Source organism: Anser anser (assembly GCF_964211835.1).
Source record: "Anser anser genome assembly, chromosome: 3".
NCBI lineage: Eukaryota > Metazoa > Chordata > Aves > Anseriformes > Anatidae > Anser > Anser anser.
Genome location: NC_139722.1, coordinates 109,563,749 through 109,798,603, shown reverse-complemented (window position 1 = coordinate 109,798,603; position 234,855 = coordinate 109,563,749). Strand labels below are relative to the sequence as shown.

The following is a 234,855-nucleotide window of genomic DNA, read 5'->3' as shown; positions in this document are numbered from 1 at the left end:
GCCTTGTGGGAGAGGTGGTGACACCAGCCCTGCTGCAGAGAAGCTCAGTTCTCAGAAAAGGCAAGAAGTTCTGGGTGTTTCACACCACATTTGTACTGCTGCTGCTCAAGGGGGGATTTCCATCCTCCCTCCTGTGGACTGTTCTTCACTTCAACATGCGAAAAGTAGCAAAATTTTAGCAAAGTACAGTATGGCTGATGTACAAATGAGAGCTCCCTACACTTGCTTCCTCCTCTTAGGTTTCTGCAGCAGCTTGGGCCCACTGGATTGTTGTTTGGGGCTTTTGGGCCACTGCTGAACTACAGGCAACAGGAGCTTAGGGAAGATGGTTTTTATTTTGGTTGAGCATTTTTGGTACAAGGATGCATGCTGGGATGCAGCTGGAATTGATCACCAAAGTCAAGGAGGACAGGGAAGTGGGAAGGGGATTGTTGTGCTAGGACAGGCTGTCTCAAATTCACTGTTACAGCCAAGACAACTTGGCTCCCATGTGCTGCTTTCCAGACTGGAATAAGAGGAAGAAGTGAAGGGTTCCTGCTTTTTGTTTTTTTTTTGAGGGATTATGCTGTTGCAGGAATTGGGGTCTGTGCTGAAGAGCTGGCTCTCCTGCAGAACAGAGCTGCTCAGCAGGGAAGCTGCCCCCTGTTTAGCCCAGGAGCCCGGATGAGCAACATGTAGAGCAAAAAGTCTCTTTTTCTACATTTGCAATTGCCACAATTGAAACAATTGCCACAACAGATACCTTCCTCAAGCTTCCCACTCTGGGAGCTTCCAAAACCCCTACCTTGATGTCAGATGGGGATCAGAATGTGCGTGTGGCTGGCTGAAAGGAGCACGGCCAGAGCCAGGAACACAAATCACAGGCCAGATGAGCTTATAGCAAGACATCTGTCTATAGCTAGTTCAAATAGCTTCTCTGGCAGCTTGAGTGGCTTCCTGTTTTCTCTCTCCTCCCAACCCCTTCCACTCTGGCTGCTATCGTTGGCTTCTAGCTATCGGTCCTTGTTGCTAATATGGGGAAGTGCACTGCGATGTGGCCGAGCGATAGAGCACTCGCCAACCTGGCAGCCAAGCTGTGAGCAGCGCAGGGGCTGAGGTTAGGTCCCACCTCAAACTGAGCTTCTTGAAGAGAAGTGAGAAGTGGGGTTGTTCAGCTCCTTTGCAGAAAGGAAAGCCGAGCAAGCAACCACAGCCTTGCACCAACAGCCCAAGTCATGCCTGCTTGGGCAATACTGGGTGCTCAGGTGGGAGACAGTTTCCTTCCTGCCCAGGCTCCAGCATTGTCCAATTTTTTAAATGGGTTTTAAAATGGGTTTTTTAAATGGGTTTTTTAAATGGGTTTTAAAATGGGCATCGGGAGCCAGGAGCAGGAAGGCAGGCAGCTGGTGCTGATGGATCTGCATGGAGGGGCAGCTCCGACCTGGGGTGTCTCTGGCCTCACCAAACTTCTGAACTGTCCCAGTATCTCATGTTTCCCAGTGCTCTTCTGTTTGAAGGATTGAGATGCTGTAGGCCATTTACTGGTATTTAGGAGCCTTAGACCAAAAACCTGGGGCCTTCATCTCCAGAGAAGGGCTGGCGAGTAGAGCACAAGTGTAATTTTACACCCAGCGCTGCACATATTTGATAGCAGCTGAGGTGCTACGCCTCAGGATTTAAATGCTGACAGACTGAATTTTCACCATACGGTGGTGAGTGCAGCAGCCTGCGAGATGCTGAGATGGCGTCCCTGAATGTGCCAGCAGCCTGCTAGGCCAAGCAAACAGCTCTGAGACGTGAATACCCCCTCCTTTCATCGTGGTCCCATCGTGTTCAAAGCAGAAGTCTGACTCCTTCAGACAGCAGTATTTGTCTGGAGGAGAAGTGCCAGAGGCAGAGCTGCAGGGTAAAGACGTCTCTTTCTGAGAAGCTCCATCCATTATATGCTGAAGTGCTGCTCAGCGTCTCGGGACCATCTCCTGTCACTTCACAAACACTAATTAAGTGAGCCTCCCAACGTGCATGCCATTCCTGACAGGTGTCTGCGTGACCAGCCCTTGAAACAAAAGGGAGACTCCACAGTCTCTGCCCAAGCAATCTGTGTGGGTACCTCGCTCTCCTTCCAGCTAGAAAGCTGGCCCTAAACCATCCTTCCAGCAACCTGCAAAGGTTTCCACATCTCTCTCCCTCTCTGTGGTCCCAGCAGCAGCACACTGTATCCTCCTCCGGTCCTCAGGCTGTCCCTGGCTCCTCACCTTGCAGAACAGAGCACAATGAATCTGCGTGTGGTTTCCAGCCCCCTCCTCCTCTCTCTGCCCTGCTTCCCCTCCTGCCAGGCCCCGCACACCACCATGGACTTTGTCCTGCTTACACCACAGGGCATCATTTATGTTCCAGCTTTGTGTTTTCTGGCCTTTTTTTCCCACTTTTTACCCCTGAGGCTGTTCTTGTGCCGCTCGAACGCTGACCTCGCTACGTGTGAGATGCCTGCATCTTTCTAATGACAGGTGACAGAGCTCCCCGGGGCACAGTAACACTGCCTCACCGTCTCCAGACACCCCAAAATGGGACCTGTCTCCTTGTGCCCGTGAGGAGCCCAGCCGTGGCCTGCAGGCAGCAAGGCCTCAGGGCCATTGCGAGTAGGATACATGTAGATGCTTGCTCGGGATTGACTCCCCCAGCACAACTCAAGTCTGAAGCGGATCAAAGTCGAATATATACTAAGTTAGTTTGCAGATGATGCTAAATTAGGAGGATCTGTTGACTCCTTCCAGAGTAGAGAGGCCTTGCAGAGAGATCACAACAAATGAGAGGGCTGTGCAGTCACCAAACACGTGAAATTCAACAGATGTGCCAGATTTTGCACCTGCAAAGGGGTAACCCTGGCTGTACGTACAGCCTGGGGGATGAGAGGCTGGAGAGCAGCCCTGTGGAAAGGGATATGGGGGCTCTGGTTGATGACAAGTTGACTCTGTGTGCTCCGACAGCCAAAAGGGCTGAGCACATTCTGGGGCACATCAGGCACGGCATTGCTAGCAGGTCGAGGGCAGGGATTGTCCCGCTCTGTGCTGGTGGGGCCTCACCTCAAGCATTGTGTGTGGTTTTGGGTACTGCAGTGTAAGAAGGACGTGAAAGTTAAGAGTTCAAAGGAGGGGTACAAAGTCGGTGAAGGGTCTGGAGGGGAAGATGTAGAGGGGTGGCTGAGTCCCTTGGTGTGTTCAGGGCAGAGCAGGCTGAGGGGAGGCCTCATGGTGGCCTGCAGCTCCCTCACAAGGGGAGCGGAGGGGCAGGCGCTGAGCTCTGCTCTCTGGGGACAGCGACAGGACCCGAGGGAACGGCACGGGGCTGGGACAGGGGAGGGTCAGGTGGGGTGTTAGGGAAAGGTTCTGCACCCAGAGGTGCTCGGGCTCTGGGACAGGCTCCCCAGGGCGGTGGACACGGCTCTGAGCCCGACGGAGCCGAGGTGTCTGCGTACGCGCCCCCAGACACGGCCAGGCCCGGCTCCAGGCGCTGCCGTGCGCCACCGCCGCCCGGGCTCCCTGACGGGGCTCCGCCGCCGCCGCCCCCACGGCACCCCGCGCGCGCGGGGAGGCGGCGCCCCCGCGTGACGTCACGCCGCCGGGGCGGAGGCCCCCGCCGAGAGGCTGCTGGGCCGCGGGGACTGCGCGCACGCGCCGCGGCCTCCAGCCGTGCGGCGGACGAGCGGAGCCCGGAGGCGCGGGGAGGCGGCGGCGGCGCTCGCGCTCCCGACCCCGCCCCGGCGGCGGAGGAGGCCCCGCGCCGCGTGACCCCCCCCCCCCCTTCCCTCCTCCCCCTTTCCCCCTCCCTCCTTCCCTCCCTCCATCCATCCCCTCCCTCCATCCATCCCCTCCCGCTCCGCCGCGGGTTCGACCCCCGAGAGCCCGTGCGGGGGGGATGCGGCAGCCTCCGCCGCCTCCCCCCGCCGCTGCGGGCCTGCCGCCGGTGGTGGTGGCGGCGGCGGCGGCGGCGGGAGGCCGCGGGGCCTCCTGGTGAGGTGAAGCGCCGGGGGGGGGCCGCTCGCCCGCCCGCCTGCCCGCCCGCTCGCTCCCTCCCTCCCTCCCTCCCGCCGCGGCCTAGCGTCCCCGGCGCTGCCCCGCCCGCCCGAGGCCCCCGGCGGGCCGGGCCCGGCGGCACAATGCAGGCGCAGCCGCTGCTCTACGAGTTCTTCAGCGAGGAGAACGCGCCCAAGTGGCGGGGGCTGCTGGTGCCCGCCCTCAAGAAGGTTGGTGAGGCCCCGGGCACGGCCTGTCAGCGGGCCGCGGGGCTCCCCGAGGGAGGAGGGGGCCGGGCACGGCGCTGGGGGGGTGCTGAGGGGGGTTTGGAGCCTCCCCCCCCCCACCAGAGACACATCGGAGAGGGCTGGGTGCCCTCGGGGTGGGGATGGAGGTGTCTGGGGGCTGGGAGGAAATGGTGGGGGCTCCTCAGGAGGGGGTTGTTTTGGGGGGGGCTCCTCTTCCACTTGTGCGCCCGGAGCTCGAAAGCAGAAGGCTTTTGAAGCGGGAGGTGGCTGGTGCTGCTGCTCAGGCTGCACTTGGTGCTTTCCTAGTCCGACACGGCGACGTTTTACAAGTCTATGTAGCTCTCACGGTTAAAGGCGACACTTTTGCTCAAAGCACTTGCTCCTAGGGCTGACTGAACTGTTGCATCCCCCAGTGTGGGTTGGAAATCTCAAGTGCTGCAGTCGTGCCGGTACGGTATTTCTTCCGAATTTCCTCTTGCCTCGTTTTTCTGGGCGTGCTCTTTGAGGTCTCCAGCGGTGTGCTCTCGTCCAGATCTTGGAAGTCTTCTTGCTTGTCTCATCCATAGCTTGTGGTGCTCACGGCCTATCCCTCATCGGTAGGCCCTTTCTGAAAGTAAACTGTGCACATTGTCCGCCTGGCTGCTCCTTGTGCTGCTTGCAAGCTCTTGGACGGCCACCCAGCTGGAGCCTGGGGGGAAAGTGGAGCCACCCAAGGTCTCAAAACAGCGCGAGATCGCTCCTTTGGAGGTTGTTTTATTCCATGGAGTAGCAGGGATTCATCAAACTTGGAGCCGGGCTCAGTGCTGAGTACTGGAGGACATAGACTGAGGATCTCAAGGCAAAAATGAGCGAAGACATTGGAATTGCTCTCTGCGTCTGAAGCATGACACTTTATCCCAATGGGCAAGGCAGCCATGGAGCCACCCTGGATTAAAGATGCTTGCTGAGGGATTTGGATGAATTGCTTGGGCAGAAAGCAGAGGAGGAATTCCGGAGTCTGAAGTCAACGAAGAAGGCCGGCGGTGACAAGCTACAGGGGATGACAAACTGGCCCTGCAAGGTACGTTGTCTTGGTTTCACTGTTTTGAGCGCCATTCCTTGCTGCGTGTTGGGGGACAGCAGGAGTGACACGGAGTTAGTTCTGGAGGCTTGACACTCGAACACACAACTGTCTAGCAGATGTTAACTCTTAACCTCAGCTCTTCATGAGGTCGCCACCTGTTTCTTATCTTCTCTCAGGCTATTGCCCAGCATGCTCCAGAAGCACAGGCTGCTGCTGCTGCTTCCTGTCCCCGTAGAAATGGAGAACCTGTCCGTGTCACCTGCTTCACTGAACAGCCAAATACTTGAGTTACAGGAGAACTAAATGGCAGACGAAAATATCAAGCTGTTTTCTTAATGGTTTCTTTGTTAACAGAGAAGCCAAACAGGGTGTTTTACTAACTTACATGGGTACAAGTCATCTTGGCTAGGGCGTTTAGTCCTTTAGATAAAGGCCCCATAACGTAATGAACCTGTCATAAGTGGCAGGTAGGACGGGGAGAATTGCAGCGTGCGTGCTTTGCCGATCATCCATCCTCGCTCAGGAAAAGCTTTGCGGCGGCTGGGTCTGAGACCCTGCCCCTTGCTCTGCCAGCCAGAGACCAGAACTGTCCCTGGAGCCCGCATGCGGGACCAGTAAGACAGAGACCACGGCAGCGTGTGCCAGCAAGGTCAAAGGGCAGAGCTGGCCTGGAGGGAGAGCGGTGCTGTGTGGCTTTGTCTGCTAAACTGCCAGTGAGCACGCTCCCTCAGTCGGGGTCAGGTTGTCCGAAGCCGATGTGCATCTGGAGGAGAGTTTTCCTTCCCTGCTCCCAACTAGCTGAGCACATTCTCAGGTAGTGGCAGCAGGCTGCTTTCCGAGCTCCACCTTGAAACCTGTCAGGTGCACGGACAGGATTGTTATGTTTTCCTGCATAGCTGCAAGTGAGACTTAACGCTTTGGGGAGGCCTACACTGAATTAATGTCTCCGAGTAGGAGAGCGGTGTTTTAATTTAACGTCGGTGAAACGCATGTACCAGGATGGAGCCTTCCCAGCTCCTGGGGAAGGCTGCAGTTACCCTTCTGTAACTTCACGTTGGCTTCTAATGTGGAGCTCGAGCAACAATGCTAGAACGACTTTCTTAAAAATAGGCTTTGTTGAATAATTGCAAAGGGTTTTCTTTTTCCCACCGGGTTATTTTGATTCTATGTTTTTTATCAAACAACAAAACCAAGCACATGTAGTAAGAATAAATCACTTCTTATGTCAATAAATTCTTAAGAGCATGTGCCATGTATTTCATTAGACATGGGCCTTAACAATAGGCTCTGTAGTGCACTGTCTTTGCATTTAACAGCTGCATTTGCAAAAAGCAGCTTTTGTACCATTCAGATCATAATGTAATCCCTTTTCTTCCCATTCTTCTTCAGATCCTGTCAAGATATACTCCAGTGCACTCAATTAGGAAGAAAATGATGTGTAGTGAGAGATGCTTCTCTGCCTGGTCACTGTTACTTTGAAGCATCAGGAGAGGAGTGTCGCAGAGCCCCACGGCCGCTGACAAAAGACAGTAATCCTGGTGACGAGCTACAAGAAAAGGAAGTAAGAATGTCAGCTGGTGTTGGAAGTCGTGGTTGCAGAAACGGACAGAAGGTGAGATGCTGCCAATGAAGACGGAGGACTCAAGACATACGAAACACCAGAGCTCTTGGGTGGCTGGAGACGGGGACACGTGGCTTCTGGACACCTCGGAAAACAGGCTGAGAAGGGACGCCTGCACAGCAATACCTCTTCAGACAGTGGCTAGACAGGCGCTAGACAGCTAGCGAACATACACGCTTCCTTCTGATCAGAACCTTTTGGATAGTTTTTCTTGAACATCTTTCCCTGGGGCTTCATCTTGCTTGTATAACTCTTGTACAGTAGGAATTTCTCCGCGTAGCTATGAGTTGCTTCTTCCCTGATACGTTGGTTTTGACTGCAGAAAGTGTCATCCTTATTGCTGGCTACCTTCAGTAGTCGAATCATTTAGAGAAATAAAACGTCTTCCTTACTGTACAGATGTAGGAGTACCACCACTTGAATACCTCGAGTTGTTTTGAAGCAGTTGAGCAATTAACGAGGGGTGCTTTTGGAATTTACTGTGGTCAGAATGATTGGATTGAAGTGGTTTGACAGCTGAGGAGGATTTGCAGCTTCAGTGAAGGGAACTGTTCCAGGCAGCGTGCTCCCAGATACTCAGTGTATCGCCTAGTCAATCTCTTCTACCTTTCACGGAGCAAAAGAGACAAGCGAAGTTCCTGAAATGACTTCAGAAGGTCTGGGAAGCTGTGGCTGACACAAACATTTCTACCTGACTTAATTATCTAGTTTTCTAAACTGATGACGGCCCGGTTGCCATTCTGAGTAACGAGCAGCAGTAGTTGTTATTGGCACGGTTTCACTGCAGATGTAGGACATCCTTAAGTTTTGATAGCTCTGGATTCTCTGTACTTCTGATGGCTGCGGAGGATAAAGTTAAGATCCTGAAGTTGCTCAAGTGCGGATTTAAGACCCCTGTGCTTGTTTTACTTAGCTTGATCCCTTAAAAAATCAGTAAACAGCAGAGAAGTGCAGTAAGCTCTGCAGAGTTGCGGGGTATCAGTGGAGTTGTACAAGAAAAAAACCACCCTGTTTTTATGGGGTGTTTGCTCTATGAGAACACTCACTCATGCAAGCTGTCCGTAAAACATTTCATCCTAGAGTACTTTAGCGATAAGCAGCTGCTTGTCGGTACTTCTGTAGTCATCGAGGGCAGATTAACAAAAGCCGCGCTGTGTAAAAATGAGGGGTGTAACGTTAGTGAGGACTCTCAGAGCAACCCAAGTGGGGGGAAAGAAAAAAGCCTGCCCTGCCACCAGGTTGCTTCTAATAATGTAATAAGCCGTCTGTGAAGGCTTGTGTTTTCCACGTCTGTCTTCGGTATTTCGAAGGTTTGGAGAAATGCTTGTAATCAGTTGAGTCTCGCCCTGTGTTTCGGAAAACAGCTTGGTCTTTGATTCGGGAGAGGTGCCAGAGGCCCTGCCTCTTCCCACCATGTTAGAGTGCAAGGAAAATGATGGATTCCCCCCACCGGTAGCTGGAGAGCATTTGCTATCCAAGCAGGCAGGGAAGGGCAGCGCTTGCTTGCTTTACCTTTGCAGCCTGTCTTATCACGGCTTCTTCCATTTTACTCTCCAGACGCTGTGATAAACGCGATGTTTTTCCTTCAGTTTTCTTACGAGTGCCTCAGCTGCCACCGAGAGAAACTCGCGGTGCGGTGGTACCTGTGCTCGGCAGCGAAGCGTGCTTGTTTGCTGAGTGCATCTCGGTGTTTGATTCATACTTTGACCTTGTGCCAGAATCCCGGGAGATGGGTATCCTTGCCTGGACATGGAAATGACATTCCCTGCCCGACAGAAGATGCTTTGCTTGTTCATTTTGGTTTGTCGCGTGGCTTTAGGATGATTTCCTCCTATTATCCACCTTTCTGAAGCTTCTGCTGCTCGTGGAGGCACGTGGTTCTGTGTCTTGTTCTGCAGCCTTTCATATGTAGGATGGAGAGCTTTCATCAGAGGCTGAGATTTTTTTTAGCTTCACATTCAATGTGAATTACCCTTTCCTCTTGGAGGCATGAGGGAGGGGTAACTGAAAATTGTTGTGAAGGGAGCTTGGTTCAGTACCAGTCAGATTGACAACAGGTAAAAGGGAGAGCTCACAGAGGAAACTTAACAAACACCGGTTTAGTGCAGGATAAACCCCAGAATATTGGTCTGGGCTTGGGTTTGGATTATCTTGTGGCCAGCCTCAGAGCTGCTCTGTTGGACCAGCTGGAAAATAAAACCCCTGTGGAAGCTGGAGCTGTAAAATCTGCTTTCCTTGGACTCAGCCCTCTTTCTGGATTTGGTCTAGATCATGTCTTTCCTATGAGAAACGGGTGTGTATTCTGGTTCACTGCTTGAAAAAGCTTTATCAGAAACGTTTAATTTTTTATATAAAACAAGTTGCTAAGGGTTGTAAGTTAAGATCAGATATTTTTGCGTGTTTGTTAAAGAGAGGTGTTCATCTGTTTCTCTGATTTCTTTCAGACAGTTTAGGCTTGTTGGTGCCTGATTTTCAATCTGTTGCCATTCCTGATAGAAATTCTTTGCTCTTGTTGACTTTATTAAAAGAAAAGGGGGTGGGGGGGATGCCAAGTCATAGGGTCATAGGATTTTCCTGAAGTGCTACAAATTTTCTTAAGCAGGTGTTGCACTTTCTCTGTTCATAAACAGAGCATGGAAAGTTGTTCGAGAAAGGCTTGCTTGGCTTGTCTCCAATTAAAGGAAATCCTGGTGGTTTTGTTTCCATTCCAAAAATCAAGGGAAGAAGGAATGCATGCCTTAAATAAAAAAGGAAAGAATTGGGCGAATTGGGTGAAAATGGTGAAACGGAGGCAGGGGTTTCTAGCCGTTCTGAATTGTGTTTTCCCCTTAGGATTTGTTGGGTTATCTTGGAGAACTGAAGCTTTTGTCAAAAGATTTTTAAGCTGTTCTTGTGGTAATTCCCCTTATCACGAGATAGACATTTTGGTGTGTGTGGGAGGGAAGGGATGGGTTCTGTCATTATTTAAGGGAGAGGTTAAATGCTTAGATAAGGATCTTATCTAAACATCACTACACTTCAGAAGTTGTTACTCTGTTTTTATCGCCCCTATTCCTGACATGGGCTGGCGAGGGGGCTGGTGGGATTCACGCAGCGCTCGCTGTTCTCAGGGGCGATAAGGCAGGGTGGCCTGCTTGTTTGTTTTTAATTAATATTTTAATTTTTAATTTCAAATCTGAGCGGACTTTCTGCAAAGGATGGAAACCCCCCGGTAACTCGATCTCCTTTTTTTTTTTTTTTATTATTGTTTTTTTTGAACGGGTCACGTGGCGGCGGCGCCCGCTAGCAGACGTTCTCACTTGGTGCCTTCCCTTACCAAACCCCGCGCCGTCCCCGCTCTTGCATCATGCCCCAGCTGATGAACTCCTCGGGACTGGCTTCGTGTGCCCTCAAACGCACTGCCTGCTCCTCGGCCTGGGCCTCGAGGTGCTGCCGGAGCGCAGATACCCAAATTACACGTTCCTGTGATGGCTGTGCACCGGGCCGTCCTGTAATTTTCCCCGTCGGACTAGTTGTTTTCTTGCTTTTGCTGGTCTGACTTTGAACCCTAAATGATACTAAATCTCACTTAAGTAGCAATGAGGGTTATTTACTGCCTGCCTAATACAGATAAACTGTGCCGGCAAGCCGGAGGCACCTCATGATGTTTTTCTCTGCCGGGGTGGATATTGTGCTAAGGCAGAGCTCGGCGTTGCCAGCAGACGATGGCCTTCGAGAAGCACGGTGTAATTGCTCCCCAAACACAAACGCTTAGGAAAAATGCTTGGAACTTTATCTCCTGAACTAGAAGTAGGTTATCGGTGTTGACTTTGTTTTGGTTGACTGTGGATAATGTTTCAGGTCACAGCCCGGTGTGGTGTTTGTTTGTTTGTTCTTACTCCTATAGACAATTACAGGCAGACAGGGTATGATGAGTCCATTCTCTACAATCTGTTTTCTAAGAAAAGGAGAAAAGAGAAATGGTTTTCATCGCTCAGCTTTATCCCGTTCTGTATTTCTTACTGCCTGAATGACTCGGTAATTTAATACTTTTTCCAAGTACAGAATGCTAGAGAAATCCGTAGGGTTCACGTAATAGAGATTTTTTTTTCAGTTCCGCCTTAAAAATAAATCAAGACGGCTACCTCCAGGCAGCTCGGATCAGCTCTCATCTTTAAGAGAGGTCTTCTGCAGGTCTGTAATTTGTGATGTTAAAATGTCCCGAGCTGGTGCAGTGTTTCAGACATCGGTATTTGAATTGTAAATGATTGCTGGGACTGCTGGGGATGCTGTTATGCAGGTACCTCCAAAAACACACTCCGTGGCTGTGTGTGGCCGAGTTCTTGGTATTTCGATTACCCCAACAGTTTCATTTTTCTTTTCGTTAGTCACGTGGGGAGAAGTTCTCCTCTCCGGACAGTATTTTCAAGCTTAAAAAAAGCAACAAACTTTGGAGGCGTTCTTTAAGACCTAGTGGATCAAGGTACACAACCTGCAAGTAACTAAACCCCTGATCTAGTACGTTTAATTCTCTACAGCAGCTAAGTGAGCACCAGGGCTGTGCCCAGACATGAAGTTTTCAAACTAATGAGTGCCTTAGCAAGCAAGTGGATTTCTATTTGAGGCTGTTGCGTGTTTGAACTTCATAACATTTAATTCTTGCTATAGCTGCAAGTAGGAATGAGAACTCAGCTGTGAAATTAAATAATTATGGCAGCAGAATTTGAATATAGACATGGGTTTAATATTGGGATGAGACAGATTGCTGGGGTTTGGTTTAAGGCGGTTAAGCTCTTCTGGAGGTGATTGAGAGAACTGGAGGCATTTTGAGTTGAGTGCGGTGGGAATGGTAAAATGATGAAATTGGGGCTTGAAATGTGTTGCGAAAGTCAGCAGTCAGCTTGCTCTGGCATAATATTTGCCATCAGTGCTTAGGGTTGAGATTAAACTGCCTGTCAGTTTGAAGCTCTTGGAGCACTGAGCTTTGCATACCTGAAACTTAAACCGGCTAAAACAGTGCTATTTTGTTACCTGCAAAAGCACAGAGAGAAGCTGTGCTGCAGTTCAAATGGCTGTCTAGAAAAATAAGTTGGTAACCTGACCCTTTGGGAGGAGCAAGGAGTAGTGTGCCTCAGTGGGTTTACACCACTGAGAATTCCCAGGTGCTTACGACGACATGCTTGTAAATGTCTGGGGACCAAAACCTCTGAATGCCAGGATGACTGTGGCCTTTTTCTGAGTATTTTTAATTCTAGCATCTGACATCAAAATGATGAGCACAGAAACAAACTTCTAAACGTATCTTCTTTTACCGAGAGCTGACTGACAATGAATTAAATAATTGGGAGGCTAAATACTGCTGAAATCTTTGCTGTTTCTATAGCGCTCCGCCTTTGAAAAAAGTTCTGGATCTTGTTATTATAGCTGCAGTGGTGTGCAGGGAGCTGTAAATGGACAAAATCCCCATGTCTGCAGCGTGTTCTGCAAATGGTGTAAGAGTTGGGGTGGAAAGATGAATTTATGCAGAGTATTTAAGGAGTTTTCCTAATTGCACTGCTGAACACCGTTATTAATTAGCTGTTTTTTTGACATTAAATATTACTTACAGCCATTTGAGTACGTGTAGTATTTGAGGTTTGTATTCCTAGCAAGTGTAAATGAGTGTTTCGCTTGTCTGTCCAGTGTGCCTTAAAAGAGCTCAGCGCACATGCAGTTCTCGCTGGATTTTTCTGAACTGTTTGGCTCGTTCTTTTGTCATCTTTTTTTGCAACTAAAGCATGTCGTTTGGGAAAGAGCAAAAAATAAGACTGATTCTTCTGTTTCGTACAGGTTCAGGTGCAAGTCCATCCTAAACTTTCCTCTACTGAAGATGCGTTACAGTACGTGGAGGAGTTAATTCTCCAGTTGTTAAATATGCTGTGTCAAGCCCAGCCCAGAAGTTTTCTGGATGTAGAGGTACAGAGAATATTTATTACAAATCTGATCTGCATTTTGCAATGTCATTTGAGCTGTTGTACAAAAAGTTCGTATAGTAATCATTTCACAATGCGAAAAGGATCACTTGGTATAAGAAAGAGAAGCAGTAATTATGTATGTTTATGTAACAGAACCTTCAGCAGAAAACCTGCTGAGTTACCTAATAGGTGATTTTCCCATCAGTTGGATTTGTTGTTCAATGCCCAGTAAAACAGTCTCTGTGAACCGCATTACTGTGTAATAGCTGGTGAGTGTAACTTCTGTGCGTAAAGCTGACGGGCTCCTTTCAAAAGGCTTTTTTTTTTTCGCTGCCTCCCCCCGCCCTGAGATAGCATGCCAACTGTAGCTGCTTCGCCTGAGATCTCGTGCTGCTTTCTCAGCATGGTGATACAGGCTGATACACTCACCCCCCGGAAATTTGAACAAAAATAGTTCAGCTGCTTTCTCAGAATGAGTTGAGGAACACTTCTTTCTTCTCTAAGGAAGCCTCTTCTCTTACGATCCTTATTTCAAAGGTTTACAACCTCTGCTCAGAAAAGCAGCTTGACGTTTGAGAAGAGGTTCCATTTTAGAAACAACCTAATTTAGTTTCACTCTAAGCCTGTGAATATCTTGGTAGCCCTTTGTGCTTAACCACGATTTGCAGACTTTGCTGCCCAGCTGCAGGCTCTGTTTGCAGTGCGCATGTTGGTTTCCAGTCCTTGGGGGCTGCGGCTGTGCTGTGCCAGGTTAGGTTGCAAAACAAGATGCAACTTCCTCACGTTCTGAAGAAAGTATAGGAGAAGTGTAGGCAATGCTCTGACAGGTACGCGGAGGGCTGAGGAGCTGAGAACTTACGGACAAAGGTTTGATCAAAACAATGCTGGAAAGCCAAAAAAGAAACAAAACTAAAACAAGCAAGAAGAAAAAAACACAGTAAGCTGTCTAAGAGTTCAAGATTCATGAATTTCATCCTTCCTCTTGTTTTGAATGTTGACACCTAATGGTGTTTCAGTGTCCCCTCTCATGGCTAGCCTGTTTTGCAACATTATTCTGGTCAACTGAAGTAACAGAGGTTTGTGGAAGATTGCATGAAGTGCTCTGGTAGCATTGTTTAAAAGCCAGGGTTAAATGTAGTGTTGCTTTAAGAGTCTTATGGTTGTGAAGTCAAGCCCTTAGGATGAGAAATGCAAGAACTGAAGATGATCAGGCAACCTCAATTTACCCCCTTTGTGTTTATGTGTGATGGTTCTGTCTTTAATTATATGGTCATACATGGTTATTTTTCCCCCAGGACACCTTCATTCTTCAGTCAGCAGGCTGGGCTACATTAGGGGGAATGAATCAGTATTAGATATCAAATGAGATTTTTTTTTTTAAGTAAGATTTCTACTTTCCTCTTGCAGAAGTGTTATGAAGGGAGAGAGGGGGAAAAAAAAAAAAAGAAATCTGTACTTTGGAACATTGGTTGCCACCTTTATAGAATTGTATTCTGTCCCAGTTCTTTTTGTTGGAAAGTTTTTGTTTGTGTACATTGCCCTGTACCAGCTCTTTGTAAGTGGTCATTAATTTCATCTTCCTCGTTTCGTGGTTGCTCAAATTGGGGTCATATTTATGTAAGCGAGCGCTTGCAACTGAAACAGTCAGTGGGAACTGCGGTCTGAAAAAATATGCGAAGCTATCTGAGAAATTAGATTTCTGGCACCTTTTCTGAAACACCTGGGCTACCAAAAACAGTCAAGGCTTTGAATCTCCAGAGACCCATGTGTGAGTTCCAGCAGGAGAGCTATTCAGAGCATGGGCGAGTGTAGGTGTGTTCCAGCACTGAGTGCTGGATGCAGTAATTAAACTGCAGGAAAAAAAAATGAGGGCAAAGCTGAGCTGGCCATGATTGGTCCAACTGCAGACTATGAAACTGTTGGGCAGTCTTTTCCTATTGTTTTCATTGCTGTCTTCAGAGGGGTTTGCATGCCAGTGATAGACAGTTTGGGCTGTGTGCTCATCAGTGAAGGTGAAACAAAGCTCCCATCATCTCATTTGGTGACCATTCTATGTTATGTCTAAATGTATTTAATTGCTGAATTATCAGGCATGTGCATGAGGGAAGCAAATTGTGCCTGCAAGGGCAACTTCATTCTGGCATTTCTCAAATTTTAAGCACTAGATTTTTCTATGGAAATGATACTCTGATACAGCCTTATGAATGTAGTGAGCACCATGTACCAAAATGATAGGTTGTTACAGAAGCTCTTATAGTCAAAATATTAACATTAGCAGACATTAATTTGTTAATTAACGAGAAGTGATTTCATAGTATATTAGTATTGCTCAGGTCATTCCGATTATGCACTTACCCTCTAGTTCTGGTTTTGTTTTATTTTTAAGGATCGTGTTCAAAAAAGTTTTCCCCATCCTATTGATAAGTGGGCAATAGCTGATGCCCAGTCTGCTATTGAGAAGAGAAAACGAAGAAATCCGTTATCTCTCCCAGTAGAAAAAATCCACCCTTTATTAAAGGTAAGTAGTGACATAATCCTTCTCTTAGAATGCAATTGGAGGTTGACAGCTTTGTTTTGTCTAGTGTCTGTGTGCTGCCTGAAATGTAAACAAGAGAACAGTAACAATACCTGTTTTCAACTTAATTTAATTTTCAGAGTTTTCAGTTTAATTGATTGTGTGTATTTCTTCCATTTGTACATCTAAGAGTTTCTCTGGAAGTTTCTTGATTGTTTTCTGAGTCATGCAAAATGAAATAAGAACAATCAAACTTGAATCAAATGAGTGCTTAGCTTTGTTTATGCAATAGACAGTTAACTAACTTTTAAGTGAGGCTTTTGGGACAGTTCTGGGCTGTTGGCACCTCCACAGTCTACAGTGATGCTGTTTCTTTCCCTGGCCTACAGACTACCATGTTTCTTTAACTAACATAGACTGCATGTCTTGAATGTTTAGGATGAGGAGTTAGAAACTTGCAAGGTTTAGTTGTAACCTGTTGTGTATATTTCATCTACTGAATAACAGTGTAGCACTGACTTTTTTTTTTATTTTAATTTTCCTTTCAGGAAGTACTAGGCTACAAAATTGACCACCAAGTGTCTGTTTACATAGTGGCAGTATTAGAATACATTTCTGCAGACATACTGAAATTGGTTGGGAATTACGTACGAAATATAAGGCATTATGAGATTACAAAACAAGATATTAAAGTGGCAATGTGTGCTGATAAGGTAAGCATAACTCTTGTTTCTAATGTTAACAGAAAGTTTTAGTTAAGTTTTGATAGGACAGTGTCTATTCCGTATTGGGTAAATGGGGTGTTGTATATTTGAAAGAAGTTGCTGCAGTAAAATACGGTTCCAATAATACAGCAAAGCTAATTGAGTTTATAGAGCTGTTGCTTGTGCTTATTAATATTTAAGTGTCTATTCCTTATGATACTGCTTGACTAATCCCAGCAATGTGTGGATGCTTTAAAAATTACTGTGAAGCTGCACTAACCCCAAAATTTCATGATTTTGGGAGACCACCCATGCTTAAGACTATATTGCATGTAGAAAGCAGTGTTTCAGTGGTCAAAAATAAATTGAAAAATCCCTTCATAAGCATCACTAATACTCGGGGGGGGGGGGGGGGGGGGTGTCCGTATTTTTATCTGCAGGTAGTCTTTCCTGTAGTTTCAGAGGAGTGTTTTGATTCAGAAAGCAGTTACCTCTTTCCTTGGTGATCCAGCAGCCCTGGAGAAGGGTCCACTGTCTGTCTTTGAGGCGCCTTTGTGCTCCAGCTTCTGCGGCCACCTCATTCAGCATCTCAAATCTTCCATTGTTTAAAAAACAAAACTTGAAGTAGATTCTTTCAGAAATGGTATCTGAGAGTAAGATCTTGCTGAAGTCTAGGGATTTCCAGATTTATCACCTCTTCTGGGTACTTCTTGGTCTATATTAATCTGCATCTCTGGATGGAATTGTCTCTGTTTCATCGAATTATTTTGTCTCGTTCATGCTTGTGTTTTTTTCCATCTTGCTTTTCCCTTCATCTCAAGAGAGGAAAGAAAGATGTCTTGTGAAGTCAAGAAGGGCAAAGTATTTCTCAGTCAGGACAGTTGTCTTAGACCCTCTTGCTTTTGGGTGTACTTGCCTGGGTTGTTAAAACAGTGTTTAAAGGTGTGTGTTTGAATAAAGAACAGGAACAGTGCTGTCGCTGCGTGTGTCTTTGTATCCTAGGGAAAGGTAGCAAGCAGAAAAGACTGATTTAGGAAATTCCATTACATGAGCCACTCTTACATCGGAGCAAGTCTTTTTAATATGTACACAGAAGAAACATTTGAAAGACTCTAAAGTAGGCACGTTGGTTTTGCTGCTGCAGTGGAACAAGCTATGGACAGGTATTCCCAGGGTGTTTTCTTTTCCGGTCACATAAAGGACCTTCTTAGTATGTCAGGTTCCTACTGCCAACGTGCATTCAGCTTGGTTTTATTTTTTTGAAACAAACCAGCCAAAACAGTTTGTTGGCCCCATGTCTTTTTTTTTTTTTCCCAAACACTTTCACACTTCCGTCTGTGCCACCCATCCATATAAAAAATTCTACCTCCTCCGAGAGGGGGAAAACATCATCAACAACAACAAAAACCCACCACCACCAAACAAACAAAAAAAGCACCTGCATTTGAATGCAAGCTGTTTTCATTTGACTATCTGCTCATGTTTCTGAATGCTCTAAATTCAGTATCCTGGGCTATGGTTGCTTTGTTTCTGTTGTTTTGACCGTAGTGAGGTATGCCTTGTGATTGCAGCCTGGAATCTTCTAGATCAAGTATGCACTAGAACTGCATCCATGAAGTTATAAATGCTGGGGCCTCCTTGAATACCTATGTTACCCCATGTAATTGCCCACAGTGGTGATGCTATGTAATGTCCTGTTTCCCAGAAATAGTTAGGATTCTGATTGTAATCTGAGTTCCATGTAAATTTTCTGGCTTTACAAGATGAATCACCTTCTTTTCTTAGAACATGTCTTCAGAAGAAGTCAGGCTTAATGCAAAATGTCCATTGTTTTGCTTTCAGAGAAGTTTAAGACCAGGGTGTGTAGCAGGGACCTTTGACTCACTAAGAGAAAGAACCTGCTGCGTGCCCATTTCCCTCCCCACTAGACCTCTGTATTTTTGAGGATTGTTAGAACAGGATCCGGGTGAAGAATGCCTGCTTTAGGTAGGTGTGTTTCTGCCAGTAATGAAGTTGGATGAACCTACGAGACCATCCCTTGTGCTTACAAATCCCCAAGAATTCTCTTGCAGAATAGCTCATTTGTCCAGGACCAGTACTCAACAGCTTGGCTAACTGGCACGTCCTCTAGAGAAGTGCCTGTGTAATGTGCATTGTAGAAGGAAGACTTCTACAGTGAACACCAGGGTAAATGTCAGGTTGTTTGTTGTGGCTCATTCAGAGGCTTAATTCTTCATCTCCAGTTCTGTAATTATTTTGAGAAACACTTGCTCTGTTTTCTGCCGTTTAAAAGCTCTGGTTCATGTTTTACGTGTTAGCCTTCCCTCATGTCGCTCTCGAATGAGTATTTACACCTTCGATCCTGCAGTCTTTTCGTCTGTCTTTTGGTGATTGACAGCCGTCACCTCAGTCTCTGCAGCAACAGGCGTAGGTTGCCATGGCTTCACCTCCATCTGTTCGCAAGGGAGGCTGGCAGGCAGCACTTAAACCCTAACTTATTTTGAAATTCATGTGGATTGGTTGATACGTTCTGTGGCCTCCTGGAAGGGGAGTAGCTCTGGGCAGTAGGTTTGTTTATAAACGCTGTCCTCATCTGTCTATCCCAGGACTAAGTCATCTTGTGTGTTGGACTATGTGTTTTGCTGGCTTGTTCTTAAGCTGCATCACTTTAGATTGCGTGGGGACTGTAGTGTTTTATTTTTCTAAAGATAATTCAGATTAAAATGCCTTTACTAATTTGCAGTCAACACATGGACATTAAGTTGTTCTTCAGGTATTATAGACAACAAGCGAAGAGAAAATTCAGTTTGTTGCTTGCTAAGTCATTGTAATGACTCCTGGCTCAGATTCCATGTATGGAAGAGGTTCAGTGATTCACGTAGTCTTTTTCTCGAGAAGTTCAATTTACTAATTGCTTGTGTTCGGTAAACCTTGCTTGGGTAAACAAATGAACTGGGACCTCTGGTGGTTGGGGTTCTTCAAGTCCTTTTGTCTGTGCAGTTCTGTACCTTGACTGACAGCTTTTTCTGAAGCTGCTGCCCTTCCTTGTGGGTCCAATTTAACAAGAAAACTCAGGAGCTATTAAGGACGGAAACCAGCACATCTGCAATGAGTGGGCAAGCGAGTATTCATCACAGGTAGATAACAGGGTTCTGAGCAAAATCATGTATGACTTCCTGTTAAAGCTAAAGGAGAAAAGCCAAAATGTGCATACTTCTTGACCTCAAATACTATATTATCTTCAGAAACTTAGATTATGTTGGCTAATTCAGAGTTACAGAATACGGTTAAGGGCTAAACATCTCTTTGTACTTCGTAGAACACTTCGAATAATAATTGATTTTAGGACCATATTCTGAGAGATGTCTGGATCGGTCTAAGTGACAGGGGATTCTACAGAAATTTCCACTGCAAATAATGACTTGCAAATTAATGATAATGAATGTTGCTTTTGTAGTGCTCAACCAATTGCAGAATTACATGCATAAATATTGCTGCTGATCGCTCTGATTTCATGGCAATAATAATTTCCTTTTCTGGTATCATAGTGGTGGATCTTGAAAAGAAGTTCTTGTCACTTTGTGGCTTTCTCCCTCTTTGCTACCTAGGTGTTAATGGATATGTTCCATCAAGACGTAGAAGATTTAAGTGCACTAACTTTATCTGATGAGGAACCCTCCACCTCAGGGGAGCAAACCTATTATGACCTAGTGAAGTCATTTATGGCGGAGGTTCGCCAGTATATAAGGGAACTAAATCTCATTATCAGAGTTTTTAGAGAGCCATATGCCTCCAACTCCAAACTGTTTTCATCTCATGTAAGTGTTGTATAAAAATAAATAAATTATAGTGTCTATAAATCTAGGTTAACGTTTCTAGAACCTAACTATTGCCCAGTTTAATATAATCCATGTTAGAGAAGCCACTTACCGGTTCTGAAATGTGAATTGTAAAGGAACTTGTGGGGAGCCACTTCTTCTGTAGAAGAAACGACCTGATTTTCTATATTCACTTGCAGGCCTGTAATTTAAGGTTGGCCAGTGTTCTGTGCCATCTTTGATTCATTGCAAATTTTCATATATTTATACATACTTATATAAAGTTATTGTTTTAAAAATAAATTCTGTGATTTTTACGTATTAGTATTACAAAATATATATTAAAATCTTGTTTTAATTAAACAAGTCTTTAACTTCCTAATCATAACAGAGTAGCTTTGCACATAATATTCTTTCTTTTAAATTACTTATTCCTTTTTTTTTATCTGGTTCTGTTGCTTTTTGCAGGATGTGGAAAATATATTTAGCCGTATATCGGACATTCACGAACTCAGTGTGAAGTTATTGGGTCATATAGAAGACACTGTTGAAATGACAGATGAAGGTAGTCCTCACCCATTAGTAGGCAGCTGTTTTGAAGACATGGCTGAGGTAAGACAGTACTTATTTTTTTATTATTCAAATGTATTCTAAGGTCTTGCACGTAGATGCTAAATGCATCTCACTTCTAGGTGCCTTTGTTTAGGTTGAGTTTTTTTCTTCCCACTGTCCCCTCAGTCATGTGGGGACTGCTTTCACCTTTATAATTTTAGTCCTCAGTCTTTGTGGGCTGTTTAGTCGTAGTTAGCACAAGAAGGAAACAAACAAACAAAACCACCTGTGACTAGATTTCAGTAGAAATGGAGAATTCTGTAAATCAGCCGAAAATCAGGATTTCTGTGCAAAGACAGTGGAGCAAGGTCTTTTTTTTTGTCAGGTGTGCTAAGGTGGTGAGGAAAGCTATTAAACTAGGCTTGTTAGGGCGCGGAGTCTGAAGTGTGCAGTTGGAAAAAATCAGGGGGAGGTTACTAAAGAGAATGTTGTGGTTGAGCTTCTCCTCCAAAGACCTGCCAGTCAAAAACAGACCAAAGCCTTCTTCAAACAAGCAGGAGTTATCTCATTATCGTGGGCCTTGGTTCTCTTGGTAGAATAATCATGGTGACATCTGCTGGGAGGACAACTTATTTTGGTTCAAGTAGTCCAGGCGATTTCTGGAGAGCAATGGGGACAGTATTTTGTGGCATGTGCTTATGGGCTATCTAGGTAAGGTGCTCCAATTCACCTCTTTTCTCTGGAGCAAGGGAGCAGTGGCAGGAGTGTCAAAACCAATGGCAGGCTTGGCTGCAGGGGTGGAGTTGAAGGTCGTGAGGAAAGAACAGGAGACAAGAAGCAGACTGAACACCCTGTTTTTTGGGAGAGAAGACTTAGCTCATTCAGGGAATGGGTAGATAGAATCGTATTGGTTGCTTTCAGGGTAGAAGGGACTCAGGATAGTGGGCTTATTCTTAAAGGCAGTGTGTTCACGAATTATGCTTTCCCAGTCCCCAAGAAAAAGGCCAGGTGTAGTAGGAGGCCAGGGTGAGTACAGTTTGGGGGTTCCTGTTGAGTCAAATGCAAAAAGAAATACAGGCTTCCCATGAGGAATGTAAAAGCATTGTCTAGGCAGGTGGAAATGGCATTAAGAGGGCTGCAGTTCACCTGTAGTTAAACTTGATGAGGACTGTGAAGGAAAGCAAGAAAGCTTTAATGTGTAAAATAGCATGGAAAGAAAGACAATAGAAAATGTGGGTATCCTGCTCATGGGGTAAGACACCCCGTTTTAGAAGATAAAAATATGTGTTTGAGGTACTCTGAATCTCCTTTGCTCAGTCTTTACTGGCCAGATATGCTTTCAGGCCTCCCAGGTAAGATTGAAGGAGAGGGGTGAAACTCAAGGATCAGGTTAAGGACTATTCATCTAAGGTGGGTATATGTGAGTCTCTGCAGCACGACAGGATGCTGATGCAGCTGGCTAGTATCATTGCAAGGCCACTGACCAGAGTTCTTCAAGTTTAGTTGTGAGTTGTGGAGGTCCCCAGTCACCAGAGATAGCATAATGCCTATTCTCCAAGTCTGAGAAGGAGGATCCTGTAAACGAGAAGATGATAAACCTCTCAGTCACTGGGAAGATTATAAAAACAAATTTTTCTGAAATTCATGTCCAGCCATGTGAAGGACCAGAATGTGATTCTGAGCAGCCAGCACAGATTTACAAAGGGCAAACTGTACCTGAGCAGCCTGACCACCTTCTGAGAGAAGATGGCTGGTTCCATTGATCAAGGGAGGAGCAGTGACTATCACTTATCTGGAATTAAGCAAGGCCTTCAGCACAGGCTCCTGTAATATCCTTATAATTGGCTTGGTGAGATGTAGACTAGCTAGTTGAACTATAAAGTGGGTGGGAAATTGGCTGGACTGCCAAGCTTGAAGGGCTGTGATCAGCAGTACAAAGTTCACTTGGTGACCAATGGTTAGTGGCATTCCTCAAGGTTCGATAGTAGGGCTGATACTGCTTAATACCTGTTAATGAAGTGGGAGAAGGTCTGCCTCGTCAAGTTGGTAGATGATGCCAAAATAGGGGGAGACACTGGGAGGCAGTGCTTCTTCATGAGGGACCTGCACATGCTGGAGAATGGACCTACAGGAACTTCATGGAGTTAAATAAAACATCAAGTTCTGCACCTGGGATGTAACAACCCCATGTGATGGTCCAGCTGCTTGGTTAGGGAGCACCACTGTTCAACAGGGCTTGGAGATTCTCAGGCAGTAGCACTGTGCCCTTGCTGTAGTGACGTCTAAGTTCATACTTAGTTATACTAGGAAAACCATAGCTAGCAGGTTAAGGGTTCCTTCCTGTGTAGCACTTGAGATCAGTTTTGTAAAAATCATTCTGTATTTCTTCATAGGAACTAGCATTTGATCCATATGAATCATATGCACAAGATATTTTGCGACCTGGTTTTCATGATCATTTTCTAAGCCAATTATCAAAGCCAGGAGCAGCATTTTATTTACAGGTAACTTTCTTTTTAGTAAGCATTATTATTATTATTTATTTTCATTACATTATATGGTTGCTTCAATACGCTTGTTTTAAGACTGAAACTTATTTCGTTTCTAGTCAATAGGTGAAGGCTTTAAAGAAGCTGTTCAGTATGTTCTACCCCGGCTGCTCCTTGCCCCTGTTTACCACTGTCTTCATTATTTTGAACTGCTAAAAGTAAGAACGTTGTGTCAATCTGTGTTTGTTTTTTTTTTTTTTTTTGCTATGTTGCATGTTGGATACCAAAGCTTTGTGTACTTAGGTGTAAAACCTGCTAGAATTTGAATAATAAAACTGATATAATGAAAAGCAGGTCATATGCTCCGGTGCACACTATAACTGTTTTACAGCTGCTAATGCTTTTCTAATGCTTTTTCTGTTGAATAATCAAGTTACTATTAATTCAGAAAGGAAGAGAGATCTATCTAGGTATTAATATTCTTGGAACAATGGTTTGAACAGTGGTAAGGAATGATGGCAAACAACCATTACAGAAAGTGTTCAGGGCTTTCTCAAGATGTTGCATTGTAGATTTAAAACGACAGTAAGATTTTGTTCAGACTTCACTTTATTTCCATGAAACTTCCCATGTTCTCTTCCCAGTGCCCATCCTGTGATGGGTGTACAGGTGATTACCTTCCTTCAAGGGGAAGGCTTGTGTGTAGACTTCTTGAGCTTGTAATGAGACCTTGCGTCACTGGGCTAACAGTAAAGTCTGCATAGCATACATGTGTATAGGTAATAGCTACAGAAGGTTTTTTTTGGGAGGATTTATCAATTAGCATTGAATATTAATCTTTAAGAAGAACTTTGAGTAAAACTTTCAACTAGAATCTCAGTTTTGACATAATGGACATTCTTAAGGAATACGAAAAGAACACCATCTGTTCTTTTGAAGAAACCTGTTTTTGTTCTTGAATGTTTATTTGGTTTTCTTGGGATAACTAAGTAGCTAGGTCATCCTTGAGGCCGTCTCTACAGTTTTAACACAATTTTTACTGATTTAGATCTCAAAGTACAGTTTTGGCATGTAGCTCATCTCATATAACATGCTTTTTTAAAATTTTGGAACTTATGCTTGATCTGTTTGTCCAACTTTTCAGGCATCTTTAACATATTAAACATTTTCTGACTGTATGTTGGAAGGGTTGTATGATGTATCTATACAGATCAGTTTCCTCTGCTCATGCTTCTATCATACAGTCTCAAAATGCAGTACCTTATGGCTTTGCATGCGTACTTCCACGTAAACATGGTTATTGTCTTACTTAATAGGCATGGCATAGATTAATGTCTGAAATGCAAGTATCCTGTGTTGCCTCTTGCCATTGGTAATTACAGCGGAGGAGACAGGTCGTATGTGCTTATGGAAGGATGGAGCTGCTTATGTTTCTTCATTTGTAGGGTAAACTGGAGTCTAAGCTAAGCCTAGCTCCAGAAGGTTATCGGTCTTTTTGCAACTCCTAACTTGTGCTGTAGGTAAAATTCCTGCCTTCCTTCTCCTTTGCCCTGTGTAAATCTAATATTGCTGAGTCGGATTTGGTTCCGTTTATAGTAACTTTCCAGGTTTTCTTTGTTGTGGTCTGCCAGATGTGATACACAGATACACATGATCGGCAATGGTTGATAATAAATGCATGAAAAGAGATGGTAGCTTTCATGGCATTAGTTTCATCTGTCAATTAGAGCATGTGTACACAGCATATGAATACCTTCCTCAAATGATTTCTGCTGCAATTTTCTTTTGTACATCTGGAATCTTCAGACAGATTCCAGCTTGGTTGTACTTAAAGATGGCCTGACTAAATTGCTACAGAAGGGTATTAGTGGAATTCTTTTGTTGTATAATCCCTATGTTTCCTTGATGCAAAGTCGTATTGAATTCTTTTATGTGGTAAGAGATCTGATTTGGTGTTGGTAAGCATATCTATGAATAATCAAGCTAAATGCTACAAAAAAGGATCTCTCAACATGAGGAGATGATGTTGGCAGAGTATTGTATGTAGTGGGGAAAAAAATTATTTCTCTTGAATATGAGGTATTCTGAAGGATAATGGGCTTAACATTTTTCTCTGAGCATGCTGTCTAATCTCACGTGCTTTGAAGTTATCTGTTTAAAATGCATCTCAAAGTTACCTTCTAACTATGCAGACTACAAAAAATTAAATTTCTATCCACTGATGGTTATCATATTTAGAAACTAAAGCCCTCCTGAAGTCTGGCAGGGCACCAGGAACACAAATACGTATTCTATTTTTAGCTTAAGTTCCTTGCTGTAACTTTGTTGGAGAATTAGTGTATGACTAAGGGCTGTGTTTTCCTTCAAGCAGCCTAAAAGTCCCCAAATTTTTATGTAAGAAACTGAATGTATAAAATAGAAAAGCCCATTCCTAATAGCTGCAAATCTACTATTGAAGCTGCTAAGTGTGAACTCATAACTGGAACGTAGGGTGGCACAAATAGTGCAATATTCACAACCATGAGTTGAAGATGCTTACAGGAATTTTAAATTGAATCAGGTTCTGTTTTAGATGGTGTAAATTTGTGTGCATGTGATACTCTTCTCTGCTTTCTTTGGGTAAATAGAAGATTACTTTAAAATTACCTTTTTAAGTAGGAGTGTCTCAAAGCATATATAAACTTTGGATAAAATACTTTCTGGAAAATAGAACTAAAAAGGCATTTAATCAAGTGCAGACTTGGCTACCATGACTTATGAATGGAAATTTCTTGTCTCTTGGCAAATATTTTTTAACTTGGAATTCTAGCTATAATGAGCTTAAATTCTCAGGATGCTCATGTTTCACGATAGCAGGTAGTGGGTTTTATTTGATTTTTTCATTTTTTTTCTTAGATAAATGACTTTTCAATCTCTACTGACCGGCAATTCTGCTTGAGTGGAAATACTACGTTAATGTAACTTAAAAAATCAAAATCTGATTTGGCAAGGTCTTCCAATATAAGAAACCACCCTTGTCGTAACCTGATGATACTAAATGTGTTGCATGTTGCTGGAGAACACACAGGATGGTGAAACACTACTAGTTTAGGACTAGAGTTTCTTCAGATTGATCCTGTAAAGCTTTCGTGTGGTATGTTGGGCAGTACAGCCCAATGTATTTTGGGGCTCTGAGTTCACTTTGATTCTTAGCTGTGTTTCATCCAGGCTCATGATCCAGAGCATAACACATGTAATGCAGTTGGTTTGTGATCCCATCTGTAACTGGTGTAACCCAGCCCAGGGTGGAGAATCGCTGAGTCTTAATAGTTGAACTTTGGCAGCCTGCAGAGTTTTTACAGTGTCTGCAGTTATAGATCGTCTTGAAATGCTGTTCGTGTTGCTTGTATTTAGTGCAGGCACTGTAATTAACAGCTTCTCTTGCTTTAATCTATTCTTAAAGCCTCCTTAAATGAATATTAAGAACAAAAATACAGATTCAGACTAACTATGAATTATTTTAATAAAGCATTTACTTATTGTCAGCATACGATTTTGTTCTCCCAAATCACTTTGTAGTCTGGCACACGTCTTTCCGAGCACAGCAGCTTGTATGTACAATATTGTCTTGAAATAATAGTAAAAACAGAAGTATTACTGTTTTACATGTGTTTGTAACGGCAGAAGAATATGAATTTTACCTTCATTAGAGAGAATGTGGAATTATGTCTCTGCAAGAGATGAAGGCCTGTTGGAGGCCTAGCTAGAGGCCTAGTTGGAGAACGTGTAGCTTGACAGAACTGCAGCTAGTGCACAATAGGGACTGCATAGTGTATTTGAGTGTTTTTTGTGGAAAAAAAAAAGGGGTGGTGTCAAAAGTGGTCTCAAGTCTAAGAAGAAGCTTCCTAAAATGTGACGATAGGTGTAAAAAATTGAGCAACTCCTTCATATGGTGAAGCTACGAAGGTTTAAATTACAGCTGCAGTGCTGTAAAGGTCCAGAACTTCTTCCTGCGGTACAAGTGGGAAGTGATAAAGGCAGCTACGTGAGGTTCTGTAGTTTTTGCTTGCCTGTGTGGTTGCTTTGATGACATTTCTCTTGCTTTTCTCTTTATAATGTTGGCAGGTTTAAACTCTAACATAGGTGTGTGTATGTGTGACAGCCAAAGGGAAGATGGTAAGGGAAAAATAAGACTTTATCACATGTGTGCATATTTATCCCACGAACTTCATTACTGTTAATCTAATTAATTGGGGTCTCTGAGGTAAATATACTCTGGGTAACTTTTTCAGTAAAGAAACTTTCTTTTTTTGCTGTGGTACTTGTTGATGGATTGTCTATATATCTCCATACCTGAGATGCATGCATGCACATATCACTTCATTTGTCAGTGACTTATGCCATGTATAATGGAGCTGTGGTGGGGCTGCTTGTACTGTTGTACAGTTCTTTTTCTCTTTTTGCATAAGATACATCAGGTCTTTTGAAAAGCAGACTTCTTTTTTGATGAAGTTTTCTGATGAGAAGGAATTACCTTGGAGAGTATTTTTCTTTTTTTTTTTTTAAACCCATTATCCCACTAAAATTGCTGTATGGCAGAAGCTGGGTAAAATCTTACAAAAGTTAGAAGTAAAAATACCTCCTGTTGCTCTGCTTACTCTGCAACTCAGTGTCACTTGTGCTCTGTTGTTGTCGTTCTGCTGCCAGACCAACAAATGTTGTACTTTGATCCCTTGAAGCAGAGGGTAGGGTGGCACTGTGCCAGGCCGTTCTTACCGAGATGCCGTCTTTGAGGAATCAAATGAAGCACTAACCAAATCGAGTCTTTTCACTTCACTTATGCATTTAACTTTAAAGTTCCAATGGCCGGCTTTCCTATCAATTTCCCAGGCATACCCGCAGGGCAAAACCTCCCTGGTGCTTTAGGAATTAGGAGAGCTGTGCTGGGCAGACTGCTCTCTGGAGCTGGTGGTCAGTTCCTCGTTCTCGATGGCTGCTGCTAATGATGGTAGATCGCTCTTTACCTTACTTGGCAGCAGTATATGCTGAACACCCAAGGACAAACTTCTGTGAGACTAGATGGGTGTTGCAGGAACTTGGACAAACTTTTATTTTTTTTTTCCTTCTAAATTTAATCTTTGACACAAGAAATCCATACAGGATTGTACATGAAGAAGCTTATTCTAGCTGAGACTTTCAAGGCCTTTAGGTTGGCGTTAGTTTTTTGTGACTGTGGCAATCATGGTACAGTCCCTGAGAAACTTGTGTTGCTGTGCAGTCTTAACAGCAGTAGTAGTCTATTTCCCTGTCCTTTTTTCCTTTTCCATGGAAAGATGTAAAAAATAATGAATAGAAATAATGCAACAAGCTACATTTGTTGTTTCTGTAAACTAAGTAAGTCTACAGAAAGTTTTCCTAAGTCTTTCTGTAGATGAAGTCTACAGATGGAATTTTGCTTGTTCCTCACTTCCTTGGCTGTTTTTTCGCAATCCTCTCTTAAAATCAACAGAGTTGCTTCCCAGAATGATCTCTGAAACTGTGATTTCATCTGATGTATCATTCAAAAAATTAATGTGCTTCTATCCAAACATAGAGGTGCCATCCACTTGAGCTCACGGCCTTGCAAACTTAGCTGGCAAAGATCAGACTTGAATTGTGCTGAAGCAGTGAAAGTAGATTTCAGTCTACTTTGGAATTGTGAAAGAGAAAGGGAAGATATTTTCAAATTGAGCTGTCTTTACTTTGATGAAAAATTTTGGAAGAAAGTGGAAGACCTCAATTACAAGTTTGGAATCTCATAGGTAAATATTTTATGATATTTCAAATACAAATCTAATTATGTGTTATCAACTTAATTATGCATTTTAAATTTCTAATGTATTGTGCAGGTCTTCTGATAATGATGAGACAAACCAAAGTGACAGCAGGAAAGAAGAGATTTTCAGAGCATGAAGGCTCTGGAAGGATCTGTGTGAACTTGTACGTTTGTTGCAGAAAGGTAATGAATCTGCCATGGAAGAGATGTCTACATATGTTAAAAAAAAAAAAAAGGGCAAAACAAAATCATTTTGAAGAATGCAGAGCGCATGGGTTTTCCATACTCTCAGAAGTCAAAGTCTTCTGTAAATAAGGTAGCCATTTCCCAAGCAATGAAATCTGGGCATATAAAATGTATATATGGCAGCTAGTAGCCTATAAAAAGTCTGCATATTTAGAAATTGGTTTTACAAGAACATGAAGAAACTTACTTGAAAACAAGACCTTTTTTTACTGTTCCTTTTTGAAGTAGATGTTGATCACGTAAGCTCAATAATAAAAATTGTTCACGTACACAAATGCCTTCTTTGGCCACTTATAAACAAAACAAAAAACACAGCAACCTGAGAGCGAAGTATATTATTTCCAGCTGAGCAGACCTCTACTGAAGCATCTAGCAGACTGTAGTCACATTTAAGCAGATATAACCTGAAATATGGTCTCTTGACAGGCCATACCCATTCATGGGAATAGTGGTGGCAGACTGGCACATGAAATCTGCTTTGGGAGTTTTGAAGTGTTGAACTGGTGAAACATCATCTGACAGGCTTCTGTGTTGTATACATTTCTGACTTCTGCTCAGTAGCCATCCTAATTTGAAAAAGAACACTTCAGAGTAATGTAATGTATTCCTGAAGCAGTTTTATTTCAGTTACTGCACACACTCCCCTGAGTCGTGCCAATAAAAGCATCCGTGTTAAGTAACCAAAGTAGCAATCACTTACTGTCACACCTTTCTTTAACTAACTTAACTTTAAATTGTCTTACTTTTTTGAACTCAAGTGAAGTTTGACAGTTAAACCTGCCGTGTACCCTTCAGATCTATTTAAAGTCACATACTCAAGCTGTGCACGAATTGCGAAGCTTGTACTGAAAGTTGAAACAATGCTTATTTTCATGTTTTCATGCCTTACTCATACAGTGTGCTTCACAGTGGGCTGACCTCATTTTTTCATTATGAGAGTTTAAACTTAATGTGAAATAAAAGATGAGGTCTTTTTCCTCTTTTCTCTCTTTGAAAATGGACCTCCAAGAGAATGTTGGAGTTCTTTGTAACTAATTATGTAGTATCTCGGGTTTAATGTTTGACATGTTTATCTAAAATTACATAATTTAATGTAATTTACCTTTCAAAATTAAACTGAGAATTTGTAGTTAATTTTGAGAGGAGAAGGTTTTGCTGTTGCTTTGGTAATATGTTAACTTCTGTTCCACTCTTCCTGTAATGTAAATATAAAAAAAAGTTACATGTATGTATATCTTTATTACACTGTGCTCAAGATTGTCTGAGTTTCTATGAAAATAAAATTACTTCTGAAATTCCAGTGCATTAAAACTGGGGATGTATGTCCAAGAATATGGCATGCTGTGTTTCCTTTAAGATTCAAATGTGAAGTGCCTTGTAGCCTGTTGTGATTTTCCAGAAATATAGTGTTCCCTACAGTTTTCCCCACTTGATTTTGTAGATGATTTCTCAATGCTTTCTAAAAATTACAGAAGTTTCTAGATATGAGAGCACGTTTATCCCAGAATACTACTGCTTTGGGTTGAGTTTTTATTATCTGGAGGAATTGCCAGAAGTCAGTGCTCTCAGGAACTCCGTTCTATTAAGAAAACTGGCTTCCAGCATTGTTTTTTCTTAGCAGAATGCCAGCAACTCTATCAGCTTGCATTTGTAAGAAGAGAAACGCTGTTTGTTTTTTTACTCTTGGTTATAAAAGAGCCCATTTCAGGAGGTCCCTCTTTCTCAGAAACACGTTGAAGAAAGTGTTGAGGCATAAGAACAAAAGCTGGAGTAACTAATGTCAGTGCGCTTCAAGTTCTCACGAATGTTGAGAGTTGTTTATTTATGTAGCATTTCCCTACAGAGAAGATAGCTAGGTCATACTACAGATCGGGCTTCCTTTGCCAGCTATCACAGTGTTTTGTTGCCTCCCTGTGGGCTTCAGGATATCTGAAGAAAATGCCTAACCATTTTTGAAGACGTTTCTCTGAAACAACACTAGCTTGGGCTAGTTGTTCTGAAAAATGCTATATGCAGCTTTTTCTTGTGATGTGGGACCTCTTAGGCATTCAGCTTCCTGGCTTGATGTTTTGGGGGACAACAACTTGTTAGCACCTAAAATCAAGTGGTCTTAAGCAAGTTCATTTATGATTTCCCTGCCTCCTGTATGCTGTCATCTATGGCAGGCCTCTCTTCTCAGATGAATCAGGGAACCTGCAGTTCATAAATTTCAGTGGTTAGGTTTAGATTAATCTTCTAGGGAGACAGCAGTCTATATCTTGAAGTAAGCCCAGAGGTACAAGGTTTTATATCCCTCATGACACTTTCTAGTATTGCTATATTTGCATGTTCTCATCATATGTGTAAATATTTTTGTCTTCATTGTCTTTCTAGATAGACGTGTCCCTCACAGGCTAAGAGAAAGGACTACTGTGGAGTAAACTTGCAGTGTATAAGGAGGATTTCTTTTGTATCTCTTTGGAACTTCCTGTTACTTGGCTTTACAAATATTACTTAATCCATGCGTTATGCAGCAGGTAGAAGAAAATACCCCATCTTCCCCTTCTTGATATCTTTTCAGTGTTTGCAGCCTAGAACTTAGAGTGCTTGTTTTTGTTAGAAATTTCCCTTTGGCGGTCTATTTTCCAAGTTTGTTTTCTTCAAGTAACCTGGGGTGGCTGGGATACTGCGCATATTACATTACTGATTAAAATTATTATTATTATAAGTTGATAACTTGTAAGATTATTACAGTCATTATTGTATTTTTAATACTACTGATAATCAGAAATCTGCATCTCCTTCCTGTAATTATACGGTATCCTTCATAGGAGACATTTAAATAAAGAAAGTACGCTGCTTAGCATCTACCTGATTCATTCATTAGAGGGCACTGCACATCTACAGAAGAACCAGTGGGATTCGCAGAGAACCTTGGATGCGTTTCCAGTGTTGCCATTTCACTTTCCATAGCCTCCTCTTCCAAACTGTCTGGGGGCAGTGTAAGATGAAATACATTGCTACGATTTAAGCTCAGTTTTGACTAAGACTCTTTGTTTTTGATAGCAGTTTATGGTAATTATATCAGGCTAGAAAATAAAAAATTCAAATTCTATTTGTGTTCTAAAGAAAGGTCTTCAGCGCACCATATGATTTGCAATTTGTGTTGGTCTACATGTGATACATACTTCCACATACTGCTTTCTGAATATTAAACCTGGAGTATAATTACAGCCATTGATTTTAGATTTAGTTTGTGTATATGGTTGGAAATGTGTGTTGCTTCCATTGCATCCAGATGCAGAAATGTTGTCTAAATTATACAACTGCTTTCTCTCTTTCTCTCCACCTCTGTATACAAACGTAGTTTGCTTTTGGACATGGATTTGTCTGATGCAAAAATCTTTTTGCAACTGGAGAGAGATTACTTTAAAAGCATTTTCGTAAATTTAACACAGGAGTAGCATGGTTTACAGCAATGAGCATTAGTCTGCACGTTCCTGAAGAGAATGTACAAGCAGTTGTTTTTCCAGGTACTCTGGTGTAAGGCACTAGAAAAATAGAATATCCCTAGTTGGAAGGGACCTGAATGGATCAGTGGGTCCAACTCCTGGATCCACACAAGACCACCCTAAAAACAGACACTATGCCTGAGAGCGTTGTCCAAACGCTTCTTCAGCTCTGGCAGTCTCAGTGCTGTGACTACTACCCTGGGGAGCCTGTCCCAGTGCCTGACCACCCTCTGGGTGAAGAACCTTTTCCTCATATCCAACCTGAACCCTACCCACTGCACCTTTGTGCTATTGAGAAAATCCTTCTATGAAATCCTTATATGCTTAGTGGATTTTTATTATCCAGATTGGTTTAGCTTTCCCCTTACACACATTAGCCTACCTTTGCAAGTTTGTTTTATTATATTTTCCAGACTTCAAAAATGTTCTTCACTTTTTGGGATATGGGAAGTTTGTTCTTCTTTATGCTAGACTTCTCTGTTAGACTGGAACATTTAGGTTGAACAGACAGTTTTAAAATAACAAAATGATTTTATGGCTTTTGTTGCATTTAAGTTTGATTTTTGTTAAACTTGTATTGTACTTAGCATTCCTTTTGCTCCTTGGCTTATCTCCTGTGATTCTCTTGCAAGCGAGTGGCAAAATACGGTAGGATCTAATAAAGCTTGTTTTAAGCAGGCTGGGTTAAAACAATCCTGTCTGGTTTTGAAGGGTCAGTAGCCAGAAGATGGTAGGAAATTCAGCCAACCTCCTTCTGGTGCAAACAGACGAAGAGGCAGTGCTCAAAACAAAGGGCCTCCTTTGAACTCTAGTGCAGGAACAGTACAAAAGCTTGGAGGCTGTGAGGGTGTTACACCTTGGTCTTGGCTGTCTTTTGGGATTTCTGCCAGCAGTGCTGCACCTGCCTTATTTGTATGGATTCATCTCTAAAAGCAGATGATCAGTACAACTGAAATAAAGGGAAGGCGATACGTATGTGCGTTGAATCCAGAGAGACTATGACAAGGGTAGACTGTTCATTCACGGAGGGATGTATTCCTTGGACCTTTCTGGAAGTTAAGCCTGTGTTGGTCGCTGTCAGCCCTATTTCAGTGCTCGTTGCATGATTAGGCACTTGTGGCTAATGTTTAGCTCCAGTATGACAGATTGTGCTAAGCGAGCTAAAGCTGCCTAGAACGAAAGGTGTGGTTATGATGGCTAAAAACACAAATAAAGCAGTGTCTGGCACTGACAGCTTTTGCACTGAATGTTGAGCTCTGGTCAGGGAAAAAAAATAATGCTGTTATCTGACTCATTTGTATGTCAGTTGTGAATGTGTTGTATTCAGTTGGATTTTGGAAAACAATGCTCCCATTTCATACTGGAAGCAAACCACGCGACTGTACTCATTGCAAGGGTGTCTGTTATTCTAGTTCGTGCCAGCACGTCACTTCACTTTTACCTCTTCTGTCAAAATAAATCTTTCAGTTGTGTGGAACCAGTTTTTGGTGTAATAGTCTGAAATGCTTATCAATTATTTACAGGATTGATATGAGATACCTCAGTTTTATGGCTAAGCCATAGCTGTGGGCACCATTTTTTTCACTGAGTATCAGGTGAAACACTTCTGTGCTTTAGGCTACAAGGTTTAAGATGAAAATGTAATGATTTTTGGATAAAAGCATAGGTTGTTTTGTAGAAGTCACCTGTCACAGCCAGTTGGTAGGCACAAAATATTAACATTAATCCTTTTACTGCAGTTTTAGTTTACAGTTGTGTTGCTTTGTCCTTTAAGAAAGTTGGAAGTAAATGTGTTACTACAGCTGTGTACTCAGATCGGGACTTAATGTATGCTGGTTTTACAAGTTGGCTGTAGTTAGATGTCACTTTATTTTCTGAATAGCCATGGAGGAACACTTAGTTCTCCCTACCATCCTTCAGGTTACTGTTCTTTACCTTCTCTCCTTTTTCTTTCCGCGTGAAAATTCACAGTCCTGGTGGTCAAGCTGAACGTGAGCCAGCAAAATCCTCCCCCAGCAGCTAAGGCCCCAAGTCCATCCTGTGCTGTGCTAGCAAGCGGGGAGCCAGCGTGGTTGAGGGATTTGGTAGCCCCAGTTCCCCAGCGGCCAGTTTGGGCTTTATTGTTGACACCGGTATACTGAAGCGGTGCCACTGGAAGGCTGTTGAGATGCTTGGGAGGATGGAGTGGAGTGTGTGGTGGAGGAGAAGGAGAAACGGGGGGAGTGGGCTTATTAAATCTGGAGGAAAGGAGAGTCAGGAGGGGGTGAACCTTCCTGCTGTTTTCCACCATGTGATGGGGTTGGGGAGATGGAGGCTTCAAGGGAAATCCCGAGGAGCTATTAGGGGAAAAGAAATCACCGTGAGGGCGCTCAGATGTTGGAACAGGTTTTCCACAGAGGTTGTGGCCTCTCTATTGTGAGAGCAATTCAAAACTCAAATTTGGCCCTGGGCAGCCTGATGTAAGGTCCTTTCCTGCCTGAGTTACTGATTTGGCTGTTAATTGCTAGTGAGGTGAGAGTCCTTGTAATATTATATTTTTAAATGGGATGTTTTACTGAAGTTGTTCGTCCGGCTCTCATGTTCCAAAAGCTTGTCACCTACATGTCACAAACATAACATTTGATCTCATGCTGTAGAATGGTACATATGTGAATCTCCTTCCTCTCTAACTCCTCCTAGGAGGTAACACATTTAATGGGTTCTTTTTTGGAGATGCAAGGTGAATCAAAGTAGCTTTTAGGTAAATGTGTGTGCCTGAGTTCATCTGTACATGGGGGACCGATGGCTGCTGCTCTCATCTTAACTGAGAATGAGTTTAGCAGAGAATTGTGTCTCTTGCCTGTGTCGCTAATGCACCTGATTATTTTCTTAATTTATATAACAAATATGAGCATGCCAAATCAGCAAGTTGTTGGATTTGTTCTTCTTAGGTCAAACTTCTGGATTTGCACGTACCAAAATGCTTGTAATACTTACTGTATGTGACTTTCAATGTTCACAGCAACTAGAAGAAAAGAGTGAGGATGAAGAAGATAAAGAATGCTTAAAGCAAGCAATAACAGCTCTACTGAATCTTCAAAGCAGTATGGAACGGATATGCTCCAAAAGTCTTGCAAAACGAAGGCTTAGGTAAACATGTTTCCATTTTTCCTGCTTTCTGCTCTTAGTGCTTTGCTATAAATCCAGGGCTCCCAGTTTCCTCTTTTCGTAAACAATGAACAAAATAGTTTGTGACAAGCCTGCTTTTTCAGAGGAAGTGACATCAAAGCCAAGATAATTTGTTATTGTTTTAAAACCGTTCGAATTTCTGTGTGTCCTTGCTTACTGGTAGTTGAAACGTTCTGAAAATTCACTGGTAAGTAGAAAGCTACAGCATTTGCAAGTTACTTACGCTCAGATTAAAAATACTCTAAAAATATCTTAGAAGTGCATTTGTGTGATTAGAAGGAAATGTTCTTGAATTTGAAACTGCTTAAAGCAATTTGAAGAGCTTTATGTGCAACGGCTAGTTAAAGTTATAGCTGGATAACAGAAATAGATACGTAGATAACATTCAGTAGCAATGTTAGAGTGAAATCTTGGATTATATCATTTGTCATTTGATTTAATGCTAATGGTTGTTTTCTTAACCAGTTATTTAAGCATGTTAAAACTGTACTTTTGATCTTAAGGTTGTTTTAGTATTTTCTTTGCCCAATAAGATTTCTACTGCTAAATGTTGTATTTAGTCTTGGACATGCATGCATTTTAACAGCTTATTTTCTCTGAATGTGCTTCTTTCAATTAATGCTTTCTAAAATTGTTTGTCAGCTATGAGAATGAGTGATGTACTAGGCTAAGAAGCACTAACAGCCTGCCTACTTCTGGTTGCCTGTGTTTAGGTAAAACATTTGTTGCATAGAAGCTAAGTGGGAACTTTGTCAGTTGGTGCACTTATGAAAAACATTAGTCAAGCCTTGTAATAGTGCTTTCAGGAGAAGAACCTGATACTCACTGCTTAAACTGTATTCTCAGCGGAGTTCTCACCACTCAGAGAGATTATCTTGTGTTTTTGTTGCTAGTGGTGATTGTGATTTTTAAGTCATCGTATACTAATAGGCTGCCTTTTTCCCATCCCACGCTGAAGTGAATCTGCATGCCGATTCTATACTCAGCAGATGAAGGGGAAACAGCTAGCAATTAAGAAAATGAATGAAATCCAGAAAAATATTGATGGTTGGGAGGGTAAGGACATCGGCCAATGCTGTAACGAGTTCATCATGGAAGGAACACTCACGCGCGTAGGAGCAAAGCACGAGAGACACATATTTCTATTTGATGGCTTGATGATTTGCTGTAAGTCAAATCACGGCCAGCCAAGACTTCCTGGTGCTAGCAATGCAGAATATCGTCTAAAAGAGAAGTTCTTCATGCGAAAGGTACAAATCAACGACAAAGACGACACTAATGAGTACAGACATGCTTTTGAAATCATCTTAAAAGATGAGAACAGTGTTATTTTTGCTGCTAAATCAGCTGAAGAGAAAAACAACTGGATGGCAGCATTGATATCTTTGCAATATAGAAGCACGCTGGAAAGGATGTTGGATGTAACGATGTTGCAGGAAGAAAAAGAAGAGCAGATGAGATTTCCAAATCCTGAGCTCTATAGGTTTGCAGAACCTGACTCTGAAGAGAACATTGTGTTTGAAGAAAACATGCAGCCCAAATCCGGAATCCCGATCATCAAGGCAGGAACCGTCGTCAAGCTTATCGAGAGGCTGACTTACCACATGTATGCAGGTGAGGCACTTTATTTCGATAACCAGAGCAGCTGATGACTCTGATGATGATGAGAGCTGATGCACAGCAAAATATATACAGTATGTAGAAAGTGAATGTGCTTTGCAGTGCACGAATTGTGAAATGCATTTTGAGTTAAGGTTCGGAATTTGAAATTTGCACTGCTGTAGCAGTTAAAAATACAAATCCTGTTTGGCTGGACGCAGTGGGATAGGCATGTGCATAAGGTTATTCTCATGTGAGGGATGGGGGGGAGGGGTCAGGGTCCAGCAGGAATTGAGCTCCAGCCGATACTTCTTCCTGTATGGCCCAGGCTACAAGAATTGTCTTCCCTCGAGACTTCCACGGCTGGGTGGCACATGAAGGGGCACTAGCACTGCAGACAAGAATTGTGGGCCCGGTTTCTTCAGTTAAGAGTTGCACTTTATAAACTATTACCTGTGTCCATGCTGATGTCAAATGAATAGATCAAATAACAGCTTGCTAGAAGCAGGCACTTGCATAATTTTCACCTTAATCAGAAGTTCAGTGGGGATTTGATTGAAGAACTTTTGACTTCACGTTTTTGTTTGTTTTGTGAAGATACGTTTATTTTTGTGAAGATATGTTAATGTATGTGTGGTGAATGGCATTTCTGTGAAATAGGATGGCTCATCCAGTCCAATCTCTGCGTGGAGTTTTTCTTGATAATTTTCCAGGATTTTTATAAGCTGTGATGAAAAGCATAGGCTTGGGTTTGTTTGTTTTCTTTGATTCTACCTGTATGGGCACTTATTCTAAACTTTATGCATCTTGGTATAAGTACTTCTCATATTCAGCTGCAGATTTTTGTCTGTCTTTTCACTCCTTACTCCAAGAAATTGTTCTTCTGCAGCTCTATCTTGATGGAACTGGACTCCAGCGTAGAGTAGGAATGTTTGTTTGGAAGAAGCCAGGAGTAAACAGAATATAATCAATATAGTTTAGTACTTTTATTTTTAAAGTGCTTCCAAATAAATCTGTTTACCCCATTACTTTTGTTGCTCTTCTCCATACTTCATTCAGTTTAGCTTTCCTATCACTTATTAGAAACACAAATGCAGTGTCTTGCTGGTAGATTTTACCAGAGAATTTTTGTGCCTGTCTTCATTTTCTTGTGTTTTTATAAACTTTTAGCTGTTGGCTTCAAATTTTACAGGCGTGATTTATGACATAATTTTATGGTTTTGGAAGTTAGAGTAAAACAATTCAGTGTTAGAGAAAGGAAGAGTGGCTTTTTTTGTTGTTGTTGTTCTGTTTTGAGCTAAAATTGTATTTGGCAGAGAATTAGCAGAACCAGTACTGCTTTAGTGACACACTTGCTTCGCTTTGACTGGCTTGCTTACCACTGGGAAATCGTCTTCCCTATGCAGAGGGACTTTTGTTGTATCCAAATCCATTGGTTAGATGCACTTTCGGTTCCGCAGTCATTTAAATCCCTGCTCTCAACAGCCACAGTTCAATAAAACCTGAAGTAGGTTGTTGCTCGAAGCCTTCTGTTAGAGTTGTGCAATGTTGAGCAAACCACTCTTTGGCTCAGCCGAGAATATGGGTACTGCAAAATAGCCTGAAGCACTTGGATCTGTCCCCCCAACCCCCCCAAAAAAATAGGGGAACGAAAGAGAGAAATGGGTTGTCTTGTGATGTATTTAGCCCATCTCTGTAACCTTAGAGATGTGAGCGCAACATGCGTGGATCCAATGCTGAATTGCTCGGTTGTGTGTCATTTCTCTAAGCTCTTATCTTTCATTACATAGCTTCTGGTTTGCAGTTGGTTCTCTGTGGGGACGAATGTAGTCATTCTAACCATTCTTTGCTGTCTTTTCCAGGGAAACAAAGGAATAGATTTAGTGACTCAGCCAAAAAGGCTCTGTTGTACAGGAAACGAGGTCCATTTGCTATGTAAATCATTCAGTGTTTTGTTGCATTTTATGAGATGCAGTGAGTAGGGCAACAGCTTTCCACAGTAACCCTTTAGCTGTTCTGTGCGTGCATCAGCCGAGTGCAGGGCTTCTTTTTTGCTTTCAGGTGTAGGAACATGAGTGTCCCTGTGGCATCTAGCTAAACAGCTATAAGCTGTGGATTTTTTTATTGTCCCACAAAGGATTATGCGTGTGATTATCATGAAAGAATTGTATTGACTTTATATACATATGCCAGAACAGCAAGCTGTTACTTATTTAATGTGTCTTTCCTCAAATGCAGATATGGTAGCCCAGCATCTGACAATGTCAAGGCAGTTGTTTGCTGTAGTTGGGAGTCTTCTCTTCCAAGTCAAATACTGTAAGGAGTAATAATAGATACGGTTGCAAAGGTTGTGCCAGTTTGGTGGAAACAGCTGAAAAAGTGGAGTTAGTGGCAGGGTATGCGCCCTCCAGCCACCACCGGAGGTAGGGCAGGGAGGCAACCCTGGGGGCTGCCTGGCCAGGAGGTGCAGCGGGCTGTCAAAACCCTCCTCTGGTGGAGCAGCAGAGCTGGGAGAGGTCTCCTAAAGCAACTTGCCTTGTGTTTTTACCCAAGAGATGCTGCCCTTTAATTAAAAATTCAGATTCTGACCCCACTTCCATATTCTGGTGGCTTTTACTTGTTTTAATGGGTTTCTGTGGTTATCATCTCCTCCTCCTGATGCTTGCTTAAGAGCAGCTCGGCTAGGTGGTACCAAGATTTGAAAGTCATGGCAATTTTTTTTTTATCTATAGGGCAGTGCTCTTCTATTTTTAAGGCTTTGATATGTTAAGAGTGCTTGTGCGTCATCATAGTGTCCGTTTCCTTTCTTAAGGAATTCAAGGGTGATTATTTATAAATCCTTGTAGAACAAGTTATTGTTCTTTTTTAGCTTTCAAATTGGCTGTATTGAAGAGAGAATTATCACATGAGCAGACATCCTGACTAACCAGTGTGTTGTCTGTATTTTTTTTAACACTTGCTCATATATTGTACGCTATTTTGAGTTGCAGATTTTGCTAGTAAGATAACAGAGTTAGATTTCATTTTCTGATTTACTTCATTTGAAATTCAATATGTATTGTAGATTTAGACACTGAGTCTACCTGTAAATAACAATAGCTATGACTCAGAGCTTGCAGCGATCTGAAAACGTTAATTGCTATGGAGCCTTGCTTCTCTTTCATGCAGACAAATACTGTTCAGGGCAGTTGCTGCCTACTACAGAATGCAAGCTGTGAAAACATGAGCTATTGCGTTTAGTTAAATTCTTGCTTTTTAGGACACAAAAAATCATATATTTGCATGATGAGGACGATGGGGACAGGGATCACATTCTTTGTGCAAAAGGATTTGGAGACTTGCCTTTGAGAAGGCTTTTTAGACTATACGGTTTCAAGGAGAGGTGAGAGGTATCATGATAAGAAAAACAGTAATGAAGGAAATTGAGATGATAAAGCATACTAGCCGATGTATTGTTTAGGAAATGGGAATTAGCATACAACAGAAATGCAAGGAAATGCTGTGTGGCACAATACACGGTTAATCTGTGCGGCAGATTACAGTAAACTAAACGAAGAACTTAGTGGGATTTCAAAAAAGGTAGGATGTTCATTCATATGGACGAGATGCTGGTAAGTAGTTTGAGGATTTTTATAAAGGTCTTAAAAGCCCAGGAAACAAATCCAATTGTGTAATTGATGTTTGATAGTTTTGGGTCAAATAATGCTGGTTTTTTTCCTGCATTACAGCCTATAAGAACTCCTGTTTCAAGTGCTATATGCTGTTCAGCCACTCTGTATTAGAAAAATTACCTTTTTTTGAAAAATATATGTGCATTTAATATGTAAAGCCATTGCAACCTGCTCATTAGTTTTTGTTTAGTGATAGCAATGCTAACTTGGTTTCTAGTCAGCTCTGTCTAGTGCCAGCATGCTGTCACTGCATTTCCTCATACTTGAAAACAAATGTTTTTGCTTTTGTAATGAAGTGCATTGCTTTTTGTTTTGAATACTTGTTTCTAAAGCTGATTTGAATATTTTGAAGATACTGATATGTACTTAATCAGTTAATATGAAATCTATTTATTTTCTGGAAGTAAAATAAACTCAGTATGACTGTAGGCTAACTGAAAAAATACCTAGCCTACCTTAACCACAGCTGGTCATAAGTTGTACCTGTTTTGGGAAAACATTCTCCCCTAGAAGAGAGAGCTATGCCATTTCTATCTAATACAAAGTTACTTGTTTTGTTTTCTGAGTTACTTGTCTTGATCTTTGTCAAAAACAATTGTTTACTAGATGGCTCATAAATAAAATGATTTGTTATTTTCAAAGCTGTTGGAAGAGAATCCAATCTTTTAATAATTGAAGGGAAAGTAATTTTTATGATTTGTCAAACAGAATTAAAATTGCTTTTAAATTCTGCTTTTTATTGCTATTTTAGGAGGTTGTGAATTGTTACCAAAGCAGTTTCATTTTACACCATCTTCTTTCTGCATTTGATACTCTAGCATCTTTCATTTTGAAGGATACAATTAACTTATTTTAGAGTATAAAACAGTAGATAATTGCTGACACAGGCATTATTCTTTGTCTTAGATCCCAACTTTGTTCGGACTTTTCTCACAACATATAGATCCTTCTGTAAACCTCAAGAGTTGCTGAGTCTACTAATAGAAAGGTATGCCACTGTTAAAATATTGTTCATATGAAGTGCAATATTTTGTTTAAATTTTTACATGGAGTAGAATTTGTAGGATTCTTGTTTTCCGGTTGGCTTTGTTTTACTCCAAACACTTGAAAAAGTTATCAAAATCAAGGATGACAAACAGTACAATTAAAATGCACGAGTTATATCCAGAAGTTTAAGGATTGTTTAGGTGTCTTCAGTAACTTCCAGTGCCCCACAGTTCTGTCTTGGAAATCCATATTAATATTGATTTTAGAATCTTCCTGTGTTTAGCAAAACATAAGATCCTGACATGTAGAAACCATCTGAATTTTGAGCTATCTTTAATCAACACGTACTCATTTGAGCAAGATTAGTTTAATAGGTGACTGGTACTTATCCCCAAATTCTGTGCTAGGTTTGAAATTCCAGAGCCTGAGCCAACAGAAGCTGATCGTATTGCAATGGAGAATGGAGACCAGCCCCTTAGTGCTGAGTTAAAAAGATTTCGGAAAGAGTACATACAGCCTGTGCAGCTACGGTGAGTACTGCAGCAATGTGAGCCAACCTGACTTCCTTTTAAGTTTTTAAAGTAACCAGCCTTTGGATGCAGGGGCTCTTTTGGATAGCCAGGAGCCTTTCTTGTAGGTGCTTTGATAGACAGCATAGGGGAGCAGTCAGACATTTTGACTCTGCTGCTTGAAAATCTGGTGGGAATTTGAACTCATGGCATGAAAGGCCTTGGGAAAGGCTTCTGCTGAGTTTTAGGCTATTAGTCTGCAAATCAGTTTCTTGTGCTCATGGCTTTTATGGAATCCGTGTTTGTGCAAACTTGTACACTGTAAGCTTGCCACAAAGATGTATATAGAGAACGTTTTAAATGTTATTTTAATGAAAGTAACATTACTATGGCTTCTTTGAATGTAAAGAAAAAAATGCTTATAGCTGATGAAATGCAGACAGTAGAATAATCCTGTTTGTTCTGCTATTCTGATATTCCTGTGAACTAAAAGCCTTGAAATGCTAGATATGAAGACAGACCATGTTGTGGAATACTTACTGATCTTTTTCTTCTGCAGAGTATTAAATGTATGTCGACACTGGGTAGAACACCACTTCTATGACTTTGAAAGAGATGCTGATCTTTTGCAACGTTTGGAGGAATTCATTGGAACAGTAAGAGGTACTTACGTTTTCTTAAGTGCTGGTCTTTATAAAGCATCCCTTTTCCAAGGTATGGAATGGGATAACTTTGCCCTACAGTGAATGGATAAAAAAAACAGGGCTGGCAGTTTATTAAATACTTAAATGCTGTTAAATTCTACAATGTCTGGCCTTTGTTCAGAAGAAAGAACACTTTGTTTATATCTTTATTTGATAAGTTCTGTGCTATAAGGTGACTGAAATCAATGACAAATTATGAGAATTGAGTGATGCTCAGGACAGAATAATTGCTTTGATTGTCCTCTTAAACAATACACAGGTGTGATTTTTGTAAAAGTTTGGTGGAAACCACTGGTTTGTTAAAGCAAGGGTTTTCTGGGTATTTCACAGTGCATATCAGGCCTGTAGGTCACCTTCCAATGGTGATTGTACAGGTCTTTCACATTGCCTTACAAGAACAACTGGGACTGCTACAGGAGTAGTTTGTAGGAAAATATTACAGTAGAGAAGTATTTCATGCTTATTTAGCAATTTAGAAGAGGTAGAGAATGAGGCAGCTAGTTTAATGTGGATTACTGGTAAATTTTCAGTGGACTTGCCATTTCACGTATGAAATCCTTATGGTGTAGAGCTAAACAGGCATTTGTCCTTTGGGTTTTATTCTCAGCTTTGATGATAAATACAGTTGAGGGAGAAGCTTCTCCCTGTTCGTTATTCTTCCCTTCTATGCCTTCTGAGGTAAGCATGTACTCTTGCCCAAAGTAAAAAGTTCAGGTTGTTCACAGAAATGCACTTTGGACAAAAGAAAGTTAGTTTCCATACACTGTTTCCATAAACTCATTGTAAAGTCAGAAAAGAGAAAAATGCCACCTGATTCAGAGCAGGAGCCAAATTTAGATGTTCTGAATTGTGCTTGGGCAAACCTGACATGCTCAGCATTGGCTGTTGAGGGTTTCTTCGTAACATGTCTGAATGCTTTGAGAGTTGTTTGGGAACACCATGTATGCACTTCTAATGAATATACGGTTGCTTAATTGTATTGGTGGCATGGGGATGGGTATTGAATCAAAAATTTCCCAATTATACAAACCTCTGGGAAAGGTATTAAGACTAAATAGTAATTTTCTCTCTTTGTGCCAGGCAAAGCGATGAAGAAATGGGTTGAATCAATCACCAAGATAATCAACCGGAAAAAGCAGGCGCAAGCCATTGGGCCAAGTCACAACATTACTTTTGAAAGCCCACCTCCAGCGATCGAATGGCACATAAGCAAACCAGGACACACAGAGACTTTTGACTTGCTCACTTTGCATCCAATAGAAATTGCTCGCCAGCTCACTTTACTTGAGTCAGATTTTTACAGGTAACTTTCCTCCATTGAAAAACACATGACACAAACCAAAATATCCTCCAGCATGAAATTGTTTCTGCGGGCCCCTGCTGTGAAGCCCCACGGTAGGTCAAGGGACTTTACCGATGCTGTATATTAATTGTTACTTTTTCAGACAAAAAATCTAAAAACTAGTATTTGTTTTGTCATCCCCAAGCGAACGTGCAGTACCTGTGACTGATGCATACTTTTAATTGCATTGTGCTGCAGGTTTCTCCTTATGCTTTCTGAGTAAATCAGCCTTTGAGAAGCATGAACGTGAATTAAATCGGTTTCCTTCGTATCCTAGTTTGTGAAGCAAATTATGGACCATGTCAGATCTCACCAGATGTCTGTGAGAGCTTGTTAAGATGCTGGAAGCTCACATTTTATTATGGTGAATGAGATGTGGACTTCATTCTTCATTTAGATGAACAGAGGTGGTTAATAGTCATATAAATTAAGAAATATTTACACGCTAGAAAAGAAGCATGGAAATATAAGTCACTTGAGTCATGTGGTGAGCCTAAGATCATAGAATTGATACCTTAAGAATTCAGTTCCAAATATTAATTTCAAATTCCCTGGAAATGAAGAGGCTTTGGAAAAATGGTATATTCTTTCACGCTTGTGATTACATTTTTTGATACATGCATCTACTTTTTTTTAGAGCTGTGCAGCCATCTGAACTAGTTGGAAGTGTGTGGACAAAGGAAGATAAAGAAATTAATTCCCCTAACCTTCTCAAAATGATAAGGCATACAACTAACCTCACTTTGTGGTTTGAAAAGTAAGTGACTTTCCTAAAATATGCACCTAGTCCGTTATTGGACATGTACAGTACTTTCAGAAGTATATTGTGAAAAAATCTGTTCTGGGAGAATTTCAGTTTAAGTAGTGTTTAGATGCTACAGCTGGTCCCTGAGATAATTTTACCATAATGATTTCAGCTTTTTAGTCTGTTAATTCTTAAAAGCAGACTTTATTCTAAACATTTTCAGAACTGTTGAATAATTTGATAAACTTTTCATAATTATGTGTGTTACAACTTAATATTTTCTTATGGAAAACTCTTCAACACTACAATACAAAATCAAATGTTCTTGTTTATTTAGATGTATTGTAGAAACAGAAAACCTAGAGGAAAGAGTAATTGTAGTGAGCCGAATAATTGAGATCCTGCAAGTTTTTCAAGAGCTAAACAACTTTAATGGCGTCCTTGAGATTGTCAGTGCAATGAACTCGGCAGCAGTGTATAGGTTGGATCACACATTTGAGGTACAGTGATGAAATGTTCTCCATTTTTGGTATGAAAGTGTAATGCAGTACACCTTAGCTACATTGAAAGCTTACCTTTTCAGTAGGCATGTCCTTCAAAGAAGGAACAAGGAAGGTAAATCTCCCAACAACCGAATCAATTAGGGTGTAAGAGTTGTTTTTTTATTTCTGGGTTTCAGAAGAAAGAAATCAATCCTCACTCCAGAAAGGCAGAAAAAGGTAGCAAGATCCTGAGATGGTGGGGCACTGTCCTTGTGGTCACTGACTTAAATATCAGTGGGAGATGCTTACTCTCAGTATTGTTGCTGGCTTACGCCATTACACTGGTTTTCCAAATAACCTGTTTCATCTCTCTGTAGCAAATTCCAAGTCGTCAGAAGAAGATTTTGGAAGAAGCTTATGAACTGAGTGAGGATCACTATAAGAAATACTTGGCAAAACTCAGGTCCATTAATCCTCCTTGTGTGCCTTTTTTTGGTAAGTATGTTTGGTTCTGAACGAGCTATATCATGCATAAGCGTCTGGAAAATAATGAGCTGAGGCACTAAACAAAAGTATGAACAATAGTGAGAATTCAGTTTTAACAGGATATTCGGGTTTGAATTTCAGCTGCCCAGACATCAAAGCATTTTCCCTGGCTTGCTTAAACTAGCAGCAGGACTGATTGTGTAAAGGAAATTGTTAATTGCCTGTATGTGAAAGAAATGTTAAATTGGCTAATAATTGCATATGTTATTTGTGGCAAGAATAAGTATACCTGGAATATCTTAATTACATAGTTATTCATTTTTTCTTTAAATGCAGTTTGAAATGTTGTGACTTAAATGGAAGGTGGGCACGTTAGAAATATTTACTAGCAGGTAAGAAGGGAACACGCCCACATTCTCCCAAAGAACTTCAAGAAATAAAAATAGATTTTGGTAAAGAACCATGTTCTGGATCATCAGACTGAGGAGTTCTTTCAAGTAGAATGCTTGGAATTTCTGAAGTTTAGCAAATTATGAAATTAGGCAAAAGGTATTGCTGCTGCTTGGACATTTGCTGCAGTTTTCATTCACAGTACATTGTACTTGTCCAGCACAGACTTCACAGTTGAAAGAAAATGGTGTTGATAGCTTTTTTGGCCTTTCACAAATTTGGGAAACATATACTCCAGAGCTCTCCAGAGAAAGATAAGGTTAGCTAAGAAACCTTCTGTCCTGCTTCAGAGATGAGTAGAGGTTAGCATGATGACACATGAATAATTCTATTTACTTCTCAAGCTGTGGTCAGAAGAGTCGTATGACAGTTCCAGCTAGGTCATTCATGAACTTGAGATGAACTCCTCTCTCTAATCATCATGATTTGATGTAATTGTGAGGGCAGGAGTGGAACAGAAGAATAAAACACATAAATACTTTTTTTGGGCTTAGCTGCGATCTCTGGTGGAGTAGAGCTGAGTTCCGTCAGAATAGTTGAGAGAAAGCAGTTCAGTTCAGTGTAGTTTTGTCTTTCAAATTGCTAGTAGTGTTCAGTTGTGTGAGGTTCCTAAACAATGGGAGGATACATAAACCTTGAGATTTTGATGCAAAAGTCAGAGTTCACAAGAAGGCATATTAAAATATTTAAATTACTGACTTATTTGAAAATGAGCTGTGACTTATTGACCCCAACTGAAAATTTTTCTAAGTAATTAAAATCCACAAATTAAGTTCTTTAAGAATTCTTTGTATTCCAGCCATGTGCCTTCCCACTTGTTTTGTATTACATATTTAGAATCTCTTTTGTGTTCTCCTTAGGAATTTACTTAACTAATATTTTGAAAACAGAAGAAGGCAACCCTGAATTTCTAAAGCGACATGGGAAAGAACTTATAAACTTCAGCAAGAGAAGAAAGGTAGCTGAAATAACAGGAGAGATACAGCAGTACCAGAACCAGCCATACTGTTTAAGAGTAGAATTTGACATCAGGGTAAGTGGCATTATTTCCATGTGTCCACACGTTGAGGTACTTCTGTCGTGATAACATCAGCTGATAGAGACTGAATCAGAGATGAGCAGAAGGCTTGCCATAAAATCTCTGTCAAGTCTGTAAGAGAAGGCAGAAAGCTCAATGCTTGCAATTTGGTGGGGGGGTTGATGTTTTGTTTTTGTGTTCTTGTTTTTTTGTTGTTTTTTTTTTAATTTCAGCTGTTGGAGTGTTAGTAGATAGATCTTACTGGTCAGTGTTAAACAGTAACAGAAACTGCCAGATTCTCACTGTCCTTCACTCAGTTGCCTTTGTTTGTCACTGGCTTGTAGTGAGCCCAGTTGTCTTTTTCCTCCCTTGTTCTTCTTCCTTTACGTTTTCAGGTTTACCTGATAACACTGCATTTACTTCATGTATTGGTAATGATGCTCACAGTTTTGTCCCCTTGTGTGCTTGCTCTCCTTGGTTTGTGTGTTCCTCCCTAAGCAGTCCTCTGCTTGCTTTTCTTTCTCCTTTTTCTTTAAACGTATTTTCAGCTATGTATTCTCAAAGAGCCATAGGACTGTTTATCTTAAGAGACTGCAAGATTTTCTCTTGGTATTTTTTTTCTCCTCAGGGTTTGACAGAATGTGTTCTGAGAGCAGTCTTCCCCTGCATCAATGTAGAGATGGGCTGTACAACTTCTGAGGGTGTTCAAGCTAACCTGGTCTGCTTTTTGCACTGCAGAAAATATTTATGGTACTAGCACAGTTGTTTCTTCAGGCCAAGCATAGCACTAGGAATGTCCATCAGAGGGCTGGCAACAAGCATTTACTAACTTAAAATCTATCGCTGCTTCTGACTTGAACGTTTTCTCTCTTCTATGGAGCAGTTGGGATCACTTGTGCAATAGAAACAAGCACCAAAGAAATAGCTTAGCTGATGTAATTTTTTTTTACCTTCTTCTATTTCAGAGATTTTTTGAAAACCTGAATCCAATGGGAAACAGCATGGAGACAGAATTTACAGATTATCTGTTCAACAAGTCCCTAGAGATAGAGCCACGAAATGTCAAGCCTCCACCAAGATTTGTTAGTATTCTCCCCCCCCTCCCAAATGCTTACATTTGTCTTTCAGAGAGAGGTGATTTATTTGGCATTTTGATTTTGTTTGGTGTGTTTTGATTTTGTGTGACGCTTTGTTTCTGTTTTGTCATTTCAGCCCAAAAAGTACAACTATCCTCTCAAGTCCCCAGGTGTTCGCCCATCTAATCCAAGGCCAGGTACCATGAGACATCCTACACCCCTGCAACAGGAGCCAAGAAAAATTAGTTACAGTCGCATCCCAGAGAGTGAGACCGAAACCACAGCATCTGCACCAAACTCTCCACGAACACCTTTGACCCCACCCCCTGCTTCTGCTACTTCGAGTACAACAGATGCCTGCAGTGTATTTGACTCAGATCCTTCCAGTCCTTTTCATGCAAGTAGGTGAAAATGGATAGTCTGCCAAGACTGTGTATTAGATTTTGTGGTCTTAAACAGGTAAAACCATGTTTAGTCTTGACTGTCTCTATAGCCACTTTAGTCTCCTTGCAGAGGCAAAAACTTTGAGTGCATTTTACTCCATTTTTATTATAAGTTTTCACTGTAAAGGGAGAAACTGAACAGAATTAGACATGCTGGGTATTACATTTCTTGGGACAGACTGTCAAAACAGAAAGGCAGAGGTATATCTTTCTTGCTCATGTATGTCCTAAACAGCTGTGGGATTTGCTGCCATATATATACGTGTGTTGAATGTATTCAGTGAGTACCTGTTTGATGGTGACCCATAAGAATAGAAATGAATGTTCTGCGGGTGCCTTATTTTGCTGTCTGCTATCGCAAATTGGCTTCAGGGTATGCGGATGTTTTTCCTGAATGTCTTAAAATCAGTATTGCCCTGCTATAAATGCATCAGAACCAATCAGCACCTATTTTTCTTCTGTCTTCAACATACAAGGAAGATTGTACTATATGGTATGCTTTCAATACTTCATATTGTACGTGTAAGAGGGCTGTCAAAGGAAATACAAGGTTAGTGCCCTGTTGAGCTGGTTGCCACAAGGGGGTGAAGTGACGCGCTAAAAAGCAAAGGTTGCTTAGCAGAGCAGTGGCACTTCTGAGTGTCCTCACTAGGTCTCCCAAATACTTCTTCATAAGAAGATATTTCTTCATTGTTGGATTGACCCACTGACTGCAGGTTCAGGGTATTGTTTTAGTGCTTTTGTGTTACAAGGACAACTTTGTGGTGTGGGTTTTGGTCTTAAGGATTACTTAAGAAAGCACAGGAACTGGTGGCCACAGATGATTGCAGCTCAGAAAAGCAGTTTGGTTGGGATGTGCAAGACAGAGGGTTGTTTAGCTGTATATTTAACACCTTCTTGTTCCATGCTGCTTTTTACAAACAAGTAATTTACTAAAGTAAAAGCATGCTGCCTTTAATGATATCTTTATTGACAATGATAAGGGAAATATACCGTGTCGAACAAAAGTTCATCATTATCAGGATTTTTCTTTTTATGCCCACTAGGATCTGCTTCTGTGTCATCCATAAACTTTACCAAAAATTCAGATGAAGCTCATGTTCCCCCTCCAGTTCCTCCTCGAAGAAGACCGGAATCTGCCCCAGCTGAATCCTCCCCATCAAAAGTAAGTAAGACGAAAAACAGGCGTTTTTCTGGGAGAAGAGGGAAGGGTATGATAGAAAAGGAACTCTTAAAGATAATATGTGTATTTTTTAACAACTGTATGTGAAACAGTAAGCAGCCATGTATTTCAGGCCTGCACAGCTCAGCCTTTCTATGTCCCGATCCCAAACCAGTGAATTAACAGATGAGACCTAAATTTAGGATTAAGAATGTCTTCCTGTCTTGCCTACAAATTCACTGTGATGAGGCTCTCACTTTGTCTGCTAGAACTTGAAGCTTCAGGTAGATGTTTCCATCTGCAATAATTGTCCCGGAGCATCATTTTGGGATGTGTGTGTCAGGGTAAAGAACTGAAAAATAATGATGGAATGCGATGAATATACCTTAGTCCCCTGAAAAGATTCATTGGAATATTGTACCCTTGATGCTGTGGTGCTCAGTGCTTTCCCTTGATTACCTGTCTTGTCTGCCTGCTTCAGCCATTGCTGCATTTTCCGTTAACATTGGGATCCGATCTAGCCTTTGCTGCAGACAGTGTCAAATTTCTCGTGATTTCAGCGGGAGTTGGTTGATGGCTTCAGAGAATTGGGTAGATTTGAAAATTCCACTCAGAATTACTTTGTATATCTTTGGCTTTAGAGAGGGCTTCTGCATGTCCTTTCAGCAAGATGTCCTTTTCAGACTACAGGTGACTCTGCTGTCAGCCAGCAGGCTTTAATGTGTTGTGTTCCTATCAAAATGCAATTGAAAACATTATAAACATAATAAGGCGGTGGAAACTGTCATTGTGGGCTGCAGCTTGGGAACCATTCCCTTCAGTAATCGTGTCTACTTAGTTCCATCTTCTGCGCGTAGTTCATTTTTTCCTCTGTTCAGCATCATGTGCCTCTCCCTTTTCCACATTTTCTTGGAGAAATATCTGGTGCTATTACCCATCCTAAGTGCCTGTTACCGGGGAGGCAGGGGAATATACCCAGACCTACCCAGCAGGCAGATCCGGAACCAGCATGGAAAGTATTTCTCTGATCATTCTTTGGCTTGCCTTTTTCCCCTCTCAGTGCATCTTTCTTCCCTGCATCCCTTGCTGTTAAGTCATGTATTGATACACCCGTGCTCTCCCCTCCTGCACATCTGGTCCATTTGTCTTTTCTGTCTGTATCACGCTGAGAAACATGTTTGTTTCAGGCACCGCCACTCCCTTTTGCTTCCTTACTCCTCATCTTCATAGTGCACTTGCTTGTTGTGTCTTTTGCTTAACCGGATAGAGCAATCTGCAGGGCAGGAGCTCTGCTCCCATTTCACAGCAGGGTCTTGTTTTTTGCTACCACTCTAAAGTTTTATTGAATGAAATGTTTGCGTACCTCAGATTACTTCTGCGCACCTGGACAGCCCACCAGCAATCCCTCCTAGGCAACCAACCTCTAAAGTGTATTCACCAAGGTACTCAGTGCCTGACCGGACCTGCATCTCTGACCCCCCTGAAAGCCCTCCTGTGTTACCACCACGAGAACCTGTGCGAACTCCAGATGTTTTCTCTAGCTCACCACTACACCTCCAACCTCCACCACTGGGGAGAAAAAGCGAACTTGGTAACACCTTTTTCCCAAACAGTCCCTCTCCGTTTACTCCCCCTCCCCCTCAGACACCTTCCCCACATGTAGCGCGGAGGCATCTTCCATCACCGCCTTTGATACAACAAGATGTGGACCTCCATTCTGTTGCTGGACCACCTGTTCCTCCACGACAAAGCACTTCTCAACATATCCCAAAGCTTCCTCCAAAAACTTACAAAAGGGAGCACACACACCCATCGATGCATCGAGACGGACCGCCCTTGCTGGAGAATGCCCACTCCTCCTGAACTGTCCCCTGCGCTGGGAGTCACATTTTCCTGGTGCTACGTCTGTTGCTGGCAATGGATGCACTGAACCTGGTGGTGCCAAGGAGTTGGGATGTGTATGCCAAACACTAAAAACTCTCCAATGGATTGGAAATGCAGTGTACAGAAATGGAATTGCAAAAATGGACATTCTAGTGAAAAACCGGTTAACTTGCTATTCTTCTTTTAGTATGCAGGACATTGTTCTAAGATAATTGGACAACTGATTGTACCAGAAAACAGACTTGAGGGACTTCTTTGGCCAATGAGCAGAGACTGTGTTTGTGTAATGATCTATAATGCCCAGTACAGGAAGGAAAACAGTCTTGTATCCATCAGTTCCATACAGTGGCACAGTTTTTGGAATGAAAACATTATGCACTTTTTTTAAATCTCAAACAGGGAACTTTATATCCTTCTTAATTTTCCTTTGCTTTACTCCCTGCTTTAAAATACTTTCCTAAAATTATAAGAAGGACTGTGAGGAAGATCTGTGGTACCTAACCGAGTTAGAATTAAGGCATAGCACTGTATTGCGGTCCTGTTTACAAGTTGTTACAATGAGTAGTAGGGGGTACCTAGGCTTCACCAAAGAGGTACTTTATTATTATTTTCTGAAATATTATGGTGCCAGTTCAAAAATAAATTTTTGCCAGGAAGCATAATGTCTAATTATTGCTTTCTTTAGATAGAGCAGATGAAAGTCTTACATCATTGAAACAACAGCAAATTTTTAAAAAAAGGCAGCACTATCATCTGAAGTAAATATACTACTACATTTAGAAGACTGTTAATCTCTGCTAGGTTATGTCATGTTCTTTTTAAGGTTTACTGATAATCCATTTCATGGCTAGTAGCTATTCTTTTTCAGTTATGCCATGAAAAGAGTCACTTGTGAAAAGGAGCACTCACTGGCCAACTTCCATAGCTATTGTCATGTTTTACTAACAATAGATTAATCAGCATACATAGAATTGCCTTGCAGTTGCATAAATCATGTGTATATAGTGAATGTTGCATAAATATACTTGCAGATTGTTTTTAATTTAATTGAAATAAAGATACAGATATGTTTGGCTGACATACGTTAAATTATTACACGGACAAATGTACAACTCAGCTTTTCAGGTAAGCACTGAAGGGTATAAAGCACACATTGCGGTACATATTTTTCCTAGTTCAGTCGATGTACTTGAGTTGTAAGAGTCTAAATAGAAGTCAGTTTTGGCATGTGTATCAAAGTAATAATTTAGTAATATTTGAGAAGCTAGCTTACTCCCAAAGTGAACTATTACACATTACAAAATTTCCTCAGACCTCTTATATTCCACTTGCTAGGGAAATTCAAACTTATATTAATCTTTACAGAAGCTTTCTGTGTCTGAAATACACATGACAGAACATGTACTGGCATAAGTATCATGACATGGATTATCCATAAACCTATGTACTGTTCAATTCTAGACAATACTGACAGTAATGCATGCCAGTTCTTGAAGAAAAGAAGCTCTATAATCTCCACTACGGTATGTTTGTGAAGTGTGAAGTATCTCATCTACAGTTAATGTGGCTCATGGGTCAAAGTAAAATTCTATCACATTTCTTCTTTGGAAGCAGGATGCATCTTAAAAAACTGTGTCATTAGGGATGGTGTTGTAGAATGATGATAGAAATTACCTTTTTAATGCTTTCTGCAATGCCATTGAGCAATGCACCTTGATCCTTTTGTGTGGTCTTTACATTTCAGAAAGTGTTCTGATTCCGTCAACAAAAACAGCAGTTTTCATCATGGTCAAATGTTGAAATGTGTCAGTTGTGTTCTTTCTTTGATGTCTTTAACGACTTTGCTTTGGAATATTTTTCTGGTCAAAGAAGAAAAAAATGAAGATCTCTAAACCTTGGCTTCAGAGGAGAACGTTCTTAAATGGGACCTTGGTAAAAACCCTCAAGCTATAGGAGGTGTGATTTAGGTTATTGGTTCTTCAGATGTAAGCAACATGAATGTTGAAAATGTTGTTAATGTTGGAAATGTCATATAAATTATTGGCTCATCCATGGATTACCAGGGAAAGTTCTTTAAAGTTAGACTTTCTGATCTGTATCTCTCCCTCTTGATAAATTTGTAGTCAAGACAGACCAAGCAAAAGGAATGATCAGTTGGTGAAGTCCTCCACTAGAAGAGGAGGATCTCACATTGATCCTGTTAATCACGTTTCTTGAATGTCAATAGGCCTCTCTTTTCCTCTGTGAAATGGGCAGAATGCTGTCTTGCATCTCTGTGCTTGAGGATAAAATTCCTTTATTGGTGGGATACCTGGACAACAGGTGATAATGGCCAATGTGCAAGAACCTAGCTTAAATGTGCTTTGGAGCCCAGCAGAACAGGTCAGTCATACAGTGCATAAATCATGGTGTCGACTCAGCTGCAAACAAGAAAGAATGAGAAAAAAACTGTTGCATTTAGGACAGGAGATTTGAGTACAACTTCTAAGCCCCTGGTTTGTCTCATGACAGTTTCATTTGCATTAATGATTATTTAATCTACAATGACTTTTTATTTGGACCATGTTTGCATTAGCGACAATACTTTCACATGGAAAACGAAATAATTTTTACAATGCTGTCTGGCTCCTGGGTAAATGACATTGGATGTTCTGGTGTGGCCTGGGATGATGAGGTGGCCTCCTGGACAAAGAAACATGCTTGCGTGGAGGCTAGCAGCCGGCTTGGGTGAGTTGCTGTATATCTCTAGAGTGCCTGATATGTGGCTCTAAGTCAGCCAAAACAACAGCAAAATGTGTCAGCACAGTAGGAGAATGAAGTGCTTGAACAGTTACAGAGGTCAGCAAAACTTTATAGGTGTGGTACTTAACAATTTGTCACCTCAAGGTTTCTACTTCATATGTAGTCTAGAGCAGCAGCATCTAGGTTTGTTCATTTTCTTCCAGAGAGAATGCCATGGTTGTGTATTAGCCCAGAGAAGCTCTCTGAGACTTTGGAAGTGCCAGTATTGCAAGCTCGGTGTGTTTACTTCCATTTGGTGTGCCGTATGGAAAGTCAACTCTCTGCTGCCTGGTGACCCAAGCTACCTGTACCTGTCGTGACATTCAGCACCTCAGGCAAAGGTTTTCTGTAACTGTCTGCTAGCAGAGAATGTTGTCCTACTTACGGATCCGTACCATGGAAGTGTTTGAGTGCTCCCTTCTCAAGAAACCATCTCTAACCTGTTTCTCTAATATACCCCTCTTAAATCAGGGAGGGAGAGGTCTGCCTCAGAAAGAATAAATCTATGCTAGTGCATTGGATTTAAGTACTTCAGGGTTTAGACTGACAATTGCTGGATGTTTAATTATTTTTTAATATATATCTGAAATCAGGCTTTCTGTTCAGCTGGGTTTTGATTCAAATGCAGTGGTGTCACTGGAGTTACCACTACTGAGGTCAGTAGATTATTGTACTTCTGGGAGAGGGTTTTGTTATATACATGGAAGCTTTTTTCAACCTGAAGATATGCTTGCACAAATTTGCATCTCAGCAGTCTGTGTCGAGAAGCCAGCGTGTTATAATTAACGTCAGTTCACTTCTTTGTGGCTATTGTCCAGTTGCTAGTATGGCATTTTACTAAGGCAGTGTCTGTTACTGGTATTTTTAGTATTACTGCAATTTAAGCTCAACTAGAAAAAAACTCGCATTCGTGAATATTTCTGTTACAAAATTACAAGAAAGTTAAAACATTTCTTAATGTTTTGCTGCCATGAGCAGTGCATTTAGCTGCAGGATATAAAAATCCTTCCTTGACTTTCTCCTGGATGCTAATGTCTTTCCAGACAGCAAGTAGGAGCTTAGTCAAAAAGGCTGTTTTAAGATGATATTAAAAAGTTTGAAAAGTCTTATAGGTGCCCCCTGGTGTGAAATACCCTTCTTAGTTGTTGAGTTATAACTTTAAAACGCAGGTGATGCGTGGGCTGGAACCTTTTAAGCTCATATTCGTTAAGGAGAGAAATATGTGGCCCAATATAGTTGTGAAGCCAAAACTGCTTTTAACTTAGTTTGTAAATTCCATGCCTTTTTCCTTTAAAACTAAAACAACACCTTTAAGTGCATTTTTCTGTCAACTGTGAGTGAATTTCCCCTTTGCCTTTAAGAAAAAACAGTGAATTGAGTTGTCAACTGCTGCAGCATTATAGGGCAAACAAAGGAAAGAGAAAGTCACTTCTTTTGACTTCCTGGCACGCAAATGTGAAATCATGTAGCAGATGATTGAAAAGTTGGAAAGGGGGAAAAATGTCCCAGATGCATGATAACTTCAGTAGCTGCCAAATGTGCCTTTTATGAAAAGAACATCTGTAATATTTACAAGGTTAGAGGAAGGTAGATGATCGGGGTGCATGTTATCGGCATTGTTTTGGACACATTCATTCAAGTTACGGTGGAATGAGCCTTTTTTTGGTTGTGAGAAGAACTAATTTTAGGTTCCGACAAGTCTGTTCAAGTATACATGTACTTTTGCCTTTGTTTAACGGCACAGTTACTTGCCAAAATGACTAAATGCTAAAAGCTGTGTCAGTCCAGAAAAAGAGAAGTAGTAAACTTCCTTTGGCACATCTGATGACCTGTGTACCTGTCTGTCTGTAGGATGACCTTTTTATGCTGTGTCTGCAGTGGTATTCAGAATGCATTTAAGCGAAAATTTCATAGTGGTTGTTACGTTTTGGCATTAAAAGATATGTTCTAAAAATAATAATAAAAAAGCCTTACGTATCCCAGAAGTGTACACTGAATATTTAAGATATGCTGAAAGTCTTGGTAGTCTGAGACTGGCTGCCTTAAGCTTAATACCGTGTATTTTGACATTAAGGACACCTGTGAATCTGCTAGAAATGTAGGTTTTGTTTAGGGTAGTAAAATGCTAACATACAGCATCCTCTGCTCAGAAGGTACTCTGGATGGAGTAGAAAGCAAGGTGTGTGTGCAATATGGGTCACAACATGGCTTCCTGATAATGACAGCATCTTCTAGTTGTGTTCTCTGCCATAGGATTATTTTCTGTAGGTGTAACTCCTGCTCTGCAGCTTTCTGTTACAACTTACTGCATCGCAGGATCTGCAGTCAGTGAGTAAATGTTGTTGCTTCAGTTTTGCTGAGTGACTTTTTTAGCTAGTTGGTTTCATCTAAGAGCCTGTGTCTTGTCTCCTTGTTGAATAAGATCATACTAAATAAAGGGATGGTATGTTTAATAGCTTGTATCTGGCAACGTACAAAACATGCTTTCAAAGAGCGGAGTCAGTAAATGAAAACCACTTGCAAGTAGAAACTGCTTTATATTCATGGCAGCTTCCTCCATCTAATCCACCTTCCAACCCCCTCCAAACCCTAACAGCGGCCAAAGACGGTGCTACAAATGCCCCAGCTCCTCTCCTGTTCAGGCATGAGCAAAGGGCCCAAAATACCTTGTGTGGTGTCTGGAAAAAAGAACTGGATTCCTTGGAACATCTTGCAGTGTTCCTGCCTTTACCAAGGAATATTTGCATAACCTGTACTGAGGTGAAAGTACTTGAAGAACATGTAGAGGAAGCCGTGATACATTGCAACTCTGGGAAAGAAAGTAGGAGAAAGTGCCCAAGTTGTTATAAACTTAGCCTCAGTTATGTTGTCTCAGAGGAATGTAGTGGTGAGAGGATAAACTTGGGCTAGCTCTGACAGTCAAAGTTAATCACAATTAATCGCAATCTGGGGAGAATTTAAGGTGGCTGCCTTAAGCAGGGAGTAAAGCTGTGGAGAGGTGATGTAGGACAGTCACAGCCACGATGAGAGCGTGTCTGCTCGGGGGCTGTCTCAGGCGTTGGCTGTTCCCAGCAGCTGGTAGGCATGTTCTGCATCCACGTGTTTGAAGGGGAATTGATGAAGAAACACCCCAGCAGGTGTGCACAGGAGTCAAACTGTATTTCTGCTGTTGAAGTCAAGCTCAGCTGGTGTATTCTTATCTTTGAGACTGCTGTCCCAAGGGATGCAAGGCTGCAGGGAGCAGTAGTAGGGATGTTACTCGTGCTTGCAGGTGCTATGTGACACGGGAAGGCAAAAGCACCAGGGCTGAGGTTGCCCCCCTTGATTAAAGAGGGAATCATTAAAAATTATTCTTGATTGAATTGATACGTGACATATTTGTTATTCATACAGGAATGCACTAAGATCTCTTGCAGAGTTGGATAGTTGAGATTACAGTGTTGGGTATGTCAGTGGATTAGGCTTGTGGGTTTTTTTGTGAAGGCTTACGTCTGTAGCAGTGGCAGCAGGAGGAGATGGAGAGTGGCACTGAAGAAATGTCCCACTGAGCTGCACCAGCAGCAGGAGCAGATCTTGACCAGAAGTCTAGAGAGAGCAAGAACTTTTTAGCTGAGTTCTGGTTTGGAGCCTAGAAATAAGGTGTGTGGAAACAGTCTTCTTACGTGAGTCTGTGTGCTCAGGGGAACAGGGTTTTGTCATGATGTCGCCTCCAAAAGGGCCTTAGGAAACACGTTCCTTCTTTTAATGCATGCAGTCTTATGTCTGATTCAGTGTAAAAGAGACAGCAGCATTATTTAAAAGCAACATTTATTTGGCACAGGAAGAAAAATATTCCAGGGTACATACACATACTAAAGGTGAAGTTGGGTCAGATCCTGCAAGAGGCTGTGTTTCTGTTGTGGTGCTGAGCAGTTTTCATTTGTTTTATTTACATTTTGCAAGTTCTGAGCAGGTACAAGGAAATACTCAGGATATCTCAAATGATAAATATAGGCCTGGAAGTAAGAACTCATACAGGATCAGAGAGAAATAATAACCATCAGTTCTGACCATGCCTTAAATCACTAAAACAGAAGCTAAAATCCATGTGCATTTTACAAGCAAAGGTCTGCCACTCTAGAAGGATTTCCTCACCCAGGAGATGTTAGCACGTAGCTTTTTCTTGTTGTGCTGTTTCTACCCTGGCATCTGTCTGGCAAGTGTGAGGAGCAAGTTTGTTCTGTGAAGGACAGAGATCTTGTTATGTATGATACCCGAAGACACAAGACTCAGAGCCCTTGACAGCATCAGTGCATTACAGTGGACTAAAATTCAAAATCCAAATAATATAATTCTCAGCAAGTAAATTCAGCATGACAGGATAGGGATGATGTGGGGAAGGAAACTCACCCATATTGATAAAACTCTGGGTCCATGGACAAACAAGTAGGTCTGCCCATGGCTGATTTCTCTGCAGAACAAGCAGGCTTTGCTAATGGCTCAGTTACAAATACTTGACTCTTACTATGTATTTCTTTCTGGGCTATGCACTGTCTGACTGAGAGCTGTGAAGTTCTAGGGGTGTGTTGGTGATGCAGTGGCTGTTCAGTGTGGAGCAGCTCTGGTTGGGAAGGGCCAGAGAATTTGTAATTTAATGAGAATGTGAGGAATGGAGAGATGGAATTCTTTCTGTCATTAAAAACTATAAATAATAAATCTTCCCAGAATAGTTTCCAAAAGATGCAAAACAAAGAAAGAAAGGATATATTCCCCCGCCCTCACCTCAAAAGGAGGAGAGGTGGATTTTTGGCAGCTATTTTGGGTCTAGTAAAATCTATGGGGCAGGCATCATCTGTGACATTTTCATCTCTGAAGTTTTAGTTTGGTCGCTTTCTTGAAATGTTGGAAAAACTTTGACTGTGATAAATAACGGGTTTTGTTTGTTTTAGGTGTGAATAACCCTTTTCCTACCCACCCCTTCCTCCCCAACAGAGGAGGAAAAGCAGATGGCACATGCTTTCATTTGGCACTATGGGAGAGCTGTAGGCCCTGGGTCTGCCTCAGGGGGTGGGCCGCTGCGGCAAGGACACCTCTTCCCTGCCCTCCCTGTACCATCGCCGCTGCCTGGAGAGCCATACAGCACGGTGGGTGCTCTTCTCGGCACCAGATTCAGTCACCCTGAGGTGGTGTTAGTCCCAAGCCCCTAATCTCACAGCCTTGCACCCCTACTCCCCAGAGGCCCCATGCAGATAGTTCACAATCTTTTCAGGTGAAACTGTCCTTTACGATAGACCAGTGTCACAACCCTGCCAAAAGAGGGTGGTAAAACCACGTTTCCTCTTCAAACTGCCCTCCTCATGTCCCAACTTAAGCTAATGTCACAGTCCTGTACCAACGAGCTGTTGGGGTGTGGCATGGATAATGCACCAGAGGGCTTTGTTTTTCTCCATATCGTCTAAAAAGACAAAATCTGTAGTTTTCTACAAAGAACGGTGCTGCCAAGGGTTTGTCATGTTGAGATGTGGGGAGGGCATGTGTACCACTTTGTGGGGAGAAGCGTATCCTTGTGCATGAAGGAATGCTCTAACTTTGAACTTGGGGCACCATTGGCTTTCCTGCCCTAATGCCTCAATTGTTTATAGAAGAACTACTCCACAGCAGGGTGCTTCATGTGCTTGGGCTTGTAAGGTGGTGCCAGGTCAAAAGAGAGTTAGCAAAGAGTATTTAAGATGTATTGCATATGGGGAGCTGGCTGACTGCTGCAGTGTCAGCATCGATCCACCATAGGTGTAGAATGGAGGAGAGTCTTTGTCTCTTGTGGCAGGCCCTGGTCATCGGTCTCCAGCAAGAGTGGAGATTCATACAGGAGGAGGCAATTCAAAAACAACGGTGCATTGATTAAAAGGTGGAGGAGGATTTCAGGGAGTGATGCAAGTCCAAAAAAAAGGGGTGATGCTGATGAAGCAGTACAAAGCCCAGGTGCTTCAGCTGTTGCTTGTTAGTCCTTCTCAAACCAACTGGGTAGCGTGAGCTGGCCTCCTGGAAGACATCTTTGATGGTGGTTTTTCTTTGGAAAGCGGAGGAAAGAGGGGAATTTCAGACTTCAGGCCAGGATGCCAAGGCTGCAAAGGCAATCCCTTTGTTGCGGGTGAGCCCAAATTAGGCCTGGCTTGTATTTGGAAGAGCGAAGATGTGTGGCAAATCAAGCAGTGTTGAGGGATGAGGGGGAGGAGAAGATAATGGGATTTGGCTCAAGCTTTCCAAAACTGAGGAAAGTTAAGTCAGGCAGGGGTAAAAGCTAGCAAGTTCCTGTGCTTTCTGGACCTGCTGCCTGAGCTCTGCTCCAACCCATAGCCTGGCCCTCCCCTGTGCTAGGAAGAGCAGAACGCGTTTGTGAGGCAGTTGTGACAGTCTCCTCTCCCCCACCCCTCCGCCTACTGTGTTAGTCGGGGGACATCTCGGGGCCTCGCTGTCTGTCTCCACCCTCAGGGACCTGGGGAAGCACTGCTGCGCTTAGGCTGTGGCCTGCATGTTTTTTTGGGGCTGCTTATTTCTTTTTGAAGAGCTTGCGGAAGGAGCTCCGGAAACCCCCCTTGGGCTCGTGCCGCGGGTTGTGGTCGCTGAAGGATGTTTGCTCATTGTCATCCTTCTGGCAGAACCTGGTGTTGTCTTCTGCATGGAGCTCCTAAAAGGGAAAAGACAATTTAACCAGTGTTTGCAACCTCACATCCTTGTCCCCTTTTCTTTCTCTCTCTCTGTGCTAGGAGGGGCCTGGTGGGTGAGGAGGTGCTGGCAGGGCTGGGAGACAACACACCGCTCGGGCCTCAGCGGTACCTCTGCAGAGAGCTTGTTGCTGGCTCTGTGAAGGTGAGGCATTGGCAGAGTTGTGGAGAAAGAAACGCTGTTAAAGGGAACTGGAGCCGCCTTTGTTAAGATTTTCAGTTAGGGGGGCTTACTGGCCCCTTTTTATTGCCAACAAGGGAGCGAGCCAGCGTGGAGAGTTGAAGGAGCAGCTCCTTCCCACCCCCTCCTTGCTTGTGAGCTCTCTTTACCCTAGGACAGGGAGGCTTCCTGAGCTGCTGTGGTGGGAGAGGTGCTTCTGTTGGCTCTGTTGCTCCCTGATTGTGTATCTGTGGGGCAGGGAGCTTTGGTAGCACACATACTTTGTGGTAAATGTGCCACTAAAAGATCTCTTCCACTTGCAGGAGAGTGCTGAGTTCCCCTCAGAATGGCTCTGGGGACAAGCCTCTTTTTCTCCAGTTCTGCCCACAACTACTACAGCGGTCTCTATTGCTCTGTGAGGGAGAGCATGGCCTGCAGTTTTGGACTAGCTCCCCACCTACACCCTGCTGTGGGCTGTAGCTCTGTGCAGGTGACTGCCAGACAGCTCACAGGCTCTTGTTTCTGGATGGGCTCTGTCCCTATGCCTCTTCTCTCTCTGCCTCATCTCCCCTGTTTCACCACCTTCTTCACTCACTTGGGCTTCTTCACTCACTTTTTCTCTCTTCTGAGGTTTTCCTGATGCCTTTTCAGTCAGGCCTTTAGAGCTTTCCTCCCATCCTCATCTGCATTTACAGCCTCACCTGCAGCTTGCCTCCTTTCATCAGGAGGGTGTTTCTCCAGGCGGCACTGAAGAAGCTAGCTAAGCTCTTCACAGCACCCTTGGCCTCTTCCCAAGGAAGCGTGGAGGGTGTAGGGCCTGGATATTCATTAAGGGCCTTCTCCCCTGTCTGTGGCAGCCCAAAGCTGATGCTGAGCAGGCACTGCAAACTAGAGAGACATTGTTACTGCAAGATCTAGCATCCCTGAAAGACCGGAGTGCTGCCTGCCATGCCAGTGGTTGTCTGAGGGAGGGGGACACTGTTGCTGGGCTCTGTCCTTTTTTCCACAGACTTTAGCATGACTCCATGATCCACGCAACAAACACAGGTGAAACAAAACCCATGGACCAGATCCTTGTTAGTGTAAATGGGCTGAGTTCAGCAGAGCCAGCTGAGAATCTGATGCTAAATCCCTTGGTTTTCTTAACTCAGCACCTCCTCATAGCAGGTAAAAAGGTACCTTTTTAACTGGGTGCCACCCTATAGCACTCATTTCAAATGGGTTTGCTCACACTTAATGACCCTGATCAGGTAGAACTTTTGCTCGTGGGGGAAGCTCAGTGACAGCTAGAGATGCTTGAGAGGCTAGCTCATCCCAAGGGTGCTCTATCTGTCACTCAGCCAGCTGTGTGCCTCATGCCCGTGTTTGGCCCTGGGGTAGTTGTGTGTGAAAAGGAGCTGTCCTGTGTCTTGTTCCCTCCCTTGGGCATGTACATGCAGATGAGGGCTTTGAATGTGTGGATTTGGAAGCTAGTTTGGCAAGTTCTGCCCTAACTGTATCTGAGATCTTTCTCCTGCTGCTGTTGCTGCTTCTGCACCACCACGTGCCTTTTTTTTTTTTTCTCCTCCTATTTAATCCTCCTTACTTCCAAAAAGCTCTGTTTTTCACCCGCTCCTCTCTGTGGGGGGAAGTAGCTCCTTTGGGAGCTTCGGGATGAGGCTGAGATCATGTGAGGCTGGACATTCCTCTCCTGCTTCTGCTGCAGCCGGCTCCCACTGCTGCTCCGTGTGCTGTAGAGTCTGGAGCTCACACCCTCGGCGCTCCTCGGCAGCTCCTTCAGAGACCTGCTCAGCTGCTTGCCTTTGCTGTGGAACATCTCGCGCTTGTAAGTACTGCTGCTGACGGGGGTACAGCTCTTAGGCAACGGCTGTAAGGCATGATCTGTCCTCTCTGGTTCTGACGTGAAGTTAACAGGCCTAAGGAAACAAATGTCTAAGCTGGACTCGGAGGAGGCTGGGGAGCAATTCTCAAAGAGAGCGAGGTTTTGGAAGGCATCATCTTCATAGGGGCCTGGGAGGGTGAACACCTCTCCAGGGTAGTCAAACTCTTCGTAGCTTGGTGCAAAGTTCCTTGCATCCTGCAGCAGCTCCACAGAGGTCCTGATGGCTCTCTCCGTGTTTCCCACAGCGTCGGCAGGTGGTGCTTCATACTCCATTTCAGGGATGGATTGTAAGGGAGCTGTCAGAGCCTTGAGTTCTTGCTCCGTGAGCTGAGAGGATGCAAGGATATTCTCTGGCCTCTCATGTTTTCTACTCTCCATTTCCCAGTCAGGGGGCTTTACAGCCTGGATGTTCTCCATGACAGTTGGCTGGGGTTTCTTCATCTGGGGCATCAAATGCCTTAAAAATAAGAAACAAACAAACGCACATACACACACACAAAACAAAAGGAAGTGGAATACTGAAGGATGACAGAGACATCCCCCTTCTGCCCCACCCTGTTCTCTTGGTTTTATAACCCCAAAGTGTTTTCATGTCTTGGAGGAGAGTAACACAGTTCCCGCTGATATAAATAAATAAATGCTTGGCTGGGTTAGCAGGATCAAACTTGCGGGGACAGGACTGCTTGTCCAGTAGGTTTGGCTGACTCTTGTACTCTACACCACAACATGGACAGAAACAGAGAGGAGAAGCCATCTGCTGCTTGTCTCTCCTGTTCAACTCTGTTCTGGATTTTTCACTTTCCTTTCGCTTTTTTCTGTAATGTAGGGACTGTGTCTTATTTTCCTGTGATCTGATTTTCATTTCAAGTGGTTGAGATTCTCTCAGGGTGACCCTGTCCCCAGGAGTTTTCAGGAGTACTTGGAAAGCTCCTGCCCTCCATGTGTTCAGGTAAGCCAGCAAAGAGTATTGTGTCAGGGGATGCGGACCCTGTCCAGGGCTGTGTTACGAGCTACATGGCCAGCGGAGTCAGGGGAGCTGTTTTTTCCCCACCTCTGCTCAGTGCTGATGAGATCCCACCCAGACCCAGATTGGGTCCCCAGTTTGAGATGAATGTGGGGAAACTGGGGAGGTGCCAGCTGAGGCTACCAAGGCAGTAGCCTGGAGTGACTGAGAGGGGAGGAAGATTGGTTTGGGTAGTCTGGTGAAAAGGAAGCTAAGGTTTCATCTAATAATGCTACCAGTTGAGGGACGCTCCAAGATGGAGCCGAACTCTTGTTAGTGTCGAATAATATAAGAAAGCAGAACAGCCACAAAATGCTGTTAAAAGGCTACTTTAAAAGCCGCCTGCTAGGATAATGGGCTTACGGGGTTGGCGTGCCAGAGGAAGGTGCTGGTGGGAATGACTGTATTGCCTCTTCAGAGTGGATCCCGCTGTCCCGGATAGAAGTCGCGCTGGGTGTTGGAGAAACCTCTTGGCTTGTACACTGGGAGGTGAGTCCTTTGTACAGCTTCACCAGGGATGACCTGAGGGAGGAGAAATCCATCGTCGTGCTAAGAAATAAGGCAGGGAATGAGCACGAGCATGTAGAATCACAGAAAACAGGGCTGGGAGAGTCCTTAATACTCCCGTGCACTTCTTCCCACCCCAAGGAAAGACCTATTCTACCTAATCTGTCCCAGTCAGCAAGGAATCCTGCTTTCTATCCTATTCTCAATGCCTCTCTTGATAGCAGTCCCTCCCCAGTGATCTGCTCCAGCCCTTTACCACCCTCCACACCGAGAAGCTTCCCTTAATGTCTGATCTTGTGCTACGCCCTCAGTGATTTTGATTTTAGTAAAGTCTCCTGGTTTCAGCAAAGACTTCTGAACCACAACTGGAACCACAACTGGAGAATTTACGTTCAAGGTCTGTACTGCCACATTTCACCTCAAACAGGTTATGGGAGGCATTTGTTTCCCCCACCCCCCTCCATCAGTAAAATAAAGTAACGCTGTTCTTTCCCAGTCTTTGGTTAGCTTGTGCAGGGTTTCAGGCCACACGCATGGTGTTCAGCAGCCCCAAGCTGCTGAAGCAGTTAAGTCCCATTGTATTCTCCCACTGAGGAGTGACTTTGCCATCAGTTTAAGGAATCAAATGCTGTGAAGAAACGTGTGGCTGCTATGTTTACGAAGGATTAAACTGAATTCCCTTTCACTCTTAGAGTTAGGTGGAAGGGTCCGCCCCAAATCTGACCTCAGTTTGAAGAACAAATGCCAATAGTGGGCTTTTTTCAACATTCATATGCATAGGGCTTTGTTTTATTTCAGTAGAGCAATGTGCCCATTGCTCTTGCCTGGGACCTAAACCCCATGTTACCGGGCTGGCCCCACACCTCCCTTTCCCTGGTGCTTGAGAGAATGAGCTGATGTTGTGCTTACTTCTTCAGCTTTTTCCTCTTCTGTATAAGCAGATCTTCGTTGCATTGGAAGAGGAGGCTGTAGTGTGAGATGAAAACCCGGAGGCGCTGCACACACACCAGCAGCAGGTAATAGTCAGGATGCTCTTGCTCCGTGAACTTCAGGACGTTCTGGGGCACAGAGGAGAGCAGATAATTTGGAGGGTGTCCTAACCCTTTCTGGGGAGAATGTGCTATTTGGGACCATAGATTAGCACTCCGGAGTATACATGGCGCTGCCCTGTGCGTTATGGGAGCTTTTCTAGACAGCACCAGTTTCTGAAGGACTTGGACAGGGCCTGCAACCTACTATTCCAGTGCAAATACATGAGTAACTACCATAAATGTAATCATGAGAGGTGTGCGTAGTCTTCTCAGTCTTTCAGCTAAAAGGCATGTGGCTCACTCAGCAAAGAGGCCAGCTCTGTTACAGGAGTTACAGAGCTCTTGGTTTCCCAGGGGAGAGGTTGGCTCTGTGAGGGCAAGTGGGTGAGCTGGCTTTTCCTTTGAGTTAGCCAGAAGCCCTGTAGCTGTACATGCGTGTGTACCAGCTTTGAGTTAAGTCATGCCTTGTCATAAGGGTTCAACAAGACAGTTTCCATCCTGGGGCCCTACCTGTAGGTGAATGAGGTATTCAGGGATTCGCTGGACTATATGGAAGAACAGAATGTAGAGATCAGATTTGATTTCTTCTTCTACCTGAAATAGAGAAAGCAACTTCAGAGTCTCTCCCACCCATAAAACGTGCCTGCTTCCAAATAATTCTGGTCTTTTATGAGTGCTTTACCGTTAGTAGTCATAACCGTTCAGAGAAGTACACCAGTTGTGTGACAACAGAGTGGTCTTCATCCTTCTAGCAGCGTTAGCAGGGGGTTATCTGTGGGGTACACTCAGCCTGATGCAGTAGGGGTGTATGTTTGAAGTGTGCTAGTCAAATTTCATTGAAACCCCAACTAGATACTGTTGTTCAGAATGAAGTCCCAAATGGAATTGAACAAAGTGAGATTGACTCCTTCAGGTGTCTTGGAAACAAATTCATGTGATTTAGTTATTGGACTTTAAAACTACGTTTTTAATTACCCTAGTTTAAAACAAGAATCAAGGATGAGACCAGATACCTAAAGCTGAACAGTACAAACAGTACAAGCACTTTAGCACCGACAGTCTCAGATTTGGTGTCCCTGTTTGGACAGGTCCTCTGTTATTCCAGAGATGTTCTATTTGGCCAGGACAGGTCTGGATAGCATGTGTGTGCTTTCTAGGAGGTTTGATCTGAAATACCACTTCACGTCACAGCAGGAATACAGTTTTGGTTACACACAGTGGTGAACATGTTAAAGTTACTTTTTGTAGGTGCAAATGCCTGTCAGCCACGGCAACATTCAGGAAACTGGTATTCAGTAACAGAACAACTGGCTTGGCAGAAAAGTCTTGTCGTGGGAAGGCCTAACAGGAAGAAAGCCAGGCATGAATGTTGCCATTAACGTGTCTGTGAAGCAGGCAGGAAGTTTACCTCCTTCAGGATGACCACGTGGATCAGAGAGATGCATTCTGGCAGGTCCCTCAGGTAAGCAACATAGTAGTCCAGAAAATTGTTCTTATAAATGAGGAAAGAGCAGAGGGGGGAAAAAGAACAAAGAAACTTAAGAGAAATATTTGGTCATAGAGCCAGCTAGAATGAAAAACTGTTGATAGCCCTCCGATCACTCCTGGGAGCTCATCAGTGCAGAAGAACTGCTAACTGTATAAAGCTTTGAGGGCTCAGGACTTGATTTTAACTCACAAGTAAAAGAATGGCTCAGCTGTTGAGTATAGCATATTAAACTTTGTAGCAGGTGGGAGGGGTAGGGAGTCTGGAGAGGAAGAAATTTTTTCTTGTATGTAAGAGTCTTAAAACTCATAAAGCATCAGATCAGGATTTTACACATCCTTCTAGGAAAGGTCCCATTGCTTGCTGTGGGTCGGGCAGACCTTCACCCTGAAAAGGAGGTGCTGGCCTATGGACAAATGGGCAACATGATACAACAGCTCAGGGGCTGTTTTACTTGGAGCTACAAACCATATAGGATGAGGGTCCTGCCCACCTGCTTGTCAGAAGTGAGCAAAATGTGTTGGAGGAGGGGAGCATATGAAAAAATTAGGCTCTTCTCATACCTTCACTGTGAATACAGACATCCAAGCTGTCGAGGCTCATGTGTGGCTCCTGCAACCAGGTCTGTGTTCATGCATTTAATACCAGGCTGTGCTGTGTCCCTGTGGGCCCCCAGGTGGGTCTAGCATGTGGACACCCTGACCAACCAAGAGGGGCTACAGTGTACTGGGACTGCACTCAAAGGGGGCTGGCTGGAAGGGCGTTACCCTAGCCACAGCTTCACAGTCCAGCCCTTCTACTGAAAGGTATCCTGGCTTGCCTGCGGGCCATCATTCTGCTAAAACATCATATATTATTAGCAGAAGAGTTTAGAAAGGTTTGTAACATACCTCATCGTTCGTTAACTTCAGGAAGATGTCTCCTAGGATCCCTTGGCGTGGCCAGCTCAGGACTCGCTCCTGGAGAGCGTGAAGTAAATCGACGTGCTGCTGGACCAGGTACCGCAGGGAGTTGGGGAAGAAACTGAAGGGAGACAATATCAGACCGGTTACGGGGAGCAGAAGCTCAGCCTTAAAGCCTGTACTGCTGAAGTTTGCATTCACAGACGCTCAGCACAGGCTTACTTTACACACAGATATTATTAACTATTTTTGTTGGAGTCCTGATTGCACCAGGAGGCCCTGCTTTGACTGCTATGTACATGCAGGTACCCTCTTCCTAAAGACTATTATTCAGTGTTTTGAAGGTGTCTTAGGCTGACTCTCCCATTTGTTGTGTAGTTGACTGGAGCTGTTTAAAAGCTGTTTAAAATTGCTAAGCTGGGTCAGTCCCACAGATCTTTATCAGCATGTAAATACATGTGTATGTCTGTATATATTGATACCTGATGGCAGCTACTGGCCGGGGGCTTATTATTTAGTCTTTAATCACTGCGGAAACCTCCCACTGCTTCTGATTTTCAACTGGAAAAAAGCTTTAATCGTTTAAAGGTCTGTGTGGATGAAAGAAAAGTGGTAAAGAGGGTGAAGCAGAATAGACTGAAGAACATTCCCCAGAAGAGAGAGCACACTAAATGAAGTACCTTCTCTCTTTGGTGCTCCTTTTCACATCTGGCCCTTGCAATGTGGCCTTGATCTTCAGGATCAGGGAAAGGTTGATGACGTATTTCCTTTCTGACTCCAGCAGCTCCAAAGCGATGTTCTGCCTTTTGGCTTTCAGAAGATAATGGTTAAGTTTGAAAAATGAGGAAATGCTGACCTCAAGGACAGCCTCATGTTAGAGTACATTTTCCCTGGTGAACTGACATTAAGTCATGAAAGCAGAAACTGCTGAAAATTAGGTCAATGTCTTGTCTCCATGTCAGCTTTATCCAAAATACAGAATTCTAGCCTCATGCTACAGTGTGCCCCAGATATGACTGGAGTTGCATTGCTTGCTAAGAAAGCTCCAAAGCAAATGTGTTCTGCCCTGTGAATTACGCTTTTTTCCCTGATCTCTTAGGAAAAATTAAAGCTATCAAAGGCAAAATAACCCACACCAGGGATTCACATCAAGTTTCCCACAGAATGAGAAGTTGTACTTTTCACCCACGTAAGTAGCTGCACTGTCCACAACCCCACTAATACTCTGAACCTGCCGGGTCTTGGAAAGGGGAATGGGTATCCTGGCTGCAGAATGTGTTTGTGTATTTTCTGATGGCACAGGCCAGCAATAATAAAGACCAGAAGTCTTGGAGACTCTGAGGCATTCCCTCCCAGCAGAGAAGACTGGCTTGTATGTCTCCGTCTGTAAAACGTAATTACAAGCTCATGCCAGGTATGAGTGCAGCTTTGAGCCTCTCTGCCCACATTTTCTTTCCCCTCTGCCCTTACCAGCCAAAGAGGGTTCACATATAATGTTGTCAGCTGAGCTGTATCTGCTTTGGCCCATGTCTTTCCCTCTTTCTGGTTGCTCTTTGGAGATGTATTCGTCTCCCCAGTCCTTGGTGTCCTTGGGCTGCTTCCATACTGTTGATGGCAGATGCACCTTTGACTGGCCATCTGTTGTCAAGGAAGGCTTGAGGCTGTCGTCTGTCTCCAGGGTTGGTCCTGCAATGGCAAAGAGCTGCATGGGTCGTGACGTCTTAGTTGATAGGTTATAAAACAGCTGGTAGATTACCTGCGTTATCATCCACCTAATGTGCTGGAAGGGGAGCTTGAAGCATTCTCCCTGCTTTGCAAGTGTTTGTAAACCCTTGTAGAGTTAATTTACAACTACAAATGGAAGTACAGTTGGTGAGCACTTCCGCAGAACCAGGCTTGCACTCTTCCATCACTTATTTTCAGACTAAATAAGGTGCAGAATCAGATACCAGTTAGAAAAGAAAAAAGATACGTTCCAAGTACGGTTGCACTTCAGGGCTTTGGGATGCCTAAGGACTTGTTAATACAACAAGTTTATTGACAGGTATTCTGGAATACAAAATGTAAATAAGATTTAAATGCCACTCTTAATAGATGTAAACTGTCATTGCTCTTAAAGCTTTCAGTAGTGATTATATAAGCAGTAGCAGGACTGATAGCCTGAGGCTATTACATCACAGAGAATGTAGGAGAGGGTAAAGTAGTGCCGCTGGTCTGGAATTACTTTAATGCAAATAGTTTGAATTTGGGTTGCAATGAACCATCTTCTATAGCTTTGTTCTTTTTTCTTTTTTTTTTTAAGTGGATTCTAGCAAAAGAGCTGTCCAGAACAGTGAGTGCTTCAAGTGAACACTGCAAACATCTGACAGTTGTTCTTGTGTGTCCTATTGCTGGCCAGGATCCTTAGTGTTTCCTTACTAGGGCTTTCACTCGGTTCTTAACCTTTTTTTTTTTTTTTGCCAGAGAAACTCCTTTGCATGACTATGAGGCATTCAGGCATGTCTATGAGGAATCTGGAAGGTGGTGGGTGAATAATCAGCTCACCAGCTCTACTGGTGTGTAGTAACTGCAAAGACCATCTCTTCCCAAGTGGCAGGATGGCTTTCCAATTATTTTTTGCCCTACCAGTGAGCCTCGACTCTTCCTTTCTGCAAAGGCACTTAGAACCTGCAGAAGCAGCAAAGTCTTTGCCTGCTGAATATCAGTGTGTTGCATTGTCCATCAGTTATTTGGCACTTCAGGGATCTGGATTTATCTTCGCATCTCAGCTACAAGTATGATAATAGGGGACCATGGCGAAGTGAAAGCCATGCTTATGAAATGTATTCTCTGAAAGCATTTCTTAGTGCAGTAAAGTAAGTGCTCTAATTCAATTAGTCCTACTGTGTTTGGTATTTTTAGCAGTTCAATATTTTCCTACCTGGACCTGCTACGACCTTAACGCTTCCGTCTCCTATTGGCATGATCCTGGTGTCAGACACTGTTGAAGAGCAAAGGGAAATGTTATGAGGGAAGATGGCTGTAAAGCACACTTCTTCCTGCCCAACCCGGTCTGTATGGTTAGATCTTCTACCCTTTCACTTTTTTGGGATGGGAACACCCCTGTTAATCCTCTATGGAAGAAAAAGCTACTCCTTACTGTTGTGGCTTTTCCTGAAGTCTTTGTTTCAGTTGCACTTGCAGGCAGGCTAACGTGGGGTCCCTGTTATGCTCAGTGTTGTGTGACCTCGGAGCCCGAGCAATTCTGGCTTGTCCTTGCTGGCAGTGATAGCACCAGCCCGGTGTGCATATGTACCAGCTGATGTATCAGCTCCCATGTCGTCTTGTCAAATGAACCACTGGTGTGTCCCCTTAATGACACCAAATGTCCTGTCAGTCCAGTCCCTGTGATCCTCCCTTCTGTGCTCTGCTCCCTTACATGAAAACAACTCCACAGGTTGTAGCATTTTTTTCAGGGGCTTCTACTTGGTTGTGTGTTTGTGCCACTAGCATATCAGGGAAGAAGATCCAGCCTACTTCCCTTTTCTTGGAGGAGGCAAGAAATGGCTTTTGGAACACTTGTCACAGAGCAGCATCTCCTGAATCCAGGCCAGTGTTGAGGCCATGAGTTACTGAGACACAACCCTGAGGTGCATGCACAGACCCAGGAGCTGTGCTGCAGCTGTGCTGCACCCCCATTCTCTTCCTGCTGATGACACCTTAGTAAAACACGGTGTCCTCTTAAACCAGTGACCTTTTCTGGACTTTTTTCCTGAGGAAGGCACTGCACTTGCCTACTGTCTTTCCTACCTTTTTCATAAGTCACATTGTGCAAAAGGCTTGTAAAATCTTCATTGATCATCACAGGTTCTGGGAGGTTAATGGATCGAAACGGGCTGCCCTGGAGAGGTGTAGGCACTGTCTGTGAGCTGTGATCATCCTTCTGTGCTCTTCTGTACAAACACAAACAATGAGACAGCTGGAAAACAGGAATCCTCTGCTGCACTTGTGGCAGTCAGCAGTACAAGCACAGAGTCAGAAGTAGGACAACTCCAGCAGATACTAGGAAAGGAATTGGATTCGATGCATGAAGTTCATGAACAATGTTATGGAAGTAACTTCACTGCTTATAGGAGAAGGTTATTTCAGATCTGTTCTTTTGCAGAGCATATTTTATCCAATTAAATGGCTTAATTAGCTCAGGGGCTAGCCTAGATTTGGCTAGCCAAGTGTTTGCACCAAGGCAGTTGTACATCCATCATCAAGAGGGAGGCTAATCAGGGCCAAGGTGGACGGGCAGTCTGCCTCCTCACATCACAGCAACAGTGTGGCCCAGCAGTGTGCAAACATGCTCCAGTGTGTCCCTGCTCAGAGAAGAAAAAGCTGGTGACGAGAAAACAGATCATGGCTGCACAGTCAGGAGCCTGCTGAGGCCTGCACACTTGGCAGCGGGAGAAGAGAGGGGAAATTGCAACACTATTGTCTGGATGGGGTTGCCTTTGGGATAGCTTTTAATGGTGAGGGCTCCTGACTTATGATAGTATTTCTTCCCCAGCAGGTCTGTTTGTTCCACCAGGACCTGCTTTCCCTGCGGGCTGCTGGGGCTATTGCTGCTGGAATCTCACCAAGGTGTTGGTGTGTATCTGCTGTACTTGCTCTATGGGGTAGATGTCTAAAAGCCTGGGGGGAACTGAAGGCTGGAGCTTCCAGTAATAATCAGGATTTATACATATGTCCAGCTAGGAAAAGACTGAGATGAAGTTGTAAGGAAATGAGCAGAATGGACACCACTGCTAATTAGCACTTCTGGAACCCTGGAGTTCAGGCCCTTACTTAGCTTTCACTTTCCGTGATTCCCGCCTCTTCTCCTGCTGAAGCTGCTCAATTTTCTGTTGCATTTCCTCCTGCTTGGCACTGATTTCTTCAATCATTGACTTTGCATCGCTGAGCTCCTCCTGAGAAACAAGCAAAAGCACAAGCATTCCCACTGTGCCTGTCAGCCTTATAGAGCACGTGGCAGGTGTGGACTGGAGGTGTTTTGGGGTGCTGCAGGAGAGTGTCCCTGTGATTTTTTGTTTCATCTCTTTTGTTTCAAGTCTAACATGTGTAATACGTGCCATGCACAGTGTGGCAATCCTTAATTTGATTACAGGTCCATAAGGTCCCGTGGTTAAGGCACTGCAGGGACATGGAGATGTAGGGCTTCATCTATTACCGGTTGAATTAGGGCCTGGAAAGCTGCCTTTTTAGCCTGATTTTCTAAAGAAATTATGCCTGCTGTAACCTTGCTTTGTGTGTGGCTCGCTGTCAGCATGTCCTCCCCATTGGCATCCCTCAGGCAGTTTCAACCAAGCCTTAAGTGTACATAGAGCTCTCTGATGCATGAAGTTCCTGTAAACCAAAGGAGAAGGATTTTCCCTGAGTGAGGAGGTGGCTTCACCAGGAATTTGTTTAGACAGTCAGCGTGGGCATGAGGCAGAAGGAGATCAGCTTTTGCCACTCCTGTTGCTTGCATAACTGCTCGTGTCTTGATTTTGAAACCCCTCTTCCCCGCATATCCCTGTCCTAGATAACCCTGCCTCTGGCTGCTTTGGAGATCTCTGCCACGTGCCCTTATGTTTCCTGTTGTCTGCCTTGCTCCGCTGGGACCACGGGGCTCCTGCTCAGCACCATCCATCTCTCCCCATCAGAGGAACAGTAACAGGTTTTTCTGGTAAGCGGCCTTCTTTAACTTCACAAGGTATTATTGACTCAGCAAAACCCCATGGGGAAAATTTACTATAAAAACAACAAAACGGTTCCTCTGCCTGCCTCCTGACAGGCAGCCATCCAGTTTCTGTATGGAGACGCTGACTGGTTTAAAGTGCACATCAGGCCCTCTTGCTAGGCTCTCTCCCCAGCCCTTTGTCTTTATCCCCTTGGGCCAGATCAAACCAGGCAGCGCTTCCTCCCAGCCGTGTGGGAACTCAACTTCAAAAGCTTCAGGGTTTTGTATTAATTCCTTGCTCCCCAGCAGCTTTGGTTCCTGCAGGAAATGCAGGAGACCTGACCTGGGGAGAGGTATGGCACAGCAACTGCCTGTGAACATGCTGTATGCCTGCTGTATGTGCAGCCCTGAGCAGGGGTCTCTTGTTCCCAAGGCAGCAGGCAGCGCTGTCTGGTGGCCCCTCAAGAAGGCTAAACATGTGTTTTACATTCGGGTTGGAGTTCTGGAGGGAAGATGCAAAGCCAAAGGAACTGCAGCAGATACATCTGAAACAACTGCCCATTCATTTTCTTTGAGAGCAGGAAGGGTTGATGGAGGCAGGGAAAAGCTCCACGCCGCCCGAGCTAGCGTGGCAGGTGTGCAGCCCCCTGCTAGCTGTGCTCCTACCTTGAAGGTGTTGAGGGAGTTCTTCATCTCAGCCACTTTCTCTTCCATGGCACAGCGGCAGCTCTTGACCTTCTCCTCCAGGGCGTACTCGCCATGCTGGATTCGCGACAGCTCCTGCATTGCTTCTGTGAAACCCGCCTTCAACTCAGAGGCTAATGCCTGCAACTAGAGGAACCACAAACACGGTGGGTTCAGTCCCTCCTCCCAGACACAGGTGGCTGTGTCCTCGAGGGTCACGCGTGGCTCAGAGTGGCATGAAGGCTGGGTGTAACCCTTCCTGTAAGGTGCTGTCCTCTTTCTCCTCCTCCTGTTACAGCTGGGAGACATGGGGGGAGGTTCAGCTCCATGGTAGGAGGTGTTTGACTTGGGCAATCCATGTGCCCCTTTTTGCACCCAGAGTTTTTCCACACCCCCTGGCAGGTTGCAGCCTGTCAGTCTCCAGAAGGACGGGACAGCCTGAAACATGCCAAGAAGGTTTTCAGTAACAGCAGCCAGATTATCAATGCCAAAAGCAGCTGAGCAGTCAAGAATGTGACAGGTTTTGAGCAAGACCTCCTCCCCCGTATGCCTGTGGGGCTGGTGCTCTCCCCGGATAGGTCGAGCACCTCCTCACTCTCAGAGGGCTGTGGAACAGCTCTGTCCTTTATCACTGGGCCCTTTCCAGGGAAAGAGACAGCTCTTAACTTGTGATGGGGAGGGAGTGGGGGGGTTTCCCCTGGCGTGGGCAGTGTGCCCACTCTCCCTATTTTCTGTCCCTAGAGGCTCTAGTGCTGCTGGAAGAGCTCCCAACCTAAGCTGAAGGCAGCCGGTTGACAGCTGGGCGAAGCAGGAGACAGAGCGGGGCGAGCTGGGCTGGCACAGCAAGCAGGCGAGGCAGGTTTGGAGGTGGGCAGTGAGGGGACACAGGCAGCTTGCCAAGCGGGGACACCCTCTTCAGGGATACCTTGGGCCGTCAGCCCTGAGCTCTGCCCCCACTGCTGTGAGCAAGGCGCTTGTTCTGCCTGCACAAAGCCCACGGCGAGGTCGCGGCCCAAGGCGCTTCGGTACCAGTGTTTTTTACCTTTACAACAGAAATTCGGCCTAACATCTGGTTATAAACTGAGTCCAAAACTGGAGCACTGATGGTAAGAGGACAGCCACCCCGGGGAACTCAGGCGCTTGAGTCCTGTAAATGGAGCAGAGATGGCTTCCGATACCTCGGGGCAATGGCATGCACCATCCTCCTCTGATCAACACCAACAGCATCTTTACAGAGGACGTCTGCCTGACATCCCCACTTCTACCCCAGTGCCTACCCCACAGGTCCCCTACACATTCCCAGAGCTGCCTGGGCAGGAGGAGTGGGACTGACAGGAGCTGGGATGGGACAGGGGGAGAACAAGAGGCTGGAGGTGGGGGCAGAGGATATCTTCCCTCCTCAGGCAGTCATCCCTAATTCCCCAGGCGAGCTGGAGCTCAGGATCCCTTGATTCAGCCCCTACACAGTGGACACCTTCCTGTCACAGTGGTTGTTGCCCTGTGAGCAGTGAGTGTAGCCTGGAGGGTTAGAGGAGCTGCGTGGAGCCATGGCTGCTAGGGGAGGCAAACCACACTGCTTCTGGTATCTGTGCGTTTACCAGCGCCTAGCAAGGTGAGTCAGATGGCCCCGGCATCATCAAACGTCCTATTGTACGTGCCTGGAGAAGCAGAGGGGACATAAAGTACTGCAGGTGTGCAAAATGTTAATATTCCCATCCCTGCTCACAGGTGCTTGCCAGTCCCTTAAACATTAAGCTTATGTTGCTGAGGCAAAGTCTCTCTGCTAGCCTGCATCGGGATTAGGCATTGTGTATTTTCCTCAAAGTGAAAAGGTGTGATTCGTCAGATCTGTTCTAGAGATCTGCTTCAGGGTGGGGACTTTGCAGCCTCCAAGTGGAGGCAGCCTGGAAGCTGGCCCTAGAGGTACCTACATTCGGGTAGAATAGGCTCAAAATGAAATGCTACTGCCTTCAAGTCTGGCTGTATCCTCCTCAGATGCTTCAAGGAAGGGGCTAATCTAGACAGATCCCTTGCAAAGGGTACGGGGTGATAGTCAGTGCAGATCTAGAGGTGCCAGAGTCAAAAACTGCTAGGCATCAGCAAAGTCAACAACAACAAAAAAAGGACTACTGCAGGGAATTCAGTGTCCTTGCGTGGCGAAGCCAAAGTACAGGCAGCCAAAAGAGATCTGGAGTACAGACTGGACTAAACTATCCCCTGTGTTTCAGCTAATGTATCTAAGAGCAGAAGGTCACTTTTTTATTTGGGGGCTTACTGTTGGCCAACCTCTGCTTTTCCAGTCACCCTGCTAGCTTGGTTCCTGTGTGTATCCCGCAGGACGCTGCTCCGGGCCCCAGCCTGGGTCTATCCTGCCAGGGACACCCTTCCTTGGCCCCAGGTGGCTGGCAAACAGCTATTTCGGATACAGAAATGCATCTTATATTTGCATTTCACTTTGCGATTGGATGGATGAAAGCAGCAGTATCGATCAGCCAGATCTGCCAGAGCGTGCGTGAAGTCCTGAAACCCTGAGAACTCCCTCCTCTGCTGCCTTCACGGCTTGAAGCATAGATAGGAAGCATAAACAGTCTTGCAGCATTGCATGCAAGTTTCATCCAAGCTTGAGTGGAGCGGTATAGGAGCAACACACCCATGAACTCCTGCAGCGTAGTGCTTGAGCACTGGATTTTAGGTTGAGCTCATTCAATCCCATGGGCTGCTACAACAAATGGAAGCCTGTGCAGCATTGGCTCATGCTTATGTCTTGCCCAGATGAGTATGCTTGCAGAATGAGAAAGTTCGCTGGTTTGTGAACTCTTGGAAAGTCAAGCCAATTCAGTGTTTCTAAAACATCTACAGTGCAGTGTACACCAAAAAAAAAATAAAAAGGATGTTTTATACTAGCATGGAAACATGGCAAGAGTTTAACTGTAGTATGTTACCTGGTTCCACCTATTCATGGGAATAAATGAAGAGGAACACACTTTAGCAAGTTAATTTGAACTACCTGATCCCTAGAGGATAAATGAATCTGCAAGGTCACAGGGCATCCTTAGAACCTGCCCAAGAACTGACAAGTGTCTGAGTGTCTGTTCCAAAAAAAAAAAAAAAAAAAAAACCAACATCGGGAGTCCTATTTTACCTGCCTCCCTTTCCCTCAGCTGTGTGAGGAAAAACCCTGCAGGTAACATCTCAGATGAAGTAACTGTGCTGTGCTCTGAAAGGTAGCTGTGCGTGAGGAAATTAGGGAATCTCCTCCTGGTTTTGCATGACTCAAAGGACAATGAGCAGCAGTCGCTTGTGACTCTCACTTGATCTCCAACCCAAGGGGAATATGAGCTCTCTGTAGAGGCCCAGAGGGGAGCAATCACTTCTTACATAGAGAGGGGAATCATAACCACATGGAGGAAGTCGTGGTGGTAAGGGGGAGATGAGAAGGGTGAGATCAGAGGACAAACAAGAACCATTTCTCAGCATGGTTTTGATTTTTACTTTGTACGAGTGAACTTAAAAATGCCTGTGAGATCTTTGCTGAGCCTCTCCTCCTGTCTCAGCTGCCATGCTGTCCCCAAAGGGGAAGGAATAGATGCTGCTTCCAGGACCAGAGGCAGCAAAGCTGCAGAGCCTTGCCATCTTCCCTTGGCAGGTGCAAGCAATTTGAGCTGTCTGCAAAAAATGGTGACTGCTGCTGCTGCTGCATGAAGCTTTGTTCAGACTTAAAGGCAGCCCAAGGAAGAAGGTTGTGACTGGGAGATGAGAATGGCTTATGGGTAGCATGGCCTGAGATGGAAAACATGGAAAACGTTGGGAAGCAGATGGAAAGCCTTGGTGAGCTGGGCTTACTGCTCTAGCTGCCACTGGGAGTGCCCACATGGAAGCAAGGAAGCCTTTGCTTTCATTAGTAGCGGTGTCCACACATCTCCCCCAGCATTAGTTGAGCTGTTTTGGGGTCTGCATCTTCGAGGCAGCCCTTGGCAGCTGCCTTAGGGTCCTTACACTAGCACTGTGCCTGCTCTCATGGACCTTGAGCTGAAGACTGTCAAAACCAGTAGAAAATGGTTTCATGATGAAGAAGCACTGCACAGGACTAACTGTACTGTTAGAAATATGTCCTAGGAGAGAGCAAAACCTTCTGTGGCAGCAAAGGAGCACTGTCTGTGTTACTTCCCAGCTTACCTACTGCCCATCACTTTGCATGTCATCTGAATGTGGTTAATTTGAAGCAGTAACCATTGTGTCACCCAGGAGGACTTTCATGTCTTGTTAGCGATGCTGCCTGAGACTAACCTGTCACAAAGCCCGACGCTTTCCACAGTGCCTGCATCTGATGTTTCAGGGTTGTATGAGGTATTCTCTTACCAGAGAGCAGCAAATATCTAGTACAGCTACCTGCTGTAGTGTTTGTCACAGGCAGCACTACTACGGCCAAGCATTAGGAAGGCTCGCAATGCCTCAGAGCGGGAAGGCAGCAGATTTATGGCTGCAGGCAGCCTGGCCCTAAGAGTGTATCTGCTAGAGAGAGAGGTTTCCCAGCACACTCGTCCTGCAGCTTGCATGCTTTCCATGCACATCGGGCTCACTGCACTGGACTTTTCAGCAGCCCAGTCACATCTCCTTGGAGCCGTCTGGATGGGAAAAGAGGATGAGGCAGGAGAAGCAGTGCCTTGTTAATGGAAAGCAGTGGCTTCTCTCTTACAGCGCGGGGCATCCTGTAACTGCAGCCACTTGCCGTGGTGCACTTAGGAGCGACTGGGGACAGCGGTGTCGCAGTGGTGACGAGGCTGGTCTCAAACAGCCAAGGTTTCCAGTTCAGGGAAACGTTCCTCTGTCAGAGTACACTTGCAGGTTGAACTGGAAAAGGTTTAAAGTGCTCAAAACGCCACCGCATTTCCTGCAGACTGGAAATGCTTTGGAAGTATCGCTCTGGAGACACTGACCCTGCGTCCTCCAGGCGGGGTGCTCCCTGAGCCACGATGCAGGCAATCTCATCACATCCACAGTGGCTAATGGCAGCCAAAACACCAGCTCCAAGAGCAGCTGCAGAGCTCTGGCAATCCTGATCACCAAACACAGGGTTTCCAAGCTCTGGGCTGAGGACCCAAGCAGAGGCATGCAGCAAGGCTCAGTGCCTGCTCAGCTGCCCTGGACTTTTGGGCAGTAGTACCCCGTGGTCCGAGGAGCCGTGAGGCTGCCAGGATAACCCAGAGCCCCCAGGAGACTTGCTTCCTGTTGTGGAAGACCCACCCCCCACACCGTGGCAATCACACATCCTTGCTCCTGGGACAGTTCAGTGGGTTTGGAGAAAGCTCATCAGAGCTCAGCCATGAAATCTGCCTCCGGCTCAGTAAATTGGCATTCTCTAATTGGTGGTAATGATGCCAGTTAGTTAATTAGCTGAGCGCACAAATCACCTGTCTAGACACAAGTGGTTGTGGGCAGGGAAATTTTACGGGAGTGTCTTTTAAGATGAGGCCCGAGATGTGATATGTATGACGTTTGTTCATGCAGTGTGTGCATTTTAGATGCCCTGTTCCATGTAAGTGCCTACATTTCTCCTTCCACTTAGTTTAGCTTTAACTACTGGTTATCTATTAGTAACTCTTTAAAATCTTGGAGTTATTTAGGGCATTTTGCTCATCTTTACCTGGGAAATCTGTGTTGCAGGGGTACTCACAGGCACACTTTCAGTCTCTCCTGTGGGAATAAAGAACTTCAGTCAATTAAAATGACTTATTATGGTTGCTATAAATAACTGGAACAGAGGGTTTGAAAGTCCCTCTTGAGGTACAAATCAGTTTTAAAGGACTCACGTCTCACTTCAGGAGGTGTGGACACTATATAGTTTGTAAAATAAACTGCAGCTGTAAAATGGGAACGGCTCAACTAAATCAGATGTTAAATTCACCTCATTTGCTGCCCTGTATCTGTCCAGAACTGATCCCTGCAAAGGAGTGAGAAACCACTTTATGCCCTACTAGAACTAAATTGCCCCCTGGAAAGTTCAGTTCTGTGTACCAGCCTTCAGTAAGAGAGTTTTCCCATGAAGCAGCTTTAGTTTTCTTCTTCAATTCTGCAATTGTGAGAATTTTTTTCATCCTGTACTATTTGGAATTATTTTTATTATCCTTCTAAAAAGGCTGGTCTGGTCTGTATATTGTAAGCTCTAAGTTATATTTTGTCACAATGCGTTCTAAGCCGTAATGGTGTCTTTTGTAACACCTGAAAATGCATTTTCATTAGTTCTGAATTCCTGTTTTCTTGTGCCATTGTGATTCCCACCTGATCTTGTGTAATGGAGCTAGGTTTAACGTTTCTGAAACAGAGTTAATTCATGGAGGAGCTTATATCTGTTTTGCAAAAGCAATTTGGGCACTGCAGAGACATCATTTCTAGGTATTACAGAGTTTTTGATTGAAAAAAAAGTATGTATTTATTATTTTCCTTTTCTAACACTGTCTCTTTTATGCAGAAACCCTCAATTATCCACTAGAAGTTACTGCTGGTCGTGCTGAACTGGCACTTTGAGGAGATTGCAATTTGATTGCCCATCGGTTCCCATTTTATTCCCTATGTCAGGCTCTGCTGGCCTTTACCTCCCAGAAAATACTATGCCACCTGGTTCCTCATTTGTACTGCCTCCCCTCGGTAACATCAATTCACAAGGTGGGTTTTCTCTTGCCTCCAATAGTTTGCTTCACCCCTCTCTGCTGCCAGCCACCAGTGTGGCTCATGACCCCATGCCTGATTCTGGGGGAAGCCAGGCTCCCTCTTCCCATGCTGCCTGCAAATGCTCAGTGCCTTACCCACCTGAGCCTTCAAAACCACAGAAATTTGGTCCTGCAGAGGCCTGAAATAGGTGCAGGGAGGGCTTTAGGCAGGTAGTAAGTCCATGAAGTGGAAAGTTGAAGCCTGGAAGTCAAGAGCTTTACAAGGCACACCTACGTTCTGATTACTTTGCCCGTGAGGGGGAATATGGGTTACTGCCAAGGGCACCTATGCATTGGCCCTATTCTGGTCTCTAGAATTTGTCCTGATTCAGAGGAATGTAAGCAAATTCCCTAGTGACTCGAGGAAGCGAGAGGCAGAGGAGGAGAGGCCGTGTGCCCCTCTCTGCCTGTGTGCCATTTGCTCCTTGTGCCAGTCAGTCGTGTAGACATGGACGTTGGTTATAGGGTCAGACGCTGACCCTCCAGGGAGTATTCCCCAAGGTTCTTCCCGAGGAAAATGGGACAGCAAGCTTACTGGGAGGAATAACCATCACCAGCATTGCCAGCTGTTTGGGGTCAAAACTGATCAGCCAGCTCTCACCAAGTGCCAAGGTTCATCTTCTAAATGACAAGTTGTTTTTATTTTACAGTTTGGCCCTTCAGGGTCTGTTTTTTCAGGTGTTCTGTTTGTTCGTTTGTTTGTTTTAGGCAACCTCATGAACTGGAAACCAACTTTTGGCCTGAAGGGAATGATGAAACTTTCTTTGGATTCCTGGAGTTGGGGCTTGAGAAAGCAGCCAGTGTACTTGCTGCAAGAAAACTCCAAGGTACAGGTCTGTTCTGATGTAAAGGTTAATGCTGGAGTCTTACTGTGAGGGTGGTAATGACTGACCCAAAAAGAGCAAGAAGGCATATTTCTTAATTAATAGCACAATACAAATCAGATGCGTGGAGGACAGGGAGCTGCTCTTCCTGCAAAATGGTGGGCATATTGGGTGCTTTGTGAAGAGTTAGAGATGTCAGGTACAAGGGTAGCACAACAAGGAAGGGCCACGGGCTCTCTCTTATCTCATTTTCTTTGTGTGTTTTTCAAACTAATAAATAACACAGGGGGCTTGAGCCAGCCCTGTAGAAGTCTGCAGGGATCTTTCATTTGGTTTTGGAGGAGGTGGGTCAGTCTGTAATGTCCTCAAACACACTCAAAGCAGGGAAGTGCGACTGAGAAAGGCCGGAAGAGTGGAGAGGATCTCTGCTTCCGTGCTTTTACTTCCCACCTTTACCGTGAGCAGAAGCACTCTCTGTATGTACCCAGTCCTACCCAGCTCAACTCTGCAAAGTCACTGCCGGGAGCTGGAGCAGAGCGTGGCTCCCTCGCAGTTGGGAAGCAGGGGGCTTCGTGGTTATCTCCCAATTTCTGCAGCGAACGTCTGCAGCCCGTGGGGGCATGCCAATTAATTGGAAAAAAATCCTTGAGTTAATTTCCTTTTCAGCCTGCTACAGTGCAGGGGCCTAGGTACACAGACCTAATTTAGTCAAATTAGAATAAGAATAATAGAGGAATTAACTCTTGTGTTACCCATGCCATGAATGAATGTTGGCACCAGCAAGCATCTTTAAAGAGGGCTAGAAATGATCCAGGCTCTCTCTCCTGAGCTGGCAGTCGTGGGCACTCCTGAAGGCTGCTCCCTTTGCTCTTTTTTAGTTCTGGGAGTTCCTCAGCACATGGACACAATCATCTCCCAGGTGGCAAGGCAGAGCACAGTGCTGCCAATGGTTTGGGGTGGAAAGAGCACCACCTGCCCCACAGTCCTCTGCAAGAAGAACATCTTAAACCCATAACCACTAAAACCCTGGACCTGAAACCTGTGGGCTTTGCACGCTTCCTAGAAGTGCTGCTGACTGTAGCAGGACTGGTTGTGTTCAGGCAGCGTGGCATGGATATCTCTTGGTGCTTGGCGGGTCAGGACCAGTGCAGAAGTCTGGGATGTGGCACTGACATGAGCAAGAACCCCTTGCAACAAAGCACGTGGGGGAGAGTAGCAGATCCTCACTGCAGTAAGATGCAGCTTTTGACAGCTGGAATTCTCTCTGCGTCCCAAGGCAGGAGAGGAGAATGACTTCCCATATGGCATTGACATATGCCACGGGATTATTTTCCAGAGGGGAAAAGGGAGGTGTTTTTAAAACAAGATACAGAAAACTTCAAACCCCAAATATTTCTGTGAAACTAAAAGAAGGGAGCATTTGCCCACAGCTGCCACAGCTAAGAGGTGTTTTGGTGGGGCTGGTTGGTGGCTGGCAACATGTTGTATGAGGGCAGCTTTCTTCCTAACTCTCTTTCATACTATCAAGAAGTGAAATTAGAGGTTGCTTTACCTTCTTGTTTGTTTGAGTCCATGGCTGCTATAGGGTGTGCGTCCTTGCAGGGACTCCTGTCCTCACTCTGGAGGGTTCTGGCTGGTCACTGGGAACATCCCATGGCTTACAGTTGCCCACATGTGAGCCCTGCGATGGGTCAGCTGGTCTGAACCCTGAGTGCAGAAAGACGCAGAAAGGATTTACTGAGCAGAGATGCTCAAAGTTCAGAAAACGAGGGGAGGAAGAAGGAATTGAGAGGGAATGAGGCATCCTAACGGTTTGTTTGGGTTCAGTGCCTCCACAAGCAGGTTGGGCTGCCGGTACAAACGTTTCCCTCCCAGCCCAAGGCCAGCTGTGCTTATGTGGATGGGTGACTGAAGTCCTATGTGATTCCACAGAGACTACTTGCTCAGCGAGACGCTTCTTGTTTGACCACAGAAGCAAAATGAGATGTATTTGAAAAAGTAAGATGCAAACAAACATCATTCTAGATGTTTGTTCTCTAGATCCGAGAACCAGCTTTTTCCCGTGTGAATGATCACCCAAAATGACCCCCAGACTTGGGTTTGGGCCACAGAGCTATTGCCTTCGCAGTGCTGCTGCACAGTCCTGCACTTTTGAGGGCATCGTACTGCCATGCTTGGTTTCTCTCGCGGTTTTCTCCCTGACTTTTGGAGGCACAGGGTGCTGCATGACACCTTAATGGGTGTAGCCACAGCCTCTGTGGAAACCAGGGCCGACAGAGCACGGTGCTGCGCCCAAATCACTTCCTTGGTAAAGCATCTCACGGGTCAGGTAGCGGGATTAGGACCTTGGGAACAGTCTTAAGATAATGACTGATGAGTGATGCAGGCAGAGCCCCAGAAAAATGGATTGTACCAGCTCAGACTTAGCGTGGGCACTGCCCCACATCCACACTTCATCTCTAATGCGAGTCGCCTTGTGCCCAGCCTTACTAGGAAACCAGATGTGACACAGGAGTGTGGAACAATCTCCCATCTAGGTTCCTGTTTGATGTGGATATGCCCAAGGCTGTGCTGGCGGATGGAAGTTTGGAGTGGAGGGGCCACTGGTTACGGTGCAGAGCTCTGCTGGCAGCTGCGGTGGTCTGGAGAAGCCTGGGGTGGTGCTTGCAGTGAAGGAAGCACAGAGGAGGGCACGAAGCACTGAAGCATTAAATGGGTGGGAGAGATGCAAGAGAAGAAAGAAAAGCTCTGGGTGGCTCTAGGAAATGCTGCCGAAGCAGTCATTCCTGGTGGCAGTCAAGGCTGTACCTTGGGGGCCACACATTTCAATGGCTTTGCAGCAGCTGCAGTGAGGGAAGTCGCAAGAGAGGAAGGCAGGGATGCCGTCGGAGGCCCTGAGGTCGAGGCGATGCTTTGCATTATTATTGGCAAGGGATGCCACTGGTGGTAAGGCTGGGAGCAGCATGGCCACCAGCAGCAGCATACTCGACCCGTCTCTTTCTGAGGGTGTGATGAGGACTGGAAGAGGCTTCCAGCATAGTGCCGGAGGGACTTGAGGTTTAACATCTTCTTGAGATGGAGGATTAATGCAAGGATAAGCTGCCTAACTGTAAGAGGGCTGCTTCTCGGGACAGGGGATCCTTTCCTGACATGTTTGGAAATCGTGAGCAAAGGTGAAGGGTCAGGCTTTGGATGCTGCTGTGGGTTTTGTGAGGCAGGCAGGGAAGGCTTCTAGGTGAACTCCTGGTTTGCAGTAAGGTAAATGTTCTAATTTATTAAATCTGGTTTCTGTCAGCTGATAGTGTAAAGGTTGTCTTTTGGTTCTGAGGACTTCTAGGCTCATGGCAGAGTCATGGAGTCATAGATGGAGTCCCCTGACTCCCTGCTCAGAACAAGGCTGGCCCCAAAGCTAAATCAGGTTGCTGAGGGCTGCGTCTAGTCATGGCTGGAGCATCTCCTAGGATGGAGACTTCACAACCTTTCTGGGCCTGTCCCAGGGCAGCACTGCTCCCGTGGGGAAGATGTTTTTTCCTTCTGGTCAAGTTTTCCCTTTCTGCAGCTTGTGCCTATGGCAATTTGTCCTTTCATTGTGTCTGTGAGAAAAGCCTGACTGTCTCCTCTGTTACAAGGTAGTTGCTGATGGCAGTAGGATCCTCCAGCCTTCCCTTTCCCAAGCTGAACAAACCCAGCTCCATCAGCTTCTCCTGTGCTCTGTGCCCCAGCCCTCTTTAGTGGGGGGAAAAAAAATCTTTTTCTTTTTTTTTAGATTCGCCAAGGATGGCAAGAATGTTGTTTGGTTCCGAAACAAATAAATATGCTGCTGTTTTTAAAGTAGCTAACCCATCCTTTAGTAGTCTTGAGGAGAAGTTTACAGAAGTTTGGGTCTCTGAGTGAAGCAGCCTTTTAACTTCACCTTAGTAGCAGTTTGTTTAGTAGCAAAGTTGTTAAACTTTGTTCCCAGTGTAGACTAGCCAATGCCAGGGCAAATTCCTGAGGCTTTTGTTAGTGGGCCAGTGAGCTGGCACCAGCTTGCATAACACTGAGAACTGCTTTCAAAATTCAGAATTGTTTTTTGCGATAATGGGGGGAAACAAGCAAATTGGAAAGTTGAAACAGATATGAAAGAAATACAAACCTTCTCTATGATAAACATGTTCGGTGAAAACAGCTGTTTGCCAGAAGTTTATTACATTTTTTTGTTTTTACCAAAACCACATATGTTTAACAGTTCTTTTGCCTTTAAATTATTAATGCCTTACTCTACCAGTCATAGCAATACACCACCATGTAACAGTTAACTGTTAATAATCATCAATTAGTATGGAATTAATTACATGAATATGCCTTCAAGTACATCAACCGCATAGCCTGTCTTAGATATTTTATAATTTTACTATCCACTTGCTGAAGTATTGTGGGGTGTACCCTGCCAGTAGCAAGAGTATCTGGTGTGGGAGCACAGCATTTCAGAAGTGGGAGAGCAGCAGCTCATAATCCTGCTGGGGTGGAGAGGCAGACGTTTGTTGAGCCGTGCTGGAAGAGCAGAGTTGGCTGAAATGGAAAACAGCAGTTTCAGCCCTCAGCTGCTGAACAGCATTATCCAGCTGCTTGCTTAGCAAGCACCGTAGGTATGTTTGGGTTTGAATTCCCTCATGGAAGGGAAAGAAAACATCTCTTTTGTGCAGGGAAAGGATGGAGAAGAGTGAAACTGAGGGAAAATATCAGCACATGGGATATATACATGTATACATACATATATACATCCAAACACACAAAAAGGAGAACCTGCAATCCCCTAAACAGGGGAGTCAGGGGACTCTAGTGCATGAAGAAAGTGCATATATAAACAAGTTGCAATGTCAGGCACTCGAGGTGAGGAAAAGCCAGAATTAAAGCGTAAATCTGTTCTACCATGCTCTGTGAGCTTTCTCTCTTAGACCAGCTCCTCGCAGGCATCTGAGACCTCAAAACACTTGTGTCTCTGTCTAGGTCCCGCTTCTGCAGCCCCCCTGCCCAGCACATCACTGGGAGCTATGCCATCAGCCTCACAGCAGAGATTCAGCGTGAAGGATGCTGTCCGAAGAGCATCCGTGGTTGCCCTCCAGTAACACAAGGAAATTCGCAGTTGTCATGAGGGACGGTGCACGTAAGGGGGGGAAACTCACGGGTTGAACCCCCACTGCTATACTACAGGTAATAAGTACCCTGCAACCTCTTGGATCCAGTACAAAAAAAGAGGTATGTCTGATATGAAGAAAAATAACCTACCTGGGATTTTAATTAGAGAAAAGTAATGCTTGTAGAAGGGCTCTTATGAGGACATGTCATTGTCCTTTTACGTGTCTTCTGTTCTCAGGCACATAGGACTGGAAGGGGGACCCTTGCCCATCTTATCTCCTGGGTTGTAAAAACACTGTGGTTTCCTGGTATCTGTGGAAACTTTTCCTTATAGAGGGAACTGGAAACAATTCCCATACAGCGAGACCCACAGAGAGCTATGTGAGGAGCTTCCACATCACGCTTATTCAGACAAGGACAATACTTGAGCCCAGTCTCTGTCCTCTGCAGAGCTGAGGAGTGAGGCTTTGAAACTGGGGCACCAGGGATGCCGCCATCCCCTCCAGCTCCAGGCACCACCAGGAGCTCTGCTATGTGTCTGCACCGCAAAGTAGGTTGACCTTGGTTAAGTGGGTCCAGAAGATATTCCCTATTTTACCAGAACGTCTGTCTTTCGTGTGTCCTTTAGCTGCAGCCTGCAATTTCCTGAGTCACCGTACTGCTCTTTGTTACGTTAAATAAATGCATGGCGTTGGATACTTTCCAGCATTTAGGACTCACTGCTGGACTCCACGAATATATAACATTGCCTGTCTGTCCCTGGTTCTTTTGAATTGCTGAATATATGGAGGAAAAGTAGTCGGTCCTTCCTCAGCACTAAAACAAAACCTCTTGTGTGGTTTGGAGGGAGTGCTTGTTCTCTTGTCCTGCTGACTGCCAGGTGGGGAAGCTGTTAATATTGTCCTCACCAAGGACAAGAGTTTTGCTGAGCAGTGTCTGGCTTGTTCCTCAAGGGTGACAAAAGGGGGTGGAAAATCGGACTGGTGTTCAGCCCTGAGGTCCTGGGTGCAGGCTGCTTGCTCGAATCCTGCCTCTGCCAGCAGGGAACTGAAGGAATAAGCTCACAGCAGGGTCTAGGTGAGCAGGGACCTTTGTAACTCGGAGCTAGACCGAGTGGCTCAGGGCTGTGTCCAGGTTTGAATACCTCCTACACGAGAGTCCTCGCAGCCTCTCTGGGTCATCCAGCACCCTGGGGAAGAATATTCCTCCTTGTGCCCAACTGGGACATTTCCCTTTGCTGCAGCTTGTGCCCGTTGCCTTATGTCCTTTCACTGTGTGCCTCTGGGAAGAATCTGGACTCCATCTGCTTTATAACCCCCTCTGGGCAGTTAAAAGCAGCAAGAGGCACCCCTCAGTCTTCACCTTCTTTTTTTCGATACAGAGCAAACCCCACTCCTTTAACCCCTTCCCATATGCACAGACACGAATACATGTGCACATTAGCAGCGGGAGCAAGCCCTGCACGCCCTCCGTGAGGCTGTTTCCTAAACCACCGGTGGACCTCTTCCCACAGCAAATCCAGGCTTTGCCCGGTGTGCCAGCCCACCACAGGACACTTCCCTTGCTGACAAGCAGTCACACCAGCAGTCTGCCTTGGACCCCCACGTGGAATGGCAGAAATAATCAACTGTAGATAGGATCACTTGTTAAAGTGACTGAAATACCCCAAGCATCAGCACGCAAACAGTCTAAGTTAGATAAAGCATTTACAGCCTAGCCCGAGGGATAACAGTTCTTCCTTTGGCTTTCTGTCCCGTTCTGTTCTCAAAATCAGGAATTGGGGAAGGGAACAATGCAGGAGAATCCCTATGCACTTTTGCTGCTTCTGTAGATGTTGCTAAACAGCTACAATCTTCTTAAATAAATGCTTAGGATCTTCCTGGTGACTGTTTCACAATTCTCTTGGCTGAGATTGCTGTCTGTTCTGAATAGCCCACTTGGAGAACACCTCCAGTCCTCTAAGAGAGCAAAAAAAAAATCATAGATACGCTCTCTTCGGTCTCATGCTTTGTCTCCAGCTAATTCTAACGCAGTTATCATCCAAATACTTCAATCTAGCAAGAGACCTCAACTTAGCTCTTTAAACAGTAAAAGCAAAACAGGTCCTTTCAGCCTCTCTGGAGCCCCTATTATAAATGCATCCTCACAAGATTCTCCAGCACACTACGAAGCTAGATCTCCGTTCACAGTCTTAGAAGAAATCAGCTGGAAATAACTGGGCACTGAAGATCGAAAATATTTTAAATACCATTTTACATGCTGCACATGCGACATTAAATACCTCCAGCTCAAGCTTTTTCCAATAATAGGAAAATGGCATTACTAATCCCACACTTCATCTCATGCTGAGTACATTTTAAACTTACCCCAGGCTAGTTGAAGAGCCTTCAGCGCTGGCGGTTGCCAGAGTTGGGAATTAGCAGTGTGCAAGAAAGGAGAGAGAGGAGAGCAATGGTGGCTTGGCGTTTCCCAGGACGGGACCGTCACATGCTAATCAGTGATTTGAAACGCAAGCATAACAAATGCCTTCTAATTATGTAATCTTCGGGTCACATCCTTGCATCCCCATGCAAAAATCAGGACTGCGCGCTTGGAAGGAGAAGATACCGACTTTTTTCTTTTTTAATTAGAATGGCACGCTGCTGTGAAGGGAGTGTGAGAAGCCTTGGGAAGTGACGGGTGGAGGGGGCCATACGGTGCGAGCTGGGTGCTGGCGTGGTCTGTGCTACCTCGCTGAGCTTAGAGGCTTTTAAATACCTCCTGTGGCACCCAAACGAGGCAGCCAGCAGTTGGGGCAGGGACATGGGACCGGCTCCTCCCCGCCTTCTTTGACAACCTCAGTCTCCTGTCCTGCGTGGCCTCGTTAAGGATGCCAGGGCCAAGAGGGCTTCTTGCTTGTGCACTTTCTTGTTCAGGGCTCAGAGCAAGGCAGCCAGAGTAGCCAAGGCAGGGGAGCAGGAACCACCAGCACTGGTGTATTTTCTGTTTCTTGTTAGACCCTGAAAAATTCCCTTCAGAAAAAAAAAAAAGGGGGGGTTGAGGGAGGTGGGGGAGTGTGAGGCCGTAGCCTTTGATGTCTACTCCACTTCATCACCAAGTTCCTGCAGGGCTTTTTGCACCGAATGGCATCAAGAAAACATGGGGAGAAAACAGGTAACCCATGCCCAGGGTGCCAGGAAAAGATTTGAGCTAGTCCGGTGAGTTACTCCGGAGCAGAAGAGCAGGGAGGCATAAAGGAGCAAGAACAGCAGCAAAAGGAAGGATAAGTTCTCACTGAAAGAGAAATATCAGCATCAAAGATACCCTTCAGGCAGAAAACCTAAAATGTAAAACCGCAGTGCCTAAATCAGTATAATTACTGTGCAGCACAGATAAAAGGAGGTGATGTGGCGGCCTTGCTAAGGAGCTGAAAGGACAGACTTGCAGGTTAATGGAAGCTCTGTGAAGATGCTGCTACCCCTGAAACTGAGGACTAGGGACAGGGACACTGTATTTCTTTCTTGGACCTGGCTATTTCAGGAGCAAAACACAACAGAATTGAGCAAAACAAAATAGTGATACTGAAGAAGAATACCTGTGAATATAACCCAAGGAGTTATATTGCCAAATGATCAACAAGCAGCTTGTGTTTCAGTGTGCTGATAATGTGCTAGTTTTTTCATTTTGCTAAGAAACCAAAGAGCCCAAGATTTTTCCAAATCATAGCAAAATGCACTGAGTGTTTGAAGACACATCTGAAAGAGTACCAATTTGTACATTGTGGTTGCAAATGGAGGCAAGGGCAGGTATTTACTAAAACTCCATTAAACATCTGGCAAACAAAGACTCAACGCATTTTTTTCCTGACAAAGCTGGCATGTTGCTTTTTTTTTTTTTTAAACTAGAAAGCAATTTTCCTGCTATTCATTAGATTCAGAGTGCAAAGAGACCTTTGAAGTACAAACCCAAATGATAACAAAAATAGATTTATTATTGCATTAGACCTTCTGATAGGAATGGTGACAGTGAACAGACCTCCCCTGTGTGCTCACCTGTCGACTTCCCTCCCAGAGGAAAGTGGCTTTGGTGCATGTCTCTGAGCAGTCTGCTGCTGGAGCCTGGGGTTTATGGGCTTTACCTGGGAGGAGTAATTGCCATGCTATAGCTGCACTTGCTCTCTGTCCTGACCCCACTGCGGAATGCCTGGCTTAGTCCAAACATAGCACTGTGTTTGCAAAGGCTTTTGTGGGTGGGGAGTTTTGTTTTCTGGGGAAAGTTACAGAAGCTGAGCATAAATTAGGCTTCATTTGTTGATGACTTTTTTTTTTTTTTGATGATGATTTTTTTTTTTGTTGATGACTTTTTTTTTTTTTGAAACCCAGGGAGAAAGAAATTCCTAGTTGAGGTTAAAACAAAAAGGAATTCTGTACATTAACTTTTCTACCTATAAATTCAGTCTTTCCAATCCCTTTTCTTTAAGGTGTTTACTTCAACTGACTAGTCTGAAAAGTAACTTTATTTTATTTACCAGTGACATCTATCCTCAGGATATTTATTTTTAATAAATACATGAAGAATACATGATGAATACATGAATAAATACATGAAGAAATCAATGCCTGTTGAAAACTCATCACAGCTGTTGAACCCAGAATGTGATCCCAGGGCTGCCCTTGACTCGTGCTGCTGTCAGGACCAAATAGCTACATTCTTAGCTTCTGCTTCAGTCCCACTGCTGCTGAGCCAGTGAAAGCGCCAGTCCACGCCACTCCGTTTTCATCTATAAAGTCTCCTTCACCTTCCATCCTGTAACAACATGAATCCAGCGTGTTAATAAAGAATGTGATCAGTTTGTGGAAGCACAGCGATGTGTGTGCAAGCTGGATAAGCAAAGTGCTAGGAATCAAAACCTTCCCGATCCAGACCAAATACCTGCTTTAACTTTCTCCCATGTGGTAACTTATAAAAGCTACCTACAAGCTAAAAAGACTTAAGCACGTGGCTTAGACAGCCAAATAACATACGCCTTCCTGTGCAAAAGTATGTTTACTCTAACATCCTGCTAGCACGTAGCTTGTACAGGAAAAACTTTGTAGATCTGGTCATGATTTGAAGTAATCAGAGATTAAGTCCTATCAAGTTGATTCTGACTTCCTTGAGGGACATCCTAAAGATGTGTAGGTGTGTGCAGCCAGTTACTGTGTTGACCTTGCTGTAAAAATTCATCGTGCCTCACCCTTTCCCCATCCTTCTCTACTGCTAGGACAAAGTGCAAGGATTTACAGCCTCCAGTGGGGAAAAAAAGTAACTGCCATGTGAACTGAGTCCTCATAAACCATGTATTTCTGCTGATCTTTGAAAGCTGTGATCGAGCTCATCGTTAAACCTGAAAACTGCTATAAAGAAGAAATGTATGTATCAGCATCCCTTGTAAATGAGGGGAAAATAACTTCCAAAACCAATTACTGGAGGTATGTTTCCCTTAAAAAATGAAGGCACCTAGCAGTCACAGCGAGTTGCCGTGGTGCTGCCTATTTATGTTCTCTCATGAAAGCTGCAGTGATCTGGTGAACTGACACCCAGCCTGCATGAGTAGGTGGAAACTGGCAATCCCCAAACTGGGCAAAATAGCCTGCATTGGGCTGTCAGGCAGCAGTGTGTATTAACAAGCACAAAACAGGATCAAAAAGGAAAAGTCTTAATTTCCTGGTGAAAATGGCAGTGGCAGGCAAAGATTGGGTCTCTCCTACTAATTAGGGTGCGTCTATGCCAGCATTTTAGTTTGAATAAAGGCTACCAGCTACCAGTGACAAGCACGGTGCTGGCCCCTTTGCAATGGGCTACATTTTCCCATGGGAGCAGAGGCATCACTCTTAAGATTTTTGAAAGGAAACACCCATAAAGTAAAAGCTGTGTATGTGATCTATTGCTTGAATGCCCTCACTACAGAGATGAGTATTCAGATTCAGACTTCACACCAAATTCACATCTGACATTCGGTATGACAGCAAAGGACAGCAGCCCTGTGGCAGATTTTAACGTGCCGCAGTAATAGTGTAAAATGTCTTTAATTCCCCCCCCTCTTAAAGGTTAATATATTTTGCATTCAGGTATATTTTGCTAATACTTCCTTTGATGTCTAATCATTTAAAAACAGAATTGGTCATACTTCTACTACTACGGCTGTTCTTTTTGGTCAGCAGCAAGGCAGGGATGTTTTATGATGAAAGACCACATATTAACTGCACATATGTATTTTTGATTTATTTCAGATACTGGACTGTGGAGATACTTAAAGAAAAAATAAACCTAAAGCAAACCTAGGAAATCTGACAGAGGAGTCATAAGGAAAATAAATGTGAACATTCTTATGTGAATTTTTACAGTTATTTTTCTCATTAGATCTGTTTTGTGAATTATGAAGTGGATATCAACTTCTTGCTTTAGGAAAAGATGGTGTCTTAGCAATTCAAAACACCCTTATTTAAATGAAATTAGCCTAGTTGTTGTTTTGTATGAGTGGCACTAAAATATTTTATTCTGAGTGATAAAAAATAAACCTCTGCATTTTCTCTACAGAATTTGTACCTCAAAAATAAGTAAACAAAAACTTTGCAAACTATCAGTGCAAATCAGTGCTGTATTTCTGCATGTGTCTGTAGGCATGAAAAAATTCTGAAATTTATCTGAACTGTTCTCTTCTTCTTAACTCTGCCTGAGCCCGGAGACCTGGTAACACAAAAACAAGTGGGTGAGTGGAAGAACCGCCTTGAAAACTTCTGACTGGGCTTGAATCACTGGCTTTTAACTGATCTGATGAGATGGATACAACTGGAATCAGCAATTTCAGATACCCAAGTTTCACTGGTAGCAAAAGAAACCTACTCCCATGTTGGGTGAATTTTATTTGGACTTCACGCCTTATCAAATCAAAACTAATAGAAAAGACTACAGAACTCTTCAGCTTCAAACATACTTGTTTTCATTGAATGGTCCAATGTACTTTGCTCCGCTTGGAAAAGTGTAGGTTCCTGCCCCGTGAAACATGTTGTCTTTGAACTCGCCTTCATAAACTGCCCCAGAAGGATGTTCTAGCCTTCCGGTACCATTCATCTGCATTTAATGAGAGATGATGGATAAAGTAAAGGGTTAATGTTTATGCATATGGTATTTCCTTCCATTACAGTATCTTTTCAGATTGCTGCCTTTGAGTTTGCTATCTTATTCAGATAAGAGGAGAGGACAGTGACTCTTTTTCAGATTTAGACAGGTTCCTAGCTCTACAAGGATTTTAGATAACAGCTTGGAGTTTCTGGCCAGTCACAGTATCTAATAAATCTTTCCTCTGCTGATAGTCTCACAGGACCTTTACAGTCTGTGCAACAGGGAACTGCTGTCCCCAGCCCTACAAATAACTCATCTACCCTGACCGCCTGAGGGGTTAATTAAATTTTCTGGAATTTCTTTCTGTGGATCAAGGCATTGCAAATCTTTCATTTGTTTCAGACTAAGCCATGTCTGGGGGTTTAAATCTGTAAAGCATGTTTGTACCATAATCTTAATTCTTGTCACTGCACAAACATTTTTGTATGAGAATGAGAAAAGGACAGACTAGATCTCAAAAAGCCACAAGTTGCTACTTTTTAATTGCAGGCCTTTATTTGTCTCGTTTCAGGGACATCTCCAGAATCAACAAAATAAGCGTTTTTTATGTACTTAACAATTAATTCCTGGTGAACTCAGTAACCTCAGCTACTGTTTAGTGGCATATCTATCAATAGCCAAAGCTCCCATGTTTGGTCAAGGGAGGTGTGTGGGGTGCATATACACAAGCAGAAAGGCTGTGCTCAACCAGCTATGCACACACAGCCCACCCATGAAGGGCACCACTAGTACCACAGTGCCCAAGTGTTTCACCAGGGCCAGCAGTGACCAGTGTATTTGTAGAAGCCTCAGGACACAGCAGATGTCCCGATACCCCAAGTGTCTGAAGTCTTCAGGCTGGCTTGGGACAAGACTCCCTAGTGGAAGAAGAGCCTGAGATCCTTCGCAGGTAATGGCTTTCTTTTCCATGCATCTAAGGGTGGGTGTAGTAAGACTCACTCCATGCAAAGCCCAGACAAAGTTTGAAATGAAGGAATCCTTAAAATTACCTTGTCGTTTTTCCAGGTACCTATGTACGTCATTCCGTTGGCGCTGGTGTGAACTCCATGCCTGTTTCTCTGGAGCACACCCGTGGGTGTTTTTTTGCACTCCCCTTCTAGGAAACGAGCCAGGTATTTTGAATTCAAAATATCATTTGAGCCCAAAAAAAAAAAAAAGATCCCGGAGGGCATTTCTTGCATCTCTTGCAGACTGCTCCCAGAGGTGGTCTGTTGGGTGAGCAAGGCCCACGGGGCAGGCACCAGCTGGCAGCAGCCTGTGGCAATTCCCCCCCCCGCCACCAGCAGGGAGGTGGGATGGGGCAGAGCAGACCCCCGTGGACCATTCCAGGGGTTTGCTTGGAATTTTTTTTTTCTTTAAACAACCTGGAGCCAGGTCCTGCCTTGGCGTGTGGTGGACAGAGGGAGGCAGCTTTGGCCGGCCTGTCATCTGTGCAGCCCTCACGCTGACGGCGCGCAGATTTCTCCCCACACATCCCACGCAGGTTGAAAATCCTCACGCAGGGTGACAAAAGGAATTTGGTGCGGGACGAGGGTTCCTTACCGTACTTGTCTTTGTTTGGGAACGTGAAGGACACTTTAAAAACCACAGCACCTGTTGAGAAAGAAAGAAAGAATATATGTCACTGCAGTTAGCTGACACCCCAGCTTTCCCCATCAGCGTGAATTAGCAAGCAGCTCTCTGTGTGCTTGTTTAGGGGGTGTTATTTATTTGTTTGTTTGTTTGTTTGTTTGTTTGTTTGTTTGTTTGTTTGTTTGTTTGTTTATGGGGGGGGAGGGTACCCTCCATGGTTGCTATGCGGAAGTGTCCGCCGTTGCTAGGGGGCGGGCGGCCCGGAAGGGGAAGGCGGCGCTTCCAGGTCAGGGCAGCGGCGGCGGGGCGGTGAGGAGAGGAATGGGGAGCGGGGGGGGGACAGGGGAAGGGGAAGGGGGATGGAGGCCGAGGGGCTGGGGGCGAGCCCCTGCCACAGGGCCCGGAGCTGCCCTGACACCGCTCTGGGGGAGGCGCAGGGTGGTTGGGGCCGGAGGGGACCCTGAGGACCATCACCATCCCACCCTTCCCTTCAGCCTCCCTTCAGCCTCCCTTCAGGATTTTACTCCCAGCCCTGCGAACGCCCAGGGTGAAAGGTATCCGGGCACAGGCTGCTCTCTGCTGTGGAGGATCCCCTCAAGGTTTGCCCTTTGCACTGCCATGTCCGAGGAAATGCCATCGGAGTGACATAACCGGAGCGCCAGGGCTAGGCAGCGCTGCTGGTAGGCTCTTCCGTATTTTTTCAGAGGACCTGCAGTCAGAACAGCTGTGAGAAAGATTAGGAGCCCTTTTGTTTTCTAAAACCACTTGTTCTGGAGGAATGTACGTTGCTTCAGGTGCATACAAATACCTGAGGTGATTAAATGTGGTTTGAGAATGGTTGTTCTCTCATCACATGGAAGATCAAATGATGTGTGCTCAGTTATGACATGCTAAATCATCTTCATAACTATTCATAACAAGGGCTATTTTTTTCTCTTCCTCAGCAGGAGAACATGAGTTCAGCAGCAAAGAGAAGAGGAAAGCCCAACAGAGGAGGAGGAAGAGGGAGAGGAGGAGGAGGAGAAAAGGAAGAGGGGAGGAGGAGGAGGAAGAGGGAGAGGAGGAAGCAGCAGTGGCCGTTCGAACAAGTCTCAACTTGGAGGAAATAGGAAGTGTTCAACCAAAATCTGGGACGATGGAGATGATTTTTGTCTGTTCGAGGAGCCAAGGCTGGAAACCAGGTCCTTTGTTAATTTGTAGGTGTTTGAATATGCAGAACAGTGAATGGATGCTGAAGCTGTTTCAGAATGAAGCAATTTTTACATGCATCTTTTGATTAAATTTTTAACATTTTATAGCTGGGAAAGCTCTTTTTTTAAAAAAAAAAATAAGATTTGAAGCTCTGATTTTCTTCTTTGCCCATGAAATTATTTCAAAACATATTTGATCAGAAGGCACTAATAAACATGGGATATTCATTTCTTTGTATTCCAAAGAAGAAGCTGAACGATTAAAATTAATTTGGTATCCAGAATGTATTGTGACCAATCTGTCTTAGAAATACTTGGCTGTACTTAGTCTGAGAAGAGCACAACCTTGCAAAGTGTTTACTAAATCACTTTGCATGTGGCATAGGATAAACTCCATATATGCGTCTGTTTGTGCACAGACACAGGTGTACACATCCTGGTCGTGTAAGAATGAACCCAACTGAACACTCCTTAGGTGACAGAAGTGTCCTATTTTCCTTTTCCTGCTTTGAAAGACAGAGTTGGATGCTAACGTTCAGCTTCACATACCTATTCAGTCAGCATCCTTTGAACCAGGCAAATAACTCATTGTTGTGTTCTGTTTTAATTTTAATTTTCAGATCAAGTGCCTCTGCCAGAAGAGGAGGGCAAACGAAACAGAGACCTGAAGCCAAAATGCCTCTGCAGACCATACATATGACAACAGAGAATCAGAGAAGAGTGAAGGAACTTCTTCGGGAGCTTCAAGGGCAGGATCTGGCTCCTGAATCAGAGTTAGTTTAAACAGAGGCAGTTCTTCTAGACGCTTTAATAGGCACACTGGTAGAAATAAAAAGTGTTCTTTTTTTACCCCTTAACTTTTAATATTATCTTAAATCCTGTGATTTCACGTCCACTCTGTTCCTCTACAATATTAACTATGGGAAAGGAATAGTAGAATTCCCCATTTGAGTAGAGGATTTAAAATTAGAGGGGAATAATTTTTTGTCTATTCAGCAATACAATTTTTTCTTATTTCATTTTAATTTGATAACTCTTTTTTATCAGAGTAGCTGGTTCTGGAGAAGACGATGACGAACCTGATTACCTTGATGATGAACAGTGCTGGTCAGCAGATCAGGAAGTTTCTGACGTAACGCCAAGGTCTTCTGCTGAGGCAGCTGAGCACAAAATTGTGGAAAGTGAAGTGTCTGCGTTTGCTGTGCACAAACTCTCCAGGTGAGTCTTTTCAGTGAATAACTGGTATCCCGAAGAGGTAAATCGTTAGTCTCAGCACTGTAAGCCCTCAGTGCTTGGAACTCCGCTTGACTCCAGGGAAGTTCCATGTGCTGAACTGCTAGGCTTGTATTTCCTGCAAATTTGATCCTCAACTGGATGAACTTGAAATAATGGTTTTATGAAAATAAATCATTCTATCATTTTTACAGTGATTTTTTTTCAATTCTTCCTCTAAGATCATGAAACCGGTATTAGGGAAAGCTTAGGAAGCATTGCTGTTATGTATGTTTCTTCAGATAGGTATAATTTGGAAAACTTGTAATCTTTCTTCATCGATTTTGCTCAGATATGAACATTTATTAACTATTTTTTCTTTGTTTGCGAGCATTTTCTATGTGAGAGGACTCAGTTTTTTTTTTTCTGAAGAGCTTTATTTATACAGTTCAAGTGGGAAATACAGCCATGTAACTGTTATGTGCTACATTCTGAGATGCGAGACAGTTGCCCCATAAACTAATTTATTACCTTATAAACAACAGACTGTGGGAGTTCTGTTTTTTCAGTAGTAGCAATAGGATCTCATGCCTTAGATGCTTCCTTACTGCCAGCCTAGTGAAGGAGATCTGTGGTTATTTTGTTTCGTAGTCTGTCACTCACTTGTTGCCACGTTGTCTCTGTTTTGTTGCAGGTACGGTTTTGACAGTGAGCGTTGTAGGACCGTACTGAGATCCTGCAATGGTAATATTGGGGCGTCTTTGGAGCATTTGCTGCTGCAGTGCTTTGCCGAGAGATATGGAGAGAAGATGCAGGTTTCTACAGCAGCTGCTCAGGCCAGTCGAGAAGAATGTTTAGAACAGAGACAAGAAGAGGCGTTTGTCCTCCGGTCAATCTATGGAGAAAAATTTGTAGAAAGAATTCAAAACAGAGTTTGGACTTTTGGATTGGAACTGGAATACCTAACGAACAGGCTCAGCAAATCTAAACAAAAGGGTGGTTGTACGAGGGACACAGCAAAGCAGACTTCAAAAGAAATATGTAAATTTTATCTCCAAGGAGGCTGCAAGTTTGGTTCAAAATGCAGATTCGGACATGAATTCCCTCCAAACCACCCACTGAGATCAGCCAAGAACTCTGTAGATGATTCTCATCTCAGAACTAACAGTGATGGTCCCATATATGAACTTGAAGTAAGATTTCCTGAAGAAAACAAGTATCCACTGCAGGCACCTCTTGTGGCATTTTATTCCACTGATGAGAATCTACCTCTCGCCTGTCGATTGCACATTGCTGAATTCCTTTTTGGGAAGGCCTTGGTAGCTGCAGAGTCTCACGAACCTGTGGTATACGCGTTGGTGACTTGCTTAGAAGATGAATCTGAAATAAGCGAGTTACTTGAAAATACTCACCACAAATACAGCACTCCTCCAGTGTCCCTGCTGGCAACGCCTCCAGGAAAGCTACATGCAGAGAGGACGTCTGCTTCAAACCAAATGTCAGAAGGTACACCAAATTTCCCTCTAGGGGTTCTGGGTTAAAAAAAAAAAAAAAAAGGAGAACGCAAGGAGCAGAATCAGGCGCCTCTTCCAAATCTATTTCTGGAATTAAGGTCATGTGGTGAGCCAGATCTATAATCTGCCTGTGCTGCAGGAAGTCCCTTTCTTAATAAAGCTGCAGCAGAAGGGTTTTCTGCTGGCAAGAAGTGAGCTAAAGGGGTGTAGAAGTAATGACTTCAGGTTGGCAGAGTGAACGAGGCCTGTTCCCACACGCTCGATTAAAAAGCCATTGAGAGGTGGGATGTGAGCTCACCAAGACTGGCGTGCTGTGTGTTTGGAAGGGAGTGGGGCAGGTTGTTTGCAAGCTTTTGTGCATCTGCTACTCACCAATTGAGAAGCATCTTTTTAGAAGAAAAAATACGATTACCAACCCTTCCTCACAATTAATTTTGTAAAGTTGGATGTAAAGCTGAGTAAATGTTGCAAACAAGTCTGCATTGGTTCTCTTGGTACTTTTTTTTTTAGGGGGAGAGTTGCAGCGCTCTGTCTTTTATGGCAGGCTGACAAGCAACTTCATAGCATAGATGACCTAGCTGTCAATTCCAAAGCTGTTTTATCTAAGGCAAACTTGTTTAAAGAGAGCTTGTGAGAATAACAGCAGCACGTTTTAGAGCACCTGAATAGTGAAAACAGATTATTCCTTTTTTTTTTTTTAACAGCTCCACAGAAAAATAGAAATTTGATACACAGTAGGAACCAAAGTGTCTGGTCCAGTTTCAGCCTTGGTTTAAAAGTACTTGGCAGTGGCCTACCACTTAAAGCGTAGTTTTAATTAGTTTAGGCTGGCGTTGCCATCGCAGTATTGTGCTGCATAGAAGTGGTCATGCAGTGGATTGGAGAGGGGAGCTGCAGTGGATGAAAAACACTCAGGAAGGCAAAATGTTGCCAGTCAGGTTCACCACGCAGCCACCCAGACCATGGTGCTGCAGAGCAGCGCTGGTGCAGGTGCAGTGACAAGTGGAATGGAGCTGGAGAAGTTGTGCTTTGTTTGACAGGGTGAGGGGAGCTTTGCTGGTAGTGTTGAACTAAATGCGTGTCAAAAACTGTCCTGTAGATCCTCATCTCCTGCCTAGCAGCATTCTTTATTGAAAATGCTCCTGGAATGTGTGTCTTTTCTCTACAGTGCTGATGGGGTCATGTATCTTCATAATAAGAATACCTAACTGTATGTTCTCTGTCTCAAGCCTCAACAGTGACAGAGCCTCAGGAGGAAGAAGAAGTGGCAGAAGAGGAGGAGGAAGATGAGCCTGAACAAGTTGTCGTGGAGAATGAGAGTTACGTGAACCTCAAGAAAAAACTTTCCAGAAAGTATGACGTGCAAGCAAAGTCTCTGTATAATGAAAATGTTAAACTCTGCACGCAGTTTCGGCTGAAAAAGGTATAGTATACAGAACAGAATACCTGTTTTCATGCTTGCTTTAGAGAAATAAATATTAAAACAAGGAGCTGCTGTTTCACTCCAGTTGTTTTCTTACTACCGTGCTGCTCATCTTCCAGTAGTTCAGCTAACAATTCATTCTGCATCTTGGTCTTGATGCAGAAGCTGCAAGTTCATCAATACAATTCTGCTGCCTTTGAGCAACCAGTAAGGAATCTTGCAAAGCTGAGTTTTGCTGCTGTCAGAGTTAGAAAAGAAAAACCAATTGCAGTTTTTATCTGGGAGCTTTTATCTGAGTATACCTTGGTAGAAGATTGCTCAGAGTACTTCTGCTTGCTAAGATACATTCAGTACTTCTGAGAATAACAGCAGCAGCAGTTTGGCTTTTTAGAATGTATCCTTTTGCTCTACTTCGTAGAAAAACATGATGCAAGGAAAAGAAATGGTGGGTTATTGTATGCAGGAAGTCAGATTAAAGCCAGGACTGTTAACATATAAAATCGTTGAATCTAGGGCAGGACTGTCCACAAGTACCATTTTTTCTATGTTGTTTTCTGTGTATCAGTCTTCTAGACGCTTCCAGTCCATGTTGCATGAAAGACAGAAGCTCCCTGCATGGCAAGAAAGAGAAACCATTCTTGATTTCATGAAGAGCTACCAAGTTCTTGTCGTGAGCGGCATGACAGGGTAAGGGTGTGGTTGTACATAACAGACTTCATGTATCAAACTATACACAGAAGAATGCAACACGTAGCCGTGTCTTGAAAAGGCTAGGGTTGTAGTTCATCCATGACCAGTGACAGCAATCATAGACAAGGTTTGTATAAAATACGACATTAACGAAACAAATTTCAAGTGGAATACAGTCATCTTAATCGATGTGGGTGGAAGATATTTATTGTTTGTTTATTTGTTTGTTTGCTTTTAATTGATGCCTGATTTTGTCATGCAGATGTGGGAAAACCACTCAGATTCCTCAGTTTATTTTGGATGCTTCACTGCAAGGTTCTCCAAACAAAGTTGCAAACATCATCTGTACTCAGCCTCGCAGGATCTCTGCCATTTCAGTGGCTGAACGTGTAGCCAAAGAAAGAACAGAACGGATTGGGCTGACTGTCGGATATCAGATCCGCCTAGAAAGCGTAAAGGCATGTATGCTTTGCTTGTTGGCTTTTCATTTAGTTCTATTAAAACATGTGTGGTGTTTGTCTAGCATACAGAATCTCTGTCCTGTATCCACTATATAGTAAGATCAGCAAGTGTTTATCAGCTGTTTTATATTATATTGTAAAATACATCTTGTTTTATTTCATCCCCATTTGCATGGTCCGCTTTACAGAATGAGAGTGGAAGTACTGTGACTTGTCGTGTTGTTTCTGTTGAGACTGTGGATGAAGGGTCTGAGGGTATGAGTAATACTTCTGTCCTCGGAAAGGTTGTCTGAGGCTGCTGACTTCATTTCCACATCTCTGTTCCCATTTGTCTCCAAGTGGAGATTGAAGCTTACAGCATCAGTCAACCAGAAGGAGGAACTGAATTTAAACCGGTGTCCTGGAAGTGAAATTTTATCTTCATTCCAGCTGATTGCTTTTTTCCAAGAAATATGTGTAAAATTGCATGCTCAGATTCATTGAATCTTTCTAGGGACAGAGATCTGAGTTTTTTTATCACAAAGCAAATTCCAAAGGAAAAACAGTTCAGATTTCTTTGTTTACATGTTATAGTTAGCAATGCTCTTAGGTAAGAAGCAGATACTCTTAAGGTATAGTCATCAAAGAAAAATTGTCCGGTTCTGTCTCCAGCAAGAATTGTATGTTTCCCGTTTGTCATAGCTGGCAGTCAGCTGAAACTGAACACTTTACAGTGGCGCTCTCTTTGCACTATATTAAGTTGTGCAAAGTTCAACCAAGTGCTTTGTTTCACCTTTCCAGTCCTCAGCTACCAGACTGTTGTACTGCACTACTGGTGTGCTGTTGAGAAGGCTGGAAGGAGATCTGACACTGCAGGGAATCACGCATGTTATTGTCGATGAAGTTCACGAACGAACGGAAGAAAGGTAAATAATCTTTTATCCCGTAAGCAAAATGAAGAAACGCAATCAGAAGGATAAAGGTGATTAAGATCCAAGCATCTGAAGTCATTCGTGGCAGTAATGTGGGGTAGTGGGAGGAGTCCGGTTTTAGGTTTTTGTTTTGGGGCAACAGGATGTTGTGTTGTAGCAGTTTGCAAAGAAAGCACATCTCTCTTAATTTCTGTGCTTCCAATCTGCCAGTACCTGGCAGTGCTGTTGAAAAGAAGTTTTGAATAGGGCTGGAGAGGTCTGTAACTTCTTAACCACAGTTGTCTGCTTCTTATTCCTCCTTCGTTTCAGCTTTTACCAAATACCTTAATTCTTCACATTCCTCCTTTTGGGAGCTTTTTTTTCTCTCTGAAAACTAAGTGGCAAGGGCCCTTTTCTTTGATGCTTTCCTTGTGAAACACTGAAATGCAGTGGGTTCTGAGGAGACTTTGACTGTGACCTGTTACTCTACAGCTCAGGTTGTATTTTAGCCTCGTGAAAGGATGTGCATCTCTCAAGATTTCTTCTTTCTTCTCATCTAAAATCATTTGGAAGCCTGTTCTCTAGGCATGCCACAAAAGCTATAATATATAGGGGAAAATACAGTGAGCAGGGAAGAGTGGATAAGTTCAAGAGGCTCTTCCAGTAGGGAAGGAGCAAAAATGACTCATTTATTACTTTCAGTTAGTTTGTTATCTAGTGCTCTTGTCATTATTGCAATTAATTTATAATGTAACCAGAGCTTTTCATTGTTTAAATAAATTTGCCAAGTAATCCTTACCCTCTAGTAAGGAAAAGCCAGAAAATAAGCAGATTGGCTTCCGTTAATATACTGCATTATTAGCCTCCATCCATTCTGAGAAGCTCATGTTGTTGATCTGATGGTACTGCTGTGCTGTTGAAAACACTGTGAAAGTGGAGAGAATAGGGAGGATAAAAGGAGATCTAAAAGCTAACACTGGAGAAATTCAAATGTCTTTTTGCTTGTTTTCTTCAGTGACTTCTTGCTGCTGGTTTTGAAGGATATAATGGTTCAGAGGCCAGACCTGCGCATTATACTAATGAGTGCCACCTTGAATGCAGAGCTTTTTTCTCAGTACTTTCACTCCTGTCCAATTATTAACATACCAGGTGAAAACAGTCATTTTTATTATCTTGTCAACATTTGTTGTTTTAGAGGTTTGGTTTCAGTTTTTCTGCTTGTGAGGTGTTTTTTATTCCTGTGCAAATCAGTGGTGAATAGTAAAAAGATCATTTTAACTCAGACTTCAGACAAGGGCTAATTTTGTAAAGTGGCAAGATGAGGATTTCTACAAGAACTATGATTACAAGCGCTTAGAAGGAAAGACTCATGAGATTTATGAGAAAAGTCTTGGAAATTGAGTGTTTTTGGTGCTTGCTTTACACCAGCAGAATATCCTTCCCAAAAAGCCAAAAATGACAAGATACACATGGCATGGTTCCCTGAGCTAATTTCACCACAGCTGAAACTTCCCATAAGCGTATCAGCCCTCCTCTGACAGTGTGTGTGCCTGTCACCAAACCATGCTTGGAAAACATACACTGCTTGCTTTAGACAGAAATTACAGTGAAGAGCACAGTACAGACAGAGAGTCCCCCGTTCGTTTTCTTCGGTCACAGAGGTGGAGTAGGGATTAAAGCTGTGAGGCCAGTGTGTAAAATAATAACCTGTGTGAAATAAGGGTCATCTTTTGTCTTTTCACTCTTCTGTGGGTGTTGTGTGGCATGTAGATTTATTCTTGCGTTTCCTTTTAGGTCGAACGTTTCCTGTGGATCAGTTTTTTCTGGAAGATGTGATTGCAATGACGAGGTATGGAATTGCCAAATGTTCTCGGATGTATTTGGTATTTGAGGTTGCATGGTTGGCTTTGAGACTGCACTAGATCTGTACGTAAATTTAAAAATGAGATCCTCTCAAATTTCCCCATCACCTGCAGTCCTGGAGTTCTGCTAAAGCACTGACTGTAAAAGATACTTCTTATACTTCAGTGGGGTCTATGCCTATGCCAAAAAGCCTTTCTAAATTAGATACTACGTAAGCACTCAAGAATAAGTGAACTTTGCCGTGAGGAGTTTGTCAGTGCCTGTGTATTGACAGACTTCTCATCCACTCTTGTTTCGGTGGTGGTTAGACATCGGCAAGCACAAGAAATGTGAAGTTAGATTCCAGCACTGAAGGTGAAAGATGCGTGGTACCAAACAGTTCCCATTTGTAAGCCTCATCTTGCAGCAGAAAGTGAGACAGTGATTTCTGTTATCAGCTGTAGCTACTGGAGAGTCCCAGCAGCTCAGATATTTGAGATAGTAAATTGATCAGCTGTTGTAAATTATTTGCAGATTGTTGCTCTGAGCTGCCCGCTTAGCTATTAAGATCACATTTGCGGTCCTAGTATTTGTCATGACAGCTTTTAAAAGACTTAACATCCCAGTATGGCAGAACACCTCTCCTTTTACCCCCAGGGCTGGCTAAAAATGTCAGTGCTCAGAAGAGAGAGAGTTGCACTACAAGTGATCAGGTTTTTTTGACCATCAGTCTATTCTGGAACTCCCTTGCCCTAAAGTCAAAGCTACCAAATACTTGAGCTACACAGGGAGTTAACAGCTTGCTTACCCATGCCTTTCCACCAGTAAAATTGAATCCAGTTCAGAAGTATTGCTTTTCCTGTCCTTAGAATGGAGGTGGAGCAGTAGCATGAATTGAAATAAGTGTGAAGTAAAATTCCCAGTCTTTTTACTCCCTCTGGTTTTGCAGCTGCCTTTTAAATAAAACTGAGAGGAACTTGGTATATTTTTGATACCGTATCTCTGTAGCTAATTATTACGTCGAGACTGTTAGGCTTCTTTCTTTGCCACTGAACATTCTTCTGCTGTTCAGGTATGTTTTAGAGGACAGCAGTCCCTACAGGCGCAAGATAAAGCAAGAAAACAAACTGAATGGAAGACACAGAAGAACAGCATTTGAAGAAGTAGAGGAGGATCTGAGACGTGCTGGCCTTCTGGAAGCCACTGACACAGCTGTCAAGGATTCAGACCCAGACCAAAAATTAACTCTGAAGCAGCTTCTGACACGATATAAAGGTGAGCTCCTTAAATCTAATAAATTGGCGTATAATATTTGTACAACAGCATGGTATGCTAGCATATAATATTGTATGCTGACTGCATGTATATTATTCAGAGTTCCATGGTGGTGAAATTAAGCAGATTGCTACTTTCTAGGTGAAATTAGAAACCTCCTGTCAGCTTAAAAAAAAAAAAAAAAAAAAAAGGAAACCATTCTCTTAAACTAGAACAAACATCTTGGCTGCAAACTGGTTTTAAACATCTGAAAAGGGACAATTTTCAGCTACCTTTTTTTTCAGATGCCTGGTTGACTTTCACTTTCTCCTCTTTACCTGTTCTTGCCGAAGCAGCTTTACATAAAGCACAGCATGCATCTTCCTCAAGCACCAACGAGATCACTTCATTATCACAAGCCTTCCTTGAGAAAAGAAGCCATTCTGCGAAAGGCTTAATGAGAGGGGGAGACCTTTCCATTAACTTCACACACTCTCTACAGCACAATAATCCCTGTGCTTAGTCCTGAAGAGCTCCTCTCTGCACACCCTTGTGGTGAGCTTCCCAGTGGTAATGAGCGAGAGTCATTGCTCTCGATTGCTCTTCAGATTCCTGCTGAACAGTCAGCATCTCAGAACGGGAATGGAATTGGTCTGGTTTTGAGTTGGTGTAAGAAACACTGGAAGGGAGAAGAGAGAGCTTGAGAATGTAGTCTTGAAGGTATCAGTAGACGACTGTATGAAGGCTTTCATCTCCTCTTACCGCTAGAATGTGCACGTGTCGTTCTGCTGGTAGATAAATCCTGGTCTAGGCTCTGTGCAGGGCGGGTGTGAGCCCTGGTAAGGCACGAGAAAAGAAGGGAAGAGCTGGAACAGGGGAAAGCACAACAGGGGGAATGTGACACCCTGGGTGACTTACGAGGCTACCTCTGCCTAGTCTCAGCAAGATACTGTTTAAGCCAAGGTGCGGCTGGCTGTGCAGCCACAGTGGTTCAGTGTATCCAGCATGTGTGCTTTATGAGAGATGGACTTAACCATGTGTTTTATTTCTTTTTCCCCAGGGGTTAACAAGACAGTGTTGAAAACAATGTCTGTCATGGATTTGGACAAGGTTAATCTGGAATTAATTGAAGCCTTGCTGGAGTGGATAGTTGCTGGTAAACATTCGTACCCCCCAGGTAATTTCACTGTCCTTGAGGGAAAAACAGAAGTAGATTCATGGAGGCTGTGTGCTTGTGGACGGCCCCAAGCTAATGTTTTGCATGCAAAGTTTCTGTATTCACTGATCACTTTTGGGGAAAAAAAAAGTTCTGTCTGAGTAACAAAGCCCCTGCTATGCATAGGATGGGGAAGATGAGAGAATTGTCTGCTTTGGAAAGTCTTTGATGAGGAATTGTTGCAGCCCATACGCTTCTTGTACAATAACTGCCAAAACTGGAGTTTTGCCTTGGGCCTTCTGCATGTTAATAACAACATATGCTGTCATTTCTGTTGACTGATTTTTATTTTTATTTTTTAAATTGACATATTTAGGTGCTGTCTTGGTATTTTTGCCTGGTCTAGCAGAAATCAAGATGCTTTATGAGCAGCTCCAGTCTAACGCCCTTTTTAATAACAGGCACAGCAATAGGTAAGGCAGAAAAGCTCCCAGATTATCAGTCTTTACCCGTAAATAAAGAGTGGCTTCCTGCACAAAGCCTACCTTTATCCGGGGACAAATAAAGGTTATTAAATGTATGAGTTTGTGATATGAAGGTCCCAGTCAAGGTAATTCCTATTCTACTATCATAGTGACTTGTTCTGTTTGTTTGTTTTTTCTCCTCAGCTCAGGAAGTTGAAAGGTGTCAGTTTTTATTAATCTGGTTAAGTTGTGGTTCTCAGAGATCCTAGTGCTGAGTGTTCTCCACTCTGTGCTCTGCAAGATCCAGGGAACTGCTGAAAACTTCACCTCAGCTCTTGTTCTCTTGCAGAAGGTTTGCTGAAATGCCTTCAGCTGTTATTGTGGTTGTATTTGGCGTTAGATTGTTACGTGGAGGTGTAACTGGATCTCTTTGTCTAAACTGTTGTCACACAGATGTCTGTGGCAATGTTGACTGGAGTGATTTCTTCCAGCCTGGCCTTACAAATGGCATGTTCTGGGCTCTTCAAAAGAGAATTTTTGTTCATCTCAATTCCGAGACCTTTCCCTTCTGAAAATTTCTCCACCTTCCATTAGAACGTGTTTAAAGGTGATACGGCAGAGTAGTTTGCTGTTCTTTGAATGGCTGTGTGCAGTATCTTGTGCAAAAGTACGTACAGGCAGACAGTTCCCAGGAGGGAAAAAGCTGAAGATGAACTGAGCGTGCTCTCATACTTTTCCTCCAGGTGTGTTGTTTATCCGCTTCATTCTTCGCTGTCCAGTGAAGAACAGCAGTCTGTGTTCCTCAGGCCTCCTGCAGGAGTTATCAAAATCATCATCTCTACAAACATTGCAGAAACATCTGTCACCATTGACGATGTGGTCTATGTGATTGATTCTGGAAAAATGAAAGAGAAAAGGTACTGGGATTCATTCCTGCTCTGTGCCTTGAGCTGCATACTTCAGCTTTCCAAAGAGCTGGGAAAAACTTAGGGGAGCTTGATCTCCAGAAAGCTGCTGCAAAGTGGGGGAGCCAGTCTGGACCCAGATCCAAAGCGATGGGTGGGAACCGTATCCATACAGAAGTTGGCAGCATCCGTCTGCTTGAGCTCCAGCTTGTTCACTCCGTGCTCCTGAATGTAAACCTGTTTCTTGCTCTCCTCTAGATATGACCCAAGCAAAGGAATGGAAAGTCTGGAAGACACATTTGTGTCCAGGGCCAATGCTCTGCAAAGGAAAGGTCGAGCGGGCCGTGTAGCCTCAGGTGTCTGCTTTCATCTTTTCAGTAGCCACCACTATAACCATCAGCTCATAAAAGAGCAGTTACCAGAAATACAGAGAGTGCCCTTGGAGCAGCTTTGTCTAAGGTGAGCTGTTAGCAGTTCCTCTATTGCCTAGAAGAGCCAGGGTGCAGAATGTCCTTTCTCCACCGCAGGGAGCATCTGTTACCAAGTAGTTTCTAGAATCAGGAAACCAAGAGACTTGCTCTGGAGATGTCAGGTTCTCCTGATCTTGCTATCACGTGGCTTCTGCATCCAGAGATCTAATTGTATGCTCCCCCAGGTCTCCCGATCCTTCTTCAGTCCTTAGCTCTTATTAGACAAGGTCTAATAAGAAAAATAAATAAGAAAAATAAATAAGAAAAATAAAAAGGTCTCTCGTCACCTGAGAAGACGGTTGGGTTCCTGTACTCCAGACCCACAGTAGATGTTTGTCTCCATACATTACATTCTCCCTTAGAAGTGTGTTTTATGATAAACCCTTGCTCGTGTGTCCTGTGTACAGAACTAAGCTGCTTTTTTTTTTTTTCTTTTTAATTTCTTTCCCTCCTTAAGAATTAAGATTCTGGAGATGTTTTCTGCACAGAGTCTTCACTCTGTCTTATCACGACTAATTGAGCCCCCTAGAACTGAGTCTTTGCGGGCATCAAAGCTGCGACTACAAGACTTGGGAGCGCTAACTCCAGACGAAAAGCTCACCCCTTTGGGATATCACTTGGCTTCCCTGCCCGTTGATGTCAGGATCGGCAAACTCATGCTGTTTGGCACCATCTTCCGCTGCCTGGATCCTGCACTAACTATAGCGGCCAGTCTGGCGTTCAAGTCACCTTTCGTAAGTAATCTTAACCACGCTCCTGGCTTTGAAAGCAGTGCTTTCATACAACAGTGAATGCTGTTGAAACTGGCCGCATACAACACTTGAGCATTTTAATTCTTCTTTTTAGCCTACCTTGTTTGTATGTTAACGCATTGCTTGTTAAAAGTCGTTATAAGCAGATGAACAAAATCATGCAACAGTGACATGAACGTTATCTGTGAGTGAGCAGTAGGAACAATGTGGGGATTAGTTTTAATCTGAATGAGTAAGTACAGCCAAGCCGTTGTGCCCAGATTTAGTGTAAAAATTGAAAGTGAATGTTAGAAGCCGTTAGAAATAATGACAAAATAGTGAAGATAATGAAGCTGGCACGTCTGAGCTATGAATACAGAGTTCAGATTCGATCTTTCTGTATGTTCACTCTCACTTAGGCTTTTTGAGTTAGCCGCTGTGCTTACAGGTGCTCTTACTGTTAATCTTCTGTTGCAATGTGGACTTGCGTGAAAAATCAGACTTTGTTAAGGTTTTGATTTGCTATCATTAGGAGTGCAAGTAGTTTATGTTAAGGATAGTTGTGAAAGAAATGGGAATAGATTGTTCTAGTTATTAAATTGCATTTTGTTTTCCTTATGCTTCTAAGAGATTTTGTACAGCGTTGTAAGTCCAGGCATTATATAAGTCTCTGTATTCTGAAACAGAATAACTTAGTCCCAGCTTCTTGAATTTGCCAAGTTACTGTCACCTTCTCTCTGACTCAAGTGGATTTTAGACTTGCTGTGCTCTTCTCTATTACAAGCATTCTTATATGAGCTTCGGCTCCACTAACTTGCTAAGATTTTTCAAATTGTATTTTTCACCTTGGCGCTTCGGCCGTGTGCCATGAGTTAATATTTTCTGTGAAGTGCTCAATCACAAATTTGCCTTTGGATCTCCTGGGGTTAGGCAGGGCAACGCGCTTAGGTACTCTGCTGTTGACTGGGCATTTTTGAACGCCTCTTACTTTGTGTTGTCTACGGGGACAATTTTCGGGCTGACCTGTGAGCTGCTGTCAAATTACCAGAGGTGGTGTACCATGCAGCTCTTGGGATGCCATGTCTGCATTGTGAGGAGAGTGAGAGGATTAATCTGTTACTGCCTGTCTAGGTGTCCCCTTGGGACAAAAGGGAAGAAGCAAACAAAAAGAAGTTAGAGTTTGCAGTAGGAAACAGCGACTACCTGGCTCTTCTCCAGGCTTATAAGGTGAGCTAAAAGTCAGTAGCCTCTGTCAGAGGTTTGTGATGTACTGAAATTCAAGCTGTTATATTTTAGTTAAGGTTTTCCCCATCCTCTCAATTAGGGATGGCGTTTAAGTACCAAAGAGGGGTCTCAAGCAAGCTACAACTACTGCAGGGAGAACTTCTTATCAGGAAGAGTTCTTCAGGTAAGTCAGTTTTTGTTGCCTCCTGCAGGTACTGGTTGAGACGCCAAGGGGGAGTTCTGGTGCCTCAGCTGAGAACTTGTTAAGACTCTCTTGCCTCCATGGGTCACACATCACCAAATTTTCTTTGTCTGTTTGTAGGAAATTGCCAGTCTGAAAAGGCAGTTCACAGAACTGCTTTCTGACATCGGGTTTGTGAAGGAGGGATTAAGAGCCCGGGACATTGAGAGGAAGTGGTCCCAAGGAGGCGATGGTGTGTTGGATGCCACAGGAGAAGAGGTAATGTCAGTGTTAGTGCAGACCGTATTTTGGGAACAGAATTGCGTTGAGAGATCTTCCAGGGCTACGTGATGGGTGGTAAAGGCTTGGTAGCTGTGGTGCCTCACTGTGCTTTGGGACAATTTGTGGTTTCTTTCCAATTTTGCTCCAAATTGATGGAGGGGGCAAGATAGCCTCAGTCTAGCCTGAGACCTTAGGACCAAAAACTGGTCCTTCCCTGTAAAACACAGCAGTGCTGCTATAGAAGGAAACTGGTTTCAGTGATTGACTCATTCCAGAAATGGGGCTTTGTCTTTTGACTTACTCATAGGATACCTAATTTGTGCATTAACTTAATAGGCAAATTCGAATGCAGAGAACATCAAGCTGATCTCAGCTATGTTGTGTGCTGCGCTGTATCCCAACGTTGTCCAGGTAAAAGAATGCCTTTTTCTTTCTTTTTTTCTTTAAGTTCTTTCATTTCATTCAGAAGAACGCTCCTGCTGTGCAGCACATCCACACTGCCGGCTTTCAGCGTGGGCCGACTGGCAGACTTGAGCCCCGTTTAGATTGCCAAAAGTTTGCGGCTTGTAGTGTCAGAGCCAGGTCACCACATTCCCTTTGTATTGCTTGATACTGTTGCTGTTCCTGCAGTAGCTTTCAGTGTCACATATATGCCAGCAGCAAGTGTTGTTAAGAACCTACTTTAAATTACATTTTTTTGTAAGATCCTGGTTACAAATGAACTGTGAGAGTTTAGACAGCACCTGGAGTGTATCATCTGTCTCTAGTGACTTGACTTGTTACTACTCGAGAATTTCTATTGTTGATGAAATTAAAACATAAGTTAAAAAAGGTGAATTCAGCTTTCTGGTACAGTAGACTTCTCCAAATTTTTGTCCTACCTTACAGGTGAAAAAGCCAGAGGGCAAATACCAGAAGACCAGTACAGGAGCGGTCAAAATGCAACCAAAAGCAGAGGAGCTGAAGTTTGTTACCAAAAATGATGGTTATGTTCACATTCACCCTTCATCTGTGAATTATCAGGTCAGGATTTTTTTTTTTCTACAAACACTGTCTTTATAAAAAGAAATCACCTTTACTTGAAGAGTTGAGATTAGCGAGGGTCCCTTTTGATGTTTAAAAATTATTCATGATTGAATAGCCCCCCTGCTAGGATTATAAATAACGGTGTATTCCAGAGTTAAGAGCATCCTCTTGGGCACACAGTTAAACTCCAACTTCTGGAGTGGAACTTAGCAGATGCAGAGCATGTTTTGCTATAACTGTGTCTACAAAGCTGCACACAGAAATGCCGTTGCAATGCTTTTCCCTGGCTTTCCCTCTGTACTGAGATGGCGTGTGTGTAGCAACTTTGTACATGTAGGTAACCCAACCCCTCCCCTCCTCAGGCTTTGTTTCATCAACTGTTATTTATTAGTTGTAATCTATAATTCATAATCCATGGGTATACTCTATTTCTCCATGGCTCCTCAAATTTAGTTAATTTTCTTTCTAGCTTAATAGCTATTTTTAGGTAAGAGCTCTTCTATCTCTGCCATGATGTATGGTAACACTTGCCTGTCTGTCTCTCTCCATCTTTGATGATTCAGTGCTTTTCCAGGTTATAAATTACTTGCTTAAAGCATGGGATTTTTATCATTAACTGTAAACTGGGATTATAAAGGCTTTGAACTGTTCATCATGCTTGTTTTAAGAAGAACATAACAAATGCACACATAAAAATCTCCATAGCATGAAAAGAATTTGGGGCCTTGAGGCAACTGATAACTTAGCTGATTGCTGACATGCTCACTGCAAAGGGGGAAGGAGCAAGGGATAATTGGCAAAGTTGATGGCAGCTCTCATGGATTGGAGAGAGTCTGTTAATCATGCAGACACATTTAGGTACATTTGCTGTTCCTCTCAGCTTTAGAAGAGGCAGGCAATCCCATATTTGCTCGAGCAGGTCAAAACAGAGGTGGTGCTGTAACAATGGTGTTGTGTACAAGTGCTCGATAGTTAACCACAGCCTTTGGGGCTCTGCCGTTCCAGACTCGGCACTTTGAGAGCCCCTACCTGGTGTATCACGAGAAGATCAAGACCAGCCGCGTGTTCATCCGAGACTGCAGCATGGTGTCCGTGTACCCGCTGGTCCTGCTCGGAGGCGGGCAGGTTCACATGCAGCTGCAGAAGGGAGAATTTGTCATCTCTCTGGATGACGGATGGATCCGCTTCGTGGCTGCCTCTCACCAGGTAACAAAAGAAGGGAGAATGCTGGCAGTGCAGTGCAGGAACTGCATTTCAGGAGCCTTACGCTCACCTCTGCGTTTTACCACACGTGCTAGGTCGCCGAGCTGGTGAAAGAGCTACGCTGTGAACTGGACCAGTTGCTGCAGGATAAAATCAAGAACCCCAGCATGGATTTATGCATGTGCCCCCGTGGCTCTCGGATCATTGGTATGATTGTAAAGCTTGTGACCACGCAGTGATGTGTGCACAGCTCACTGTAAAAACTCAGTCTGCTACTGCCTGAGACCACACCAAGTAACGTCGGTGTCTTTATTATGTATTTATTGTCTCAAAACACGGCGCTGATCTCTGGAAGACCAACTTGGCAGCCGTGCTGTTGACAGGTGTTTTTTTTTTGTTTTTTTTTTTTTTTGACTGTTTGCAGAGAGCTTTCTTGTTGAAAATAACGTGGTTTACAGTCCACACTGGGACATGGGAAAAGGGTAAATTTTACAGGAGGAACCGACACCTCCACTAAGAAAAGCAGAGTGTTTTTCTGCAAAACCATACTGGGAATGTTTTCTGGTCACAAAAATACCGCTACCTAGCTGCTTCTTGTAATAATGATGTCTGAAAGCAGCTGCTCTTTAAATCAGTTGAAATTCACCTCAACATTTTTGACCAAGACTTCACCGATGTAGTCAGTCTTGGCTGAACAGGAATTGATTTGCTTCCAGTTTAACCCAAAGCCCTTAAAATGAGATACTGTAAAAGTTCAGTTGGAGTAACTTGCTGGATCAGTGCAGACTGCTGTGGTTGGAATGTATTAACTGCAGGAAAAAAGTGGCCGTTTCCCCTGAAAGAGGGGCTTTGGAGCCCCTGAGCTCTGGAAAACAGCTGAGATGGACTGCTGCAGCCCATTAAAAATGGATCCTTGGATGGCTGATAGTGCTTGCTGTTGAACTTCTGGGGGGGTGGTATTCCTCTTGCCCCCCTTATACATCTGGAAGATTTTTTTTGTTTGGAAGCTTTTAGACAGCCTTGATCTGGGGAAGCACAGACTGGTAACAGAAGTGTGTGAAGAATGCTACAGTGATGATGAATTTACTTCTCTTTGACTTGGCTTGTTTGCGGTGCTTAACATCACTACAGCTGAGCTGTTTGATGTAATAGCAATTGCAAATAACAGCGAGTGCCTTAAGTGAAAGAACACTGCTGTCAGCGGTGGTAGCAGAAACAGAGCAACCCTCTCTACCCCAGGACCTGCCTAGAAGTAGCCTTCAAGCTCAGGGGGGCATTTTTCAAGATATTCACATTTATGTAGAAGTGGTTTCACAGCAACACATCCTTGCATGAGGCAGAAAAAGGTCACGAAGGTGTGCCAAGGCTGCCTAAAGGTACAGTAGGATGGGCTCTGCAGTGTGCTCACCTGCAAAAGGCTGTACCTTGCCTGCACCTTGGTGCTGGGAGAAGAGTCGGTCAACACCAGTAGCACCACATTCCTCTAACAGCACAGCTGGATGCTCACGCTTGGTTTTTGTGAGTCTAGCAAAGAGCTGTTTTAAGGCCTGGTCATCCTGGGGGATATTAAAGCACTTCAGCAGAATACTCCACGTGTTGTTAAGACAGCGTGCAGCCACTAGCTCCACATGAAGTGGCACCATCAGACACGGTATTGCTTCTGTACAGCGCTGGCAGTCACTCTTGTAAGGGTCAGCAAGTAGTATTTGCATTCAGGGTGGCTGGGGAGTGCAACAGGAATGGCTCCCCTTTCTCTTCAGATTTCTGTACGCTTTCTGAACGGTATCCCTCTTGAATAAAAGAACTTCTCACTCACCAAGGAGTGCAGTGCTTTGGATGGAAACCAGTGCTCAAGCAGGTTCTGCATGACTTCTCCCAACTACGTACTACGTACGTTCTGCCTGAAGCTAAGGTGAGGTGAGAGCAGAGGATGCAGGACAGCAGAGGATGTGACAGGTTCTAATTAACGCCATCCACCCCACTGGAGGGAGCACTTCAGAAACATCCTGGTGGTGGCAGAAGAGGGTAAGTCAGGTTTTCAGCTTTACTGAACTCTGAGGAGGTGCAAATAAAAATGCAGCCTAAAAATCGTAACAGTCAGGAATGGACAGGAAGACTGACAAGCGGCATTGGTAATGCTCCCCGTGGATCAGAGCTCCGCGGAAGTCCTACAGGAGCCTCGCCTGCAGGACAGCCACCGAGTGGCTGCTGCGCCACACTCGGCTCACGTGCTGGCACGTGCCCTGCGGTAGCTGCCCAAGTAGTAACAAACAGCAGGGTTACCACAAAGGATTTCTTAGTTAGAAATGCACGGTTTATTTCAATGCGCCAATAAAAAAGCCCAACATTTCCAGATCACAGAACATTAACACAACAAAAGAGTTTTGCATTAGTCTACGAATAAGACTTTTAAAAGATCCAAACACATGCCAATTGTTGTTAGTCAATAGAAACAGCCTTCTAGGACTAAGCCCTTACATTTATAAAGACACCACAAAATCCCTTATAATAATGTAAACAAAATAAATTTTCTTCTTAAACCTTTTAACTTGAATCCATTCTTTCAGGACATGCACTCCTTCAAGGGCTTCCTGATGGTGAATGACTGAAAGGGAAAGAAAAAGGAGTAAGAACAACTCCTACAGTAAAACCAACACAATATCCATACTGCCCCAGGTTTCCTGAACGCAGGAAACCTCTTTCCAGCATTGTCCCTCTCCATGCTATTTTCATACGCAGTTCATGAGGAGTATTGGAGCTCATCCAGTTACATTTTACACCATGTAAGTAACAAGTTGAAGTGTGAAAGGGCCCATTGAAATAAGCGCACTAGGTGAGTGAGAACTAGGCAAGACATCAAGCCTGCTCGAGGAAAGCACCTCGGAGTCTGCTCTCCAGCTGCGCGCAGGATTCTTACCCTGCCAAGATGAAGGTGAGCTGTAACCTGCGTGGCTCCAGTCTGGAGCTAGCCCTGTGTATGGGTATCACCCTACCAAAATTCCAGCATCTACTGCTCCAGTTACAGAGAGGAAATGCTTCTTTCTTCACAGCGTGCAGTAAGAGCTGCACAACTGTGTAAGAGCTGACTGTGAGGATTCACGAACAGGAATTTAATCCTGCCATGTGCTGGTGGTTTGCTTCACACCTTATTACCCCTTTTCCAGCTGTGCTCGTTTTGTTTGCTCCACTGCTCACTTCTTCCCCAGATTCTAAATTCCTCAGGAACTTTACAATAGTTGATTCTCATCTGCCACCATTTTCTAGTGCACTTGAACAAAGTTTCATGAAAGTAGGTTACTACGCTGTAGTTTTAAGATATTCCTACCTTCTCTTTGGAGATGGTGATCTGGACTTTGAGCGACTGGAAAAAAAAAGATAGCAATATAATTTTTCATGTACTAGCTTGCATACATCCAAGTCACCGCTTTTGTCCACTTCAAAACAGTAAGAGCTGATGTTTTTACATACAGCGACACCACCCTTAATGCTGCTGATAGCAACTACACCCCATTTAAAGACTTACTTTAAGCAAGAAGCTGCAGTTGAGAAAGAAAACTGCTGAAAGCTGAAGCCCTCAGGAGAGAGCAACACACAGCTTCCAACCAGCTGTAAAATGGTCACAGTAATCCTGCAGAGCAGGAGCAGCGAACCAAGTGAAGGAAAGACAGGAGGACTGAGAACAGAGATAGTGTAATATATGCCCCAAATCCTGCCAAAAATACTTTGTCGTCATATCACATGGGTTTGACAAGAACGTGCCAGATACCCACAATCCTGGAAGAATTGCTGACCAACCCAAAAAAGTCAGCTATAACAAAAAAATATATATATAAAAAAATGTATAAAAATATGTTTAAAAATCAGCCATTAAAAAGACTCTTCCACATGCAACTAAAATACTGGTCCAAACACATACTTTGAATCATGACAAAAAAAATTAGTGAGTGCCAGTTGTATTTATACGCTCACCTTTTAGCAGGTAAGCCAGATTTAGATCTACCATGGGACCCAGACCTACAACAGGAGAAAAATAAAGCTCAGCAAAGCAGCCAGTGGCATGCACACACAATGAAAGTTAGCTTAACCAGCAACAGCAATTTCACACTGCACAGCATCATAAACCAGAGAGGAATGCTCCACTCTGGCGCAGCAAGCTTTCCTCATGGTATTTCAGAAGAATCCTTTCTCTCTTATTCCACACTCCGCTTGTCAGGAGACAACAGTACAAGCACAAGAAGCTCCCCAGCAAAGCTTGGCTACCACTTCTACAGAACAGGCGGCTTTGTCCCAGTCTCCCCCCCAGCTCCTCCCCATCCAGCATTCTTTTCGCAAAGGGAAGAATAATTAAAGTGTCATCTTAGAAAATCTTTTAATTAAACACCATGTTAGGAAACTGCAGTCAGACGTGCTGAAAAGCTGATGCACATCGTCTTTAGTTCTGAATGCCACTTTTATTCAAGTACAACGTAGTTTTCATTAGTTATCCCAATAGCTTTAGTTGCATTAGGCATCTGGCTACTCGGACTTTGTAATTTGTAAACTCTTCCCAGGTCATCTTATGGGTTAAAATCTATTCAAAGACTTCTCACACATCGATCATGTTACATTACCTACTCAAATGCTTGCTGTGTTACTTAGTAATGCTCTTGTGGCTGTTTCTTTTAAAGAACTAAATTTAACATCCAGTTTTCAAAGATTTTGTAATACCACCTGGATGAATTCTGACACTAGAACAATTCCTCTCCCCCCACCCTCCATTTTCTGTCTGCAATTGTTTATAGGGGGGCAATCAATAGTCACCTTACCTTGCCTATTGCTTTCTACACACGTTAAATAAATAAGTGCAACTGCTTTTAAACCTTCCTGGCCACTATATTGAGCCATCATCTGTAACAGTCCTCAACACTGTAACCAGCAGTTTTCTTACTGCATCAAAGTTGCACAGAATGGAGTTGCTCAAGTCTGCCCAGAACTCCTATTTTGTAGCGTGAGCATGACTTCCTTCAGTCAAAAAGGCAGAAAACCAGCATACACCATCATCTTACTACCGGTACTGGCAATTCCTCACTCCAGGAGTACGCCATCATAAGGACTGACAGCCAGCAGCTCTAGAAGCAGGACCAGGACCATTTAGGCTTTGCACAATGCTTCTGTCATTCCAGTCCTAACTACCACTGCTCACCCCTGCAGCTGCAGACCCGTGGAATCAGCATTCCTTACAAGTTTCAGTAAGAGCATCAAGTATCTTTCCTGCAGGCGCCTGACTGTCCCAGAACCAGGAGCCACCAAACGTCACAGCAGTACCCAGATTTCCGCAGCAGCAGCCTGCAATCTGAGCCTGGCTAGTCATTTACTTGCTGCTCAGATGTGCCTGCTATGCAGTAGGACAGCTCCAGTAATAGGCAACAGTCACCATCCTCCTAAAGGCTCAGCGTGCAAGTCCTAAAGCAGCCAGCAGACCCTAACGAAGCCCATCTCTTCACCCACTCTACCACAAGAGCAATTCCTTCCTGCCTATCACATTTTTGTTAACACAGGAGTATTTGTATCTGTCTTCCTCAACTTCTATTTTGGCATGCAGGAAACACCCAGATCCACAGGCACGTGTGCCAGAGCAGTCCTCAGAAACACCACCTGTAGCACTGGGACTCGGGGTCCCCTTCATTCAGCCCTTCAGAACTCTAAAGCCAAGCGTCCTACCCCAGGTAACACAGTTCTTATCACTACAGCAACTTCATTTCATTTCATTCTCAGAACTGTGACAATGCTGAAGAGCCATGAGCAACAGCTGAGTCAACGGTAGGAATCTTATTGCTTGTATTCAGCAGTCAGAATTTACAAAAAAAGTAAGTAACATTTCCTGCAGTATCCTGTTCAAGTATTCTCTACGTACAAAACCAGTAATTTTCTAAACTTCTTTCCATCCTGCACAAATCATATATATGCTTTGTTTATGGCTCCATGTACTTAGATATATAGATGCAGCCACGGACAAAAAAGAGGCGTAAGTTATTAACATTAAGAGGAAATATTGCTATGCTGCACAACCTTCTAACCCCTTCCTGCCACAAACTTCCTAGGAGAAGGAAGGAAGGAAGGAAGACAAACGTTATTACTTGTTTTAATTAAAAACAAGCACCATACCTGCTTCGAGGCCATACAACAGACCGAGACCTTGAGCGTGATCTGGACCTAGACCTAGAAAAGAGCAGTGAAAAATCAGCCACTACTATGCGACTCATACAGCAGAGATCTTTCAACACAGTTCTCTGAAATCACTAACATTATGCAAATAATTAAAGTTACTCAAGTTACTTCCGCAAAATTAGCGGTATTATTAGAAAGTTGTAATAGATTTGACCAGTAGTATCATCCACGTAAGAAATCCTGCTGCCCTGCCGTATGTAATTACTCTGTATCCTTGAAGAAGAAAGCCTTGACCATAGATCAAAATCACAAACCTAGTTTTGGGACACTATGAAAAAGATCAGAAATGGTCGTTCAGAATTTGTATGAACAGGTTTCTAACTTTAGATAAATGTTTCAGGTTAGCCCAGGGATGTAACCCCATGAAACTTCCTATGAATGCTAAGGACAGCAGAAAAATAAAGTTAATGCTAACTCCAACAATTAAGTTCCCTTCAACAGCATTGTGACCTTAAAACTTAACAGGTAATACGTACCTTGATCTCCTTAAAGATCCAGACCGTGACCTCCGAGGTGAAAATGATCTATACCTACGAGGAGAGATTGACCTGGACCTGCGGTAGGAAGCTGACCTTGACCTACAAAACAAAAACGAAAAATCCAAGTTACCTTAAAGTATTTTTCACAAAGAGTACAAAGAGGTACAGAGGTGAGGGAAAAGCAAGAACAGAAACAAACAAATCCAAAACAACCAGAATCTTACCTCCTACCACGACTTCGACTGCGTGACCGAGAATACCTCCTTCCTCGGGACCTGGAACGGGATCTAGACCGGGACCTGGGTTTAGGTTGGAGAAAACACGTATCAGAAAACAGCTTCAGCCACCACTACATGTGAGGCCCTGCTGAAGTCAAAACTTTCAGAAAACTAAAAAGAAAATAAAAACAAAAACAAAAACCACATCACTAGCATCTGTGAGTTGGAAAAAATCTCTGGGCCTACTTGCCTTGAGCAATTTTACTACCTAGAAAAATGTTAAAAGCTGAATTACATTGCAGAATTACATTAGAATAAAAAAACACTGTAATGCGTATTTAAAATAAACCTTGCAAGTTTGCAGGTCGACCCTCTTTGGCCCAAGGTCTAGCAGATCTAGACGATCTAGAAGTATCTATAGCCGATCGCTGCATCTAGGTGTTCTCTTCAATCTAACGACGATCAAACTGACAGCCCAATGAGCCAGGGTGAGGCTTGATTGACGCAAGAAGATTTTTCTAGCTGGGAATGTGGTCAATCTGGTGTTCCTCTTTCTAAACCGGAGGGGGGGCCCCAACTGAAAGCCAAATTTACTGTTACGGCGGTCACCGTCTCAAATTTTCTGCCCTTAAAGAATAAGGTGAAGCTACGTGTAGATGGCTCGAGGGGATCTGGCCTCTTATGCTGATCACCTCAAGGTCTAGGAGGATCTTAAGTGTCGGATTTGCAAGGCGCCTCAGCATGAAATCTTAAGGCTCGTGACATTCTGAATCAAGGCGACTGACTCAAACGAAGAAACCTGAAAGGTTTTGACCAGGTTGATTATTAAGATAGTAACATTTGATATGTATTAGCAAAAAAAAAAAAGTGAAATACACCTGTTGACTTACAGCATTAAGAGTTAAAACTGGCTTTTTCTTTGCTAACAAGAGCTACACAAAAGTGAACTGGCGAAGCAACCCAGCCGCTGCGCTCCCGCACGTACCTGCTCCTCCTTCGGCGACTATAGCGATGGCAATCATAAGCATAGTGGCCTTTCTCACCACACTCATAGCATCTGTCATTAGGGTCAAAGGGGCGCCGGGCAGGAGGCCTGTCGTAACGGGAGCGACGGGGCATCCCCGTCGACACTTCCACTCTCACTCTGGAGCCACATATTATCCTGCAACACATGGAGATTGTTAGTCACAGGAAAGGTTTTATGCCCAGCGACTGCAGCTCGGCAGACAGGCGCCGGGGCAGCGCAGGACGAGGTGAGGCAGCGTGGCGGCACCCGGGGGCTGTGTGGTCACACACGTACTTCCCGTCCAGTCCCAGCACGGCGTCCTCAGCATCCCTCGGGTCTTCGAACTCCACGAAGGCGAACCCCGGCGGGTTCCTGGCGATCCACACGGTTCTCAGCGGCCCGTAGTAGCTGAAGGCTCTCTCCAGCTCGCCCTTGCCGGCGCCGGTGCCCAGGTTCCCCACATACACCTTGGTCTCTGAGGGGAGGGGGGGGGCGCGGGGCGGCCATGTCAGCCCGGGACCCCCAGCACTGCGCAGGCGCGGCGCACGAGGCCTTCAACGCGGCGCGGCGCGGCCGCCCCCCCCCCCCGCGGCCCTTAGGCGCCGCCATCTTGGGCGCCGCCTCCATTTTGCTGCGCGCCCGCCGCTATCGCTCTCCCCCCGCCGCCCAACGCCTCCCGGGTCCGGCGGCGGCCCCGAGCCACGCGCGGCGGTCGCCACCTCCCCCCGCAGCCGTTCGCGGGACAGCGGCCGCCCTCCCTCCTTCCCTCGTTCCCTCCCCTCAGCGCAACCCCCCCCCCCAGCTCCGCCGGTGGCCGCTGAGGTGCCCAGCGCCCTCCCGCCCGTACCGTAACGGCCGTATCGCGACATCCTCCCCGCTGCGGGCCGGGCCCCGCGCACCTCCCCTTATATAGAGCCCGCCGCCGCCGCGACTGCGCGCCGCGCCGCCACCGCCGCGCGCACGGGGCGGGGCTCGGGTCGCTAGGCAACGCGGGGCGGGGCGGGGGGAGCGCGCTCCTGGCCGCGCGGAGGTCTCGCGAGAGGGGCTGCGCGGGGAGGGGCTGAGGGAGGCTCCCGCCTCGCGCCTCAGGCGCCTGAGGGGAGCGGCGGGGGTGGGCGTCTGAGAAATAAATCGGTAATGGCGTGAAACGGCACCGAAGCGCTAAAAGGAAACCGAACCTCCCCAGCTGCAGGGAGTTATACGCGACAAACGTCCTCCTGTCACTGCTGCGCTGAAGTAGCGAATGTGGATGGAGAACGACGGTCGGCCTTAAAGCCTATTTGCCTGCTAACTTCCCCTGATAATCCTACAAACCTCATCCTATGCTATAATTAACGTGCTGAAACAGAAGAAACGCTGTAGGAAAATAAAAGCTTTCCCAGCAAATCTTGCATCTGGTGTGGGAATTCAAGTATCACGATTCCTTCTGGAAAAAATAAAGATCTGTGGCAAGCACTTCAAATAAACATGCCTACACTGCTAGAAAAGTAATGAAATTACTCTTAAAGGCAGAGGAAGTTTAAATTTCTCGTATTTCATCTTTCATAATACTGTTACAAAAAAATATAGTGGTACATCAGTTTAATACAGCATTATTATCGTTGATTTTTTAACCAAAAATAGTGCATCCGAAATGTTTTGTGCTTGTACTTTACACTGCTTGCTTTACTCCTTTCTTAACGTACAAGAATTCAGACGGAAGCCCCGACACGCAGCACTTCTGGACATAGGCGTACTGACCCCCAGAACAGTCCCTAACGGGGCAGGCAGACCCATTCCCCAAGGCCGGCACTGGAGGCAGCAGGCCTCACTGTCTCTTTTCCAGGTAGCCCTGTATCAGGCCCTGAACGCGGGACAGGATGATCTCGTTGGAGCTGCTGCACTCTTCCGGGCCGTACGGCGGGTCAACGGTCAGCACCCCTGCCACGCACAGCGTTCTTCCCGATTCTCCTTGCTCTGTCACAGGGATGTGGTTTGCTTCCAGCCAGCTCTTCAGGTCGTTCTTCCTCTTGTCGAGCTCCTCCGGGCTGTAAGCTTTGCTTTCCTCGGGTGCAAATATGCAAGAAAGCCGTGCCTTCATGTCATCGTCCGCTTCCTGCAGGACGTCGACCTCCTGCACAGCGTGGCCCAGCACAACTACAATGGACACTCTTTCGTTCTCTGGGAAGTTTGCCAGGACAACACTGCCAGGGAAAGAAGGATGCGTGATTGACTGTACCTAACTGATGAGTGAGAAACACAACCCAAGGGTCTTGGAGGTGAGCGCTCAGAAGCCTCATTGCAATCCAGGTATTTAGAAAATACCAAGTAGCCAGGACTTTTCTTGAGAAACATGCTATGTCCTTAAAATGGTGAAACCGTGGGGCTCTGGGGTAACTTCTGACCTGGAACTTGAAACTACTCTAGGTACTACCAAGCAAAACATTAGAAAAACGAACAAACACCACCACCACCAAAGTAGCAGATTGCATCAGAATCAGGGCTGGGAATGTAATTTGGGCAGTGTTCCCAATCTCGCTAAAGCGCCCCAAGTCTTCCAACATTAAAAAACGATACCATCATACACTCAACACACAGAACGCTGAATTTTTTGGTGGCAGCCAACAATGAACATCAGAAGCTTTTAATGGGTAATTATTAACATGTAATTATTGATCATCACTAAAATAGCAATATATGTATTGTTAATGAGTATCGCTGGCTTCTTAACTGAAAACTATACTTGAGTATTGCACCAAGAACACACTGCAGCAGGTTCAGGCTCATGTTGTAGCCATTTAAGACTGCTGCCTGATCTTTTCTCAAGGGCACTTACATTCCAGAAGTCCTAAAATACAGTCAGGAAAAAAACTTGTTATACTTCTAGCATCTCCTCCCCATATACCATAGAAGAGAATCAGAAACCATTTTCTTCCTTTTGTGGGAAGAAAAAGTCCAGAACTCTACGCCAGCAGTTTATTAATTTGCTGTTGTCACCGTTAGTGGAATAAAAGACTGTGTGTGGGATGTGCAATGAAATATGCCATTAATTTTAGCCTTGGCCATCCCCCAAATCACTCACAGCTGCAGAAACCTTTCCTATCAAAAAGGCAAGCATCTCTATGAGAACGTCGGAGTATCAGAGCCACTACATAGCTGAAAGAACAACCATTTCATCTGAAACACATCACAGGCTGGATGTTTTAGTTTCTAGCCTCTATACTGTGCTCCTGTTGGACAAGCTTGCAAACAAAATGATAAGAAAAACCTCTTGCAGCACAGAGCCAAATATCTGCCCGTTCCCTTGTAAAGCCAGCATGAATTCAGCTATTATCCATCCCCCAAACTTACCAGTCCCTTGAATGAAATTAAATGTGGATTTAGGTCTCATCAGCTACTGTTATCTTTTTCTCTTAGGCCTTGACAATTAAACACAGAGCCTCAACATGCAGGTTTTTTTTTCCTCCAGATAAGTTTGCTTCACTCTTGGGGTCCTCTTCCTGAAAAACTCGTTCTCTCTGAGCTTTAGCGAAGCATAAGCTTTGGTACTTACTTGGCAGAAACTGGATCAACTGTTAAGACCCATCCTTCATATTCATTTTTCTCAGCTGCTGCAACTTTCACCCTTTTGTTCACGTATGTTTCCCAGTCTAGAGGACTTTTCTTTTGCCAGTCATTCATGTCGCCTACACCCAGAACCTAGAAAATAGCCAGAGCAATTAGCAGAAGTAATGAATCTCCTTGCTTTGCCCTTTACATCAGAACTGAATTTGCTTCTAGGTAAGAATCTTCCACACATTTTAAGCCACTTTTTTTGTTGTTGTTGTTTTTAATGCAAACATTAAAAACACTCAGGGCAGTGCGAGCAGCAGGTGCTCTCCCACTCCATCCCCGCACCAGCCACGCTGCCGGCACGGGCAGCAGAGCCACCCCCATCCAGCGTGGGGGACACCCGTCCCACCTCACCCCCGCGAAGGGGAACGATGTGGGGAGGCCAGCGGGCTGCGGGCACCTGGTTCCCGTCCCCGGCAGGGCCCCCGGTGCCCCCCTCCTGCCTCACCGGCTGCCGCCTGCGGGTCCCCGGCCGCCGAGGGCGGGCGTGGGCTCGGCCCGGCCCCGCCGCTTCCTGCCGCCAGCCCGCCCCGGTTGGCGGCCTGGGTTTTGTAAAAGCACCCAGCTGGGGGCTGCCGAGGAGCGTCCTGTAAACGTGCTAGGGGTTCATCAGCCACACGGGAGGTGTATCTGTTAAATGGGTGACCCCAAATAACGCGTGGGGCAGCTGCAGCGAGCGTGCGAAATCCTGGCTCGGGTCCTCTCCTGTGCGTTAATGCCTTCAGGTTCATCCTGTAGGCGCCTGCAACATACAAATAACCCTTTTTGCTCCTTGCTTTTGGGCTGCCTGCAGGTTTGCTTTGCGAGCTTTTCCTGTGCAGCTGCAAAAGTGAAAACCTTTTGGTTTTTCCAGAGAGCTTCTATGTCTGAAGACTGCTACTGAAAAGCTCCCCGTGGATGAAGCAAACAAGCTTCCATCGTTCAGGGATATAAATGAAAATGTGGTGATTTTGTGACCCTAGCAGGAAAAAAAAATACCGCAGGTATAAAAGGAAATATTTGGTATTTTGCAGGCTTAAGGAGGGATTTTTATTTCTTATTGTAAGGCTTCAATTCCCAGTGCTGTGGATTTATGGATGAGTTACTTTATCAGCTACTGCTTTCTCTCAGATATAGTTTATTAAGAAAGCAGGAACTTGCAAATCTGGTCGTTTTCACTGTAAGAGCAAGAATTAGTGAGAAATCTTAGCTCCTGTTTCAAGGAAAATCAGTGGAAAGAATGGCTGTAGTGTTCTCAGATATATATGCACGTGTTTCCATGCATTACACATCTCAGTCCTTCGGGATGTAAATAGCTCCCTAACTGGTGCCTTTCTGTATCAGGCTGGAGAGGATTTTGTTCAAAGTCACTTTAGAGCAAAATGCTCCAAGCATTTTCAGTTTTAAATCTTTCTGGTCTCAGTCCCCCCCCCCCCTTTTTTTTTTTTCCAATGCTGAAAGTTTAATTAATTGTTCTAAACAAAGCCTCGAAGATTTATTTTTCTCTGCCATCTGAGCCTTGTCTGACAGACACAGGTCGCTACCGCGGGCAGTTACAACTCTCACCGCAAATTCAGCCATAATCACGTCGTAAATAAGCGCTTCAGGAGGCAAAAACCGCCTTTCGGATGAGCACAGCTCCTCTCCCTCAGCCGCATCACATCTCTGTCGGGGAAGGAGAGCTTCTCCTCAGAGCCGCCGCTACCGGAGGCGCCTTCCCCCCTCAGCCCCACAAGGACGCTGCCGGAGGCTCCGGGCGGTGTCACAGCGGCTCCCCGAGCCGTCCCGGTCCCGGCTCTCCCCGTCCCCTTTTTCCCCTCAGGCGACAACCGGCGCCCGCCCCGCGCGCATGCGCGCCGCCGCCTGAGGGCGGGAGGCGGGCGGCCAAGGCAGGCGCGTGCGCGCGCGGAGCGGCGGCTGGCGGAGCCGTTAGGATGTCGCGTTACGGCCGCTATGGAGGCGGTGAGCGGCCGGGGAGCGGCGGCGAGGAGGGGAGGGAAGCGTGAGGAAGCGGGGGGTGATGGCTGAGGGGAGGGGAGCGGAGCGGAGCGGAGCGGAGCGGAGCCGGGGCGGGAGGTGAAGGAAAGGAGGGAGGGGAAGCCGAGGAGGCCGTTAGGCGCCGTTGCCGCCGCCGCCGCCATTTTGCGTCAGCGGCGGCGGGGGGCAGGGGTGCGGCCGCGCTGCCCGCGCGGGAGGCGGGAGGGGGCCGCGCTCACAAGATGGCGGCGGCCGCCCCGAGCCCTCAGGGCTCCGGCGCTAACCCCCGGCTTCCTCCCCCTCAGAGACCAAGGTGTACGTGGGGAACCTGGGCACCGGCGCCGGCAAAGGCGAGCTGGAGAGAGCCTTCAGCTACTACGGGCCGCTGAGAACCGTGTGGATCGCCAGGAACCCGCCGGGGTTCGCCTTCGTGGAGTTCGAAGACCCGAGGGATGCTGAGGACGCCGTTCGTGGGCTCGATGGGAAGTACGTGAGCGCTGCTGATGTTGGCGGGAGCTGGCGCCATTTTTAAGTCCGGAGAGAGAATCGTGATTTTCTCTCCGTTTCTTCTTTATGTAGTTCTGGGGGTTTTCTCTTTTTTTTGTTTTGTTTTTTAAGTAGTTCTGCCATAAACATTAGCAGTTAACTTAGAGCCATCGCTGTCTTATTTCAGGGTGATCTGTGGCTCCAGAGTGAGAGTGGAAGTGTCGACGGGGATGCCCCGTCGCTCCCGTTACGACAGGCCTCCTGCCCGGCGCCCCTTTGACCCTAATGACAGATGCTATGAGTGTGGTGAGAAAGGCCACTATGCTTATGATTGCCATCGCTATAGTCGCCGAAGGAGGAGCAGGTACGTGTGGGAGCGCAGCGGCTGGGTTGCTTCGCCAGTTCACTTTTGTGTAGCTCTTGCTAGCAAAGAACAGAATGTTACGCCAGTTTTCTTTAAAATTTAACTCTAGAGTAAATGTATAGGTGTATATTACAATTTGTTGCTATTTCTATCAAATGTTACTATCTTAATAATCAACCTGGTCAAAACCTTTCAGGTTTCTTCGTTTGAGTCAGTCGCCTTGATTCAGAATGTCACGAGCCTTAAGATTTCATGCTGAGGCGCCTTGCAAATCCGACACTTAAGATCCTCCTAGACCTTGAGGTGATCAGCATAAGAGGCCAGATCCCCTCGAGCCATCTACACGTAGCTTCACCTTATTCTTTAAGGGCAGAAAATTTGAGACGGTGACCGCCGTAACAGTAAATTTGGCTTTCAGTTGGGGCCCCCCCTCCGGTTTAGAAAGAGGAACACCAGATTGACCACATTCCCAGCTAGAAAAATCTTCTTGCGTCAATCAAGCCTCACCCTGGCTCATTGGGCTGTCAGTTTGATCGTCGTTAGATTGAAGAGAACACCTAGATGCAGCGATCGGCTATAGATACTTCTAGATCGTCTAGATCTGCTAGACCTTGGGCCAAAGAGGGTCGACCTGCAAACTTGCAAGGTTTATTTTAAATACGCATTACAGTGTTTTTTTATTCTAATGTAATTCTGCAATGTAATTCAGCTTTTAACATTTTTCTAGGTAGTAAAATTGCTCAAGGCAAGTAGGCCCAGAGATTTTTTCCAACTCACAGATGCTAGTTCTTTAGTTTTCTGAAAGTTTTGACTTCAGCAGGTACTCACATGTAGTGGTGGCTGAAGCTGTTTTCTGATACGTGTTTTCTCCAACCTAAACCCAGGTCCCGGTCTAGATCCCGTTCCAGGTCCCGAGGAAGGAGGTATTCTCGGTCACGCAGTCGAAGTCGTGGTAGGAGGTATGCTTATGTTTGCGTCTTATTCTTCTTTCTTTCTTTTGCTTACAAAGAGCTGTGTTTGCACAAGTCAACCGTAACCTTGTTTGATTTCTCTGCAGGTCCAGGTCTGCTTCCTATCGTAGGTCCCGGTCCGTTTCTCCTCGTAGGTCTAGATCTGTGTCTCCCCGACGGTCCCGATCGGGTTCCTTGAAGAGATCGAGGTAATTAGTAGTAATTTCGTGTAAGCTGTTGTTTTTGATTGCATTGCTGCATTTCTTTTTAATTAAGGCATTCAGAAAGGTATCGGATAGCAGACTTCTAAAGGTGTTGATTGCTAGAAATTCAGACAGAGAATACTTTAAAACTTTTTGATAATTTTACTCAAAGTTATAGTAATCCAGTTTGTCTTGTAGGCCTTCAAGAACTGCATATCCCAAGATGAATTTTGATGCTTAGAATGTTTAAAGATATTTTAGGTTTTATATTCAACGTGTAGACGTGATTTTACCTAGTGCTGTAACAGTCGTTGCTTCTAGTTGAGTTGACTCCTTTGATTTTTTTTATTTTATTTTTTTTCCATTTCAGGTCAAGATCAAGATCCAGGTCTAGATCCAGATCTGTTACATGGCCCCGAAGCAGGTAAGATCTCTGCAGTAACTGAGGACATGTAGTAAAGTTGCTTAAATTTGTTGAGGCTTTCTGGCAGCTGTAAAAATGCTCAGAGAAAGACAGACATATTCTGAATATTCAACTCAGGGGTCTGAGGTTTTAAAGACCAGTGCAGAAGACTGTACTTTCTTTGTTGTTTTTGTTTGGTTGTTTTGTTTTTACATATTGCTAATATCTAGGTTTTTATGGTCATCGCAGGTACCGTTTTGATTGGTTTGTATTATTAGTTAGCTAACGTACCAAACATCTAGAATTAATCTGAAAAGTATTTTGCTTTATATAGCTCATATGAGATTATGGATTCTTTGAATTACTTGTCAGAAATTAGGATGTCCTTTTCTTAGTATTAAAGTATTAATGCTTGTAACCAGGCAAGTCCTGAAGGACTTTCTAGTGCTGTGTGTTAGAGCTGTTTTTAGCTGTCTTGAGTACTGTTTTAGTACTGAGTCTGTATTCACAAAGTGTCATGTTGCAGTAGCTGAATTAAATTTGGGATAAACACCATGCCAAATTATTTTGTACTGTCAAACGTACCATTAGAATGATGATCAGATTTGAGAGAAATACAGGATGCCATTCATTCTCTTCAGTATTGTGGTCTAATGATTCCACAGTAAGTGACTGTAGCGTGTGTTTCCTGAGAGCTTGTCAAGAAAAATGTGGCTGACATGGGTTGATTGGCTTCAGGGAGCTGTTGTAGGAGAATTAAGAGGGGATTGAAGTTCTACTCTGAAGGAGATGGTGCTGCTCTTTCCCCAGCCCATTCCTGGGCCTGCTGTTCTGCTTTAATGATTGCACTTTGAAATGAGTAACATAGCAGTCAGTGGTGAAGGAACACGTGCACACACAAAAAGGAAGCTTCAGCTGAAGAGAGTAAGTGGAAAAGCCTACAGCTGAAGATCAGAACTTCGCTGCTGAAAGTTGGTGGTGGTGGAAGGCTTTTCTGAGGGGTGGGGCAGCAAGCCAGGAATTCTTATGGAGCAGAGAGGTGAAGACCAGAAGATGTCTTAGCTAAGAGCAGAAACTCAAAAAAACATTTTGGAAGCTAGTGAAGAGAGAAGCGCAATTTGCCAAGGCAACAGAGCCATCCTTTTTATTGATCAGGTGCACTTTCTCTACCCGTTGCTAAAATGTGTTGAATCTTAATACCAGTTGTTCCAACGTGACTTAACCATGGCTTATTGTCGTTCAGTGCCAGTGATGAGCAGAAAACAGCCAAGGTCAACAGGCTCTCAAAAAGAAAAATTTCTTGATTTTGTTAGCATTATTTTCTTTTTTCTTTGTACCAGGATGGATTTCTGCAGCGTAAAGGGTGCTATTAGTGTAATTTCCAAACTCTATTGTGACACATTTTATTGTAAGTACAGATGAAGTGACTGAGGCAGAAGAAATTATAGAAATAAAAGTACAAAGAAGTGGCAAAATATTGGTGTTTAATTTGTAATGAAGTCACTGTTTAAATTTCCACATCAGGCAGTTGAGAGACTGTCTCTACAGAAGAATCAAAGGAATGCAGAGCGTCCAGAGGCAGGCTCTCAATTCATAAGGAAGACAGGCTGAATAAGTATTACATGAAATTTGCTGGGCTGACAGCATCAAAGCGTGCATCTGAAAGTAGTCACGGAAAGTAGAACGCTTCCTTTGGGAACCTCCAAATTTCAGTTCTTCTTTGTAAGTGATATTAGTGTTCTCCTGGTGCACCAATCTTACCTCAAAAAGACTTGACGTTTTTGGCAGTCTTTTCACAATACTTAAATTCATCAGGTTTTATATGCATTTGCTAAAAATATTCTTTTAAAAAGATGAAGTGTTCTGAAGAGATGTTTGTAGGATGATGCTGCCTGCAGCCAGTTTCAACTACAGTGGTGGATGTCGCTGAAGCCTAATAAAACTTGCCAGTTAGAAGCACGGCTTTGTGAAGAAGCTGGTTGCAACTTGGGTAGTTTGTGCATTCCTGCCACCTTCATCAGCGTGCACAGGTCGTCAGCCTGTGACCAAAGCTCAGAGCAGTATGCACAGTATGTGCAGTAAGCACAGCATCCGTTTAAAAACTTTCTTCTGAAACTTAGCAGGAAAAGTCCTGCAAACGTGCAGCATTTTGTCTGCATTCAGTGTTACGGTTCTTACACATTTGGTGCGACTCTTACTGTCTTAATGTGGGAACATGCGTGCCTGTGGCTTTCTTGCTGAGCTGTGTTTTCTCTTCTTGTAGGTCTAGGTCTCATGGCAGATCTAAATCCGGCTCGCCAGCTAAGAGGTGAGCATACAGAGATGAAGCCTGCAGCGGTATCTAGAATTTAGTGTTGTTTTTTCACGGGTAACAAAGCCCAGTCCTTGAGAAAAAAATCCCCCAAACACAGGTGTCTATTTCAGATAGGACTGATTATAAAATTTCCTCTGCGGGTATTTGGAATGTATTCCTTAGCCATCTCTTTGTTTTTAGTAACACGACTGTTTGTTTAGTGCTCAGTTCTGTTAAATCAGAAAAAGGGCTTCATTCTTTATAAATGCTGTTGAAAAACACTTGGAGAAATCTATGGCAATGTTTTCTCAAAGCCTCACCTCAGTTATACACTTCGCTTTTACACACTTGCTTTCTTTACTGAAAGTGATTGCATGCAATCAGTCTCCACACAAAATTAATTAAGAATCCCTGCCAGAGTAAAAGCTGATTGGAAAGCTTTGCCATCTTCAAGAGCTTCTGGCTAGCTTCCCACAATAATTCCATTGCTGTGCTGTTGTGTTGTTTGTTTGTTTTTACTGTAAAGCATCCATTTTAACTTTACGCTGCATTTATTATGTTCTGTTTTGACAGTCGGTCAAAGTCCCGATCACCATCTCCAAAGAGAAGGTATGTTGGTCTCCCTGCTAGTCACACAGACTCTGTAGAGCTGACATTTTAATACCTGCAGCGATCTCTGCTGAGGAGTTTGACAGCTGCTCTTAGGAAAATACTGGGAAGGTATTTTGCTGAAAAGATGTCATTGCCAGAAATAATGTGACTGTGATTTTATGTGTGGTATTATGTATGTGCTAAGTAATTCCTCAGTGTTCAGGTTAGATGTCTCGCCTTTGGCTGTTCCTCTCTTATTTTTAGTTCACTAGTTTTAGTGCACAGAGACTCTGCCGGTGAGTTTAAAGCACAGAATAAATGCGGGAATCAGCTTTGAGTCTCGTTAAATCTGCAGTGAGACTAGGGAAGATAGTGGAGTAACCTGGCATGACAGTCAGTCTGGAAGATTGAGCCTGTTGATTTTACTGGTTTTACTCAGATTATGCAAAAAATGTGAAAGTAATGAATGTATTATCTCTAACGTTAAATAATTAGTCCATTCAATTTGTCAATAGTGATTGTTTTATTTATTTAAAAAAACAGTGCTCGAAGGGTGCTGGAGTAGTCTGGGTAACCTCCTGTTGTTTCCTTTTCCTGTGTTTGTGGATCCCAAATCACTACTCAAATGTTAACTGTGGATTCTTTCCCTTTCAGTCGTTCACCATCAGGAAGCCCTCAAAGAAGTGCAAGTCCTGAAAGAATGGATTAAAGTTATGAATTTAACCTCGTAGGAAGAAAGTTATTTTGCTTACATTATTATAAGGGATTTTGTGGTGTCTTTGTAAATGTAAGAATGTAGATAGAAGAGTATATCAACTAAAATCTGGCATGATCTGGGTCTTCTGAGTTAGTCGCACCGATAGACTAGCGCAGGTCTCTTTTTATTGTATGAATTAACTTCCTGTGATATGAAAATGTGGGACTTTTTTATTGGCACATTGAAATAAAATGTGTATTTTTAACTAAAACTTCTCTGTAGTAACCCTGCTGCTTCTGTTAACGTTTGGGCAATTTTAGCTGTGTGCCATGTAACACGGGTGGAACGTGTCCAAGTGGGAATGACTAATAGCAGTGTCTTCTCAGCCACGTTTCACGTTTGTTGTCGAATGGTCTTTGGTGAAAGGATCAGTTTCTGCTTTCTTTTAAAATGGAATTTAAAGTCTGTCTCCCCTGTCTGCAGATGGTTAAAAATTTGCATATGCCTTTTTTATTCCTTTACGATCTTTAATGGGCATTCGTTTCTCTCCCTGACCTAATTATTCTGCTATGCTTACTCTGGTGCTTGACTAGTTGTAATACCAGATGCCCAAAAATTTAACAATGAGCTTTTGTTCAAAACACATACTTTAAGTGAATAACATCTGCAGAAACATCTAAACGTTAATAACTTGATAATTGCTACTTTGACTTGTTGCACTTTTAGTTCTGTAGACTTTTAGCGTAATGAAAACTTCATAGAGCGTCTCAAGGCACGTTTCCCTTTCTTGAGGGGCGACGTTAGGTCGTCTGACCTACTTTCGGAAGGAACTTGGGAGCATGTGTTTGAGAGACAAAAGAAAGTGCCGTGAGGCTTTCTACTGTTGGCTCAGGCTTTCCTCCTTCAAGCGAAAGATCCTCACAGCTGACCTCAGGAGTGCTAGCCTGCTGCACAGAAATTGGTATGATTTTAGAGCAGCTCAGATCCCGGAGAAAAATTTGTTGAATTAAGCTAATTTCTTACAGCAAATACACACCTGCAGGATTAAGGATTTGTATATAGGTATGTCGCTCTGTGTTTGTCCTCATGCTGTAGTCAAGAATTGCATGGTAAGGCACTTTGTTGACACAGATCACAGCAAAAGGCTGGAAGCAACGTTAGACTATGAGCAAACAAACTGTTGGTGGAGGGGGGGAAAAAAGCTAAAATATTTTTTACTGTGATGGGAGATCTGCCAGAAACAAATGGTGGCTTTGGCGGAAAAGGAAAAAGTGAAGAACTAAAAAAAAAATCTGTCTAAAGCACTGAAATGGAAAGTGAGGCCTCTCTGGGCTTTTAATGAAATCTGTAATGCTGCTTTCAATGTGTAAACCATAACAGAGCATCTTAAATGCAAGGAAACGCCAAAATGAACCTCGGTCACACCTTTGGTAACCCATGTTTTCCAAAAGAAAAACCCTGTTTCCTGTGAATAATGACTTTATGGAGCTTCTTCGGTGTATGAGTAAATAGTGCAGGTGCTGACCCTTCCCTCACGTCGCAGCACTCTGCCCTTCACGCCTCGTCCTGGTGTTGTGGTGCTTGGTGTCCGCGTGGACACCGCTGCAGTGCTTAGCGGTGGGACCTAGCGTTTCGTTTGCCGGGTGCAAGGACTGAAATTCTGGCAACATCCCTAAAATTCCGCCAGGGGAGTGGCGGGGCGACGCACGCGTTGCCCTGGAACGATTTAGCAGAAATACCCGAAGCCTGTGACTTGTGTTTGGGATGCTTTTTGGTTGTGTATTGCCAGCCCGGTTTATGGAGTACCTGGTGAGAAGCACACGTACGCTGCTGCTCTGGAATTTGATCAGCTTTTTTTCTCTTCTGTATTCATAAGGCAAACCTACTCCGCAATAAACCTGCAGACTGACACGACAGCTGTGCTGGTACCTGTTTTTTACCTCCTGCAGCTGCGCATTCAGACCTGTGGATGGAGGTACCTGCTTCGCTGCCGCAGGCAAGGGTGCTGCAGGCGATGCTCCTGAGCAGCTGCTGCTGCTGGCTTCAAAACGAGCCAGGGGAGCCAGCGGTGAGCTGGGATAATCCCAGTGCCCTGTCCTCCACAGAGCTCTTGTGTTTAACAGTGGTGCTTGTGCCGTCGTGATGCTGCTGTCAGAGCTGACAGCAGGGCGCGCAGATTAGCTGACCCTGCAGAGCCAAGAAAGCAGCAGCACGTGCAGCTCCTGGCCCTTCGGTGGGAGTAGCTGGTGCTTGTATGAGCTTCCTCGGTCTCCACGTGAGTATTCCCCTTCTGTAGGTTGAGATCTGGTGGGCTGTGCCCCTAAACGCTGCGTTTTCGGTGCGTTTTTACTGCAGAACGGAGCTTGTTCCACAGGGTGAGGCTTTGTGGAGGCTGCACAGCAGCAGAGTTAAAGCGAGCGGAGTCCAGAGAGGAGGAAACCAGCTCCCAAGCGGGTCCCATCGCCCAGGGCAGCTCCAAATGTCTGGCACCCGAACGGATTTTTGGGGAACCTGGAGATGCTTACCGCTTCCTGCGACAGGAGCCAGTCTCCCCTGTCCTCAGGCGGTGCTGAAACAGAACCAGGTGGTGTGGTCGTACTCCTCCCCGGGCAGCAGCAGGGTGCTGGGGAAGTGGGGCTGCGGAGAGGCAGCGCGTGCCGGTGAGCGCAGTGGCACCAGAGAGGGCTGGGGGGACACGGCCACGTCCCCGCAGCCTTCCCGGAGCAGAGGGAACAGATCCCAAAAGCCCCAGGCCCCGAGCTGCTTACCTGGTTGACGGCATCAGGCCAGTGCTGGGTTTCCAGACAGAAAGCCGAGTGTTTGGGGTACGTAGCGGCACCTTTGCCCTTCAGGGACCCGTCCAGGTTGTTCCCGGTGTAAAACTGGAGGCCGGGCTGCGTGCTGTGAACCTCCATGGTCCTGCCCGTGGGCGGGTGGCGAGCCCTGCGGAGACGATGCCGGGGGCTGGCGTGGGCACCGGTGGCCCTGGGGAGATCCCCAGGGGTCCCGGCCCTACCTGGCCACCAGGCGCCGAGCCCGTCCCGGCAGCAGGCAGAAGTTGTGGTCGAAGCCGTCCAGGTGGAACTTCCTCAGGTGCTTCCCCAGCTCCACGGGCTGCCGGAGATCGAAGCTGGTGCCCTGCACAGCAGCCACCTCCCCTGGGCGAGGAGAGCAGCAGCGTCAGCGCTCGCACCCAGTCCCCCCTCCCCAAAAATAAAACCCATGAGGTGAGCTGAGGGGCACCACCTGGGCTTGAACCTCGGCTCGGGGCAGTGGGGGCTGCAGCCGGCCCTCCCTGCTTTTCCACACCTACACGGATGGGTTTCCAAGGGCCGCTGTGGGGACAGCGGTGTGGGCGTCCCCGTGCCCTGCTCCCAGCAGCTCTGCGCTGGTTCCTCTCTGCAAGCCCTGAGAAGCATCCACCTGACAAACGGCACATTGCTGTGGCTTCTGATCCTATCTAAAAGGAGCACTTTTACAGCTGTGGGGCGGAAAAAAACCTTGAGAAAAAAAAAAAAAGGCATGTCGATTTAGGCACGTACGTAAAATACGGCAGCTGTTGCGTGCAAGGGCTCCGCGTTTAATAGCTGCACAAACCCTGTCTTCGCCCCTGGGGCTAAAACCGTGCACAGTTTTATTGGCCTCAAAGGCTACGTTTACACAGAGCTTCAAACGGGTGCTGTAAGAAGCCGGGGAGCGAGCTGGCTGTGCTTGAGCTGCGAAAGAGAAACGTGATTGCTGCCCCTCCAGAACAACTCCTGCTGAAGCGCAGACCCGGCGCCCGCCTTGGCAGCGCCCTGGTGGAAACAGCTCCGTGGGGGAAGCAGCGGGGGGAGCAGGGCAGTGGCTTTGCTGTGGCGTCGGGCTCATCCCCGCTCGAGCCCTGGCGTTACAAACCAGGCGGAGCAAACGCCGCCAGGCCTCAGAGCCCTGCTCCTCCAGGTGCAAGCTGCTGCAGGCACACGCGGTGGTTTTGTGAGCCCAGGCGTGACTCTAGTTTTAGCAGACACCTGAGCTAAAAAGCTTTCATTTGCTTTTTTTTTTTTTTTTTTTAAGCTTCTCTACCTCTCCTTCCTTTTTCTTTAAGAGTAAGGACAAAATTACACTTCGTGTTCTTAAAAGCAGCTCCCTGCAGCACAAAACCTGGTGCGAGATCTGTTTTGCAGAGTTGGCTCCTGCTGCAGCTCCCGTGCAGTCGCCTGCGCAGCACAAGGGGGTGCTGGAGCGGGCACAGGGAACACGTGCTCTGCCTCAGCTTGCTCAGATTGCTTGGCTTGGAGGCAGGATCATTATGGGGTGACACACAGTAGAAATGGTGCGGGGAAAAAAAATAGAAAGCCCTCTTTTGTCCTTTTTAGCCCCAAATCAAGACCGAGTGCAAAAGGCTGCCAGTCTGCTTCTCTGCTCTGAGTCCAGAGAGAGCAGCAACGCCACCTTTGTTGGAGTAACCCGCTTAGTATGCAAAACGTGCTGCCTTCCTTAATGGCCTTTCCTCTTTTTGGACATTAAAGACAGGAAAGAAAAGCGATGGTTTTGTGCGCTCGGGCTCCTAGCCAGCAGTGTCAGCTCCCCTGTCCTTGTTTGGGGACTGACGGCTCGGCTCCTGCAGCAGGGATGATGCTGGGATCCTGGGCACCAAGGGCTCTCCTGCTTTTGGGCATAGGCTGATCTTATTGAAATAAGATTTGGGGAAGTTAGCTGGTGATATCATACAGAAAATCCCAGTAGAGAAGTGTCAGAAAGCCAGACGCTGCTGGAGGAAACAAAACAGGCAAACCCTGGGCAAATCCCAGCTCTTTAAGAGCTCAGTGCCCCTCTCTGGTGGCCCCAGGGTGGCCAAACCAGCCTTGAGGAACATCCTTTGGCCCTGTGCAGGAGGGAGCTTGTCTCCTGGGCTTCTCGACCTTGCAGCCTGGCTTCCAGCCCATCTCCTGTTGCTCCTGCCGGCTCCGCTGGGCAGACATCAGTCCACCCTCAGCATGTCTGGGGCTGTTGGTGGTAGCCCCTGCTCCCAGCACCTGCCTCTGCCCACCCTGCTCAGCTCCTGTGGGGCTGTGCTATGCCGGGGTCCCCCGGGTCCTGCTTTGTCCCCTCTTTGTGGGGCAGTGCTACTCCCCACAGACCCCCATCTGCGAAGCCGTCCCCACCAGGTGCCACCCACCGGTTGGGATCTTGGTGTCGTCCACAGGCAGGTAGGAATCTGCTGCAATGGAAATCTCGTGGTTGTAGATGTCAGGTGAGCCCTGCAGGAGGAAGGGAAATGCTGGGGCCTGCAGTGGCCCTTCGGGCACCCGTGTGTGGTGGTACTACAGCTGACCTGGGAGTGCCTGGGGGACCTCCTGGGCATCCTCCCACCTTGTCCCCATCAGAAGGCAAAGGACAGAAGTGGCAAAAACCTGCACGGCACCTCCGTCATGAGACTATCGTCCTGAGCGTGCACCTTGCCAAGCACCAGCATGCTGCCAACGGGCTAGCCGAAACGTGCTAGGCGCTGAGCACATAGCAGCAGGCAAAAAGGGGAAGGAAGCAAGCACAGGGTGAAGCGAAGCTCATCCTCCTGGCTCATCTCCTGTGCTCTTCTTCCTCCCTGGCAGCCTCAGGGATGCTGGCAAGTGACCTGCTGGGCAGGAAGGGGAGCAGGATCAAAGCTGAGCCTGCACGTCACCGTCTAATCTGAGCAGCAGTTTCATGCCCAAAGGTCTCCCGTTCCTCTGGAAACATGCCTGAGCCGCGTGCCACAGGAGTTGATATTGCTGTACTACTGGGAGGACAGGCTGAGGGTAAACTAACAACTGCACAGACATTTTTAGGGCAATGGCACGAGCAGACCTGCATGGAGGGGCAGCTTGTGCAGAGGCACAACCTCCATCGCTTTGTCCCCAGAAGCCACATCGGGGATGCTTGGACTTCTTTACCTTTTTTCATGGTGTCCCTCCATGGGGTTAGGGCTCCCCATGCCTACCTGCCCTGCCAGGTTGAAGTACGCGTGGTTTGTCAGGTTGACGGGTGTCGTCTTGCTGCTCTGAGCTCGATAGTTGATGGCCAGCTCGCTGCCATTGAGCGTGTAGGTGACCCAGACCTTCAGCTCCCCGGGGTAGCCTTCCTCGCCGTCGGGGCTGAGCCGAAAGAAGCAAACACCGTTTGGGATGACCTGGGGGCTCCAGAGAACCTGCAAGGACTGTGCGTTAGTGGGGCAGCGATAGGGGATGCTGTGCCCTTCTCTCCTTGCCCTGCTCTGGGCCGAACATGGGGATGAAAGGCACACATCCACTGAAACAAAGGTTTTTGCCAGTCATATTTCCTGCTTTTTATCTGAGGGAAAAAAAAAGTAAGAAAGAAAGATGACATTTTCTTTCCTATGAAGTACTGAAAACCAACATGCCCTTGTTGAAAAAGAAAGAGGGAAGTGGTAGCAAACACAAATACCAGCCTGCTGGCTCTGGCTGACCGACGGAATGGGTTTTTCCACAAGAAGCTGAAGAAGGGAAGCAGTTTGCTATGGTTGGGGTCTGTCCTGGGCCTCTGTTACTCCATGCCTTGGAGAGGCCTGGCTGTGATGGATTTTTGTCCTGCAGCTGGACCTATTCCCCTTCTTGTGGAGGGGACTTGTCAAAAAGCAACATTTTCACCCAGTGTGGGAACTGAGGATGCCAAATAACCAGGCTGCAGAGTGGGTCCTGCTACGTGCTCCTGCACCGCGTGCAGATCAGCTGCAGCTCCCACTGCCGTGGGACTCTGGTTTGGTATTTAAGTTTCTACTTAAATCCGTGAAACAAAATCTATTAAAGGCCAGCAAGCACACAGATATTGATATTTTTAAAGCTAGGAGAATTACTTTTCTGAAGTCTCACAGTTTTCCAGCAACGTGGTCAGGTGTCGCCACCACACAAGCGCAGCTGTAAGCTGCTGTGTCGTCAGAGCACACGCTGAGTGCAGCACCCAGGCCTGCAAGATCAGGAAAAACTCAGGAGATGGCTGAGACAGCCACAGCCAAAAGCCAGTGCATCTTGTTTGCCTGGCCGAAGGAAGTCTAGCAAATGTACAAGTGCGCCCCATGAGCGTTTGATCCCTGTCTCTGTGACAGGAGATTATTTTAATCATGAGGTGCTGCTTAGCAGTGAGCTTTATTCCAGACCCTCTGACTTTTGCCCCTTCAGCCTGGATGTTCCCTCACAAAAAACCAAACAAACAAAAAACACCATTAACCCAGGAAAGCAGCTGCACTAGCACATTTGCACAAGTTCCTCTGAGGAAATGACGGATCACCTCCTGCACTCACAGCACTTTTTGGGAGCGGACCCAACTCAATAACCACCAGAAAACCCTGCAGGGCGGGGAGTGAAGACATCACAGCCCCTTGCCACCACCCTGGAGGCTGCGTGCAGGAGGCCACGAGCCCCACCAGCCCGACGTTCACCTTGTCGAAGCCCCTGGCTCCTCCGTGCAGCGAGTTGGGCCCGTTGTTGAGGAAGAGCTGGTACTCCTTGCCGTCCACGACGAACCTCCCCTTGGCAATCCTGTTGGCCACGCGCCCCACCACGGCTCCGAAGAAGGGGTGTTTGCTCATGTAACCTGGGCGGAAAAAGCAGGGTGCTGTGATGTGGAAAGGCCAGGGCAGGATGAGTGATCTCCAGGCGTGTTTGTGGGCTCGGAGATGTCCCTCTCGGCTTCCTCTCAGCCCTAAGCAGGTGACTGCAGCCCTGGTGTCTCAGGATGGTCAGTCAGGTGGATGGCTGGGTTTGGTGATACTGAAGGTCTTTTCCAAACTAGATAATTCTGTGATTCTCTAATCTTCGACTGAAACAGCTTGGAGGGGGCTTGTGTTGTTCACAGATTTGCAGAGAGGCCCAAGGAGCCAGGCCTGTCAGAGGGGCACGCTGCGACCTGGGGCCACCGGTGTCCCTGCATCCACCGCTGAGCCCCAGACTTGTGCTACTTCAGCCCATGATTTGGGGGTACCCTTAGAAGGAGTAGGAACAAAATCTCTGATTTCTTTTTTTTTTTTTTTTTTTCTTTGAAGGAAACGGATTCAGACCCACCTTCCAGCGTGTCAAAGCCCAGGACAATGTCTGCAAACCGCCCGTCCCTGCCTCTGGTCTCCAGCGCGGCGATTATGCACCCCAGGGACAGGATCTCCACTCTGACGCTGTCTGACTGCAGCACAAACTTCTCCACCTCCCCTCCTCCTTCCTCCGGGGGCATGCGCCCAAAAACCTCCCTCTTCACCTCCGCCATCGCTCCCCAGATCCCAGCCCCGTGCTGCCGCCAGGAAGGAAGCCAGGGAGGAAGCGAGGGTGGCCGGGAGCGGAGCAAAGAGGGTTTTGGAGAGCAGAGTCCTAAAAATCACATGATTGCCTCCAGCGTGGCGGAGCTGGGAGGAGTCGTGCTGTGCACCGGCTGCCTGGCGGGCTTGGATGTGTGCTGAGAGGAAAAAGGGGTTTTTGTGGGCGCACGGCCCTGACCTGGGCCCCATTACACACCGTCCCTCACAGTACCACCTCCTCGTTTTCCCTCAGCCTGCAGGAGAAGCCCAGGAATACTTGTGTAATCGGTGTATGTTTTTTTTCTGAGGAGCCAGTTTCAGATTTTTTTTCTGAAGAATGCACAGCTCGTCAGACTCTGAATATTCGTTTCCAGCACAGTGCTTGCCTCCAGGCAAGACATTGCCCGGCTCCCAACCCGCCCCAGAAACAAGGCCTCCTGCAGGGGCTGGAGGTGGGGGGGGTTGTGCAACCTGCACTTTGTCAGCGCTGCCTTCGTGTCCCCAGCAAAAACACGGGGCTGCTGTGTTCAGGTGCTTCCTCCGGCACCCTCACGGCCGTGACATCTAAGGCCTTGCAGGTGCAAAAGCGATACCACAGGGAAATCTGTTCACGGGCCCTGCGTCAGATTTTTCAAGCTGGCGGATAAACCAGAAGAGAAACCAGCCTGTGCAGGGATGTATCTTGTACAAAACATTAACGGTGGTGGAGCAATGTCACCTTCAGGGTTTGAGCAGGGCACTTCCAGGAGCCTGGCTTTGTTACCTGTGGGGTTGCTCGTGGGTGACCTGTGCCTGTGTCCTGTTTGCCTCTGGTGGATGGGGGTGCAGGCAGCTACACTGGATCTGCTTTTTTGTCACTCCTATTTTATAGAAAGATTGTTTCATTGCTACACTGAGTTTGGCTTATAGTTAGGGTCAAGTGCAAACTCCTTTCATTTTTCTCTTCTTTCTCCCAGGAGGAAAAATGCCGCACCAGGCCTGAACATGTCCCAGGTTAGCAGCAGGGCACTTCCACAGCTGGTGAGTGCTCAAAAAAGATTGCTCCACACCTCCAAGGCTTCGGGTTTACCTCCCTCTTGCCAGAGCAGCCGCGAAGTTGTAATGGGGAAAAATGCTGACAAAAGAAGTCTGCTAAAACACTGACAGAAAATGTGTGTTATGGGGTCCTATGGGCTTTACCTGCCATGATCTTTACCTGCCATGACCTGCCATGGCTTTACAGGCCATGATCATGACAATTACACTTCTGCCCTCACGCTCTTGCCTGAAGACCCAAACGTTGGTGAGGACCGAGGATTTGGTGGTGGAGTCCCCATCCCTGGAGAGGTGATGGGTGGATTTAAGAGACGTGTGGATGCAGCACTAAGGGGCATGGTTTAGTGATGGGGCTCGGTAGGTCAGGTCGATGGTTGGACTCAGTGAACTCGAAGGTCTCTTCCAACCTAGATCATTCTGTAATTCCATGTTTTATCAGCTCCATCACAGCAAGCAGCCCTGCAGGTGTAGCAGAAGCATGGCATGAGGGCAGGTTATGTACATGTTCCAGCTGTTCTAACCCAGAAAAGAGATTTCAGGAGCAAAGGAGAACTGGGAATTCAGCCTGCCACCGAGCAGGCCTGCCTTTCCCCCACCAAAAAGATAGCAAAAAGGCACACCATGAAAAAGTACTTTTTCTTTTCTTTTTTTTTTTTTTTTTTGAGAGGGAGCCATTTACTGCACTGTTGAGTACTCTCAGAAAATAAACTCGTTATGAGAAAAATTACAGAGGAGAATTTATTTCCCTGGGATCAGCAGCTTGGAAGCTCCAGATGCCTGCAGGGCAGCTACAGTTTTGCAAGGCAGAAATGAGGCATCATTTTACATGATTGTGCTGTTTTCTTACGGATCCTTTATTTTCATGCTTTTTTTTTTCAGATGTTGGGATATTTAATCCAAAATAGTGACTTTGCTTAAAAGGCTACAGTCAACCAAAAAAAAAAAAAAAAAAGGTGTTTGCAAACTCAACTCACAAGCTCCATCCTTAGCAGTTGGAAAACGAAGTTTGGTAAAGGATTTAAGATTTCTGACCCGAACTTTTGCGCTGGTTTTGTATCACAGAGCCATAGATCATGGCTAGATTTGAAACAACAAATAAACTATCCTCTACATGGCTTTCCCAAGCAACAAGAGAGGTGGAGATCTCCTGGAGCTCTCGTTTTGCAGACACCTTTTCTCAAGGAGAAGGCAGCGCAGCTCTAGGGACCTGAAAGAGAGAACAGAGAAAGCGTGGCCAAACCACCCCAAGCCAACCATGCGAGGACTGGTGATGCCATTACTGACAACACGCAGCCACGTGCTTGTCCAGATCGGCCTGTGCACAGCAAACCCATCCCTGGGACACAGCTGTCCATCCATTGCACGTTCCCTTGTCCCCCACCGGAAAGCTCTTTGGGGGTTGTGGCTGTTTCTTACCCACTGTCGTGCAGTACCTGCTGCCACAAGATCTTTTTGAGGTCGGTCCTGAGATGCTTCTGTAATTGCATTGTCACGCTTCCTTCCTTATTTTTGTCTTTAATTTAAACCCGGCTGTGATTTTCAGTTTGCGGAGGGCCCACAGCAAGACTTCAGGACTCAATGATGAAAAAAATCCTCCAGGGCAATTCGGGTTATTCACTGATATTTCTTATTCACCAATAGCAGCAGCAATGCACCCAGCACCACAGCTGGGGACGAGCTCTGCCGGGGCTGATGGCTGTGTAGACACAGCAGAGAAGGCAGACATCGCTTGTTACACCCCCCAGCATTGTAAGCCTGTAATTAAATCCTTTTTCTCTGATAAACTTTGCGTAAGCTGGCAGGGCTGAGCCACCACTGGAGCACGCAGGGAGCCTGCATCCGTGGGCAGAACAACAGTGGGGACGTCCCCCCCCCTCCATTTTATTGCCTGTTTATCGAGCACGTCTTCAGCTCTGCTGGGTGCTTCCCAGCACACAGCCTTAAAATGGAGCCTGAGCCCGTTTGTGCTTCGCCTCTTCAGGGGCAAACACACCGAGCTATTGATTAGGTTATTTTAGGGTCACGGCACAATTGCTCGCCGTTGTTCTGGCGGCCGATTCTCAGCAGCCAGCTACACGTGTTTTGGGAGGCTCTTCAAAAAAAAACACGGCTGCCCGAGAGCACTCCTCGCCCAGCACGTTTCAGATGTGCCTTTGTGCATGGGTTGTTTGTGCCTCGGCAGCAGCCAAAGAGCCGCTCGGATGTGCCGGTTGCTATAGTAATTACTTTCCTCGGGAGCTAAAATAATAGCTCACAGCTCCTGCAGCTTGCTGCTGTGTAGGCTGCCTGGAACCAGGGACGCTTCCAGTTTGCTCTGGGGGGGCTGGGGACCGCGCTCTCGTGTGCTCAGAGGCAGACCTTCCTTTCTCTGCAGCTACTTTTGAGTTTAACCTTTGCAGAGGATGTGTCACAGCTCGAAAGGGCTCAGAAATAAAAGCCGCATATGAAACGGCAGGACAGCCTTGCAGCTGAGGTTTCTGATGGGGGCGAAGAAGATTTGGACTCAGTTTCCATTTCTCTTACAGAAAGCTGGCAGGCAGTGGGACTGGTTGTGCTGAGATCACTTTTTAGCACTGGGGGCACTACCAAGCAACACGTGGGGGGCTCGCAGGACTTCAACAACACCTAAGCAAGTCAAGCAGGAAGGTGACAAGGAGGCCAGCTCAGCTTCATTCACATTTTTTCACTGGTGAAGGCACTGGAGAAGTAGGTGCTCTCTGGACCTGCAGCTCTGGAGAGGTTAAAGGGTCTGTGGGTAGTTTGGAGCTCCTGGCCTGAAAAGGCAGTGGCAAGAGGCATGAGAAATGATCAGACCAATTGTGCTCCTATATCAAGAACCTGGGTGTGGTGGTCGGGTTCATGGCCACAGGGCCCAGCACCAGCAGTGAGCACCTATTTGCTTTTGCAGACAGATACCAGCAAAAGGGGATGAGAACATAAAAAGAAAAGGCTCAGAGAAGGAGGCAGGAGGACCTGGGATGAAAGGAGAGAGAAAACAAACAAGGAAAGGATTTTGCATCATGGTGCAAGCCCCGTGCTGTCCTAGAAAATTCACTCTCAGATGTGTGCATGCCTGCATCGGCAACTGGCAGGGAGATGCCAAACGGAGATAAAAGAACTGCAGACTCTGCTAAAGGCAGCAAACACAAACAGTTCCTGTCTGAGCAGCAGCAACATACAGAGATGCAGGGAGGGAGGGTGTTCGGGGAAACCACAGGACAAAATTGGGCCTTCGGATGTGAGGCGGCTGTCTTCGCTTGCAGGCAGCAGGTGAGATCTTGTTTCACACATGTAGACACGCAGATTTACTCCTCTCAGCACACTGGTTTTGTGTCTACAGAGCTTTTCTGCTGTGAAGCCACCCTTTGGCTCTGGAAAGCCAAGGGTGATGCCAACCTTGCTGTGAAGGGCAGTGCACGACTGTTCCTGTGAGCAGAGCCACGTCCCCATACTCGTGCTTACATCCCAAAGGCACTGCTCGCTGGCACGGGGCTCATCCTGCCTGCCCGTCCCTCCAGCCCGGTGCAGGCACATCGTGCCCACCCACAGCTGGCAGCAGGTGGGTTGGAAGTGGAGGGGACTTGGCTTCAGTGGTCCCAGGCTCCCCATGGCGTGGATGTAGCCGAGATGAGTTGTGTATCGCCTCTAAGGGTAATGCCTAAAGACAAATGAAATCCCAGGGTAAGACAGGATGATAGATGTCAGCCAGGAGCCCCCTGAAAAAAAAATGGTATTAGAAATGCTTCATTGCAAGGAACTACAGCTCTTTTCACCTTTTTTTTTTTTTAATTTTTTAATGATTAGAGATGCAAACTTTTAATTCACAACAGTCCAACTGCCCAGGCTTCAGCTGTGCGAACCTTTAAAGTGTTTGTTCAGTGTTGCACTTGCAATGTTTCTATTTCTTTATCTGAGACTCTCACAACCTTTATATAAAGCTCAGAACACGTACTTTAGTAAGCCTTGTTATATTAAAAGCACAAGTTTGGATTACAACAAAATGTATCCCAAAGTGATGCAGCTACTTTAGAAACGTGGGGGAGGCTGTAAAAAGCCTTCCTCTCCTGGAGAATTAGTTTGTGCTAGGTAAGTAGTCTTGCTGGGATAATTATGATTTCTCCTCAGCAGCAACTCTTCTTCAGCACAGACATCACAAGGGGAAGAAAAAACCTTGAAAGTTTGCTCATACATATCATTAAAATGAGTTACCCTAAATCGCTGTGCAGCAGGTAGCCGCCTGCACGGCTCAGCTGGACAATGCATGAATGCTCCTACGAAGCGGAGTGTGAAACGATGAAGTGTGTCACCCCAGGGAGTGTATCAAGGACACCCTTAAGGACATGCTTCATCAAGTGTAACTTCCTAGGCAAGTCACTGGAGCTCTTAGAGATTCAGCAGCTGTGCACCGCAGCCCTCGGTTGTGCAAACAGCAATTCCTGCGCTAGCCGGAGGAGCAGCCATGCCACAGCTCACGTGGCGAGCTGTGTTGCAGTTGTGTAAGAGAGAACTGACTGCATGCAGGTACCTACGATGCCTTCACTGAGCCCGATTCCTCCGCCCCCACCGCGACATTGTCATTTCGGCTGCCAGCAGCAGATGCCATTTAATTGATACGGGCTTAGGTGCTGTCAGTCAGGGCAAAGTGAAAGTGGGATTTTTATTTTTTTTAATTTTCCTCTTTCTTCCTTGTGAAATCAAAGCAAAAGAAGCAACGCCTGGGAGGGAACTTTCCCCCTCTGTTGCAGCTAAAATTTGTGTGCTGGTGTGCTGCCTGGGAAGGTGGAGAAAGTCACACTGTAGGGAAATCACAAAGGGTTTACGTGAAGGTGTCGCAGCTAACAAGGTGAAACGCTCCAAAACATCTTGTTCGGCTTCAGTCAGAAGAAAATTCTTTGCAATGGGGACAATATTTTAGCGATAATCAATAAAATGAATCTTTGTGTACCACACACAGCACAATGGCACAGTGCTCGGGTAGGGAAACCTCTGCCCTGTACCCTGTCTCACTGCGCAGGCCTCCTCGCTTACCAGTCAGCTCAAAACCCATCACCATTTTTTCCTGCCACAGCAAGCAAAGCAGTCCAGTGGCACAGCTCCATCCTGGATGGAAAGAGACAAAGGAGATCGAGATTAGAAATAAAATCTGATTTGTGGGAAAGCACCATGTCTTACAGACATTCTCTCGCTTAGACGCTGAGCCTCATGCTCCAGTTAAGTTTTCACCATCAAAGGACAAGACATGGGTGTCTGAGAAAACCACATAACTTCAATTAAATGTCTATTTTAGACATGCATATCCTTTCTGGTAGGTATTCTTCAGAGGAGCTTACCGAACAGTGATTCTGGGAAACAAACCCCGTTTCACAAACTGGTCTCTGCTCATTTTCAGAACCGGTTACCTAGCGTAACTCCAGGGTGATGACCCCTTCTGCCTTTGCTGAGCACCGAAAAATGTTTCCATAATCTTTGTCTTAAAAACAGAGCAGCTGTTTTAAGAGGGGAAGGACAGTCCTGGTGCCTGGATAGCTGTGCTCACATCTGGCAGTTCAGCTTGTAAGCAAGAACCAAAGCTGGAAAAAGGCATGATTTGTGTCCACGTAATGGGCAAGCTGCATGTTTCATCTGCAGGAGAAGCTCCTCCAGGGTTATTTGGGGCAAGCAGCTCTGCAGGGAAGTTTCCTAGGAGAGTAGAGCAGCCATGGCTCTGCTGCTTATGTTAGCTACCCCAGAGCCCTGCTGCCAAGAGAGGGTGTGAGATGGATGCTCCGAAACACAAACAAGGCGCTTCTACACAGCACATCTATGTGGCGGTGGAGTTGCCCGTCCCTTCTGGACATGCTGACAGACCAGCAACCTGCCAGCAAAAGGAAGAGATTTCGGAACTGCAGTTATCTCATGCAACTGCCCAGAAGAAGCAAAACCAGAAAACCAGCCTCAGATAGGGATGTGAAAGTGCCATTGCTGTGCGTTGGAGAACTTGCAGTGTCTAGTATTTATGCAGAGAAAGGTGATCTTAACCAGAGAGAGGAAGTACTGACGAGACAGATGTGTTACAGCGTTCATCCAAGACAGAACACTGGCAGCCAGAGAAACAGTAAAGGTGAAATCAAACAAACATACCCAGGCAGGAGCCGTGACACCGGGACTTCTATTTTTGTTGTGGCCACGTTAACACAGGGGTAAGAGGCCTGTGGGCAAGCGTAGGGGCTTTGGTCTGCTGATGACACCCTGCTGCACGCTATGTCTGAGAAATACCACAGAATGACCATCAGTCAGGTCACCTGTTTATCTCTTTAGCAGCGGAAAACACATGTTCCAAGATTACAAAGAAAAAAATCAAGTGTGTGAAGCCAAAAACATTTATAATGCAAAATGCTAAGAGGCAAATGCAGGCTTATTTTGCCCCCGTGTGCCTATCCTGTTGTGATAAGGACTTAATTTCATCACAGGTCCCTGGCTTTCCTGGTGTACTGGACAGGGTGCGAGCAAGAGCTCGGTCTTTGCCTTCCTCCCACTCGCCCAGGAGCCCCACACATGCTCGCAGTGCGCTCCTCGCCTCTTCCGCTGGCGAAAGACAGATTTGTTTTCTTCTCGGTGTTTTTTGTTACTGCAGGGAAGTGCGTCGCTGCCGTGCAAGGTGAGCAGGTGCCAGGGCCTCCTGCTGCAGAGGACGGACATGTAGACAGCTTTTGGCCAGAGGTACTCTTAATATTTTTCAAGGGACTGTGGGAAATGCCTAGGACCTGATAACACGGATGATGCAACTTTATTTTGCACTCAGGTCAGAATATTAATTCTGAGATTGTCAGCTCAGGTGTAAGAAAATGAGGCATAAACAGAGAGCGGCTGGCTGTGGGCAATTGGTCTATGTACCCGGCCCAGTACTGCTTTGGTCTGAGGAGAAAGCAAGCAGCAGCAGCACTGCTTTTAATTTGTACACGTGTGTATATACAGAAGAGTCACAGCTACAAACTCAAACACTCAAAAACTTTGTGTCAGGGAAACCAAAAGAAAACCTGAGGTTCGCTTGTGCGACTTTAGGGATTGTGCATGCGAACTGGCTAGGGCTGGTTTGCCCCCAGCATGGGAGCATTTTAGAATCGTGTCTTTCGGATGCAAAGAAATTAAAATGTCTTTTCCAAACACCAACAAAAAAAAGAAGTAAACTTTTCTATCCACCAGACTACCACAGCTACTTATTGACCCAAGTGCACACAGATTTAGGTGTTCAAGCCAGCATCGAACATGCTGAGCAGGCACGGTTTGTCTCGACTGTAACTAGTCTATTGCATGCTTAGTGCTTCTGGTTTTTTACTTCAGAAATCTTGCAACGAATTCACAATATTCGGCACCTATAAACTGCTAGCAGACTGCAAAGAGAGAAGATTGCAAGTGCTGTCCAGCCTAGAGGAGAGCATGGGTAAATCCAAACCAAAATAAGCACTGAGAAAAAAAAAAATCCAGCTGTTTGTCCAGGCTTGATGGTGTTTTCCTCACCCCTCTGCAGCTGAGGCAGTGGTAACTTCCAGAGGCAGGGTGGGCAGAGCACCAATTTCTTACGCTGTTGAGACTAAATCCAAAAAAAAAAAAGAGCAAAACCCCTGCAGATTCGTGCCACAGCTGTAGGTAATGAACACTGATGTAACTGCCCTTTACTTTGCTGCTTGCCAGACTTCACAGTCAACCTGCGTGCTACGTACTTATCTTGGACGTTTTACTGGGTGAGTCCACCAGCCCTCAGCGGCCTCTGGAGTTTTTGGCAAAAGGGATGAGTTGAAATGACTAACGTGTGAAAGCCACACTAAACAGTGCTGTTGGGAGGGAGGCCTTAAGCCTTGGATGTAAGAAGTCCAGCGATGCAGAGCTTCCCAGGAGCTGTCACCCACCACTGCAAGCCAAGACCCTATCCTTCAGGCATTACTTGGTCAGAGAAGTTGAGTTTTGGGTGAGCAAGAACAAAACCCTCAGCAGCACAGCCTCCCTTACCACCAATGGATACTTTCATGGATAACAGAGGTGCTTTTACCTGTGCCTCTTAAATCAGAGAAATGATCACTATAGGAGAACCTTCATGGAGGCAAAAAGTATAAATGGGACAAAAAGGAAAATAAAAGAGTAGATGAGAGACCACTTAAGGCTATTTACTAAAAAGAAAGATAAGGAAGCAGCTTCTGACTCAGAAGATCCTTAAACTTCCGACTAGTGGAAAGCACAAAGCATACCTGGGAACACTAACTCCTACATCCCATTTTTTTTCCATTTTGCCATGCACACTCTCTGCTGGCAGCTCTCCAGGACAGGATACTGGCTTCCTTTTGGCCTGACACGCTTTTATGTCATTTCTGATTGACCCAACCAAAAAGCTTAGACCGGGTCTCAGTGTCATATCACTCCTAACCCACTCAGCACAGTAGTGTGTGATGGCTACAGGGCTCATTTCAACTCACATTTGAAAGTCATATCCAGACCATGTTTAGGTATCACCTTCTTGTTAACATCCCCTGTGAATGTCATTACTGAATCGATGTATGCTAGTTGTTTTTCACGTATGACCAAGCAAACAAAACCCCTTTTCCATTTTCCTTTTTGGCTGTTACTTTCGTTTGTGTGGCACCTAAATACAGAGATCTTAGTACTGGAAGTGTAATACGTTAGCATGGCAAGTGTAATATGAAGTATGGAAATGTAATGTGTTAGTACATTCCTCATGACAATGAGCTAATAGCTTAATGTAATGTAAATTATAGTAAAGAATGTAAGAAATACAAGACAGCAAGAGGAGAGAAGAGGAGAGAAAATTGTACTGTTAACAACGTGTTCCCAAACTATGTTCATAATTAGGTGGTTTAAATTTCTACAAGGTTTGGGGATTTTTCTTCATGTCATTGTTTTGGCCTATATGTAATTATTTGGTTGTACTTGACTGCATGGTGGTAAGTAAATAATGCTAATTGCTTTTCTTATTGGAGGGTAGTGGACTGAAACCGTGACTTCTGTTTATCAGCTCTGGGTAATAAAAATTGTATGGAAAGAACTATTTCAGGCAATTTTGGCAGCTTTCATCTCCTCTCTCTTCCATAGAAAAGCAGCAGGTCTGACAAGCAACATAACAGTAAAATCCGACTGCTGAGTCAGACGCTTGGTTTCAAACTTACATAACTGGGATGTATTTCCATATTCCCTCCTGCCTTTCGTATGCATGAAGCACAAACAGAAGGAAGGACTGGTCCAAGTCTGCTAACAGTAGCTTAGTGCAGAAGCCACAGCATTGCAACTGAAAGATGAAAAATATCTTAACATCTCCACTGTGGAATGATTAAATACCACATTATGTCAGTGAAGCAGTCTGCTACCAAAGTTGGGGTTGGAGTCCATGTGCTGCACAGAAGCATGCTGAAACTTTTCTTTGAATGCTCAGTAGATACGAATTTGGTCAAACAGTAAGTCTCTTCTTGATTTTCAGAAAGTAATTACGAATACACGGGGGAAAAGAAAATTTAATTAGTACAGAAAATTATCACAGCCTTTCAATGCCATTTTCTGACCATACCTCTGGTACATTCTGTGATTTCTCCGGCTGTTATTTTTTGCAATGATACAGTGTAAATGTCTGCTAAAATACCACAGTTCTAGCACATAAAACTAATTTACCAGAAACTTCATATGGCAAGTAGGCACTTATGTCCAAAGCAGAAATATCAGTAGGGTAACATATGTTGTGTATTTAGAAATAAGTCAAGTGCCAAGAAAAGTAAGTTTCATGTCTTCACAGACACCACGTTCCTCGTTGACTGCTTGAACCTGGAACATATATACATACAGCTTCATATGTGGCCTGGATGCTCTCAAAGTTGTAACAAGTATTTGTTAAAAATTAAAAATAAGCATGAGAAATACGGAAAGAAAAACACGAGTTAAGAAACAAAGACCAAAGAGAAAAAAAAAAAAACCAAGAAGATGAGAGACACTGCAAGGGAAGTTAAATCAAGTGTATGTGTTTGCAGATGACATGGTGAAATGAGCTACCTGAGAGATGCAGAGTCAAGTCAGGTCAGGCAGAAAGAGAAACTGAGCCTGGGCCTCCCACTTCTTGGAGGAATGCCTTTACCAGGGGGTTTCAGACGAACAGAAAATGTGTAAACAGCAAACCGTTTGCTTTCTTTTGTAGCCCGCAAGCACCGTTTCAGATTGAACAACGTTTTGATACGTTTTTATTTTTTATTTTTATTATTTTTCCCCTCACCTAAACAAGAAGAAAAGAATAACATTTATTTTGGCCGTCTTCTGAATCACTTCCTTTGCTCTTACTTGGCTGCTGAACTGCGAAACCCATTACTCGCACAACCCTGTGCCCGTTCTCCATTGACCTACTTTCAGCCACATCCACCTGGGCCTGGCAGCCGCAGCAGCGCGATCTGCTTCAGCCAGAAAGTACCGTGAGGCACTTCTACCATCGAGAGCCTTCCTCCAGGAGGAAGATGGGTACCGCAACAGGCAGGCGTGGGCTGCGAGACACCGTCAGCAGCACCTCGCTGAAGAAGAAACCCATCTCCTGTTGGCATCGCCCGGGTGAGGTGTGCTGTGCCACGAGCACACGTCGGCCCTGTCACAAGGCGTAGTGCCAGTGACAGAGCCCTGGGGGGTCACAGCGAGTGTGCAGGCAGCCCTCCATGCCCACAGAGCCCGCAGGTGGGTGCTCAGTGAAGCGTTGCTCTTCACCTGAAAGGAAGGCGTGGGGAGCTGGGGGTCGGCCTCTTCTCACAGGTAACTAGCGATAGGACTAGAGGGAATGGCCTCAAGTTGTGCCAGGGGAGGTTTAGGTTGGAAATGAGGAGACATTTCTTCTCAGAAATACACATTAGAACAGGTTGCCGAGGGAGGTGGTGAAGTCACCGTTCCTGGGGGTGTTCAAGGAAAGGCTGGACGTGGTGCTTAAGGACATGTTTTTTAGTGGGTGACACTGGTGGTAGGGGGTGGTTGGACCAGATGATCTGGGAGGTTTTCTGTGATCGATTCTGTGATTCTGCGAACACGGGGCCACGCCAGCCCCCTGGGGCAGCCACACGTGCTCCCTTTCCTCAGGAGGAGGCTGGGTGCCGGGCATGGAGCCACCTGCAGCAGGCTCAGCTCCCGTCCATGTCTCTCAGTGACCTTGCCGCTCGCCGCCGCCGTCCCGGGGCTGGGGACAGAGAGACACGGGCTCTCCTGCCCTTCAGCGGGGGCAGCGGGCGGCTCTCGCCAGCTCCCGCAGCGTGCCCTTTATCGCTCGGAGCCGCCGGGCATGAGACAAAGGCAGCGGCCGCGCGAGGGGCCGGGCGCTGAGGAGCCGTTGGGGCCGCCCGTTGGGGCCGCCCGTTGGGGCCGCCTCGCGCTCCCCCCGCCCACCGCCGTTCCCGAGCCCTCAGACATCAAAGAGCGCAGGAGACGGGAGGGGGGAGGGCGGTACCGAGGACCTCGCGGCGCGCTGACGGGCGTAACCACCCTCCAATCGCAGCGGAGGTGAGGGGCGATGGGCGTACCTGCTAGCCAATAACAGCGGTATACTCGCTCCCGCCCCGACTCGGAGCCAATCGCCGCGCCGGTAGCCGGCGGGGGGGCGTGATCCGCTGCCGGGGCGGGGAGGGGGTGTGTGGGGGGGACGGAGCGCGGAGCATCTCTCGCGGGCGCCGCCGCCGCCGTGAGGCGCCGCTCCCGTCCCCGCTCCTCCCGCCCGCCGTGTGCGCGCCCTCCGCCGCCGACCGGCCCTCGTCTCCCTCCCCCCCCCCCCCCCCCGCCATGTCGTCCCCGTCGTCCGGGGAGCGGTACGAGGAGGAGGAGGAGGAGGACGGCGCCTACGAGAGCCAGGCCAAGCGGCTGAAGCCCAGCGCCGCCGCCGCCGCGGCCGCCGCCGAGGAAGGGGAGATCGAGTACAGCGGAGCCGAGGAGGGCGAGAGCCGGCGGGACAAGGCCCCCCCGCCGCGGGGGGGCGGCTTCTCGGGCGGGGTGAGGAGGGGGCGGCTTCCCTCAGGAGAACGGGGGGGGGGGCGAGGGTCCCTCTTGGGGGGGGGTCTCGTTCTGAGAGGGGTGAGGGTCTTTTTCTTTTTTGGGGGGGGGAGGAAAGGCTCCTGACCCCTCCTCCCCAAAATATACCCCTCCTCCCCAAAATATAACCCCCCCCCTTCCAAATAACCCCCTCCCCAAACCCTGTCGCCCCTCGTTTCCACTGAGGGTCTCCCTGCTGGATGCCCGCCGGTTTTTCCCCCCAGTAAATCCGTGGGGGTTATAACGGGGGGGGGCTCCGCTTTTCCCCCCATGAGGCGCAGCCCGAGGGAAAGGAAGGGCCCTGAGCTCGCTGGGAGTCCGCCAGCCCGGCGCGATTTGGGCTTTTTTTTTTTTTTTTTTTTTTTTTTTTTAACAGTCCGAGGCTTGCCTCCGTGCCGTGGGCAGCTTGTTGTTGTTGCCTTTTGGGATATTGCCATTGCAAGTTTTGTGCTCGCCCTGTTGCTGGGTGTAACTATAGAAACGGACGGCGGGGGAAGAAAGCGAGGCAGAGGGTTTCTTTCAGCCTTCTGTTTTACCTTATTGTCTGGCAGCACACGGCAGCGAGGCTGATCGTAAGTGACTGTCGCCTTTCTAAATCTGCTTGTTCCTCTACTTTCTCCCCACCCCCGGCCATGAACACGTTAGCTCACTGTACTTTTTTGCTACGTTCTTCCCGAATTTTTACCTAAGTATCAGGATAGTCTCCGATCCACCAGTTTGGGCTAACACCATTTTTGTGTCTACCCTTTGGTTTCTTACTTCACTAATTGGCCAGATGCTGCTAAGCATTTCTTCTTCTTGATGGCACTTTCTGTTTCCTACTTGAAAAAGCAAGATCAAGGAAGCATTGGTTTAGTGGCAGACCTGGAAATTTAGAGTACTTCTGTTTCATGATTTGATAAAATGAACTTGCTGAACACCAGGGTAAATTAATGAGAGTGTCTTTGCTGTTGATCATCTCTCTGCTGGGTTAGTAGAAGAGTTCCCTGGTACGCTGCCGCAAAGTTGCACCATTTGAGAGAATAATTTAAAGTCTATGATTTCTTGTCACAGAGAATCAGCTCTGTTGCAGTGAAGCCTTAGCAATGTGCCCTGTCATAGAGGCTGCTAGGCTGCTTCAAAGTTAAATCCATATGCTTGCTTAAATTATCTTGAAGCTTTCTCGTATAGGAGAGCTGGACATCACAGAATGTTTCAAGTAGGATCAAGGTACTGCTGTTGCGTTTCTTCTTTTCTTCAGTATTTTATGAAATCAGCTAGTTACTACTCTTTTCTTTCCTTCATTTTGGGGTCTTGCTTTGATTGTCTTCATATTGATCTTAGTATCAGTTTATCCCAGTTAATGCACAGGACACACAGCCATGCCCCTTTAGGTTGCACAAGTACAGAGTATGTCTAGCTTTATATTTTGGATTTCAAGAACAGCAAGTACTGAGTCTCATGAGCAAAGAAACAGAAACAAGCATGTAGGAAGCCTAGAACATGAGGACTTTTAGGCAGCGTGTTGTGTCAGTTGCAGCGTGCCTGAAGGAAGCGTGTAGTTGCTGATTCTTGTTCTCCTAATGCTCTCTAATGGTTTGCTGGCAAAGCCGTATTGACAGCTGCAGTATTGGAGAGGCACCAGTTGTCTTGATGATAGAGATCGAACTAGGTTCTTAGGAGCAAGCTGTAACATCAAGAGGATACGTGAAAAATGGACGGCTGCATGCTTTTATTAGTAGTTTTGTCTGGGGCTTGTGAGAGGAAAACGTCAGTATCTACTCATTCGAGTTAATTCACGTGAATTTTAGCTTTTTCACTGATTTAAAAAATGCAGGAAATGGATTTTTTTTTTTTTTTCTCCCAAGGCATATCATCTTCGTTTCTGACCCAGAGAAATGTTCTTAGCACGTAAAAGTTATCTCTGGTTCAGGGTGAAGGCCTGAGATGGCAGTATGTTGAGAAGGGGAAGAAGTGCAGGTATGCTGGGTTGCTCAGAAGAGCAGAAAAAGAGTAAGTGAAGATAAGGTAGGAAGAACTATAGGGAGTGGGGAACTAGCAGGGAGTAAGGGGAAAATGGATGATGGGTAGAAAGAGCGGTTAGAAGTCTGCCTCAGTGTGTATCTCCTAGAATAAAGGCTGTTTTGTGGTAGAACCTTTCTAGTGTTCCCTTTGGCAGGCTACATTTATTGTCATGGCGTTTCCCTGTTCCTCTGTGATTGTTTCATCAGGCTGAGTAAGCCCTTCAGGCCTCTAAGTTCTGTATTTTTGCAAATGGGTGCCCTGAGGAGCTGCTTTTGAAGGTGCTTAGAGGGCCTTTCAGCTCCATCCACTCTCTGTACCTTAAACGTCTTTTCTTGATTAACGTTGCTTTTATGTAACCTATTTTTTCTGTAGTATCCACCCGCCTCATCCTCTCTGACATAACTATTCTTAAACGTTTCTGTGAAGTAAGGAGGATTTAGTATCCTTGTTCTTACATTTGGGGAAGTGGGATGTGGTATCAAAGCATGCAAGAACAGGTTACTGCAAGGTTAGATAGGGATGTGAACTTGCAACGTCTCAGCTGCTCTGCTGTAACTTCCTATGTGCAATGCTCGCTCTCGCCTTGCAGTAAATGGAAACCAGCTCACCTCAAAAGTAAATTGCTTCATGCCTGTCACAGGCAGTTGCAGTAACAGTAGCTAGATGGCAAAGAGTTCAGATCTTGTCCTGTTTTGTGGTAACTTGTTCATGCATCAATATATCTTAAATGAAATACATTCTAGAAATCTGTTATGGAGCCGTCTAAGTATAAATCATCCTCCTTCCTTTGTCCTCCATCAGAAAAGTGACTATTGCCTTCAGGCTAGTTCCTCTTTGTCTTCCAGCACTTCGGGTATTTATTACTGGTAATCATCGCCTGATGATGCTCGACTTTTATTTTATTTTTGGAGAAGACGTATTTGGATTGTGCTGAACAGAGAGGAAAATAATGATTCAGAATTTGTAAAAGGGGTTCGAGTGCAGGTATTGTGCTCTGTAGTGTTTGCAATCACTGAAGGGATGCCATGGTAGGGAGTGCTAGAAGGAGCTATGTATTAAACAAGAGAAATTAAATATTCCCAAACTCCACATCTAAAACGAAACTAAGATTGCCAGGTAGCCTTCTAGTATATGGATTGTGACTAAACTTAACCACTTTATCTCCCCTGCTTTTCCCCCTCTCCCCACCAACCAACCAATAATCTAAAACCAACCATCCAAACAAACAAACGAAAACCACCAGGATATACAAAACTGGTATATTCTTTTCCTTCAACGAACCTTAACTTTGTCCGGTTTGCTTGGTTCTTCTGAGACACTGTCTTAATTCGCTGTGTACTGGGAATACTGTTGTCACTGCAAAGCTACAGGAATTCCAGGTGGTGTGGGGAGAGGTTTCTCTTGTACCTCTGCAGGGAAGAGACAGAAGTGCTGAAGTCAGGGAGGTGTGATCAGCAGGGATGATACGATGTTGCGAACGGCTTTAAGTAATGCTATCTTCAGGTAGTACAACTAGTAGTTGAAGAATGTGCAGGAAATAGTGCGTATCTGCTCATGGAAGCCTTTCGTCCTCTGTCAGGCAAGCCCCAGTGGGTAGAGCTGAAATAATTGGGGAATGTGTTGTGTACCTTCACTTTGCCTTTATAGCACAGCAATTCTAACTACTCCTAACATCGTTTGGATGCAGCTCTGTCCGTAGCTAGGCGTTAATGATGTTTTAGGCTCATGCATACAAAATAACTATTTTTTGGCTGCCCCCAATTCTGTCATATTTACTAAAGCAGTTTCAGAGCACTTAAGAAGGATGTAGTGAGAGGAAGAAGTTGTGAGTGCCTACGATAGTCTGAATGGTAGGAAACAAAGTAATGGCGTATTTAGGTACCTTGATGTGAAGGAGAGTGTCATCCTTTTGCAGTAAAGAGAAAGAGATGGAAGAGGTAAGCAGAGAAACAGCCAAGGAGCAGAAGTCCAAAAAGGTAATAGGAAGGCAGGTGAATATATTGACTAGAAAGTGTCTGGGGAAGGGATGAAGAACGGATTTCTGTGCAAACAGTGAAAAATTCTCTGATCAGGAATTGGTGAGCAAGAGAGACCCCATACAACTGGAACCCTTTATGATTTTCTTCTATTTTTTTCTTCCTTTTCTGAACAGCAAATAGTTTGTTAGCAAGAAACCACTGATATATTTTTAAAATGTTGCCTAAAAATATGTAGGTGAGTAAAGAAAGGAAGTTAAAATGCTACGGTTCTTCTTCGGAGCTGTTTCCGTTGCGGTCATATGTATGTGAAGTAACCAAGCACGAGTGTGATGAAGTTATGGCAGCACTTTCCTTCATGCCTCATCTCTGGAAGCTCAGTTTCAATGTTACGCGTTTTTAAGTTGATGGCCTCTTTCTTGAGGTACCTTTTCTGGTCATCTTACTGGTCTTGAGCACTTAGAAAGGAAGTCTGTTTCCATTCTCTATTTAATAACTACGTTGTCTGCCCAGCTAATGATTCTTCAAGAGTTGTTATTGAGCTTTCAAAAGATCCCTTAGGCAATGTATATTTAGTGAGTGCAGCAGTAACGTTAGCTAATCTGTTCTCCTGGCTTTGGTGCAGGGCAAGCGTCACGTTGGAGTTCAGCATGGGGTTTCTGTGCCATCGTGGGAGATGGAGTTGCTGAAAGCCCGCTTTGTAAGCAGAGAAATACCGGTGTTGGTTAATCTGTACGTGAGCAGATGCTTTGATGTAACCTTTATCTCTGTGCCAACTGTAGCGCACACACAGGTCTCAAGATACGGTGGCTGTGAGATCTTGGTCAAGATCCTGTGTTTTTCATCTGCGGGAAGAAATGGTGGCCGTCAGCTGGATGATTTGTATACGTTCTGACCTTAGCTGTGAAGACGCTTTACACTGACAGACACATTCGCTTTTTCATGTGGTCTCGTGGTTTGATTTCTCCTTTTAGAGGAAATCAAGGAGTGTTCTAGATTTGCTCGATACTGCAGCTTGGTAGCTACAAAACTTGTTTGACGATAATATGTATGTCTGCCCTTCGTGAATACTTTTTTGTGCTCAAACATATGCCTGTGGCACATGTTCGTGTCGTTCAGCAATATGCTCTGTGAGCGTTAGTTTGTGGCTTCCTGGCTTAGGAATGACTTGTGCTCAGTTCTCGTGCTGCTGTTTATTGCTTCTGGTTAGAAGCTATCTTGAGTAAAGCAGAGGCCTTCTGCTTTGTCCAATTGTACCTTTACTGGTTTTATCTGTGTTTCTGAAATGAGACAGTGACATTTATAGAGAAATGTTATGTAGACAAGCTCTTAATTTCATGGCAAATTACTGAGATTTCACTGTTTTTTTACTTAATGCTTCTCATGCTTCTGTGTGTTACTACAATAGCAGCAGTGTTATGACTTATTCTTGCTAAATATCCTACTAAAGCATGCACTGTGTATGGTGTTACAGGAGAAAACACTTGGATTTCTAAGCCAAATTTCTGTCATAACTATAAAAGGAAGCAGAATTTGTATTTGCTGATGGTTCTGAGAATAGTTCCATTTGAAGTACGGTGGGTGCCTGTACACGTGCATATAACTCAGGTGTAGTGGATTCAGAGATAAAAGTATAAAAGTGAGTATTTCTACTAATAGTAGAAAGCTTTTTATTTTGAGTAGGCAAATCTAAATGGCCGCTAATAAATAAAAATACAAAGGAAAATGCATGACAGAAACATGAACTAGAGCAGAAGTTGAACTGGGAAGGATGGAGACAACTTTCCATCAGGGAGTGTTCTTTCAAAAGCTTGGCTTTATGTGGGTGCTAATTAAGTAAGGTAGCTGCTTTAGTTAGTCTCTGTTTTGGTGCGAAAACCATTGCTTATACTTACATCTGATAGATAGAGAAATATTTTTAGGTGAGATTTCTTGAAGATATTAAAAGAAGAAGCAAAAGGGGGAAAAAAAGTATAGTGTCAACCAGGATCTTGATACAGTAATAAGTATGCAGGGCAATGAATAATTGATTTAATAACTTCTAAATAAAGCAAAGCTGCCTGCTATCTTAACATCTTAGAGTACTAGACTTTGCAGGAAAAACTGGTAATTAGTGTTTTCTCTTGAAGGTTTCCGTAGGTGCTTCTTTCAGCTTAGAAAAGCGTGTGTGGGTAAAGAAGAGAGAAGCTGAAAATAAAAATAACTGTTCTTTCTACAGTAATCTCAGTACCTGCAGTTCGAAGTATTACGTTTTTATGACTAACTTGAGCGCTGTTACTGGTAATAGACCTCAGCTGGTTAATTCGGGATATGTGGTATCTTAGGTAAATATCACCAGTCGTGTTTTCCCACAGTTGTCACAGCTCTTATTCAAAGAAATGTGTTGCTACTTGAAATGCTTTCATAGCGCAGATGACTAGAATGTAAATTAAGCTTAAAAATCGTGCACCAGGTTGTTCTGACAAAGTCCCAAGTCCTGGCTTACGGCTCACAAAGGATGATCAAATTCTTGATTGAAAGAAAAGAATACATAATTGCTTTGGGAGGGCTGTGTGTGGAACACAGGAATTAAATGCACGAGATTCAGTTTGTAGTTACCTGGGACGTGTTGTTTCCTTGACCCTCTAGTACAAAAAGATAGGCAAGAGAGGAATGTCTGTAGCAGTAGTGGCAATCATTGCGGTTACCTAATTACTGGAGCTGAAAACTCCTTTGGGCTGCAGATGGGAATCTCTGTAGTTCCAGAAGATGCTATACTTCCTCCTAAAAATAGCGAAAAATCAGCAAGACTTGCTTCTTAGGTCAAACACATCGACGTTGTTGCTAAATTTCAGTACAAGAACTAGACACTGCCTTTACCTGTGTTAAACCTGAGTGTTGCTAAGTACAGTCTAATTCAAGTGGTCTTTATTACGTCTAATCCTTCTTTTATTGGCCAGCATTATTTCATTCTTTTTTTTTCCCTTGGCTTAGAATAAATAAGGTGCATTTCCGCCCTCCTTCAGGGTTCCCATGGAAAGATGAGTTGATGGCAATCCAAATTCTTTGGTCACGCAGAACTGAATCTGAAGCTGTTTTAGCACTAGCTCTGAGAAGTGTTTGGAGTGGGGATTCTGTGTGCTGATGTGCAGTGGCTGCATATATTAATGATAGTCAGACTTGTGGTGAAAAGAAGGGAAGTGCCCATATGTGCCGAAGCTGAGAGTCTTTTAAAAGCATGTATGAAGAGCATTTGGAATTGGAAGGGAGTTTTTTCTGGTCTATTTCAAGTGTAGGACTGAGTGGGCATTTTCTTGCATTGTGGGGTGCAGCTCTGCATATATTAGGAAAATAACCAATTTTGATTCAGTTTACTGCTGGCCCCTATTTGTTCTTGCTTAATTGTTTTTCCCCCTCTGGAAACAAGACTTGTCTCAAACAAACATTGGCATAAACAAACAGGAAGTGTGTCAGAAATATTTTCTGTTGTGCATGTCCGAGCATCTTTTTCTGTTTTGAAGAAATGGGGTGAAAGACCTTCAATTCAACCGAGTTTTAGTATATTTGTTTATATTTATATTTTTTTAGTATATTTGTTTCATATTAGAAAAATCTTGCCTGTTAATTAAATCTGCAAAGAACTTTATTTTGAGTAGACTTCAGCAACTAAACTTCCCAGTCTGTTTGGAAAGAAAAGTAGAATTGTTTAAAGTACGCTTGGATTATACATTTAGATGCCTGCTTCTGGACCCGGCGTTGTGTCTGCCAAACAATTTTAGTTAATGACAGCAGTGTTCCTCGTTCTGTATTGAATTTTAAATGTCGTTGTTCTGTTGTTGCTAGGATGCAGGGGGAAGTCATCACAAAGTCTCTGTTTCTCCTGTCGTCCATGTCCGAGGGCTGTGTGAATCCGTTGTGGAAGCAGATCTTGTGGAAGCTCTTGAAAAGTTTGGAACCATATGGTAGGTCAAACAGTGTAAAGTCATGTCCCTGGACGAGCTGAAAGAACGACTTAAAAGTCACTTAGATCTCTTTAAATATCTTACAATGGCCTCTTTGAATCCAGAATTTAGTTGGTAGTAAAGCGTAACAATTTTTTAGCTGTATAAAGATTCTCTTTTTCCACACAAAAGTCTGGTTAAGCATACAATGCATGTTCTAGCGTCTGCTGTCAGACCTCAGGAGCACAGCTAATCCTAGCCTGAAGTATGAGCTGTAACAGAACCGCAGAATAGCACGAGAGTGGCTGTCTTGACATAAATGATTATACCAGGGATAAGGATGTGCCACAAAGCAGATGAGTTTTTTTTCCACAGGCTTTGTATGGGAGGTGTGCTTACGATAGTCCCTTCAGTGTTCAAAGGTTATATAGCCTAAACATTCTTCATCCGTGAGCAAAACAGTAAAGGTGAATTGGTAGAGCCAGCTTATCCTGAGTGCTTCATTTTGGAAGCGTGCATTTCTTTTCAATTAAATGTCCGTATTGAAGTGATGTAAGGTTTTGTAAATAGTACAGTGGTATTTTTTGCTGCCTAAATATTTAAATAACTGAATTATGCTTCTATCAATATCTTAAAATAAATAAACAAAATGAGCACGAGCTTTTTAAGGGATACAGATAGGTATGCTTTAGGCTGAGAAATTTACTTTTCAAAAAACTAAATCCGCTGAAAAAGTCTCTTGGGTTTGTCAGTATATTAATTCAGTTAACTGTTTGGTTCTGTTAGTTTCTTCTAAGGTAGTTTTGTGTCAGAAAAAAATCTATTTTTAATTTTGTAGTAACAAAGATGTTTACTTTTGTGTATCAGGTTTGAATGTTTTTTGTAATTTGCATTTACTTTGATACTTTACGTTATAAATGGCTTTAACAAAATTAAAGACATTGTAGTTCTAGTAAATGATTACTTAGTCATCGTATTGGTTGAACATTCATATGTATTAAATGTTTTCAGGAAAACAACTGCTCATTACTTATTTTTCTAATGGATGCATTTCTTAGTTTTATGTGAGTGCTGTAGAATTGTGTGACCTGGTTTGCGAAAGGGAGACCTAGCTTCCTTTTATGTCCTAGTTTAGACTTCTTCAGAAAAACAAAATTACCTGTGACAGTTACTGGATTTCAGAGTAAGCATATGAGAGAATTTACAATAATGTTTCTCTTACCAGTTACGTCATGATGATGCCATTTAAGCGCCAGGCTCTGGTGGAGTTTGAAAACATAGAAAGCGCCAAGAAATGTGTAACGTTTGCAGCAGATGAACCTGTATACATTGCTGGACAGCAAGCCTTTTTCAACTATTCGACAAGTAAGAGGATTACTCGGCCAGGGAACACAGATGATCCATCTGGTGGAAATAAAGTTCTCCTGTTGTCAATTCAGAATCCTCTCTACCCAATTACAGTGGTATGTTGTTGTTATTATTATTATTTTAATAATAAAAGGCTGTTGAGCAACAATCTATTATTTCCACTATGTTCTATTTATTAAAATTCTACACTGTCAAACAGAGTCAGGAATTATAGTCGCCTACCAAATGTTTACATCGTCTTCACATAAGTAACGTGCAGATTCTGAGGAAAAAAGTGTGTGGTTTTTTTTTGACATGATTCAGTTCTGTTGCACAGATATTTTGCAATACATTTAAAGACTCCAGTGGTCAAGATTTTGAAATGTTTAAGTTGCTTCATACTTCAGAAATATTTCCAAATGTGTTGCCATAACATCAGGCATGTTGTTTAGCTTTTAGGCCCTGAGGCGGGTATGTTTAAACAGCAAGTCGTTTTTCCAGTAAGGAAGGTTATTTTACTGCAGCTATTCATTCTTAAGTGGTGTTTTTTGTTTTTTTTTTTTTTGAAATTGAAGCCTTGATCTACTGATGATCAGCTACAGTTTGGTGGAATCTTCCTCACTTTTTTGGGGGCTGATACATTTTATTTTTCAGTTTTTCTAGTCATGCTATATATACAGTTGCATCCTAATTTATTGCCATCTGTTTATGGCAGACTTAGGTGGGTTTTTGTGATAGATACTTTTTGCTAGTATTTAATGATTCATATTTTCTCGTGCATTGAATGTCTGCTTATCTTTTTCATAGCAATTTATATCCTCTGTTGAATTGCATAGGAATACTTCAGGGGAAAAAAAAGGCTGCTTAAAGCAGACTTGTTACACTGTGATATAGGCATAAGTTACTTGTTCTTAGAGAAATGTATAGATATAGGATAGTGCTGCAGTTGTGTGGAACTGTGTAACTTTAAGTGTTAAATTCTGCTTTATGTGCCATTAATATATTAGCAGATCGAAGCTTAGCATTCCTGGAATTACGTAATTACAAACAATCAGTTCCATATCATGCTTTTTGCTTTGTTTTGTTATGAACTTAGATACGTTTTTGGCCTTTGATTCATTAGCACATGATGACTTTTCTTTTTTCCATCATTTTTATATATAGAAGAGCATGACAAGGTATGAATTGCATTTTCATGAGGTTTTAAAAATATACCTGCTTTGAGCTGTGTGAACAAATCCATTGAGTAAATTGAGTTACTCTTTGCACGTGACTGTAAAACAGATTTTGGAAACTGTTTCATTCATGCTTTTTAAACTTGGTTTGTAAAAACAGCTGAACTCAATGTAGATGCTTGAGTAAACTGTGGAAGCAGAAACATCAGTCTTGGCTAGGGGAGTTTCATGGAAATTCTGTGTGTGAAGCCTCTAGCCCAGCAGCTCCTTACAAAGAAAAACAAACAACAAAAAAAGCCACTTTATTTTTCTTCCTGACTGTCCAGAGTATACCAATGAGCACTAGAAGCAGACAGATTTCCAAAATTAATTACAAGCACCAGAGCTCATCAAAGATAGTGCAGACTAGTTGAATCATAGCCACTGGGAAGAGCAATTTTGTAGAATCACAGAGTAGTTTGGCTTGGAAGGCACCTTAAAGACCATCCAGTTCCAACCCCCCTGCCATGGGCAGGGACACCTGCCACCAGACCACGTTGCCCAAAGCCCCATCGGACCTGGTCTTGAGCACCTTCAAGGGATGGGGCATCCACGGTTGCTCTGGGCAACCTGTGCCAGCGCCTCACCACCCTCTGAGTAAAGAATTTCTTCCTAATGTCTAATCTAAATCTACCCTCTTGTAGTTTAAAATGATTGCCCCTTGTCCTATCACTGTACTCACTGACAGAGTCCCTCCCCAGATTCCTGGTAGGCCCCCTTTAGGTACTGAAAGGCCATTAAACGGTTTCCTTGGAGCCTTCTCTTCTGCAGGCTGAACAACCCCATCTCCCTCAGCCTGTCTTCATAGGAGAGGTGCTCCAGCCCTGCTGGAGGTAGGTGCTCCAGTTACTTCAAAATGCCTCAGGCAAAGTGGCAAAGTCTGCATTATTGGAGAGAAAAAAAAAAAAAAGCCGAACACCACCTTTTTCTTCTACATTCTTCTATCCTAAGTTTGAACTCTTCTACAGATTACTGTATACGATTCTATGATAGTTAGAAGATACAGATGAAATATTGTGACCAGTTTTAAGTGGCAAGTCTAAATAATGACAACAAACTGCTCAATAGTTCTTAAGAGCTTCTCCTTCAAAACAACATACGTTGTTTGCAGAGAAATTAGTCTGCTCAAGGGCATCTTGTGGAAGAAGCTAAATTGTTCTCCAATTTTGCTGCTGTTTATTCCAGCCACTATAATTATGACTTGCTGCTTTTCTAGCAGATTTATTTTATTATTTTTATTTTTAAAGGCGTATGGCAGGGAAGGAAAGAAAGGCAGGTTAACTGTATTTAATTCCTAATTGCTTTTCACTCCTTGTTGGATGGACGGGAGGGTGTGTTTTGAGAATGTTTGTGTCCAAGAGGTGCCATATATAGTTCTTTGAAGTTCTGTTTCCTAATTTACTTCCACGTGGGCAGACCTTTGTCAAGGATTTGTGTTTAAGAACAGGCAAACTTGTCTGTTCAAACAGACCTCAAAGTGACCTATGCTGCTGCAATCTTTACTAGTGTGTTCAGCTCTACCTCTGTTCTTGCCTCTTAGGTTTAGAGGGTGAGTAAGAACTTATGTACCTGCATGAGGAAAGTGTGGTATGCCTTGGTAGTTGGAACATTTTAAATTTAACAGTGAACTTCTTTTGAGATTAAGTTGCTCTAAGATTAAGATACTCTAGTGCGTAGGTAATGCGGGTGTTAAATCTTTATTTGAAATATGATCCCACGTTTCTCTATCTTGTGAATTACTTGGTTGATTTGGTAATCTGAAGTAACTGATTTAAAAAAATAATAATTAAGCTGTCTGTGTGCCTGTTGGCTAACTATGCAAATGGTGTTTCGAGTAGAGATTAAAGTTTGAAAGAACTTTTTAAAATTAACTCTGAAAGAATCTTTTGAAAGATGAATTGTGAAAGAAAGGCATATGCCCTAAAATTAGTGTCTTCTGGGGCTGGAAGGTCTTTGGGACACTTTTTTTCCCAAACAAGAAGAGATGGAGTGCAGCTGTTTGTGCTATTGAGTGTGCCTACAAAATAAAATAGTTTCCTAAGTTTTATTTTTGTGGGTTAGAGCTTTTAGAATCCCTTCTAAAGATGTCTGTCCATTGTCTTAAAAACTTAAGGTTGACAATCTCCTTTGCTTGCTTCATTTAGCTCTGTAAAACAGTCACTAGAGTGTCTGGTGCAAGGCCCCTGAGCATGGACAGATTTATTTTATTTTTTAATGTGGCAATACACCCATATATTAAGGCTTATGGTACTTTATATGAGCCAGGAGTTATGCTACTGCAACTGTAGCCAGCAATAAGACACCCTTTTTTCTGTTGTTTTTTCTATGTGTATGTGTTTTATTTTAAGAAGTTCAGCGTGCTCCCCTGCCCTTTGCTTCCCAATTGCTATCTTCTTCTGCAGAAGCTAATAAATGCTATACCTACTCCCTTCTCTCTCTTTTTCCCCAAATAAACCTGGGGATGTGCACTACGTTCTTGGAATGAATTTCATTTGGATATACAGAAAGGAAGGGAAAAATGGATTGTGGTAGAGTTTTCAGTGAGATGTCAGTGCCTTCACCTGCTAGGATTAACTACAAAACTGGCTGTCTAGTAAACCTTCAGTGCTCTCAAGTCTTTGAACATGATCTAACAGGTCTATTGTTTCAAGAAACCATGGTTCCAAGGTTCTTAGCTTCTCAAGGCCTATTCCTCAGGCTTCTGAGTATGGGTGTATAATCACTCTATTAAAAATATGCATTTTTCTTGGCCAAATTCATGCTTGAGTCTCGTTTCTGGTACCATTATGTCTGAATTGTGTGTAATGGACAGTTGTTTGAGGTAATGTGCATCAGATCAAGCCAGGCTTATGAGGTGTTAGCAGTAAGGCAAGTTTTTGTCCTTAGTGTTTGGTTCTCCTGCTGCGCTGAAAATGGACTCGAATTTTATTGGTTCCTTTTAACACAGAGAAATGCTTGTGAAAGCATTGCTCTAACAATGAGTTTGTATGAATCCAGTGCTTTCGCTCCGAACTCTTCTCTGCCTGAAGTGGAGAAACACAGCAACTACTTAGTGTCTTTTAACTTAGGTGAATAGGGTTGAAATTCTCATTTTGATAAGCTCCCTGAGGTTGTTCTGTGAACTTCCCTAGGTTACTTTTCTGAAGATGAACAATTAAAACCCAGCAGTGACAAAACCAAAGTCTCAGCTGTGAAGGTTTTAAGAAATGAACTGTGCTGTAACTAAAGTGCCATCTTATCTCTGTTTGCTTTGGTGAAACTACTACAGTGCATGATTCAAAGGTGGCACCAGCTCAGAACATGGATGCAGTTATTGCATTTTAGCACTCTTAATTTAAGATACTTCTTGTTAAACTAATGTTTGTATGAGTACTTCTTGTGTTTTTTCCTGTTTTTGAGATTTGACTGCCTGTGCAACACCATCCTATAAAAATGCTAATTGTCAAAGTATAAATTGTAAAGGGAAAATTGTAAATAAGTTAACAAGCCTTTTCTTTGCTTTTTGTCATTTACACGCTAATACAAGAAATTGTTCTGTGAACATAAATCGTTTGAAATCTAGCTCTAACTGAAACAGTTTTTTCTTCTTTCTTAGGATGTCTTGTATACTGTGTGCAACCCTGTTGGGAAAGTTCAGCGCATTGTGATATTCAAGAGGAATGGAATACAAGCAATGGTTGAATATCCTTTTTTGAGTGTGACTTTTTTTTTCTCGTAGGTTCTCAACTGCATATGGGGCTTTATCATGAGAGTGACAGAAAAATACCATGTAATTTGGAGACAAATCTTTAATTTGTACCCATGACATTGTAATTTCTAACGTGTATAAGACAAAGTGTCACTTACACATGTAATCATTATAGGAAAATGATGTGTCAACAATGGTCTTGATAACCATGTTTATAGGTGACCTTAAGGTTAAAAACTGTTCACATGAAATGTGCCATGGATTTGACAACTCATTAGGCAGAAAAGTTTCATGTCTTCTAGCTGTATGGATTTTCAACAAATGGGTAAGGGATTGCAGATGTGTAATTTGACTTCTTCAAACTTCTGAAATAGTTCTAATATATACTGCTGGTCTTACTGTTTTGATTTTAATGAAGCATGAGACTAGCTTAGGCCTTCTTAACCAGTTTATCATGTGTTGAGAAAATTCCCTGCTCTGTTATCCTACTGTTTACTGTATTTGTAGAATTAAGTTGTACATGGAATGAATGTTCAGACTTGTTAATGTGTTTCTGTGGTTTGCAGAGTCCAAAGTCTGATATGATTACGCCTTAGTTTATAAAACTCTAAGACTTATTCCTAGAGACTGATTACCGTCCATTTCTGTAGCTGCTATTTGGAGAAAATTGTACAGAAATCTCAGGTATTCTTCTGTGTTTTCAGGTGCTACCCATTTGGCAAGCTTTGTTGGTGCTCATTTCAGTGCTTTATTAGTGATCATTTCTGTAACACGTGAACTTGACTAGTTAATGGCTGTGTTGATGATTTGTCAGGCAGAAAGAATTGCCCCGAATTTCATAAAAGCAAATTAATTGCTGTTTATCTGTGTAGAAGACTGTTTATTCTGTGTAGAAGACTTAAACCATGCATCTTAACAGATAGTAGTTTGACTTCCTATGGTAGTGTGGTAAGTTTGTGGCAAGCAGCATTGTTTGGGTTAGGTGGCTTGTTGTATAGTTGGGGGATTATTCTGTGAAAGATTAGGGAAGTTGTGGGGAGGATAATTCACGTGTTCTGAAACTACCGTATTTCTGCCCTTTAAATTAAATTCTGCAACATGCCTTTTATTAAAAGCAAAAAAACAACTGGCAATTATTAAAAAAAAAAAAAAAAAGAAAATCAACCTTGCAAATGTAAGCAAAGTATAGGTAGCAGTATAGATAAACAGTTGAGGAGGCAAGGCTTCAAGACAGGACTTGCTTGAAAGGTTCCAAAATTTACTCAAATTTCAGTGATAATTGCAGTACTCATCACTTTTGCAGATGTGGTGCTACAGTTCTAGTCAGCACCCAACAACTTCCTAGAGGCTTGAGAAGCTTAACTTTTCTCACTCAAACCTTTGGCAAACTTGAGCTAGTTAAAATAAATAAATAAATTCCACTGCGAGCTTAGGTCACAGTGGAAGAAGTTGGGCTGTATGAATATGGTAAAACACAAGGGACATGGCATTGAAACAGAATACTTGTGAGATTTTGAGTAACTATATCAAGTGATGGCACAAAATGGTCTGCTGCAGGGTTCAGGATTTCTGGTGCAGTATGTTGCTGAATACGTATAAGATCATGGATTTCCACGAGGCAAGACTCACGTGCATATTTCTGATAGTAATAGAACTAATCTTGGGGTATGCAGAGGATATGAAATAACCTGCTTGTTGGAGCCTGGCACATGCATCTGCCTTGAGCAGTGGATTTAAAGCAATCTGCTTATTGTATTGTTGATGCAAGATGGCTGTTGGTTCGTTCAGAGCATCCCTTTTGGTTCTGTGATTGTTTCTTTTTGCTAACAAAAGGAAACACTTTTTTTTCCACTGTAAAGGAACTGCTGACTTCATTAGACTCCCTACCCACATGTCTCTAGCTGATGCTAGCTGTGAGAAGGGATGCATTGTCTTAAGTCACGCCTTCTCACCCACAAATTCCCATCTCTTTCCCAATGATGCAGCTTGATTTTTCCCTTTAGGTTGTGGTTCAAATATTCTCTTGTTGGTAGCTTCTATCTCCTCTGACTAAACTTACTAAATCCACCAGAGAGTCCTTTTCAAAATAACATAAACTCAGAGTATCAACAAAATTTACGTCTGTATAATCCACAATGAAGTGGTTATTTAGGAATGGTTTCATCATATGCTGCTTATGTATTAAAAACAGATGCTTAACATAGGTTGAACCCATGTATATTTTGTAACTTTGTATTGAAGTCCGTTTAGAGTTCTTGTGTGGTCATAGTGAACTATCTGCAGGCTACAAAAATAAATCGATTTCAGAAGAAAGGGACATGGATGAGACACCTTGGGAAAAAATCCTTAACATGATGTGCATGTTTGAATCAGTTTTTTGTGCCCAGAAGGCAAAGGCAGCACTCAATGGAGCAGATATCTATGCAGGATGCTGTACACTAAAAATTGAATACGCAAGGGTAATGCTTGGACCTTCTCTCTTACTTTTACTCGCAAAATATTTATAATCAAGACTTAACCTTTTTCACTTTTACTTTATTTGAACAGCCAACTCGACTTAATGTCATTAGAAACGACAACGATAGTTGGGACTACACTAAACCGTATCTGGGCCGACGAGGTAGGTTTTCATACGTTATCGCTGTAGATGTATGACTATACTAATGACACTCCTTTATACGTGGTCAGGCTGTATCGCAATAGTCATTTCAAAGCGAGCCAGTGCTGCTGAAGGCTGTGTTCACAAGCCAACCTGTAACCCAGGAAATTAACCCTGAGCCCTAGTGCCCCCTACTGCCGTGTGCTTGAGCCACTTAGTTCAACAAGGAGCCCACACCTGCAAGCACCTTCGCAGTTCTCAAGGACTTGCATTTCTCCAAGCAGCTCTCTCTCTTTGGAGGAGAGGAAACCTGGTACAGACTATTCCTTACAAACTACAAACTTGCACACTGCTTCTCCTGCGAAAGGACTCTTTTCCCCTATGTTGGACGAGGCATTAAGAAGGATAGAGGACTTCAGCAGGCTGACTCTACACTTCATCATGCACCACATCGGCATCAGCAAAACCAAACCAAACCAAAAAATCAAACCCTCTGAAAAACCTCAGACTTGCAATTCACCTTGTCTGCATACTGCATGCACCACCACCACAAGTTTTAAAAGGAGGACACTTTTCAGTACTTCAGATTTGTATGGGATGAATAACATGATAGACTGTACCCACTCTGTTCAAGTTTGTATGTATGATGGTCTTATTTCCCTTAAAATTAAAACTGAAAAATTGAGAACCTCCAAAATTAAGAACCTCTCTTGTTGATATCATTGACATTGTAATCTTCTTATTACTTGCTGTATATGAGAGTTGCGTTCAATCTTAAGAGTGTAAATATTGTCTAGTAGTAGGGAAATTTAGTCCTGATCCGTAGATAGTTGGAACTGAGCAGTGCAATATCAGATAGGTCCCCTCAGTTATACTTAAGTATTAAAACAGGGAGATTCATAATTAATACAGGCATACTGTCTCTTAAGTACTCAGCTGTAAAAACTACCAAAGCTTGACTCATGTCAGTGGGAATTATGACTATATATGTAAAGACAAACTGCTGTGTAGCCTGACTCCTGTAAAGCGTTTATTTAAAAATAATGTGTAACTATTGAGTGCAGTGTTGAGTAACTTATGTACAATAATGTGTGCAATGTGAAGTTAGAAAAGTGAAGACAACATGTCCAAGATAGAGTATCTACTTATCAAAGGCTGTATGAGAGCCTGGGCTTTGGCTGTCTCAAGTGACACGCACTTTCAGAGTAATTCTGCTGAGACGCTGGGCTTGTAAAACTGTTGTACAACTAAAAACTTAGGGCTCGAATTTTCAGAATGAAGTTCTTGTAAAAAGTTAACAAGGGAGCTACAGTATTGGTTGCAGCTTGTAGATGATGACTATTTGTATGAGGGTGTAATTTTTTTCTCAAATTCCTGAGTTCAAAAAGCAACTTTGAAGAAACTCAAGGACAAGAAAAAATCATGAAGGATTGGATATGAAAATCTGAAAGATAAATATGACCCTCGTATCTTCTGATCATTGCGGTCTTTGGAGGGTGACTTGTAATATGGTGCATGTGATTGCATTATGTAATTGGTCTGCAAATATGGCTGTATGAACGAAGTGTTCCCCAAGCAAAAAACAAACAAACAAAAAAAAAACAAAACAAAAAAACAACAGTGGAAAATGAAAAACTTGATAGGTATAGCTTGCTCTTTCTCAAGAATTCTCACTCTACTCTTTTGTTTTCCTTTTTTTTGTTACTCTGAATGCCATTCTCTGGTGTATATCACTCTACTGCACATACGTGAAAAATGATTATATTTGTATTATGTAGCATGATTTTTCATTTACTGTGGCCCACATCCATTTGTTTGGAAAATGAGAATGTAAACTGTTGAATGAACACACTGAAAGGAAAGCAGGTGTCTAGAGCAATTACGTCCATGAAGTAACCCAGGACTTGTTTTGAGAGAGTTCTGGTATGTGCGCTTCAACTTGCTCTTGCAGCAGTGTTGTTTAGGTTTTGAACTTAATCTGACCCAAGCTGTAGCTGTCTGACGTCACCACACAAGATTTTAGTCCAGAGGAATTTCATTCTGAGGACAGGCATGCTAATACATCCTTTCAGGATTTCATTCTGTTCCCCCCGTGCATTTTCCCTGTCCCTCATGCCCCCTGCCCCCCAAAAAAACCAAAGCCAACTAAAAAAAAAAGGGGGGGGCAAAAAACTTAAGGCACAGAGGAGATGTGTTTTGTTAATGATTTTTTTTAAAGAACTATTTTCTCTATGGTAACAAATGACTTACTTCCCCTGAGTATTTCTGTGCTTAAGTAAGCTTCCTAACAAGTGCCTGGGGCTCTAAGCCCATATTGCATTAGACTGAACCAAAAAAAAAAATCCACCTGTCCTTTAGTATTCTACTGGCTTTTAGCCAGAGAGTTCGAACTGTAGTTTGGAACATTTCTTTTGGTGGTAATAACAGTATACTCAGCAACTCAAGGACCTGATTTAAAAAGCAAAATAAAAATAAATTGTAAATGCTAAATGAAAAGAATCTTTATTTTTAACACAAATCAGTTCTTATGTTCCATTGCCTGTTTGCACAAATATTTCTACTGGCACAATAGAGTTAGTTCAAGGAAGGAACAAGCCTGGGGAAAGGAGAGGGTAGTGGACTGCTCCACCACCAGGAGGAAATATTTGTCAAACTATGAACTCCTGGAATTCTTCATTTGGAAACTACAGTCCTTCACTTATTACTGTGTACACTTTCAAAGGATTTAGTTTCCACAGACTGGAATGATGAAATTGATTTTCTGAAAGATGATTACTACATACAGTTTAAATGCTAAAAATATTTGATATGACTGCCCAATTGTTTTCCAGAGCTAAAAGCGACAGAGCTATGACCAGAAAAAGGAATGGAAAAACATAACTTGACCAAAATAATCCTTGCTTTGTATGGGCAAAGGCAGTCAGCACTGTTCTCTCTTCAATCTTTATTGCCAAAGTAAATGTCTGATTTGGAACGTGTTCTCGAAATCCTGAGCAGAAAGGGCATGCTTTCATCTCCCACTGTTGTGTTGTCTGTCATGAATATTTTTTGTTCTTTAGGGGAAGTAGCTCCAGCTGCATTGGGCTGGGATTGTCATTTTCAGCAGTCACCCTTAAATTTCCTGGGAACTATCTCAAGCTGAAAAATATCTTGCCCCATGCTTTCCACAAAGAAGTCTGGAAATATATTTTTCTTTGCCATGGAGCATGTATCTGATTAGAAAATACAGCTTTGACTGTGATGCACTGCTTTCCTCCAGTAATGTAGACCCCTTGCTTAACTTTATGACATAGAGAACTGGGTTTTCTTAAAGGATTGACCGTTGGTTAAGCGCATTATTCAGTAATGTTTCTCTTCACTTGACCTGTTATGTGCTGCTGATAATGCAATAATGTACAATCCTTTCAGCACGCCCATAAGTCAGTAGGTGTTCTGTAAATATAAATGTACACATATGTAATGCTCTCTGTTTACTGATTATGAAACCATGTAATACAGGTTGTTGTTGGCTTATGCTGAAACTTCTTGAAAGAAGCCCACTTTGAAAATGTGTTGCTGTTGAAGCTAATATTATGATTCAGGTACTGTCTTTCAAAAGTACTGCATTTCAAATTTGTTTTAAGAGACACATAGGTAAATCCTGCTGTATGGTGTTATCTATACTAATGTGTGCTGTCTGTTTAGGAAAACTGTTGGGTATTTCCTTAGTCTTTAAATGTCTGCATCTCCTCATTGGCCACTGCCCCCAATCAGCTTAAGTGGAATTTGTTATACAAATGACAGTCTTTTAATTTTGGTGTCCCAGGGCTATACCTTGTGGTTTTAGATGTATAACGAATGAGAAATTGCTTAAAATTAACAAGGACTCAAATTACATTTTTGCTTCTTAACTAGAAGCTTTGTGTCTTAACTGGAGACATCATGTGCATACTTGTCCATAGTAAACTGTTTCCTTTCCCTTCCCATATGTTAGACAGAGGGAAGGGCCGCCAGAGGCAAGCTATTTTGGGAGAGCACCCATCGTCATTTAGACATGATGGTTATGGTAAGTAACATAGCATGACAGGTGGTTTTGATTTCTGTACGTGTTATGTGGAATTCCAAATAGTCAATCAGTGCATAACTGTGGACCTCTGCAGCGTGAGTAGTTCCCTATTGTTCTATACATGTGGTGCTGTCAGTCCATGGTCTAAAAATGCTAGTGATGGACTCAAATCTATAGAGTCTTTATTGCCATAACTCTACCTTCTATGGAGGGCATCCGGCTCTACTAATATGTTCGTTTGAAGAATGTTTTCTCTCAGTTGCCATCACTCTAGCAGCGGATTGAAAATAACATCACCACTGGGAAAGCTGTTTTCTTCTAGAAAATGGCAGCATAGCTTCATCAGTGGTTTCATGCAACCAAGAGCTCTATGATATCTTTGAGTGCAAAGTGGTGACTTGTTCTGAAAAGGTATAGCCATGTGACTACTTAAGAATGATATTTTGGAATTAGTTCTATACAGTGATGCAGTTATTACCAGTGCTATCTGAAGTGAAGGTCTGCCATTATTTTCATGGTTTGGATCAAGACCTAAGGGTTGAGAAACTAATGTCTGGGTTTAGATATGACTATTCCAATTATTTGCTGTTTTAACTGTCAGATACAATGTGATTTGTCTTGCATCTTTCTTTTCAAATGTATTATTTCACCAAGTAGATTGACCTTCTATCTACTGTTTCCAAAGGCTCCTCAAATCACCAGAATTTGAGTTCTGCCTTGTTCACTGGCCTTCTTTTTTCATTCTTCTGATGCACACTTCCACCTTAAGTAATGTGGCTTTCTCCTCCTGTACTGCTTTCTCCTCCTCATTACTGCTTTTTGCTGAGGGGGAAAAAAAAGGCAAAAGGTCCCTTTTGTACTTAGCTTATGTGAATTTAACAATATTTATTGTCTCAAAAGAACAGGGATCCTCTCCTGTGTCTAAAACTGGTGTTTTCTGTAAACAAGAAAAATATTGCATACTAGTAACATCTCTTTGTTTAAAAAGAAAAAAGTGATACCTGTCACTTCACCGGTAGTGGAAAATAAATCATCTTCGTTTTGTATTAGTACTGGGTGGAAAACTGATAATTTTGAAGGAATATATCCTGTAATTCAATTCAAGCTATCGTTAAAATAATTACTGAAATACCGTTTTTTTCCATTTGTGCATAAAAACAATACCATGAAACAGCTCCTCCCTTGTTATCTGGTGATATAAGAATAGGTTTAGAATATTAAGGTGGATAGAAGAGGTCTCTTTTTTATTTTAAATTGGAAAAAACATAAATGGAAACCACGATAAACCTTTTTTTTTCCCCACTCATTTTAATTATGCATTATGTATGTGGGATTTAATGCATGATTAAGTAGTGCAACTTGTTTCAAACCATCTGATAACATGATGTTTCATCTCCTTAGGGTCACATGGTCCCTTGTTGCCATTACCAAGCCGCTACCGAATGGGATCTCGAGACACTCCAGAGCTTGTTGCTTATCCATTGCCCCAGGCATCCTCCTCATACATGCACGGTGGAAATCCTTCTGGGTCAGTTGTCATGGTTAGTGGATTGCATCAGCTAAAGATGAACTGTTCAAGGGTCTTCAACCTGTTCTGCTTGTATGGAAACATTGAGAAGGTAAGGCATAATTTTGTAGAAGCTTTGAAGCTACTGCAGTAGATTTAGTTGTTTTGGAGAAAGCCTGGCTGGGACGGTCTAAAAATATTTCCTGACAGTGTGTAAAAATCTTAATTGGGGCTGTTCATTGCAGTGTCACTCTTTTTTTTTCCTTATTTATCTTAGGTGAAATTTATGAAGACTATTCCAGGCACAGCACTGGTTGAAATGGGTGATGAGTATGCTGTAGAAAGAGCTGTCACACATCTCAACAATGTCAAGTTATTTGGAAAGAGACTTAATGTCTGGTAAATATGTTTTATAAGATTAATGGTCTGAGAGTGGGCAGATGTAATGAGGTTGCAAAGACAGGGTATCGTGTTGTTCTTTTATCATTGTTAGAGTTATGATTTCCAATTTACAACTATTACTTTACTCCAACATATTTTTGTGAATTTGACAGCTGTCAATTTCAGTGTGAACTCATACTAATGAAGTATATAGGTGCTAATGGATTGGTTGTTAATAAGCTGTATTGACTAATGTGTCTTATCCACCCCTTCTACAGTTATTAAGGAAGGTATCAAATCCAACTTGTCTTGTTCTATTTCACATTGTTGTAAAGAAATGTCAGCTCTGTTCTGGCTAGATCAATAATCAATAATGCTAGATCAATAATGCAAAGTATGCAAATCTTGATTGTTTAAAAATCTTTTACTATATATCCTTAAATCCCAGTGTTTCCAAGCAGCATTCAGTAGTTCCAAGCCAGATATTTGAGCTGGAGGATGGCACGAGTAGTTACAAAGATTTCGCAATGAGTAAGAATAATCGTTTCACCAGTGCTGGTCAAGCATCTAAAAACATCATCCAACCACCCTCTTGTGTGCTGCATTATTATAATGTTCCCCTGTGCGTAACTGAAGAAACGTTTGTGAAGGTAGGCAGCTGCAATGACTGTGACAAATAGTGCTTGGGGGCCTTATCCTAGCTTTATGGTGTGCTACTTTTAAAATGAAATAACTGGGATAGTTTGGGGATAGCAACTGGGAGATAATTAGTTCTTAACATAGCTTTGTAGCCTCTCTCTATAGAAGCCACTATATTTTTACTATTCTGGCATTATTCTCTTTTTAAAGTGAGAAATGAAATCTTGGAAATAATTTTTTTTTGTGGAGGGTGAGAAAAAGACTTGTTAAAGAAAGCCAAATACAATGAAAATTAAGATTGCAGTCCACAAAGGTTTACTGACTCCCTGAGATGGTTATTCTGATGACTACTAGGATGTTTTCGAATGGAGAAAAGCTTGCACATGGAACAGTTTGCACAGTTGCATCCTAAATAAACACTGGATGCTTAAAATATGTAATACTGGGCCTCTGAAGTGGAGTCAGTGGTAATTCTTTTTCAGTTCAGTGATTTTTGTTTTTTTTTTTTGTGCCTCAGGCTTCATCTTGAAATTTAATTCTGGTTCACGAGTGATATGCTTTTATGTACAACTTCTGAGCTACTGTATTGAAGTGGAGATGTCAAAACCAGCTTGTTTTTTAAATGTATATTTGAGGTGGTAGCGATACCTATATTCTAAAAACTGCGCCTATAAAATGTTTGGGAAAACATGGATACAGAGCCTTGTTTTGCAGTCTATGGAATGGTATTCTAAAGAGTTACCAGTTTAAACATGATTCTTAAATATCCATTTGCCATAAAGTCTTGGAAGTTCTCATAAAGAGTCAGTATTTTCCTTTCTGTATATGTTCCAGGAGCTTACAATTTTTGCTAATGTGTTTATGTGCATTTTTGCTGGGGTTTTACATCTTATTTTATTTTTGTGACAGCTATGTGAGGATCATGAAGTTCTCAGCTTTATCAAATACAAAGTGTTTGATCCAAAACGTAAGTAAGCTTGGACCTATTCGAGGGGTTATTTGAGTTCCAGTTTTGATGAGAGCATGCACTGTCAGGAATAGTTTATTGATCCCCCTCCTCTCTTTTGTTTCTTATTTTGACAGCCTCTGCCAAAACACTCTCTGGTCTGTTGGAATGGGAATGTAAGACAGATGCAGTTGAAGCTCTCACTGTACTTAATCACTACCAGATAAGAGTCCCAAGTAAGTCAGTTTTACTGATCTTACTGCTATCACTTTTTTCTTTCACGTTTATACTGTCTTTGTATAAAGTAAAGCTTTAGCAGCTCAGTCTGCAGCTAGAAATGGCATTATTTTCATTACATGTATATATGCTTTACGTGTATGTGTGTATATATATATATATTACAGTATACAAATATATCTAGTACAGTGTCTATAGTCCTCTGTAGTTTAAGCTCTATCTAAATGGCACTAATTCTTCCTAGCTTTTGAGTCAACTTGTAGAACTCCAAACACACTCTGCAAATTTGAAGTTACAGAAAGTTGGGGAAAAGTAAAGCAGTTCGGGACACAAAAAGGAAGGCAGAAAAATCCACTGTCATCAAAATCAAACCTAACATACACCGTCTTACCAAAGCTTTTTTGTATCTTTCTCAATTAGTGCAGCGAAATTTGCAATACTTCTGGGTAGAAGATTCTTGGAAGTTGCACAGCTTACTGCTGTGAGTTCAGTGCTCCTGTAGTGGGTTCACTTTCAAATCGGAAACTTGGAGGCCAACTAAATAAGGAGGCCAAACTACTAAGAATGGAGAGGGAGTTCACCTGCTAATTAAATGCACAGAGGGACAGATCTGCACTGGACAATTAAGACAGTTTACAGAAGTAAATGGAATTGTTCCAGGTGTTTACCAACATAACTTTAAATTCAGCTTGGTGCCTAACATTATTTTAAGCTACCTTCTCCAAGCTGTTAAGAATTTCTCTGCCCGGCAAGTTTCACTAGCTTAAATCTTTCCTATCTACCCCACCTTTGTGCACCTTCTCAATAATGGACTAAAATTATTTCAGGGGCAGGATTTTTTTCTTTAAGATACTTGTAATAACATACTGTTCACAACTTCACGTTTATATCTCAGGTTGGAATCATGTTAGACAACAGCAGAATTTACTCTTTCAACATTTAAAAAAAAAAAAAAGCAAACCCTAGTATGTAATCACATACAGCTATTGCTGGAAAAGACAGTATTTTAAAATAAGGACCATTTGTTAAGACTTGCTGTAATAAGGTTGGCTGATGCATCTTCCTTGACCTTAGAGTACCGTGTGCTGGCTGTGGGTTTTGGCAGCCTTTCCAAGTAAAGGGAGATTATCTTATGCTTGGCTTTCTGGGAAGTCCTGGGTGTCCTACTGTTCTTTCTTTTTTCCATCAGACATGCATAAGTACTGTCCAGCGTCACTCTATCTCTGATAGAAATGCCACATTCTAAATCCTGACTTTGTTAAATATTTATTCAATTTGCCTTTGAAATTGTCTGTTGAACACTACTCTAGGAAGGCAGACAGCAATAATGGTAAAGTCATTCTTGTATATAGTATGATATTTGGAATTCTGTCTGCATTCCCTGTGATCAGACCCATCACTTTGCTTTTATGTGTAAAAAATGCTGGTAAACTATAAAGAACGCCTACTTACAGGTCATCTGGTGTCTGCTGGCTGTTGAGGGTTTGGGGGGAAGCATTACACCTACGGAAGTGGTAAATTTGTCAGATTATGCAAGGCAATTTCCTTGATCAGCAGGAGAGCCATACACAGGGCACTTTACTGAGCATGTTCCATGTTGTTTCCTGACAGATGGCTCTAACCCTTATACCTTGAAGCTTTGCTTCTCTACTTCATCGCATTTATAGAGAAGAGGACTGCATGTTAAGAGCTACATTCACCTTGATTTGCAAGTTTGAAACTACACTTCGTTCACAAAGCTCTAAAGTGGTTGCTCTAATGTTGCCTTGTTTCAACTTAATTCTAATATCTTTTATCTTGTTTTATAATAAATGGATGTTCCTTCATAAAATACTAAACAGATTTTTTTTCTTTTTGCCTCTAAGAAATACATGTTGTAAACTTACTACAAAGTCTGTCTTTCGTTAGTGTAGTATCTTCAGATCTCTAAGGAAACACCAGTAGCGTAAACAAGGCAGCGTACCATTCAGACCTTAAAATGTTGATTGTTTTCTTACAAAATTGAGGTATATTTGCGTTTTCGATAATGTTAAAGATTAGCAAGTATTTTTCCATTTGTAGTCTTAATTGGCAAATAGAACTGTTACATCAGAATTTTAAATGTAGAACTTGTTTTTCAGTATGTTAAGTGGTGAAGTATGTTGCAATTCTAAAAAGCTTGTATTTATAAAGCGCTTTAATCAGGTTAATGTTGCACATACTGAATTTTTAGTAGTGTAGACTTACTTGATTTATAGTTCAGACAAAGCTAACAGAAAATTATTAATTGTACATGTGTATGGTGTGAATTCATACTTATTTATAGTGTTTGTTTTTTTTTAAAAAAAAAAAAACTATTTTCAGTTTGCATTAGCATGATGGCATCTATAGCTAGTCCCACCATAGGGGCCTTTTTAAAATTAAAATTGCAAGCTTGTATCAGTGTGTTCATCCTCATTTTCCATAACTTAAATTTAAATCTTGGTGTTTAACATATCCTTTTTGAATTTTTTTTTAAGTAGTTATTATGACTTATTAAATGGTAAAAGTTGGATATATGAGAACAGAAGATTATTCACAATAGAAGTTAAGGTGGTGGAAAAAGTTAAAACAAAAAGCAAGCCCCACCATACCTGGATTGTTGATTTCATTTACACTGGATACTTACATCAATGTTTGCTTTTGTCCGATTTATCTTATACTTTTGTTACAATGATGGAAGGATTGATAGGGTTAATAGACTTGACTAGCCTCTCACTTAAACTGAGGTTGTCTCTGTGGGGTTCAGATAATATAACCCTAATCACGTGATGTGAAACTAGTGAGATGAGAAATCTTTCACTTTGGGGAGAATGATTTATTTGTGTCCCAGTACTTCGGCACCTCAGTTCTCTCTTCTAGAGCTGAAGTTGCATCTTGTTTGGGCCCAGCCCCCAGAAATAGGAATCCAAGCAGGAAGTCTGGGAGCTCTTGTTCCAGGCCTTGTGCTTGTTCCCCTTCCTGAATTTGCAGCAAAGTGTCTAGTGCCTCTTTTAGTTCTGCTCTTAGTGATCAAAATAAGTTATTTCATCAGGTATTTTCTTTTACCACACAAGTCCTTCATTCTGTCTTTATGGATTTTATCCGTATCCATCCTTTATGCAAAATTATATTAATGCAGTATGCTTGTCCTTGAGAAAGTATGTTGCAGTATGTTTACAGACTGTGGGCATTGCACATGTTTTTAAATACAGACTAGATTTTCCCCGTTTTTAATTTCAAGGCAAATACACGTAATGACACCAGGGGAAATGTCAGCTGTTCTTCAGGTTTTCCCATCAACTATGATTCATTTTCATCCTGTCTGCCTACGTTTTATTCATGTTCCAGGTAATGAGTATTTCAGGAGTTCAAAGCAGGCTTCTAATACATCTGAACTGGGAACTGAAGGACTGCTACTCTTTGGCAACTCTTTCTGCATAAGGTTTGGAATAATACCGGCCGCTAGTCGGGAAGATGGCAAACAGACTTGCACTGTAGTGGCACTGCTAGTGCTCTTTCAGCCTTAGTGCTTTTCTCCCAGAAGCTGCTTCCAGAGAACTCTAGCCTGGAAGGCTATGTGCCACAGCCAGCTACTTGCCAACAGAAGTGCTGGGTACTAGTGTTCTGCGCTGCCTAGTGGTTTAATTGTGAAACGTCTCTCCCAGTCATTCATTTCTCTTCCATCACCTTGAATGTTCTGTGGAAACCAGTTTCTTCTGTCATAACTTGCATTGCTATTTGTATTAATGTTGTTTCAGAAGTCAAGTGGTTTGCAGTTAAGCATTAAAAATAGTACGTTATCTGTTGGTCCAGTTTGGGATGTAGGATGTGACCCTAAGAGCATTCAGGTTTAAAAAAGAAAAAGAAAAAAAAGCACTTTAATGTTTCTGTATCCTCAGTGGATCACAGCATTCAGTGCCTAAGATGCTCAGGTGAACAGCATCTTTCCTGTGGCTGCTCAGATCAAACCGAAAACAGACTAGTTCTTGGTGTACCTGAGAGGACGTGATACCAACTGGAAGTCCCTGTTTTGCAAAACGAGTAGCCTGTGCCATGCGGGGAAGAAAAGAGTAGAGACTGAGAAATTGTTTAACCTTCTTCCTACATAAAGTAATCATCTTCTTCGTGTAAAAGTTGAGAACATGAAAAATTCCTTGTTGGTCTCCGGCTGTAAAAAGAAAATGATGTCATTTCCTGGGCCCGCAAGGATAGATAGCTGTCCTCAGGGAGGAATGAGGTTGGTCTCCTCCTTTCAAAATCGAGGTCTGTGTTCACCTGTAATCTTGCTCTTTAGAATAGAGCCAAAGCAGTGGGGCAGGTAAAAAGTTGCTCCAAGGGGAGTGACGTTTGTGTGCAATTTGGCAGCCTACCATTTACTGTATTTGTTAGATTAAAATTAAAGTACTAAGGTCTCTCAATGCAGTTTTTTCTGTCCCTTTTGCATAAGCCATATATGCAAAATAGTGAACACTGCTATGCATATTTCTTGCTTGCAAGCAGCTTGCATTCACGCTGTAATATATTCACGTCTGTTCCACTGTTTAAAAAAAAAAAAGGTTATTTTTTCTAATTGATCACCTTTCATTGGAAGTAAATGATACATTGAAGTGGAGATCTGTTCATCTTCTCTCATGATACTCTAATCTTTCTTTGTACTCATTTCCCCTTACATGCAAGAATTGGGAAGAGTTGCTTTTTGACTTTCTATACCACCACAGCAAGATAGTGTGTATCACTAGCGTGATATAAGAAAAGATTTAAAAGAAACCATTCAGGAAATGTTCGGGTGTTTTACTTCATGAAGGGAATGATACAACTTAATGTGATGTTGCTAATTCTGTCTTTTTAGTAGGGGATGTTTGGGGTAAGCTGGCTTGTAACTGGCTGAAACCCTCTATTGTAATTAAATGCAACTTGCTCCTTTTCCTGCTGTGTGTTTCCTTGTGAACAGAGCTTGAATTTGTTTGAATATTATGATGTCTTAGCAGGAGACATTCAGTCTCTTCTTTTAAATAATACATTGGAGTCTGAGAACACAAACACACTTGCTCACTTCTTTTTCCGCTTCTGGGATGTGTTTAAATATCTTTTGGATTTTCTTGAGTCTTCTTTTGAAAATACCTTGTATTCTTACATTGGTAGCTACTCGGGTATTTTTGGATACTCCAACTTTTTATGTCTACCCAATCTGTTGGTTTATTCCCTTTTGGCAATTACAGAGGTGGTATTAAAAATAACCTTGTTTGCATTGGCATGGCCTTGTCTAGAAATAGTGTGCAAGAAGGCATGGGAAAATAAAACCTGGTTATGGGCTCCACTTTCTGTGAGGAGTTCTTGATGCAGAAAATATTCTTCTTCTGATTATTGACCTTAAACTAGATGCAGCTGTGCTGAAGCTGAGAGCCTTCCACCTTCACAGATCTGGAATCTCAAAGGTAACTTAGGAGTGTCCTGCTGTAAGATTTGCCTTGCAGTAATTACATATTGCAGCTGTCGTGTTTGATGCTCTGACCAAACCCTGGCGTAGTGTCATAGAGGAGCTGACACTGCCCTCTGTATATGTGGCTAAATGCAAAAATCTGTCAGTCTTAAACAAAACAGATCTTGATTTAGATTCCCTGGTATTAACAGTCCCAAAGAAAAGAAAATCTGTCGTCACCGCTGCAGTCTGGTGCTCCCCAGAGTGCTTCAGGTGTGTTGGTTCGCTGCCAATACTGTTCTGTATTGTAGGTTGCGTTGTTCCAAGACTGAGAAAGGCCTCAGTGAATAAAAGCATGCTAGAAGTAAATTGTCTCACCTGGTTTGTCGTGGAATTCAAGAGTGCGTGGACAATCCAGTCTAAGCAAGAGACAACAGCTGCTGTGAGACCCATGGAAAGGAGGCACAAAGGAACAAGGGGTGAGCACAGTTCACTGGACTGGCATTTGTCTCCTGGTTCGGGTGCTGGCAAGGATGAGAGGTGGATGTTAAACTGCTGCCACATGAAGTGGCTGCATGTGTTTAAAGGCCATCCTGTCTTAGAAGTGAGGTTATTTGCACTTCTTTCATTTCTTCTAGCTTATGCCATTTTTTCCTCTTAATTGTTAAGACCACGTGTTTTAAACTAATCTACCCTCATCCCATCTGCTTCCGTAATAAGTTGTCTGGGAGTCAACTGGACTGGGAAAAATGCTAATATTCACAAAGGAAAGCTGAGCTGAGAAATTCTTGGTGTCATTCTTCATCTGTAAACCAAGGGATTTGCTTTCTTTTTTTTTTGCCTCACCTGTTTCACCCTAGATGTGCCAGGTCGCTAGTAAAATAATACCTTGTTCTCAGTTGCACCATTAAAACTGGCACTTGTGGAGAGGGGTGATCAGATGTGTTCACGTGGCAAGGTATGATTTCTAGCATGCCATTCAGGTTCTTTGCTAAAGCTGGCAGGGGACAAAGTCTGAGATGAAGGTAAGCTGAAACAAATAGCTGTTCAGGAGTGGGGATGGTGAGGGCCCCAAGTCCGGCAGCTGATTTGTAAAAGGTAAAGAGCTTCCATTCCTAGACATTTGTATAATCAAGTTAATGGAACAGAAATATTGTGTGCTTTTAAGTCTCCTAATGCATAATACTCTTTCCCCGTTAAAAATAAAAGGTTTCTTTCTCCATGAACTGTGATTCCCACAGGATGTGGAGGAACCTAGCATAGCCGGATTAGTAGTGCTTTGGCTGTGTTCCTCTAAGGGAAATAACTTCAGTCCCTTTTCTTGTGTTCAGAAAGCCTTGGTGTCTGTCCTATGCCAAGCCTTCCTGTGCTGGCCTTTCACTGCCGGCTCCCTGGGCTAGAGCCACGCATTAATTTAGATAGGTTCTCTGCTCTTCCTTTTGAATGTTGCAGCTGCTGATGTGAGGTCTTAATTTCTGGCATGATTTATTTAACTTTTTCCTTCTCTGGTGTTTGTAGAGCAGCTGCAGCCTGAATGGGCCTTCACGCAAGGGAATGAGTACTGCAGAAATGCGACAGGGAGCCAGCAGCTATGTTTAAAAAGCATGAAAAAGCAAGATAATTAACCCTCTTTTCCAAAGCATCCAGGAATATAAATTGGTCCTGGCAGGGGCCATATAGCAGTATTCAGAACATAACACTACAGTGGGTTTGTAGCATGGGGGATGGCTGAGGTTAGCAGTTGCTGCAGAGTACAAGATGTAATTATTTAATTTCATGTAAGCCATTACCTGTTTATTTTCTCCTGCCACAGTTTCCTCTCTCCATTAGTGAGCTCATCCTTCTTTAACCTAGTAAGAAAATGAAGTTGCAAATATTTGTGCTCTATTCAAATTGAAGTGGGTAGCAATCCATTAAGCCCCTAGAAGTTATTAGTTGGGGTGCTTGCTTACTAAAACTCCTCTCTATGGGACTAATTTTCTCTCCCATAGCCTTTTAAAACAACAGGCTTTGGATGTTTTAGGAAGCACAATTCATGTTAGTCGATGATTTCCCTATAATCTAAGTGTAAACTTCTGGCCTTTTTAAATTTACAGTGCTGATGCAGGGATTTGAATGTAATATAGATTATGCTTCTATTTTCTCTTCTGTTAACCACAGCACTGAAACTGCTAAATCAGATTAAATCAGTGAGCTCCAGATAAGCACCCTCACCAGAGGCTTCAGGAGACTGAGAAACAGCCTGGTCAGACACTGACCTGGGTAATCTGTCTTGAAGTTACTGTGTAGCTGCTGGCTGAAACGTGGTCACCTAAAACTCTTCACTAGTTTAAGGCAGGAGTCCCACTCACTGAGCCTTCACGTCTTACTTACCTATTCTTTTGGGAGGGGCTTTTAAAATTAAAAACAAATTCCTGAGTTCTAAGGATATAGCTCAAACCAAAATATTTTAGTTATACTTAAGTATGTTCATCTTGCCCAATAATTCTGTGCAGGTTTTTCATCTTGTTGCTAAAGTTGTCTGCCTTTTTAAAAGATTTTTGTTGTGCCTCTAATGCTTCCTTTTTGTGTGTGTGGTGGTTTTTTTTTTTCTTAATACGAAGCAATAAGGACTAACGACAGGATTTCAGGTTAGGACTGTGCTATTGATTTATTTCAAAGCATTTCAGAATAACATACTCTCTAGTCTTGCTTTTATCTAATAATAATGAAAACCTACCCTAACATTCGAAAGGATGAGTTTCCCTCCATGAAGACAAATGAGGTGATAATACTTCCCCATGTCTTCTGGGATATGGACCCCAAGTTCACAGTTAAGTGTGACCCCATGGCTTTTCTGGCATAGCCCATAACAAACTAATCATGCTCGAGTGTTGCATTCACCTGCCCCAGCCCTTACCTCCATCTGTATCCTTGATGACCATGTCATTACAAAAAAACAAACAAAGAAAAAAAAATGAGCTCTTCCTTTTTATCTCCCAAAGCTTTCAAGGAAAGATTGTTCATCTGTCTTTGCTTTCTGCATATTCCGAAACTTCTTAGGAAATAGAGCAGGCATATTCGGGTACGCAGGGACAGTAAAAGCTAACCGTATTCTTTTAGACTGGCAGCGAGTGAGCAGTGGCACTGGTCCTGAGACCGCCAGCGCAACCTCCATTTCTCACTGCTGAAAACAGACTGAGCTTTCCAGGAACTCTCCCTTGTGGACCTTTCTAGTGAGCATCCCGGTAAGGATAAACCTTTCACAGTGAGCAGGGAGCAGGAACCTTGCTGGCATGATTTCATCTCTGGTATGTGGGTGGGGTCAGGCTTTGTCTTCCAAGGGGACAGTTGCTGCTTGCTTGTAGCACTCTGCTGTCAGAACAGCCTTGGCAGGAGATGTATTACTGACACGCTGCTCACAGCTGACCACTATTTGTGAGGGTCTAGTCTGTAAACTGCTTTAGAAGCGGTCACTAACCAGGCAGAGCTGCTTCTAAGCCATTTTGCAAGCACTTTGGCTACTTCTCTTATTCTCCTCCTCAGGTGTTAATGTTTCCCCTTTCCCCAGTCGTGGTGTGGCTGCCTGTACCCCTGTATCGGCTTGGTTCCTATTAAACACCATGAAAATCAGTGTTTCCAACAGCGTCAACCTCTTCCATGCCTGCTTTGAGTCATGTGCAAGGGTTGGGCTGAGGCCTGCCAGCCAGATGGTTAGCTCATGAGCCAAAAAGGGTGCAGCAAAGCCATAAGAAATGGCCCAGAGCTCCTAGTTTCACCAGTAGCACAGGAACTTGTCCACGCCTGTCCTTGCAGCTCTGCGAGGAGTCTGTGTAGCAAAACACAACCACTAACCCTGAGCCAGCTCTGTAGCTGGGGCTATGCAGCGCCAACACCAAGCTGATAACAAGTGTGTTTGCTTTGTGTCCCTTCCAAGGGCAGAGCAAGTTTCGCTGCTGAGATCTAAGGAAACGGTGGGTTTCCAAGAGGCTGATACTGCATTCACCTGGGAACTACTGCTCTTATCTGCCCTGCTAGCAGGGGGCTGACCAAGAGAAACGCCATCGTGCCTCTGGCTCCAGGCTGTGCCAGCAGTCAGTGCACAACAGCCACACACGTCTGTGCTGTTGGAATGGAAAGGAGAGAAGACTTTGGAGCAAAGCCAGTTGGGTTTTGATCAGATGGGTGGCTGGAGCGCTGACTGCTGTAAAACTGAATTTTTTTCAGTGTGTTTTTTAGCCAGCTTTGGGCTCACCTGGCTTGAAAACAGGAGTCCCCAGGTCTTTGGCATCCCTGTAGTTTTCCTGCCAGTTCTCCCTGGTTTGCTAGTGAAGGAGCAGCTCGCCCCTTCAGCACGCCTGTGCAGCTTGCTGGACCTTCACAAGTGCGCTGGTCCTCACAGGCACAGCCAGGCTGCTTGCCCTCCTGGCAGTACAATTATCTCAGGTCAGGGAGGCCCAGGGCACCTCAGGGAATGCTACTGGACTGGTCGTTCTGGTGTGGGGAGCAGGCGCAGCCTGAACCTGTCCCTGCATGGGCTGTGTGGGCGAGGACTTGCTGATTTCTGCCAGGAACCTGGTAGAAGTGAGGAAGGGAGGGCAGTGAAGGAGGAGGGGCTGTTGCTACAATGACATTTTGTGGCTACTTCTCTACCGGCCTCCCATTACGGACTTGTGTGCCTCACCCTTCTCCTGGCTGCTTTCAGGGCCTCTAGTTCTACCTACAAATAAATGGTACCATGTTTAATAAAGAAGATGCAAAAATGGCTTTCAGTGTATAGTTCTGAATTCCCTCTGTGCTAGGCACAGCCCAGCCCGTGCTATCTACATGACTGGAAGTTGCTTCTGAATTATATATGCACGTATGGCATCTTGTCAGCCTCCTTTGGCTGAGGAATTGCAGATAAAATGCCCTTTTCAGGTCTGGCAACCTTTTGTGATAATCTTAACACAAGATTCAAACTTGACAACTCCATCAAATGCACTTTCGGAGCATGTGACCAGGAGGATTAGGAAGGAAAGTTCCCGTTCTTGTGTCTCTGGGCCTACAGGCCAGCCTTTGGGGTCTCTGGTGCCTTGTGGAGGGCAGCGGGGCAGGGCCCTGCCCTGCTGGCAGGGGACAGCAGGTGGCAGCAAGGAATTCGGGTCCCTTTGCTCCAAGTTCAGTGCTGGGGAATGTGCACCCACCTCTCCCCAGCACTTCAGCTGTGGGCAGGGGTCTGCAGCCAAAGGCTGGTGGCTGGGCTGGGGATGGTAGCACCTTACACAAGCCCTGTCTTGGGTAGCTTTTATGCTGCCTTTGCTTTGTGCTTGTAGGCTGCTCGAGGTCACAGGATGCTCTTCTGTAGTCCCTGTGCTGTATCACCACAGGGATGTATGAAGCTAGATGTGTGCAGGAACTCCCAGCTGCTTGAGTCAGGACTCTGTTATTTGCCAGGACAGCCACTCCAGCTCATGCGGGGCAGTTTGCCGAGACATCTGTGAGCGAAGAGAGACCACAGGAGTGTGCCAAGGGCAGCAAGCCCACGCGTTGCTGATCACGGCTACGCTTTGGAGAGGGTGGTGTGTGCAGTTGTTCCTGCAGAAACCCATCCTCGCCCTGGGAATTCTCCCTGGGTTATCCAGAAACATCCGCGTTGGAAAACTCCATGTCTGAATCTCTGCTGCAGCCTTGCCAGCTCTGGGGTGTGAGTTGAGACGTCTCTGCAACCCCTCTCCTAAAAAGCAGCATTGCAAAAGAGCTCCACTAGATAACCCAGAAACCTGGATTTGATTCCACTTGTGTAAGCAATTTAATCTACCAGGCGAGGGAGGATATTTCATCCCTTTTCCTTGAGGGAGCTGATATGCTTCCAGACGTGTGCAAATGCCCTTGATGCTTCAGTGAAAGTGGATAAACGTCAGCCTGCCTTAAGAAGAACAAATGCAAGACAAATGGGTTCACTTCCACGGGGGGACAGAATGGCAAAGGATCCAGTGACCAGATGCAATGGCGTGGGACCTCAGAGGAGTATTTGTTAAATAAATGCAAAGAGGCATTAGGCTGCATCATCACGATGGGCTGTGGAAGGGAGAGGCTGGCGAGGGAGGAGTGTGCATGCTGGTGGAGGCTGCATTGGGTCACAGCGGGAGCCTGGCCAAGGCTTGGTCTCAGCAGCTGTTTGCTGTCGAGCTCCGGCCCCTTCCCTGGCTTCCTTTGGGCTGCCTTTGCTCCTGGAAAAGACCAGGGCCAGCTGCAACGTTGGAGCCAGGTAGCATATAGCCAAACGAAAACAATTGGGTGTGACATAACCCACGTTGGTTATTTTGGGAAGGTGTCTGCCTTCTTGTTGGTTTCTGTCCTCGTTAAAGGTAACAGAAACTGACTTCAGACAGGTTTCAGAAGGTGAACAGTGTTAGTCACGCAGCAACTATGTAATGTGGTGAATACCTGAGCACCTTGGTCTGGTTGTGCCATCGCCCTCCCTGCCTTCAGCCTGGTCTCTCCCCTGCTCTCCTTTCCTTCTGGATTTGCTTTATTTGGTGTTTTATTTTGTTTTCCTTTTGCCTGTGCTCCTTCCTTGCAGGCCAGGGCACGTGCTCCTTAAGAGGCAGCCCCAGTCCAGAGGTCTTTCACAGTGCTTAACCTTGGCCATGGATTTTGTAACTCCTGGGGGAGGGAAGCTCAGTTTGGCATTTCTAGCAGTCCTCCACCTCCAGGCTCCGCGTTGCCTCTTGCACAAGCTGCCCTGGTGCTTTGGAGCTGTCTTGCTGGGGACAGGAGTAAGCAGAAAGGCAAAGGGAAGCTGCCAGCAGCCCCGTCCCCAGAGGGTCAGGCGAGGCGCTGAACACGGTGACATTTCTCCTGCTGGCTGGAGTGAGGCACGGGTCCTGCACCTTCCCCGTGCCAGGACCCCTCCGACAGCTGTGACTCGCTGAACCTTCTCGCCATGCAAAGCACCAGGCATGTACACGAAGCTTTTAAGACCCAAGGACCAGCCCTAAAGCGGTTCCCCGCGGCCTGTAAATGAAACAAACCAGCTCTGCACAATCAAACCCCTCCTAGCAAGGCGCTGCTGCTTCCTCCAGCTGAGATTTAACCCAAGGGGAGAGGGCAGTTTGGCTTTGAAACAGCCAAAAAGCTTTCTGCGTTAGAGAACCACCCCACTTCTTTGAAAGCATGGATGGCTTGTGCTGCCTACCTCTAAGGCATCTCCTCGAGCCGGCAGGCACAGACCTCAGGCTCGGTAGTGCAGTGCCCTGCTCCTCAGAGAGCATCGTGCCTTTTAGGCCCCTTGATTAATGGTTGGACTTAATTACATTGCAGCAGCTGGCTCCCTTGCCCAGCTGTGGAAAGAGTCATGGATTTTGTGTAACAGATTTTGCCTTTTGAACCTTTTTTTTTTTTTTTTTTTGTGGGGCTGTTTTGCTGTAAACTGCAACCTCAGGCTCCGGCTGCTGCAAACCCCTCTGTGGGCTGCATCCCTGAGCAGGTACACCTTTGGAGGTTGTACGAACAGTGTTTGATGTAAGTTGGTGTGTATGGCTAAAGGCAGAAGGCTGTTTTCAGCTCGGTTTGTGTACGTTTGCCACCTGCTCTATGGTATACCGACAGCAGTGCTGGTGGGAAGGGGCCTGTTGACGTCTCTCATCCAGCCCACCCTTAGAGCGGGACTATCGCCAGGGCTGGGGCAGAGCAGCGGGGGCTTTGGGGAGCTAGGGCTTGAAAATGTCGAGGATGGAGACCCCTCCTCTCTGGGCACGCGTCCCAGGGCTGCGCCATCCTTCTGGGGGAGTTTTCCTAATGCCCTGCCTGAACCAGCAGGGCTGCAATCTCTGCCTGTCACCTCATGTTATATTGTCTTGACCTCTCGGGAAGACTGGCCCCATCCTCCCTGTACCTGCCTCCCAAAGAACCACGGGCTCTTGCTAAATCCTCCCGAGCCCCTCTCCTTCCACTAACAGCCAGATATCTTCACTGCTCCCTGCAGGTGGTGACTCCTGGCCTTGACCAGCCTGGTAGCCCTGGCGGGTTCTCTCCATCCGCCCGGCTGCTGCACACACATCCTGTGGGGAGCTGCCTGCAGGCACCAAGAGCTGGGACAGGCTGAAGCCGAGCTCAGAAACAAGCTCCTTATTGCATCTGTTCAAATAAGGCTTTAGAAGAACCTGGTTTTCATTGATTGCAGGATGAGATGGGTCTAAACCAGCAGTCTCCACCCCTGGGCTTGTGGTGGGGTGTTAAGTTCCCTCCTCTCCTCCTTCCCATGCATCTGGGGTGTGCGAGGCAGCCCAGAGCCAGCCGGTTCCCCCCTGATCATCTGAGGGATGGTGTCAGATGCCCAAGGCTGCTCCCCCCAGGTCTGAAAGATTAGACTGGAAGTTTTCCGGGTGGGAGATGTCCCAGGGCTGAGGTCAGGGACAGAAATGTAATGTCTGTTATACAATCCGCTGTTAAATAATCGTCCGGGGCCGCTGTGCCTGCCAGGTGGCTGCAGCTGGCAGTGGAGCTGCCTGGAAAACAGGCTGTGCTTTGCGGGACTGCCGTACCCCGGGCAAGAAGCAGGAAAAGCAGTTACATGCTTTGGGGCATCCCATGATCAGGCCTGTCCTCGCTGCTGCCCTGCGGTTCCCTGTTGCCAGGTGCTTTTTGATGAGGGGCGCACCAGGCTCACAACGCCACGACCTCTTTGCAAACCCAGCGTCGCGATGTTTGCGGCAGGGAGCTGCTCTCTGCATCTCATAAAGCTGTGGTGAAGATAAAGCTGGGGCTGGGGCCACCCCACACAAACCTCTCTGGGTGGGGATGAGCCCCCCCACGCAGTGCTTACCAGTGCTTACCACTGTCACGCTCTCAAGTCACCAATTTTGGGCACTGCTGCCCACCTGGGACTGGGTTAACAGCCCTGTACAAATGATTTCAAAGATGCTGCAGAACGAAATAGCTGAAAAAGGCACGTGGAGGACACCGGGAACCCTGTAGGAAGGGCTAGGGATGATCTATGTTGGCTGCAAACAAGCGGTGTCTCGAGGGAGCTGTGATGATTTGTTCTAGGAAATGGAGGCCAAGCCCAGGGAGAGGCTGGGCTGGTGGCACAGGGAAAGCTCCGAGAGCAAAGCTGGGGAGCGGCCGCGCCGTGCTGTGAGCCCGTGCCTTGCTGCCTTGAGGTTGCCTTCCTCTAGCATGCATTTACAGCTAGTTAGCCTATTTTAGCTGGGTATTTTCTTCCTCAGAAGGATATTTGGCAGGTGGCCGTGCTCCCCTGAGGGTGAGGGAGAGCAGCTCAACACGAGAGCAACAAATTGGCGCAGGGCTGGGTGAGTTCTTGTTGTTTTCAGCTCAGAGGGTAGACGGGAAATGGAGACAGTGGGGGATGACTGGATGGCACGAAGGAAGCTCGAGTTATCCCTCACTTGTGTTGTGCCCCCCAAATCCTGCACTGACAGGCACAGAACAGCGTCGGGGCGGTGGAGGAATGATGCTCCAAGCTTCTTGGTTTTGCCTGTTCCTGCTCTGCCTCTCCCTGCACCAAGGCCCAGAAGATTCAACCATGCTGAGAACTGGCCCAGGAACCAGAGGCCAAAGCTGATGTGGGAGCAATTGGGCTGGGGACGATGCCAAGCACCCCTCACCTGGAGCGACAGCCACGTGGCAGCCCCGGTGCCCCTCTCTTCCCACAGCGCTGCTCACAAAGCAGACGGGAGCCATGAGCTGGGTTCCCTGCGGTCCCTTCTGCTCCGTCCCGGAGGCTGCTGTGGGGCAGATCACTCGTGCCACACACGCAGCTCACCTGCCCCGACAGCAGGCTGCCCTGCTTTTCCTTTACGCTGCACTCCTCACCGCCCAAGTGCCGCAAAGCTGTGGCACGTTGTGTGCTCATCTGTCTCTGCTGGCAGGTTCTTCGGTGCCCGGTTTCGTGTGATCCAGGGAGGCATTCCGGCTTAACGCAGCTATTTTGCTGTTTAATCCTGCTTGCTTTTCTTTTAACACCTTTCCAAATGTTTTAAGCTATCCTTTGTGGTGCTCATCCACTGTTTAAGCTGAGATCAAATGATTGTAACTCAATCCTGGGATCTCCAACGAATTTGAGTTTGGGCAGCTAACCCTCTACTACAGCCAGGATGCATTTACCCGGGGTGGGGAGAATCAGGTAAGGAGTAAAATGCTTCATCTCTGTATTTCTCTTTCTCCAAAGCTAACGTTACTTATCTGCTCAAAATAGATGACAGCCCCCTGACTATTATTTCCAAATCTTCTTATGTTTTTTTCCTGTGATAAGCCATTGGAGCCTTCTTTTGTCAAACTGCCTCAATGTGATGAAAGCCGCTCTCACACTGGCCTTTTGTGGCTGACCCGGTGCACAGAGTGAGGACAGCGCCTGAGTCCATTTTACTTCTGGAAAAGTTGTCTTCCTGGAGGACCCAGACACACTCTCAAAGAACAGTCCCCAGCAAAAAACTTGCACTGTGCTCTTCTGCGAGGACACGTGCACTTTGGTGGTGTTGGAGCAAGCCGGCGAGCAGGACTGGGGCCCATAGGTACCAGCCCCTGTGACTGTGCCTTGCCCATGCTCTGCCCTCCCCACTCTCTCCTGCGTTACAGAGGAGTTTTGGGGCAGGACAACCTCTGCGTCAGTCTGGCATAAAGCCAAAGGCAACAGGACCTTGCTCTCACCCCATCCTCTGGGTACTGCTAAAACTCGACTGCCTGTTTCATTGCAATTGCCCACGGCCGTGGTGCAGGCCTCCTGCTCAGGTACATTGAAATGGGCTTGGAGAAAGACTAAACACCATTTTCTAGAGGGTAAACTAGTTTTTATGGAGAGTAGATTCGATCTAATTAAATTCACACGTTAATCCAGGTGGATTTAAGCAGCACGTTCTGCTTTGTGTCCTAGGCTTGGCCTGGGTTGGCCTGAATCTGGAAATGCCGATGGCAGAGCTGGTCTGGTGCTTCACGTCTAGACTCAGCCCCGGGCTTTGATTTGATGCCAGAGGTTGAATTCAGGCAGTTTCATCGCTTTGTTAAGGATTGTGCCCCACATCCAAGCCTGGCTCAGGGCAGAATGTGGGAGCCAGCCCTTTCCCCTCCTAAGCCCACGGTGCTGGTGGAAGAACCTCTGATCGCCAGAGACCCAGGCGCTGCCACCACGGGGTCTCACACAAGCTCCTGCTGATGACTACCCCATCTTTGAGGCTTGGGCTTTGCTACCTGTGTCCTTGGTGAGGCAGCCTATGATAGCCCAAATCTTCTCCCACCTGGGGGAGAAGCCAGGCGGGGCAGGGTGGGCTGTGGCTGAGCTGCACCTCAGCTTTTTTTGAGCCGTGGGAACTCACAGCAGAATCCCTCTTTTAAGCAAAACTCATCTCTCCCGCAGCTAGTCTGGACCTGCACTGGAAGAAACCATGTGAAACCCTGGGAATGAACCACCCGCCTCCTTGTGGGACCTGTAAATCTCGCCCAGCAGAGCCCCAGTCACGTAGCTGTGAAGGATGCAAATAAACTCGGCTGTGTAATTAGCACCCTTTGTACACCGGGGCAATCATATTCAGTCCTGCAAACAACCGGGAGCCAAGTCTGCCTGCGCAGGGCTCAATGCAAAATACCCTCCCCGGGTGTAAAGCTGCACCGCTTTACTCAAATCAGTACAACCCAGTGGTGCTTTGCCCTGGAGAGGAGGAGTTAGCTTGTGATGTGAAAGATCAGTTAAGCTCCAAGGGCAGCACACTAAGTAATCCGTCTCACTGCACTACATTAAATAATAAAACGTCTACTCAGCATTTTTGCCAAACGAGACCCTAAATTGATGCCGATGCTCCTGTGATGGTGGAGTACTTTCCCTCATCCCAAATCGGCTCTGGTAACGTGACCTTTTTATGCTGAAAAAGCACCAGCAGTGTGGACTGAAGCATGGTATCGCCCACCGCGTAGGCACCACTGGGCTCTCCTTTTCTTGAGCCAAGTGCCTCGCTGTTTTTTATCAGCAGAGCAGAACAGCTCCATGCCCTGGGGGGAGGCCCTACTGGTTCACTGATTATTTCTGTTTGATGGGCATTGCAGTGACAGCTGGAGCAATTCCTCTTTTTCTAGGACAAGAGGTTTGGGAGCTAGAGTCCAGGCACGTGGATAAGTCTTTGTGTTGGCTTTGCAGGGCCAAGGAGCCATTGGAAAGGCCACCAAAGCGACCTGAACTCCCAGGTACATAGAAAGGTCCAGGACAGGTGAAAAAAAAAAAAACAACCAAACAAAAAAACAAACCAGTTTAAAACTTTTGTGGAAAAACATTTCATCATGCTGGCATTTGACCTGTGTGTACGCACTCCCCACTCCCAGGCTGGTGTCACTGACCTGCACACGGGCAGGTCACAAACCTGCAGGCAGACACAGCCTCTGGGCAAGGCAAGGGGCAGCATGCTGTCTGTAGGCATCTCCTTCAGCAGTGGGCAGCCCAGGGGGTTGCAGGTGTGTTAGCGCTCTGTTAGCAGCGCTGCACCCTCTGTAAGAGTCAGTATCGAGCCCAGGCTTTGGAGGTGGCCACATCTCATTATGCTCTTGCGTAACAGCGAGGTGGAGATTGCACCGTGTTTATACAGAGCCAAATGATAGGAGCTAGTTTGAGTAAATGTTTGCACATGAAAGCTTCAGCTGGTTAGAGATCTTCATTTCCCCCAGCAGAAGTAAACCACTTAGTTATTCAATCCTCTGAAAACTTCAATCACCCTGATAAGGGAAGACAAGGCAGGACAGAGGAGAAGACTTCCTCTCCATTTGCACCTGCAGGATTGCTACCGCCCCAGAGAAGGGAGCAGAGCCTCTCTAAGCACTATCACGATGCAGAGCATTGCTCTGGAGCCTTCCCACAGCCCTTCCCCTGGTTGTGCCACAGACCCTTGATTTAAACCCCTTAATCCTGGGGAGATTGTGCAACAACTCTCTCAGGCTGGAAATGGATTATGCCTCGCTTCAAAGGTGTTTGGCGCTCAGCCTGCAATCCTAGTTTTGTGTTGGGGGGGCAGTAAACTGGCCCAGCCCCTCGTGCGAAAGCACCTGCAGGCAATTCCTGCAGCTGGTGCCTAGCAACACGCTCTGAGCTGCTCTGCCAACAGCTAAAATTCAACGTTATTTCATCCTTCCTCCCCAGAGGAGCAGCTCTTGAGTCATCACCGGGGGAGATGGGACGTGTCTCCCACTCAGCTTGCTATAAATGAGTGGTATGCGAGGGGCTGCTCTGTGTCTCTTGAGCACATGTGCTGCTGCCAGCTAAAATGGTGTCTCCTTTAAGCATGCAGGACAGCTGCAGGTTCAGGAGATTTGGTAAATTGTTTTTTCCTCCTCTTCCCAACTCCTGTTTTGTTCCCAACAGCCTCTCTGCTTCCTCAGAGCTCTCTGCAGGTAAGCTGCTTTGCCCAGGTAGGGGTGGTGTCCTGTATTTCTATGCTCGCGCAGAGCTGAAGGTATCCAACCTGGTATGGATATGTGCTGAGCCCTGCCTTGGCTTTGCCTGGGCAAACCTTAAGTCATGTGCTTGCTACACACCACAGCAAACACGCATGTAGCTACAAGCTCAGGGCTGTGCTGAGCACTCTCTGGTGACGTGACAAGTTTGAGATCACCTGTGTGATGTACACATCTGAGAGAGGTGCTTGTGGGGAGCGGTGAACATCAGTGCGGGGAAAAAAGCACAGGAAACCAAGCTTGTTTGTGGGGTTGGGGTCCTCACAAAGGTGGTGAGGCAAATGCCAGCCAGCCTGGGCAGGACCCAGCACAGTGTTTCTGCATGTGGGCAGGGAGCAAGGCTTGCTACAGAGTCTTCTCTAGTCTGGGTGACTCTCAGTGGCAAAAGCAAGATGAGAGTCCTTGTGGGGTTTGTCCTAGCTCTGAGGGGCATGCATTTGGCTCTGTGAGCAAGCCTGAGAGCTGGGTGGATTTCTCAATGGGAGACTGTTAGGAAATCTCAGGCTTGGCTGAGTGACGTGGCTGCCTCGGCAGTGTCTGGTCGGGTAGTAGCTCACCCCGGCTGCTCCCAGAGCTAGCACCAGAGATGTCTTATTGCTGAGGACAGGGGGGTTTGCCAGAAGAACCACCTTTATCTCACTGCTGGCTGTCCCCAGCTCTGCCTGCAGCCCTGCACAGCTTGGAGGGAAGAGTGAGACTGGCCCTGTCGTTCGTTTGGACTCTACAGCCCTGAACAGATGAGGAGAGACACTGGTAAGTGCAGTACCTCTGGTAGAGGCCTCTCCAGCTCATCCCAGGACCCGCAGCCCTTCAGGATGGGAGACTGCTCTGTTCCCCAGCCCCGGCGTGGTATTCAGTGTGACTCAGGTGGGTGTTGGGCTCGCTGATTTGTTGTCCTGAAGGTCACATTAAACAAACCCAGTGGCATCACAAAGGTTATTGACAGGGATAGAGAAGCGGTTTACACAGAAAAGTGTGAAAAATCTTAGTCTGATCCAGTATTTATTTTAGTGTCAAGTCAATGCTTGGCTTAAGCAGTTCTAACACCAGCTCTTTGCTAGCCTGCCTCAGAGGAAAGTGGCAAGCAGCTGGGAGTGTAGTGGAGATGGGGACCTTCGCAGCCAGGAGTTAATGTTTTGGGGGCAAAATCCTCAGCTCAGAAAACATCTCCTTTCTTCATGTGAACAGGACAGAATTAAGTTTGAGCCTTCTGACCTCTAAGTTCTTGACTTCTGTTCTCACATTACAGCAGCAGCAAATCCTACTGCATGGGGTAGAAATCTATCCATCTGTACATGCAGTATTTCAAACGCTTATCCGCGTAAACTGTTCCAGACTTGATCAGAAATAAGGTTGTTTACTAGCAACAGAACTGGGAAATTTATTTAGTGTTGTTTTCTTCCCAGCTCTTTAGTTTTCATACTGAGTCTTCTTTTCATACTGAATCTTTACTCCATCATAGTTACTAGGGTTTCTGGCTTTCAATGTGTTTTCACCTCAAGGTACTTCCATTGCCTGATCTCCTATATATGCCTGAAATATTCCTGAATTCCTCCTTTCCTAAGTTCCTAAAATAAGGAAAGTAGAGTGTGCGCTAGGTCCTTTCCGATGTCAAGGAAAGTTTTCCTGTTGACTTGGGATGAGGCTAGAAGGACGGGCAGTGACGCACTCACTTTCCATTGCGAGCTGCCGCAAATAAGCAAGGGTATTAAACTGCAAGAGGCCAATAGCAACACTTTTCTCTGCCCTTCTCTACAAAGCGGTGGCATTCTGCTGCTGTTTATGCTGACTTAAGTCTAGTGCAGTAAAATTCTTCTTGACGGTTTTACAGTATTGCATATCTTGCTATTACAAGTGGAATAACTGAATGTATGATATTAGTTTGGCTGCTGTATCGTCCTGCAGTTATCTGCTGTGGTTATGCTGGCTCTTTTGGATGTTAAGGTCCTTTAGGCAGGGACTGTCACCGAGTGGGGATGGATCCCAACGTTATGAAGGCCCAGTGTGCTACCAGAAGAGGGATTTGGAGGAGGTTTAGAAAGAATTGTGGGGCCACAACAGAGAGTGCGTTGGCTTTTGATCTGACTTTTCCTTCCACCTCCATTTAGGCCAAACTATTAAAACTTGTGTGTTCTGTCACTCGGAAGCTGTGTCTCAGGATTAAGGTGGTGTAACTCAGGACTTTCACAGAGAGGCAGCAGGTACGTGGCTGTGGCGAGCCAGCTTTCTGCAAAGCTGCTCCCACTTCACATTGACCAGCCAAAGAAGCCATGGTGTGACAGTCACTCAGACCGAGCAGGAGTGCTCAGGTTTTTAATAACAGGCTTAACACCCTTCTGTAGGGTTACATTAATCTACAGGTACCTTAAAGGAGGCTGTAGCGAGGTGGGGGTTAGTCTGTTCTCCCACGTGCCTGGTGACAGGATGAAGGGGAATGGGCTAAAGTTGTGCCGGGGAGGTTTAGGTTGGATATTAGGAAGAACTTCTTTACTGAAAGGATTGTTAGGCATTGGAATGGGCTGCCCGGGGAAGTGGTTCAGTCACCGTCCCTGGAGGTCTTTAAAAGACGTTTAGATGTAGAGCTTAGCGATATGGTTTAGTGGGGAACTTGTTAGTGTTAGGTCAGAGGTTGGACTCGGTGACCTTGGAGGTCTCTTCCAACCTAGACGATTCTGTGATTCTGTAAAGGCTGCTGGGGCAGAGCCTGAGGGGACAGTACGAGGGATTACTTCATGGCTGCCCCCTTCACACCAGCGGGCGGCGCGCACCGCGCATGCGCCGCCGCCCCTCCCCGCCAGCCGGTGGTGCGGCGCTAGGACCCGGCGTGCCCGCGCCTTGAGCGCGCCGCCGGCGGCCGCGCGAGGTCTCGGCGGCGGAGCTCTGACGTCACGGCGAGTTAATTTTAAACCCGCACAAGATGGCGGCCAGGGACGCGGCGCGGCGCAGGGGTCCGGCCCGCCAACGGCCCGAGCCGGCAGGTAACGCGGCCCCCCCGCGGCGGCCCCGCCGGGCTGAGAGGCGCCCGGTAACGGCACCGAGCCGCCCCCACGGCTCCCGGTGGCGAGGCGCGGCGCGGGGCCGCGTCCCGGTCCCGTCGGCGGGGGGAGGCCCCGGGTTTTCTCCTCTCCCCCCCCTCCTCAAAATGGCGGGGGCGGCGGCGGGAGGGGGGCTCCGCTGCGCGGTGGGGGCGGCCGCGGTCCTCCGGTGCTCTCGTCGCTTGCCGGCGGCCGGTGACCTCGTTCCGTGCCGCTGGGGGAGCGGGGGGCAGGCCCCGGGGAGCTGCTTTCCGCCGGGCCGCCTCCCTCGGTGCGGGGAAGGAGGCGGCGGGCAGGCTCCCCGCGGAGCTGGCACGGTGCTGGTGCCCGGAATGCAGCCTCCTGCGGCGGGGGGACGGCTCTCCGGCTGGGCGTCCGGCCGCGGGCGTGCTGGAGTTTGCACGGCGCCTCCGTACAAGTTCATTTCTCCGGGATATCCTGCCAGCATCGCTTAGGCGCTTCAGATTTATAAGTGCATATGCATCTTTGTACAAGTTCGTTTCTCCAGGATATCGTACCAGCGTAGCTCAAAAGCTTCGTCTTTACGACTATACCCACCGTGCTTCCATTTTAAGGGGGACCCAGGGCTTGCAGAGAGGCTACCGGTCTAAACGCCAATCCGAATTGCATCAGGTTTTAGTGCTGAACTGTTTTCACATCGCTGTACAACTCTTAATTTGTTAGAGTGGTTGAACTGGGCATGGTTAAACAAAAGCTAGCAGATGCCATGTGGCGTTGTTGGTTTGAATTGCTTCATCTGTGAGCCAGCTAGGAACTGGGAAGTCTAACAGCGCTGTAAACTGGCAGGTGCAGAGCAGCTACTCTGCTGACTTTCTTATGGGGAGGAAAAGGCAAAAACTACTGAGCGTGTGGAAATGGTTGAGTATGTTTGGCAGCACTACAACTTTAATGACTTAAAACAGTCCGGAGGTTGAAACTGAGGGTATAACGCTTGAGTATTGGTTTCTTATTTTTCCTCCTTCCACTGTTAGTACTGCTTAATTTTCTTTGGTAGTTCTCTGTTCTCAGCAGTACGTGGTTTAATAATCTTAGATAAAGTGTTAGATTATTGCTTAACTTTCTCAGGGCCAGAGTAAGCACCAGAGCACACCTGTAATAAATGGCCTTTAAGGTAGCTATGTCATCATTAGTGATGGAAACAAGAGCATGTCACTATTAAGTTGCTTAGGTATTTTGGGCATGGAACAGCTTAATTGACAGGGTCTGCCTGTACAGATACGGATGATCTGTGCTTGCCTGCAGAAGAGCTTTCTGTATAATGAAATAAAGGAGTGTGGTAGACTGGAATAGTTGCAAGAAAAGGAATGTAACAGGAGAGGCTTATAACTTCTCTTGTACCATTACCAAGTGTTGCTTAACAGCTGTTCTCTTCCAGCTTACAGTAAAGTCACTAATGATGTTATAATCCCTCCTTAAATAATAGCCACAGCTCTCCGGTGTTTCAACTGGAAATCTTTTGAAAGCAGGCAGAGGGGTTGCGGAAGGCTGGATTCTTCCCTTTTCATGTTGTTCCCTTGCTGGCAACTTAAAGACACTTCTAAAATGGTTCAAGTTAAGCTGTTCGGTGCTGGAACTATCCTGAAAGCATTCCTTTAAATATGGTGCCCTCTCCTTGTTCAGGAGGCCAGGCTGCTCTTGTTTGTGTCAGGTGGGCTGGAGTGCGTGAGCCAGATCTCGTAGGGGGGCTGATACTTCTCAGGTACCGTGTGGTGACTGTGGTCCCTGTGTTTCAGTTAAATATCTGTGATTAATGCTTGCTTACTGACTAGGCTAATGAAGCGCTGCTGACTGGAGCAAGATACAGTGATACACAAGTGTCTGTGCTTTCCCCGTGTCCTAATAAGAATAGGAGCACTACCTCGAGCTGGCTAGACTGTGGATAAATGCAGGTGTGTTGGAGAGAAGGTGGGATGGGGATTTTTCTCCGCAATAGCAGAGCGCTTAGCTTCTGATGGCAGTGTCACAACCTCTCCAACTCTGAGGTTTGCCCAACTGTGATAACATGTAATGAGCAGACTGAAGTGCAGGTAAATGATTTCGTGTTTTCGCTTTGGTAGTGAACCATGTCTTGGTGTGTTAGTCTTTTAGCACAAGTCAGATCACAGGTTTTATTTCAGCACTATAACTTGTTTCAACTTTGTGCCTGTCATTAGTGGAATGTTGTACATCTCATCACAGCCTGTAAAAAGTTTTAACTGTTCCAAGGACATTCATAAGGAAAGCTGCCAAGTTTCACTTAAATCTGTCTTTAAGTAAAGTTTGAAGTTGTTTTTTGTTACTGCACTGTAGTTATAAACAAACCCCATCCTGGGGATTATTTTTGAGGTTCTGATATGGCAGTCTTCTAACGGTAAGTTTTAAACTTCTAAGTTTGACTTGTTTCCTTGTTCTTGCTGTGTGCTGTGCCCACAATGGGATCTTCAACTTGCCAGTTTGAGTGCTGTTTTCCAACTTTTTGCTAAATCCTGCGTTAACATCTCAAACTTTCTACACTAATTGTTAGCGTTTCAAGGTTTTGTCTTTAATCTCAACTATGGAAAGTGAACAAGACACAAATATTTTATAGGTATCTGCATAGGCTTGCTGTGTTTGTCATTCATGAGCAACTAGAAACTTTCAGAAGTAATTACATGCATTGGTTCTGAAGACTTTATTCTTACTGGAAAACGTGTGGGTTTATTTCTCAAAACACTTCTAGCAACCTGAACTTTAATGTTGAGCTGTCCAGGAGGAAAGATGAAAGCAGCTTTACTTATTTGCTGAAGGTTGTTCTTGACATTAAGAGTATTAATTTATCCTCGAGCTGACTTTGACGTTGTAGTGCTGTAAAGTTGATTTACATCTGAATATATTTGCAGGGTGGGGGTTTGTTATGAACACCAGAACAAACATATGTTTCATGAGCAAGTTTGAAATACATGTGAAAACATCACTAAGACTGATGTCTGCTACTTTTGTTAGCTGCAAAGAGATGATTGATATGAAATGAGTACTGTCCATTAGAGTAAGCACACTAATCAAGTCATTACTATCAACAAATTAATATGTAATAGGAACTGATTTTCTCAGGGCATTGATGGCTAACTTGCCTGGCTTCTAACTTCTGTTTATATCAGAAAGATACTGATATACTTTGCGTAGTATTCATTTCCAGGAAAGCAAGATTCTGTGCATACTAAAGATATGTTTTGAAACACATTCACTATAAAAATCTGAGGAACTCAGAAGGTGTTTAAGCTTGTGAAGTCTTTTTACTGTCCACTTAGCAAACCTGAAATGAAATCTGGGGAATTTGAAGATCTGTCTGCCTTCTCCCACTGGTAATTCTTGGTTGACTTGAAGGTTACGCCCATTATCACACCCATTATCTTCTGTAGCTGTACAAACAAGTTGCTGTGAGGTGACCTAAAGCATAAAGTAATGCTGAGCAAGTAACTACCTGCTGGTGTCTGACCGGAGTTCTCACTCTGCAGCAAAGCAAGGAGCTTACCCTTACTTTTCCTTCTGGGAGGGAGCATACGCGTGACATTATAGCACCATGGATGGTAAGTTCACTTAATGAATTGCCTCCATAGCAGGTTGTTCATGTGCTTGCATATCCTGAAGCTATCCATTTGCTTTGCCTGGAGTCAGCTACTGCAAACCCCTGCTACTACATGGGGTTGTTACTCCTTAAGGTAACAAGACTAGTTTGTTCCACATTCTGCTGTGAGAATAGTAGGTCTTAGTGCTTAGTGTGATCTCTGAAGCTAAATAAGTCTTTTCTCCCTTTCCCATTAAGTAAACAGAGAAAAAATAGCTATGCTAATTTTATAGTGGTTACTAGCTGGCTCCTGTTAATGGCTGGAAGAACTTAAAGCAGAATGGTTGACACCAAAGATGGCATTACTGAGCCATGCAGCATCCAGGGTAGTCTGACAAAAGTTCCCCGACTGAATGCAGGTAAATGAGTTATAGGATGACTTGGTGAATGCATGAGCAGGGCTAAGAGGCTAAAATAATGATGTGTTATTTTCTTAGCAAATATAATGCAAAAGAGAAGTTCATTTGAAAACGAAATGCAGAAATGATTCTTGAAAGGCTAACTTTGAGAAGTCTTTCACCCTGCTCTTCTCCGTCCTACAGGAATGGATAAGAACTGTCAAGGCTGTAAGAGTGCACGAAGTGCCTTGTGAGAAAGGACTCAGCTTACAGCTCAGTCACTGGCCCTCTGATTTACAGCTTGTATGCTGTATGAAGGATATTCTGATAGACTTTGGCTAAGAGTGGAGACATCTCATTTATGTAGTTCATAGCTAACTTTTTCTTGTTCTAGCTGTATTTTCAGTTTTATTTTCATTGTAGAGGATGAACTAATTAGTTGTATTTCTGGGCTCACATGACCGTGACTTTTGCATGGCAAGGTGGTTTTATTTTTTTTGGTGCTACTTAAGCCTTGGCAGATTTCTCTTAGAAGACTGACATAGAAGCTAAAACCTAAAACCTGGAAGGTGGCGAAGTTGAAGACTTGAACTAATAAAATGTTGTACAGATTACAGGCATAGGGTTTAGAATATAATTATCAGTAAATTGATACTGGAAAGCAGAACTTGGTTTGGTCTTGTGCAAGTTGTTGTTTGAGTGAGATGAGAATCAGGTTCCAGTCTGTAGTTAGTGTCAGAGCATAATATAGTCATGTTGGATTTGTAAATTTTTGTGGGTATTGGTAAAATATTTGAAGTGTCTCTTGAGCAATATGTTGTGTAATGATTCCAGGACAACAAGGCTTTTTTCTCCTTGGTTTGAAAATTGTATGGAAGCCTGTTGGAGACTATATTAACTGCTTGTACTGACGCGTTAGGACTAATTCTCGTACATTGTGCGTGCTTGGAAAAGTTGTTCTCACCTCTTATCTTCTCGAACAGGATGATACTGCTGAGTGGAAGAGTAAGTGTGGTTATTTTAACCATGTCTTTAAGCCCCATCCTGAGATACTACTGCCTGCAAACTTGTATGCGTTGTCCTATTTCCCTCCCTTCCTCAACTCTTTCTGCATTTTCAGCCCCTGAGATAGGTGTAAGGGTCTTCTGGCTTTGGCTTATGGCTGCTTGTTTACCTTGATCTCTGTGCTGTGATCTACGTGGGGAACCTTAAGTAACTGGGAGAAATGAATGTGTGTGTAAATCCTCTGCCTAATATGGAAGTCATTACTGTAGTGATTTCAGGAGAGGAGCATTCACTCAAAGCACTTGAACTGCTGGGCATGGAGGCAGCAGCTTGGCTTCCTTTACTGCTATTGCACGGACATAGAATAGCAGTGAAAATACTGGTGTAGAAAACAACGTTAACGGTTCTCGATACAAGAAAAATAATTTCAGAAGTCATCTTGCTTTTAAGAGAGTGTTTTCTTAACTGCTTTTTAGTTCTAAACTAATACTAAGGGATTGTTCTTGGTAATGACAGCAGTGTGACTCTAAACATGGGCTGCAAGCTGCCCTTGAGGCAGTTATCACATATCTTCCAAGCAACAAAGTCTTAAGCTTGTCATGGGGATATGAGTGGGAGTGCAGCACAAAATACTTAAAAGGAAATGTTTCTAAACGCCACTGTGTCAGACTTCTTAGTACAGAAATTGTTTGGAAAAGTGCAGTAAGTAATGCTTTCGGGTGTTGGGGCACAGAACTGGGGTATTTTCTAGATCTAATATAGTGCTGTAGAAATAAGTGGCTATTGGAAATCTATCATACATCCTGCTATGAAATTTAGAAGGGGGAAGAACCTTTCCAAATAAAATAATGGTGATAGGAGCGTTAAAAGAAGCAACTTCTGCTATTTAGCTTCATTTTTTTTATTAGAAAAATGAACACTATTCAGTCTGAACACTTGGATAGCAGATGTGAATAACTACTTGTGGAAACTTCAGGTGCTACTGAGGGTCCTGCTTATTTGGAAGACCCTTCAAATGCAGTCTACTACATTTAAAGAGGTTGGAAGTTGGCTTGTGATACACTGAGACTAAGAATAACATTCGGTGTAAGTACTCTGAGTTGCAGACATATCACCGTTTCATTAATCAAATATCAAACCGAGCTGTTTGGTCTAAACTGTTGTTGACTTCTCATTTCTGTAGTGCCCTAGAACTGACCAGATTAAGCTTTGGTGATCTTTACAAAGCAGTACACCGCTATCTTTGTTTGGGTTCATCTTGTAAAGTTGGACTTAACCCCAAGATTTATCCTCAATACACTGGGAAGAAGGACTTCTTGAATCCACAGACTGAGATCACTGCGTGGGGTCTACAAAGACAAACCTGTTGGCTGCAGGGGGATTAAACATAGTCTTCAGACAATTGCATATTTTCTTCCTGTACCCAATTGCAAGGTGGCTATTAAAGCACTTGGAGATTAAGCATAGGATGTGCTGTCCTGCAGAAAAGTAGTTAGATTGGCTAGATGTACTGGCATTGAGAGCTTGAAGTAAATACCAGTAGTAACCTGTTCCCCTTCTGTCTGCTCCTCACATTTGGGATTATTCCCTCTTTTTCTCAGCGCTATACTCTCCACAAGGCTTGACTGGTCAGCCCCTGTTAGCATACAGGTAACAATGGCATTTGCTGTTCCAGGAAAGTGCTGGTTTAAAAAAAAAAAGTGAAGACTTTTATTAATGCTGTTTGAGGCTGCAGTATTAACAAGGGCTGTGAATGATGTTAAAGAAGATTAGGTAAGTGTTGAGCCCTTTGGACTGATGCAAAGGTGCTTGTAGCGTGGAACTGAGCTACTGAAGTGGGAGAGTTTTTATAGCGCCCTTGTGACAAATTAACTGCTGTGATTTTTGCAACCAGGACTCAGCAGAGAACTCTGAATAGGTACGGTATATTCAGTAGGAGTGTCCAAGGGAACTCTCCTCTGGTGCAGGAGGGCCTGCGCTAAGCTCAAGGTCTTCCCGCCAGTTACTCATCCTAGCCCGCCTTCCTGACAAAACTAAAACTGGTGTTAACCTGCGTTTGCAGAGGAAGGAGACCTTGTTAAGTGAAGGTTAACAAGTGTGCTGGCTAACCCTACCTAAATCTGAGCTCTTTCACATCTAGACAAATCCTTGGCAACGCACCGTCTGATCCAGTTACAGCCCAGTTGTCTACCCATCTTTGCAGAGTTATCACATATCGCTCAGTCAGTGTCCACATGAACACACTTCTTAACTGTACTTGTGTGTTCGGGGGGTCTGGAGAAGCTTTCCAGCTTGCCTCGCTTGTAGTTACAAAGCCAAACGTTTCTTTTGGCACCGGTGCTGAGTCGAGCATCTTGTGCCTCCCCCTCGTTTGTGCTGGTACAGCTGTTTCAGAGGCTGCGGGGTGCACAACACATCACCTTGTGTTTGTTTGCTGAAGATAAGTTTGTGCCTGGACATGGGACAGTGGTGCCAACGCAGAGGGCAGCAGTCGTGTGCTGTTCAGCAGTACAGATGAACTTACCCTATGCCCTGGGCTCAGATAACGCAGCTGCGTAGCTCCACTCTGCCTGTCTTCACCTCTGGTGCTTGTTGGACTCTTACAGAGCTGATACAGCTTGTAGAAAATGATTCGTATTGGATTGCTTTTTCTGCTGGTGTTTTTTTTTTAATTGGCTTGACTCTCAGCAGTGCTGGATGCATTGCAAAATTAGCAGGAAAGGCGGCGTGGTACTGCGTGGGGCTGGAAATGGGAAGGAGTGGGGGAGCCCTTGTGTGAGGGGGAGCTTAAACCTCAGCTGTGCTGCCGAAGCAGGCTTGGAGAGGCAACAGGGGAGGGAGGAGGCAGATCCTGGCACTGTCCCGTTGGCAGGAAAGATGCACTTTGAGCTGTTGTCTTTGCAGGGGACTTCAGCCTGGCAGAGACATGGAAATGGTGGAGAGCGGGTGTGGGGTCGTGAATGGTGTGGGCTCGGTTAGGTGTTGCCTTGAGTGTCGTGGGTTAGTTGCGGGATAGTGACGGGGCAGCCCAGGGCTCTTTCTGCCTGTGGTTAGCAGCAGGGACTGCGGGGAAAGCTGCTCGCGTTGTAGCCCTGTGAAAACAATTTCTTCCTTCAGCCCTGATAAAGGGAACACGCCAAGGCGTGACTTTGTTTTTGTTTCAGTTATCCCCGAGATGTGATTTGTGTGGTATGTTTCGCTTCTTCCTGTTTTGCTTCGTGGTGTTCTGGGCACTGGTTTTGTTTGTACGTGGTGTTTTCCTGTTCTGTGAACATGAAAGGGACGCATGACTGAGGAAAACACATTGTGTGTGTGTGTGTGTGTTAGTGACGCTGCCAGGTTAACCATTTTCCTTGGAAGAGAGAGGAGGGAGGGATTGAAATACTCCATGAAGATGTCTGGAGGTAGTTACTGTGTCAGCTCTGCTAGGTACATGATCTAGAGAAGGCAGTTTCTTAATGGAAACACAGTCTCTCCCTGTACTGCTGTTAACTCTGAAATTAAATCTAGAAAACTAATAAAATTATAGAGTTCAGTGCTGGAAAAGCTGGATGGAGGCTGTCTAAGCTGCAGGTATTTCAGGGGAGGCAGGAAACTGGATGCAGGCTGAAGGCTAGGCTAGAAGATCACTTCGCTTGGAGGCTTCAGATCAGAGTATGGTCTGATCCAAAAAAAGCCTCCTGACTTGCTCTTTTTCTTAAACTTGTTGATGTTCCTGACTGACAGCTTGTTTATCCTGGAAGTGAATACAAAAACTTGCCCTCCAGCATGTCTCCCTGTATAGTAAAACTCAGCACTTGCTTGAGTCTGTGGCCACATTACAGATGTGGCTGGGTGACTAAAGCTATTCTGGCCACTAATCTAAAGATCAAACGTGGGATAATTGCAGTTGGCATCTCTTACCTTGTTCCTATCCCCCTGTTCTTCTCACTCAAAAACGTGGTTTGGGATAGCCGGTCACTGTCTAAGTTAGTAGTTGCTGACATGTGGGAAGTACCTACAAAGTATATAAAAATGCAGTTACGGGCTAAAACAATTAGAAAATACTGGCTGGATCTTCTAGGGTGGGCAACGACCTTAAATAAAACAATACTCTGAACTGCAAGAAGTATACCTGCTTTATATCTATAATGGCCTGCGGGGGTCTAGTTAGCCTGCGGTCTTCACAGAGCTTTCACTCTCTGTTTTTGGAGTCCACGGCGATCTAGGGCACTGTCAGATCTGGCCTGTTCTGCTTCCTGTCCTCAAGAACTCGGGGCATGGGGAGAAAGGATGAGGAAAAGGCCTTTTAGTGCTTCCATCTACCTTAGTCTTCATATTTTAAAGCAGCGTTCTTTGAGGGGGCTGGAAAAGTACTGGTAAACCTTATTGTGGGTAGAGATCCTGTTAGGCTCTTCAGTGAGTATGCTAATAATAGCTGTGGTTTTTCAGCAGAGTGGAAGGATGAGGAGCGTGCTTTGTCACTATCTCTACCCTCCAAGTTTTTCCTTGTAGCTATGGAGAAACGTCCTTCTAAGTTCATGGTGTGCTTTCGGAAAAGCAGTCCTTTTATATAAAATTCTTCTTGCTGCTTACGTTCCGAGGCTGGGTCAGAGTTTGTGCTGCTTCTGTCTTAGCATCTGCTCATCGGTGTGCTCTTGCTTGTATGCATTTACTGAAAATAGCCGAATTTGAAGGTTAACTTACTTGCTGCACCTCTTCATTAAAATGAAGCCTCCCTCCAGCCTTTCTCTCCCGTTAAATGGAGAATGCAAAATGCCAGCGTAGTATTTTGCATAGCTGTGGGAGAGCTCTCTGCTCCTGCATGCAGACCCTTCAACAGAGAAAGCAATTTAAAGCACTTCAGGAGTAGACAGACCTATTGTCTGATCAGTTATGATGCTTCGTAGGTATCTAGGTCATCAAAGTATTTTTTTCCCCTTTCCTGGCAGAACTGTAGCTTCAGGTTTTTTGCTCTGCTAGTAGTTTATGTAACAGTTCTAGATCTGTCCTTTAACATCCTGTTGCCCTGAAGGAGCAGAGAGAGTTAAATGTGCCTTTCTCCCCCCTTCTCCTCTGCCAATCTTGTTTGGATATCCAATAAGTCTTTGGAACTTAGCTCATCAGTCCTATTTATAGCTGAAGTATTCAAAACATTTAATTATTTCTGGCCTTAAAATGAGCTACTTGGCAGTATTTGCTAGGCAGCAATAGGGAAGCAGTGATGCATTAAGATCTGCAGCAGCCCCGTAACTTTCATGTGGGTCTTGCTGTGAGTTAATTGCATGGAGTTGGACTGCTGGAGAAAGGAGAGGACAATTTTGTGACTTAAACCTACTGATTTTTTTTTACATTGGATGTGCCAGATTTTTTTTTACCTTGTCCAAATAAGGCTTGAAGGTTAACCTATTTTTTTTCTATGCTCTGGAATTGAATTCACACATGCCTACACTCTCCTTGGTTCACTACATCGAAGTGAGAAACATTTAAATAATTTGTCTTTCTGCCTAATGAAGATTTCCTAGGTGAAGCTCCGAGAGAACGCATCGTGTTTAAGTGTGGTGCAGTGATTTTTTCACGATAACTTATTTTAAGCTTTTACTTGAAGCTGTGAACTCCCTCAGGGTGTGGAGGTACAGCAGGATTTTAAGCCAGATTGGTGAAAGTTGGTGTAGTCTGCCTCAGCTTGCTTCCCCATTCAGGTTTGGGGGGACCTGGACTGAACTGTGGGTGGAGTGGGGTGTGTTTGGGGGGGATTTAGGTCACTTTGTAAGGACACAGATGTGTCGTTTCTGTAGAGCATTGGGAAAAGAGTTCAAGGATGCTGAGTGCAGACGTAGCAAGGAGTGCCAGAACTTCTGATTTCAAATGGACATCTAGCAAAGTGCAGCTTTCTGTATAAGCAGGATTATTAAGACTACGAGCTTGAAGACTTTTCCATGTCGTCTTTAACTCCTCATGACGGAGCAAATGGAAGGAACACTGATGAGCCCTCTACCCTAAATGAAAGTGACTTCTTTAGCTGACTGTTTATAATGCAAGTCTTAAATCCCATTTGCTTTTTAGTGGCTTAAATTTACTTCAGTGTTGTGCTGCATCTGTGTGCAGTTGTCTGGGTCAACCCCAGTGTCCAGAGAAGCAATTACTAGTTGGCATTTGGGGCTTGTTGATCAGAAATACACACTATATCTTAAAACAGAGTTTAGCAATTAGTGTGTGTCCTTCCTCTTATGAAGGAACGCGAATGAGGTGTTTAACCAGCTCAGGCTATGTTTGGGTTGAAACTTGAAGGTAGCTATGTCGGTATTTGGTCTCAATGAATGTGGTTGGGGGAGAAACTTGCATTTAAAGCAGGTTCTGTCTCTTTTATTTCATAGCATGCAAGTTGAGCTGACTGCTCCCACTCCCATGTTCTTACACTGCGGGGCAAACAGGTCATCAGCTGCTACTTGTGCCCTTAGGGGAAGCAGGAATTAGCTTTGGTTTGTTTTACCTCTGACTTTAAGAAACGGGTTATTTAGTTGGGTTTGTTCAGATAAAATATTCCCTGTACCTACACAAGCAGTTACTGTTCTCAAAATCTGGCTTAGCGTTTCAACAAATGCTGCTTGTTCTGGACACTTAGCCGATGAGTGTCAGCAGCAGGCCTTCTGTAGCAGTTGCTGATGGAGTGCAGAGCTTTTGGGGAAGCTGGCCAGTGGTTTCTTCCTGAGGCTGGATTTGCTTCCACTCACATCTGTCGTCTTCTGTGCCTTGCTGTATGGTTTTGCTTCTCCTGTGTCTCCTAGCCTGCTCGCCTGGCTCAGGAAGCGATTACACGCTGCTGAAATTGTGCAGAGGCTCTAATGCTTAAAGTGAAGGATTCAGGCTGGAAGAGGCTGAAACAAAATAAGGAGTGATGAGGACTGAACGGGTGGCAGATGTCAGGGTGAGTCCAGTCAGCGGTCTTCCTGCATTAGCTTTGGCCGGAGCAGGGTATGTGAGTGCAGTCTGAAGTGCATTCGTTCAATAGTGCACAAGTCTCAAAGGGCATCTGTACAGCTTGTAAAAACATAGCCGTGGCTTTCTGCATCTGCTATGCTGCTCTACAAGCTCTAACGCCATGTGTTCTGGCAGATGAGAGCTTTTCTGTGCATACTGAAAGCCTGAGGCCCAGTCTCCTGTGCACGTGGGCATTTCCAACAGCATGGGGACCAGCTCTGTGCCATACCCCTGGAACAACCATTCTCCAAGTCCTCACGAGTGGATGTGCTGGGACAGTAACCCCAGTCCTGGAATGGAACTGGACTTTCCCAAAGTGTTAAGTCTTCCAAAACAAAAAAGGCCAGCAGCAAAGCAAACAAAAATTCCACCCAAGGCAACAGAATTGTGCTGCTGTGGTTGCCTCTTGAGCTTTACTGGATGTGTTGTCATGGAGACCTGTATAGGGAAGGAGCTTTGCAAATCCAAACTACCATCCAGTTGGCTAGAAACACTCCGGTATAGGGTGATCATGCTACAAAACCACTTCTTCTGTGGGTAGTCCTCATTTTTCTTACACTTGATTTGCTGGGACTGGACTGTTGGAAGAACCTAGAGCAGCATGAGGCCCTTAGGTGGGGCTTCAGGACAAATCCACTTAAATTCTGTATTTGTAGTAGTGTGCTATGACTGCTGGGGCAGGTGAGGAAGGAGAGGAAAAATCTACAAAAAAACCACCTGTAACTAACTGTAAGGAGTAGGTCAATAAGAGTGTTCTGAATTTCATCAGCTCCTTGACAGTGCTGTGAGCTTTTTTTTTAATATGAACTACATACAGGCTTGCTATAATGCTTCTGCAGCTTTTGCAAAAAAACAAACAAAAACGGTGAATTGGGACTGCTCGTCCTGATCATTGTTTGAGACACTGTTCTGGAAGCATTTCTTGGAAATGGAATGTGATCCCTCTGCCCAGGACACTGAAGCCTTCTAGAAAGCCTTCCAGCATATTCCAGTGCTCTCTGACACAGCAACTAGCCAGAGTAACAGGGTAAGCTGCCAGAAGGTGTATGAAGAGCCAATAAGGCTATGATGCCTGCCTTGGAGCCGGTGACAGGTTAGCATACAATGACAGCGTTGCTGGGACAAGCATTAGTGCTTGTTCCACAGTTAACATGCTTAACCTTGTGTAATATCTGTCGTAGTAATTACTAACTCATCCAAAATCTCTTGAAGGGAAGGGTGTTCTGTGCCACTCGAGGATGAAGTTAGGAAACCAGCTCTTCTGGATGGATCGAGTTTCCTTTACAGCTGTCAACGCTGTGGTTCTCCAACCTCAAAGTGCTTGATTCATGTCTACGATAGTGTTTTCTGTAGGCAGGTTGGGAGCTGTCTTTGGACTAGCCAGCCTAATACAACACAAATCCACCAACCAAACAAAAACAAAAGACCCCAAATCAACCCTCTCTCCCCACGACTCGATGTATTGGACTTTCTCAAATTTTTGCTGGTGGGTGAAATATAAAAGGAATTGAACAGGGCTGGAGATGAATCTTTTGTCCCCTCTGAGTTATATAAGCTGCAGGGGTGCAGAAGACTGTTAACAAGATGTGGACTTCCGATGGACGTATCCTGCGCAAGCTCTTGATAGTACCATCAAGTTGTGATAGGGAGAATCTGCTCGTTTAGAAATAGCTAATGAGAAATGATCACACTACTTGTTTGTCTGGAAAATATCTTGATGTGAAGAGGCTTCTGTGTTGGCAAAAGGATGTTGCTAAAGTTCATGCTTTGAGGTCTGCTAAGGGTCTGATGATTTCCAGGTAGGAAGAGGTGGTTAATGTCTGGCTGCAATTCAGAGAAGTTGCAGATGTTGCTTTGGATTATTTTACAGTTCACCTTAGCTTACAAACTTGATGCTGTAGCGCTATCAGTGAAATACACATTTAAATAAAAGAATATAAGGCTGTTTTAAGTAACCAAGTTGAACTTGTCTGGGGAACACATAGAAGCAGAGGTGCGTGTACTTTGCTACAATTCAAAAGTCTCTTCTTGGAGCTATTTAATGTTTTTTTATTAATAGAAGTATTCCCTTTGTTTCTAAGCTGTGATGCCAAAGGCTTTCTTTACTGTCAAAATCTTCATGCCTCACTGGGGCCTCCTATGTTTTCTGGCTTACAAAGAATGCTTTCTATGTGGGCCAAATCTTGCTTTGTGAACTTTTTTTTTCAAAAGAGGGCTTATTTAGTTTCTGAGAATAGAAAAGTGTTAGCTGAAGGTGAGATCTTTTTTTTTTCTTCTGAAATGGCAACCAGTACTGTATCAATGTAGTTTGTGTAGCTTGATGTCCTGCTGACAGCTGCTCTTAAAGTTATTCCTTCCGTTTGTCAGACATGCTGGTGTAATTTTTTTGGCCTGCTTTGTCAACCAGACTGAGTGAGGCTGATGCTTGGAGCCGTTTTGCACACCCACTTGGATAATGCTAGTGTGGTTCTAGCTCCTTAGGGTTTACACTCCAGTTTACTTCCTGGTCAAACCAAGTTCTCCACTAGCTTTATATACTCAAACCAATACATACATATCTTTTAAAAAAGATTTAGTGCCGCTGGCCTTTGAAGCAGCACGAACATGATGATTGGAAGTGTCCCCTCTGATTTGCAAGAAAGTGAAATGCTGTCAGAACTGTCTAAAGAGAGCTTTTGGAAAAACTCCAGGGTCACCGTGTTACCAATCTTTCAAGTCCCTGATAATGACTCAAATGTCTCATTACATCCACAAAACAGCGTGTTAGAGTCCTGTTCATAAGTCTTGCTGAGGATGGGATCCTTGGATGCAAGATCTGGTGGGAATGATTTGGCGCAGGTCCTGTGGGCACTGACAGGGTCTCTGCCATGGATGAATCCAACCACGGCGGGCTCCGTGGTGCCTCGGGGCACATAGTGCAAGAAGATGCTGCTCCTGCAGGAAGCATGGGGCCGTGTAACACACCTGTGTACACTGTGCGACTGGAGATGGCTGCTTCATTCTCTTGGCAGAAGTGATGCTTGTAAATGTTGGCATGACGAGCAGTCCAACGGACTGAAACTCAGACAGTGATGTTCCCAGATGAGTAACTGTTAGGAAGATGCCTCAGTAAGGTTTGTGCATGTGGACTTCTCACAGAATATGGCAAGCTATAAATCTGAGTTTTGAGGCAATTCTGTACACACAAGAACCCTTCCAGAAGCTCAACAGGAAAACTGGGATCAGGCCAGTGGTGGAGTTCCTTTTTTTTTTCTCTAGGACAAACTTCGTTATTGTGGTACTTGGACAGGAGGAGAGACTAGGTTACACTTTTGTGTGGTTGTACTTTTTAAAGGCCTCTAACCTAGTAACTCCTGACTTCTGGAAGTCAGAAAGATTAAAATACTGTTACTATTGGGATATATGTCTGTAGGACTGCGTTGTTTTTAGTTTATCATTCATCAGTGATTAAATCTGACCTGAGTTGTAGTTCTTTCAGCTACTGAAAGAATGGATGCTGAAGGGTTGACCTGAAAGACTAAAAAACGAGCTCCTAATATTCTCGACTCTGTTTTGGAACACTTGGTACTTACTCTTACTGAATCATGTTTAATAATGTGTCAGAGGAAAAAGTATGAAGCCAGAAACTGCTTCAGTGCTTGTTTTTTTTTAATCCCCAAAATGTTAGGCCTTACATGTGCAAACAAGCTTTTTTCCTCTTGCAGGCAGTGAACAGTCACTCTGAAGTCTGTGTTGTATTTGAGAATTGAAACAGGTGTAATGAGTTGGAATTAGAAAGAAGTTTAGTCTTCTGCTGATGTAGTGCTGGGGTAACATACTAGGTCAGAGGTCTTGTTTGTACGTGTTGGCTACCAAAACTGACAGAAAACATTGTTTTTTCACAATTATAGATGACCACTGTCCTCTGCACTGTTCCAAAGAGGGAAAAAAAGCTTCCTTCAACTATTTTTTTTCCAGATAAGAGAAAAGGCTTGTAGGTTTTTAATGCAAGTTATTCTTAAGAAGCCTTAAATTGGTTTTGATGCTATAAAACCAGTTTTCTTTTGTGATTTGTTAAAACTCAGGGAATGCTGAAATCTGAAATGTAGACAACGTGCCAGGTTCGAAAATGGACAGGGAACAGCTATTGATCTTGTCTGCACACATGCGTTCCCAACATCATCAAGCCCAGCTTGAGTTTTCACTTCACAAAAATGTCTATAGTGTCCTAATCTCTGATTTACTAACGTACTGTAACCTGTCAATTTGCAGGTAAGCATTATGAGGAGGAAGAAGAGGAGGATGCTCTACCCGACTCAGATGCCCTGCCAGACTCGGATGACGAGGTGGATTTGGAGAAGCCGCGCCCCATCCAGATTGTTCTTGCTCATGAAGATGACCATAACTTTGAATTAGATGAAGAAGCATTGGAAAAAATCTTGCTTCAGGAGCACATCAAAGATCTTAACATAGTAGTTGTGTCTGTAGCAGGAGCTTTCCGCAAAGGAAAATCTTTTCTGCTGGACTTCATGCTTAGATACATGTATAACAGGGTGAGTAATTCGGACTTCTCCCTGCAGGAAAAAATAGTTTGGTGTTTTAGTTGTTCACCTTTGTATTTGTTGACTTGAGCACAAACAGTAGGCCATTTTTTTTCTTACAGCAGCTGGCTTACTCTCCATCTCTAAGTATACTACTACTCCATGAAGAAGTGTACTTAAGTGACAATTGTGTAACATACATTTGCTGCAGCTATGAAGTAGATTATTGGTGTCCCGATATGAGTGGATTTGAGAAGAACTTGAATAAGGAGAGCATTCAAGAAGGGCCTTCTAGTTGAGGGCTGTGTAAGGCCTTACCCAGGTGGTGGCTTGGAAGGATCTTGCTTTCACTTGGCCTCCTGCAGTCAAGTTGTAGCACTAGCTTATCAATTGCTGCAAAAAGAATCTTGTCAGGTAGCTCCTGGAGGACTAATTGCGTTTACTGAGATACTGAAATAAGACAAAAGGGAGAAAGTCTCTTATTTGCTGCTTGGAATGTGTCTCTGAACCTAGTCCAAGAATTTCTTAGATCCTTTTAAGTCATGGGTTAATGAATGCCTAATCTGAAACTTAATTCCTTCTTAGTTTGTAGTTTTTGGCTGCTGTAGTTTTGTCTCTACTGTACTTTGAATTATTGGCTGTTAGGGAGAAGATGGCATAGGGCTTTTTGTGAACATACACATCTGCCTGTCATGGGTTGTGCTGCGTTTCTTTTAATCTGCACAGTGAATATTAACAGTTTAGTATTTTACTGCTTTTGGAACTCTTAAGGAACAGAATGGATTCCTTTTTGGTCATGGTTGTTTGGAGTTGGAATTCACGGTAGCAGAAATTAACCACGATTGCATCTATTTTGCTTTTGTGCTAGCTGGCTTGAGGAGAAATCAAGATGAACCCTGCAATTACAGGAAATATGGGAATATTGTGAAGAAGCAGCTGGTAGCTGGCAGATGAGGACTTCCTTTCTCTCACTCCAAGTAGTGCTTGCTATTGAATTCTTCTCACTGGTCTGCCAAGAGCTCTGTAAGAAAGCCACTGAGGATGTTGGTAGGAGGAATACAGAGTAGCAAGCTGGCGCTCCCAACTTCTTGAGACTAGGGAGAAATAAACATTTCATTGATATGGCTATTCAGTGGATCACCTTTTGTGTGTGTATAAATCCTCTGTAGTGTCCTGTTTGTATTACAGCAAAAACAACAAAACCAAACAAAAACTTCCAAGAAGTATAGCAGTTTGAGCTAAATGGGTACTAAGTAGAGCAGTGCTAGTTCTTTCCAAAAATAGGCTTGGTCTTTAATCAAACACTCTAACTTACAGATTGCAAAACAAGTTCAGAGAGCAAAATGGATTGGGACACTTTCAGCCTTGTTTAATAATGTGCCTCTGTTCACTGCACTGTACAGTCACATTTCTCAGTTTTCTATAGGTGTCCTTCAAAATACCATTTGTTTCGCTATCTGAAGAAGACAAGCTCAGCTATCTAGTGTAACAACATCACTTGCCTAAAAGGCTCCCCTTCTGCTGCTTCTTGCTCTCCATGTGCTGCTTCTGACCAGGCGTTTGTGTTCTCAAGCTACAATGCTTGCAGGCCCTTAGCTGAGCTAATTCTACTCGCTGATGCCTCAGAGACGCTGTACTTTGCTGAATTGTTTTCCTGCCAGCTCAGTGACGTAAACTGGCTTAGGGAAAGCGTGACAAACATCAGAGCCACTGCAGACTGAGTGATAAGAGTTGAGGATGAGAGAAGATGAGTGCAACGCCTCTTCTTCTGATCCCTGCTGGATTTTATCAAGTCAAACGGTGTCCTCTGTGTTTATGCAAGTTTGAGTACAGTTGGGGAGGCCTTGGTATAGTTTTGTATTTTTTTAAGTCTGATCTCTTTGTCTTCAGGCTTAATTAAAGTATGTATTTACTGTGTAGTAAATGTTGGCCCTTGCACAAAATACCAATGCATCCATGTTCATTTCATACACTGAACAAGCAATTCTGGGCTATCCTGTCCCATTGATGTTAAAGTCTGTGGTGAAAAACTTGCCAAGATATATCAGAATCCTGTTTTCTTGTCTTACCCCAAAAGCTGGGGGTCATGTGAAAAGTTACTGTTCTTGTGCCAGTTGAAGTCAAAGGTAGGATTTTGAAATGGCTCAAGCTGGTCAGTTTCTTCAGCGAGAAGGGTGGCATCTCATTTCAAGCACTGATACTTAGTGTTAAGATTCATTATTTGAAATGGGACAGAATAATCTGCCACAAAATTGCAGCGGTTTTGTGTTCAGCAAAGCTGCTGCAAGGATCCTGTGATCTCTGTTGCATTGTGAACCTTATTAAGAGTTAGGTGCAGAGACACGAGTAAATTTAGATTTGAAAGCTTTTTCTTACAGGGGTGTGACCTTTCTAGATGCACTGCATATTGATGGCACTAAGCAAATAAAGCTGTGTTGGTCACTTCCTTAGTATGGAATATTTAAAGGGGCTATGATACAGAATTATAGTGCAACTTAAAGCTTGATTTCCTTTAGGAACAAAGCCTTCTGTTTCACTTCTCCCATCTCTTGAATGTCTTTTAAGCCAACTTAATGGATGGAGTTTAAAGCACTGAGTTCCTTGGAAAGGAAAGAGGGTGTAATAGGAATACTTCAGTGTGATGCAGAGCTCAGAGTCAGAGACAGACTTAACTGCATAATCCACAGAATGAAGCAGCTTGGGCTGAACTTGTGCTTATTAAGACACCATATTTTTGGTCTGAGCTTCAAGTAAGGGTAATACATTTCTGGACCAAATTTGGAAAAAGTATTCTTCCAAAAGTATTCTTCCTCTTCTGTAAATTAAGAATGGATCATATTGTTGAATACATTTAACAGTTTTTTTCTGAAAAAATGAAAACCAGTCCACTACTGTATACCTGTGAGATCTGATTCAGCATTGCAGAACTGGATCTTGGAGTGTTCTGAAGCCCAGAGCAGTCTTGGAGCTTCACTTTCTGCAGTGGTCAGTGGATAAGTAAATATCTCTTTGGATGATTTAAAAACCAAAACCAGCAACAAACACCCCCCCCCCCCCCCCCCCCAAAAAAAAAAACAACAAAACAACAACAACAACAAAAAAAACAACAAACAAAAACAAACTACTTCAAGGGAACACTGTTCAGGTTGTGTTTATTTTCACTGGTGAAGGTGTATGTGCATAAAACAGAAAAACTACCTGTAAGGAGCTGTGCCTCTCTTCACTTGGATGCCTGTGCCCATCTTCTGTATTTTGTTTCTGCTCATCTTATTTTTCACCTTTGCCATGTTTCATCCAAGTAGCAAAGCTGAATGGTGTGCACTTAGTTTGGGAGTATGCTAATGCAGAACTGCTTAATTGACTTTCTCCTCTTAGCATAGGCTAGCTCTGCAGAAAATAATGTTGCTGGGCATGAAGAGTGTACACAGTTATCATTCCTCTCCTCCGTCCGTTTTTGAAATAAGCAGTTTCACTTACAGTAAGTATTTCTGTTCTGTGCAGCCCCTGGGTGCCACATGCTGCTCTCCGAGATGTGAAGAGGTCTGTTTTGAGCTCTTCTGAAAACTTCCAGTGTAGAGTTAGCAAGTTAGATATTACAGCCTAGTGCACGGAGAAGTCTCCCCTTTGACCTCCTTTAAAAGCACACTTCCCTGGCTGGTAATCTTCTCTGGGTGGTCAGGGGCAAATTCTTTAAGAGTGTTTCCGTTCTTCTGTCAGCATGCTGTGCTCTAGCCTGTAAAATAAAGGCTTTGCCCTAAGCCCCCTCTTTACTTAAACTTTCGTCTGTCTACCACTTTTCCAGGATTTCAGTGTCTGTGTGTGTATATATAGACACATCACAGTGAAAGTTCCCCAGAGTGCCTGTTCATGCTCCTTACTTCCACAGCACATAAACTGCATTTCTGGGTTATATCTGTTCGTATGATGTCTGGGATCTTTTGTGTGAGCCACTGCTCCATGCATTGCTTGTCCTTGAGGACTGAAGACCTCGTTCCAGTACCACTGGCTGGAACTGTTAGCTGCAGACTGTACTTGGATCTGACAGCCTTTCCCAAAGTGGGTGACTTGCCCATAAACTTGTAACGCGTATGGTGTGTTGACTGATGTGTACCAAACTCTCAACTTGATCTTCTTCCTTGAATCCTAATCACTTAGTCACAGACAAAATACTTTTTCTGAAGTATAGATTATGGATTGTCTGGTCCTTGCCTATTCTCTTTCACTTCCGCAGGCTGGCAGTGTGAGTCTTGTGCTGGTCTCTGTTAGTGTAGGGGTTTAGATGCTTGCTTAGTTTCAGCAGTTGACCTATTTGTGAGAGGGGAGGGATTAAGTCAAGGTTAGGTTTTTGTTCCTTGTGGAGTTTTTAACTACAAAACCAGCTAAGCTATTAATAAATAAGCTTCATATAAATAAACTTAATAATAAACTTCTTCACAGTGAGGGTGACAGAGCACTGGAACAGGCTGCCCAGGGGGGTTGTGGAGTCTTCTTCTCTGGAGATACTCAAGACCCATCTGGATGCCTATCTGGGCACTTTGCGCTAGGGAACCTGCTTTGGCAGGGGAGTTGGACCTGATGATCTCTAGAGGTCCCTTCCAACTCCAACAGTTCTGATTCTGTGAAATTATGCTCCTTACACTGTTTTGAAGAGAAGTGCATGGGTCACATGGAGTAGAACTGATGGACAAAACTGAGCTGTTCTCACGGAGTGCTTGAGACCTGAATGCTGTTCACGTGTACTCTTCAGAGGCTGAAGAGTTGTGCAACTGCTGGAATACGGTAGACTCCAACGCAAAACTTCCTTGTGGATCATCCGCAACATACAGCAGAGTAGCGCTGTTGCTTTTAATACTTTATGTAGTGTTGTCAATCAGCTTGGAGGAAAATGCGGGAATGCCATGGAAGTCTGCTAAAACGTAGCATAGAAAATCTCCTCCTTGGTATTTAGTAAGTTTTTCTTCTTGTTTTGTAGACTTCTCCTTGCTGGATAGGTGGAAACACTGAGCCTTTAACTGGGTTTACATGGAGAGGTGGATGTGAACGGGAAACCACTGGCATTCAGATTTGGAGTGAAGTGTTTGTAATTGATAAACCCAATGGAACAAAGGTAAGTGCTTGATTTAAATAGGTGTATGTGGTGATTTTTTGCCTCTGGGTGAATAGCTTTAATGCCATGGTTTTAATGGAAGCAGTTCAAAGATGCCTTCCTGTGCGTTCAGTAGCTGTGTAATATGTTTGGAAACCTTATATCAGTGCAGGTATGAGTCTTCCTGCTGATTTAAAAGATTCAGTCTCCAACAATAGTCCCATTCTTAGATTACTTTATTTTGGCAAAGTCTACTTTGTCTAGGCTTATGGGTGGGTTTTCCTGTGGATGTTTTAGAGTTGCGTTGGCTATAAATACCATGTATAGACAAATGTTGTGATAAGAACAGTTCTAACAAACAGTGTTGGTTTTGGAATTGAGTATGTGCTCTAGCTTGTAATTCTGTTCTAGTGAAATGCAGCACATGGCTGTAAGTATAATAAACAGTTTTGGTGTCTTTAAGCTGGTCCTGCTGTGTAGTTTAACAGGTAGTCCACAAAAAGAAAAAGCATGTCTAACAGTGGGGTAAATGGCACAAACTCTATGCTTATCAAACCTGTTGAACCTTTTAACTCTAAGTCAATCTAACTGCATAGTTTGGTTTTGGGTGTTTATTTTCATACTGTAACAACTTCTAATGTTATCAGTAAACGTTTGCTCTGTAATACCAGTGCTGTATTCTCAGCTATTTGTGTTCTCCTGAACTGTAAGCTCTTGATTATTTAACTTTCATAGCCTTTGCATTGCTGAGGTGAAAAGGGAACATCTGATGGTTAATATGGGACACTGATCTTAACCAGCTAGTGGTTTAGAGACCTGCAGAAGGTTTTATCAAATTTTATACCTAACCAAACAGTTCTCTGGCTAAAAAACACTTAAGTTTTGAGGATCTGTTTGTGCTTTCGAGAAAATAAAATCACTCACTTGTTCTTGTTTATCAATCATCTCTAACTGAAAGAGAATGGAATTGTAGTAGCTTCCAAAGATGACAATTGGACAGATAAATTCATATCAAGATCACTTCATTTCTGTGTGGTTCTAGCAGATGGTCAGTGTCATTGCTTTTTTTGGAAATAATTGTTTAAGACACATTTTAAAGCAACCATCTCATACTTAGCTAGCAATCCAGTACAGCTTATTAGAGCTGAGACTGAAGTTCCTCCAGTGAGTAAGAGCTACCTTCTACTCTGCTCTGTGCCTTGTTGACCTGAGGGATGCTATTTCTGTGGGAGAGGGTAACTAGTGTAGCAAGGCCAAGGACATAAGGCTGATGATATGGCTTTGTATTGCTGCTTACTAATCTGTAGGTGTGCATAAATGTGTGTGCAGGGAGCTGGCTGAGGTTTAATAAAGAGGTATGGAAGCAGAGAGATGCTCTACTTGAAACAGAATTTAACCCAATGACCTGGAGTTTGAAAGTGTAACAATTTAGTTAACTATTGCTGCTCTTCAAAAATCTCTAGGTTGCTGTACTACTCATGGATACCCAAGGTGCCTTTGATAGCCAATCCACTATCAAAGACTGTGCAACGGTTTTTGCTCTGAGCACCATGACGAGTTCTGTCCAGGTGAGAATACCTGTGCTGACAAATAATGACAGCTATAGGAACCCTCTTGCCCAAGTATGCAACGAGTCTCTCTCTAGCCATGTTTAGAAAGTTCACCTGCGTATGTTCCTCCAGCTATTACTGAAGATTTCATATTTAATGTCCCAGTTTTCAGTGTTATATAGGCAAGTTTCTCTCTGGAATCAAGGTCACTCAAGGCTATGCTGGTTTAAATTGCTGACTGAACTGGGGAATTCCAAACAAAAATGTCAAAGTAGCAACTGCATCCATACTAATGTAGTACAGAACCTTTAAGACTTTAGATGACATAACTCAGGATGAAACTACACTGATCTGTTAAATGTACCTCTGCTGCTATGGTTAAATTTCTGACAATTCTCTTGTGCTATGCCCAGAACTCCTTTTAGGCTTGTGTCTTAATGTGCCAGAAGCAAGCAGGTTTTTAAGGGATGTCAAGTGACCTTGTTCAGACATACTAAAACATCAAAGTTAACAGGAGTATTTAGAATACTGCCTCTGCCTTGTCCCTGTCCCCCTGCCCTTGTTGCTGTGGTTAGGACAAACTGTGGATTATTGATACATCTTTGAGTTTACTGCTGTTCAATATTGGTTGAACTTATTGAAGCAGTTGTGAGCACCCTGGAGAAAGCCCAACTTCTCCAGGAAGATTTTGGAAGCAAAAAACTGATGAACTAACTGCTCAGCTGTTTCCGTGTCAGAGGTGATGCTGCTAAATCACTGAGTCCTGAAGCACTTAGACTTGAGTATGACAGATGGGTATGCCCTTCTCAGTCCTCCTCTCTCACACCCATGTGATAATTTGAAGCATTCAGCATTCTTACTAATTTCTTTGTGGCTTGCTTCCTTGGAAAGATGATCTGGGAAGGATTAGGGTGGTCAGCAGTGATTTTTGTCCCTACTACTTGGTATAGGGAGTGACTTTTTTGAGATGCATTCTTTGATACTGTTCTAGAGGCTGGCTTTCAGGTAGTTAGACATTTCTGGAGGTGGTTAAAATAAATACTCAAGATGTCTAACAAAGGCTGCGTGAAGATAATGGTTTCAAATTACATTTTAATTCCTTTACTGTCTCTTACAGGTATACAACTTGTCCCAGAATATTCAGGAAGATGACCTTCAACACTTGCAGGTAAGAATATGCTGAATTTAAATTAAGCTGTTTCTGAATTAACAGTCTGGAAATTGTTCTTGATTTTACTACTAATGTAACTGTGATTTGAGAGCAGCTTCCTACTTTATATAAAACGTGAAAGCTGACCTGATACTAAAACTAGTTCTGCCTATTAAAACGTTATTTGCATCAACTCCATGATGCTGTGATGCTTCCTCTGTGCTAGTGTAGATGTAAAATAGCATAAGCTCCTAATTTGGTGAAATCTTAACTTTCAAGTCTGGTCTGTACATAAGAAAGTCTGGTCTCTATGTAAGAAGTCCCAAAATTCCTGAAAGGATTAGAATGGGAAATGATTTATGAAAGCACTTAAGAAGAAGCTTCCCATGTTTCTTCTTTTTCCTGAACATAAGAAAATGGATAGTGTTTCATAATTAGTTTCTAATGAAATTTGGGAGCTTGGATCAGGGCAGGAAGAATATCTTCTACTCGGAAAGAAACCTTCTCTAGTTTTTCATCTGAAAAACTTCTACAGTCCAATTTTTGCCTAGAAACAAAAGCAGGAAAGAGTTGTCCTCTCACTACTGTGGAGTTTTCATCCTCGAATGGAACACTGTGATCAAAGGCCACTGAATTCTGGCTTCATATGAATGGTGTAAGAACCTTATCTCCTTAAGTTAAAATCTGTGGCTTCAAAGGCTAGCTTGTGTATTAACAAATATCTGCCTGTGCTCAGGCCGTGACCTCGTCACAGCTTAAAACTGTTTTACGTGTCTTCTGATTGAAAGGACTCCTGTCTTGTTCAGTGCTGCGAAAGACTGGCTGCCAATACTGGAAGTAGAAATACACTAACTCAACATAATCTTGTGATGCTGTTCTCAGTTAACAGAATTGTATCGCTGGACCAAAACCAAACAAAACCCACAGGAAAAGCAAACACCAAAAAAAAAGGTTTAGTAAATTATTTGAAAGCTAGGCTTTGCTGATCGCTCTGGTCCTTTGACAGTCTCAGTGCAGTCTGAATAGAGTGTTCCCTTTCTTTTATAGTAGATGAGATTTGAGGGAAGAAAGGGAGGAGGAGGGCAATAAATATAAGAAAATGCTTGCATTCCCTGCCCACTGAAGATGGGGACAAAGAATCATGGACTGAGGGAAGGAGATGTTGTTCTGAAATACTCTTACTCTTTGGCTGCATTTGTTTTTTTGTGTGCAGGAGGGAATGGAGTGGGGTGGTAAGTCAGGATCTCAGGAACAAGCCACTCATGCGGGTGCTCGAGCTCTTCAGAGCTTCTTCATGCTCAGGGTGACAAGGGCTTAGAAGTTCACTTGTGTCAAATTAGTCTTGTAAGTTTTCAGATACTCTTGTGACTGACACAGGGGAAATTGTCCTTTCAGCCACGGACTTTTTTTCTGAGGTGTCCGAGGGATTAGCTTTAAAGCACAGGAACAGTTGCCTTGTTCTAGAGGGCTTCCTTCATCTCACTCTCCAAAGTTTATAAAGGGACTAGCAAGGTACCCTCATCTGACTGTGTTAAACTTGGCTGAAACAGCCAGCATGTGATTTTTGTTCTCATGGGTTTGCTGGCCCACTTAGTCCAGTGAGGAAGAATGCTGCTTTTAGCATTAAAGATGGTGAAAGCAACCAGGCAAAGACAGCTAGCGCTTTTTTCTGCTGAAGAGAGAGAACAATTATGAGTTAAGGTCACAGGCTGAAGTAGAGATCTGGGAAGCTGCTGAACTTGGCTAGAGCTGAGGTCCTAGGCATTCAAATGCAAGCCAAGTTCCTTGAGATTTCCGGGAATGAATTTTTTGTGGGAAGTAAGGGGGCAAGTGTTAGACAGGGGTACCTCCTTAGCCTAGGTGACGAGTGTTGGAAACTGCCTGGCTGAGAGAGACAGTCAGCTTTCCTCTGAGAATAGCCCACAGGCCACCCACTTAGAGCCATGGTGTAGTGACAGTTCTGGAGTGGCAATGTGAAACCAGTGGAAATTTGTCTCCTCCCTGAATTTTACTGAAGATTGGTGTACTCGTTCTTGAGCTGCACTGACCATTCTAAATCCATAATACAATTTAAGATTGAATGCATTATCTTCTAGTGACATAAAGGATTGTTACGGTAGAAAACCGTTTTCTGTGTGTCACCCTTACACTCTTCTTTCTCTCAGTTGTTTACAGAATATGGAAGACTAGCTATGGAAGAAATATACCAAAAGCCGTTTCAGGTAATTATGCGTGTTAAATGTGTCTGAGCAATTGAACGTGTAGAAAATTATCTCAGGATAATTCACGAAGAGAAATTAGTTGGGCTGAAGCCAGTCTGTTCTTTACGAGACTGGTTTTCCTTCCCTGTCACCATGTTTCTTGGCAAAAACAGTGGAAGAATGCTGAAGACAATCATTTTAAGCAAGTATAGCTTTGTGCCTGAGGTTTAAGCATAAAGGAAAGGAAGTGCCAAGTGATGCACTGGCCTTAAGGAGAAAGGTTTCATGTTTCCTTCCTAGTCATTTCTTCTTGAGGTGTGGTTGGTCTTTCCTGGTGCATGGTTCTGAATATAGGTCGTATGGCCTTGAAGAAATAGAGGGACGTTGCGTTTTCATTATTTGAAGCATTAATGGCTTCAGTATCTGAATTTTTCAAAACTGCTAGCATCTCCTGACTATTTCCTGGGCTAGAGGAGGGTTTGAGGCTTCTTCCGCTTAGCGGAGACAAGGACTGAGACTTCTCCAAACCTGAATTATCAGATGATCCTTCTTAACCTATAATGCTACCAGCAGTGAGTTTTTAAGACTCTTGTGTCTCTAGAATATTCAGCCTGCAAATGTGAGTCCCTTACGTTCTTGTGACTGGCCCAGGCAAGATGATGTCTTCATCAAGCACCTCATCTCATATAAGATTAATGTCAAGGTTTGTTCTCTATCTTCAGCTGACAGGAGGAAACAACCGCATGTAGTCCTTCTGGGGTAGTAAAAGGCAAACGCATAGAACAGGGAACATCTTTTTGAGATGCTGAATACTTCCTTTCAGATCAGGAGTGAGTTGCAGTTGTGTATATTGGTGTATTTTCTTAAACTAGCAACCACTTGCACCACAAAACTACAAGGCTACTTAATTTAGAACAGCTAAGTTTAGAATCTTTTAAAACTTCAAATAACCACATGTGATAGTTCTTGATTTTAGGAATGATGCAAACCGTTCACCCCTGTTGTTCTTCCTTTTACAGACACTGATGTTCTTAATTAGAGATTGGAGTTACCCGTATGAACATGCATATGGTTTGGAAGGAGGAAAAAAGTTCCTCGAGAAAAGATTGCAGGTACGTTATTTCCAGTAGTCCTACTCTGATCTAACTTCAGTGACACCTTATTGTCAAGATAGTAATGCACAATGATCTAGCTCTTAAAATTTGTTTGTGGTGTTCCACTTATGCATGGTTCTTGGGTTCTCTACATCTTTAACATCTTTAGGTTCAGAAATAAGTCTAAACACGCTTGTGCTCTTATTGCTTTTAAACTGGTGTTTAATCTTCAGGTACTGCAAATCTGTATTAGCAGCTCTTACAGCTTTTTTTTTCTTCAGGTAAAGCAAAACCAACATGAAGAGTTACAGAATGTAAGGAAGCATATTCACTCCTGTTTCAGTAACCTTGGCTGTTTCCTGTTGCCCCACCCTGGTCTTAAAGTTGCAACAAATCCAAATTTCGATGGGAGGTTGAATGGTAGGAAGCTTTCCATTGTGTTTCTTGATTCAGATCACTGAATTCATTTTCTTTTTATCATGGAAGTTAAGCACTGAAATAGTTGGCCATTGAAATGCTTGATTAGAAAAGTGTAGGGCTAAAAGGTGAAATGATAGAATCTAGAAACGCGTATTGTGTGTTCTTGGTTTAAAGGTAAAATGGAATGGATATCTTTATCTGGATGTTGATTGTAATCTTGATTAACTTGAGACATCCCTAAAGGTCATATAATAAGGATTCTAAAGAAAAATAAAGGTTTCAGAGGTGAGCTTTCATAAAATGTAGACTTTCCTTTTTAGTTATTGAAAGGCTTTTCTGTAAGAACTCTCAAAAGCAAAGGTCAAAAACTAGAATGACTAAAATAACTGTAGGCTTCTGCTACCACAAATTGAGAAGCAGTTAGGATTCTTCCAATTACTGCTTTTCCCCCAACAGAGGGAATATATCAGAATGCAAAAATCTTGTTTTCAGCCTTTGCCAGTAGTAGTTTTCCCACTGACAAGTTCTGTGGGACAGATCTGTGGGTTTGTGTAAGATGTTGGTGTAATAGGGAAAACGCACTTCGAGTACTACAAGGACTACAGGGTCCTGTTCTTTCGGTTTGAATTTAATATTTCCAGAGTAAATAGAACTTACTGAAGCTATAGTATGTATTTAAGCCTTTAAATATTTAAAAAATGCAGTTAAGACTTGTGGTGGTATTATGAGGGGTTATGGGTTATCAGTGTTCCTTTGGGAAACATAAGATTAAATACTAACCACTGTTCTCTGAACCGGATTGAATTTTACTAGATATAGACGAGGATTTTAAGAAAGAACTACGGAATTTGGTACCATTACTGCTTGCCCCTGAAAACTTGGTAGAAAAAGAGATTAGTGGATCCAAGGTGACCTGTAGAGATCTTGTAGAATACTTCAAGGTAAGCAAACTTATGCTAATTATTTTTGCTAATGGCTTAAAAGAAAGTATTCTAATTTTAGGGCATGTTCTTCCCAGAGAAGATAAAGGTATCTAGGCTGACATTCACTGATCAGCTCACTTTTATTTTCATTTCATTACTGTTTCCAGAACTGGTACACAGCTTCCTAACAGTGCAGCTCTTAACAGACTACTATTGGCAAAATAGTGCTTTTTTAAAGTTTGTAAATAAGCTAAAAATACTTCAAGCTATATTTGAGATTTTTATACTGTTTTGAAATTCTGGTTTCGCTTTTTTTAAGAGGTTTTTGTATACAGATAGTAAAGCAGCCCTTAAGCTTCTAGATATGCAGTAAAAACTTCAGATATTTTTTCCCTTCCATTTTTTTTACTTGTAAGGAAGATGCTTTTTAAACACTTATGTGTAACAACATTTTATGCTGTAAAATATTTGTGGATACCTGCAGCTGTTAAACTCCTGAGCTGTTTTGGTATCATGGTGACACCAGCAGTAATGTGGTAACACAATCCCTACATCACCAGGAATTGGTCTGATGTGTAGCCTTTTTTTTGAATTGGAATGGCTTAAACAGTTAGCTCTGTATGAGAAAGTAGCATTCCTCAAGGCATTAATTTTGCATCGCTACTTTTGAGCGTGCATGTTGAAGGCAGAACAGAGCTGATGTTATGAAAGTAGTTATGCAAGGGGTGAATCTGAGACCAGAACTCTTAACACTTATAAAAGGTTACTTTATTTTGCAAAGGAAGGACATGATGTAGGATGCAGAAGTCATGGCTGCGCTGACAAGGATAAAATCATCTCTGGAGCTCATATGCTCAGTCTCTGTGTTTACATGGCTGTATATCACTTCTTGTTCCATTTTCTTCTGTAGTAAGACTCGATCCCATATGGTGCAGGGAGTGCATGTTCAACAGCAGTTTGGAAAGGAGTGCACCCTAAAACTGAGTGTGACATCTCAGCTATTGAAAAGCTGCCTGATTCACTTTGCAGTAGCCGGTCTGGGATCTGCTAAGCAGGGTGCTGTGGGAACTCGGTAGTTGTGTAACTGAAGAGGACTGCTCTCTTGTGACTGTGGATCTAAAGCTGAGATCGTGAAGCCTGACTTGGAAACTGGAGGGCTTTTACTCAGAGGAAATAGCTACAGAAGCAAGGAGGGTGTCCTGGGAGCAGAGTCCTGTATAACTCTTTTTGTAGGTTGTCCTACCACCTAGAGCAGAAGTCACATAGGGACCCTGATGACCTTGTTCTTGTCTCCTTTAGGGAGAAAATCTTCAGGACAGAGGACTGTAGACAAGCTGGGGGGAGAGCAGTAGTAGCATGGAGAAGAATAACCGCCCAGCCTCTATGGGGCTGTTCATGGCATGGCTTTGTTGGTTTAATCTGTCCCAAGAACTGTGCTCTAGGGCACGGGCCATCTTGTGGGCTGGAGGAGATACATGAAGGATGTTCTCTTCCAGCCTTGTGAAACCACAGTGAAAGAAAGCACCCGAGGATTGGCAGGGTGGGGAACAGAGGGACAGCCTGCCTGCTTGGCTTCCAGTGGTATTTTGGCAGTTCAGCACCGTATGCATTCCAAGGGAATTCCAAGGGAAACAAGGCATGGGGAAATAAATTATGCTTTGGGGCTGTTTGGACAGACCTCTTGCCAGAAAACCTGTGCAAGTTAGTTGTCTTCATGGTTTTGGAGGAGGGCTCCCTGCCTAGCAAAGACCTTCTAATGCATTTGAGGGAGCAGAAGCCTCTTGCCAAACCTGTCACTTTTTGAGATAGTGTCTGTCTTTCCTCAAGGTACTCTGCAACTTTGCCAGGCCCGAGCCTCAAGTGCACAGACCTTATTTATGGAAGGCACGGAAACTTGTATTTTGAAGTGGAAGAAAGTCTAAAAGTAAAAACACGCACAGACCAAACTCGGTGGCTTATTGGTGCTTGCACAGAAAGAAAGCCTGTCAGCCACTATTGAAAAAGAAAGAACCGCTTTGATAGAGGGATGAACTACTTATTTTCATACTAATAAGAGCATGTTAATTGAAATGCTTTGTTAAAGTATTGCTTCTATTTACTAAAATGGGAGATTAATAAGGAAAGTACTTTTTACTTTGGGAAAGTAAAGGAGTTAAAGCACTGGGGGTAAATGGGTGAATGCCAGACCTGTATGTGTGGGGAAACTTGCTTCATTGAATACTTACCATTATTACAAAGTAATGACTTATGAGCGCTCTATCTTTATATAATCCCTTTTCTCTCCCTCTCCTCAATCATAAATGCTTAGGAAAAAGAAACCTCTTTTTTATTTATTCCATTTAGGCTTACATTAAAATCTATCAAGGAGAGGAGCTACCTCATCCGAAGTCTATGCTGCAGGTATTTTCTTTTCTTTCAAATAACCTGATAGAAAATGTGTATTTCATAAGTCCTGTGCAGTTGAAGGTCGTGAATGCTGGGAGTCTGCAGCTCCCACACAGAGCGGTAGCTCTTGAAGGAGCTGTGCACTTTGAAAGCAGACTGAGCTGTGTAGCCTGGGCACACATTTCTTTCCTCAATCCCATCTACCAAATGGAGCAGGGGGTATAAATGATTGCTTTCTTTTTAACTCCTTCAATTTCAAGCATGTTTCCTGTAACTTGCTCTTTTGTCAGTATCTTTCAGACTTTATTCACAGGGCTTTTAGTATCAGATGCAGCAGACAGAAAGGAAAGAGCTTAAAGTAATGTCTCGGTGTTGGGCTCCTTTATCGCATATGTGGGTTGTTAGGTTGGATAACTACGCTGAGTTAAGGCCTGTATCTTTTTTACATCTTCTCTGGATCAACCCAGAAATGAACTTAAAAATGATCTGAACACTAACTGATTGTAAAGGTTCAACACAGAGCTTTACACATGGTTTGGGTTGAAGAGTTTCCATCCAAGTATGGACTCCAGGACTGGTTTTAGCCATTTCATATTTATAAGACTTTTTAAAATTAAGATTCCTGTGTCACTTCATTAAGATAAGAAGGACAAATAAACACCCGGAACAGAGTCAATGATCCAATTCTTTAGATGTTGGCAGGAGGGATGGTTCAGAAAACTTGTCACAGTGAAACAAAGGCTGCTATCGTTTCTTCTAATTAACATGCCATAGATGTGGCTGTGAGATACAGAAGATGCCATCTTGCAGGATGAGCTGGAATAACTGTCCTTCACACAAGGTTGAAAGTTGCCTTAAGTCCTTACAAATTCTGACACCAAAACTGCACATAATGCAGGAATATTGGCTTGCTTCTTTCTTCACAGGTAGTAATGTATCAGGATTAATATTTAGTAGTTTAGAGATCCTTACTTGCTTTTTAACAGTAGAACATTCAGAAGAGATTGCTCATGATGACAAGCCTGTACAAGCACATGGAATTTTGTCTGCAGCTGTACTAGAAAGCCGAAAACCCCTTTCTTCTACTCACTCTGTTTTAGTATCTATCATTAACCTTCCTTTGTTCATGTGGGGCATTTTCTTGGCAATCTCAGTCCTTGGTAGTCCTTGGTGGTTGTGGGGTATGTTGGGCAGTGTAACTACAAGCGTGTAACTTGCTGGTGATGCTGTAGTGATAACGTGGTGCTCAATGTTTTCTAGGCAACAGCTGAGGCGAACAATCTTGCTGCTGTGGCAGGAGCAAAAGACTTGTACAGTAAAGGCATGGAGCAGGTATGATAACACAACTTTTTAACTGTTTGCATGCAAATATGGGCCTTCAGTTTTAGTGTTGTTTGGTGTAGGCTGTGAGAATATTAATGGGGAAAAGTAGCTTAGGGTCCAGGACTTGTGTTTTCTGTCCCCTGCACTGAGGTTAGATGTCTGATGCAGCAAATCCAGGATTCTTTGAGATGGAAATCGGTGGGGAGGTGTGGGAATGGGAGTTTAATATACCACCTGCTAATTCCTGCTGCTGATCTTAAAAATCCTATAATGTGAAATGTGCAGACAGGTGAGGAAATGCGTGGTGGGTCAGGGTAGACCCAAGGGTAGAGTTCTAGAATGGCTTCACACTTTTGAATAGTGGTTATTCGTTAGCTGTCAAATGTGTGGATTAAAATCCTTTTTTTTAATAAATAAAAAAAGAAAATCTTTAATCCAAAAACTATCTTGTCTGGAAAAAAAGCATGCAATTTCCTACTTGCTTCTTCTCTTGAAGGTAGTGACTTACACCACTCCAAGCTGAATGTCTGGATGGACTTCATCCTTCAACTTCATGGTGTTAGCAGTGTTTTACCATGGCAAATTCTGGAAACAGTTGCATGTCTTGCAAAGCTTAACAAGACTATGCTTATTTAGAAACTCTGCAACAGGACCAGTGGGTTTAAA

General features: G+C 44.3%; 10 protein-coding genes across 30 annotated transcripts in view; 5 read left to right on the top strand and 5 right to left on the bottom strand.

Annotated features, from left to right (window-relative positions):
* Positions 1-3,782: 3,782 nt before the first annotated feature.
* Positions 3,783-63,658, top strand: SOS1 (SOS Ras/Rac guanine nucleotide exchange factor 1). 5 transcript variants are annotated; one of them, XR_014582575.1, is made up of 23 exons: positions 3,783-4,222; positions 12,733-12,858; positions 15,244-15,375; positions 15,921-16,085; positions 19,685-19,894; positions 20,363-20,506; positions 22,840-22,950; positions 23,055-23,153; positions 35,468-35,595; positions 36,593-37,248; positions 41,811-41,892; positions 42,299-42,421; positions 42,960-43,063; positions 44,185-44,407; positions 45,084-45,203; positions 45,529-45,691; positions 46,051-46,168; positions 47,470-47,642; positions 48,593-48,709; positions 48,840-49,104; positions 50,193-50,311; positions 61,717-61,819; positions 63,540-63,658. XR_014582575.1 is itself a non-coding variant. In XM_083831688.1 (23 exons), the coding sequence occupies exons 2-23, from the start codon at positions 6,871-6,873 to the stop codon at positions 52,169-52,171; spliced, it is 3,918 nt and encodes a 1,305-aa protein (XP_083687814.1). In that variant the 5' UTR covers positions 4,628-5,300; positions 6,693-6,870; the 3' UTR covers positions 52,172-53,270. The 5 variants fall into 5 exon arrangements, 4 of the variants coding, with proteins under 4 accessions (XP_083687815.1, XP_083687813.1, XP_083687814.1 ...); XM_083831688.1 differs by lacking the exons at positions 3,783-4,222; positions 61,717-61,819; positions 63,540-63,658 and adding exons at positions 4,628-5,300; positions 6,693-6,915; positions 51,677-53,270; XM_083831690.1 differs by lacking the exons at positions 3,783-4,222; positions 61,717-61,819; positions 63,540-63,658 and adding exons at positions 4,629-5,300; positions 6,693-7,580; positions 51,677-53,270.
* Positions 55,806-87,497, bottom strand: ARHGEF33 (Rho guanine nucleotide exchange factor 33). The gene is made up of 16 exons (XM_083831700.1): positions 84,099-87,497; positions 80,660-80,709; positions 79,596-79,640; positions 74,998-75,162; positions 73,458-73,579; positions 72,435-72,577; positions 71,566-71,625; positions 70,116-70,331; positions 69,326-69,455; positions 68,634-68,766; positions 67,666-67,749; positions 66,768-66,851; positions 66,136-66,284; positions 65,083-65,268; positions 63,420-64,173; positions 55,806-61,637 (listed from the first exon to the last, which is right to left on the bottom strand). The coding sequence occupies exons 1-16, from the start codon at positions 84,118-84,120 to the stop codon at positions 61,500-61,502; spliced, it is 2,481 nt and encodes an 826-aa protein (XP_083687826.1). The 5' UTR covers positions 84,121-87,497; the 3' UTR covers positions 55,806-61,499.
* A 4,822-nt stretch (positions 87,498-92,319) lies between these two features.
* MORN2 (MORN repeat containing 2) lies at positions 92,320-96,628 on the bottom strand. The gene is made up of 5 exons (XM_083831732.1): positions 96,589-96,628; positions 96,350-96,400; positions 95,797-95,903; positions 94,620-94,756; positions 92,320-92,449 (listed from the first exon to the last, which is right to left on the bottom strand). Exons 1-5 carry the CDS (start codon positions 96,593-96,595, stop codon positions 92,347-92,349), a joined length of 405 nt encoding a protein of 134 aa, XP_083687858.1. The 5' UTR covers positions 96,596-96,628; the 3' UTR covers positions 92,320-92,346.
* A 98-nt stretch (positions 96,629-96,726) lies between these two features.
* On the top strand, positions 96,727-114,787 carry DHX57 (DExH-box helicase 57). Of its 3 annotated transcripts, XM_083831691.1 has the most exons (24): positions 96,727-96,978; positions 97,324-97,560; positions 98,190-98,342; positions 98,617-98,787; positions 99,476-100,287; positions 101,525-101,718; positions 102,284-102,405; positions 102,671-102,866; positions 103,650-103,774; positions 104,775-104,908; positions 105,554-105,608; positions 106,674-106,876; positions 107,916-108,032; positions 108,388-108,484; positions 109,219-109,392; positions 109,639-109,839; positions 110,308-110,584; positions 111,713-111,808; positions 111,906-111,989; positions 112,128-112,265; positions 112,605-112,679; positions 113,157-113,291; positions 114,300-114,500; positions 114,593-114,787. In XM_083831691.1, the coding sequence occupies exons 3-24, from the start codon at positions 98,245-98,247 to the stop codon at positions 114,734-114,736; spliced, it is 3,849 nt and encodes a 1,282-aa protein (XP_083687817.1). In that variant the 5' UTR covers positions 96,727-96,978; positions 97,324-97,560; positions 98,190-98,244; the 3' UTR covers positions 114,737-114,787. The 3 variants fall into 3 exon arrangements, 2 of the variants coding, with proteins under 2 accessions (XP_083687817.1, XP_083687818.1); XM_083831692.1 differs by lacking the exon at positions 96,727-96,978 and having other exon boundaries at positions 97,360-97,575; XR_014582576.1 differs by lacking the exons at positions 96,727-96,978; positions 112,605-112,679; positions 113,157-113,291; positions 114,300-114,500; positions 114,593-114,787 and having other exon boundaries at positions 97,385-97,575; positions 111,883-111,989.
* Positions 114,788-116,789: 2,002 nt separating this feature from the next.
* On the bottom strand, positions 116,790-123,447 carry LOC310897771 (serine/arginine-rich splicing factor 7-like). Of its 2 annotated transcripts, XM_083831727.1 has the most exons (9): positions 123,255-123,447; positions 122,702-122,882; positions 122,387-122,563; positions 121,408-121,482; positions 121,181-121,282; positions 120,642-120,695; positions 118,467-118,511; positions 117,823-117,858; positions 116,790-117,102 (listed from the first exon to the last, which is right to left on the bottom strand). In XM_083831727.1, exons 1-9 carry the CDS (start codon positions 123,274-123,276, stop codon positions 117,078-117,080), a joined length of 717 nt encoding a protein of 238 aa, XP_083687853.1. In that variant the 5' UTR covers positions 123,277-123,447; the 3' UTR covers positions 116,790-117,077. The 2 variants fall into 2 exon arrangements, with proteins under 2 accessions (XP_083687853.1, XP_083687854.1); XM_083831728.1 differs by lacking the exon at positions 118,467-118,511.
* A 474-nt stretch (positions 123,448-123,921) lies between these two features.
* On the bottom strand, positions 123,922-127,681 carry GEMIN6 (gem nuclear organelle associated protein 6). Of its 3 annotated transcripts, none has more exons than XM_083831729.1 (3): positions 127,544-127,681; positions 125,940-126,085; positions 123,922-124,590 (listed from the first exon to the last, which is right to left on the bottom strand). In XM_083831729.1, exons 1-3 carry the CDS (start codon positions 127,556-127,558, stop codon positions 124,215-124,217), a joined length of 537 nt encoding a protein of 178 aa, XP_083687855.1. In that variant the 5' UTR covers positions 127,559-127,681; the 3' UTR covers positions 123,922-124,214. The 3 variants fall into 3 exon arrangements, with proteins under 3 accessions (XP_083687855.1, XP_083687856.1, XP_083687857.1); XM_083831730.1 differs by lacking the exon at positions 127,544-127,681 and adding an exon at positions 126,447-126,719; XM_083831731.1 differs by lacking the exon at positions 127,544-127,681 and adding an exon at positions 126,353-126,439.
* On the top strand, positions 127,606-134,212 carry LOC310897769 (uncharacterized protein; the record flags this gene model as incomplete). The annotated part of the gene is made up of 9 exons (XM_083831724.1): positions 127,606-127,939; positions 128,260-128,440; positions 128,628-128,804; positions 129,689-129,763; positions 129,862-129,963; positions 130,328-130,381; positions 132,624-132,668; positions 133,227-133,262; positions 133,899-134,212. The coding sequence occupies 9 exons, from the start codon at positions 127,606-127,608 to the stop codon at positions 133,951-133,953; spliced, it is 1,059 nt and encodes a 352-aa protein (XP_083687850.1). The 3' UTR covers positions 133,954-134,212.
* Positions 133,749-142,295, bottom strand: GALM (galactose mutarotase). Of its 2 annotated transcripts, none has more exons than XM_083831725.1 (8): positions 141,981-142,295; positions 141,359-141,513; positions 139,904-140,110; positions 139,103-139,184; positions 136,958-137,099; positions 136,710-136,884; positions 136,467-136,578; positions 133,749-133,936 (listed from the first exon to the last, which is right to left on the bottom strand). In XM_083831725.1, exons 1-7 carry the CDS (start codon positions 142,174-142,176, stop codon positions 136,501-136,503), a joined length of 1,035 nt encoding a protein of 344 aa, XP_083687851.1. In that variant the 5' UTR covers positions 142,177-142,295; the 3' UTR covers positions 133,749-133,936; positions 136,467-136,500. The 2 variants fall into 2 exon arrangements, with proteins under 2 accessions (XP_083687851.1, XP_083687852.1); XM_083831726.1 differs by having other exon boundaries at positions 136,467-136,510.
* A 12,560-nt stretch (positions 142,296-154,855) lies between these two features.
* On the top strand, positions 154,856-184,687 carry HNRNPLL (heterogeneous nuclear ribonucleoprotein L like). Its single transcript, XM_083832170.1, has 13 exons — positions 154,856-155,221; positions 163,063-163,181; positions 164,386-164,623; positions 169,317-169,402; positions 171,772-171,868; positions 171,957-172,029; positions 175,982-176,053; positions 177,455-177,672; positions 177,838-177,959; positions 178,390-178,591; positions 179,490-179,547; positions 179,664-179,762; positions 181,375-184,687. The coding sequence occupies exons 1-13, from the start codon at positions 155,015-155,017 to the stop codon at positions 181,428-181,430; spliced, it is 1,647 nt and encodes a 548-aa protein (XP_083688296.1). The 5' UTR covers positions 154,856-155,014; the 3' UTR covers positions 181,431-184,687.
* A 13,570-nt stretch (positions 184,688-198,257) lies between these two features.
* ATL2 (atlastin GTPase 2) overlaps positions 198,258-234,855 on the top strand; it is a 41,170-nt gene continuing 4,572 nt past the window's right edge. For 3 of the 11 annotated variants that reach the window (XM_083832165.1, XM_083832159.1, XM_083832164.1), the window contains exons 1-12: positions 198,269-198,532; positions 199,252-199,462; positions 217,789-218,069; positions 223,030-223,164; positions 224,607-224,711; positions 225,811-225,861; positions 228,009-228,065; positions 229,064-229,156; positions 229,420-229,558; positions 230,372-230,499; positions 232,825-232,881; positions 234,127-234,198. In XM_083832165.1, the coding sequence (XP_083688291.1) occupies positions 199,333-199,462; positions 217,789-218,069; positions 223,030-223,164; positions 224,607-224,711; positions 225,811-225,861; positions 228,009-228,065; positions 229,064-229,156; positions 229,420-229,558; positions 230,372-230,499; positions 232,825-232,881; positions 234,127-234,198 (1,248 nt within the window). In that variant the 5' untranslated portion in view covers positions 198,269-198,532; positions 199,252-199,332. Of the gene's footprint in view, positions 198,533-199,251; positions 199,463-201,421; positions 201,574-204,077; positions 205,197-217,788; positions 218,070-223,029; positions 223,165-224,606; positions 224,712-225,810; positions 225,862-228,008; positions 228,066-229,063; positions 229,157-229,419; positions 229,559-230,371; positions 230,500-232,824; positions 232,882-234,126; positions 234,199-234,855 lie in introns of those variants that run through there. The other 8 variants (XM_083832168.1, XM_083832166.1, XM_083832167.1 and 5 more) reach the window with 6 other exon arrangements.

Excerpts from the sequence above, each read along its gene's own strand:
- HNRNPLL (XM_083832170.1), top strand. The coding sequence starts at position 155,015 with ATGTCGTCCCCGTCGTCCGGGGAGCGGTACGAGGAGGAGGAGGAGGAG. Across the intron at positions 155,222-163,062 it reads GGGGCGGCTTCTCGGGCGGG|GATGCAGGGGGAAGTCATCA; the intron begins GTGAGGAGGGGG and ends TGTTGTTGCTAG. Across the intron at positions 177,673-177,837 it reads TGTATGGAAACATTGAGAAG|GTGAAATTTATGAAGACTAT; the intron begins GTAAGGCATAAT and ends TATTTATCTTAG.
- SOS1 (XM_083831687.1), top strand. The coding sequence starts at position 4,136 with ATGCAGGCGCAGCCGCTGCTCTACGAGTTCTTCAGCGAGGAGAACGCG. Across the intron at positions 23,154-35,467 it reads ATTATTTTGAACTGCTAAAA|CAACTAGAAGAAAAGAGTGA; the intron begins GTAAGAACGTTG and ends CAATGTTCACAG. Across the intron at positions 43,064-44,184 it reads ATTCATTGGAACAGTAAGAG|GCAAAGCGATGAAGAAATGG; the intron begins GTACTTACGTTT and ends TCTTTGTGCCAG.
- LOC310897771 (XM_083831727.1), bottom strand. The coding sequence starts at position 123,276 with ATGTCGCGATACGGCCGTTACG. Across the intron at positions 122,564-122,701 it reads GTGCTGGGACTGGACGGGAA|GATAATATGTGGCTCCAGAG; the intron begins GTACGTGTGTGA and ends CATGTGTTGCAG. Across the intron at positions 120,696-121,180 it reads GGATCTTTAAGGAGATCAAG|GTCTAGGTCCAGATCACGCT; the intron begins GTACGTATTACC and ends GCTCTTTTCTAG.
- GEMIN6 (XM_083831729.1), bottom strand. Across the intron at positions 124,591-125,939 it reads GTTGATCCAGTTTCTGCCAA|TGTTGTCCTGGCAAACTTCC; the intron begins GTAAGTACCAAA and ends TTTCCCTGGCAG.
- ARHGEF33 (XM_083831700.1), bottom strand. The coding sequence starts at position 84,120 with ATGGACTCAAACAAACAAGAAG. Across the intron at positions 80,710-84,098 it reads GGACTCAAACAAACAAGAAG|GAGAGACTGAAAGTGTGCCT; the intron begins GTAAAGCAACCT and ends TTATTCCCACAG. Across the intron at positions 66,285-66,767 it reads AATACCTCATTCACCTACAG|AACGTCCTGAAGTTCACGGA; the intron begins GTAGGGCCCCAG and ends TCTGTGCCCCAG.
- MORN2 (XM_083831732.1), bottom strand. Across the intron at positions 94,757-95,796 it reads GTACCTGGAAAAACGACAAG|ATGAATGGTACCGGAAGGCT; the intron begins GTAATTTTAAGG and ends CATTAAATGCAG. Across the intron at positions 92,450-94,619 it reads GGACCATTCAATGAAAACAA|GATGGAAGGTGAAGGAGACT; the intron begins GTATGTTTGAAG and ends ATGTTGTTACAG.
- GALM (XM_083831725.1), bottom strand. The coding sequence starts at position 142,176 with ATGGCGGAGGTGAAGAGGGAGGTTTTTGGGCGCATGCCCCCGGAGGAA. Across the intron at positions 140,111-141,358 it reads GAGCCAGGGGCTTCGACAAG|GTTCTCTGGAGCCCCCAGGT; the intron begins GTGAACGTCGGG and ends CAGTCCTTGCAG. Across the intron at positions 137,100-139,102 it reads CGACACCAAGATCCCAACCG|GGGAGGTGGCTGCTGTGCAG; the intron begins GTGGGTGGCACC and ends CTCCTCGCCCAG.
- DHX57 (XM_083831691.1), top strand. The coding sequence starts at position 98,245 with ATGCCTCTGCAGACCATACATATGACAACAGAGAATCAGAGAAGAGTG. Across the intron at positions 106,877-107,915 it reads GCTTCTGACACGATATAAAG|GGGTTAACAAGACAGTGTTG; the intron begins GTGAGCTCCTTA and ends CTTTTTCCCCAG. Across the intron at positions 114,501-114,592 it reads TCGTGGCTGCCTCTCACCAG|GTCGCCGAGCTGGTGAAAGA; the intron begins GTAACAAAAGAA and ends CACACGTGCTAG.